At 40.6% G+C, this 261,101-nt stretch overlaps 7 protein-coding genes across 10 annotated transcripts; 4 read left to right on the plus strand and 3 right to left on the minus strand.

Moving 5' to 3' along the window:
- Nucleotides 1-2,206: 2,206 nt before the first annotated feature.
- LOC125327958 (protein only RNase P catalytic subunit) lies at nucleotides 2,207-43,629 on the minus strand. 3 transcript variants are annotated; one of them, XM_048308063.1, is made up of 8 exons: nucleotides 43,547-43,629; nucleotides 41,647-43,047; nucleotides 40,498-40,545; nucleotides 37,016-37,148; nucleotides 25,902-26,009; nucleotides 5,110-5,258; nucleotides 4,300-4,495; nucleotides 2,207-2,601 (listed from the first exon to the last, which is right to left on the minus strand). In XM_048308063.1, exons 2-8 carry the CDS (start codon nucleotides 42,645-42,647, stop codon nucleotides 2,473-2,475), a joined length of 1,764 nt encoding a protein of 587 aa, XP_048164020.1. In that variant the 5' UTR covers nucleotides 42,648-43,047; nucleotides 43,547-43,629; the 3' UTR covers nucleotides 2,207-2,472. The 3 variants fall into 3 exon arrangements, with proteins under 3 accessions (XP_048164020.1, XP_048164022.1, XP_048164021.1); XM_048308065.1 differs by lacking the exon at nucleotides 43,547-43,629 and adding an exon at nucleotides 43,427-43,481; XM_048308064.1 differs by lacking the exon at nucleotides 43,547-43,629 and adding an exon at nucleotides 43,366-43,456.
- A 48-nt stretch (nucleotides 43,630-43,677) lies between these two features.
- PPP2R3C (protein phosphatase 2 regulatory subunit B''gamma) lies at nucleotides 43,678-57,383 on the plus strand. 2 transcript variants are annotated; one of them, XM_048308067.1, is made up of 13 exons: nucleotides 43,678-43,788; nucleotides 44,491-44,618; nucleotides 45,739-45,843; nucleotides 46,446-46,558; nucleotides 47,362-47,459; nucleotides 49,846-49,916; nucleotides 50,654-50,786; nucleotides 51,887-51,942; nucleotides 52,015-52,090; nucleotides 52,687-52,823; nucleotides 54,399-54,536; nucleotides 56,171-56,230; nucleotides 56,944-57,383. In XM_048308067.1, the coding sequence occupies exons 1-13, from the start codon at nucleotides 43,740-43,742 to the stop codon at nucleotides 57,130-57,132; spliced, it is 1,353 nt and encodes a 450-aa protein (XP_048164024.1). In that variant the 5' UTR covers nucleotides 43,678-43,739; the 3' UTR covers nucleotides 57,133-57,383. The 2 variants fall into 2 exon arrangements, with proteins under 2 accessions (XP_048164024.1, XP_048164025.1); XM_048308068.1 differs by having other exon boundaries at nucleotides 43,696-43,784.
- A 547-nt stretch (nucleotides 57,384-57,930) lies between these two features.
- Nucleotides 57,931-74,456, minus strand: FAM177A1 (family with sequence similarity 177 member A1). The gene is made up of 5 exons (XM_048308069.1): nucleotides 74,324-74,456; nucleotides 70,159-70,335; nucleotides 63,138-63,204; nucleotides 61,351-61,448; nucleotides 57,931-60,534 (listed from the first exon to the last, which is right to left on the minus strand). Exons 1-5 carry the CDS (start codon nucleotides 74,390-74,392, stop codon nucleotides 60,322-60,324), a joined length of 624 nt encoding a protein of 207 aa, XP_048164026.1. The 5' UTR covers nucleotides 74,393-74,456; the 3' UTR covers nucleotides 57,931-60,321.
- Nucleotides 74,457-77,974: 3,518 nt separating this feature from the next.
- Nucleotides 77,975-93,471, minus strand: SRP54 (signal recognition particle 54). Its single transcript, XM_048308066.1, has 16 exons — nucleotides 93,340-93,471; nucleotides 89,713-89,821; nucleotides 88,180-88,271; nucleotides 87,527-87,611; nucleotides 86,497-86,601; nucleotides 84,790-84,856; nucleotides 84,646-84,703; nucleotides 84,165-84,315; nucleotides 83,130-83,278; nucleotides 81,652-81,752; nucleotides 81,456-81,542; nucleotides 80,972-81,045; nucleotides 80,611-80,719; nucleotides 79,672-79,842; nucleotides 79,079-79,174; nucleotides 77,975-78,438 (listed from the first exon to the last, which is right to left on the minus strand). The coding sequence occupies exons 2-16, from the start codon at nucleotides 89,788-89,790 to the stop codon at nucleotides 78,347-78,349; spliced, it is 1,515 nt and encodes a 504-aa protein (XP_048164023.1). The 5' UTR covers nucleotides 89,791-89,821; nucleotides 93,340-93,471; the 3' UTR covers nucleotides 77,975-78,346.
- A 307-nt stretch (nucleotides 93,472-93,778) lies between these two features.
- On the plus strand, nucleotides 93,779-115,028 carry LOC125327133. Its single transcript, XM_048306225.1, has 8 exons — nucleotides 93,779-94,025; nucleotides 104,707-104,828; nucleotides 105,911-106,049; nucleotides 106,894-107,015; nucleotides 108,715-108,825; nucleotides 112,174-112,280; nucleotides 113,672-113,762; nucleotides 114,810-115,028. Exons 1-8 carry the CDS (start codon nucleotides 93,779-93,781, stop codon nucleotides 114,924-114,926), a joined length of 1,056 nt encoding a protein of 351 aa, XP_048162182.1. The 3' UTR covers nucleotides 114,927-115,028.
- Nucleotides 115,029-147,079: 32,051 nt separating this feature from the next.
- Nucleotides 147,080-210,536, plus strand: BAZ1A (bromodomain adjacent to zinc finger domain 1A). Its single transcript, XM_048307065.1, has 27 exons — nucleotides 147,080-147,230; nucleotides 147,918-148,067; nucleotides 154,981-155,259; nucleotides 165,502-165,645; nucleotides 172,110-172,211; nucleotides 174,236-174,323; nucleotides 176,065-176,199; nucleotides 176,737-176,836; nucleotides 178,834-179,000; nucleotides 179,788-179,883; nucleotides 182,211-182,349; nucleotides 182,780-182,926; nucleotides 185,198-185,293; nucleotides 185,421-185,645; nucleotides 186,309-186,474; nucleotides 186,743-186,856; nucleotides 187,998-188,122; nucleotides 189,722-190,330; nucleotides 192,899-193,062; nucleotides 193,245-193,399; nucleotides 195,900-196,048; nucleotides 203,298-203,545; nucleotides 203,657-203,880; nucleotides 205,167-205,636; nucleotides 206,695-206,834; nucleotides 208,906-208,993; nucleotides 209,529-210,536. Exons 2-27 carry the CDS (start codon nucleotides 147,955-147,957, stop codon nucleotides 209,717-209,719), a joined length of 4,674 nt encoding a protein of 1,557 aa, XP_048163022.1. The 5' UTR covers nucleotides 147,080-147,230; nucleotides 147,918-147,954; the 3' UTR covers nucleotides 209,720-210,536.
- Nucleotides 210,537-227,569: 17,033 nt separating this feature from the next.
- CFL2 (cofilin 2) lies at nucleotides 227,570-233,268 on the plus strand. Its single transcript, XM_048307668.1, has 4 exons — nucleotides 227,570-227,674; nucleotides 229,113-229,420; nucleotides 229,519-229,595; nucleotides 229,684-233,268. The coding sequence occupies exons 1-4, from the start codon at nucleotides 227,672-227,674 to the stop codon at nucleotides 229,794-229,796; spliced, it is 501 nt and encodes a 166-aa protein (XP_048163625.1). The 5' UTR covers nucleotides 227,570-227,671; the 3' UTR covers nucleotides 229,797-233,268.
- Nucleotides 233,269-261,101: the final 27,833 nt, after the last annotated feature.

Here is a 261,101-nt window from a genome sequence, read left to right on the forward strand (position 1 = left end):
ATCTGCTATTAGCTATTGGCTTTGGTTTGGCTCTCACATTAATTTTTATTGCCAGTGAAACCCTCAGAATTCCTTTTAGATACTTAGAAGCAAATCCTCATATTCATTGTTATCTTGAAATGCCATATTTCAGTGATCTGAAATTTGAAGACTTAGAGCAACACAAAAATGTTATTTCACAGAGTCTTAAATAAAATTAAAACAATTAACCTCAGTCAGAACTGAGCCTCTGGATACCATGTGCATGTATGTAACAGGTATACAGCTGATAAAGTCTGTATGTTCATCACTAATATTTCCCCTCTGGTTCCAGAGAAGCCATTAATTCCCTGCAAGGATCTATAGAGAAGTGTATTATCAGCAAACATAGAAAAAAGAAGTCACAAATCTGACACCAATGTTGTAACACCTTCCAACTGTAAATTCCCTATTCCGTTCCATCATTCCCTAAATATACTAGTAATGTGTATTTAGGAAGTGTTGTTATTATTTAGGAGGCATTACGGTATCTTTGTACGAACAGTTTTTGAGGTGAAACCCATGTGATTGATTAGGGACATGTCTTCAGTAAAAAGGAAGTAGAGGATGCATTTATTACAGTTATATATGGATATTATGCATGTCTGTTAATGACCAGGGTGAGGTAAAATACAAACTTTAACAGATGAACATGTCTGGCAATGAAATGGATATCCTGAAGGTGAAGTTTCTGCTCAGCTAGGGCTGACCTAAGGCAGAGCTGCTGCAGGGACCCAGCTTCTGCAGCCTGACATCTGAACCCCACTCCCACACAGGTTCCAGTACTTGTGCAATGGTGCTAGTTGAGTGTAACAATGCCAATTCTGACCTAGCCAAAAGAAATTTTTAAGACCCAGCTCTGCATTGCTTTGGGCTGCATGACCATCAGAGCTAGTACCAAACAAGGACTGTAACAGCGCTGATTCACAGCAGCTCATGCCATGCAGAACTTCATACAGAGGGTGAGGCAGCCTCGTACAGAGCAGTAGCTACTAACTAAGCAGTCCTGTACAGGAGCAGACACCTAATTTGAAAGGAGTATTTCCACTTTAAAGGAGATGTGGCAGTTCTCTGACTTAAAGAATTGTAAAAGCAATCTTCTGACAAATTAAAAGTATTGAGGATTGAGAGAAGTAGATCCAATCTCTCTGCCTTCCCTAGTGGACTCATAGGAGCTGTTATGTTCCGTCAGGAAAGGGTCTGTGATGAACACTACCAACAATATGATGAATTTAAAGCCAAGGTTTTATGTTACCTTAAGAGGCACCCAGCTCCTCTACACTTTCTGTACCTGAAGGACATGACTCTATGCAAATCACACCTGCTGGTTTACAAACTGATAGCAGAAGTAGAACATGTGCCAGGATTGTCCTGGAAAAAAAATAGCAAGGAACATGCTTGAATGCTGAGTCCTGAGGGAGCTTGTCATGGGGTCCTGCAAGAGCTCAGAACTGGAAGTTCTATACAAAAAGATCTTCATGGTTCATCTCAGTTTCAAACAGACGATTTTTGTACAAGACAGATGTGACAAACCCAGGATATTTCATCTGAGATTTATGTGGCATTTCTGTTTTTGGGGAAGAAAGGTTTGCATTAAAGCTGTAGGTGCAATAAACATACACATTTACCACACATATGCTTACAAATAACTTAGAACACTTTTCCTGTAATTTATACTATTTTTTTGCTTTATAACTTGGGACAGATTTTATAGAAATGTACAAGAATCAGTTTCATCCTATTATTGCCTTTAAGAATTTCTAGCTATCAATTTTAATTTTAAAAAATCCATGCATTTCCATAAGCAAATTATTGCAGTGATTCCAAATCCTGTCAGAAATGGAAAACTTAGGAGTGTCAAAGAGCCACAGACCATTCCACAGGTTGTTTTCTTATTCTTTCAAACAAATGATTGCTATCTATTGCTATAACCAACCTCTTGCATTCTATGTGATCAAGAGGAAGTATTGGGTCTGTGTGTGTCTGGCGAATGATAAATGCACCATCTGTCCCCCTTAGCTTCACTGACCAGAGGTAGACATTGTGCAACTCTGTTGCAAGGCCAGCCCCACAAACTTTGAAGGTACTTTGCAAGTCCTGCTTAATTTCTTCAACATACAGAGTTTATGCATTTCAGTGTAGATGAAAAGCTTGAGAAAAATAAAAGATAAAAATGTCCAAGCTGTAATTCCAACAGGAAAAATCAAGTTTTAATTCAAATCACAAAAATTGCCTGTAAAAATGGAAATAATGGACCTAATTCATCCCCCCTGGGCCCCACTGATGTTAACAGTTGTATGCAGGAATGATTTCGTCAAAATGCAGTCACTGAATTTTCTTTAGTTACACACCTCACACATTAATCCCATAATTGTCCTGCTGAGTTCTCCTAGCCAGCAACAGAAATTACGAAAAAAAAAAAGGCAGCTTCAGCTTGTCCAATTCCATTTTTCATCATTTCTGTTGAATGCAGAGCCATTTTCTTGGTACTTGATATGAGTATTTTTCCTCAAAAACATCTTTATAGGGAATATGCCATGTATCACCTGTAGTCTGCACCACACAGTCATAATGGAAAGCAGGCTGTTGGGAAAAAACAGAGGAAAAACGGGTTTTTTTTAGACTTTATACAACATATTACTAAAATATCAATTACAGGTAGTTATGACTTCCAATGCTTACCTTAAAAGTCTCCATAGTTTTATCTCTTAACAACTCTCATTTTATTTTCTTACACAAAACAAATTCTACATTTTAGTACTGGAGAAAAAACTAAACTATCTTTCAGTATTTTGTGGTTTAGGAGTCATTATAAATTCTATCTTCCATCAGCACCAGATACTAATGATTTCAGCATAATGCACTCAAGTTCTAGAAATAGCAAAATGATTGTTGTTCTATTCAGTTAAATGAAATCATATGGGAATTACTCAGGATGTGGAGTTTATAGGCTTGAACATAGGATTTAATGACATTAATGACATCTTGTATTTGTTCTCCCAGTCTCTCTCTTTACAGAGCTGACTTGCTCTGTCCCAAGGAGATGTAAGAAAAGGAGATGTAAGAAGAGGGTTTATCACTAACACTTTCAGAAGCATCTGGTTGAACAAATAGAATAAACAATTTTTCTGTTCTATTATGTTACAGGTATACTAATTCAACATATATAAGACAAATGCAAAAGAAACATTACTGGTTGGTAATTATGGTTGTCAGGACATACTATCACTCCATATGTATAATCTTGGAAATCTACTTTCCTGTGGTAGCTTCCAGAATAACTTAGAAAACAGCTATGACTGGGAATATCAATCATCCAAATCACTTCTATGGGAATTCAGATGTGAAAATTAGTAGTCCCTTTGTACAAAAGAAAGAAACAAGGTGTACCTCAGGTAACCCAACATTCATTATGGCTCCATAAGAAGAAATGTATATATGGCAACACTGAATGAAAGGCTGTGTAATTCTTACAGACTGCTATCTCTGTTTGTAATTATCAATGTTATTTTACAATTTTAACCAGAGAAGGAAGAAAATTAATCTGCATAGGTGCAGTTTTCCTTTAAGCCAGGAATAACCAGACAGACCAGATAACAAAAAACTGCATGTAGAATGTCACGATGAATTTTTCCCTAGAAAAATCTTAAAAGAGCTGCAATCCTGTTAATGTGTTGTTCACAAGGATACATGTCTCCTAGACAATAACAGTAGTATTCTGCCATAACATGACATTACTGCATTTTCTGCAGCTGAATATTAACTATAAACCTGACTGTTCTGGGCTTTCCCTCATGAAACTATACCTATGCTAGATTACTATTACAGTAAATACTGAAATACCTGTATTTTTCTGCTTCTTTAAAATAAAGATGAAATAATTTCTATTGTAAAATTAGAAGCATGATATTTTATAATAGTGCTGCAGAGGAGAATAAGGGATTTCAAAGTTTAAATAAATTAAAACATTGACACTCAGGTTTTAATGAGGCCAGGAATGGTTACAGAGTTTCCAGCACTGGAAAGATTTGTATACACAAACTTTTATTTATATTTACACTGTAAGCATTTAGGTAGCATTTCTTGGCTTTCTGACAATTTTCTTGTTTGTGGCATGCTCTGTGGATCCAGTGAATTTTCAGTTAACATGGGAGTTTTGAGCACATTGCAACAAATCTATTTCTTAAACTTAACCATGATATTCTGGCATCCAGAGTTTGAAATAATGTATCTTCAGTGAATATGCTCTGTGTGTTTTCTGACTGCAGCAGGAAAACTTACCAAAAACTTCATACTCCTTCCTTCTGCAGAAGGGAAGAACACTATCTGGTGTCCACGCTGCCACTTACGGAACAGATGACGTGTCAGACTGTCGGGAAGACAAGCCTTGTGATCCCGGAGGAAGTCTCTAGTAACAAACTTGCAATGCTTGCCTGATCGGAGAGTGGCATATAACAAGAAGGCATCATCTTCAGAGCTTCACAAAACAAATGGAAAAGACAGTCATCATTCACACGGCAGTAAGTGGTTGCAGGAAGTGATTCAAATGCTGATCAAGATTTATTCATCAGCAACACTGAAAATTCCCACCACTACTCTAGTTCCCTGGTAAAATAAAAAATTACTTACCACAGGGCGCCAAAAACTGGAGCGCAATAAAAATTAATTGCATGCTACATATAGCACATTTTTCTCTTATCACAATCTGATAATAGGACAATAAAATCTCCTGCCACAAAGTTTAAGAGTACCATGCAATGTGGAACAGAACTGCTAAAACTCAACAGTGTACCCCCACACAGCAGCAGACCACAACCACACACTGATGCTACCAGAAATTCTGTAAGTTCAAGGCACTGTGCTCTTGGCAGTGGTTTTATCAGCCATAAATCCTAATAAACCACACAGCTGTCAATACGATTCTAAGTGATGAAAGTCACCTTTTATGTATTTTTGAAGCAAGTATAGCGAGGGATATGTTTCTTTCACACACAGAGATAGAGATACTAGTAATGGTACTAAAAACTAGAGCAAAATGCACATAAATCAGGTGTTGGTCTCTATTATATTGAGCCATTTTCTTCAACTTACATATTTTCAGCAAAGAAGAAGTCTGCCTTATTCTGCATCTCCTTCATAATCTCTCTTTTCCAATTTGAAGAGTTGATCAGCATATGTTTGCGGCCCAGCACAAGCAACCGGGCATTCTCTTTTGCCAGGCAGTTGACAGCATCAAACAGCTGCAGAAAACAAAGCAAACACAAATTTTTTTAGCTGTAAAAACAGAGTGACAGGGAACATTTTCATGTGTGTCTCAACTAGAGGGACTTCTAGACTACTCTCGTTTCACAGAGTTCTTAACTGCAATATGAATTAGGCAGTTAACCGATTTAATTCCCTAATCACAAAGAAAAAAAAGAAATGACAAACCAATTCATTGAAGGAAGCTGCTCTCAACCAGACAGAAAATACAGTGCTTGTATACGCCAGCTCTTGCAGTTTAAATGACATGAATGACCTCGGACAGAGTTGTATGGAGATGTCAGGAAGTTCCAAGACAGCTGCGGGAAGTGAATCACGCTGGGATTTAAGTAATGCCCGTTTCTCATCACGGAGCACCGGGAGCCCTGAGCACACCGCCTCTCCAGCTCCACCTGCTGGCGGAGTTGGAGAACTACACGGCCCGAGCTGCCCTGTGGGGAAGCAGCGAGCGGCAGGAGATGGAAATCCCTGACCGCGGGATTAAGGCTTTATGAAAACCACATCCAGACTGGCCGGCCACTTGTGAGCCAACACACTGAGGTGCGTTCACAGGGCCTTTCAGCAGCCTTTCAGCAGCCTCTTAGGGCTGTGCCTGTTCGGCAGCAAGTACTTCTCAGGACAGACACTTGTGCCCGGGACTTTCCCTCCCTGCTTCACCCAGACTGAGTTCAGGGAGGACAAAGGTTCTGGCCTTCAGCATCCAGGTTATTACTGTGGAATGCTCACAAACAATGGCATTTCAGTTCGACCCAGAAAGACAGAAGAATTCTTTCTTGAGATTCATATATCTCTCATATTTGAAAGACACGGACAGTATGCACAACCACCAGGGAAAGGTATTTCCTAATTTTTACCTGCATTTGCTGCCACTATTTGTCAACATACAATCTCCTGATTATTCTTTAATCCTTCTTCCTGCTTTTCTAGCTACTTCTCTCTTCCTTGTTACTTTTTCTCTCTGTAATACCTTCAATTGCCCTTCTCCTCTTGCTCTTTTCCCTCCTTTTCTTCTATTTGTGATCCTTATTGTTTTTTGGTATCACTCGCTTTTGGTTCAGGGAAAGAATTGTTCATGTAACTGTTGTGTGCCATTTCACAATGCATTTTGTTTCATCTACCTTCAAGTACCAAGAGAAAGGAGTGGCCCCACTCAGTCTTCTCTCAACACTCAGTCTTCTCTCAAGATGCACATTCTCACTACTTCTGTTGTGTCAGATCTATGTCACAACTACCCACAAGCTCACTAATCCAACAAAAGACTTTTTTTTTGTAGAGTTGAGCTTGCAGCAACCCAACAGACAGACTTGAGTCAAAGGTTCAATGACTGATGGGAACACATTGCTGGAGGTGGTGAGGACAGGAAGTGTGGGACTGCCCTTCACCGGAAAGGACCTGCAGATGGCTCAAATTTATGCCATGAATCTGGATCTGAGATCGGGGAGAGAAGGCCAGAAGATTTTCTACATTAATTCAAACTGTTGAGCTATAAGCTGCTGTTGCCAGTATTGATTCTGAGGGACTAAAGGCTCTGTTTTCGTACAGATATAGGGGCTTGGTGCTAATGAAAAGCACAAACACCTAACAGTACCTATTGGAACTGGCTTCCTGCTTCCAGGAGATCACACTGGCTATTGGCTATACATGCATACAATCTACTTTTCCCTAGTTAAAACAAACAAAACATAACATGAGCAGGAAAAGGTCAAATTCAGTAACTTCTCATGCACTGAACCAGGCCTGCAAATAGCTGGATACAAATACCAAAGGAGAATTAAGTTGGTTAATCTGAGTTCATTACAGCTAATGAAACTTAGGAATGTAGCTACTGCATCCACAGACATTTTCATGTACAGAAGTCAACAGTGAAGAAATAATAACCATGAGTAACTTTAGCAAACCCTTACAAATTCCAACTGAAAATACTTTTTCTTTTTGCCTAATGCTTCGCTACATTAAGGGAAGGTTAGCAAAAAATAATGTGAAAAACGAAGTTAAAAAACTGTTCCAGATACAGATTGGTCAATAGTGGCTGTTCCCAAGTTTATGAAAGACTTAAAGTGTCTTGGATCCAGCTCCTGTAAGTCTTTCTTTCTGGAGGTTATAACTAGTGGCACTTTGTACCTGTTAGTCATGTGGACTTCCTTGTCCTACATATTATTAATATATGAGGTTTTCTAGTGTGAAGTGCTTCTGGAAAAAAATTGAGAGGCTGGTATACATTAGCTACAGCAATGGAAAAACTTGAACCAGGCTTAAAATGTAGGAATATTAAAGAGTCAACATTTTAACATTTTGAAACTCCTGCTTACATAACAACCTACTGTCCCTCCTCTACTTAACACAGATATTAATCTTACACAACTAAAATACAGAAGATAGAAATTATTTCTGTTTTCCTAAGATAAAAATAATTTTGTACTGCACACCCCCCCAATCTGACACAACTTTAGCAAAAAGCATTTTATCTCACTTTAGGCTTGGGCACTTAATGGGGGTGGTCTGAAAGGAGTCAGAGAACTTACATGGGGGGTTTCCTAAGTGTGTCTACTCCCATGCCTGGCTGCTTCTCAAGAAAGGAAGATGTGAGACACTCAGTAACACTTTTTTCAGTCACAGAGGAAACTAACTGAACATAATGGTGTTAATACAAAAACAGCAGTAGTGATCTCTCATTTTAAAAGTCAGGGGTATTTTATTAATCTAGTATTTCCCAAAGTTACATGAGTGTATAATGGAACACAAGGAAGATAGATTAATTACTCTAACTCATACAAGGAACTATCTACAGAGCAGGATACGGATTTCCTAAGACTTCACTGCCAGTCCCTTTCTGATCACTAGGTCACACTGTGCCATGTGTCCCCAGTTTCAAAGGTCACCTGGAGGTAGGACAGCTTTTCTCCTTAGGTACTACTGGTAGATTCCCACTTGTGAAATGGGAAATCCCTACACACTGCTGCTGGGAGGCACACCACTCAGTGATTCAGCAAAAAGTGACTCACCTGTATACACCTATAGCATGAAGAAGTAACCACCAAAAAATATTTAAATCACATTTTTTATTAATAAATCATGCTCGACATTGCTTAAACATTTGGTTTCACTAACTGCCATTTAAAAGCAAAACTCACCTACAGGTTATCTGCTAGTAAGAGCAACAAACTGCTCTATTTATACCTGTTGTTAGTGCTGCCTCCCACCCAACTGTAGCTGTGAAACTGCAAAAGAAACTCCAACACAGACCACAGGTTCAGAGCTGCCATTACTGCACTCTGTCAGGCAGGGCTAAGCATAAGCATTGTCTCCAAAGTTTAGCAAGAAATTGGAGTCAGTCAAAAGAGGTGACTGTCCCACTTCACTAGTGCGGCCTCACCTCGAGTCCTGGGTGTAGTTTTGGGTGCCACAATATAAAACAGACATTAAGCTGTTTGACAGCATCCAAAGGAGAGCAATGAAGATGGTGAAGGGCCTGGAGGGGAAGCCGTACGAGCAGCACAGAGGTCATGTTCAGTCTGTTCAGTGTGGACAAGAGGAGACTGAGGGGAGACCTCACTGCAGTTACAGCTTCCTCTTGAGGGGAAGAGGAGGGGCAGGCACTGATCTCTTTGGTGACCAGTGACAGAACCCATGTCCTGGGAATGGCCTGAAGCTGGGTAAGGGGAGTTTTAGATTGGATATTGGGAAAAGGTTCTTCACCTAGAGGGTGTTTGGGAACTGGAACAGGTTTCCCAGGGAAGTGGTCATAGCACCAAGCCTGACAGAGTTCAAGAAGTGCTTGGGCAACACTGTCAGGGACATGGTGCAATTCTTGGGGTGTCCTGCACAGGGCCAAGAGTTGGGACTTTGATGATCCTTGTAGGTCCCTTCCAAATCAGACATTCTATGATTCTATGAATGAATTCCTTTCACCACCACATTTATTTAAGAGTTTCACCATTTTTGGTTCCCCTTTTCCATACTGTAGACCAAGAAAATAACCTCAAGAAAAACCTGTTTACTTTAGTCCACACACAGGAGAGAGACACGATGAGAAGCCAGAGATTCTTCCCACAGGACAGCCAGTTATTCAGGGAAGGCATGTGTGCTGCTTGCAAGAAAGGCTGGACTTTCTCACTGAGCCTGGTAATTTCACCAAACCACATTCAATACCATTACCACAGCACCAAATACAAATGCTGCTTATATTCTCCACATTATTATTGATGACACAGTATAAATTAGTCTCAAGTCCTCTTAACTCAAATACAAGGGCAGTATACACATTTCTTGATTTCCCTAGAGATTACCTGTCCCTGACTAGCAAGGGAGTAGCTACTTTGAAGGGAAAGCAGTGATGGATGAGTAAGTAACAGTCACAGATTAATCAGCCTGGTTTACTTTCTGCTCTTCAGACAGCCAACAGCTAACCCTTGGAATTATCCCTTACAACACCAGGGATCTCTGCAATACTGCAGAAACAATTTTGTTGGGAATATTTGTATCCTGTGTTACAGTAAAACTATTTAGATTGATGTAACACATCATGATGCAAAACTCTACCAGTGACAGCACTTCACACATCAATGATGGCAATCACACAATGTTTAACATGTTTTAACCTGTCTGCATTGACTCTGCACCTAGAATTGACTTATCCTCTCTTGACACATTCACTAGAGATATGCCTTAACTCCCTATCACAATTCATTAAAATTTGCAGTTCATTTTTAGATGTTAGCTTTCACTCTTAACAGTCAACACTATTAATCAAAGGCAGATTATTGATTGAGCAGGAAAACTAAACCACAGAAGCAGATTCCCAAGTTGATTTAATATAGACTGAGGATGGTACAGTAGCCTCAGTTTGCTCAGATGAGGTGATGCCTAAATATAGCTCTGCTACTTGCAGAGTAAGTTTGTGTTCAGAGGCCAAAGATGCTTTTGCAGTCAGGTCCAAACTAACTGGTATCAAGTGTGTACCAAGACACCTGGTGCTCCTGCACAGTCCAGTGTTCCCACTGCCTGGAGGACTTGGCTCAGTTGCAACACTGGGTGAATGTAAATGCATTCCTTTCAGGTCAAAATTAACTACAACAATACCCCATGGACTGTGTGACCAAGCTAATGAACCATCTTGTATCCTGAGTAGTGGGGAGAATGAAGCAGAGTAGCTGTAAATATATTCAGGTCAGATACAGAAGCAACAGCACAATTTGTATTTTTCTGTATTCATGGTATCCTGGCTGTTATACCAGTAATGGGGATATCTTTAATTACAACTCCATTTGATTTCAACTGAAGATGCAATCTGCTCAAGATAATCCCTGAAACAATTCTGAATGTAGAAGGAATATGTTTGTAAATAATCTCTGAGACTACATTTTGCTGTATTATAAACTGTAGGTAAAGTTTCCAATTTCAAACAGAGCCACCCCTGTCTTTTATTCTACTGATGAGCTCAGAGAACAGCACAATATAAACCAAAACTGTGTAAATCAACTTCAGATTTGGTAAGACTATTATGAATTTCTCCTGTGCAGATAGGGAGGGATAGGTGCCTATCCTTCCAGCAGAGAACCATATAAGAAAAAAATGTTTTGAAATAGGTATTTTCTATCTAATTACAGTCATATTCTGCTCTGTCTTATTCTCAAAAGACACAAGGAGTAATCTGACCAGCAGTGAAGCAGTATTTCCTAGGAGAATTAACAGAATCACAGTGGGATGCATGCAGAGAGCGAAGAAATACATAGACAACTTAAACACAGAATTGAAGTGTGTGTATGACATGAAGAATGGGGAGGTAGGTGGGGGATCATCAGGGGGAGGAGCCACTAGCTTTTTGGAATCTGGTTTTTTTGAATGGACTGTCATCTTTGAAAGATCTCAGCCACTTTGTCAAACCTTACACCTGAGAAACCTTTTAGTGTGAACATTCTTGCTCACGCTTTTTGAATGTCTCTGCTTTTGAATGGCAATATTTTCATCACCATGATCTTTAGATGAATGAAGTTCAACCACAAATAGAAGGAAGAAAAACGGGTAGTGACAATAGTTAACATAGCATGCTATTAAATGAACAATGCCAAGAACTCTAGAAATGATGACTAAAGAAGATATGGACAGCTGGGGAATTGCTGAATTTTATAGTACAAGTTGCAAAAGAGAAAAACAGACAAATTTTTCTGACTCTTACAATTCAAGAAATACACAGACAAACAAATATTCTTCAGCTGTCTAACTGCATTTTTGGAAGTTGAATACTGTAAATTACTTCAGTGCCAGTCAAGTTTCTAAATCCAAAAATTTTGTTAATCAGCTACAATACTATTTTCTTTCCCAAGCACTTACTAAAAAATGTAATATTGATTTAAATGTACAAGCAGACCCTTTGATGTTGTGTCAGCAATTATGAAGTAGGAATAAAGATGTAAGAGAAAGGGTGAATCTGAAATCCAAAGCAGCATTCTGCTAGGATAGCAAGTGGGAAATGTCCAATTCACCATTAACTATAGCCCAGTCCTAACAACTTACTTTCTCTCTTTTAATTAAAACTTAGAGTTTTCTATTTTAGTTGTGGACTGGTACCAAACCATTTTTGTTCATGAACTTAAATTTTCTGAATGTCTTCCTTTCTAGAGTCATGTAAAAGGATAAAGGTATTTGTTCTTTTCTGATCTTCTTTGAGGTATTTTTTCTCCATAGCTCATACTGTTGTATACTTTTATCTCTCCTTTTACTCATCTTCTTTCTTGTAAAAAAGAATAAATACCAAGATCTTGACAATATATAAGGGGCAGCTTACGTGGATTCGATTTTAACCAGACATCTCCTGAGAACCTACTATTTTGTACCAAAACCTGGAGATTTACAAAAGATTAGAAAGTATCAACCCGCCACACCAAGGAGAGGAGTTAGGTGGTAACAGTCTCTGTGATTATACCAAAGTAGGAAAAGAAATGTGTAAAACCTGCAAGTGTTCCCTTTGCATTTCCACATATCAATACTATCCTTTGTTCTCATCCTTTAATTCTTTCTGCCTGTACTGCTGTTTCTTCAACAGTATTTTCTTACTGATCACTACACATTGCTTCTTGCACCAATATTACACATACATCATCTTTATACTCTTAAGGAAGAAAGTTACATAAAAATGAACAGGTAGGAGGTTTTACTCTTATTCTTGCATAAGCTTCAGATGTGAAACTTTACCTGTCAGAGCCACTGACTGTAAATGGAATAACTGTCCTGCTGAAGTCACAGCTTCAGGGGTCTGCCTTCTTTCACTGGAAAGCTAGTCTTTGCAATTACATTGGTAGTCTTGCTTTTCTACTATTATCAGAGCACTGTATACAAAGAAGTAAGGACATAAGGCAGTTTCTCTTACCATTTTTCATTTTAGAAACAATGTAAAAATCTAGCTATTGGAAATGAACTAGAAACCATGTAGCTGTTAAAAAGGAACATTTGTGAACCCAATGGAGCTGTGCCAGTCTTAAGATTTTCATAGAGTGGATCAGAAGTTATATTTAAGTGCTGAAAATCCAGAATGTGAGCAGAATCTCCAGGTGGTGGTGGCGGCGGCAGTGGTAATGGGATGTTATGAAAATGAAAGCACAAGCTTGACTGATCCTTTCCACAGATAGGAAATAACTCGGTGCAGGACTAAAATCAGCTTTTAAGACTGAAACTGACAGTTGAAAAGGTACAAACACCTCAGCTCTCACCACTGTCCTATGCAGATGTCTGTACAGCGTGACTGACCTAGTGTGTTGTTAAGTGTTTTCCCTGTGTCCTATTTGTGGTTCAAAAAGTCCCAGACAGTACTTTTTTTCTTTGAGAAAAGGTCCTGCAGCAGCTGGGGACATCACTGTAACAGCAGGCACAGGCATGATGCTGTTATGGTATATTAAACATATGCTTCTACAGAGACATCCCAGATTTTAATAAACTTGAGAGTTCCACAAATACTTTAACATAAGGACTCTTTCTATGTTCACAGGATAACAGACATCCAGGTAGAATGACATGATAACCAAGGAAACATCAGTAAATTGACAACTTGCAGTTGAAAAAAAGCATCAGAGTACAACATGCTGCAAATATTTATAACACAATTTTCACACTGCCTTTCTGCTGTTTCTCATTAGTACTATTTTCCAGTTGCCTGCTACAGATTTTTATACAGAGGTTACCTTCAAAACTTTTATACACCTTCTAAAACAATTGTTTCAGTAAGAACCTTTGCAGCTCTTAACACATATAAATACATTAACAAACACTACTGAAATGAGTGGTGATTTCTCTATGAAGGTCAGGAACAGAAAAATTTTGTTTAATATGAAAGAGAACATATAAAATATTCTTCTTCAACAGTATAAAAATCAGCAGAAGCAAACTAAAGCACAAAGGTCTGAGAGGGAGGAGCAGCTGTGTGGTCAGAGTCCGACCTATCAGTCCTGGGCCAACCATGAAACCAAAGCTTTCAGCAAGGACGAACCTAGGAGGGAATCTGTTTAATATTGATAAGAGCATAACTATATTTACCAGATTGGAGAAAACCCAGGGCACTTTCATATACATGAGTACACCTTGCACTGCCAGTACCATGAGACAGAGGTTCAACTGTCTCAGCTGGATCAAGGCTTACCCTGGCAAGAAACCCACTGTTCCTACAAAACCAACAAAAATGTGATGCAGTGTAATGCAGCTGATGTAAAATGTGGGTCAGCATTATTTATCTTGACAGCCATTACGTTTGATTGTGAATCTTTGAAGACAGGTCATTTTACTACTAGTAACACTGCCAGCAGTGTCCATGCCTGGACATCCTAGGCAGTGAAAGTCTCAAAGCCCACCATGATAGCTAAAATCCACAAGATCGAATCTTTTTACTTTGATGCTTTTAATGCAAGTATATTGGTAGCAGTCTGCAATACTCAATACCTGGACCCTGGGCAGGCCACTGTATTATCTGAAGTATTTTTCTTTAACTCAGAAGATACAGAAATTTGACAAACAGATAATATTGTCAGCTCACACAAATGAATTACAGATAATATTTGCCATTTGTCTAAAGGCTCAACCCCTTGGGAACAACTGGTTATATGAAAAACTTTGTCTACTTAGCCGTTTTTTTCCCCTTGTCAAGAGAAACAAGCTTGAGAATATGAAAATATGACCACCAGAAAGGCTTGGACAACAGAAGCCAAATAAGAACAACTCCCAAGCCCCACCCCTATTTCATAAAAGGATCTATTTTTTTAAAGCAACTTGTGGCTTGGGGACTCAGAGTTATGCTTTCCAGGTATCTATATGACTATACCAGCCAGCAGTTTTGAGGAATTACGTTGCATCTTTCCCTCTTTTGTCCATTTCCATGGAAAAGATGCAGATACCCAGCTAACAACTCTGGAGCATCCAGGACTGAACAGCAGTGCTCAAGTGCAAGACAGAACTGTAATATCAGAAGTGTTTTGTTTACCAAATTTATCAGATAGCAAATGGTTAAAACTGTTTTACTACTGGTTATGTTAACTAGGCTGGTGGGCTAAATGGGCTTGTGGAAACGAGAGTGGGTGGGATGACAAAAAAGAAGTCCCTAACCTATAGCATTTCAGATTTCTGAAAGCCCATTTGGGAATGCCCATTCAATGGAAAGTTAAGAAATTTCACTCTTTAAGGCATGATATGCAGATACATATCAATGAGAAGTGAAAATGTCAAAACCCTCCAATTCTTTAAGACACTTCCTCTCACTATTGAGTCTTATGGCCATTCCACATAAATGGATTTAAAGAGCACATTGCAATGTTTTACAGTGATACCATGTACATGACTTCTGACGATGAAAGAAGCATAGTGACACTAACATTAGAAGAGCCCAGGGTAACTACTCCTAATAAGGTCCTAATAAGGAGCAGGATAAATCAACATCATTAAGACTGACTGGTTCTGCTCTATGACTACTTGTTTGCAGCCCTCTTACTACTACTTAATTTTATTTATTCACATGTGCGGCAACTTAGGGCTGTGGTGGAAGCTAATTCCTATCAACCAATCAATCAGATATAGGTAGCATTCAAGAAATAGGTATTCCACTGTACTTTTCTTAAGCTTGCACTGAGTATAGAAGCTCAAACTCCAGTGAACCACAGCTCTAACAAACACCTGCATCATACTTCTACTTTTTTTTTTTCCAGTGTATAGTGTAAGTGCTACCTAGCTTACCAAAGTATCACACAATTAGGAAATAAACAAGGAGAGAAGGCAGCAGCAAGGTTGATCTTCCCACACTGGTATACCACGTAAGTCAGGAACAACTTCTGAACAGTAACAGCTTCAGAACCTTTGGAACTGAACTGGCTTTTAGCTGCTGTTAGAGAGCTTATGGCAAACTGTCCTGGGTTGCAGTGTATTCTATTACCATCCTCATGAGCTGTTGAAACCAGGAGGGGCAGTGTTTCCTTGCCTCCTCCCCCCAGACTATCTTTCTGTTAATGGCCCATCAATGCCATGCCTCACGACTCAGAGGTAACTCCCTCTGGACCATCTTCTGTTAATGAGCCTAATCAACACTTGGCCTCATGACTCATTACCCCATTGTGAGATGCTCCACCCAGAGGGAGGAACCAAGCATTCCATCCTGGATATAATCTGAGATTCTGAACACCAGAGACAACCTTTCCACTGGATTTCTAGAAGACAGGAGCTACATAGTCACCACTGGACATTCTGAGGAAGAGCAGACCCTTTTCCATAGGATCACCGCTTCAGGACAGCAGCCACCATTCCACTGGACTGCTACCACCACCCTGACTAACAGGGTGTCAGGTTGTATCTTGACTATCTTGACTCTGTCAGTTTGAACCAGTGTGGGGTTTTTTTTTTTGTTTTTTTTTTCTTTAATTTCCCCATCAAATTGTTATTCTGACTTGGTGCCTCTCACTGGTTTGTTTTCAAACTAGTACACACACACTGTACACAGCTTGTTCAGCCATGTCAACGTGACTCCTTAAAAACTCAAGACTCAAAAATTCAAAACATTAGAGGCAGAAGAAATATTACTGCCAATTCACTGCTTCCTTTTTGTTGAGCAGAGAAGCAAGCAGGTAAATGGATAAAAGCTGGACAATGATAAGGACAGACATAAGCATCACTAATACTTTCTGATTTATCTAAGAGGTAAATTGGTATCAATGATATGACAGAAGTACAGGTCCAGTTTTAACAGTCACTACAGGAAGCATTGTGCAAGGATAGGACAATGCAGCAGCTACCTGAATGAGATCTCCTCTTTATATGAACACAAGTAAACATATTAGTTTAATCTGATTTGATCTAATTTAGATTAACACCCCAGATAAAAGCATAAATCTGAATTAGCATAGGGACTATTTTATTTTGACTCTTAGTTTTTTTGCCTTGCCTCCTTTCTCCTCGGTTATTTGGAAGAACTACATAAATGTACCCTTACAAAATAAGTAAAAAGTAGAATAGGGATAGCCTCTTCCCTTTCATGTCTGTATCTGATGTACAAAATCAATACTGGCAAAAGGTGAGGTTTGCATTAAGAAGTGTTTGATACAGAATGTCACCTCTAATAGGCAACAGTATTTTGGGTAAGAGTTCTTACCATTTTATGGAAGTTCAGTTTGAAACAGGAATTCTTGTGAATTGGTTTTAAGCAAGAATACTGCCAGCATGATTGTCATTCCCAGAATAGAATTTTAATTCTGGTGACATCAGTCTCCTAGATTCAAATAGGAGTTCCTATTTCCATGTTCCAGACAACACAAAATAATCAGTTTATGAAGGGATTTAGATTAAAAGCTGTGGACAATTGTACTTGATTTTCTATGAGTCTAGATTAAAATTACTTTAACTTCAGTGTTAAACTTCATTGCAGGTTATAATAATTTAATAATCTCAATTTAAATATATTTACTTATAAATAAATGTCTCTTCCAATCCTGCAACTAGAGAAAAAACAAAAAATGCAGCTTAATGGATTGCTGGATCATTAAACATCATGTCAATATGCAGAAATCCCTAGGAATAACATACTGTTCAAAAAAATTAGGATTTCATGGCTTTATAAACAAATCCAAATGGACTTTAGGCTTTTTTTATGTTGTACCTTTTCTCCTTCAGATAACACAACTTTCAAATATGTTTTCTTTCCTACTTTTACTAGAAATAGCATATTAAATGTAAAAGCCAAGCATGAACCCAAAACTGGTTGCTTTTCAAATATATAAATAAATCCAGATGTACATGAATGAACACAATCACTGTCCTGAGGATTACCTATGCTGCCTTTAAGATGACAGTAAACCAGCACTTCTCACATTCAAATAAAATCTTTATTCTTACAGAGAACTGGCCTATAGTAACCCAACCTTCACATTTTCTGGCATGCTTCTCATAGCCTTGCACTACTATGCAGACTTTTCATATGAGAATCACTTCTAAAGAAGCAGTTCAGTTCCCTAAAGACCAGGTTTCCAATTTGGAGGCCCAACACCTCGTACTGCGGCACTGATAACAATTCCATGATTATGTGAATCAGTTGAGCTACGCACAAAAAACCCCATCTTGTGGTTTCTAAGGGAGAAATGAAAACAGCAAGATAGAAGCTCATCCAGGTCAGAAGACATGTTTATTTGACTTCATCACCTAGATTTTAGCAGGATTTCTCTACAGCAGGTAACAACCAACCTATTTGCTACAGTTACCAAGTTCACTGGAACATGAGGCATCAAGGCAGGTTCACTCTGGTCTGCTGACTTTCAAGCTTATATTCCTAGTGATTAGAAGAATCTTGTTATGAAACATATGTGGTGCAAATTCACTTGCAAAGAAAAAAGGTGTGCTTGGGTGCTCCTGTACTTACATTAACTGTTGATTTTCTATTATCACCAAATACAAAGGTAAAAATCACAAACACCAAATGGAAACCAATAGAGATCATTAATTTAACCACATGGGCTTCATTGATTTATAGCCAGATACAAAGGTTACAAATAGTAATGGGAGGCAGCACCAGGAAGAAGCTGACTGAGAGAAAGTAACAGGGAGAAGTTGTCAAAATGCCTGATAGTCAGATTTCTTTAACTTGATCAATTTCTGCTGCTCTATTCTCACCAGGAAGTGCAAAACCAGAGCAGAAACCTCTGAAAGGAAAAGTAATTGCTTACAGTCGACTGATGAGGCATTTACTCAGGGAATCCTGTCAGCTTCCCTTCCCCCATTTCACAATGTTGGGAATTTTAAAGTTTTAAGAAAGTTTCCACTGTATTCACAAGTAGCCAGTCTGACTTTGTGCTTCCCTTCTTAAGATGTCCCATCTACCTCCTACTCTCCTGTCCCAGTGTTGCAGAAGCAGTGAAGGACATTGGAGCATACCCTTATGGAAAGAGCCAGACTTGGTGGCTTAAGGTGTGTAGTCAACACGGGCATTTCCTTGGTGGAAGCACCCGTGCCAACCAGTTGTAGGAGTACTTCTAAAACCTCTGACACACTGATGTCCAATCCATCTTCACTTACCATGTATAGGTATACAAAGTTGAACGTAATAAATGCCCTTTTACTTCTCTGTTAGCCACAATCAGGAACTGCTGGGCTTCAGAAGAGCTGCAGGGAGAGCAGAACTTGCAGGCCAGGCCTTCCCTCTAGATTTCACTGGCAACTGAGTCTATCTCCTTCAGCTCTCTTGAGAAACTTAACAGCTTTGTTCTTCTGCAATCTGGTGACAAAAATTCTTGAGCTTGAGCTATGCTATATTAGGATAGCCCCAATACAGAAGAGGGGGAAGATTTCAGCAGATTGGTATCAATCTCTGAGATGTGTCATTAGAGAAGAACTGAGTTCTTCTGCTGGGATATCCAAGGAACCCCCAGAAACTAACTGATGAGATATGGATGCAATGCTGAATATTTCAGTCATGAATCTCTAACACTAAAAATACGCGAAGTTTCAAGAGTACCCCTTACTGCTTGAGCATCTTTCTTTTCTAAGATCAGGTTACAGATGCTGAAGGTGATTTTCAATGAAAACACCAAAAATCTTCATCTTTGTGCTTTGTGCAATACTTACAGGAAATGAAAGTACAGGTCTAAAAAATGAAACACATGTTGCAAAGATAAAAATCTCTCCAATCTTGAGCAATAGGCCAAATGTTTTGTTATCATGGAAATGCAAACTTGAACTACCATTAGAAGACAGAAAAAAAAAAAAAAAGAGATGGAAAAGGCTGAGAGCAAATGAACAAACATATCTGACTGCTTTGTTAAGTGGTAAGACAAGAGTTGGTGGGAGGAAGAATTGATGAACTGTCACAGTATGACAAGTAAGACCTCTGTTGGATGTATTGATTCTGAACAGAGAATGACTCATGGATCTACTTCATTCTTGCTTCATTTACAGACAGTAAAGTACTTGAACAAATCACAGATGCTGCCAAAGGAGTCAGAGAAGAAAAAAATTCTTTTCCATGCATGAGATTTTGGGGTCGAAATTATTAATAACTGCTTGTTTTGTAGGACAGCTCATACAGTAGAGCTAATGTTTTGTACAAAGTATCACTGTCTCAATAACTGAACAGATGATCTTTTAGGCACATTGCACAGTTAAGACAGACTTGAAGACTCGTAAAGATTACCACATGAAAACCTGAGCATACTAGTATGTGTATTTGTCAACTATGTATGCATAGGAACTTTCTTGTGTGTTTCACGGCTTCAAAAACTGTTTAGTAACTGGAGCTCAGGAGAGAAAGTTTCATTCACTGTTTTTCTCAAACACTACAAGCTCCAATACATTTTTTGCTCTCCTTGTTTCATCATAGAGGACTTATAGGCATTAGGCAGAGATTTCAAAGAAGCAAAATTATGTTTCAAAATTTATTTGGGTTATTAAGCCAAGAGAATCGTGGGTCACAGATGTTCTGTTTTCCTTCTTTTTTTTAATTTTGCCTTCATTTGATGAGCTGATGGGGTTTTTTTTGTCTTGATAATTGTCTTTTATATTTGGAAAATAAGCCTTGCAAATGTGAATAAAGTACATACCAAAGCAATGGCTCTGAGCTGAATTCACAAAGTATAATTCATCAAGGTTCTTTAATTCTGCGGCCAAAGTTGGTTTTTTTTCAAAAATTTAACAGGACCATTCACCATTTTCCTGTAGACTACTATGCTATGTCCTATTTTTCTCCCTTATCTTGATGAAACTTCTTTTTCACTACCAGCTTTCCTTTCAAAACTGCAACTTCTCTCTACCCACTCTTTTCCCTACTGCTAATGCAGCCAGGAGTCCAGGAATAACTATTACAGAACCACTAGAATAACTAAAATGATAATATTAGTTTTAAACCTTGAATCCTCTTGTTAAATGTAATTTTAAATCTTTAACATACAGAAAAACAAAATGCAGTAATATGTTTACACACAACTATTAGTACCACAAAATTCACTTAGTCCCTTCCCCAATTCAGAGAGCAATCTCCACTCAACAAGCCTGCTGCTCTTTCCCTGGAAGAGACAAGAAATAGATGCAAAACATGAGGTGTCCCCTGCACCTGTCACAGAGCAATCCGAATTACAGCAGTCACAGCCTGGCTTTTTGTGACAGCCTGTGAGAGGTGCAGGAGGGCAGGTGTGGTGGCTTTCCTGGCAGGAGCTGACTGCTGCTTCAGGCCAGAGATGTGGTATGCTGGCTGCTGACACCAGAGCGGGATGGGAAGGGAGTGGAGCAGCAAGAATCTGGCTTCCTCAGTTATTGTACAGGCCTACTGCAATTTACATGGGAATTACACAAACTCATGTAGTCCATTTCTAGAAGTGCTGATTAAGTTTAGGAGGAACTACTTTGAATTATCTGCCAAGAGCAAAAACTATTCCTTTGTGCATTGTCAGCCTCGAGTAACTCAATCTGGAACTATTTTACCAATCTTTTAGATGTCTGAGTTTAATACAGACATTAGAGAGGGTAAAGTTAGGGCAGAGCTGATCCCAGCTGCCAAACTGCTTGAAGAAGGGAATTGCGAGTTAGCTTTGATCCAACACACGTTTGAAATGTATGTTCAGTTACTTCTAACACCAGATGGGTACAGCGAAAAAAAAGGACCTGGCTGCATACTTAATTTACAGTATACCAAACTCACTGTAAACTAAAATTACCAAAATACTCTTCAAATTGTTCTTGCAGATCATGCTCTCTCACCCCTCTCTCACCTCCCACCCTGGTCCTCCACAGTTTAGGGGTAACTGAAGCAGAGCAAAATGCCTTCACTCCTCTTTCGCAACCAAAGAGAGGTCTCTAGAGCCTAGATATCCTGCTTGCACTGGGATTCCCTCTCACTTCCAAGGAATACTTCTGAAGAAAATTGTGATAAACAGGAAAACATCCATTTAAGAACTATGTAACAGCTTGTTTAGTAGGAGAAATGGACCATTAGTGTGTGGAAATTCCCTCTCTTGACCTTTACAAGATGAAAGGTGAGAGCACTACAGAGAGTTACAGCAGCAGAGGACAGAGAGTACCAAAATATGATTGTGTTGGGCAAGGATTTATGTAATTAGATACATCTGGAGGAAAGGATTAACTACATGTCACGATACAGCCTGAATCAACTTTGCTTAGTTAAACTGCAAGGGTATCTCCATTTACAAACCACACGTTTGCAGCACAGTGACTGACTCAAGTCAGGCAAATACGCATCAGGTACAGTCTTAAACAGCAGCAGAAGACTAGGCTGAGTGATTTTAGACTTTAGGGAGGTTCGGGGGTTTTTTTCTACTGTCTGAATTATATAGCAAAAATAATTTCCATTCTATAATATCTTTTACTAAGGAGTCAACTTTAATGTCTAATTTACAATGCTACAGTAAGGAAGCAAAGGGTTGAAAGGAGGTGCTGTCCAGTGTTGCAGTTTTACAGTTTAGAGTCACTGTGTGTGCAATGCCTTCAAGTCAAATGGTCTCACCATTTCCTAGCCCTCAAAAAATCTTTGTTACCATCCTCATGCTGCCTCCTTTTTTTTTTTTTTTTTTCAGTAACTGATGCAGCCACATGGTGATTTCTACCACAAAACAGACCTAGCATAAGACCCACCTAGAAAAAAGGGGGATTGGGGATTATAATGACAAAGCAAGAGTGTCATAAACCTGAGAAACTGCCACAGGATGTTCCAGTAAATCTGCCAAGTCAGTAATATTCATGATGATTTGCTAAGTGCTGGCTATGAGGACTGAAGTTGCCTGGGTAGTCACATATCTAGTTTTCTAGAATGTCAGAACACTTTGGGAATTAAATGAGTAAAACTTACTCCTTCAACTTCTGCTTTTTTTCTGTCTCCTCTCATCCCTCAAGGTACCTGTGCCTTGCCACACAACCCAGCCCCTCTCCAAGATGTCTAAGGGATGCCTAAACGGAATTACTAATGTTAGGCTGTTTGAAACAGAGAGGAATATTTCATCAATATTTTTTTATTTTAATCATATGAATAAGAGTTACTTAAGAGTCTTGGTCTTCATCAGAACAGCTGCAGTTCTGGAAAGACTTCTAAATTATGAAGTTAAACAGTACTTTTTGTTAAATTTAAATTAAGACCAGAATGCATTTAAATTACCATGTTTTTGTCACATAAATCTTAAGCCTTCTCCTGTGTTTAACAACACCCTTTATTTTGCTATTCTCTAAATCACATAAGGGACGTGCTCCAAAGAAACTAATAATTTGCAAATAGTAACACTTAAGAGTGTGTTAGAGCAACAATCTCATTTTCTCTTTCAACCATGCTGCATACTAACTACACACTCTAACAAAATAAATTTTATAAAACAATATCCTGACTGGGTCTAACAGCTGTAGTAATGAACCCCTGAAAAGAACACAGACTCACCCATACCTGGAGACTCAAAATAATTTCACTTCTTGACAAGTAAAATAATTTACCTTTTGACAGGCTGGACAGCTTTAATACAGGTCCTCAGAAACACTGCTCATTTACTACCTCTCTAGTCAAGCAGAAGTAGTCACAGCATACCTCTCTTCTCCAAAATGCGACTGTCATGCTACCCTAGTCAGACAGCTTGACCTCAGTAGCTTTCACTCTTGGCTTTTTCCATCCTTTGTGCTCTGCCTGTCACTTCTCTCACATTATTTCTCCTCTCCATCTTCTCAGTTCGGCACTGTGTTTCCCTACATAAACTGAAGAACTTAATAAGGCAGGCTGTAAATGCCCCATATGTGCCACTCCACATTTTCCATTTGGCTGTCAAAGGCATGAGGATAGGAGCCTCCAGAAGAGGATGTTTTGTAGCAGAGTCAGCCCTCAAAGACAAGACTACAGCATTCAGGGAGGGAGGTCAGCATTCACAGATGGGGGACTACTTGGCAGCAACACCCGTAACCAGAAAAGCAACACGTGACCAGATTACTGTGGCCTTCCCTTCCCTCCTCTGAAAGAAGTTTGGAGACAGAAGAAATGATTGCTCTGCTTTGTGGGTTTCTTTCTGTTTTTAGCAGTCTTGAAAAAACATTCAGAAAACAAGAATACATGCTTCTTGTCAGAAGTATCCAAAATAGGAACAAAGACATAGTCCTTTTTTGACACGTTACAACACAGAAGTTCAGAGTCATGAAGAAATTAAACAGGATCCACTAGCATCCAGCATGATCTCGCATTTAAACAATGTTTCCACTTGGAAAAATCTATAAACTCAATGGTTATTACTGTAATTGTGTACAAAGACATCTAGCATTAATTGAGAGGAACAATGCAGAAAAAAGTCTTTAGTAGTCCATGTGTCTAGAAGATTATTTCTTTTGGGAAATGAAGGAGCTATTTTGTTGCTTAGAGTGCAAATATACACTTCCCATGCCAACACAGGTACTATTCAGCCAGTGAGTATCTACAGGTCTACGGCAGAAATACCAGGCATCTCCAGTCTCTCATATAATGACTCCATACTCCCAAAAATAGGATCCAGAAAACAGGAGCAGCAAAAGACTGGCTGGTAGAAGACCCAGTGATTAACATTTTTTGTGCATTACAAAATGTAATAATAATAAACAGCAACATAGCTCATAGGACAAGTAAATTTTAGCTAAGAGAACCTTCTGGAGATAAGCTGGGGTGAGCCCAAGTTACTGTTCTGTTGTGTAGGAAGGAAAGGCAGGTCTTCCCAAAAATCCCCTAATCAGTAAACAGCTGGGATTCAAAAGAACTTTGACATGTACCTGAATGGAACAACCTAAGTGAAAGTTCATGCCTCCACAGAGTCCTTCTGGAGCTCTTTGGCACCAGGGATCCCAATGTCCTTCCATTACAGCATAAGCTAAGGAGAAACTCAAAGGCAATTTATGCTGCTCAGCATGCTAATACCACCTAGTAACATTTCTGATCAGAAATCAGGAGTAATGATCTGTCAAAACCAGGCTGGCTCTTAGCTCCATCACCTCCAGTTTCTACAAACCACACAGAACTCTGTTTAGAGTTCCCCCAGAGGGACAGGCATACAGCTGTCCTGAGGAAGGACATTCCTTTCTCTTCCTCATCTTTGGCAGCACAGATCTGTCTTTCTAGATCCTAAAACAATGTGATTCTACGTTCTGCCTGAAATCCTTCTCAGATCATCAAAACCTCTTCCCTGATCCTACCCAAATAACTCGTGAACATTTTTTTCTATTTTTGTACTAAGTAAAGTAGCCTCTTTGTGACACAGTATCTCACTGCCACTCAGAAACATCTTTTAGGGAGGTTTATCTAACCTCCCTAGCTCACTTTTATCTACATATATGAGAGTATACACTACTTCCTAACAATAGCTTTTAGGTAATTCTTAGAACAAAAATGCATTTCTTGTAATTACTACAAGTGAATTTCTTCTTTTATTATCAAGCTCATTTATAAATTCAATTTAATTTCAAGAGTGTGAAAATTTAAATTCTGGCATTGGAATACATGTGAGCAGCTCTTTTGCTACTCCTAATTCAAAGTAAATATTTGATTGACAAAAAACTCCAAATAACCTTAAGCCAATTCTTAGTGAAATGCTACATGTGAGTATCAAGAATTCTCAAACATAGGTATTGACAAAGAGCAGGATTTTTCTCCTACAGATCATCAAACAGAAAGAATTGAAGCCAGTTTGAGCTGCCCTTGTCAAACAGGACTCAAGTCTCAAGGCAATAGGAAGTGAAATAATGTTTAAATGTATACAGGTTTGAACTAAGTAAGGGTTTATCTTAATGACAGCTTTTATCAGCATAACTATATTAGACTAAATTTTCTACACAGATATACCCTGTTCCCCCAAATCCCTATTACTATGAAAACTTACACAATCACACAGTGTTTGTGTAATAATGTTATTATTGAGACCTTAGCTGTTACTATAAACATTGAATACATGATGAAATGTATGACATTTTACAGCTAATACAGGCAAATATATAAGAAGAAGCATCTCCCCACTAATAATTTTTAATTTGTGAAACTTAGGTAACTCTTTGAACTTCACTGTGACATGCTACAAAGTATTTGCTCATTTTCTCTAGAGGATAACTAATAATGAGGCACTCACTGTTTTACAATCAGTATACACAAACCACTTAATGAATATTTAACCAGCACTTACATTTTCACACTGCATCTTTCTGGATTTTATGTGGGAAACATTGAGTCCATCAATAACAATATCAAACGGAAGTCGATTTTCCACAAATGTTTGAAAGGCCTCAAATTCCTGAAATAAATAAATAAATAAACACAGGGGAGTAATACATCGAGTTTAACAGAAAGAAATTCCATTCTGTTTTTATTAAAAAAGGAAACAAAGCCCAAATGTCTCACTTTTCCTTTGCTGGCTACACTTCACATCATTACTTGCTTATTTCCTAAAACAACCACACCAAAAAAAACCACCCCATCTTTTAAACCGTAAGTCCTACATTGGATACATTCGATAAAATCATTACAACCAAAAATTACATTACAACTGAAAACCAAAACTTTACAGACATCCAGATTTTCAGAATTACAATCTGAACTGTACACTTTATATAAAGATACATGCTATAGTCATTGTCACACAGCAGCTGCTAAACAAAGCAACTTTACAGACCAGTAGACACTTTCACTACTACTAGCTCTTAACTTATCCAAATGTAAAATAGTCATCATACTTAGGTTCTATGGAAGAATTATGAAATCTCTGAATGTCATTCAGTATTTAAATAAACATTCATTTAGAAAGACAGTATTCCATTTGTGAGAAACACGTGGTTTTAAGGCTAAAACAATGAACTTTCTTACTAGGTCAGAAATGTAATGCACTGATTGAGCAGAACAGCAGCATCCGTCCAGTTTTTCCATCAGAAGGAAACCACAACTGCTTTAGGTTTGAGAGTCCATAAGAGGAGAACAGACTACAAAGCTATAATAAAATCTTCAGGAATTTCTCCCTTGATTTTTGAGGAAAGATTTAGTAGTTTTTTTGCAGACACTTGCATAAGATTTCTACTTTTTGCTTCTGACTGTTCTTAAGAAGCACAAGAACTCTGCACTATCTGGATGGGCAATGACCTAGTTGCATAAATTACCTTTCTAGTAACAAATAAGATTTATTTATCACTGACAGAGCTTTCAAAGTCCAGGCTATAAATTAACTTTCACAGGAACTCAAAACAATTAATATTTCATGCCTTCTGCAAAGGATTCAAGAAGTACTCTTCTAATCTTGCCTTCTTCCACGCAGCAATATGGCAACATATGTCTACATAAAAAACACTGCCTCAGCACCCAAAAACACATACAGCATATACAATTCTTCCTTGGAGAAAAAAGGAAAGAAAGAATTCATTTTTCCAGAAACTACAATGCTGTCAGGCAGTAACAAACGATCACCAACTTCAAATTTAGTTGGAATGCTTATGACAAATTATACTAGGAAAAGGGTTACTTGTATTAAGAGTAAAAACCAAGCAAGATAAGATGCCTCACTCAGCTGTTAAAATTTCAGGAATAATTTCCAGGTGAACAGAGGTGTACCAGTCAAAGCACAGTGATAAGAATACAGACAACACAGGGCTCAGCCTAGCACCTAGGAATCAATCACCTTTTATGTGATCTTTCATTTCTCCATTGCTTAAATAAATGTTACTATTGATATAAAAAGCTGGCCAAGGAAATTGTCACCTAAAACAAAAATGAATTGTTGGTACTTGTGAAGTATTTTCCCCAGCCCCATGCCCTAATCTCAACATATTTTCTACAGATGAATAAAAATTCTCATTGCCATCTGACAGGGACACCAAGACACAAAAGGAAGTCACTAGGAAAGGCAGTGGCAGGGATGGCAGGTAGAAACAAGTGCAAAGCCAAACAACATGGATTCCTGACTTCTGGGCGTACGCCATCCATGGACCTCCGCATGGTTCCAAATCTGGCGAGTCATCACTGCAATACTGGATGGCTGTCTGAAATGTGGGAGAGGCGAAAAGAAGCAAAATACACACAGCCCAAGTGAAGGTAAGATAAAGATGAGTGAAAATAGAGAAGACAAAACAAGTGGAAGCAGGTGAAACATGTGGTAAATACTCCAAGAGAGCATTATTTTCTCAATGCCAACAAATGGAAATATTATTTGAAGTAACATAGTTATAGTCAAGCAAACATTTTTTAGAAGCAAGCTGTACAAGTAACTTTGTCTTTACAGGCTCAGTTCAATACAAAACAAGCACTTTGCAGAGAATTTTTCAAGCTTTATTTTATTTCAAGGAACAATAGTTACAGAGCAGTTCCTGAAAAGGTGGTTTTCCCTGATGGGCAGAGTAGACTGTTTTGTTCAGGGAATACTACAGCATGAGTTGGGGAAGCAGCAGAGGGGTTCAGTGGGTCTGCACTCTGCCCACTCTTTGCTTGGATCCCTCTCCTCTCCCAGAAGGGCAGATGGTGCAAGGCTGTCAGAAGGGTCCTGCTGAGAGGCACCAAGATAGGCTCAGCGCTCCTCAGAAAGCCATCTCCTGGCTCTCTGGGATTTTCTTCTGGAGCTGGGGAGATGCTGGAGCTTTTTCAGTGTCATTCCTTTGGCCACTCCACCTTTCCCCACCATTTCCTCCTGCCCGTATCTCCTAACATTCTCAACAGATGCCTGACAGACAGTATGCCCTGCCAGCCTCCCAGATCAGCTTAATCGTTGTGCATCTTTATGAGTAAACTGTGCAAAACAGGGAGAGAAGGTTTGCTGGTGGCAAAGAGACTTATCCATGCAGGGAGATGAGGAGTTAATAGCAAAGTGCAGAAGACAAATGGCCAACTTTAATTCATGTCACCAAACACAGAAGACTCCAATAAAAAGCCTCAGACAGACTAAAAAATCCCAAGGGACAGTTCATTTTCTCCTCACCACCCATATTTCCCCAGCAACACACGAGAGTGTGTTCTCTCCTTTTCCAGAAAAAAAATACATTAAGAATGACAGAGGTCTCCTCCCATGAGAGACAGTTTTTGAGCTGCCATATTTCTCATCCTGTCTGGACACAGGAAAGAAAAAAGGGCAAACCCTGGAAATAAGCAGCAGGCTACCTCATCCAGAAATAATACAAACACCCAAAGACTTACACTGTAGGAGTGTACTGGGTCTGGCTGAGCTGGAGTTAATGTTCCCCATAGCAGCCCTCACGGTGCTGTGTGATGCACTGGTAGCTAGAAAGGTGTTGCTAACACACCAGTGTTTTGGCTACTGCTGAGCAGTGCTCCTACATTAAGGCTGTGTCTCCAACATTCCCCCTCACCAGTAGGCTGGTGGTGGACAAAATCTTGGGAGGGGACATAACCAAGACAGCTGACTCAACCTGACCAAAGGGATGTCCCATCCATATGACACCTCCTCAGAACAACATCTAAGAGAAAGAAGGGGGCAAGGGGAGGGCATTTGTTATTATGACCTTTTTTTTCTGGAGCAACTGCTATGCATAGTGATGCTCTACTTCCCAGGGAGTGGCTGGACATCACCTGCCAATGGGAAGTAGAGAATAAATATTTTATTTTTCTTTGCTTCTGCATGCAGCCTTTGCTTTTCCTTTAATAAACCGTCTCTATCCTGATTCACAAGGGTTTTTCCATCTCATTTTCTCCCCCTACTGGCCTTGTCCTGTTGAGAGGAGTGACAGAGCAGCTTGGTGGTCAGCTGGTGTCCAACCAAGACCAACCCACCACAAAGAGAGAAAGGAGACAATTCAAAGGATGTTGATCTTTTAAAGACTGGGATTTGTCTGGATTTTATGTAGATCTTATTTCAGCCACAGTGGTAAACAGATGATTCATCCACAGTTCCCTAAAGATATCTCCCCCATTAGCTAACTGTTAGAAGAAATTAAAGGCTTTCTTTCTAAGCAGTAAATGAAGTAGAGCACAGCTGCAGTTAGGGTACAACTAATCAAGAGAATCCAAACATGATGGCCATCAATGCAGTACAAGGATGACGTGAAGGTTACAGAATCACAGAATATGCTGAGCTGAAAGGGACCCACAAGGATCATTGAGTCCAACTCTTGGCCCTGCACAGGACCATCCCCAAGAGCCAGGTTGGTTTAGGCAAAAAAAAAGCAAGCTATTCACAAAGGCTTACCCTTCCAAGTGGAGACTGCAACATGATCTACACGTACCCCTGCGTATGCCACAGGAGCATTTACATGGAAACATCCTGCTCAACAAGACAAAGGGCACTTCTGATTAACTCCTTCAATAAGCCAACAAGTAGCAAATCACACCTCTCTCTTTCTCCCTGCCCCCCCCCCCCTATCCTCCAGGTAAGAGCACCAAAACAAACACAGCAAATCTTACACTAATTTCTAACTTGTTCTGACTGGGTTCATCTCACAAAGTTTTTAAGGAAAAATCCATTTTCCCAGCCTCAAAAACATGACTCAAACTGAAGGAACTAAACTAAAACCACATTTTGTATTGCTTATTGACGTGACCCTCTTAAGGCTCCGGTCACGCAGAGAAGTACTGCAATACAGCAGGGCTGTTACCTCACTGCAGGACTTCCCCCCACACACACGCACAGGACAGCACAGCACAGTGCTCACAGTGGCTCCAGTGATATCCTGTTTCACACCACGAACAAAAGAAAAGGGAATTTTAAAAAACCCACCTGATTTCATTCATTGCCTTACTGGGAAAACGGAGGAAGGCCAACTACGCAACCTTTAAAAATGATTCACTGCACCTTCTATTAAAAAAATCTTGTCTTCACAAACGGATACACACTGACTAAATCAATTTGAGAGAAAAAGCCAGCTATAACCAAACCCATGATGGAATTTACATTGATGTAAAGAATTTAAGAGTTTTAAAATAATTAATTGTTTAATCATTAGGGTGTGGGTGGCTCAAGTCCATTCATATCTTGGCAAAAGCACAAAGAGTTGCATTTTTTTTGTATTTCACACCAGCTGGATGGCTCATGCACTATTTCACCATCATTTTATACTGGTATGTACTGGTGCTGCCCCAGAAAAGGGTGTTTCTACCTTCTCCCTTTCCTCAGCCATTCATTCCTGGCTTTGTTCCCTCACCTACCTATGCACACATGTTAGCACATGGAGAAAGACTCAAGTGGATGAACTGAGCCCATACAACAGTTTTAGTCTGCACCAGTCCCCCTGTTGAGGTTACAACACAGAGGATTGTCCTGGCATGAAAATGCAGCCAGAATATGGAATGAGATTGGTAACAGCTGAGACTACTGGGATCACCTTTTCCCATAGGTAGCCCTGACTATGCTGACTAAGTTATGAAACTACAACATTCTATGAAATGTTACTCCCAGCGTGGAATACTACAGAAAAGCAAGAGAGGTTGGTTTTATAAAAAGAAGTATAGGAATTATTGTTTGAAAAAGCAAGCAAGAATAAAAAGACTAGTTTTGCTACCTTAAATAATTCATTTAAAGGGTGTTTTCTTAAGTAAGTGTACCCTCAGACTTCAAAAGTCTAGTTTGCACAGTGAAAAGTATTTGAAATAGCAGTAGTAATAAATATGAAAATAGTAATTTTTGGTAAGACAATACTATTTCTGTAAATACATCTATAGCTTTATAGAACAGAAATATATGTTTTTCTTCCCATACTAGTGCACATACAGATTACAAGCTTCAAAACCACAACAAAAATGAGGGAAGGAATTCATTACTAGCATTTACAGACACTATGTTAAACATGATAACATAAATAAATATTTCAAAACAAAGAAAATATAGCTAAACAAGCATGTCCCTTGGCAAGTGCAATGAGAGTAATCCACATTAGTATTTTGAAATAATTTTAATGTCTGTAACAGTTCTAAGTGTTAAGAATAAAAAAAACTACACTAAAACCTATTCAAATCACTGCAGAAAAGGCTGTTTGTCACTTCCTCTAAACAATAAAGTTTTTACTCACTTCAGGAATGGTGGAGAGATACTAGTTGAATTAAAAAATGCAAAACTACAATATTCAACGTGTGTTTTTTCAAGAAGAAGTCACAATAGTTTAAGCTTTGTACAACAGAAGCAGTGCTTCTCCTCTTGTTAAATGACAATATCCTCAAGTGCAAGGAAAGAGCAAATTCTAATTAACCAAATATTATACTGCACTTAATTATAATTTAACTATCCCTATTATCAAACAGGGTGTATTCCAGTATCACAAGAGCAGCTTTCAGAGAAGTGAAAACATTCAATTTTTAACAGTTTCATAAAATACAATGTTATGGGGGTTGCTTTGTTTTCAGCAATGTTTCCTGATATCAGAAGAAAAACACAGGAATGAATACTAAGCGTGAGAAATAAAATTCAGCTGTCAAACTGAAATCCAGCCAGTTCTTTTTTTTAAGGTGCCTTGGTGGAACACTCTTAAATCTAGCTGCTATGCCTGAAGGGTTTGAATACTTCCCCTACAGTTTCAAAGCTTGGAAATCCCCTCCAAACCCTTCTAAACAGGAAGGCTTTTCTCGGTATTATGTATGGTATCCCTAGGTAGCCTAGATTGCACACGATTTGTTTGGCCTGTTACATGCGTCTCTGAGTTTACAAATAATCCCAGAGTCAGGAACTCCTGTGGCTGTAGCCTTCAGAGGCATGGTCATGAACAGGAAGGTGCTTGCAGGCACCCTGGCTGCGATGTGTGCCGTGCTGCCCGTGCACAGCCTCTGTCCGCAGCGGGCACGGCTGGCACAGGACTCAGCTAACCCACATGAGAATACTGCAGAGGAGGTAAATGGCACACGTATCCTGGGCTGTGGCACATACTGTGCACACAGTATCAGCTGTTTGCTTGGAAGTGCTTTTCTCCTCATAGCCCCTGATCTTCCAAGGAGACACAGCAGCCTAAGTGAATTAACTAGCCTTCCTGAGCTCAAGCAAAGAAGCCATGACATCCAAGATGGACAGCCATAATCACCCAGGCATCTCAGGGCAAGTAAGAGTAGCTCACCTTGCAAACAGCTAAAGTGCAGGCAATTTAGCTGACTTTGACCACAAGCTGAGAGTCAACGAAGCAGGTAGAAAAATGAGAAGATCACAGTGGAAGTTGAGAGTGAAGGCACCACCAGGTGGGGTTAGAGCAGAATGTGTCAGACAGAGGCTTCTTAAACATTAGTACATAGAGGCTTTGGAAGTAATTAATTACTCCATTCAGAACAGGACTGACATGTACCCAAAGCCCCCTTTGGGTCACTTAGCCTTTGGAGCAAATCATGGAGTTGGAAGGAGAACCAAAGCTTTACAGAAAAAAAAAGTATCAATCTAAAAGGTAAGAGTTAGAACTTTATCTTCAAGGTTCCTTGGAAAAAATACCGCCTCATTCAGCTGCAAAAAGAACACTGAGATGAATGGGCTACTTCCCCTTTGTCCTCCCCTTATGTTCTAGAAGAATATGTAAAATCCCTGCTTAGTCCAGATCTAGTGTGGAAACTCATATCCCATCCACGAGCCCATCTCTTCCTGCCTTCTTGACAGCACATAAACATCTCCAATGAGCTTCCTTCCCACTGCACAACAGTCCTTTCAGGCTTATCAGAGGTATGTAGGAGCCACAAAGGGAATGAAATTACAGCATTTGCGTAAACACCCAGGAGCAGCTGCGACATGAAAAGTCATCACAGCTAAAGTTGATTCTGCGTCTCAGCACACCAATTATAGCCTCCCTGGCTCAATGGCATAGCTCCCAATTAAATGCAGCCAGAGTAAACAAGCATCTGACTGAAAATATCACACAGAAATTTGGTATGAAGGTGACAGTCTTATTGTAACTGTTTTCTTTCTATGGCAGCCTGCAAGGTTACAGCTCACTGTATGAGATCATCATATGACAGCCTAACAGACCTTACAGAAGCTATGCATAAGGATCTGAATTGCTGCCTACTTTTAATGTGTAACATTTCCTTATCACAGATAATCATAGTTCATGCAAGCCATCTTTTTAACATATTTGTAAACAGTGTTCACTACCATTCTGATGTACAAACCCATGTTGTTTGATTTTCTTTCCTAAAACTAATTACAAAAAAGGTTTCTTTTTTTTAATCACAGCACAACAAACCACTTTTGGGGGATCCTCAACAAAACAAGTCTTTGTTCCTAATTTTCTACTCTGATCACATTTATTCTTAAGTGACAGAAATAAAATAAAGCAATGATGCTGTTGCAAAAGTAAGACAAAAGACTGTTCCTCAGTGAAGAAAAAAAGACCAAATGCATTACACATTCAATTTGAAACACTGTTGGAAAAAAAATACTGAGCTCAAAACAAACTGTTTCCCTGATTAATCATTTCATTGCAAGAAATACAGATGCACTAAAGAAAACTAGTTAGGAGAGAAGAAGGAATACAAAGCTAAAGTTTCCTACTTGAATTATGGCTACTACAAAAAAAGTGACTGACTGGAAAATGAATCCCCCCACTGCCTTCTCAGATATATTTGCTTACATCCTTATTTCAGCCTCATCACCTAGTTCCCCTCTGGAAGCCCCTGGCTGCAGAAGAAGTCACACAGTCTGACATACCTAAAATGGGCAGTGTATTTTCATCACCACATGTCTGCTTTCACAGCACAAGGGCAATTAAAAAGTCCCAAATTTATTTCTGGAAACATCTGATACATCATGACACTGTTTTGCCACTACCCCCACATACATGCTCAAAATTCACTGAAGAAGCAGGCTTTAAGCTGTACAAACAACAGTAAACTCACCAAGTTCATCTCCATTCAGGGACTGCCTGCTGATATAGAACTGGAACAAGATGAGTTTGAAACTAGTAAGTAGGTGGCCCCAGAGTGATAACTGATGGAATTTCAGCTATCACACAAACTAACAGAATCTACTGACATCAAAATTTAATATAGTATATTGAGTCTTTGTTTCATTAGATTGTATTCATTTAATCAATCAGGTTCTCACACAGGGGGAACATAATTTCTACTACTGTTCAGATTGTGTGTGAAGGTCCTGTTACCCAGAACTCCCTTCCTAAATCTCCCCACCTTCAACTGGTACTGCCAATCTAGCCCTGCCTACTTGACACATTTGAAATTTTCAAGCCATACAGCATTCGATAAAACACAGCCTTTTGTTTACTTTATGGTATTATAGAACACCAGTACCTATTAAATACTTAAAATTACTGCTACATTTTAAAGGATAATTTTTTTCTCCTGTACAATTCACAGCTAGATCAGATCAAAAGTCCTGAACCAAAAATATAATCTGTGTGGAAATTAGATGTTTGCACAATAGGCTGCACATATTACAAACACCCCAAGATTAATTATTTAAAGTTTCTGTAACTGATAAGCATGTTTAATGTCTGTGCCTGCAGAAAGCCTGAAGAATTAAACCTGGTTTCCTCTTCTATATTTTCAAAGCTGGTGAAGAACTGAGGTGCCAGCTGCAACAAATCCCAAATCAGTACTCAAAGATAAAGCAAACCTGCCCTGAGATGTGGTGTGGGCTCCATCTAGTGGGGCTCAGCTTTGTTCCATATCACTACCACCAAATCTGTTATCTCCACACAAAATGTGTCAGAAATAGAATCATTAAGGTTGGAAAAAACCTCCAAAATCATCGAATCCAACTGATCACCTCCTTGTAAACTAGGCCATAGCACTCAGTGCACCATCCAGTCATTTCTTGAACACCTCCAGGGACGGTGACTCTACCACCTCCCTAGGCAACCCATTACATGTTTTACCACCCTTTCAGTCAAGAAATTCTTCCTAACATCCAACTTCAACCTCCCCCAGCACAGCTTGATGTTATGTCCTCTTACCCTGTTGCCAGTTGCCTGGGAGAAGAGACTGTCCTCCCCTTGGCTGCAGCCTCCTTTCAGGTACTTGTAGAGACCAGTAAGGTCTCCCCTGAGTCTCCTTTTCTCCAGGCTGAACAACCCCAGCTCCCTCAGCCACTCCTCATATGACATACTCTCCAGACCCTTCACCAGCTCTGCTGTCCTTCTCTGGACACGCTCCAGCATCTCAATGTCCTCCTTACAGCAAGGGACACAGAACTGGATGCAGGATTAGCGATATGGCCTCACCAGTGCTGAGCACAGGGGAACAATCACTGCCCTGGTCCTGCTGGCCCCACTATTTCTGATACAGGCCAGGATGCCACTGGCCTTCTTGGCCACCTGGGCACACCCTGGATTATGTCCAGCTGCTGTGAAGCAGCACCCCCACGTCCTTTTCTTCCAGGCAGCTTTCCAGCCACTCTGTCCCCAGCCTGTAGCACTGTCTGGGGTTGTTGTGACAAAAGTCCAGGATCTGACATTTTGCCTCATTGAACCTCATAGAGTTGGCCTCGACCTACTGATCCAGTCTATCCAGATCCATCTGCAGAGCCTTCCTACCTTCCAGCTCATAAACACTCCCAACCCAGCTTGGTGTTGTCTGTGAACTTGTTGAGGGCGCACTTGATCCCCTTCATCCAGATCATCGACAAAGGTATTAAACAGAACTGGCCCCAACACTGAGCCCTGGGGAACCCCCCTGGTCACCAGCTGCCAACTGGATGTAGCTCCTTTCACCACTGCTGTCTGGACCCGGCCATCCAGCCAGGTTTTCACCTGGTGGAGAGCATATCTGTCCAAGCCATGGGCTACCAGCTTCCCCAGGAGAATGCTGTGAGGCAAAGTCAAAAGCTTTACTGAAGTCACAGAACTGCAATATACTACAGTGTCTAGAAATTGTGCCCTCTCATAAGTTTACCACAACCTTTGAAAAGCTAATGTATACTGTAATTATAAATATGAAAGTGTCTCTTTAAAACTGAGGAGTACTTGATTGGTTGGTGGGCTGTGAAAGGTGACAGAACAAAACTACAACTGGTTCTTTTACTTTTTTGCAAGCTCAAAATACTAGACGTCTTATTTTGTTCTATTTACTGGGTTTTATTCCATATTTTACATTTAGCTTTTGGAGGATTAAAATATTTTAATTTTTTAACATTAAAACCCCCACACTTTAATTATTTCAGCATTCATTAATACCTGGCTGAAGATACAAGAACAAATAAAATATGAAAGATGCTGAGATTTAGACCTGAATTATAAACACAACTGAAAAAGACACATAGGATACTTCATGGCGTATCTAATGGCCCATCAATGTTTAAAACAAAGAAAAAAATTTGTAGTGTTTTTGAAGTGTCTGAACATTACTTGTGTATTACCTTTCTAGCCAATGAACCTGGCAGTGTGCAAGACCTACCTGTGGACTTGTCTTTCTAAAAGTGTCAGTTCCATGTATCACATCCCTTACTATTCTCTCGCTGAGATTACTGTACTCCTCTTCGGTGAGGTTACTATCCTCCAGCTGATGGTTGCAAACTGGGCATTGTCCACTGCAATAATAGCGAAACAAGAAAATAAAAGGAAAAAGGCTTTTAAATAAGAAACTCCTTAAATATTACTAACTTATCAACGAGCACAATTCTTTACAAGAACCCCAACAGAGTACAATCATCAGAAAATCAGCTGTACTCTTTCTGTGATGCATCCAAACCCTACTAAAGTCACTAGAATTATTTTTATGTGATTTAGTGGGATCAGCACCAAAAATTTAATTCTAGTGACATCTGAAGACTTAGCAGTAAAACTCTGCAGGAAAGCAAGGGGGAAAACAGAATATTTAATTCCTCAGCATTTATTTATACCTTGAGAGATAGGAGTTCTATCCTAAGCATTACCACAAATTCCCACATCTCAAACATTCAAAAGTTTCCCTACTAGACAGGAAAGTCATTACGGACACACAGAGCCCTGATGTCAATGTGGGAAGGTGAGCCTGTTGCACTGGCCTGAACAGAATATATGAAACAGCTGTAGACATGTTAGTTGAAGCTAGCAGGCACATCGCAGAGCCTTGATCTAGCTATAAATCCATTCCGAAGTCTTACAACAAGAAAATGCACCAGTGAAATGCTCCACTGTTGTGCCAACGACTGCTCCTAACAAAAAAACCTAAGCTATATGTGCCTGGTTTATCAAGGTTTAGAATAACCAAACCTGCCACAGGTATAGGAATAACCCTGCCCAAAAGAATAAGGAAAAATAAAAAAAAAAAACCAAGGAAAGCAAGAAAAGGTAACATAAATCTGTTGTACAGTTGGAAAAGCAAATAGTGAGCAATACTGACTTATTTGTGCCACTTGTCTTTCACTACCAGACTTCCCCTTAATTCTAGGCTGTTTGCTCAGATCTCTCCAAGGTGGTCAGAGAGAACAGACTGAGAGCAGAATGGGACTAAGACAGAAATACTCTTTTCTCAGAAAGCTCTCAGGAATATTAAGTCACACTGGCATACCTGTACGATGCCCCATAACACCAAGGACTTTCTAATATCTGGCTGACTGCACCCAAACAGAAAGCAGCTTTACATTGCTGTCTCCTGACAACTAATCACTACTTGTTTATTGCTAAAATACTTCCATTCCTGCTCTGCAGCACAGGCTGAGTCTCACACGGATCTAGAAATGCAGACTGCTGCAGAAGAAAAAGCTCTGCAGGTACAGTCAACCAATGCCACCAACTGGCATTCATTTCCCAGAGCCACAAACACTTCCATGAGGCACAGCTGTGTCAGGGACTGTGTGACTGCAAGCACTGGCACAGTTTCCTTATCACTTACATCATCCACTTCTCAGTATTCTTTTTTCCCTGTTGCACGACCAGCAGCTATGGTAGCAACTGCAGTCTGCAAATCCTAAATCATATATTTTTTTGTCTCTGACACATGCAAGAACTCTCCACTGATTAGTCCATGCATGTTTTTTAAGACTAGAATATCAAAGAGATTGAGAATCCACCATAAAAGAAAAGATCACAGTATAGAACAATAGGGGATGTGAAGAAACAGCCCTCAAACTCTTTAGTTTCCTTAAGAAGAGTGCTGGCATGTCGCAAGAGATCCTGAACAATTTTCCAGAACAGCATGAGCGAGGTTACACTACAGAGAACACTCAGATCCATGCCTGCCAAGAGGCACAACCATGTATCTCACCAACCGAGTGCTGCAAAACCTTACCAGCACTGGGAAAAGGCCACAGATGAAAAGTCTTGCAACTCTCAAAAGAAAAAATGGTCAAATTTCAAGGTTTATTTGTAGGGGGTTCAAGTTTCTGGCTATCACTGTTTAAAGAAACTAGGAACTCAGTGCTAGAGGAAGAAGAAAATATCCTGCATATGAGCATCTTAGATATAACTGCCAGTATTTATACAAAATCAGAATAACCTATGAATAAGCCTATTAACTTGCCAAAGTCAGTTTAGGAAAAAACAGTTTTTAAACATGGATTTTTTAACTCAAGACTCATGTTTTAAGACATCAGTTATGCTGACTGCAGAGAAGAGTCTAGTAACAATCACTGCATGAGTTTCAGAGATACATTAAGGGCTTTGTCCCTTATGATTAGGGCCAAAAAGAAAAACCAAGCCCACATAAAAACACCAACAAAACCAATGAACTCTTTTTTGGTTTATCTGTCAGCATCCATTTTATTTAAACAAAACAAAGCTCTTTTATTATTTTTATTTTCTTGAAACCATTTTAATTTTATTCAAATACTTATCCAAGTAGGCTACCTCAAACTTGTTTAGTTCAAAATAAAGTGTTCTTACAGTTCTAACAGCATAACTACTACGTAACTACTTGTCATCACTTTGTTCACAGATTCTTAATCCATGGTAAAAGGTGAGGTGATCTAAGTCAGTTTTAGCTCTCAAAGTCTTTAACTGTTTACAGACAGTAAGATAGAAAACAGACTCAGCTCTTAGTCAAGACAAATGACTTTAGAATTTTGAAGCTCTTAAAGGCTGGAAAAGGTTGTCTAAAATATTATTTATTATTATAACAGAGTACAGTACCACACACATTCATACACAATAATAATTTATTGTATAGAAAACAATTCTTAGAAGAGTGAGTTGTGCTGCTGTTTCAAGGGCTTCAAAAGCTGCAGGCTCTATACGAGCTTTTACTTCAGAGTATGCAACATAAAGTATTTTTATAAACCACCTAAAAAACCCATAATCCATTGGAAACATGCTCCTAATTAATACATTTATAGCTGCCAAATTGCTACAAAAGCATAGAACAAGGTTTCAAATAGAATAACATTTAAAATAGCAGTTTACAGACATTAAGAAAACTGCACTGTAATAGAAACACACATCCAAGCTATGCCTGTGAAAACCTAAGAACCATTTTGTCTTCACTGATAATCAGATAGGAAGGGAGAAACCTTCCATCTGTACAAATTAACTGCAGTGTGCAAACAGTATCAGTTTTCAAGAAGATAACACTTTACACACCAAAGCTTCTCCGCTATATATCATGTTAAACAACAGTATTATAAAGCCAACAAAAAATAAAGTCTTTAAATCCTAAACAGTAGACAAATAAGCCACACAGTAAAACTTTTTTACTTAAAAACTCTTATATTTTGCTGTGTTTTTCCATCCTGGCTCTGCTTAGCATAACTCTTTTCCAAATGTGCATGTTGGGTCTTGTTTAATGTACAAGAAAGAGCTGGAAACTGAAGTTTGTGAAATCGTATGTCACAACAAAGGCTCATACCCTCAAGGATTAAAATATTGTCGTATATAAGGAAAACTATTTTTGTTTTTGAAAGAAGATTTCAAGATAGAATAATCAAGACAACACCTCACTTATAAATAAAATGTTGCATTTACCTGTCTTTAATGTTGGTCAGGCGTCCTCTCCAGTTCCCTCCTGGTATACTAATATGTACAGAGGGAAAGATAAATAAAAACATTAGATTCTTATTTAATGATATCTGAATTACCTGTCAGAATAATTACATTTTGGTCAACATTTAGAAATAAAAAACCAAACAATCATCTACCCTGCATAGGAATTACACAAAGATCCATATTAATTTAGCAACACCTGGAAATACTATATAAAGAACCAGCATTTAACAGCATGCAAAGAACTAACACCATCAACCTCCATAGTTTATGTTGTCCCCAAATTTTAAGAACCATACAAACAATCAGGGTGCACTGACAACTTTTAAGTTACTGCCCTACACATTCATAAACCATTCCAAAAATGGTAGTGCATTCCCACTGCCACATTTTCCATCCAGGAAGAGTAACCTGTAAAATGGCTCTGTAGCCCACATAAATCAAAGCCAACAGTTTAAAAAAAAAAAAAAAAAAAAAAATCACAGATGGGCTCACATACGACCTCATGACAAAATGGAATGGGCTCAGGTGAACCCCATTGTGCATGCACAGTGTAACAAGCTGTAATTTGCAGAGTCTGACAAACACTTCTCATGACAACAAACCGTGTGACCTGCTAAATACTGTGCTGAAACAAAGAGCCTCCTATAAAGATTGTATAGAATGCTAGGAGGTGAACAAAGTCAATACATTTAATCTTCACTTTACCTAGTGGAATTTGCTGCCTCTTTCATTTAAAAAAAGAAACTATCTAACTTTCAACTAGCTTACTACTTCTACACTTCAATAAATTACAGGCAAAGCCCTCGTACACCTGTCAATATTCCTCATGTACCACCCCAGAAAGACAAGAAGTCAGCTATTTTGAATTGCCATGACCCACCATGATTTCCTAATTTTTGTACCAAGGAGTAATATTTAACAGGTAAAAGAAAAGATGAAATCAGTACAAATTTTAAACTTTCACAATAATTTGGGAGCAAAAATAAAATGCAATTTTTCATGACAACAAGTCTCTTGTGGAGAAACAAAAATCAAAATGAGACCTTGAGGGGTCTCAGAGTTGATCTGTGGGAAAATCTGAATCCCTCCTCCTCATGAACTGCACCTTGCTATTGAAACATTATTTACCTTTCAAACCATAGCTTTATACTCCGCATAAATGTTTTGTGAGGATATATCTGGTTCTCTCTCAAATATAAGAGGATACCAAAGAGCCCTTTTTGTAACTCAGCATCTTTCATACCCCTGCTGTAGTCAAAAAATGATTGCAGGACATCCAAGGTTGGGATCACATCTTTAGCCAACATTTCATCATACAGTTCAAAGGCGAGTTTCATTTCTTGGTGACGGCTGGCTGCTTTGATACAAGATTCATAGCATGTCCGTGAGGGACTCATAATCTTTTTTACTTCTTCCAAAAGAGTCAAGGCCATTCTCCATTGATCTGAGTTGCTCAGCCCCCTGATTAGAAGGTTGTAAGCACCACTTTCTAAAATCTTAAATCTGACTTTCATTATATCATACACATCACGGATTTCTGAAACCTGTCCCTGCTGGACACACAGTGTCAGGTATTTGACCAACACATTATATGCAATGTCACCATTACGCTTTGCCAGGTGGGTCAGCAAGGACTTGGCCACATCAATGGGGCTGTTGCACCTGATCATACTGTTCAGCATCACCTCTTCAAATATTTCAGGTGATTGGAAATCTTCCCTTAGTTTGTTCCATTCCTCAGCCTGCAAAGGTTTTTCTGGAGGTTGTACATTGCTAAACTTATGCCTTGACTGAACATGACTCATTGACCACTTCTTTGCAGCTCCAAGAGAGGAAGAAAAGCGGAATTTCCCTTCAGGTATTTCTTTAGTCTCCTCATCCCATCCTTTTCCTTCTTTGCAATCAATTTCAGATCTTTTCTTGGTAGGTAAGACGTCAGTTTCTTTGGGGTCCACTGGTAATGCAGTGCTGGAAGATGTCATAAAACTGAGATAGTTAATTTTTTCCCTATTGGAGACGCTGAAAGAGGCAGCAAACAGTTGTCGGCATCTTGAAACAGGCCAGAACATGTGACATTTCCATAGCAAAGCCTGAAAACCCTGCTGACTAGTTTGAGAAAAGAGTGCCATCACAAGACGAAATTATCTATTAGCTCACTGTATCTGATGAAGTTATAAAATGAAAAATACAGTTTGCATGGGCATGTTTATTAATAAAAGCCCAAGGGCTGTCAAGCTGTATAAGGTTCTGTTTCAAAATGCTTGTTCTTTGAGTCCTTTCTGTCTCTTATGGACACAAAAAACAGTAAAATCTTTTTTCACAACAGTTAATCTCTTAGACTGTAAGGACAATCATCCAAAATGAGGGTATCTTTCTTTCTAGAAAAGATCTTTTGCATATTATGATTCCTGTTTATTGGTTACAGCAATGATGAGTACTGTCTGTGTTGTACGCAGAAAGGCAACGCTGATACAGCTATGCAAAAGCACCGGGTTTTTCTTCCTGCCTTTGTCCAAGTCGGGAGATTTCCTAAAAATCAAAACAACACGACGACATCATGACCTGCTCCGTGGTTTCCTGTGATATTTACATCTGCATGCTAGCAAACACGAAATTCAAGGTTACTCGACGATTTCAGGTGAGGAATCCCAATCCTGATCCTTCAGGCAGTCCCAGGACGGGGTTCCTACACTGCTTCCCTCACATTTTTCACCTGGTGACAAACTTCTCTATGACTTGTTTCCCCAATCCCAAATCCTAGGTAACGCCGCTGCAGAGGCGGAGCAACACTGCGGGCGGTAATTATACCGAAATCCCAGGTACAAGTTAGGTTATCCAGGTAAATACCGGGAGATCCGCAGGCGGGTCCGCCTCACGGGGTGACCCCGCATGGCCCCACATTCCTCACCCGGTACCGCGCGGGCCCGGTCCAGCCGTGCCGCAGAACTCCCAGCCTTTGGGAAAGTCGCTCCCGCTGCCCCCGCTCTCCCTCATCCCCCCCCCCCTCACGCCTCCGCAAGAAGCCCACCTGACGCCGCGCGCGGCACCCACGCGCAGCAGGCGCGCGCCCACAGCAGGGCGGGCCAGCTTCCCATTGGCCCGGAAGCGCGTGGAGCCAATCGCGCCTCACCGGGCGGGGCGGCGTCCGCCATGTTGGGTGCGGGCAGGAAGCGCCGGAGGACGGAGGCGCCTCGCGTAGGGCAGCGCGCGTGCGCGGGGAGATGGACTGGGAGCGGAGGCTGCGGGCCCGCCTGGCCGCGCGCCGCGTGCGTGAGTGCCCCGGGATCGGGAGCGGGCGAGGGAAGCGCCCCGGGGTGCCCGCAGCCACCGGCGGGGCGGAGGCAGGGCCGGCGGGGCGAGCGTCGGCCTCTCCGGTGCTGCCGTAGTTCGCCGTGTCCAGGCTGCCGCAGGGGCCGGGCGGGTTCCGCAGTCGCCCTCCTCAGAAACAAACTGCCATCTCTCAGGGGTCAGTGAGAGGCAGCGGTGAGGAGCTGTGAGGGCTGCGCTGCCCAGCGCCTGCCCCTGCGGCGGCCTTGGCTGGGAGCGGTGTGTTCGCGGTGAGCGCACCCAGAGCTGGCGCAGGTGCGCAGCGGCGTCCCCGGCCCGGCACGGGGAGGCGGTCTGAAGCTGCGGCTCGCCCCTCGCAGCGTCTCAAACAGGGCTGCCACTGAAGCAGGAGCGCTGCTGCTCTGTCAGGCATCCCCATGTAGCTGCTACCGCTGCGTACCTTGCAGTGAATCGGGTGTGAACAGTCATTCAGTGAAAGAGGTGCTGTGTATATACTCAAAATACTTATGTTATGTATTCTTACGTAATTTATATGATTGGTCTGTGCTCCACTCATTTCTACCTAATATTTGTGTTACTAAACCGCACAACCGGATAAGCCTCAGTATTAACTGTATTTTTCAAGCCTCTCGTTATGTTAGAACTCTGAAGTACAACGTGAACATTCTTTTCTGTGTCAATCAGCCAAAAAGAGTGAACAAGAGCTGAAGGATGAAGAAATGGAATTGTTCACAAAATATTACATGGAATGGAAAGGAGGGAAAAAAAGTGACAGTATATCATATGCAAACATACCACGATTTTACTACAGGGTAAGTGAAGTATCCAGATAAACTTTTAATAAGAGGCTATTCTGTGTTGTAAAGAAAGTTGTTGTCACTCACAAGGACCCTGCACCTTCAGAAGCTAAAGTAGATTGAAATCTGACTGACGTGGATTGATTAGTCTAATTTGTTGTTTTGTTCAGTTGTGAATTTCATTAGTTTTAAATAATTACTGAGAATCTTACCAAAGGCAGTGAAATGGGTTGCTAATCAGCCTGATTGGTAAAGATAGGAAGTTCTCTTTCAGAGGCACTTCATGTTCTAACTAAATTTTGATGTCCTGATGTTACACATATCTATCTTCAGGTTCCTATTTAGACATGATGGGATGCTGCCTAATGAAAATGGTGGGTCTTTGGTTTTGCAGACTAAAGATAAATCTGTTGCTTGCATCATCCAGCAGAAATGCTTGGTCTAGCAACCTAATTGTGAGATGAATCAGATTGGGATGGGAGCACATGTTGACATCTTGATATTGCTGGCACTCATCAACTTGACCACTCAGCTTTTGTCAAACCTCTCATGGTCATGTATTCCTTAGGATCTCATGTTTCTGCCAATTAAGTTCTGGAGTACCTATGTTTCAGTTGATTGATATATGTGCAACTCTCCAAATTCTGGTGGTGCTGTACAGTTTGGCACATAAATATTGGCGGAATTTTTACACTAGGTGTTCTTTCATCTTATTTGTTGGCCAAAACACGTCTAGTAGACATTCACACTTTTGAGAATCAGGCCTACCACAAAATACAATGTGCTGCTCTCTCCCAAGTAGAACACAGCAGTAAATGTGTTTTATGTGTGAGCCCTCATATCTAGCATGGGAAAGTGCTTACTGGATGGGTACCTCAGGTATGAGCTACTTAGAGTGTCTTTCATGTTAACGATGTCCTGCTTTAATTAAATACTTCATTATTGAAATGGTTTGAGACAGTATGCAAGTGATATCCCTTGTAGCAGAAGCAAGTCTGGTAGACTGGCTGTCTTCTGTCACGTAAACAACTTCAATCAGAGCCTATGACTCAAGACTACCTAAGACTACTTGCTGTATGTGTAGTTTTTGAATGCTACCACTGTGCAGAAAATTAAAATGCCACAATGTTTCCAGCTGCCAGCTGAAGATGAAGTCTTGCTTCAGAAATTAAGAGAAGAATCTAGAGCTGTCTTTCTGCAAAGAAAAAGTAGAGAACTGTTGGATAATGAAGAGCTGCAGGTAGAAAATTATTTTCTGTATATCTTGTAATGGCTTCTGAATGGATTTAGATTATCTCCTGTCAGAGTTTGATTATCTCCTGTGCGCCCACAGAATCTTGTGGTAAGATGCTTTGTATTTGGGCACACAGTACTAGGTAAAGCTGAAGTCCTGCATAGCCTTGGGCTGGTAATGCCAGCATGAAGCTTCCTCGTTATGATGTATGTGAGGACTAAATTGATGGCTTCTGGTTTTCCAGCATGTTGCAGTGATTCCCCTGGTGGGCCCAGATGATGAAATAGGTTCTGTTTATGTATCACTGAGAGACACTCCGAAGATGGTTGATTTTATTGCACTGCAAAGACAGAAGTGACCCTAGACTTTTTAGTGTGACCCTAGAAATCCTAGTGAGGGAGAGAGAGTGTGCATGTGTTTAACAGCATGTAAGGCGGTGGAAGTAGTGCATACTCACTTTTCTGGCTGAACTGACTGTGTGTACTGATTAACTGGGAGAGCCTTGCATCAAGCCCACATTTTTGCTGAGTTTCTTAAAACACTGTATCTTAAGTACATTGACATCTCTTTAGAGATACCTTCTTAACCAAATATAAATAACTTTTAAGAATCTATGGTTTCTACTGGACAAACATCAGACATCACCAATGATTGGGGAAGAAGCAATGATCAATTATGAGAACTTCTTGAAAGTTGGTGAAAAAGCTGGACCAAAATGCAAGTAAGGCGTTCTTCTGTTGTATGTGCTCATTTTGACTAAACCTAAGTGCTGCTGTAACTTTCAGTTGCTAAAATAGATGGGAACAGTTTAATGGTGAGAAGAAATCATATCCATGTAGTTACTGATGAACTGGTTGCTTGACATCCTTGCAAAGGTGTACTCTGCATCTCTTGAGGTGACTTTTAACAGAGGTGCATGAAAGAATGGTAGTGCATCCTTTTGACGGAGAACTTTTTATCAGCATTAGCATTTTTATGATGTTAGTGGTCAGCAAATAGCACATTATGTATTTGAACTGGAAGTCATGTCTCTAGTGATATTGCCCAACCTTCCCTAATACCTTCTGATGCAGAATTTTCTACCAGATGTTCCGTGCACAGCATGCAATGAATGGTCTTCTTTGTGCTCCTGTTGGAGATGGCTGTTGTGCACATGGCTTTGTGATTGAGTTTTGGGCAGAAGCAGATTATTTGTCAGTACTGGCAGTTTCTTTTATGAGCATATTGTTGTTGAAGATTGGAAGCTACCAAACATATTGTACTAAAGAGAAATTAAATTGAATAAAAGCTCTCAAAAGTTCTACATCAATGAAGAGTCTCGTGAGCAGAAAAGGTAGCTGCTTTTTATTGAGTTTACTGTTGTTACTTGGTAGGATCCCACTTGATGAGTGTAATGTAGCATATTAACATATTCTGTGTTAAAACATTATTTTACAGGATCTGTAAATTTCAGATACTGTAACTGGATTTGTCAGTGCAGTGTAATCGGATGCACAGAAGTAGCTTTGTGTTTATGTTTTACAGACAATTCTTTACAGCGAAGATCTTTGCTAAATTACTCCATAATGATCCTTATGGGAGAATATCTATCATGCAGTTTTTCAATTATGTCATGCGAAAAGGTTAGTGGATGCTTCTTCTGCTTAGAGAGAAGTTGTTTCATTTTAAGGCTATTTTCAGCCTTATTAGTTACTTGATGTTCCCTTCAGCAGCAGTGAGATCTGCGCTTAACTGCAAATGCTGTTTTTCTTGAGGCTTGGGATTTTTTTCTGGTTACTAAAAGGTGGGAGTCCACCATACCTCTAAAATCCACCTCTCCCTGGCCACAGTTATCCTTGATCTGTTTGTTATGTATATTGTCATTCTGATTTCCTTTATTCAGGCAATGTTGTGAAGTGCAAAACAATAAAGTTCCATGGCAGGTGTGATCTTAACCACTATGATCAGGCAGATAGCTTTGTTTGCTGTTTGTCCTTTTACAGAGTGGTGTTGTCTATGTTTTCTAACTGATTGTCAAATATCTATGTTTCTGTGCTTGTCACTGTAGCCTTACCATATTTTCAGCTATTTTTTATTATAAATAGCCATTTGGGCTGAAAAATGCCTTTTTAATTTTTTTTTTTTTTTAAATCTGTATTACACGTTGTTTAAAACACTAGGCTGGCTAGCAGAAAGGAAGATTGTGTTATTATCTTTTGCCCCGGCTACTGTGTTCTTAGATCTGCTAGAGCCTTCAAGAGAGGAGAACGGCACCTTTCTCTGAGCAGCTCAGACTGCTTAACTTAAAATCTTGTGGTGCAAGGGATGAGAAATGTGTTAAGAAGGAAATGTGATGTGCAGGCGTGTACAATACGCAAGAAATTAGTCACAGACCCATTTCCAACAACGAGCCCAAAAGCTGCAGGACAGGAGACTTGTGGCAAAGTCTGTTAAAATTGTATGCGTTTCAAAAAGGCCCAACCAGATGGACACAGAGGTTTTTTCAGAGCTTTGTTTCACCCAGAAGTTTTAAGTCTTGTGTATTTAGGATGATGCCGTTTTTCTAAGCAAACAAATATAATAATAATAATAATAGCTGCCACCACCAAATCATTTCATGTGTGATGCATTTACCTTTAAACTTAAGCCAACAAAGAAACAGCCTCACTGTAAAACCTCTGCCATCTGAATGACGCTTAGCCCACCATGAGAAACACTTACCTTGAAGAGTGAATGTTTTGAAGGACAGCTCATATTGCATAAGAGGAACTTTTGAACTGTTTCTTCATAAAATGGGAGTTAAATTTAATGTTGAGTTTGTGAATAATAGTTCTTATGCCTAATCTATTCTCCATCACTGTTCCAGTGCTTTAATAATGGCCTCAAGCACATTGTCCTGTAGATTGTCCAATTAATGTGCTTTCTCATTACAAAATAGACGTTTGTGCAATTCTAATTCTCGTAGCTCAGAAGTGAGGGCAGGATCTTCGGCTGTAGCTGCAGTGTCTGGTGCTGTACAAAGGTGTTGTAGCAATCTATATGTATATGACATTGTACAGCTGTTTAATGCAGTGAAAGTGCACTGCTACGCATTTCTAAGTCAGTGAGAGAGAACAAATCCATATGATTCTGGATAGCCAACTGTGTGTGCTTGCAGCCTGGAAAGCCTGGGCTGCATCAAAAGAAGCATGGACAGCAGGTCAAGGGAGATGATTCTTGCCCTCTGCTCTGAGACTTGTGAGACCCCACCGGGAGTCAGCACAGGAAAGATGAGAGCCTCTCCTATGACCACAGGCTGAGAGAGCTGGGGTTGTCCAGCCTGGAGAAGAGAAGGCTGTGGGGGAGCCCTCACTGTGCACTTTCAGTACTTAAAGGGAGCGTATAAATGGAGGGAGAGCAACTTTTACACAGGCATATAGTGATAGAACAAGGGGAAACAGTTTTATATTAAAGAGGAAACATTTTAGAGGAGATGCTAGCAAGAAATACTTTATTCAGAGGGTGGTGAGGCCCTGGAACAGGTTGCCCAGAGAGGTTGTGGATGCACCATCCCTGGAAGTGTTCCAAGGCCAGGTTGGACGGGGCTTTGAGCACTCTGATCTAGTGGGTAGGTAGCACCCCTGCCTATGGTGAGGGAAGGTTGGAACTAGGTGATCTTTAAGGTTGCTTCTAATCCTAGCCATTCTATGATTCTGTGATACACCAAATAAAATGTGGTGTCTGCTCAGCCATTTTTCACATCTAGTTATTATAAGGCAATCTTGGCAACGGTGCATATTTATATTACAAATAGTATATATTTATAAAGTGTATATTTATAGTATATTGCCAATGACTTTTACAAATTTAGAGACTGAAACAGTGTTTCTAAGCAGTACATGACATGGCTTTGCTTAAATCTCAGAAAAATGGGAAGAGGCACTTAAAATCTAGCTGTGCCTTGCGGCCTCTAGAATAACTTCAAATTTTGGCAAGAACTCAAAAGCCCCATAGGTTTCTTGCATTGTAATTCTGTTTTCTGTTTCACAGTATGGCTTCATCAGACAAGAATAGGTCTCAGTTTATATGATGTAGCAGGACAAGGGTACCTCAGAGAATCAGTAAGTAAATTCTTGATTAACTTAATGTCTCTCTTTAATCAAATGACAGAGCATCAGAAAAATTCCAGGTTTTTTCTAGTCTTGTCTTGTAAAAGCTTGTATCATAACATAGATTTGGAGTGGGCACGTTTGTTGGGATAAATTGCAATTCATGTGTTCAGGAGATTTGGTGGTGAGAGTGGTGCTAGCCTTTCAAATATATGGGTAATTTTCTGAAAAGGGGATTGTATCTACAAAGATTTCATGTCATTAGCACTTAACTAGATTTATTAGGATATGGTAAAAATAACAAATTATTCTTCAGTGAATTATTCTCCTGCTCTAACGGGAGGTAATATTATAAAATAAATATAAATGTCCTAGTTACTGCTCAACTTAAAGAAAAAAGTTTTATTAAAGAGTATTCAGCAGTGGGATAATCCAGTCAGGAGTTATGCATTGATATTTGAAAAAGGTACAGTTGACTGCATTTATATTTACATATAAATATCATGTACTTTGTTAAATTCTGCTTTATTATAGATTGTTTCAGCCCTAGAATTGCAGGTGCATGTATATGATCTGGGATTTCTTGCACAGAGACAGAAGCTTTTTTACCTGCTTTCTTGCTCTTTTCTGCATTGTTTCAGGACTGTTTATTTTTAATAAAATACACTTGAAAGCCAGGGAGGAATATAGCAAAGATGCAACAATAGTGGTGTTTAATGCTTGTTTTCTTTTCTTTCTTAATTCTGCAGGATTTAGAAAACTATATTTTGGAACTCATCCCTACTTTGCCACAACTGGATGGCTTAGAAAAATCTTTTTACTCCTTTTATGTCTGCACAGCAGTTAGAAAGTTCTTCTTCTTTCTGGATCCTCTCAGAACAGGTAAGTCTCTTGAAATGTTTCCACTGAAGCTACTTGTGTTTTCAAAGTAATATGTAGTTGTCTTTGTAGGCTTTTGTTCATCATTGGAGATTCATTTCCACTGAAGACCACAATTCTTTATTGTGGATCTAATAATCTACTTTTGCAGCTAATGAATTTCTGTGAGATATCCATCAGTTGAGGTACTATAGATTTATCTCATAGAAACTGAGAAACAAGATACTGTTTCATCATAATGAGCCATTAGCAGTAGCTAATTTTATAAGTGTTCAGGGTGAATAGAAAACATTGCAACCAACAACACAACTGCTTGTCAGGACCTCCGCAGAGCTGGAGATGGTCAGGAATGGTTGCAGTGATGTGCTTTTCCTGTGATTAAATCTGTGTGCACTGTGTAGACCCACTAGAAAAGGTCTGCAGTTAGGTATGATAATCCTTGTTACAGGTGCAGCTCCCTTGTATGCCCTCGATTTAAATCGCAAACTGCATGTGTTTTCAAGGTCCAGCTGTGCCCCTTGTAAAGGTCAGAATTGTGTGGGCAGCAGCCTCTGACAGAGGTAATTACAAACGTGTGGAGAGGGTGTGTGGAAGTTACAACGCCATTATTTTGCACAGCGGTGAGCACAGTGTCTGTGCACCAGTCAGAGCTGCACCAGCAGAAGTGCATTCTGCTACCTTAGCTTTGTGTCACATCTGTAGTTTCGAAGATGTAAGAATATCATGTCACTTAGGAGACTGTTATTTCATCAAATGTTTTAAGCATGCTTTCTTTGCGTTTTTTATTTTACATTTTGAGTTGATGTTGAACACTCACATTTATTTTAATCGAGTTTTCTGGCTTTTAAGGCTTCAGGATAACTCCTGCCTATACCAGGCTAGTTTTGTCCAGTCATTTTAAAAGGTATTTTATTTTATCTTTGAAATTAGAGTCTTATCCTTGATGTTAGATGTGGGTTTTGTTTAGCTTTGGTTTTTTAAAAAGGCTTTTTTTTTCTGCTCCAAATACTTTCTTAAGTAGAACCACTTAAATGAGAATAGTCAAATGGAATAGTCAAATGGCTGAACAACTGTTAAAATGTATTTTCCTTTTCTTGCTACAGGGAAGATAAAGATACAGGATATTTTAGCTTGCAGCTTCCTGGATGATTTACTGGAGGTAAAGGTCTCTAACATATACTGTTGTATTTTAATTTACTCTTTCTGAATTCTAACTTTATGTTTCACTTAGTTAAGGGATGAAGAACTTTCTAAAGAAAGTCAGGAAACAAATTGGTTTTCTGCTCCTTCTGCATTAAGAGTTTATGGTAGGTCCTTTCTATGTCAACACTTCTTTCTTGTATGACTTAGTCACATTATTACTGTATTTTTCCTCTGCTTTTGTCATGTTAAACCCTCCTGCTAACTCGTCTTTTCAAATCCTGTATCCACCCTTGCAGTATATCTTCCTGACTTTCTTCATAGTTTTGGTTCTCTGCTGTTGCTCTTTATCATGGTTTTATAGTCAGTCACCTTATTGCACAAGGTACAAGATTCCTGTGTAACCTTCTCTTCTGGCTCTGTTCATGCCTTTGAATTGTCTTTAGCTCTTTTTTCATGCTTACAGCATATTTGTATAAAATAATATGCTCTCAGCCTTCTGCTCCTCTCTCTGTATCCACAGCTATTAACTTAAGAGCAGAACTACTAACACCTCATTATGGGAATCCCACTTCCTCTCCCTCCATGTTCTGCACTTATTTCTAATGCTTTATAAATATTATTGTGGATCTAGCATATTCTCACTTAGCTGCATTAATTTTATTATGGATTTGACAAAATTTCAGTGTTTATTTTTCTCGGTTGAAACAGTTCTTTTCTGATAGAGGTATATTATGGCTGGATTTTTTCATCTACTCCCTAGGTCAGTACTTAAACCTTGATAAAGATCACAATGGCATGCTCAGCAAAGAAGAACTGTCCCGATACGGAACAGGGACTCTGACCAACATATTTTTGGATCGTGTCTTTCAAGAGTGCTTAACTTATGATGGTGAAATGGTAATCACATATTTTCACTTTGTCCACAGCATAAAAGCTTCGGCTTACTGAGTTGAGAAATGTCTAATAATCAGTATTTTTAAAAGAAAGAGTAGCTTGAGGTAACTTTTGTTTATCATTATGCACACAAATGACCATGCACCATACTAGAAAGTTAATTTTCTTAAGAGCAAGGTGATTGCTTAAAAATAAATTGCTTGTTTGAAAAAGCAGAGGTGATACAGAATCCAGACAGGCTAGGATAAGGCCACTTGTAGATCCAATTACAAAAGTGCATGTTGAAAAAATGTGTAGATGCAGCAGTACTTTTTAGTTAAATGTAATGCTTTAAAGAGAGCCAAAGACAAGTGGCACACTTGAGATCAGTGCAAGTTAGCTAAGCTGTCTACTTCTTCATGAAGACAGTTGTGTTTTTCATTGGAAGCTTTCCATAGCTGTGAAAAATGAGAAGTCTACCTAATTTAAAAGGAGTTAAAGTAACACCTTATATCTATATTTTTTGAAGGTTTACTTAATGTTTAGCCACTATTCTTGTCTGCATTCAGATGACTGGAGTGTACAGTGACAAGTTACAAATTCACTATACAGCCCTTTTGCCACTGAGGTCATGAGGGATCCTCTTAGTTGTCCTTTCCTGGACTTGCAGCAGTAGGTTCATCTCTCTTGTGTGGGGGAGACCAGAGCAGGACCCAGTGCCTGGATGTAGTGTAAGCTGTGCTGACTAGAGAAGGATCACTCACCTTCCTCAACTTGCCAGCAAAGCGTTTCCTAATGCAGCTGAGGGTGCTTTCAGCAGCCTTTGCTGCAAGGGCCTGTTTGTTGCAAAGCTGCTTTCTTACTGGTCAGCCCCCAACTCTACAGGTACATGGGGTTATTCCTCCCCAGATACAGGGTTTTGCATTCCCTCTGTTCAGCTTGATGAGGCTCCTGTTAGCCCATTTTTCCAGGCTGTCAAGCTCCCTCTGAATGACAGCACAACTCTGAGATGTTGCAGGTAAACAGGGTTATTAAACACACAGGGCTGTAGGATTTCTGCCCTTGTCACAACTGTATCTTGATTGGGAAACCAAGAATCAGTACTAATGAAAAAGAAAAGTGTGATACTTATTTGTAATCATGACCAATGTTTCTAGCACATGATTTGCCAAACCACTGACTCTGGTCTAAGGATTATATACTTAATTAGCTATTTGGTAACAGCAGGCTCGCTGCTGCTAGACATTTAATTTGTGGTAATGAAAACATTTAATGTTTTTTCTTCACTAGTTGGGTATGTTCAGCAGTTTAAAGATATATTAAACATTGTTTAAAAGCATATATATGGCATGTTTAATTTGGATTTATGCTTGGAATGCTATTTTGCCTCTAAAATGGCAGGAGTTCCCATTATCAGCAGTCATTAAAAAGTAACTTTCCTGTGCACATTAGTTGTAGCAGCCATTTTCTATTTCATGTTGTCTTTTTCAGAAAATAGACTGATCCCCTACAATGAAATAGCTGCCAGTTAGAGAGTTCCTGCTTGCAAAATCAATTTAGAAAGAAGACTGTAATAAACATGATTGTATCTACTTCTAGGACTATAAAACCTACCTGGACTTTGTGCTTGCATTAGAAAACAGAAAGGAGCCTGCAGCTCTGCAATATATTTTCAAACTGCTTGATATAGAGAACAAAGGACACCTGAACGTCTTTTCCCTTAATTATTTCTTTAGGGTAAGTCTCTTTATACAAGTAGGCCATTTTCTGTGTTTCTAGTGTTATAGCCTATGTGCTTCTGCATGCAGACCTGCAGGAAATCACTTTAAATTACCAATAGCCACAGGCAGGCTAGTAATGACTTCTAAGAAGATTTAAAATATTTTTTTTAAAAAGACAAAAATTGGAAAGATTTCAAAAGGTATTTTCAGTAGTTTATCTGCAGTTGAAGTTAACTGTTTTGATTTTGGTTAGGAAAAATATTTTCTATTGATTTGGGGGTTTTTTAAATGTGAATTGTCCTAAAATTGCGTGATGATTACCTATTAAGATTTTTTATGATGGTTCTAACTGATTATTGCCCATGGTTTTAATTTCAACTGTAATCCTAAAATTCAGTAAAAGAAAAAAAAATTAAATTTATTGATAGGCCTGTACAGCTGTGGGATTTTTCATTCAGTGCTTTGCTTGCAAAAAGCTTCTTGCATTTTTCATAGTCTGCATTTTTACCTGTTGCTTCCAAAATAGATTTAAACTAAGCTTAATTTTTTTTAGTTGCTGTTAAAATTAACTTAAGATTGTAAAATCTTCCTCCAAACTGTGGTTTGTGTGTGATGGGGTTTTTGTTGTTTTGGGTTTTTTTCCTTCTGATTAGTGGTGATTTTGGTTTGGAGAGGGGGCAGGTATTTTGTTGTTTTGTCCTGTTTTTCTAAAAGATACCTGAGATATCTTGGGAAGGGAAGTGCTATGCAGTAAAATCGTATTTTTTGCTGTGGGTGGTTTCAGCTGAGTTGTGAGCTTGATGCTTTATTCATGTACAGGATCCCCTCAGTGATATCTATTCAGACATGGGCAAGCACTCCAAATTTCTTTATGTGGATCTTTGTATTATAACTGTAAAAATAGGTAATGTCATTGTACTTAGCTGTATGCTTAAAGGATGAAGAACAATGTACGTAGTTCATTAGTCATTAAAGCATTCAGACCTGCTCAAGGCATAATCTTATATCCACCTTATTTCTATATTGTAACAAGTCTCCTTTTGGACAGGGAATGTTCTAAGTTTTCCTTGAAATCAGAACAGTTCCTCTTGACTCTGAATGATTGCTTTTCTGCTAGCATTAAGTGTCAGTAGGTCTGCACTTCCAGAGGTTGTGCTGGCAGAACTGTGCTGACAAGGCTGTGCAGCTTACGCTAGTGAAAGAGTTTTGTTCACAGTTACTTGCAGATGCAGGTTTGGTGATGCAGGTGTTTAAAAGAATTAATCTGTCTTTCTGCTGATTGGTCATTTTCCTTCTCTCTTTCCCTAGCCTGTATTTCATACTGTGTCAGAAAATGTAACCTTATAGTTCGAGTGTATGAGTATCTTAAGTTTTGAGTGCTGAAGGATAATATGCAAATTTCTCAAACACTGGTCATAATGAAAGTGAGATTCATGTCATACTAATTAAGAACTGTGAACCTAGAGATGTATATCATTGATAATGCCGTAGCTCACCCCTGCCTCACCTGTAGAAGAAAAGCAATTGCAAGCTGTACCATGAATGCTTTGTTAGAGGGCAATGCAGCTTAAGATGCAGAAGCATTAAAAAACTTCCATACAGCGCCAGTATAATACTGCACTAGCCGTTGCTAACTTCTCTTTTTTTCAGGCTATTCAGGAACAAATGAAAATTCATGGACAAGAACCAGTTTCTTTTCAGGATGTCAAGGTTAGCTTTACCAAATGGAGTACTATGTATAATCGTTGAATAAGCATTTCATGATTTAATTATGTTATGTCATCATTTGTAGGTTGCTGTATACTTACCTGCAGAGTAGTAGAAATAAGCAGACTTGTCCTACTCATAGGTTTGAAAATTCCTTTCTGGTCAGCAGTTGCTCTCCAAAATAACGGATATGTTCTAGTAGTTTCCTTAATAATAGACAAATTACCTGTTAAATACATGTTGCTGTTTCTTACACTTGAAGGTACTTGCTAAGTCCATTTCACAGTTCTGAGGATCATTCCTTGGGGGACAGGGGACCGACTAGTGAATTAAAAAAAACAGCCTATAAAACTAAATACTGCCTACTTTATATTTAGCAGTTTTAGTACTTAAAAAAAAAAAAGTACAGGAGTTTCTGCAAAACTTAGCTCATACAAGTGAACTGAGTTTCATTTTACCACTTTGAGGCTGAAGCCTCCCCACAAAATCAAATTCTTAGTTGAGATGTGGGAGCTGAGGACACTGCTCCGAACTGTAGCAAATCAGTCAGTGTGCTTTGTATTTTCAATGCTTTGGGACTTAACAGCTGCTTTTTGTAAATTGGTGTGGGTGGCACTAGTTAGCCAAAGATCATTCTGTATATGGTATGAAATAGCCATTATTCTGCTCATTAATGTGTGGGGGTTTTTCTCCCAATTTTGACTTGTCTTTCATAGGATGAAATCTTTGATATGGTGAAGCCTAAGGACCCTTACAAAATCTCCCTTCAAGACTTGATCAATAGCAGTCAAGGAGACACTGTTACCAGCATTCTAATTGATCTGAATGGGTTCTGGACATACGAGAACAGAGAGGTCCTTGTGGCAAGCGATAATGACAACACTGCTGATGTTGATGATACATGACTTCGAATGGGAGCAGACTGTACCCATAGAGAGATCTCAATCTGATGGGCCAACTGTTGGAAGCTGGAAGCATTCATTATCTGAATCAATTCCTCCTCCATTTTACTTCTCCCCCTTCCTCCTTTGCCCCCCGTAAGATACAAAATGTGGTACATACATGAATCACAGAACTAATTTCTGAAACCAAGAAAGCAAGTGTTGTTTAAGAGGCAAAAATCACCTGTTTTTTAAATAAATATTTTTGGACTTTTTTCATGTGTACCAAGCCCTATTCTTATTTAAATACCTTATTCTAAGTGTGAATTTCCCTGAAAGTAAGAATGTGGTTCTTGGTATCTTCAGCACTGGCCTATATCCACTCAGCCATCCCAAGCCTCCCTAGTATGGCTTCCTCTAGTGACAGCACCATTGAACATTCTGTTGTGAAAGCAGTAGTTTTCAGTAAGAAGTAAAGAATTTAGGACTTTTTCTTCTATGCATGACCAGCTTTAAGTGTGTAACAGGAACGATAAGTAAATTAAAAATTAAAATAACTGGACACCTAACTTTTAAGAGGTTCATTAACAGAAATAAAACTGCACTAGCTTTAGATCTAGTTAAAAGTAATCCAAACAATCCAAACACCTGTACAGAGGCTTTCAACAAGTTAACCTCCTGTGCAAGTATTTTATGTAATCTATCTTAATTGTACAACTGAGCTACAGCAGTAGTTAGAGCTGCGAAAGTCCCTTAATCCTTAAGAAAGCCATAGAAATGTTTCAACTTTCAGACAGAATTACAATAGCTCCAGGCCAGAAATGTTTGCAATTCTGCATGGTTTATTAGTTTGAGGTAGTGCTGAACACAGAGTACTACACAAGAGTCTAAGGAAGGGGTGGGGGTAAAATGATATTTTGAATTCTGGTGCCTGAATATTCAACCAGGATGTGTGACTTAGTAAAGATGACAACACTAAACAGCCACGCACACCTGTGTACAGGCATAAAGTTTCAAAGACCACACAGTTTTAAAGGAAAATCCATAGCCAACTTCCAGTTCAAAAATTATATTAAATATAAAATAACCAATTAATGCATTTACAGAAAAACCAATACGAAAGTAACCACTTTCATACAGTTTGCAAAAAAGGAAGGATTAAGTTAAGGCACAGTGAGTAATACAGTATTTTATACAAAGAAGGCAGTGAGAGCATTTGTTACACAAGAAATAGTAGGGAAAGGAGATAAAAAAACCAACTGACATTAATTTCTTGGAAGAAAAGCAAAGTATTCTCCAGCTGGCAAGGTATTACTCAAGCTATGTGAGGTTTTCTTTCTTTGACGCTCTAAGAACTCTTAAGAGAATTAACTCCACAAGAGAACAAGCTTGTTTTCTGTGTATTCCCCAGGTGTTGAACCAAGCTGTCTCTTGCAGATGTTCAGGGCTAAGGAGGGATTTTACACAGTGGTCAGCACCCTCGGTCTTACAATTCAGAAAAGGCAAAGAATGGAGTATCTAAATAGATGGCCTAGAGCTGAAGACTGAATCCTCCTCCTTAGCTTTTCTGTGGTGCTGGAGTGCCACAGACAGATGAGAGGAAGAGTTTGTGCTGTACAGGACACTGGTTCAGGCACAGGGTCATCTGAAATACGTAACCATTCCAGAAACTAAGAGCCAAGTTACCTGGCCTGTGGTGTTACATCAGGCTCCTCAGTTGGCAGTGGGAGCAAGGCCAGGGACACGTCATGATACCCAACAACCCAGTTTTGCTGAAGACTGTTTTTAAATTTTTTTTTAGAAATCTCAAGGACAGAAGTACTGTTTTACATGCTAACTAGTGCAGGTTCTCTGCTCCTTTGCCTGCAACAGTTGTCCACAGAAAATGACTGGGGCAATGACATCTGATTGTTGCGAAGTAAACCATTCACCTTTTACAAGCTACAGGTGCAACAGTCATTGCACTAAAAGAGCCTTAATTGCTATTTGCTCTGGAGCTACCTGCACTTCATTTAGAGAAAAATTTCTGTTGTTCCAAGTGCAGTATCACAACACATTATTTAAGAGAAGGAAAGAGTGGTAAGTTTGGTTTTGTTGTTTCTAGTTATTTATGTATTCTGTGCTTACAGGGTGAAAACCACCTGCAGTGGTACATCCCTTCCTGGTAATTTAATATTAGACACAGAGTTTGTTTAGGTTACTGAAGTACAGTAACCTAATGTTTGTGAGTGAAATAGGACTACAGAAAACCATTCAGGAAAGATGGTGATAATTTTTATAATAAAACTGTTTTTAAGAATTTTCTTCTAGATCCTAATCATACGTAAACCTCTCTTTATTTCCTAAATTGGGTAATCGATGTCCAGAAGAGTTCATAGTTCTAGACTGGTACTACATAGAGTGTCCAGTGCACTTAACATAATTTAGCAAGACTTTAGTTTCTTTCCAGGACTATTAAGAGTATGCATTTAAGCACACGGGTCTCTTAATTCTTGGGTTAGGAGTGAGAACATCCTACACTGATGTTAGTTCTGAACTTTGCTACAGCACTGCATGGAGCAGCTGAGCACTATTAGCCTCCAAGAGTGGTGGTACTTGTCCTAAGTTCTTAAGGGTGCTTATAGCCTCCTGGAAAGCTGGAATTTCTTTACTTTAAAAAAAAAAAGTCAGTGGACCCTTGATTCTAATTAACATTAAATCTAACATTTTTCTCTTGTGTTAACAACAGAAAAAAATACATGCATACAACAGTGACAATAAATAGGGGAAATAAGACTCTATTATAATTACTTTTGAGTTACAGGATATTAATTCCTATTAATCTATTCATAGAGAGCCGAGTTGCAAACAATGTGCAAATCAGGTTTTTAGAAGTAGGAAACAGCACTGCCTCTGCAATCCACAAGTGTTGAGAGACACAGCAATTCAAAGAAAAGACATTTCTACTTGCTTTACACAGAACTTAGCTCACACATTCAATTTCAGACCAAATGTTTGTAGTGCAATTTTCATTTTAACTGAAGTGCCAATTTGGCAGAATGCCTCAGCCTTATTAGGCAGACAGACTGAACAGACATCACCTAGCTCTCTCCTGATCAATAAGAATGGTAGGAGTTGTATTTCACTGAACAAGTATAATCCTATTTTTCCTGTTTATAGGCAGATTGTGACACCTGACAGTTCTTATTTCCTACATTATACAGAGCTTTACACTTAAGGAGGGACAGGAACTACATCTTCTTTATTTTCTGCAATGGGCGGGCAATCTCCCTCACTTTCAAAGTTTACATTCACGAATGAAGAGCATGCTGTTGCTCCAGGCTGGTCTGTCTGGACAGGAGCTTCAGCTTGTGGCTTGTTCTGCTGTTCCTGATGCTGTCTTTCTGCTTCTTCTGACATTTTGTTTTCCTGTTCCTCCTCTTCCTCCTGAAGAGAGATAACCAGATTCATATGCTACTATTTACTATTTACCACTTACTTAGATTAACTTGAAGCCTTTCCATAAAAGCATACCAGTTGCTATTACAAGGCAAGGACATTTGTTCCACTAGAAAACAGTCACAGTTGATCGTAAGATGAGGTACATTCTAGAAATCCCATTATGGAAAAAAAAAAATCACCAAAAGTGAAGGATTAAACCTTGTTAAACACAGAAAAAAGACACATACCTAGATAAGCAGTTTTAGTTAATAGCAATAGTGATTGGTCTGCCTCCTCTAAAGCTTTTTCAGCTCTCAATAAAAAAAATAACTAATAAAGCTTTAAATATGTTTTTCATCTCTTCTAAATGAAGATTTTTAAGGGTTTTTTTTGCCGAAAGCACTGGCTACCTATCAGTGTTGTCCAGTTATGCTTTAGAACAAATGGTAACCTTGTGTTCAATTTACCCATGACACTGTGTTGAACAAGTTTTACAGCTGGAAAGTGTATTGCTAGCAGCCACCTCTACAGTGTTCAGCCCCTGTCCATCCAACTTTGTCACAGTGTTGACTTGAAAATGCATTGTACAAGAGAAACAGAGCAGAGGTCAGGACCCACCCATTTCTAAGACTGATGAGCTGGAGAGAAAAGGCTGATGGATAAAAAATTGTTAATCATGCATCCAATGAAAACTGGAGACAAGCTGAAATTGAGGATCTAAAGCTTCATTTTAATGCTAGAATAAAAATTTTATTTTTTAGAATACCAGGAAAGAAAAGTTGGGAGAAAAGGGAGTGCAAGAACCCTATCTCTCACACATACCTCTCTCTTCATTCTGTAATACTCATCAATGGCATATTGATATTTTGGTGTGCTTATCCCCAGAACAGATGCAATCTTTTCTCCCAGGAAATCACACACTGAAAAATAAAGAGAGGTTTACATATGATTAGGATCTAGAAGAAAATTCTTAAAAACAGTTTTATTATAAAAATTATCACCATCTTTCCTGAATGGTTTTCTGTAGTCCTACTTCACTCACAAAATAAAACAAAAATCTGTGAGGTTAATCTCCTTATAGGTAATTATTAGCTGAATATACTAATAATTGTTCTTTAGGATAAAGAATGAACAAAAGGAGAAGGATATGAAATTCAATGAAAATATATATGGTGGTAGTGTTTGAATTCTGCTCGTTTCAGCTTTGGATCTAAGTTTGTTTTGCTAGGAATCAGTTAAAGGGTAAGCGTTGAGCTGAACTTCAACTGAAAATTAAGGTTAGACAAAAGTACATGGGTACCAGCTGTACTGGCAGTTCAGTCTAGTGGTACTAGCAAACTAGACAGTATTTATTGATACAAGCATACTTCAAGTCACTTTTAACAATGTTCTGTGTTGCGTACTAATGGATTAATAAAATATTTATGTTTCAGCTGTCTCAATTTTCAAGCTGTAGGCTACATTCAGTGCTACTTTGCTAAAACAGGTAGGGCACAGTCAAAAGTATGGAACAGGGGGAAGTTTGTGTCATTCAGTTTCTTTACCGTGGTGATGGCTACAGCACTGGTTGAGTAAAGGCAATCAAGAAGTCAAATATACTGCACTTCAAATTGTAAATCTGCCCCAAGGAAGCAAATGAGTTAGTCATCTTCAGGGAAAAAAAGTTAATAGTTAGCAACTGACTACTTCAATGAACATTCACAATAACTAATTTTACAGATATCCCGGCATCCCAAGCATTGGGCAAAAGACCAGTTCAAATTACAAATGTAAGAGCCAAAAATGAAGGGCGAAGAAGAAAGCACTGACCTTCAAATTCATAAAGCACTTCTGAAAAAAGGACAGCACTACCTACCCTTGCGTATGAAGAACAGATGAGTCAAGGAATTTAATTAAACTGCACATTAGAGAAAAAGTGTTTCTAAAAATAAAGATAGGTTAACTAATACAACAGACTGCCAGAAAATTTTAAAATATTCAAAACTCCGTAATATTTGCGGAAAAAAAGCCAATAAAGATACTTTACACCTTGGAAAGAACACAGACTATGACAAGCATTTTTAAAACTTGGCAAAATTCTAAGAGGTCCATGAGTCATACAAATTTCTGTGCAGTGAGTTTAAGACCCTTGACAATAGTCCTGCTTATTTTGTAACCCCAGAAGTTCATCGTACGCCACACAACTGGATGTGTCCTTGGGATAATTTCTAGTTGTCTTCAGAAAAACTGTCAGTTTAGTCACACCAGCCAGCATTCTTTTCAGGTAACATCACACAGAATGGTTCCATACAAAACCTAACAGAAAGCTGATACATTCCCTTGCCAACACCAACCTATCTCCATATGAAGAAAAAGGGGGAGAAGTGCTCATCAAAAGGGTATTTTCCAGTCATTCTTCCATGCAAGAGTTGTTGATGGAAAGTAAAAAAAAAATTTTAAAAGTGCCTAAGGCAAGAGAGTACATCTCCACAGATTAAGTACATTTTGATTCATACTTCTGAAAAAACAGCAAGTAGAAGAACCCAAAGATGATTTACAGTCTGTCAACATCACTTTGTGACTTTCAGTATTCCCTTTCTGGTTTACCCAAGAATTAAATAATGCAGTACCTGATAAGGTTGATGTGGCAACTCGCAGCATGTGAAACCACAAGTAGGGTCCCCACGTGAGTGTTGTCTGCAGGAACAAGAGTAGTATGAATACGTACAGCTGTATGTTCATGGCACAAAGTAACACATGCAAAACCTCAAACAGCTTGAGAAGAAAGACCTGCAATGTCTTCTGTTTTCCAGCTACTACAATATTTTTGCTTTAAAATAAGTGTAGACCAGACAAATGAAGAAAAGTATCACCACAAGATATAAATATAGCCATGGTTTACCTCTGGGAAAATTTCTTTCACTGCTTTTTGTTTCCTGCTCCCAGACTTGGGAAATGACAAGCAGCCAACTCAATCCCTGACTAGAAAAAGCTCTCCACAACATTCTGAATTCCATTAGGCCAAGAGGAGAAGTGAGGTAACAAAGTAGTCTCTCATTACAATAATGATTGAACTGCAAATGACTGTTTAAAATCAAACCAAACCTTCAAACCTCTGAGGAAGAGGCTGCTTTCAAACATTTACAACCAGATAGGAATTATCCCTTGAAACTGCACCTGAAAAACAAAACCAGGAGAACCGAGGGAGGAGGAGAGTTACCACAGCTCTGAGGGAGCAGTGGAGATGCTGCCAAGCAAAGCGCCGGGGGTGATGTGAACCACGAGGAACACAAGATGAATAAAACAGGGCTCAAGTGGAGTCACCTCAAGCATTTGCATGTGAGTGAGGAAGTGTCTCCAAAGAGCCTCCACACCAGGGCACACAACATAAACATGAGGAATTGGAGATCTGTGTGCAGCTCCAGGGGTAGGATCTCGTCATGATCCCAGGGATGGGGTGAATGGACTGAGTGCTGCTGTGGAGGGGTACAGACTCTTGAGGAAGGGCTGGCCAGGAAGACAAAGAAGGGGAATTGCTCTTTGCACAACTGTGGTGTATTCACAGATACAGGAAAAATACTGCAGCCTCCAGACAAACTGATACATATATATATATATATATATATATATATACACACACACACATTGTAAATTAAAGATTTAGAATTAAATTAATTATAAAATAATGGGCATGCACAGGCTATGCTTTTCATCAAGGGAAGAAACTGTATCGGTTAAAAAAATCCCCAAACAAAACCATGTAATAAAAAAGAAAAGGGGAAAAGCAGATTCCAAGGTAAAGAGGAAAAAAATTGTAGGCTTTCATTTTTGTGAAAAGGCAAATTCAACTTTCATAGTGAACCAAAACATGTTTATAGTTAACAGGCTGCTGTATTCAAGCAAGCTCTTTGTTACGTATTTCCCCCCAGAAAAGATCTCTGTAGAAGTACTTTCTTCTGGAACATAGCAATTAAAAGTGTCAGCTTTCATTACGTGAAACACATTAGCTCTACTCACATACGTAAGTATTTATAACTTCTATAAGAACTGTTTGGTAGTAACCTTTTTCTATTTTCTTATTTAATAGATATCTGTACAGGAACAACCAATATTATTGTAAATAATACAGCTACAGAAACTAGCTGGTATGGCCTCAGTATGCATGTACACAAGCTACCAGACTTTGGTGCTTTCCAAGCATAGTCTCTACAAATCACTGCAGCAAGAAATTGTCTGTCAAGCCAGAAACTCAAGTTGGGCAGGCTGACAAAAAGCCAGATGTTATATATTTTTGGCAGTGGATATGGAAAATGTCCTGCCAAGGTAAAAGTGTAAGCAAAATCAGCTGCTATCCTGCTCACACAAAAGCACCTCCTGCTCATTGATTATGTGCTCAGTTGGCAGACAGGCTAATGAGGAGTTTGTTCAGTTGAAGAAGTCAAAAAAAGTGCTGGAAAAGCTTGTTGCCACAGGTGCAAATAATGGCACTGACAGGGCTCTGTACAATCCTTCATGATGAGGTGACAGGGTTAAAAAGCATTCACGCAGGGCACAGGACAAACAAGGGCCTGCTGTGTGCTGTAAGAAAGAAGCTACAAGAACCCCCATAACATTTCAGAGTGGAAAGACAAAGCTGAACTTCAACGTGACAGAAGAAACTCAGACCCAGAACATTCTAACAAGTTTGTGGTAACACAAACATGGGTAACAGCTGAGGCTCGGCAGACACAGAGGTTCTATTTCTACTCTTCCCCCAGCACAGTTAAAAATCAGTTTGGTACATTAGAAGCACTTCTAAGTTCAGCTTCATGGGAACCTCTACTTTCTGACAAAGCCCAACCAGACACTTCCTCATCCCTGACAAGCAAGGCTTTGCCAGACCCTCAATTTAAAAGGTAACTTTCTTTCCAGTGTCTCAAAAGGCAATATAAAATCATGGGAGAGGCTACTCCACAGAAATTCAACAGGAGAAAGGAGATAGCATGGAGAGCAAACCACCAGGAACAACCAGGAACAAAGGAACGCATCCAAGGAGTCACCTTCTTTTTCTACACATTCCCCCCTTTACCTCCTCAGGGTAAATTTGGGTGCCTTCCCAGAACACCTCAGAGATGGAAGCAGAAATGGCAGATATGAGGCAAGAACTGGTACTGGGGAAACTGGAACTGTTCAAGTGACATGAACAGGGCTGTTAAGTAATGGCTCAGTACAAATTAATCAAATTAATCCTTGCCTGTGAAGTAGCTTTAATGCACTGAGCTGGAAACTGGAAAACCATACCCAAGTCAGGTCCTACAGACCTACACAACCACATACCCAGATACTGTATTTCAGCCTCCTTTGGCCAGCCAGAGAAGCCTTAATGTTCAGTCTTTAATCAACTCAAGGACACAGCAGTACTGTATTTCTTGACTGGGAACAAGGGACAGTATGAAACACAGTACACTGGTTTACTGTATTTCTCCTGCAATCCATCTCTTTAGTATACGTTTCTACGATGTTTAATTATATTATTCAGCTACCCTGACTTTATTTTGTTGTTAAAATGGAAAACACAATGGTTTTGACAACTGATTTTTAAATTACAAAAAATCTTAATGTACAATTTTAATTTAAATAGGAATGAACATAATGGATTCAATCACTGATAAAACCAAGAGGCCTCTGGTTCAATAACAGAACAGGCTTTTGTGTCCTACTGTGGGGCTGCCAAAGGGAGCACACATGTTCCCTTGAATTTCTGAGTGCACCATGTTCCTAAACAATCCATATATATATTTATTTTTGGCAGATTTCAGCCCTAATAACACTTAAATTTTCCAAGGTATGTAGGGTTTCTTTTTGTCAGAGAAAATGGAAAAATGAGAAAAATAATAATTTCCTTGATTTCAGAAAAACAAAATCCTGTATTCAGTAGTTAATATACACCACCAAATAGATACTTTTTCATTGATTACCACGCCAAGATACATTTTTAATTAGTTTAATCCTTGCCTGTTCATTGCTATAATAGGTTCTTTAGCGTATGCACCACGTAAAACTGTGACATCTAAGACAAGCCAGTGAAAACAAGATCAGGAACACGCATACCATCCTCCATCAAGAGCTTCTACCATATTATGAGTAGTTATTACTTGGTCAGTGACTATTTTTCTCCTTCATCCCCAAATTGTTAGAGAAAATCAGAGTTGGATGGTCCTCAAGAGAAGACTTTTTTCTATTTGAAGTTAAAGCCCTTGTGACTACAGGATATCAAGATAACCTTCCTGCAAGGTTGTGTTTCAATCTTTCTGAGCATTGAAGGTTAATAAAGGTAAATCTCTCCTGGAGTTTTGTTGCAGATGTCTTCTCGGGATGAATTCTAAGGTTATCACACCAACAGTCATGTTGCTTACAGCTCCTCTGTGAAGACTTACACTCCACCTTCTGCCTATTCATCTAATAGGTGAATGCAGCAAAGTGCTGCACCACCAGGTGTCCCTCCAAGGATAAACAGAAGGATTATCTTCTTAATTAATACAAAATAAAGTTTTGGTGGACAAAAGCAAATTTACATATAGAGTGCAAATATCTACATTTTAGGACAAAAGAATCAAAAATACATTTATGCTATTAAAGCATTTGAATTTCAATGTGAGAACACTCAGATAATACTGAATGCTACTATCTAAAAAATAATGTGTTCTGGATTAAAAAATATAAAACATAATAGAATGGACACCCCAGTCCAACAGTGTTAATGAACTGAGTGCTGACCTACAGAAGCACCAGAAGTTGTTTCAAAGAAAATTTAAAACCCAGTTCTTTTTGAGAATTTGTTTTGTTATGAATAATAGGAATCCACCCCACCAAGTGCTCTGGCTATGGTATTACCAGGATATATACATACTACTTTGCTTAGTAAGAAACACATTGTCACTGCCTGCTTAGCTCTAAAAGACAATTAAACCAAGGTACTTAAGACATTTCTTTACAACACAGCAAAATATTTGTTTCCCTTAAACTCATTCAAAAGCTGCCAGGATGCTAATAACAGCACAGCTTTGAAATTTCTTGAAAGTTCTATTCAAAATACTAAATGTGCTTTTTCTAAAAATAAACTGGTCCAGAAACAGCTATTACTTGCAACATACTTTTTTGTATCCCAACTGAGATAACAAGTTTTAGACATGCTGCTCTCAGCAAACAGACTATTTAATTGCTTTTATAGAAATCCTACAATAAAAACATTTTAAAAGCAGCTGTTGGCTAAAAACATCAAAGCTCAGCTTGGACTAACATTTCTTCAATTGTCTGGCTCAGCTGGGATACATGAAGCATGCAGGAGATAAAGTAAACCTCACTTAATGGCAACCCCTGCTCTAATCAAGTTCATTCTGTCCGAGGTAAAAAGCAATACATAATAAGGTAGAGTGTGCTCCACAATAAACTACTCCTGGTAGTTTCGGGGGTCCTTTTATTAAAAAGTGTATTCAAAATTAAGGATTTAATAAACTATGAAAGGAGAATAACACAATCTTAACTCCACCATACAATATACTTTTTGGTATTCAGAAAAGAAATCGGTATTAGGAAAGGAGGGGAACAATCATGCAGCATTTCTGGCTGTTGTGCATACTTGAGGGCTCTTTAGATAAGTGTCCATTTGCACAGCAGCGAGCACGTCTCTGCCCTCACAACACCTACACCAAGGCTCGTGAGCCTTCCATCACTGCACCACCACAGAACTCTTCCACTGTCAGAAAATGGCACAAAAAATTATACACAACTTGTTCCCTGCTCATTATAATTGGCAAAAAAAATATCTCAGACATTCACAGGTATCTGACATGACTGCCTAGTGGGGAACAGACCTCACTCTGAAGATACCTGAACATTACCATAATAGTCAGTAAGTTTCACACTTCTTGCATTTCTTTGAGAAGATCCTTAAGGAGGAAAAAAACACCCTAGTACCCAGCAAGGCAGCTTAACACTTTACTCATTGTTTGTGACTACAATACATTTCTTTTCCAACTATAAACTTCATGTGTATTTTATACTGATAATATCCTACCTGCTATCAGGCTAATGTCATTTTTTGTTGTATACAAGAACTGCCTGCCAAGAAAGAGAGCACTGCCATCAATCCATGCAAAACGCAATGCAACAGCTTAACCTGTGAGTCATTAGGAACCCTAATCCCAGCTAAATTCCCATAGTCTCACTGGAACTTAGTCCTCAATCCACCTTTTTTCTTCTTCAAAATAAATGCATTTTACAGAGGGGAAGAGAGGTATTGCTTGACAGTCAAAGCAAACCTCTTATGGTTCACCACTTCTTCAGAAGAGCATAACCAGAAAGTCAAACCCTTCAGTCCCTTCAAGAAAGCCAAGCTCTCCCAAGATGGATACACATATTAATAAATACAGGGCCTACTACTGGAGAGTAAATAGAAAGCTTTGACCACAACATTTCTTAATTATGGATTCCCAAACAATGGTGCAGGAGTCTCTTCAACAGCAATGTCAAGTAGAAAGCAGGGTGCTGTTTCCTGTACATGCAGGGACTCTGAAGTATGGGAAGAAGCAGCTCTACACCAGTGTCTGCCTTCAGTATGCAACCAGGCAGGATTAGCTGCTGCATGAAGCCCTGGCTCCTGGCTGCCTGACCACACTCCAGCGTATCAGGGAGGATCCAGCCGGTTTGGGAGTCTCCACCTCAGTGGCACCCAAGCACAGAGAGGGCCAAGAAGAGAGCTCCACCAGCAGGCAGGACATAGGACTGCAGACTCAACTTACTGGGGCCAGGATTGTTGTACAAGGGTAAGAGAAGAGGTGGTTGGGACGCCAGTTTCTGGGGTTGTCATAAAAGAAACATGAGACTGGGCATGTGGAGAGATGAAGAGCAGGATGTGGATCTTCTCTGGGACTGACTGCCAGAGGGTGGGGAGCTGCTGCCGCTGGTGTTGGCACATGCAGCTGTAAGCTTTGCAATCACACTATCACTACAAAATAGTTCATCAGGCAGGCCAACAGAATAAAACATATTAGATATTTCATTTTACCTCTAAGTATAGATCCAGAATCATTTACAAAAAGGAAAATGCATTTTAGCAGCTACAATGCACACAACCAGCTTTAATTGTTGAGACTTCACTGGAATCTGGACCAATAAAAGGAAACTCCATTCACAGGCTGCGCAACATCTCAATAGCTTACAAGACAGATGAACATTACCTACAGGGACTAGGCAGGTCCTTTAAAATCTGGATTGTTGGCATGGTAACCCTAAACTACAGGTTTAACTCTCCACTGTCAACAAACATAAGGAAAAAAAAGTCTCCCCTGCAACATTTTTTTTTAAAACAACAGTACAAATGAAGGAGATACCAGGCAAATATTATTAGAAAGGGACGTGCTGGAGAAGACAAACTAGAACTGTGAAGAAATTAAACCCATTTCTAATTAGTAAGGCTACTTTAGTGGAGGAGAACTCCAGGACAAAACTTCCCAAGAATACTTTCCAAAGATTTCTGAGTCCCTTAAGCCAAGCAAATGATTAGAATTTATAATAGTAAAGACTGTATCAGATTTATGACACAAAAAATTAAGTATAAAATGTTGTTACCCAGTAAACCAGAAGTAGCAATTTATCAAGTAAAATACCTACAGGATCTACAGGTGGCAACAGGTCTTTTTTCTCTTGTTCATCTTCCTCTTCATCTGTGCTGTATTCTTCCATTGTTTCTCCACTTGCAAAATGAATAACCCTCCTTGGAATTTTCTTTTTCTTTCCTATGACACCCAGCTCCACATTCTCAAAGCCACTATCTCCCTTTGAAAGTTGCTATAAAGGAAAAAAAAAAAATCATTATCTCAAGTACACGCTTCTGGAACTGGAAAGTTCCCCCTTAACAAACTTCATGAGATTTTAAAAGCATTTTAGATTGGTTATCATATCCAGTGGACATTTAGAAGACATTTGCCTGTAGGTAAAAGACTGAAACATTCTTGTTTGCAGATATGTAAAAACTGATCCCTTCTCTAAAAGTAACAAAAAGGTTTCTTGTTGGGGCATGTTTCATTAACTAATTTGGTAAGCCCATAAATTTTAATATTTAAAAGTATTGTTGGGTTTGGAATTAATATCTAATGAAATTAATCAAGAAGCTCATAGGCTGTAGCCACCTCTTTGCAAGTTCAGACAGACACCTCTAGCACAAAAGAGAACTGAATAACTAAGCAGCCAGGCTCAAGCTTTAAAAAGATGCACCAAGGAATCTGCCCCTGGGGGCTTTCATCAGTAACCATGACTAGTACAAGGGACCATGGTAAAAGGACAACACTTAGTTTTGTGGCTAAGAACATACAAAGTGAGAAGTACAATGTCTGGCTGTGTTCTTCCAGCTGCTGAATGCTACAATGCAGTCTTTGGGTCACAAGCATTATGAATATATACTTCTAATTCAAAGGCCAGTCAATAAATCTTTAGGCTAGTCACTCCTGCCCACAGAGAACTTTAGTAAGATTTTGTATCGCAGCTATCAAAACAGAGCCTTCATCTTGGTAGAGCTTTAAGAGGCTACTGCAATAAATGCACAAAACTGCTGGAAACACTTCTATCATGTTAGAGAAGGCCACAGAGGTTAGGAAATGTCAACCACATGTTTTTAATGTACCATGAAGGTTTTTAAAAATGCACGAGCTCATGTAATTTGAAACTGTATAAGGAATGACATGCATAGTGTGTGCAGAATCCAGGTTGCATAAAATGGGCACATTCCAATTTCCAACTTCTTCCCTATACAAACCTAATGATCTCCACAGAGCACAATTCAAAATTATAAATAAAAATACATGCTTTATCACACAGTTGTAAGACATCCCTTAATCACTGCAAGTGCAGCATCACCATCCCCATCTCTCACACTAGATTATACAACACAGATTTGCAAGGCAAGCAGGCTTGGTTAGCTGGGAAAGACTGTGGGCATAGGAGAGAGGGGCAGCAGGGGATCACGGGGAGCAGAACAGCTTCCTTCATTCCAGCCACAGATTCTTCTCATGCCCAGAGAGAAGAGGGAGGGAAGGTAAAGATCACGTGCTGAGCTCTAGTGTGGAGAGGGAGCGCACTCATTCATCATCTCTCCGAGCCCTGTACCACCGCTTCTCAAAACTGCAAGTCATCTCAGCTTCCCCCAGCATTTCTCAAGCCATGGTGGCACATTTCAGGCTTTTTCCTGGAGGAGCAGAGCAGAATCCAGCAGCAAGTTTTCAATGGGGTAATTCAGCTGAAACAGGATTGTATTTTCACGCAGAATCACATTTTCATGTAGAAAGACAAAACTGACTGTCTGGGGCCCAGTGCAATCTCTCTGCTATCAGTCTTGGGAACAGAGCAAGACACGAAACACAAATGCTGAAAACAGTGAAGCAACCTGAGCACAGGGAGCACTCCTTGCTGGCATTATAAAAGCAGGTGCCACTTCCCGTGATGGGGTTCTGTATCTTTTTGTGCAAAAAGCACCACGGAATCAGCTTTTTATGAACATTCCACACTCCTTTATTGGCATCGTACAATGACTGTTTTTATATTTAGTCACAGTACTGAAGAGCACTGTTTCTTGCAAACACTACATCATAAATATCACTGTGATTAATAACAGCAAGCAATGTGAGCCCCTCCTCAGAGTTCCTTTAAAAGCACAGTCTCTTTACCTGATTTAGGCTCATTTAGTGCAAATGCTTAAAATATTTTAGCTTTTTAAAAATGTTGTTTAATATTTCAAGTTTAAAAAGCAGGCTTTAGTTCCCTGCACACCCATCCCACATTCACACAACCTACAGTAAGCAGCTTCACAGCTGGTACTGCTACAACATTTCAGACAAATGCAGTACTTCAAGACAGTAAGGATTCACCAAGGAACAGTGAATCTGGTTCCCTTAGTCTTACATTAACAAATAAAATAAAGTATCAGCTGTTGTTTTGGTTATTACCTAGTCAACAAACCTGAGTGTGGGTTTTAGTCAACACTGGCCTTTTAAGTTTTACCTGCTCAGCACCAATAAAAGCCAGCTCTCCCAGGTACGACCAGGAAGTTCAGCACCAATAAATTTTATCTGTCCAAAACTGTGGTAATGGAGATCTATTCTAGAGCTATCAGCTAGATTCACTTTATAGCTCAAATGTTACAGTATTTCTTGTTTGAAAATTTATACTTTTGATCTTCCTTAACAAATTTGATCTTCTTTTCCAATTTAGGAAGTTTTTTTAAAAAGATCTTTCTTCTAGTGTATGGCTTTAGTCAGGTTTCTGACCTCATTTTTTTTCCACAGGCTCCTCCTTCTCTAGCATATTATATGGTCTTGAAAAACTCAGCATTTGTCCCCACGTCACAGAGTATTTACTTTGGCTTCTATTCTGGCAACTATTAGACACCAAGGCCAGTCACTCTTGTGCTTCTGGCACACCAGCTAACACTCTTAAGGCACTCGGTAAACACTGTAAAGCGACTTCCTGTTTCTTTTAAATGCCCTCTTGGGATTTTTCTTGGCTTTATGGCACACATACAAACCTTGTCTGTCAGACAGTCAGGATCTGAAACTCATGTTCATGTTTACCCTCTTTATACTCACTCTATCTCACCCTTTGTCCAGAAACAAAGAGAGAGCAGGGCATCTTTTGACAGTGTTGATACAATACCCAGCACAATAGAATTTTAATTCACATATAAAATGCCCAAATAAATAAACTACAATTAAGGATAAGGTGTGCCTGGACACCTGCAGGGAGAGCTGACACAAGCAATATTAGGTGATGCAACAACATAAAGTTTCATGCAGGAAGACAAAGAAGAAAAGCAAAAAGTAATAGGGATATCAGGCTATTCACTTTGGCATCCTTTAACCTTGTGAGAGCTTATGACCCAAAGCTATAAAGTGTGTGAAGTCCACTCTCCCTGAGGAAGATGAGTAATTCAATATGCACAGGTCTACTGACGTGGTACTGCTAGTCACTAGAATGCTGGTAATAGCTATTGAAAAATATTTCTACCCTGCTATCTTGACTGTTTTACTGGTTTTTTTGATAATTTTTTTTGGCTAGGGTTGGTGGGCGGGGGGTTGTTTAGGCTTGGGTGGTTCGGGTTTTTTCGTATTGCTTGTTTGACTTTCCACCCTTCTGTTTCAACTGAAATTAAACAGCATTGAGTCTTTCTGAAACAAAAGACAACGAGATGACAGACCCGGAGGACGACTATTAGAAAAGACACTCTCCCAACAAGCCTCGGAAAGGCACCATAACCGGTGAAGGGGCAGCGGCAGCGCCTGCAACACCCAGGGCGAAGCCGAGGCCGGTGCGAGGAGCGGCCGCGGCAGTGACAGGCGAGCTGCCCGGGCTGCAGTGTAATGAAGAGCTGCTGTCCCTGAACACCTCCCACGCCTTCGCCAACTTGACAGCGCGGAGGGAAGTGGAAACCTGTCTCACTTTAATATTCATCAGGCTCGTTTGTCTGAGGCATTGTCCGCCGACGAGCAGGAGACACCGGAGACACGCGTGCCCGCCGCGCTGACTGTAATTACAGCGCGCTGGATGGAAGGGCAGACTGGCTGACAGACAGACCTCGTCTCCCGCGGCCGGGCCACTGCACCCCACCGCCACAGCGGGGAACCGGGGGCTCCCACCACCCCCGCACACCCCCGGGAGGTCAGGCCGCGGCCACCACCCACCCCTCGGCCGGACCCGCCGCGGCCTCGCCCCCCTCCGGAAGCGGCTGCGCCCGGGCCCCAGCGCCCGCCCGGAGCGACCGGGAGTGCCGCCCGCCGGCCCCGCTCACCTGCTCGGGCTCCATGGCGCCGGCGGCGGGCGCGCAGTAGAGGGTGATGGCGGACAGCCCCTGTTCCATCCTCCCGCCCGCCGCGGCGCCGGGGGAGGGCGGCAGCGGGCCCGCCGCGGCCCGGGGAGGCGAGAGCGGCCGGGCGGCACCGTCCCTCGCACCGCCCGCCGGGGCGGTGCTTGCGGCCCGCCGGGGCTGGCCGCGCACAGGAGCCGGAACGCGCCCGGCGGAGACTGGGGTACTCGGCACACTGACCTCGGTCATTTCGCTTCTCCCCGCAGCTCTGCATTAACCGGAGCCGGGAGGGAGGCAGGGGAGAGGCCAGAAGCAGCCGGGCTGCCAGGGACAGCCGCACGCACCTCCACAGAGGCTGAAGCATACCCCCGCGGCACGGAGGGAAAAGTACAAGTTCTGGGGCAACACATCATCTTCCCAAAACAGTGTGAAACCTTGCAAAAGAACAATATTTTAAGAAGTAGATGGAGTTCCTTGACAGTGGTTAGGGGTCTTGCTCGTCCAGGACCATCCTTGCTCAGCTTTCCAGGATTGGGTGTTGGCTCAAGCAACTCAGCCCTTTGTAAGTAACGAACCCTTGAACAATAAAGAAATGCACACCAAGGGTGCCCTGGCCCCTGGGCTGCGGCTGGGCGAGAAAATAACATGCATGCCCAGGAGGGTAGGAGAAGTGTTTGCCAGGTGAGAGGTTTGCTCCGCTGCTCATGGGAAGAGCCCTTCGGTCTCCAGTATGTGCTGAGGCCTCCGTGCTGTAGGGAATGGCCCGGCCTGAACAGAGGAGGAGGGCTAACCCCGGCAAAATGTGCATTAGTAAATGCCAACTGCCGGTGAAAACAGCTGGAGGGGGAAGTATTGGAAACCTTCTTTTTATGGGACTGAGAAGGGAGTCGTTTTAATTTTTGGGGGATCTAACCAATGGCTGTAACATGCACTCGCATGACAGCAAGAGCCATCTTTCAATCCTACATCATTAAGAATAGTTTCCAACACATTACACTCTATTGCACATATGGGCTCTTAGACACTTTCTTAGTCATATTACCAAAGCATTATCCAGAGCACAAGACAAAAGCCCAGGGAAAGTACAGACACATCAGACTTAAAATTATACTAGCATAAGGCAGAAAATGCTCCCTTGTGAAAAGGGCTGACATACAATGTATAATTACAGAAACATGGGAAGGAAAGGTTAGAGTATTATTTTAGACAGTACTGGGCTGAATACCTGCTTAAGGGATTGCAACAAACATACATCACTTAAAGTTGCAAAGAAACAAACTAATGTTAGGGTACATAAATATTTTTTACCCCCAGATATTTTTTACCCCCAAGTCCCAATACTTGGGACATTCTGTTTAGTAAAGGACTGGTTGGAATAGAGTAACAGCTCCTCAAGAGCATTAAACCATCAACTAACCAACTTGCTTTCCTTTGCCTCTACTGTGATTTTAGCAGCTGTATAGTCATATTAAACCTAATCTTTCACCTCCCAGAAAAATTAGCATTTGCAACTTAGGTTTAATACATTTAGCACATTAATATTGAAAGGCCTGTGGAAAGGTAGAGAGTTAACAAATAAAGCCGTAACTATTTGTGTGTGCTAAGAGTTAATTGTCCAGCTTCTATCACACAGCTATCTGTTGACCATTATAACCATTGCCTCTCAGTAGGCTGCTCAGCAGCAGACTGAGCTCAAACAGCTCAGACAAAAGCTTGTCTGACAGCAGCAACAGCTTTCAGCAAGATATACACAGGAAGACAGACCTCAGTCTTCTAAGCATTTCCAGTGAATTTGGCTTGACTCTAGCTCTTCAAGGTTCTTGTATGCCAGAGAAAACTTTTCTGCAGACTTTTCTGAGATCCTGTAGAGGATGAGTACAAAAACCCCTAATGCAAGAAAATGGTGCTGGGAGTTATCGTTACACACTTGCCAGGAGAGTTGTATTTGCATCAAGCTGTGAGAGGCCATGTAAGTCACCAATCCATTTAGAAGTACTCCTATACAGCTGAACTCTTGTTCTTAGTGTCTCCATCATGGATGTGGGTTTTTTTTCCAGACTTGGGATCATCAGGCAATTTTTCTAAGCAGGCTCCTAAGTATTTTCTGCCTGGCTTGCTAAGGTGAGAGCAATATACATGTTATTCATTCCAGCATCTAGCTTAGAAGTAATAATTGACACATCTTATACTTTAAAGAAAATGCATTCTCTACTTGCCCTTGTCTCTGCCAACACTCAGCCAGTGACAGCTCTTCCTATCTGGTTGCAGTTTTAGTACTTGGGAAATGGTGAACTAAAAGTTAAAACTAAATGTAGGCCACAAGCTGAACATAAGAGTTAATTGTTGGTAACTTGACAGTCTGACTGAGCCTGTCCTGGAGCACAGTGCTTCACTCTTCATCCTCAATATCCCTATTCATGTTTGATTTCCATCAAAAACATTAACCATCCACTCTCCCCTAAGGACTGCATTTCAAACCAAGATTTCATACTACATGGTTCTGCATATTGCATTGTTTTATACTGCTCAAGAACTAAAAATACTATAAAAAAGAAAAATCAAGTTTTAGTAAGCATACCACTTCAGTAGCTGAGGACAGCTTCCCTACAAACTGGTGATATGCAAAGACTCATTCTTTTGTCATACTTAAAATACAAAGATTCAACTTAATTGATCAGTTTACAGATTAATGCTATGCATAAAATGCAGTGCATTTAGGGAGATGGCATACTTGAAGATTTTTCAGCACCTTCCATATACTGAACACATACCACTAATCAAGCAGGAGACAGTTTCACATTACAGCATACCTTACATTTTATTAGTGCAAGAGTATAATTTCCTATGTAAGATATTCCCTGTTAGCTGCCACTATCTCAGAGAACTGGCTGACAGAGGGACCCACTTGTTTTAATTACTGCACTCAACTTTTATCTAGACAGCAGCAAGAGGTGTCCATTTACAAACCAAGCACTCTGCAGTATATTAAAATTTATAATACACCCTCTTACCCTAAGATAAGGGTAAAAGATCTTACCATATTTGCCAAGATCTATGTTGGATTTCAAGGTTCATCTTGGTCTACACCTAGTTCTGAAGCCAGCCTGTAGATTCTACCCTTTTGAGACCAACCGAGTAAACTGAAATACTAAACAAATGCTATAGGAAATGAAGATCAGACTGTAACTGAGTTGGGGCAGTATGTTCTGTTAGATACAGCTGTTTTAAAGTTCAGTACCAGCAAAAAATTTCACCGAATATGCATTACAAATTATCTCCAGAACAAAAGAACTGCTTAATTGGCAGCCTGGTATGAAGATTATCTTCAGCGTATGAGACAGTTTGATATCTGCATACCTGTATTTTTTCAGTCACTTGATTCTTTGTGTATAGGGGAAGAATGATAAAATTCTTTACAACAAAGTCTTGTACAAACCTGAGCACAACACATCTACTTTCTAAAAATGCTCCACAGCTGAGCACCAACAGCACATTTTCAGGTACTGACACAGTCTTACAGTATCTATGCCAAACGTAAGTTACAACAGTCTTTAGAAACAAATCAAACTAAGGAAATAATCTCATTACATACTGATAAAAGACAGTTAAAAGGAACTGAAGAAACAGGCCATTCCCTTGTTTATAACCACTTAAATTTTATTTTACAGTATATTTGTGACATTTTATGTTACTATAACCAAAGATCAGGGTTGTTTACAAATATAATGGCTGCCATTTGATGTAAACGATTAAAAAGTGTCTCTAAATATTAAAATTTTACATCATGATTTTGTTTTATTAAACTGAATTACTCTTTGTGCCATCAGTTATTAGTGGAGAGGAACTAATTTAAGCAAAAATAGTTTTCAGAAATTAGATGTAGAAACTGAGAAGCCTGGATAAGATTTCAAAAGACCACTCTCTCATCACTGTAAAAAGGAAGAAAGCAAATTCATTTACTCAGGTTGCAATGAAGAGTCAACCAAGTCCATTTGTGTTAAGGCTTCTTTACATATTATTGAATCCCATCATGCCTTTCATATTCCCAGCAGCACCTTGTTGAAATTGTCTCATCATTGACTGCAAACCAGCCATGCCACCTGGAGAAAATAAGTGAGAACGTGAATGTGTTAATTAACTCTGAAGCACAGCTCTCTTGCTTGAGGCACCATTACTGTACACACACTATTCCAGTAATTTACAAAGGCAGAAGCCCAAGACTGAAACTAGGTTTAAACAGCTATTGAAAATAAAGAACTGAGTGACTAATTACAGAAAGGTCTGCAAAACACCAGGCTTTAAGATGACTTGTGTATTAAGAACTAGACAAAAGAAAAAACCTTGATGGAATGACTATTATCAATTAGTAAGGTTCAGGTATGGGGGGGTCTTTATTTAAAGCTGCTCTTGTCAAATTTAATTACTTGAGGCAATCTTAGAAGAGAAGGGAAGTCTAGGAAGATTTGTTTTACCACAGACATCCTTCAAGTCATCACTATTCCCAGACACCATTCCAATTGCTCATTTTGAGAGCTGAATCCAAATGAAAAGACTAGATTAAGCACTGCTAAGTGCAAAGCATTTGGACTAAATTTTCTGATTCTTGTTAGAAAACCCTAGAAATACTTAATACTGATATATAATGCATATAGTCTCCCATCCCCCTCCTCACTTCTATATTTCAAATGCTCCACCATAATTAGCAGTCTTCTCTTCAAGCTATAAAAATTCAGTACATACCCATATGATGAAGAACTCTTGGATCCATCATCTTTGCCATCTGCTGGTTCAGTTTGGCCAGCTGAGATGGGTTTACATTCTTGGACATATCACCACCTAAATAAAAAGAAAAGAGCAATCATAAGAAAACGGATTAACATGCGGGGCTAGAAATAAAATAAATCCAAATGTTACCTCCTAATTCTAGACTCAAATCAATGAGTCCATTATTAGAAGTTACTACATCAGCCACTTAAAAGTCCATTTAGGATCAGCAGTCCCTGCACTCCACGTAACAGAATGGAGTGTTAGTACTGTAGCAGTAATCAAGTCTGCATTGATAGAAATACAGTAGCTTTCCTTGCTAAGTTACACATCGGTGGCATGAAGAACAGTGCACCTCTTACCAGTCACATGAAAGAACTTTCAAACATCATGAGAATGAGTGAGCTACAACTCACTTTCTCTTCTCCCTCATCAGCATGCTCTCACGTCCTCTGTGTTCACACATCAAGTGACCTCCCCAATGAGTTAATAAATTTTAGGGTGGGGTGTTTGGTTTGCAGTCTTTACAGATTCTTGATAGCTGTTTCAGTTTGTCTGAGGATTTTTACCTTTGAAAAGCCCTTTGATGCCTCCCATCTTTTTCACCATCTGTGCAAACTTAGTGTATTGGGTCAAAAGCTCCTGAACATCTCTGGTAGAAACACCTGATCCTCTTGCTACTCTTTGGATTCTTCCTGGCTGCTTACTGAAAACTTTGGCACCATCTGTACTGTCAAGTTCTGCAATTACAGGGGGGAAAAGAAAAATCCGTTGAGTTACTGACATTAAAAACTGTTACAATTGGAAGTAAACCTGTTCTCATTGTTGAGAATCTAATTTTGAGCCAGAGAATAAAAACTTAGTTTTAGAAGTGACAATGTAAAATTTTACATAAATCACTGAGACATAATATTCTAGGAAGTAATACTAAAAAGCTCTTATAGTCATATGTTAATCACCATGATAGAAGAAAAGCTGTGTGAATAAATTATGCTCTTGGCATACTTGGTCTTAAGCCATATTAATGGGTTTAGCACAAGGGTCAGAGCATACTACTGCAGGAGTTATGGGTGGATTAGAAACAACACTTTGAATTCCAGAGATCAGGCTATGTCACCAAGTAAATTTGAGCACGGGTAGGAAAAAAGACAGCAATGCCAGATTAAAGATTAACATAGTTTTTTAATTTGCAAGTATAGCATTAATAATTTATGAACAGTTACAATACAAAAAATAAAAATCTATTAATTTCCAATAGAATGGAAATTATTCAAAATTCTACCTACTCTACACAAGACAGAGCAGCAACAGGCAAAGTATCTCTAAATATTTAGATTTATTAAGAAATCTGGAGACACAAGTACTCCTTGCTATTTCCAAGAATGTTAAATGCTTGTCATTTTCTGTGGTTGTACATGCTACAGTATGTCTTTTTGTTTCCAGGAAGATCTCTCTAAATAAGCTTGTTCAACAATTAATTAAAAAGTAGTCAGTGAAATTTGTTTTACCTTGATCATTCATACTGTCCATTATAGTCATGAGTTTCTTTAGCCTTGCCATTGATTCCTGTTCATTGCCTTTACTCATGAAGTCAGTTCCAAAACCAGGGATCATGCCCTTGTTTTAAGAATGGAAAACAAAAAGCTGTGTCAGAATAGGCAAAGCTATAACTTTAATTAAGCAGAAAGATATATAGACAGCAACTGTTAGTTCAGTAGTTAGATACTGCAGTAGGCAAATCATTTCACCTTTTTGAAAAACATAGAGCACAGATTATAACAAATTTCAATTAAGAGTTTTAAGTTTATAGAAATTTGTCAAATATCAATGAAAATCTGATAAAATAAAATTATTTTGGGGATAACTAACCAAGATCTGACTGAATGGTCCCATTTTCATGATGTTTTGGAATTGTTCATACATATCTCTTAATGTAAACTGACCTGAAGCACAACAACAAAAGAAAAGTTAGCAGAAGTCACACATTAACATTTTGGTCTTACTCTCCTTTTTCAATTATTCTTCATGTTTATAAGGTAAATACTATACTACATAGATAAGTGGATAAATAAACCTCTAATATGGCCAAACAGTTTCAGATAGCACATGCTGAACCATTAAGCTAGTTACTCTGCAGTTATAGTCTGACAGACTTATCATTTGAAAAACACAACTCAATTTACTTGGCCGCCACATTTACTGGAGAAAGAATAACCATTCTTCACTGTGCACATGAACAAGTTGTTTCTGTCTACACACAGCACAAATTAATTCAGTGGTCTCCGTCGCAGAGAACCTGCCACAGTCAGGTCACTGTAAGGCATCTGCTATTCAGGCCTTGGGAGTAACTTACCATGTTTTAGCTTTTCTATGAGTGCTTCGTTATCATCCAACTTTAACTCATTTACTTTATCTATCAATCCTTCAATATCACCCATACCTGGAAAAAGAAAACAGCTCTGAAATTAGCATTAAGATTAAGATTACACTTTGACTTTCCATTATCCAATTAAAAGTGTCTTGTAAGTACAGTTGTACATAAGACATACCAAGCAGCTTGCTGATGAAAGGCTGTGTTTTAAAGGGTTCAAAGTCATCTATGTGCTCGCCAGTTCCAATAAAAATAATAGGACTCTTTGTGGCAGCAACTCTGCAATAAAATATATTTTATGAAATGGCCTTTCAAATACCATCTATCTTTTGTACCACCTATTAACATAATCAGCTAGGCAGCATCAACACTATGCATTCTGTCTGAAGTATCTGCCTTACTCCTCAAACTACTAATGAAAAAACATCCAGCACTGGGATGTTTAGCTCAGAGTAGTTAAAAAGATTTTTCTCTAATTAGTACTTTATGAAATACAAACTCTGTTTGGAAAAAAAATCATCAACAAAAATATAAGTTGCTTATTTTCATTGCTGAGTTTAAGAAACTTGAGTGGAAAGAAAGAAAACTAAATCATCTCCAAATTATCCTTATACTGGGATATTACTGATCCATACTGATACTAATGATAATACTGTCAGATGACAGGTATTGATTACAATTTCTTCAAGGTACCTCATACAAAAGACAATCTCATTTCCAACACAGGAAAAAGCTCAAGCGTAAGAAAACTCAGAACCTTTCCACCACATTTGTACTAGCTTTTATCTAAAACTCAGCTTTCAGTCCACAGACAGTACAGAGCAAACACAGCAGACTTAAGGCACACAAGCACATGACAACTAGAGCATGAGCAAAATGAAAATATGGAAAGCTTTAGTCTTCCAACATTATGCTATTAAAAAAGCAAAATACATATGGCAGTTTAGGAACTCTTAACACTTCAGATCAAAGACAGGCAGTGATTTAGTAAGTCAGTGTCAGCTAATTTTGACTGTTTTGACAAATCATCTCAGCTCCATACAAACTATATCATTGAAAGGCAGCTGGAACAATCATAAAAGGCTGAAGATAAAATGTAACATTTTCTAGTCCACACTCTGCCAAGATACAGCACATGGGAAGTCCAACAAGAATGGAATCACCTAAGTATGACCACAGTCAACTTTTCACCAAGTTTCTGGACGCTGCCAATCCAGAAGTTTAATTTGCATCACAGTTTTAAGGTCACTAGATATGACAAGGTACACTTTTTCCCCTTTTGGAAAAAACTCTCGGGGTGCAAAACTTTTCATGTCAGTCATATCTATTGAGCCCAGATTTATTTTTTTGGAAAAATGCCTGATACACAATATGCAATGAATATTGCTTGATGCTGATTTCAGAAGATAAAAGTCTGACCTGTGACAATACATACTACTGCACTGAAAATACATCATATCATCTGATTCTGACATTAAATATCAACAGGTGATCCTACCCACCAGAAGAAGGGTAAGAATCTAAGTGTGACTGACTTAGATTCTGTGCAGTGTGACAGTGACACTTCCACAGAACAGGTTTCTGCGAGACACAAACGCATTTCATGGCTGACTGTGCATGGCCAGACGCTGGACACTATTATACCACAGTACTTACGCACTAAGAGCTCCACCTCCTTTGGCATGTCCATCAAGCTTAGTAACAATAACAGAAGCTACATCTACTTTGTCTTTGAAAGCTTTAGCTTGAGCTTCACAAGCTTGGCCAATGGAAGCATCCATCACATAAACAATGTTATCTGGTTGCTAGGAGAAATGAGATTCACAAAATAATCAATTCCTGCTTTACAAAACAATGTTCATGCATTATTATTATGTATGTTCAGTAGCAGAACTTACTGCAATAACAGTATACAAGAGCTGTATGCTAGAGTTTAAAACAGGATCACTGTTTTATGAACAATATTATCTAAGGACCGTTTAAAAAATTCTGATGCTGTATGACTACATGATTTATCTATAACATGAAACATTACAATTTAATAGGTTCGTGCTTATTAGTTATGTTTCAAGTGATTTTAGCCAGTATCTTGAGCCACTAAGCTAATTAGTATCTACAAGCAATTAATAGCTAACATCTTCCATTTGGTTTTACATTCAGATATTTAAGACATCCATTCCTCTAAAAATAAATCAGCCATTAGCAGGAATTGTGTGGGAAGTGTCATATTGTCATGCAAGACCACAGAATCAAACAAATAGCCAGACTTCTTAAAGCCATAGAAACACCAGCTTCATTTACATATCAAAACTGTTGAAAGTTATCCAATCATCTTCTCTGTTTCACTGCAATTATTTGTGACAATCACAGAAAGTTTAGTATTCATAGTTCAAGGAAACCAGATCAGACTAGTTCTTTTATCTAGTTTTTCAATGCAAAGATCCGGAAAAGTTAAAGCAGGAATGGCAGTCCGGTTATATGCAAGCACCCTTGAACAGAAGAACAGAAGAATTAAAACTGACACAAAACTAACAAGCGCTGCTCATTCAGCCCTTGCTTATTCATACCTGTTTGTAATTTCTAATATAGTCTAGGAGTTAAAGCAAAATGCACACAGAACATTAGAATAAAGATCAATCAATTGTCATCAAATGACTATGCCAAGTTACTGTATTTCTCAAAACTACTTACTATGGCATTAGCAACTTGTAACATCTCTTCAAACAAAGAGTCTTCTTGTTTGTGACGTCCACTTGTATCAACAATGATTATTTCAAAGTTTTCATTCTTAAATTTCTCAACACCTTCTGAGGCAATTATTACAGGATCCATTTCTGTATAACTGGTCAAAAAGAGAAAGAGACTCAGAATTTTGTCACTTGACTATAAACTTGTTAACTATAAATCTATCTAGATTTCAAGAGGGAATTCCTCTTATGCCAAGAGAAAATTGGTTAAAAATACGCTTTCCTAAGCCATTTACCCTTACTGTTCAGTGAACCAAAGCACAAAGACTGAAGTCTGTCTCACCTGCTGGAAGTTGCAATAAGTTCTATTACACCTTCCCTCAAATTAGGTGATGCTAGATGGGGTTTAGTGCAAAATGTTCAATAAGGAACAATACATAATTGGAGTTGAATTGTTCTCCAAAGTGATTCTGAAAGATGCTTACCTCCCATAAAAGGGAATTCTTGCTTTTGTGGCATTCTGCTTTAACTGGTCAAAAGCACCTGTAAGACAGGTATAGTCAAGGGACTACTTAAGAAAATCTGCAAATATTATAGATAGAGAACTACATCATTAAAGTCTGTGTTACCTGCTCTGTATGTGTCTGCACATATTAAACAAGTCTTCCAGCCTTTCCTCTGATAGAAGTATGCTAACTGTGAAATAAAATCCAAAACAAGTAGTTACACCAAAGTCCCACTGACATGACACTTCCAACATCTTGTAAGTCTCACACAGAGGACACAAAGTCAAGCCAGCCTTTCTATAACTGAGGCCACAGAGTAAGACTGTTCACTGTTAGCATGGCCATTATTTAGAAAAGCACGTTATAAATAATTATTAATGGCAAGATGAAAACACCTGCTTGACTCTGTTTCTGATTTCAATTTCTTGAAATGACAATTTCTAGGAATGACTACAAATAACTTAAGTTCCCATTTTACTAACTCCTGAATTCTTCTTACTGCAGATAAATTAATCCTGCAGATTGGACTAGGATGTAGAAACCACCCAAAGCAATACTTCAATATCAAGTACCATAATGGCTACAACTTGTACAGCTCTATGTTTCTGTACTTCCACAGGAACAAAGATATTTCCCTTTAAAGGACATGTTTAAAAGCAGTGGATAGAATCCTTAACCTTCTTACAACACTCAGCTTCACTGGTGCTATGTACGTTCACAAAACACTTGACTGACCAAAGACAAATGTTCAAAATAAAGTTCACCTACAGAAGCATTAAAGTCTTCTGAAATCAGAGCAGGCTATACTGAGTTTATCACTATATGTAAATCTCAAAAGGAGATGACAAAAAATAACAAAGATGCATCTTTTTCCACAGGATAATTTCTCCTCACAACTTGGAATATATCCAGCTCTGTCTCGGGGTGAATGATGAGCGAGTCAAGAGCTTATGGTTTAAGAGAAAAGGGCAGATTAGTGAGGGTGATGTAGTGGGTGTTTGTTACAGGCCACCTGATGAGAAGGAGCAAGTGGATGAGGCCTTCTACAGGCAGCTTGAAGCAGCCTCAAAGTCACAGGCCCTGGTTCTTGTGAGGGACTTCAAGCACCCTGACATCTGCTGGAGAAGCAATGCAGTGAAGCACAAACCATCCAGGAGGTTCCTGGAAAGCACAGATGACAACTTTCTGTCACAGGTAGCAGATGATCCCACAAGGAATGGTGTGCTGTTTGACCTTACACTAACAAACGGGGAAGGCCTTGTTGGAGAGGTGAAGATACGTTGATTCAGAGCATTTCTTTTTTAGCCTTAAAAAAATACAAATGCAAATTTTCTCAATGAATCAGGGGCTGGAAGAGGTTTCATATCACCCATTTATACTTAACTGAGGTATCTAATACAAAGGCCAAATTCCTCTCGTTTTCCTAAATAAGTAATAGAATAAGCATCCAGTCTTAGTACTAGTCTTAATCCTAGAAAGTGAATTACAATGTTGTGGTTTAACTCCACTAAGTACAAGGACAAATAGAAAGACTCTTATCCATATAGGGTATTGTTTCATCAAGAGTTTCGTTTAAAAAGTTTTGAAGGGAGTCCTACAAGCCATAAATTGCCCCAAAAGAATATTACTTTGAACATTCATCTCATCTCAGAAACCCCTCTGCAAATGTATCTCTACGTGGTAGTGAGTTACAGCTTTCCTACTAACAAAACCAGCACAGATCACAAGCCAATCCTACCTAAGGAGTCCAGTGACCACCAGCTTCCCCAAGGCAAAAAAAACCCCAACAAACAAACCAAAAACGATGCAGAGAGATTCACTGTATGTTACCTTTGAACAAGTTGTTGTTTTACCACTTCCTTGCAAACCAACAAACATTATAATATTCTGTTTTCCTTTGGTAGGTGTCCATGCCTTGACTCCAGGATCTACAAGCTAAAGAACGAAGAGTAATATAGGTAACAAATTTCCAAAGCACAGAACAGCTGGTGTCACAGTCATGCTAGGTGCCTGGTTTCATATTCAAAGGAGCAAATCGATTTTTGCACATTGTCATCTTAATCTGGCTTAGGTTCTTGTTGATTTACAGTGAACAGCAACAGCCCGTGCAAGATATCTATACTACATAATGTTCTGCATGATAATTCTGCAACAATAACAGCATTAATTTCTTTCTAACACCAAGCAGAGTCAGGGTGGCCTGTGTATATGGCAAAAGGATAACAACCAACACAGAAAGGTGACCTCTGGCCCTCTGTCACTGCTCAGGATGGGCTTCTTCTAGTAAGAATCCTACAGCACAGAAGGCTTTTTAGGGTTGCTGCCTCACTTGTGAAATGAGTAGAAGGTACATACATTCCTGAGAGCCACCATATGTCTGGGCACAGACTACAGAAGAACAAATGACTACACTGTTAACTGGACAGAGGTCAGAATATGGATACCCAAGTCCTGATTTGACCAAGAAGGCAGATTTATGAGAAATGTTGCTTTGAGCTGTTGGGTTATTACTTAACACGTTCCCAAAGACTTATAAGTAGTCTGAATATTAGGGTAGCAAAGGTGTGTTCTGGGACAACCAAAGACAGTCTAGAAGCTAGCAGTACTTTACTCTTGTCTTTACCTTCCAGTTGAAGAATAAGAACAATTGAACTTAAAGCTTAAACTGAAGTTAGTTTGAGAAATGCCCAGGATGTAGTTTCAATTAGAATACTACTGTTTGCAATAGTAAGAAGCCTCACATCAGAAAGCATAACTGCAGGTACCACATAACCACTCAAAATCTTGGCTTGCTACTGCACTACTTCCAAGCCCAGACTGTACAAGGAAAGTGATGCAATGCAGAATTTTTAAGTCCTACCTTAACAAGCTCTTTAAAGACTGCATGCTGGATCATTTTTCTTTTGTTAAGGCCAGATGCCATTTCTTCAAGATCAATTGCAGACCTGAGTTTAAGAAAACCATGAAACAACTAGCATAACTGAACGCATCACTTGAACCTAGTAATAAACGAAGTTTTTGCAACTGCAACAGCACCCTGATTTGTTCTGAGTTTTCAGATAGGATGTACTTAAGAAGTGACATGCATGGGAGACATTCTTATGTGGAGGACAAAAACAGGTTTCTAAAATGCATCTTTCAGACTTGCATTTACTTAGATTACACATCTGAAAATAGGCAACGTAACAGTACTAGTCACATACACGTATCTATTTATAGCCAGCACAGAACATGTGAAGATGATGTGTCTAGGAAGTAATGAAGAACTTGTTTATCAGACAACTCAACTGATGACAGCAATAGATATTTGAAACAAGCCTGTAACAGCAATAAATGACTAAATTTGACTGAAGATTCTTTTGATGGAACTGGCTAAACATTTAGTTCAAAGTAAACTCGGTGTGTCTAAAAAAACCCCAACATATAAAGTTACAAATTAGTTGTTCTTTGTAAACTCAAATTACAGCTTTTACAAATATCAAAAGTTAAATGCATTTTCACTATTTCACTTACTTGACATTTTCTCTGAGTTGCTTCACAAGTTTGATATTAACATCAGCTTCCAGTAATGCTGTACATACTTCTTTTAACATAGCATTTAAAACCTTCGGAGTATAAAAGAAAAATTAGAGAAATTGTTTTACAATACACAGACATTAACTAGGCCACTATTAGGTCAAAATAAGAATGTTAAAGTCTATTTATGATACAACCATGGCTTTCACAAATTAAATGCATGTAGTCCTACCATTAAATCAACTGTCACAAAAAAAACCTGTGCATTTGTTCCTATGTAAATACAATTTAAATCTGAAAGGGTAATACTGAAAGAGAAGGGTTCTCAATTTTAACAATTGCACACTGTATAACACTAACATAAAACACTTCCTATTGCATTATGGCCAGCAGCTCATATGGCAGCAAGACTTCCTAAACTTCCCTCTGGGTACTCCTTAGAGAGTACATCAAAAAAAAAAATCTCAGATCACAACCCCATTTCTGTAAATAACAATATTCCTTAGCTGTAAGATGGACACCCTGCTAGCTGCATTTTCAGAAACTGGACTGCTGCTCTGATTGTATGCCTTTTAGGTAAGCAGGTGCCTCAGCCAGAAACCCTGTTTATTCTGAGTTTTCAAAGTCTTGAACAGAAAGATTTTTCTGAAAGTAACACCTGCATAAATGATCTCATTTTCACATCTTGAGCTCTTGCAGGATAAAAGCTTCCATAGCTAAAAAAATTTAATTGGGCTGTATTTGCTTCAGTTAAGGATTTTTTGTCTCCCAGAAGAACATATATTAGAAGTTTTTCTCTATGCATAAGTTCTAACCCTACAGCTCTCAATGAGCCTACTTTTTAGTTACTTTAAGCCACCCATCTTTCCACCTGAAAAGCGTTTCTAGCAATCTATGTACTCAGAGACACTTTGAAACCATCACATTAGTTAGTTTTCCATCTTGTATTGCACTCCTATGACAGAACACACCTAGTTATAATTTCAAACTCTTAATTAGAAAAAATACAGACCATACCAAGCCAAACAAACTTCCTGAACCATACACTGGCTTGAATATAAAGGCAGCAAATGCAAAACATCCCTCACATTTCAGACAGCAAAGCTTACATTGAAACATATTTGTTCTTCCACATTTCAGTTTCTAGCAGCCTAGTACACATCTCCATAGTCTGCCTGTGCACACACATAAATCAGAGCAGGCACCTACCTTTCATCCAAACTTAGGTACACATTGCCTCCCTCCAGCATTACCTCCACAGAACACTAATCTCCCTAAGTACAGCCACCAGGCTCAAGGACCCTTTCACCACGGGACCCACTATGTCTGAGGTGATGACCCAGGTATAAATCTAGTTTTACGTTCAGGCAGTACTCTTAGGGGCTTAAAACCTCTAGTAGAAATTTTACGTGAAGGAAAAAAAAAAGTCTAGGGAGAACATCAGCCTACTTCAAGCTTCTCATCAGCCTTTGAGAGCTTTTTCTCAGAACTTTTCAAGTGTTAGTGCCACCACATTTGTACACTACATACCTCTTCATTGATAATTGTAGCATTGCTCAGTGAGCGCAATGCTGAAGTTATTTTTCTTCCAAGATCTGCCAGAACCATTTTGGCGGGTTCAAGTACAACTCAGAAGGATCTGGAAAAAAATTTAAAAATCAAATTTTAAACTATTTGAAGCTATGTCATCACAAATTAATTATTCAAGTAACTTTTGGGTAAGAATCCTGCTTTGCATTCTAGAAAGTGCACAAGTTTTACTTTTTAAAGTTATTTTTAGGAAATATTGGCCTGAAGTTAATTTTAGGCAATTCTGATGGCCTACTTAAAAAGAGAGATACCACACTTTAATTAGGAAGGATTTCATTGTGTAGAAGAAATGTGCATTGAATTCACCATGAAAAAAAACCAGTCCAGATAGACTTCCAGAAAGAATGCTAAATGCTTTTTATCCTCTTATCAGCAATATACTACATGACAGAATAAAATCAAGCAGAATAGCCTAGAAACTCTGCATCCTGCAAAAACAGTATGACCAGAAGCAAAATATTTTGCTAGCAAAATTCAACATTATTTATCAGTTGCATTTTATCCAGCTTCCACTAAATCAAACTGAATTTCCCATTTCAGTAACCCTACAAACATACTTGCATTTTGATAAGCAAAATTAATATAGTAGTTTTTAACAGCTGTATTGGAAAAACAGACTATTTTTGTTCCCTAGAAACACCAATCTCATATATAAGCCTAAAGCATACCATAACTTACAGTTAGGAAACCATAAAAAGTTAATTTCTGAAAGGTACACATTCTAGTTAACATGCTAAACCACTCCACCCCCTATATAAGGTGGCAAGATATTCAGGAGAACGCATGGTAGAATCAGCAATCTAAAATTCTGAATAAGGGCAAACCAAAACTTGTCTGAAGAGCAAAAATTTGCAACACCACAGCTACTGCTGGAATGAAGCACTTCAAATACTTCTTATCTTCCACTTACAGTGTTGCTTTCTTGTACTCAACTGAAACTACTCCCTTGCTGACAGCCAAAATCAGAATCTCACATTTGAACTCCTCCTTTCAGAACTGAAAGCCAAGTTCCCAATAATGGGAGCCTCTGTAATCAAAACAGATGAGAGTTTCAAAGATTTTTGGGACTTCCCCCTGCCTCAAATGAAAAGAAAACAGAGAAGAAAGGCCAGTCCATTTATTGAAATTCAGAATGCACCATTAGCTATATTCTGATTTTATTTAAAAGAGAGGGCTCCAACACGGCTAAGAAAGCAGCTCACTGTATACACACATCAAGATTTACCAGCTGCACAGACCCCAAAAAGCATTTTAAATGTGTTTATAAATAATAAAAGATAGATTCCATAAGAGCTGAAACAATGCACCCATGTAAGACAACCTCCAGATTGCTTTGTCTAATTGAGAGTTATTATTGTCACCAACTTGGCAGGTTAAACCAACAACAAAGCCCCCAAAACAACTGCCAGTCTAACCCACCTTCCCCTGATACTGAGGCCACAACGTAGAACAAAATCTCCAGGAGCTTCAGAAGACATAGGATAAATAAACCCAGTGTAAGTGCAGGCGTTGGGTAAGGCAAATGACACAGATAAATATATTCACACATTTTAAATTTAATGTACATTGAATGTACAAGCAATGATATCCCTTACCATCTCAATATTAATTAAAAGATTAGTCTATGCTTCCTAAGGAACTGTGCCAGTAGAGTATTTGCAAACCAGTACACTAACAGAAATGGATGTCCATCTTCTTACATTGCTGGAAGGGGATTTCTACGTGATATCTGAAGTGGTAAAACTCCAAGGTTTCCTTACAAGGCATACAAGTCACATTATTGCAGGATAATTCTAAAAAAGCATTATTATCAATAGGCTCTACCAAAGGGTCTCAGCAAAACAGATGTTCAAAACGTTTTCCAGGTCATTTTGGATAATCACAATGTGTAAGAAAAAACAACCCCCCAAACCTTTAAAAACAGCTTTGCAACTCAGTAAGCTTGAGCTGCTAAAATGGCAACCAATGACAAACTTAACTATAATGCTTGGATATATCAGCTAAGAAATTTGATAGGATGACCAACATACAGAAGTCACGTGAATACTCAATATTTAAAATTAGTTTCCAGAGTTCTACAGATTTCCAAATACAGAAGGTTAATTATTTCCTAATAAATGAATGTTTCCTTTGCAGAATTCCAAAAGCTTCTTCTGACAGCCCTAAAATAATAATAATTCAAATCCTTTGCTTAAGGAGATGAGTTTAAGCATTTTCATATAAACTGCTCTCAGTAGCACATTATGAAATCGTAAGCCATCAGAATTTCTAAGGGCTGCCAAATACAGAAATTAATAGAACTTGTGACACAGTCCATCCAAGTCGAGAGCCACACTCCAGACAAAAACACACGTAAGATGTTTTAGCAGGTAGGCAGCTTGGGCTGGCAGATAGCCAGAAGAGCATTAGCGGTAACTGCACTGCAGAACGTGTATGTACTGAGCAGCCCTAGTTCTGGAGACTTTAGCTTGAATGCAGCACCTCACAAACACACTGAGCAGGGCTAAACCCGGCAGGGCCCCCCAGGACACAGCCAGGCTGCCTGGAGCAGGCCTCGTGCTGAGCAAGGCCACGAGCTCTGTGCTGTCCGAGTCCCCTCTATGAGCAGCAGCCTGGGCACCTCCACACTGAGCTCCCAGGTCTTCGTGCTGCTGCAGTCCCAAGACCTCTGTGCTTCAGCCGTAAATGGGCATTTCAGGAATAAAGGGGCAGCAGAAATAGCGGGTGTCTTTCTATGCCATAGCAAACCAGCAATGAAGCAACTCTGAAGATACAGACCACCCATCCCTGCCCACCCATCCAGCATAAACCTCCAACCAAATCTGTCTAGTTAAACTAGCAATACTCCAATGTACAAGATTTTGAAAAAAATATAGGTCTAACAGGTAAAAGCAGTTTAAACAGCTGCTTTAAAACATAACAGCTCTTTTAAAAGAAAACAAGCAAAATAAACACTTAAAAACTGTACAATAAAGTTATACTACATGTACACATACATGGATTAAGACCAACTGCAAGTCCAACACTGTAACAGAGAAGAGGCTGTTTCACAGGTGGGAATGCCTTAAGCTACTGCAGCTATGCTCAACCTCAACTTACGAGCTTCCACCTCCTAAAATTCCCCAGCTGACGATGGGAAGCGCCCCCAAGGCAGCAGCAGGGAGAATGGCTGTCTCGCTTATGGCCCAACGCCCTCATTTTCACGGGAAAAGAGATGAAGACAAAAGATGGGATACATGGCCGGTCGCTGCCTTTCCACCAGGCACCCAGGGCTGGCCACAGACAGCGGCCGGACACCGGCTGGGCCAGTCCCGTCCCGGTGCTGTGGACAGCGGGGGCTGGGTCCGGGAGGCCCAGAACTGCTCCCGCGGAGCTCTGCCGGACTGAGGACCCTGCCCGGCCCGGGCTGCCGCAGGACAGACCGCCGCCCAACCCCGGGGTCGGCAAGCCGCGGTGCTTCCTGCTTCCCCGCCGGGACTGGGCCGGGGGCCCCTCCGCGTCACGAGAAACTGCCGCGGATCGCGGTGCCGCTTACGGAGCGGCTGCGGCGGCAGTACCAGCACTCACCGAGACAGCGGCGGGGGGCCCGCGGGCGGAGCCGTGCCCAGCCCAGCCCAGCCCGCCGGGGCGAGGCCGCCCAGCGAGACGCCGCTGGAAGCGCGAGGAGTCGCGGCCGCCGCCGACCAGGGAAACGTCAGCACTGGCCGTCGCCCCACCGGCCCCCGTTGGCTTCCGCTTCCGGGACGCGCGCGGGCCCGCTGCGCCGTTAAGGTGGCTCGTGAGAACGTCCCACCCTCACCCGGCGCGGCACACGCGGGAATAGGGCCTCGCCGCCTTAAGGCCGGGCGAGAGGCGCGGCCGCGGGCGGGGTCAGAGAGGGCGGAGCTCCGCCCCCGTGGCACGCCGTCACGGTGGGGCGGGGCGGGGCCGGGGGCGGGGCCGGGCGCGGCGCCGAGCGGCAGCGCGAGCACGCGCCGAGGGAGGGCGCCTAAGGGCGGGGCCGAGCATGCGAGAAGGGCCCCTTCCGGTCGGCGTCGCCCTCCCGCCTGCGCACGCGCGGGAAGCGGCTGGGTGGGGGCGCAGGGGGCGGGGCTTCTCCCGGGGCGCCCATGTGCGGGAGGCGGTGCGCGTGGCGCCCCCCCGCGGCGGCGGCGCGATGGAGCTGGAGGCGGCGCGGCGCGCGGTGCTGGCGGCCGTGCGGGGCACGCGCGCCGCCGACCTGCCGCGCCTGCTGCACTGGATGCGCAACACCCGTAAGCGCCGGCGGGGCCGCGCCCGCACCGCGCCCGCGTCCCCGGCTGGGCCCACACCCCGCTCGGCCCTGCCGGCGGGTCGGGCTGTGGGGCGCGGTGCGGCAGCCAGGGCGGGGAGGGGGGGGGGGGGGAGCGGACCCTGGGCGAGGGGCACCGTGCCCGGGCCGGGGCGCCGCCCCCTTCCGGCCCTGCCGGGTGCACGCGGCTCGCAGGGTACCGGCGGGTGCCGGCCGGGCGGCTCAGCCGGGCTGCGGCGCTCGGGGAGGCTGGAGCAGAGCGCGGCCGGTGGCGCCCGCCCTGCCCGGCTCCGATCGGGGGTGGCCGTGCCGCAGCTGCCCGGGTCCGGGCCGCGCTCGCCCCCTCCGCCGCGGCCTGGGGTGCCGGTGCCGTGTCCGGGGCCGGCGGTGTCGCGGCACGGGCGCGCCCGGCAGCGGAGCAGGACGGGCTGCGGGGTAACCCGCAAGCCCCGCGGCGGCGCAGGTCGTGCGGAGCCACCCTGCTCCTGCGGCACCGAGAGGTCTTTGGGTATTAGGCTTGTCTTGTTTAACTTCACACGTGTTCACAGCAGACTTTCACAAGTTTGGAGATAGCGGTTTGAGCTAGTTTACAAACGCTACTTTCACCACTTGATGTCACCTTAAGTTAACATAGTTTTTTGTTTACTCCCTTGTTTATGCCTGGATATAATTTCATCAGTGTGCTGCAATCAAGCATTTTGTGGCAGATGAAGAAGGGAAATACGGGTCAGTGCAGAAGCTGTTAATTTGCAACTGAACGCAAAGAATGACACGGAAAACCTCAATATAGGCAGTGTATTAAAGCTGTACGCACACAGTGCCATGCTGAATAAAGTCTAAACGCTGCTTAGTCTCAGGATATATGTGCAGTTTGCCATTGCAAATAGGAATCTGGAAGACCCCTTCAGTCTTGTGATCCAGTCCCAAGCATCCAGTATGTGTGTGTCCTGTTTATTAATGATTGTCTCCTGGGATGATAAATCTACCCTGATGATCACGTGTTAGGAGAAATTCATCATATGATAACAATACTTCTCCAAGTCATGCCCTGCTGTGCTCGGGTTATGCTTCCTGTTTGGGTCTTTGTTCCAGCACTTCCACTTCAAGGTGAAAACTTCATAAGCCAACACACAGGCACCGTGGCACAAAGGTACATCTGACACCAAGAAGTTGTCCAGCTGTCCAGGTACTTGGAACTGCAAACTCATCGTTCCCCTGTGGTTTGCGGCTCCCATAGTCACTCGGAGAGGCAGGGCAGATCCTTCTCAGGTGGAGCAGGCCCTCTGCTGGATTTATGGGACGGGAGCTAGCTAGGAACAGCATTTACTGTCCAGTGACAGGCATGCAGCCCTCCCACCCAAACGGGTACTTTCTTAGAAGAGACATTGCCAAATGTTGCAGAGCGTCTGGGCGTCAGCTGCCGTGACTAGAGCAGAGATGGGCCTCCCTAGAACTTGAAGGCTGAATTTTGATGGAAGTAGTTAGTGTTAATTGTGGTTAAACATTCTAATTTTCTCTGTGTGTGTATGTACATATACATATCTGTGTGTATATATATATCTACACATGCATACGTCTGCATGTGTGTATAGACATAATGCTGGAGCAATTGCCTGTAAGCACTTCATCCTTCCATTTTTGAGGTCTTGTCTGGACACAGTAGCATGCTCTGCTTGCTAAACAGGGCTTGGGTTACTGTAAATAATCTTGTTAGAGATGGTTTTCTTCTATCCAGTATGCTCTAATATAAAAATCTCATTGAATTTCATATGCAATCATTCATATTGCTTATTCACTTAACAGAAATCATCACAGCTCCTATACACTATGTTAGTTCGTGTGGTGTGCATATATGGCTTTCTCAGCTTCCTGACTCCTTTACAAATACAGTAAAGCACATGGAAACTTACTAGTGAAACTTGAAAATGCTGAACTGTTTCAGTTAGGAAACTAATACTTACTGTTTTCTCTGTTTTGATTCTATGATCGTGTTTTACTTCTGCCATAGGAATTTTTAGCCAATGGCGTAGTTTATGTAGACTCCAAAATCCTTTGTCAATGAATACGTTTTAATATTTTTTTTATGTTGCAGCTTCCAAAACTTACCACAGATGGTTTCTGTGAAAGATAATATGCTACGGTTCCTAGTGTTTGTTAGATTATGATCTCTCAAATATTTTTCCTGAATTTTAATGATGCAGCTCTTTGCCTAGTCCTTTCAGTGAAAGGACACATATATTCTTGCCTCATATTTGCTCTTCATAATTAAGATACAAGCCAAAGTGTAAATTAGGTTCCAAATTTTGATCTACTTTGTGTGTGGTACATCTGAGCAATCTGTGTCCTTCTATTTTTATACTGTTCACATCAGTAGTGATTGCTGCTGCTTCACTGTGTGCATCATCTTTAAACATAATTAGCTTTACAGTTGCCATTCAATGGCTTTTCAGCTCTTATGCTGCAGATCAGAGAACAGAGTGGACAGGGCAATCAGGATCAAGCAGCTGAAGTAATTAATATAATTTCATCTCTTTAGTCTCCTTGTCAGGCCATCTTCAGAATCTTTTTCGGTTTAGAATTCTTTCTTTACAGGCTTGTGCTCTGGTAATATTTTATGCTAATTTTCTCTTTTAAAAAATGCTCATTGTTAATATCCTGGCTGGATGCTATTAATTAATATTCTGAGAAATCAAGTTGCACTTTAGGCATCTGCATCTTCGGCATTTGCTTACACTTTGTGTCAAGTGCTGATGCAGTATAGAATTATAGGCAACCATATTTGTTCCCAGGTGTGTCATTTAGAATGCGTGACTTAGTTAAATCATATTTCCCTGATTGCCACATTTGTGGAGGAATGTAGAGCCTATAGGATTTGGTCTCATGCTAATGCTTGTAGAAGTTACCAGTTTCTGAATCTGTTGCTTATGGTGTTTTAAGGAAAAGTATTAATGTTTGTCCAATTCTTGTACTCTCTCGGTGCTGCAGTCTCCCTCTCTAACATACGTTTATGTTTACATAGTAAAAGAGTGGGAATTAGAAAGCTTTTTGGCTATGTGTAAAAACTTTTCATTGTTAAACAATCAAGATATGTTTCATTGCCTCTTTGGGTCATTAACCTGTTCCTGTTTTTCTAATCTCCTTTGTCTGAATGGCTGTGTCCTGCTTTATCTCTAGCTTTCACCCTGATGAGTACAGGACTGGAGTACAAGATCAGTATCTCCCTTACTGGTTTTATTTTCTTGCAGCGTTGAACAGTAAGGGAGGAGAGGCATTTGTCCTGCAGGTCACATTCCTTTAGCCTTTGTGCAGTTTCCTCAGAGATGCAAATATTTTTTGTGATGTCCCCAGCACAGCACTCTTGATGATACTTCTCTTCGATTGTTTCTCTGAGCTACTTCTGTGGCTGCATACTGGCAGTAACTTTTACTGTGGCTTTTTTTCCCCCTCAGAATTGTTGCATTTGAGTAATTATACTGCCCATTTTAATACCTAGATAGTCCTGTGATAATTAATACTAGTTGGACTGAGGATAGTGAGGAGCTGGTAGAGGTTTCTGCTGCTGTACCCTGAATACAGCTAGGGAATATGGTGTTCTCTCTGTGCAGAGAAAAGACTGTTTTATGGAAGATGTAAAATTACCAAATCTCTTTGCCACATGGAAATAAAAGCCTAGTCTTTGGTGATATAGACATAGGAAAGAAACAAGCCTCTGATGAACAAAAGAAAAAAAAAGTGGTAGGGATGGAGAGATAATATTCTGAATGAAAACTAGGATAGGATAAATGGAAACAAAAATGGTATCCCCACAGACAAACTGTTTTTCTGTGGTGTATCAGTTCCCCACCTCGTCCTCCTGAATCCCATTCCTGTTTCTGTCAAGATGTTGAGCTTACAGTTTTACCTCCAGCTGAGGAGAACTGGGCATGATTCCAGTGTTAGCTGTAGTCAGGCTTTTTTCCTTCATCACGCCGCTCTCTGAATTAAAGTGTACATGCATCCTTAAAGTCCTGCATAAAGTGGTTGACCTTTAGGATTAGTGTTGTTGCAAAGACAGCCTTATTTATTGGTTAGTTGGTGTTTTCTGACTCGCACACTGAATGCATGAAACGTTATTGAGAAACTTCCGTAGAAGAGACAAATTTATTTATAGTAAAGCCGGTTATCTTACCTGAAGTAAAGCCTTACATATTTTGAACTGAGAGAACACTGAACGTGTTCTCACTGCGATGATTTCTGACTAACCTTCCTTAGTAATTATGGGAATGTAAGTGAATGCAAGATTCTATTCGTTTTTTCTTTGTATGAATGTGGGGATTTTTTGTGTTGAGAATTTTAGACATTCCGAATCTTTATGTGTGATGGAAGAAGACATTACTGTTTTAAAACAGCTGCTTAGCAACACTGCTTGGCTGTTTCACAATCAGCTAGCTCTTCCCACACACTGCAGTGAAATGTACGTCATTTCACGGTGACTTGCATTCCAGCTTTTCTTTTGAGTTAGTCTTAGATCTTAAAGAAAATAAAATAGTAAGAGTTGGAAAAAAGAACAGGAACCTTTGGTGTCTTAACTTTTTTATCATAGGATGATTAATGCTTTAATATCCTTTTGCAATAACCATGTTCCAGAAGTTCCGGCTAAGAAAACCTGGGTGAAGCCCAAGAGCTAATTCAAACCACTTGGGGAAACCCCCCTTATGATTCCCCTCAGTTGGGTCCAGCATTTGTTGTATGTCAAGTTCCCACTTGAACCTCCACTGCTGAGATTCTAAAATTTTCAGTAGCAGAAAAGGTTGCATTTGGTAAGAATGAGTGCTGGAGGAGATAACCAGTGAAAGAATTGACCAAGCTATGTGTTTACATGAACAGGAAGACAGGAATCAGGGGAGGTAAATACAGGAATCTGAATCTTGAGTTTGAGATTGAAGTCACCAAACCACTCTACGTACTGGCAACTACTGAACACTTCGGCTGTACTTAGCACTTAAATGTAGATTACAAAGCCTGCCTCTTAGTTAATGTCAGTGAAGCACAGATACGGTGATAAGACCCTTTATGCTTCTTGTGTTCTGTTCATGGAGTCTAAGATTGAAATATTTTTCCATCAGGGCTAAAACTTACTGTTTTGATACTAACTTAAAAGTTTTTTTTAGCTCATGTAACAGTGTAATAAAACACTGTTACAAACCTCTTCTAATCTATGCATTGCCTTAGAAACTTTTAAATCTGAAGCTAAGATTTCGAAGTGATATACTGGTCTGAATTGCTGATTGTTCCTACAGTATTCAAAATATCCAATATCAAGAGAATTGCTCAAAATAATAATTGAATAATAATCCTTGCAAATCTCATTACAAATCTTATAATTTAAGGATAAGAAACATATAATTAAGTTCAAATTAATTTTTTTCTTGTGGTTTCACTTGTACTGGGAGCAACCAGCTGTTTAAGAGGTTGGAGCACAATTTAGTCTTGTGACTTGAAAGTTGAGGGCAGTCAGTGCTGTAAATTCAGGCTTTTAACAGGCAGTGAGGGAGGAGTATCTTATAAAATTAACCTAACTGATTATGGAGGATGTGCTGCTTTAGGACAGTGTTCTGCATATGGAGAAGAGACTTCTCATCAGACTCTTGGGAGCAGACCAAGTGTGTCCAGAATTTTCTATCATGTACTTTATTATCTAGGCATTAGCATGTTCTCAGACCTGCTAGGTAAAGTTACCAGATGATAATTTTCACAAGACAAGAAGAGGAAACTGGATAAGAAAAGGCTTGATTCTTTTAATGGAATGGAACTAAAGTGGAATGAGTAGCTTTAAAAAGGATGAAAATCTGGGCTTCTGCAATTGGGCAAGTATAGTATGTGCTTTTGTGCATGTGCATGTGAAAAAGCAATTTAGTACAAGGCTTCATATCCAAATTTGTAGAAGTGATTTATTCAAGTAAAATACCCTTTCAGAAGAGATAAAAATAACACTGCATTTCCACATTAACTGGAATGGATTTATTTGTTAAAATTATACCATACCAATTCTTTTCCACTATTCTGTTTGGTAAACTAAAATGGGTTGTTGCGTATAATGTCATGAATCATCAACTTTGGGAATTATCATTAATTTCCTTTGTTGTGACAAGTGATAGTGGTGCGAGAGAGGTCTCCAGAGTACCAAGTACTTCTAAGTTGTTAGTCACTGAAATTTAATAGTGGTGGGGAAAACTAGTGATTGTTAAACAGGCATGTGACTTACCTTGTTTAAAATTTAACTTTAAAGCTTCTTTCAATTAATCAATGTAAAAGACTTAAACTAACAAAATAAGCTCTCGTTATATTTCTGTTGGGAAAAGCCAGTTACTTTCTACTAGTGGCTATGTGTGCTTTGGGATAGAAATAATATTTAGAGTTCCTGAGGTACTTGATATACTGAGGTCACATATTGCTTCTCAAATGGTTTAGCCAAAAAGGGCGATACTAAAGTTTTAGGGATGTGGTGCTTCCTCCTTGACTGGGTTGTCCAGTATTATGAAAACATGCTGAATTACTAAATTAACCTTGTATTAAGTAACATGGCTGTTAATATTTGCTTTTCTGTGAGTCGGAGAATATATCTAGAAGACCGTAAGGTGCTTGCTGTTATGGTTGCCTTTGCTAAATCCTCTTCTTTCTGTAATCTTCTGTTGTCATTTGGAAATCACACATTGCTTGTCTTCAATCCTGTATTTTGCAGTGCCTGGGTGTTCAGATGTTGGTATAGTGGTGCTCTCTGTCTGGTGTGAAGCTTTGTGATGTTTTCTTAGCTTGTGTAGAAAGGCTGACTAGCACCAGGGTGATAATGAGGCTTTTTGCAATGTGTTAATTAAATTTTATAAATGCATGTTGAGTAAATCCAGTGGAACCGGTTTTTGAAGTAAAATACAAACACTACGCACTCAGACTTCCTCCATAAACAAATGATTGTGATTCATCTTGCAGTGTTTCATGAACTGTACATTGTTTCCTGGTTAGTTGTCTGTTCAATGAACACAGGTTGGCTTGCACACTCTCCATTTCATGTTATATATATTTTATGTATATAACAAGTGCAAAAATGATGTATAAAATAGTTTTCTATTTTTGTTTCCTCTTGAAGATCCCTTGTAAGGTGATACTGAGATTCTCAAGAGTGAACAATTTGTTAAACGCAAGGGTGGAGTTGATAAAACTATACCAGCAGAGATGCATATTTTCATATTTGGCACTGGTCTTTCCTACTTGATGGCAATCTACAAATATTTACATACTGCAAAAGTAAATGAGTTATTATGGTAGCTGTTGCTGTTTCTTGCTTTGACAGGAATGAGTCGACTCTCCATGTCAGAGTTCAGTCACAGACTATACACACAGGTGTGGAGTGTTGCGCACACAACTTCTGCTGCAGCTGCCATTTTGTTGTCTCAGATGGAGTCTGTTCAGATGTCCTTCTCCTTTTTGTTTTAGAGCATTAACTGATAGTCAGAAGGGAGCATTTCCATTCATCATTTATTTTTCAGTGTCAGTGTTTCAACAGTTTTTTCATTGGGCTGCATGTGTGTTGTCCTTAGGACCTGTTTTGTACAGAGCATACAAGAACCTGTGTGTGTCCTACTTTGTTTTGCAAGAAGAGATCAGAGGGCCCCATGCAAGATGGTCAGTGTTGTGACAGGTAGCATACAGCTAGAACTCAAGGCAGGGAAGGGATATTCTGGATTAGAGGAAGACGGATGTGCTGCCTGTCTCCCACTGAAGGTGTGTGTTTCTCTACTATGGAGCTGGAACACTGAATAGTCTGGAGAGCTGTCAGTCACTAATGTTGGCCAGGAAAGGTCACCCAGGCCATGAGGAAGCAGATCCTATTGATGCACTAGATCTGTGAGGAAGAGAGCTGAAGTTCTGTATTTGCAGTGTGATGTGGCTGGCCTGGTGGTCTAGGAACACTTCCTGCATTTCATTAAATGCTGTATATGAATTTGATACTCTTAACAGGCACTATAACAGCTGGATGAGCTCTCTTGCATAGTAATAGTATTGTTTTAAAGCAAATGCCAGATGTAGAGGCTTATTGCCCACAGGCACTGATCTGTTCAGCTGCTAATATCAGCTTTCTAGTCTCTTGTTCTGTCTCTAGCATGATTTTTCCCCTTGCTTCCTCAGATGTTATCCACCTCAGCAAATTGGCACCTTGGCACTCTTGAGGGCATGTCGTGGTGCTGATAGTCCCAGTTAAGCTACTTAGATTTGCCCACCTTCTTTTCCCATAATATCTGGGTTTATTCTGTGCTGTATCACATCCCTAGAAATCTTCCCTGAGCTGATCGGAAAAATCACTCACTGCTGCTGGGATGTTCACAACAAATCTACAAATTGTTGGATGGACTGTGAGTTTAACAGGATGGGTGCTCATTAGAGGTTTCAAATTAAAATGCTGACAAGCTGGAGCTGCTACATTGCACCTGTTGTGTTGGTGTTGCTGCTGTTGCAGCTGCTGCCTCTATCCCTCCTGTGTTCCTCACTGCAAAGTCTGCATCTCTTTAGGAGCTGAGGTTCTGGAGAACGCAACTGTGAGCACTTTGGAGCAGTGAATTGTCTTCCTGAAGTATAACAACTACCAATGGCAATGGCCCATCAGGGCCTTGGAGCATTACTGCTATGCATTTAATAAATTATAAACCAAATACATCTTAAGGGAATACGGATAATTTAAAGTTTCTGCTGCTTACTACACAGCAGTAGTAAGGGGGATTCAGGATTATCTGTTCAAGTCCATTTTGGGATGGGTTGAAAGAACCATTTACATTTGCACTGTTAAGAGGAGAGCATTTTGCACCAATAAATGATGGTTTCTTTAATCATACTGTTCTCACTACAGTGCTTAAGCAAAAAGCATTTCAGAAGCATTTAAAAGGTTAGCAGGTTTCTGTTTTCTATACTAGCCTTAAAATTTCTCACTCTTTCTAGCATTTCCCATGATCCACAGGAAAGATTAAATATATTAGCATGGAGAAACTTGTAGTGTATGCTGTAGATTTATTTTGAGCCTGTTTGCCATCAAGCTTTTCTGTACTAATGTTGCCACCTGGAACAGCAATGCTAGCAAACACTGCTTTTTTTAAAAACACTTGTAAAAGCTGTCAGATTTTCTTTTTGTGAGTGATGCATGTACATGAAAAAGCCCAGTTGCTGCCCAACATGATGGCAGTCTAAATAAAACAAGAAACAAAACAGAAGGGGTGGGGAAGAGAGGACATACATGTCTGTTTTTAGATGTGACTTAATAGATGGGTTTGGTGTATTTTTTCAGGATTAGATTAGTGATTGCTTTTTGGTGGTAGCGGTTGTTGTCTTTTACAGGTATGTAGCTTTGATCTGAGATGAGCCTTTGTTTAGATCCAGTTCAACATCCTCAAAGCAGTGGGATGTCCAGACAAAAAGGAATTTCATCTAGTCCTTTTGAGGAAACCATAGCAGGAAAAGCTGCTGAATGCCAGTTAGGAACATCATACTCTCAAGGTGAAACTGGGGGGGTGTAAGCAGGATATTGGCTGCAAGATGTGAAGTCTGGTAAGTGCAAGTAAACCTTTGGCTGGTGTGTCTGGCACTCAATACTGCAGGCCATAAAGGATGAGAGAGTCCAGAAGATCCAAAGGGAGGTGTTGAGAATGATCATACTCTAGGAGAAAAAAAATCAGGAAGGGTCTGGATAGGCAAATCTCGTTTTTTCTTGGAAAGAAGACTGATGTGATGCACGATAAGTCTTCAGGGAAGTAAATAGTTACTATATGATGGAAAGGAATAAGTAGTGGCAGAGGAAGTCTAAATCAGTAATTACGAAGAGTATTCCTTTCTAATATTAAGGGTAGTCAAACACTGAAATAGATGGCTAAGGGTGGTTATAGAGTCTCCAGGATTAACAATCATTTTTAAAAGAACAGTTTGGAGAAGTAATGACAGTATTGATTGAGCCTTGGAAGAAGAAAGGATTAGTGACTTGACATGGTTTCCTTCTCAATCTTTTTTCTAGATGTCTTTTAAAAAAATGTGCTAGAGTAATGCAGGAATATCCTGGAAAAATAGCAAAAATTTACAGTTTGGCTTTGCAAAAATGTATTGGTTTACATCCATTCCTATTTTCCTTCCCACTTGAAATATTTTGATAGGTTAGGTAATGTAAAATATATTGTGAGTTGAACTGTTGAACTGTGCATTAGCCCCGATTTTTTTGTAAATTTATTAGAAAGATCATATGTATAAAAAGAAACTTGTATTAAAAAAAAAAGAGCCTGCATTCGGGCAACTATCGAGTTTTGTCATTTCTCCAGTAGTTCAAAAACATCTTTGATGTTTTTTATATCTTAAGCTGAAACAGTATCACTTTGGTGGCAGCCCAGACCATCATATGTGAGTTATAAATTTATAAATATGAAAATAATTTGAGATTTCAGAAAAGCAGTGCATTTATTTTACATGGCAAAGTTATTACAATCCTAAACTGTCATTGGCTGGAAAAGCTAACAAAGGCTGAAAAATGCATTCAAATAAAAAACTTTATCCATCTGGTGTTGTTTATGTCTTGCAACTGTATTGTACTGGTCATCACTTAGTCCACATGATCTGCATGTGATTGTTCAGGGTTTTTTTTTTGTCTTGATTTATAGATGACTTTGATGAGTTTGTGGTGAGTAACAGCGATGTTGTGCTCAGAAATATCGCTGAAGATTTGCGGAATCGTTTACCCGTTGAGGCAATGTTCACTTCGGAACATCAAGCTGTTCAGAAAGTAAGCTAACTGTTACGGTCTGCTTTTGCTGAACCACATCATTTATTCTGATTTCATTTTTAGCAGTAGTTCATAATAGAGAATGAGTGTGGATTGAAGTGTAGGAAATCTCAGTTTTGTTCTCAGGTCTGTTGCTCTGTGTTTGCATGACTCCAGGGAAGTTTCTTCATAGTTCTTAATACTTTGATCATGAGTTATTTGGCATAGCTTTAATTCTGTGTGGTATGGCACCTGTCACAGTGATTCTTTAATGCTAGCTCCATAATAGGCTCTAACAGCCCCCTTAAAGGCAACAGGAACCCAGGGCCAGTGTTTTGCTGTTGCCATAATGTGGGCAGCCCAGAGATGATAATCCAGCTCTTTTCAGATTCTGATGTCTCAGAAAGAAGTGGGCTGTGAGTCCTGTGGGAGGGGAGTGCACCTTTTCTACTTGAGCTGTCAGTATACAAGGAAAGTTAATGCATTCCCCAGAAAAGTGGTGTATGGCTCTTCAATGGGAAAAGTGGATTGGCCACATGCAGCAAGCCTGGAAAAGGGAGGAAAGATGAGTAGGAGGATGAAGATCATATCCCTTGAAATGATGAGAAGGCAAGCATCCCACCTGGTGTACTTTTGATTGAAAGTGACACTCATGTTAATCAGGGGTGCTTCTAGGTAGAGGCATAAGGCATGATGTTAAAAATAGTCAGTTGAGGCTGAGAAGCAAATTGACCTTTCTCCTAAATTTAAGTTACATTCTCCTCATTAAAAGAAGAGGAAAAAGCTTCCTTTACCGTGTGTCTTCTCTATAGCCAAGCAAGCACTAAGGAGACAAAACTCACATCGGGCCCCTGCTCAGGTATCAAAACTAGCTTGCTTTCATTTGTCGACTGTCACGTACTGGTTATTTCAGTGGAATTTGATGACCCAGTTTACATGTAGGATTTCTGTTGTTTAATTTTTTTTTGTAATTGTTGCATAGGGAAAAACATGGATCTCTGAGATTTAGGAAAGGTAGGATGGTGGGACAGTTAACATGTGACAGTGTAAATGAAATTAAGAGACTTGGTTATGCCTTTCTAAGGTTTTATTCCTCTTCTCAGATACACCAGCATCCACTGCCCATGATTCATGTTGATGCATTCCTTTATGATGATGATGTTGTTGATTCATTGTGTGAGGAGGGGAAAATGAGTAGGAGCTACTGCACAGAGTGTGGCTCATACAAAACTGCATCTTTAGGTAAGTGTTCTTTTGGGAACAAGAGAAACAAATTGAGTTTAATTAAACTGGTTTGTGCAGTGACTCAGCTGGACAAGACAACATCCAGCTGATGGAGGACTCTGTCCAGACTGGTGCAATACACAGGCCAGAATTATTTCCCATAACCAGTGGAAGGAGCCTCCTACACATGTGAGTTGAATTAATTTGCAGTGTATGAGTGACGGTTGTTGCCCACAAAAACTGGGCAGGTAAGAGGCAGGCTATGTACCCCTGGAGAGGAAGACAGCACTGTAGGAGTCCACGCAGTAGCCTCAGTCTCCTCTCACATGCTGAAAAACAGTAGAAAACACCATCTGTCTTAAAGCTTTTGTGTGGTGTGGTACAGATCAGTGCTGTTGCCAGTATAGCACAGCCACTGAAGGAATGGTTTATATGGAGAACATTTCATTCATTAAAACCTTAGAGCTGAAATTAAAGCTATTAAGGTGTCTGCCCATAAAACGTTATGCACAAATTGTATTGAGCCTTGGATACCACATTTCCTTTTTCAGTTGAACAGTTCCCAGTTACTTTGTTTTGTATTCTTTAACATATGTTACTGTGCAGAAAAAGGTAATTCAGTTTCATGAAGGATTTCAAAATTCTCCATGTAAGGCAAAGAATCCCCAGACTTGGGACAGATTGCTTGGCAGATTACCTCTGATCTGCAAACCCTGGTGTTCCAGGGTGCCCAGCGCTAGTGCAGGCAGGAAACCATACAAGTTTTCAGTGAAGATAATTCTTCGGGTTACTATTTCAATAGTTAATTACACTGTAGTTAGTACTGCCCACCCAACACCTTTGTTCTGTTCTTATTTCCCAGAGTTTATTTCGCATTCCTTTTCCCTCATGGAACTGAAGTTTCTTTATCAACATGTACTGCCTGACCTGACAGGAAAGGTAGTGGTTGACGTTGGCTCCAGGCTTGGTGCAGTGCTATTTGCGGTAACTTCCAGCACAGGAATTCATATTTTATTACTGTGACAAACATTTTCCCTCTTTTCTGACTGCCTACTCTCATTACTCAATCTTGGATGGGTCATTCTGAGAGGCATCTCTGATCTGACTCTCTGAATAGTGTAAGGTGCTGTTTACTAGCGATTTCAGTTCTTCCGCTGTTCCTCACAAGAGGGAACACAAATGATCTTGCTTATGGAGAGGAAAACTGTGTTGTCCAACAGAGTAGCATATTGCTGTCACACATGCTGCTCTTTTACTCGTTCCTGCTGTCTCTTTCATAAGTAAGTTTGTCCTCTTATGTCTTGACCATGCCTATATATAGATTAGTTATGTTAAATTCCTTTATGAAGCTGACAAACTGTTAAATTACACAAAGGAAGACTTTGATATGAATTTGTCTCCAAAAACATATTGTCCTGCTCTGTGTTTTAAAATGCACATAAAATACTTCATCGAGAAACTTGAGTGCAATTTTGATTGCTTTTGGCATGGCTGGTGCAACATATGGCCAACAGCAATGCAAAACACACATTACTATTTTCTTTAAAAAGTCAATGGCTGTTTAGGGCTCAATCTTGGAAACACTTGAGCATGTGATTTTACTCATTTGAATAGTCTAATTTTGGGATTACTCAAATGAGGAAAGTTACTCCCATTTGTAAATATTTGCAGCATTGGGTCCTTAAATGGTAACACTTTTGCTAGGCTGAATTTGTTTTGAAGTATTTAAATGCTTGTATTATTACAGTAGAAGGTACTCTCAAAGCACTCTTTCAAAAAAGGGTTCTGCTTTGTAACATGTCCTTGCCTTGGAGGAGGGGTGACTTCACCTTCACAGGTTGCTTTTCTACTCTCTGAGTTGAATGGTTTCAGAAAACTTAATAATGAAGCTGTAATACATGTGTATCTCAGATATTCTGTATCTTCAGCAGTTTGCCTTTGCCATTGTTGGCAAGGTGTAACTGTGCTCAGTGGAGACAGTGGTACTTAAAGCAGTATCTTTGCTCGGGCCCTGTATGCTCAAGTATTTGTACTTTTTCTTCTCTGACATTTCGAACAACTTCTCAAAATCTTAGTCCAAACTGAACTGGTTTTTGGGCTTAAGATTAAGGCATAGTTTAGCTTTTTTTTGCTCATGTACCTGTATGAAGCATCTGAAAATGTCAGTAATACAGTAACTTAGAGGTGCTGATATAGACTTGGTATCAAAATATCCCACTATATTATTGCTACATTGTCCTCCATTTTCACTCACTTTGACTATGTTATGTCTCCTGGTTTTGTTCTTTTCTCTTGATACTTTCTTCAATTCTCCCAAGAAACAAAAATTACATTTAGTCTTTTCCCTTCACACTATTTTCATAACTTGTTTGGTACACCTTTTTTTTTTCCTAGACTATTTTCCATATGTTTTGCAACTGAAGTGAACTTGGAGCTTTCCTTCTTGTCTTTTTGACATGTCATTTCGGATCTCTTACTAAAATTCATGCGACATAAGTGGGAATTGCCAGATCAGGGGCTTAGCTCTGAAAAATATGTCACATCCACTGAAAGGCATTTCTCAACTCGCTATTTTAAAATTTTTTTAAATCTTAACTTGTGTTTTATTCTCTTCTTTTTAAATTAAAAATTTGAACTTGTTTAAAAGGCATCACAGTTACTAAATTTCCTTTTCCTAATGTAGGGTTATCTTTATAGCTCAGCTTCCCAGCTGCACGGAGTAGAAATGAATGCAGACTTTTGCCAGTTGCAAGAAATGATGATTACAAAGTACGAGTTCATTGACAGAATAAAGGTAACTAAATATATGTTTTAGTTTATGTATTTTTAACCACTGTGTACAAGGTATCTGGCTTAAGTGAGTGGCTGGTAAATCAGCATTCTGAGAAGTTTCTGCCTTTGCTTGTTTTGATCCTATACAAAGGCTTTGCATTAGGAAAAAAGAAATCTTATAGCAGAGAGGAAGAGGGAAATTATCAAAATATGAATCCCTTAGCCTTTTTCCTGACTGGACTTTCCCATTGGCTCACACAAAACAGATATATCTTAGCTGATTCTCCCAGTAAAATCAATGATATCATTGCCACTCACTTCTGTGAAACTGAGCGTATAAAGAATTTCTGTCATGAATACAAAAGTATATGTCTGTGATTCACTTTTGTTAGCAGAAAGATGTTTGTAGGATTCGCAAATTTGCATCTAAGGACTCGTAAAGGACTTAGAATTACCAGTATTTCCTTCCATAGAATGTCTGTGTATATGTACCTTCCACAAACAAAATGGGTTTCAAACAAAGTGCTATCATTATGGGAACCATTTCCCTAGTTTCATTATGGGAATAGCTACTAATATTTTAAAGAGGAAAAAAAAAATTCCTTTCTGGACAATACCCATTATTTTGTTACCAGCAAAAATTGGTAAATAGAATATGCTGGGTAAAATACTGGCTTTAATTCTGTGTTGTATGCATGTGCTCTTGAATGAAGTCACACAAACTGCTGAGTATAGTAATTTCTTTGGAATTAAGGTAACCCAATTTTAAACTAGAAAGAAATAATAAACATAAAATATTTAACACAGGGTAAGCAGTATCACTGGGTTGCTCAATTCAGTCGCAGTTGCTGACAGTTTATCCATAACCTTTGGGTTTTGCATATGTTTTGTGTTCATAACACTTTATTGTGATGAAACTGAAAGTACAGTTAGGAACTCTGTCATGTTAATTCAGTGGAGCTGGAGATCTGTAAGCATGCTTTTCAGCCTTGTGTATTTTTTTATTATAAACTTTTATGGTTTTTCTTCACACCTTGTAATTCTGCTGAAGTATTAATTTTGGAGCATAAAGATAAGATAATAGGTTTTCAAAGCAGTGCCTGAGGACTTAGCTATTTGAGTCTCATTAAATGCTAATTTAGTCATGTGACTCCTGTTATCACACTGCTTTGAACATTTAAATCTTAGATTTTTATTTCACCCCCAAGTGAATCCTCTCTAGAGGTACATATCAGCTTGAAAAATTGTGAGAATCCATTTGCTGGTCATAATTCATGACACAAGTTTGAAAAACTTTTAAGAGACTCTTCTTAAATAGAGATTGTTTTTCTCAAGATACTCTGAATTTTTATTAGAATACGTTCCTAAAGGATAGCAAAGTGAAATGATATTTTTAGTGGCTCTGAGTGATCCTTGTGTTTCTTTGATCAACACTTGGTTTGTTAAAGTACATAGAAGGTTGCTCAGCATCTTTTGCCATTTGAGGAAACAAATACTGGGAGGAAAGTAAACAGTTCAACAGATCTTACGAAACTTGTGACCTCAATTCAGAAATTGCCTGTGATCATGAAAGGCTTGGTGTGTATTCCATTGGACAACAGGGCAGTTTTAAAATCAGTTGCTGCTTCTTCTGTTGTGCCAGCACACAGCCAAGCAGATCAGAGAACTGGTTGAGCTGAAACTGGACCCAGCAATATTGGAGTTTTGACTAGAGCAGTACCTGGGTCTGGCTCACTGTGCAACCATACATGCTTATGTGGTCCCTAATTCCCTAACAGGAATGAGGATGTATTTGGGGAGAATGAGGTGCTTAGGTCACTTTGGTCAGTATGCTCACCCACTCTGTAAATGCAGAGTAATTTTAGGTCAAGTCTTAAGTATCATTCAAGTCAAGGAAACATCAACTTACGGTCAAAGTTTGCCTATAGTTCAAGCATCTCTCTGAACTGTGGCCTAAAATATTAGGACTGCCATTAGTATCCTATCCTGTGCATGGTGTTATTCCTCCCCCAGTGCAGGACCCTGCACTTGCCTTTGCTGAATTTCAGAAGGTTCCTCTCTGCCCATCCCTCCAGCCTGTCAAGGCCCTTCTGAAGGGCTGCACAGTTCTCTGGGGTATTGGCCACACCTCCCAGCTTCCTGTCCTCAGTGAACTTGCTGAGGAGGCATCTCCCCTTCATCCAAGTCATTCATGGATAAGTTAAACAATACTGGACCCAGTATTGAGCCTCAGGGGACACCAGTAGTGACAGGCCTCCAACTAGACCCTGTGCCACTGGTTATGACCCTCTGGGATCTGCTGTTCAGCCAGTTCTCAATCCACCTCACTGTGCACTCATCCAGTCCTCACACCCTGAGTTTGCCTGTGAGGATGTTGTGAGAAACAGTGTCAGAGGCCTTGCTGAAATCAAAGTAGACAAAAATCCACTGATCTGCCCTCATCCATCCAGGCAGTTGGTTCATCACAGAAGTCAGCCAGGTTGGTCAAACATGATTTACCTTTAGTGAATTCATGCTGACTAGCACTTACCCCTTCAAAAGATATTCCAATTTACATTTCTCATCAGATTTGGGATGCAGAATAATAGAATATCCTGAGTTGAAAAAGACCCATATAGATCATCAAGTCAGACTGATAGATTTTTCTGTCTTTAAGAGGAAATCAAACACATCAGAGTGTTAATGAGCATCCATATTCTCCCATCTCACTTGTTTTGAAAAATGACATGATGTGCTAATATCCTTTTTGGTAGGTGAAGTTAGATGAAATCAAAACAGCTCCTCCTGTGCTGACTGGAGAGGAAGTTGTTTAGTAAGATCCTCCAGTGCTGCTGAGCATCCTGCCTTTCCAGCATTCCCAGTCCCAATATGCATTGTGAGAATTCGGCTGTCAAATCTGGGTCCTTTATGTCTTTTCTAGCTATAATCCTTCAGTAACCCACTGACCCTGTGAGATACCTTTTAATATCCTCAAAATAGCTTCAACTAGCTTAACATCTTTCCTGAAATCACTGGACATTTGTTATAAAATATAGGTAAGTGGAATATAACAGCCATCACATACATCATCTCCTCTTTTATGGCACACAGTTCTAAACCAAAATTAAGATGTACTTTATTTTACTTAACATAATGGATTGAGTATTTTATTTAGAAGAGTTAAATCTGATTTTGGGGGTTTTTTTGTTTTTGAAAGGTTATTATGGTTTTGTATGTCAGTTTTATCTCCTGGGGAGCCAGTGAAATACCTGGTTTTGTGGCTGGTTCAAAAGGGTGGTAGCAGGTGCTGTATTAGGCTGACAGGCTTCATGACTACTTGAAGGCTGTATTTGTCTCTTAACTTATGCCTTGGGAAATTTTTCTCCTTCAGGTGGTTCATGCAGACATCTGTACTCAGCCCTCACTTCTGCAGAAGGCTGATGTTGTTGTAATGAATAATGTCTTTGAATATTTTCTTGACAGACAGGAACAGGCCAGGTAAGCTCTGTGTCCAAACAAGTTACCTATTTCTTTGGGAGTGTGTGTGTAACCTTGTGAATTATGGAAAACCTTAAGGTTGTGCTTTTTGAAGGCACATACATAATTTATATAAGGAAATTGTTTCAGACTGCCTACTTTTAATTGTTATACTTAACTGCTAAGGTGTTCTGGAAGTTGTTTATTGTTAAACCCACTAAACCCTGCTGCTTTGTTTACCCAAACCTTGGCTTGAATCCTTGCACTGATATGTTAAAATAGTATCTTGCTGCTAAAGAATCTGAAATTTTTTTTTGTATCAGCATAAAGCTCAATCTTCAGAAGTAAGATGGGTCACTGACTTGCAGATGTCAGAGCTGTAATATATGCAGACTACAAAGCATGGTTATTAATTATATTTCTAATAGATACTCATAAGGATGTGGTAGCAAACAAACATGTGGCTAAGGTTCTCTTTCAGGTACAAGACACTCACAGATGAGCTTTTGCTAATCCAGCAGCATCCATTTAAAATGTAAATAACTTGATCATCTGAAGTTTAGAATGGGCAGTCAAAAAGAAGGAGTACCTGTGTCTCCACTTGGTCTCAGCCAAGTCTGACATTTTGTACCAATTTCAGCTAAGGCTTGCCCTGCTGCCCTGGATACCAGATGGTAATGCCAACCAGAGAGGCAAAGAGTGGATGGGTGAAGGATAGTGGGTGTTTCAAAATGCCAAGAGATATGTTTCCAGGCACATGACTAAGAATTCATTTGATTCTGTCTTAACTTGGGGATAGTGGTTTAGTGTTGCATTAGTAGCATGAAGACAAATGACATTTGAAGAATGCTGGAAATTAAATTCTTTTTAGTCTGAATTACCATAGTGTGAGAAATTATCTTACTTGCAAAATCAAAAAAAAAGGAGTGCTGGGGGCTATATTTAAATACTCTGATTACTAATGTCTTAAGAGAAGTACTTTGTCACGACTGTACACGAGGTATGTATGTAAAGAGCAGCTTGTTGTGAAGCTTAATAAAAGACTGCACTTCAGGACTGGTTTTTCTTCAAACCCAAAGATTTAAAGGGACTAAATGTCAGTGTTTAACCCTTGTTCAAAGTGAAAGTCTCCACAATACCAAATGATATGCATGTATGTATGAGAAATAAAAAGTTACAAAATCTAACATTTTAAGACCTTATATTCCCTGTGTTTTTAATACAAAGCTTGGTTTTATTCCTGCAAATACATTTGCTTAGATATTAATAATGACTGATAAGCATGTATTGCAAATCTTTAAGCTTACTCTACCTCTGGCCAAAAAACTAAATAAAGTGTTAGATTCATTGTATATCAGATATGGGTGGTTTTTCCCCAAAAAACTGGTCATCTACCTTTAAATATGTTTCAGAGCTTGGGAATTTATTGCCTGTAATGTAAGGAAAAGAGGGTCCCTGTTAGTGACAGTTCCAAGTCTTGAAGAATCACTTTCAAAGCTCCAGGTAAGTTCCCTCAGCCAGTTTTAGCTGACACACTTCGTTATTTTCTATCAAAGTGGCATCTCTGTAGCTGAAGTAAGCTGCTTGCCAGTATTGCTGTAAGGAAGGATATACAATTTTGTGCAGAGATTAAAAGGTGTAAGACTCTGGACTCTGTTTTGACCACCAACACATCTTCCTGTGCTTCGATTGTCCTCATGTGAAAATGAAAATCCCAGCCTGTATCAGTAGTCTGCATGAATCATTGTATTATCATGTGTATTAATATGCCAGTAGGAGCTTTTGGAAGTACAGATTAGTGAGAGATGTGGTCTCCCAGCTAGCCATGTGACTACCATCAGGCATCCTGAATCGGTTACATAGCTTTAAATGGCAGTTGGAAGCAACAACAGTGCCGTCTTTCATTGGTAGATCATGTATGTGATACCTAGTCAAATTATGTGGTCTAGCTTTAGTTAAGAAACAAAACACTGATCAGATGTGACAAGGTTGTGTATAAAGTGACTTGCTCACCACAGTAGTTAGTTAGTTTTAGAGAAATTGAATTACTTGTTGCCTGTATGCTGATGGGTGAAGTAGATCCTCAGACCCAAGAGCAGCAATGGTGTCATTTGAACTTTTCTTGGAGCAGGCTGTAGTCACACAGCAGCTGACAAGCCCTTTGTAGCCTTAATACAATACTCCCTGGGTGTAAAACAAGAAAATACCTGCAATTCTTCCATGGTACTGTTAGCTGCTCCCTCAGCACATCTGTCAGAGTGTTGCTCTCTGATCAGGATGCTTGAGGCTTACACAAATGCATACAGAAAGGCAGTTGGAATATGCTAACAAAATATCTAGACTATTGACTGAGATAATTTTTAAAGTTATCTTTGTTATCTCCTATTTGAATTAAAATGGCTTTTCCAGAAATTAATTTATCATTGCCATATAATTTGGAATGACTAATCTCTCATATTATGTCTTGCCTTCTTAATGTTGTATTGACCTTGAAACTCCTGCTGTTTTTAAACATGGTGTTGATTTAAGGCTCTGCTTTCATTGTTTCAGACAGATGTACAGCTCAGTCAATGGGTCGAAGAGGTGCAGCTGAACTATGATGTGTATATGGAAAAGGATGTTGACAGAGAAGCACTTGAACAGATACATTTATACAAGATTCTCTAGTACCTGGAAAAATTTACTAGTATCCTTATCATATGTATTTTGGGCCTAAAATGAATTTGGATTGATTTGTATGAATAAATCAGGTCAAAATTCATATTGTGATTAATTTGACTCGTGTAGTTTTTAATTAAAAGGAGTCTTTTGAATCAGGTTTTCTTACAGAGGCATTTTGTCTCAACAGGGTATTTTGACTTTTAACTAGGAGATATCCTCATGGTTTATTTTTTTCAGAAATGTTAAAATGAATGTCTACATAGTAATGCTAAAAGAATTTTCGGTCAGTAGCATTGTGTACTGCCAATGTTTGCTAAATATATCAAACCTAAGAATAGTGAATCCTTATTAATGTGAATGATAAGAATGCATTTAGCATAATGTTAAAAGATTAGTGCTGTTCCATTTTGCTCTAAACCATTTATTATTATCAGTAATAACATTTATTATTAACAGTATTATCTTTGGTGTTCCTCCTATGGAATTTGTAGGTTTTTTTCCCAGGGTCTGCTTGATAACCAGATTATCTACTGGCATATGTTATGAGAGAGGCAAGTTCATCCATTTAGTTAGTTGTCCTTAAAGTGGGTATTAATATAAAATACTGGAGGACACCAAGGAGCCATTGAGAATTAATACAGCAAGTCCGGGATGATGGAACTCTTTTCCACCTTCTGCTGCAGATGGTAGGAAGTGTAATAAGGGGTTAAGAAGCTGAAAATTCTGAACAGGTGTCACGGCTTAGCAGAGGCTTGGTGGTGGCGTAAAACATTGGAAATTTGTAACAGAGCCTCCTCAGAGAGAAAATATCCACATACGCCCACCACATTTATATTTAGATTTTACGTTCTAAGGATGTAAAGCTTTTAGTCAGCTGAAGTATGTTTCGGGTTTTAGCAAACATTAACAATCCCAAGTGCAAAAATATTAACTTCAGGAGTTTTGGACTAAGTGTGTTGTGAATTTAGAAGCGTTGTTAAAAAGTTTGCTGCACAATTTATGTCTAGTGTAAATGGGAAGTCATTAAATTGGATTTCAGTCTTCAAATGATGTACAGGTCAGTGACTTTGATAATACATGCTGTAAGCAAAAAGGATCAGTGACCTTTAGGCACTCACCGACACAGTAAATAATTGGGACTGTAGAAAGGATAGTGAGTTTTAAGAAGTCTTACTTTCATGGCCTGTTCAGAGTGGAAAAGGATGTTTTAACTTGAGTGATACTGAACCGCTGTTCAAATACTGTGTCGAATCTAATCTTCATGCATTTAAAAATGAACAAAGATAGAAAGCTTTTCTTAAAACATTTATTTTATTAAAGTACAATAACTGAACTGTTGGTTACTTTGTTGTCAGAGAAACAAGTGCCCCTAGAAAGGAACCCTGGGAGAGGCTAAGCAACAGGGTGGAGGGGTAATGCAAGGCCAATAGATCTAATAAGGAGAGAATAAAAATTGAGAAAAGAAATGCATGCGCAGTTCAGAATGAGGAAATGAGCACTGTAGTAATCAGTACAGTGGAAGCTGTGACTGAAGTGGAGTGTATAAATAGGCTGCTATAAAAGGAAGACTGAATGGGTCATAAAAAGTTACTTCATAACCCTACTACCATGTGAGAAGAAAACACCATGTTGGAATGTTTTTTACTTTTTCCAGAGGTCCTGCAAGATCTCCAGAATCAATTGTCAGGACTTAGGGCTCATGATACTGGGTATGATCTGTGCCCTGCACCTTGTTTTGGTAATATGGGAATTACAACTTTCATTGCAGTTGTTTCCCCTCTTCATGCTGAGTCTTCAAATACTTTTTTGGGTGTTGATCTCAGATAAAAAAAAAATTCAGTAGACTGGAGCAGATCACCAGCATATTTAATGACATCTGTATCCTCTGACTCTGAAAATAGCATGCACGCATCTGGAGCTCATATGCAACAGAGAGTGCAAAAGGGAAGGTCCCCCTGTCTTCTTAGACATCAGGAGAAACTCAAGAGGTAAGTTTGAGCTGCTGAAATGTGTGTTTTCCTCTCTCGCCCTTAATGGGTCCTTGGTTAAAACCCTCACATTGACACGTTCACCGAGAAGAGGAGGTGGTAATTCAGTTTGGTTTGATTAAACCGATACTAAGAAATACAACCCCTCTGTCCTTTTAGAAGCCTCTTCCTAACTTGACTTCATAGGGCCAGAGATTATAGGGCCATTCTTAAGGATGTTATGACCTGCTGGACTCACCTACTGAAGAGGTAGAAACAACAAATGTATGAATGAAGGTAGTAATTGTCTCTGGCCCCTTTTAGTCCTGTTATACATTCCCACACACAGGAGTAGCAAAGGTAAAGTATGAAGCAGAACCTCGTGTAAAAGGGGGCAAATCAGTCCTCCCTGTGCATGCTCGGAAGGCGTCGGACATCAGCTGAAATCTCCTGAGAGTGTGTGTACTGCCTCAAGTCAGGTTTTGCTTGTTCAGCTTGAGGAAGCTGCCAGAGTATACTCACCATGTTGAGTCCTTGTTCTTGGTTCTGCTACTGCTGAATTGCATGGTATTTGGCCAGTGATTGAACTTTTCCGTGGTGTCTACCAAGTGAAAATGAGAACAACAAAATCAGAGCAAGGTTGTGAATTAATTGAATATCAATTGCTTTGAGATTGTCATATAAAAAACATTAAACAGCGAAACTCTTCTTTGTAAAGTGACCTAATTTAAAAGACCTGAAAGGCAAAAAAAATACTAGTACCTCTCTGAGACACTTTTCTGGCTCTTTCCTACACCTGACAGCATTGAAAAGGAAGCACAGATTAACCATAGTACAGTGCTGAAAATGCATAAATAATTATTTCCTAGTGCTCTCAGTTTTTACATTTCCCTTGCTGTTAGATGGCCACTGGTGTTGGGAGGAAGGGAGAGGGGAGAAACAAACTCCCACTGGCACCCAGATTTTCAGGTCTGCATGCAGGGCAGCCCTGTGACAGCTGCTGCAGATGTCACGGTGGCTGCCAGAAGCTGCCAGCCCTCGCTGCTCGCTGCCCCGCACAGCTCTGGGGCTGCACGGCTGGTGTGTGCTGCGAGTGCCTGTGAAACACAGCTCCGTATGGCCTGACAGAGGTCCCAACCCCAGCTACAACAGCAGTACACTGTGGTCATGAACAACTCATAAATCACAACATTTCACTATTGTATGCCTGAATTAGAAAAAATTAATGAGGGAGGTGCACATCTGCAGTGCTTGTAATCACCAGGAGTTCCTGTCACACATGGAAAGCAGCTCTGCTATTCCACAGTAAGTAGCATAACTTCCCATGCAGTACCCTGGTTTCTGCAGGAAGAGCTATCTGAAATTTAAACCCATCAAGAACTACTTTTGTAGTAGTAAAAGAAGAAGAAGAAAAAAAAGACTTTCTGGATCTTCTGTAATAGCACAAAACTGTTAAGCTGTAAGAATGATAGATTCACTTTGCAGACAGGAAACATTGCAAATACTTTTGAGAATTCGTTTTCAAAAAGTTGCCAAATGCCTAATAAGGGCAGCCGGGCCCTCAAAGGTGTGTCATTTTCCCTGTGTCTTTTTTCACAGCAAGCAATACCGGAAGGGGCTAATGACCCATGCTTGGGAAAACCCAAATCCAGCTCCTTCATTCCTCAGCATCTGTATCCTACTCTTTTCCTAGGCTGCTTCTGTCTCTTGTCTCTTACCAGCTGTATTTTCTCTCCCTGCTGCCAGTGCCAGGACCAGCCTGTGGTGCAGCAGGAGCTGTGCTTGAGTGTGGCAGCAGCCTGCACGTTCCCTCTGTTACTGGAAGACAATAATAGAAAATGTGACCGGTAACTTCAGCTGAGCAACTTCTAGGGTTCGCTGCAGGCAGAAACATTTTTAAGGGGCTGCTTTGTGCTCTCCAGGAATTCCTGGTGGGGACTCCAGTGAAAAGCTGCTCCATCTCATCTCTGAGGCCTCACAACAGACTCAGGCTCTGGCTGCCCGCTGCCCACCCTCGGTAAAGCAGGAGTTGACATGCACAATGCCAGTACTCTTTGCCAGCATTTTAACAAATGGCCTCTCATATGCCCTTGGGCTGTCACAAGCCCTCTGCAGTAGAGGGGGTTGTATTTGTAGAAATAAGTGGGAGAAGAAGGCAGTGCTGCTTATTTTCCAACAAATGCATGTTAAATGCTCCTTCTGGAAATGTCTATACTTTCACTCATTCATTATTTGAGACCAGATTAATATGGCACAGTGTTTTGGGGAAGGAAGAGGGATGGAACATCGTGCTTAAGTACAAACGTTTTTTAAATTCCTGAAACTCAGTGCAGCTTGTATCTCTTAAAAAACTGCCATGTTTGTGTCGCCCTAGTGGTGAGTCTTTTCCAACAAGAGCAAGGTAGCAGTATGCTTGAAGGCTTAGAACAGATCACCTCCAGAGTCCCTTGTTGCTTGTAACATAGGAGTTCTCTGCGTGAGCACATGGTGAAGTCACTCCCCATCCAATGAAGAGATCTTAAAACCCCAAGCCCAGAAATTCACTATTCCTTGTAAGTCTTTTGTACTAAGCATTTGCTTCCCCCCTTTTTTTCTGCTGCATGACTCGTGTGATGTCCCAGCTCCTCCTGCAGTTGTGATACTACTTTACCTGGACACCCTGTCTTGGGGATTTTTGCATTCATGCTTCTCTGGAGACTCCTTCCACTTGGTGGGACAGAAAGAGAGGGAAACAGTTTTTATTCTTCATCACAGGGTGCATCAGAGTCCCAGGTTCTTCCTGATCTGCCCCTTTCTCTGTGAAAATGAGTCTGAGGGCTTACTTTCCATCACCTGGCTCAAGCCCCACCAAACATGTATGGGGCAGGTTCTGTGTCTTTGCTCTGCTGTGCTTCCCCAGGTTTGCCCAAGCAGGGAAGGCAGCCAGCCAAAACTGTCAGCCTGAGCTGGAAATAGCAAGGATGGGGAAAGCTGGCAAGCGATTTCATGCCAAAATTTGAAGCCCAATAATTTACCAGAGTTGGTAGTAGCCCAAACAGAGATCAGGCCCCGATTGTCTGCAGTATTGTGTGAGCGTATGTATTGTGTATGTGTGTGTATATATATCCACCCACAAAATGAGACTGGTTATCCTCGAGAGTTGGTTATGTACATGAATAAAGGTAGAAGAAAGGAAATAATATTTCCTATCTACCAGATGGGGCATTGAATTTTGTGTGGTTATTGTGATTGTGTAAATGAAGTAATTGCATGCACTGAGTGTATTTTTTGTGGTCAGTATTTTTAGGGACTTAAAATTGGGAGCATGAAAATACATAGCTGTTAAAATAAATAATCTCTATTTTAAAAATGGCATTAAAAAGATAAATAGTACACAATTTACTGGGGGAAGTAAAGGAGGGAGACAGAACATTACTGACGGCTTCCTGGCAAAACAATTTAAGACACTAGAATACAAGCACCAAGCTGACACACAGATAAACATTGTAAGGGCACTGGTGTAATGAAGAATTTGGGTGGAGCTGCCTGCTTCCAACTGCTTGAACAAAGAAACTAACAAAGGAAAAATTACTAATTTTAAAAGTAAGCTAAAGAGAAAGCTAACAAAACATTGGACTTAGCATTTTAAAAAGAGACTAAGCATGATGTTGCAGAAGCACTTTCCAACTAACTAGGGTTGGATGCTGAGGAACAGTATTCTCTACTAGAGATCACAGATGCCTACATGTTTTCTTTCAGTCCTGTGTAAGGTGTCCATGCTGAGGATGTAAGTAAACACGCACATTTGCTTTGTAATTTTGAAAGCATTTTGAATAGTAAGTACATTTCAGTTAGGAGCTGTGGCAATTGGGGAAAACAATTATTTGAGCTCGTGAGCTCAAGTAATCTTGAACTACTGTGCTACATATTTTGCACTAGGGGTGTCACTCTCAGGAAGTCTACACAGGAACATCTCAGGCATTCCCACTGATCCTTTCCCACTTGTGTATATTAGAAAGACTGGACCAGTGACTGGTAGGTCATTGTCAGCACTCCATTCCTGCCAGGGCAATAACCCAAAAGGTCATCAGCAAAAAAATCCAAGCCAGAGCCAGGCACTGAGGGGGTCACCAAGCATTCAAGGATTTTATAGTCAAAACTACCACATGTGTGAGTACAACAAGTGGTGTTGCAAAACTGTGAGCCTGTGTTTCTAATGCACTTATTGGAATTAGTAAGGACCACCGCTGTTTAGTCAAAATCTCTGTGTCATAGACTGACTCTACTTCAGTGTCATCAAGGTGTCAGCCAAAAATTCTGAAGTGGCAGTAAGATTTGCTATGGAAGAATCCAAAATGTGTACAGATTTTGGCCCCCTTTCGGGAAGGGGCTAATTGTGGAGTACAGTACATGTTGTTGGCCTTTTTTTATTTTTAATGACTCATATTTTGGACCTTATTCCTGTTTGTCTTTCAATGCCAAACAGAAACTACTATTTAGGTCAAACTGCTGTTGTGGTACTAATAGAAGCAGACATCAGTTTTGTCGATGGATTTCACAGCTATGCATTTTCCAGAGTGAAATTCCCTCTCTAGGCTACTTCTGACATTTAGCTGTGATGGTGTTAATACCAATTTCTAGTGCTGCCTCTGCCATTTTACTTGCACACGCTCAGCTGGGGAATAAAGCTGGGGAGCTACCTTTCAGCTTTTTTTTTTTCATGGAGGCTCTGAGTACAGCATCTTCTCCCAGATCCAGCTTTCGGGCGACTTCATGCTGCTGCTGCATGGTCCCAGCTCTTTTCAGCTCTTCCTATCCACTGGTGTGATCCTGCCTCTTGGCATGTTCCTGGCTGCTGCCAGCTTTGCTATGTTCTGCTTCTCTACAGGGCTTTTTTCTAACTCTGACTCCCCAGGCTCTTGCCTACTGCTTGCTGATGAGTGACAGCTTTGGAGAGGAGCCTCAGCTCATGCCCAGAGGTTTTTAGCCTGTGTTCTGGTCCATGCCTCGACTAAGATGCCTCTGCAATGAGGCTTGCTGCACTGCTGCCCTGGAACCAGTGCCTCAGGCATGCGTGGGAAAGGGAGACTTGCCAGCTTACGTACCAAAAGGCTGGCACCAGCAAATGAGGTTGCTGCAGGCCTCTCATCCCTTCCCATCAGGTAACAGAGTGAATTGAAGTGTTTCTGCAGTACAAAATTGACACAATTTAAGCATCTTCCCTTTACAAGAGCCACCAGGACCCATTAGATGGTCCTGAGCATTGGAACTGTTAGATAAAATTAAAGGGATATGGAGCTGGTTTGGTTGCTTGCTGGTGTAACTCCATGTGTGCAAGACTTCACTGAATTTCCTCCAGTTCTCATCATCTGAGTATTTGGCTCTCCACCTTCAACTCTGAGCACTGAGACTTCTGAAGATGGATCTTTAAGCCTGTTTATGCACAGATGGTCAGATCCTGAGCTACAGCCAAAGATATGGGCTGAGAGAGTACAAAAATGGATTTAGGTACCTTTGAATTTCTGCCTTATCTGTATTATTTTGCTTGCTCTGATTAAAATAAATAATACTTTAACTTGCAGAATAGCCAAACATGAGCTGGTTAGCAATCCCAGGGTCTCTACTACCAGCTAATGTCTGGAAGGCTGAAAGTACGTCTTAAGGCTGCTATTTTCTTCCTTTCCATCCTCAGATTTTTCTCCAGGTAAGAGGAACCCTAAAATTACTTGGTTTTTGTTCACTTTCTGAGAGGGCTTTGCTAACAGGAACAGCATGACTGAGCAAGCCTGACAATTAGGTTTGGTTTTACTTGCATAGATAACAAGATGGTTTCTGTGAAATTTCCCGATCTCTTTCAAACTGATCCTCTTTTACAGTACATGTATGATATAAAATCCACCACTGCATTAATTTTTTCTGCTCTTCTTGGTTTTGTCTCTTGTTTTTGTGTTTGGTTTTGTTCAGTGGGATTTTCTTTCCTGGTCAACTGTTCCACCCAAACTTTCCACGCAGAACAGGTGATGCCGCCCTGAAACTCTCATAACAGAAGGATGTTCTTACCACTTATTGCTTTGAGTTGCTTGTCATGCTCTGAATTAACAGAAGTTAGTTGCAGCACCCACATTTAATCGTAACTGTGCATATGGTTTAGCTCTCACAGATAATAGGGATGAGTATTTAGTAGCTAGAAAGAGCTATTTCACTGAGACTTTGAAGCAGACCGTTCAACCCAGAGCTAATGGCCTTTCAGTAATAAGGATTTACTTTATTTTACTGCCTTGTAGCTACAGTGTTATGGTACCCAGACTTGGGATTATTCCGTCGTCCTTTCTGCAAGTGGCTGCAAAGGGCATGGAGGGAGTGGAGAAGGCACAGCTGGTCAGCAACTAATTCTGTCCCCTCCCCATGCAGGCCTTAATAGTAATGAAGGACCTTGGCAGAGAGGAGAGCAGACAAACATCCAGTACGTGTGCATGGCGTCCCTGCTCACAGCCTAAATTAACTGACAGATATCTAGGCTCCAAAACAAGTATTTCCAGCGCATGGGAATGGGCTAACCTTACCTCTGGGATCACAGCACAGGAGAAACAGGGTGCAAACTTCTCAGCATCACCAGAGCAGCCTGGTGGCTGTCTGGTGGGAAAAGCAGTCATACACTGCTCGGTGCCCCAGAGAGGAGGTAAAGCCTGCAGACTCAATGATGACCTGAGCCTAGTGATAAGCCCTGTTCAGCACTGTGCCACAGCTGAGCCCTTTCCATCACTCACAGCCCTGAGCAGCCATCTGTCTGTTGCTGCAGCCACTGGGTTTGCTAAGTCAGTCAGGACTTCTCCCCATAGATTCCCGCTTTGCTTCTAGAATGACTGTTTTCTCTGCCCTGCCTTGCAGAACCATCCCAACTCCCCCCATCATGTTCCCTCCTTTACTCTTCCTACAATGTTTTTAGAAATTTACATGAGCTATCCAATTGCCTCACCCCTCGGTGAGGGAAGTTGGACTACAGAAGTCAATAGACTGGGATCTGTTTCTGCCCAAACTGGTTCACCTGGATGCTGGTTCCCAACCAGACTTCCTGTGAGGTGGGAAAGGGGCAAGGCAAGAAGGAAAAGTAGGAGAAATCAGGAGCAGCAAGGCTTGTTCTGAAAGAATTAGGGGAAAATTGCTCCAGGCAGGGAGTCTGTGTATCTATCCCTGGGAGCTGGGGTGATGTACAGCTGATGGACAGCCTTCCCTTTCTCCTCTGTGTGCTCCCCATTCCCAGGACAGTTTTAGGGCACTGGACATCCAGTGAAGAGGAAGAGGTGGATTAGGGGGAAGAGGGAGCAAGAAGCCAGCAGAGGACTGGCAGCACCTGATGAGTCTGCAGCATGGGATAGCAGTTACTTCTCCTCCTTATTCGGGGAACAGCCCTCTGTCAAGTTCTGGTCTTCCCCTGCTATGCTCGTTGGCCACAGAAGATCCTGAGCTGGAAGAGACCCGTAAGAACCATTGAGTGCACCTGTTACCTGTGTTTGCCACAGAAAGGTTTTCCAGTCTGGCTATCAAGAAGGCTCTTTCCATCTCCACTGCACTCAGACCCTGGTCTTTGAGGGAGCTCTCCCTGCGAAGCCTAGGCTCAGCCTAACACTTTTAACCACCCCTACCAGTGTTTTTTTCAGAAGCCATATTTATGACAATATATACATTAGATACAGATTGCTTAATTTGCATAGGTGCCAGACACAGAGATGCACAAAATTTGGCAGGTAAGCCCAGACACAAGGGGTGTGAGTGTTGCAAAAGGGAGGAGACAGGGCCCTTGTTTGTGTACTTGTGGGGATTGCTGCTGGCAGGGCCAAATGGGTTTAACTGGAACCCAAAAAGTTTCAGATCAAAGCTGTGAAAGGGCTTTAAAACACATTCTGCTCTCCTCCTGCACTGCACCAGCACTCTCTTATGCTTTGCTTTAAGCAAAACCTTTGACTGTGGTCAAATAATTATGCATGTGAAGAAGGTGCCACATGAGGCAGCTGCAGCAGGTTTTGGCAAATCAGCCAAGTGTGAGACATCCTGGTGGAACCCTGTCAGGTTTAACAGTGATGGTTACACACTGTCTACCTCCCATCTTCCCCACCTCACTGCCGGGGTCCTTGCACTAGCAGTGGCCAAAGCAGGGGCTTGCTGCCTCAGCCCGCACAGTCCACCAGCCAGACTTGGAGAAATTGCCCTTTTCAGCATCTGCTTTTTTTTCCCCTGCTGCTGGGACTGCTGCTGGGACAGACGGCACTGGGAGAGGGCACAGCAGACATGGGGGAGGTAAAGCGTTACAGATTGTTGCTGTTCAGTTCATCAGAGCCTATCTGTCAGGGCCTTTAAAATGCATTCAGTCTCAGTACAAAACAAGAGGCTTTAGTTTGATGCTATTTAGTAGGATCTGCTAATAATGAACCAAAAACTTGGACAGGCACGTCTGCCAAATCTAGCTAAGCAGTTCAATGCATTAGCATAACCAACTTGCTACTCCTCCCTGCAGAGTCGAACAAGATGGGTAACACATCTCATCCCTTCCCATTCACAGCCCAGGGTTTTGTCTCAAGCCATTAAAAATGGTGGCCTCGTGCAAAAACACCAAGCTGTAAATGAGGATATCCCTCACAAATGTTCAAATCCTGCTCTGCTACCTGGCAAAAGAGACTAACATTTTGTGACTATGATACCGCAAGAAAGGGAGATCCATTAGAGTTTTGCAGACCCTTTCCTCTTGAATGAGAGGATCTATGTAGAGTTTAAGATGTCTTAAATTGTACACATTTTAGCTGATTTGTCTTGAGTTTTCTAAGTGGAGACATGGCAGAAATTTGCTGAAAAGCTAATTGAAATTTTGCCTGTTGGCAAAAGGCCAACTATGAATAATTATAGCAAAGGCAACTGTTGACAAGTGAGGTTACTTAAACCCTCTTTGATTTCATCACTTGTTTTTGGTAAGCAGGAGGCACATCATCGGAAATTCTGCTGTCTGAGGATGACAGCAGATTGGGGATGTGGTTATCTGCCTTCACTTACTACATTCTGAACTCTCCCTCTCAGAGGCTGAGTGGGATGGCCAGAAAATAGGGAGGATGTGGTTTCTGAATTCTGAATCATGACAGTTTTCCCCCAATACTCTTACCTGTAGTAATTAAAAAATTCCAGTCTGGTAATTAGACTGTAGTTGGTCTCGGGCTCTATGGGCCTTGACACTAGCTTCTTAAATTTCAGGACTAACCAGACTAATGAAATTGAATTTTTTAATTAAAAGTTCTCCTAAACTGATACTCAATTGGAGGCCAAGCTGAGCAACTGCATTTTAGAAGTCATTCTGTTACTTCCACTTCTGTTTGCATTTCTTCCCAAGGAACTCTTAAGTCCCACACTAATCCTTTTTGTAAAACCTTGCAGTAGAGTCAGATCCAGGCTACACACTAGAAATAGGTAATATGAATGAAAATATTCCAGCAATTTTATGTTTGCTATTTCAACCTGTGTTTGAATAGATGACCTTCAGAGACCCCATCCAGCCCTGTTTGTTCCACTCTTCATAATATCCATGGGAAAATGATGACTGAAAAGTGGTGGGTGCCTCTTGCTTCCAAAGATTTATTCCTAGCTGGTAAACAAGTTAACTACATGTGTAGGGAAAAAAAAATCAACCAACCCCAACCAAATAACCAAAAAATAACCCCAAAAAAAGCTTAGGAGGCCTCCAGAACCTTAAATATGTACCTCAGAATTGCTGAACACTATTTCTCTATTTTAGACAGTAAAGATATGATTACTGTTTCTTCTCAGATCAGGCTAAAGCACTTGGAAGGGAAATCTGGTACTTTTGTCGGTTTTTACCCTAGTCCTGCCTGTCTAGGGAGTTGAGCTGGTACTTGGGTCACTTCTCTCCTGCATCTGGGTAACAGCAAGTGAACAAAGCCTCAAGTGATGAGCAGTGGTTCCTGCAGGACCCCAAGAGGTGGCTTTCAGAGATCTCTCAGCAGATGACAGATCCTGGTGACAGGATTATTTTGGTCCCTGATTAGGACAAAACAAGCATGCAGTGCATCCCACAAATATTCCCCATGAGAACTTGTGCTTACAGCCTGAAGTTCTGCTGCACTAAGCACCAACTCCAGTAGTATGCACAGCACTAGATACTGGTGTAGTACCTGATCCTCTGTGTAGTTTAACACCAAACTCAAATTCATTCATACCTTCAAGCTTCACTTGATTTAATGATGACCTCTTCTAGTGTTTTCTCAAGTTAGCGATTAGCTGACACATATAAATCTAATATTAACTGTGATATTAACCTTTTTCCTGGCTACTGTTCAGCTTATCTCTGAAATTCATTTTCAGGCTTTGGACCACTCTTACCCTGAAAGCTGAGCAACACTAAAATGCAGCAATCTTACCGTCACAGTACATCTTAAACTGCCTATACCTCATGGAAAAATCTGACAGATGCCTTCCTTAGAAATGCTTTGGTTTAGGTATGTCATTCTATTTTGTTTCTTTAATACGTTTCCATGAAAACAGGGTCATGGTTTAGAATTTAGTCTTCTATGTATTCCTGACTTCAGTCATAACCTCTGTCCACATCAACATTAGCTAGGACATCATCTTTGCAGCATACACCAGATTTGAAAGAGATATTTTAATTTTTTTTTTCTGTAAAGATCTGAAACCTAAGCAGAAAAATAATCAAAGTTTTCTCATCCTTTTAAATTATTCTTAGTGTGAATTGATTTTGTGGTATTGATTCTAGGAATACTGTCTGTAAGCAGTTATATTTTGTGCAGTATATTACATAGTAAAAACAATTCAGTGCATGTATTTATAAAAAATAGAATAATTCTTTTATACATATAACACATGCCCCTACATACACACACATAATCATAGAAATTCAGTCAATCAATGTAGCTCCTGGTTACATTAATGCATTTCTTTTTCTATTCTGTGTTGTCACTAGAAAAGATGATAATGGCCTTGCAGTTGTCTTTTTCAGTGTAGAACAGCGTATACATTTGAAACTCATTGGGAAAAAACACCTCATGAATTTCCATGCATAGCTGAAAAGCTGAGTAAGAAAACGGGCGAAAGATGCATTGTAGCAACCAACACACAGAATAAACCAGGCAGCACTTTATACATAAAGTTACATATTCACTACAGGAAGGTGGATTTAATTCAATGTCAGAATGCCATCACCTGCCCTAGCTGAAACGACACCTTATTTTGGTTTTAAGGCGGTTGCATTCGAGCTCTTGAAAAAAAGAATCCCAAAATAAGTAAACCTACTTTCCCTGGAAATTTGCTGATTCTTCCTTGCCTCAGAAGGATCCAGGAAATGGTAGACATATACATACTCCAAATTTAAGTCCAGAGCTTGATTAATAGGCTACCTGACCTTTCCCAGGGAGACACAGCAGCGAGGGCTGGAGAGGGCCAGTGCAGGGAAGAGGGGCTGCACAGCTCCTCGGGGCTCTCCCTAGCTGGGACAAGAACTGCATTCATGCATCATAATTTCTGAACTGCATATTTTCCAGTCTTTTATGAGTTGTCTGCTACTGCTTAAAAGTTCACCTACATGCTGGTTTTGGGATTCATTTACCTGTAGATCAGTTCAGAAAGAGGTGGTTATATGGGTATAAGCTATAGTGCTAAAAGAATCGTTAGCCTAGTATAACTGTGTTCACCCCAGCAGGGTAGGAAGTAATTTTAATTATATTCTTAAGTTAAAACATTACAAAAATGTGTATAAATCATTCCTGGGAGCAAAGATAACAGATGAATGAGCTATATTGCAAAAGCTGGTTGAAATACTTTAGTGTTTATAGTGCTAATGTTGGTACTTTAGAATAATCTGCATTGTAACTTAAAAATAAATTCATTAATCTTTCAATTTATTTTAGTTGTGATTATTTTGTCCTCAGCTCCCTTGTCAATATGTGGCTGCTTAACACTAATTAAACTGCATCTTATGAAATGCATTTATGCAAGATGGTTTCTTCCCATGAAGAAGACAGCTTCCCATGGATTGCTTTAGTCCACTTGGAATTGCAGGTTGGGACTTATCTGCCTCACCAGGATAAGGAGAAAAATTTAAGTAATTTCACTTGAGGTCTTGGTTAGTATTTTTTACCACCATGAAACAATCTAAGAATTAAAGGATGACAGAAAACCCCCTCAAATCACATTTTCAAAAGCATTTTCCAAAAGTGACTATGTTAGTAGATTTTATTGTCACCAGAAAGCCTCTGGTAATCTTACAAAGCATCTGCAATGAATAATCTTCCCCTCCCCCATCTTCATTTGTTGCCAGAAACAGCTTATAAATGCTCAGTTGAAGACTGTGCCAAATTTTGCTTTTAGGCACACTTGTAAATAGAAAATATTTCCACTGATTTTGGTAGAATTATTCCAGATTTACGCAGATGCAAGTGAAAGCCAAATTTTGCCTGGGCCTTTCCTCATGGGTGCCACTTGGTGCCCTGATCAGCTCCAGAACTGCTGCCTCTGGTGTCAGTGGAAGGCAAGTGCTTGAGCTGAGTCTGCCCATAATTTGACAAATTATTATAAACAGATTTGAACAAATATTTCTTTACAAAACAAACTGGTCAGCAGGCTCCAGGCTTTTTTCTCCTGATGCATTTTACAGGAAATAATATTAAGTTAGCTATTATGAAACTACCCCCTCCTCACACACACATAATTGCTTCCAGCTTGCTGATTATTACCCTTTCCTTAACTGATAGAGTGAGAAGAGAAATAAAAATATCTCCATACAGTAGGCCAAATCCTCATCTGGTATAAATCGACATAGCTCCATCAAAGTCAATAAAATCATCTTGATTTACACCAGTCAAGGAGCTGATGCACTATGATTTTTTTACTTGCTTTTAAAAATAAAACCTTATGTGATTGTGTAACCAACATTGCAACAGAAACCGGCATTTTCTTTTGTGAAGTCAAACATGCCCTCCCTTTGACTTTCAAACATTTTCACTTAGATAGTCCTTCTATAGCTTTTTTTCCCTTCTGTCAGAATGCTCCTACCACCCTGGTGTCATGAGTGAGGTACAAACTGGACTGAAAGATGATCAAGCACAAAATAATAATTTCCTGGAGTAATGAGGACAAAGAATGAAATGCTACCACTACTCTTTCACCCAAAAGAGGAAAGAGGGCTAAGCAAAGTGCAAGATTAAAAAAAATTGTTTCTGACATTCTCTCTGATCACCATTCTCCAATTAGCAAACATATATCAAGAGCTCCAAGAAATTAGTGATTCCTACTCAGGAATGACAGTACTGTAAAGTACTATTGTAGATTAATTTTTTAAAATAATCTTTAAAATATTACAACAAGACTTGTTACAAGGTTTACCAGAGATGATGGAAACTATGTGCTCTCCCTGGACAAACAGATTTCTGAAGTCTTTTTTCAGTGTTCTCTGGGGGCTGTGAAACACATGGTGATTTTTTTGGGAATACTCTTTGTCTCTTGTACTTCTCAAAAGCACAGCGAGCTGTTCACAGCAAATCTTTTACATCCATTTCAGGGACTTCTAGGCATTTCAGTGTGGTACATTGTCAAATAAAGATCTGGTCTTTCCCAAAACCTTAATTTTTTTCACTGGTTGTTTTGATTGATGTGTATATTCAGAAATTAATGATAATTTCAATAGCATCTTGAAAAATTGGAATGATTTCATTGTTAATGCTGACATAGTTTTGTACTGGTTCAGCAAAGACTTTTAAGAAAATGTACATTTATTAATTCTTGGTGTTTAGCAGCCCCTCCTAACAGCATGCTGGTAGTTTTATTAAAGTTAATGGTGATATTTGCAGGATTGTAGCCTTTAATTTCCAATTGCTTTCTTGAATACTGTAAAAGATTGAAGTGTAATAAAAAATTGCATTAGCATGAATTTCCAAATGTTTTCATTCAAAATTCAGTCAAGATTAAGCTTGCTTTAAGATACATATTCCATTGCTTTGAATAACATCTTGAAAAACATTCTATGATGTCTGGAATTCAGTTGCAAAGACTGAATTGGAATTCAGTCACACATTCTAGTCTCTGTTTTAATACATATTTTTTGATTCATAGGGCAGTCTGAAACACATTCAGAATTGACTGGAAAAGTTTTTATAGTAAGACTTGAAAATTTGAGTATCATATTTGGTCGTTATCACTACACTACTTATTTTGATTTGGAAAAGATTGCTTACCTCTATTATTACACTGTGAGCCCTTTGGCTTTGGGATGCTGCTTTCTCTGAAACCATCATTTTAGACTGCAGACTTTATTTTGTGATACAGCTTTTCCACCTGGTCAAATGAATGAATGACTGAGATGTTGACGCAGAAAAATTAAATTCAGGTCCTTTATTACCCCTCTGTTTCCATGGCAGGATATGACTTGAAAACATGATCCCTGGAGAAAACAGTGGTTTCCCAAGTACCCTATAAGCAAGTATTTATAGGCAGGCACTCTCCAGATCTGTGCAGAGGAAACTAAAATAAAACAGAAATTGACAAACACTTTCCATTCAGTTGGCACTGAAAGAGTGGCCCTGTCTCAGAAAGGCCCTTTCTCAAGAAAGGTGGTGGTAGATCTTGCCAGACAATTCTCAATTGTCACATGTAGGGTAGGCCAGGCTTGCATAACATGGGCAAGGAGTGTCAAGTCCTGCTGGGGACAAACAAAAGTTTTTCAAGAAGTCAGGTCCTGTCCTCTGGTACTGATGGGGACAAACAAATTGCTACCAAATGAAGACAATGAATCAAAAAGATTTTACTTAGCTAGAAAGTGCAGTCCTTCACAGGGCCACAGTTCAGGCTTGCAAACTCTCAGGATGTTTCTCGGGCTGCAGGAGGTTGGCTTTCAAGCTGCCAGTTCAATAACCCAGAGCAGTCGAGAGGCTGCTCTCTACAAAGCTGGTCCTGTTTCCTTCATAGCAGTGGAGCAACAGTGTCATGCCAACATGGACACTTGCAAGACTTGTGCTTTTCCTGGAAAAATCACAATGGTTCTTTGAGGAAGTTGTGTCAGCTGGTATTGAGATGGATGATCTGGATGCTCTACGCACAGACCATTTGCCAACAGGTTGGACACCAGAGATCTGGGCAGTGTACTGCCCCATTTTGGGGAGATTGGCTTCAGCTCTGATTGCTGAAGTTTTGTCAAAGCAGGGTGCTTCCAATGACATGCTTCAAGCTCAGAACTTGTTTCAGTAGAAAACACAAATGTAACCAGTTCCAACTCAAGGTTCTTTCCTCTAAGCATAAATCACATATGGAATAAGTGTAAAAGAATTTAGGTAGCATCTTAGACTGCTTTTATTTTTACCTACAGCAAAACTTTTATTTTATTCCAAAGTATAGCAACAAAGGTCGAAAGAACACGGCACTGTCTTGCCTGAAGCATTCTGAAGCTTTGTGGCATCTTTAGACTGGATTCTTGGCTTTGGAGACTAGAGAAACCTGAAAGTGTACTGGAAGCGAAGTCAAAACAGCTTGTTACCCAACTTGCTTTTTCTACAAAGTATTGAAATATTAAGAACACAGGCAAATAATGCTTGGATTCAACTCTCTTTGTTTGTGTTGAGTTCCATTTGTTTGTCTGAAGCCAAACTAGGTGAATAATTTTGCATTCTTTATCTTAGCAGTGAATTGTGTGGTACTGAAATTTGAGTAAGATAAGATCACAAACAAGTGAAAGCATGTGTAGGCTGAAAAATCAATATGTTTCAAAGTAACAGCTGAGAAACAAATGATTCCTGTACTAATAGGCTGAAAACTAGGTTTAGAGATTCTGCTAGGGCTGATAGTATTACTTACAGTAAAGCAGTATTAAAAGTAATTTGAGCTGCCTTCATAGTCAGATGTTAATCATGCCATCACCTAGAAATAAGGTGGTCAAAAGACTGAAAATGTAACTGTAACATTAAGGATTTTTAAGCTTCTCAGGTTTTGCATAATAATTAGATCTTAACAACTGTAGTTCTTTTTAATTACTCATGCTGAGGTCTGCTCTTTCCATTTATCCTGAAATTTTCTAAGATTTTACTTCAATTATTCAGAATAGCTACTCTTTTGCTAAGATGTTCTTATTTTTCAGTTCAGGACTCAACATCATTGTCACCAAAGAGCAGCAGAATTCCTACTAACTTAATCACATTCAGACCTTTACCATGCCTAACATCAGAAAGCCATTAATAACTAGCTTATACTAACCCAAGTCTGTTCTCTCAGTGATGACACATCTTAAAAATAGTTTCCTGTAAATGGAATCTACATTTCTGTACTTAATTGTAACTTTCTAGGAGTCACTCTTCTGGTAACCTTTACACTTTGCTGAAACAAAACACTCATTGCCCTTGAGAAACACCTGAATAAGCCATACCTAATATACAATTCAAGAATAATTAAAGGCAATAAGTGAAAACTGTAGGCTAGCAGCAATATAATATAAAAGTTCCCCTTTGCCACCAGAATCTGCCTTTTCCAGCCCCTGCTTCGCCTTGAGCATTTAAAATGGTGTAGAACTCAAACACCTGACTGTTCAAAAGTAATCCTCAGAACCTCCAGTCTCTGTGTCTGGTACATAATTCACTAGGACAGAACTAAACATCACCTGTTTATAGCTCTATCTAGATGCTGAAGTCTCACAAGCAAGCCATACATGTACTATAAACATCAGTGTATTTATAACACAGAATTCCCCAAATTCTCATCACCTCAGCAGATGATTGATTTTTTTAAAAAGCTACACATGCAATAGCAGTCTCATCCTCTTTGAAGGTATTTGTTTGGTCAACAGCATTCTTTAGAGAAAAGCTGTGTTGACAGGAAAAAGGACAGGTTGTTGAGTTATGAGGCTGTGGAATAATTGCGGTAAGGAGGACTCAGCAGTGACAAGAAGAACTGTAAACCAAGATGGGTGTCAATTCAGTGCTTTGATGAAGCCAGAGTGACTCAAGTGGCATGTCGAGGCATACCACACAGAGCCTTATCTGCTTAGTTCTACATAAATGTATTAAAATGGAAAAAAAAAACCAAGGGAAAAAACCACTCAGAAATCAGCAGAGCTACATCTTCCCAGTGTGGATCTTACTAACAGTGCTTAAGATGGAGTTTGGACTAAAGGCCTTAACATGTGAGAAGCTCCCAGTCCAGACTCTTTGATTTTTATGAGATGGAGAGAAGTGCTGATTAAGGGAGCTGTGTAACTTAAAAAATTAAAATCCTCACACATGATGTTAAATGGCTGAGGAAAGAGTAGAAATGAAAGAAGACTGACCTATTTTTTAACCTATTTAACAATGACTGTAAATAGTTCTACCTACATGCCCCTGAAGTTCCAAATTTATTTTCTTGGGAGTTTTTCAACAGCTGTGAAATCACTAATCTGGAGAAGCCTGAATGAAATGTAAAATCTTATCAAATTTGGCAATTTCCGTTAGAACGTGGCCTGCTCCTGTTCTAAGATTTGTGGTGTTGTGAATTGATCCTATCACTTACAGGTTAATCATTTCTAACTCTGATTTTCCAGCACATTGACAACTGTTAGCTCCATGTCTGGGATCCTTCTGGACCAGTGACTGGAACTTGTTTAGACTCCAGATCTGGTATCCCAGTCCCTCTGAGTTCCCAGTGGTCCTCCAAGTCCCTCTTGCTCTTCTAATCCAAGCCAGGATGCACTGTAGCCCTCTCAATGTTTCCAGCAGCAGAAATCCACAGCTACATACCCTGGGGGAAGAGAATGCACTCCTGTGTAGTAGAGGTAGGAGGAGGTGGCCTGTGGAAGGGAAAAGGGAGCCAGCACTTGCAAGAGCAGGACTCTTAGTATGCAGGCCTCTTGCCCAAGCCATTCAAGGTTAGTTCTGTTGTAACAAGCCCATTACCTGTCCAATGGTAACACCATTTAGCCTGTGACATTGGTACCTGTGTTGGAGCTTTAAATGTAACCCAGTGAAATCCATCATGAAGTCTATCTAATCAAATTGATGGCTAAAAACCCCACTTAAAGCTGTATTCAAAACAAAAATCAAAACACAACATGGCATTAACAAGATCCAAATGGAATTCATACAGTAATTCAGACACGGTCTTTTATTTTTTCTATGAAGTTTAATGTGGGCCTGGTTTGAAATGTACTACAATATGCATTACTTGTTATGAATAAGAAAACCACTTATGACAGAGTACCCAATGACATCTGCCATTACAAGTGACTTAAAAGCATTCTTAAATACTATAAATATCCCAAGGAATTGTGACTCTTTCTCCCACAAAAACTTTTTATAACATCAGTGCAAGCTAACTTTTGACTTACCCTACTGCTGTAAAGCTGGATATAACAGTTCGATGCTGAGCTGTGTTTTTGATTGATAAGGATGCACTTAAACTAACACTAACAATTGATTTTGCCTAATGATCTAAACTATTCCAGAACTGTAAGTTCTAGGAAACTGTAACAAGTTCAGAGATAAAATGAAAAACAAATAAGAACCAAGCTGAAAAGGGTGACATTAACAGAAATGTTATAAATCTAATATTTTTGAAATCGGGCGGTGAAGGGCAAGGTGAAATTCACCTTGTACAGATAACATCTATATACCACTTTCTTTGCAAAGTGTCATAATAGGGAGCCATCTGAATCATCCGATGCATAATATTTTTCTTATCTTTTTGTGAGACAAAGTTCACATAAAGTGATAAGGAGATGGAGCAAATTACAACTATGAAAAGAGTACTTTCAAACAGGTGTCTGTGTTGCCTTTAATTTTTTGGTTGTCACGTGTTCATCCCTGTTGCTACCTAACCTTCCAAAATAGGATATGGATGAAAATCTTTCTTTGAACCAGGATTTCATGCATCTGCAGAAAAAGAGGACAGAAAGTGATCATTTACACCAGAGAAGCAGGTTTAAACAGGCTGAAATCAGCATCTTTCTCCAGAGTCCTTGTTCTGTTCCCTTCTCAGTCAAACCTAGAAAGAGACAAGCCTGAGTCTGGAGAACATTAGCCATCATTTCATTTTGCTAAGTGAGCCATACAAATTTATGGTGTCTCTAGATAAGGGGTTTTATGTGTTACCTACTACACTTTAAATTACTGTAATTCTATCCCTGCACTGTTCAGGCTGCTTACTGTACTGGCAACCAAACAGGTTTAGTTTGAGGGTGTGAAGTCCTCTTTTTCTCATAACTGGCATCACCTATCTCTTAGATGCACATTGGGCGTTCCTCCCACTATACATCTGATTGTCATAAAAGGAAAAATAACATTTTCTTCCTGGCATGAGAAGTTATTATTGGAATGTTTGAATTAGTATGTCTTTCAGGAGGATAATAGGGCAGTATCAACTCTATCCCTTCAAGTCTTCCTAAATAAACAGACAGTAAGAAATTTCTTCTTCTCAAACACTGTGCTTGGCCCTCAGATCCACTCAGTGCCCCAAATGACTCTCTCTTTTCTTTCTTCTTCCTTCTCACACAGTGTAGTACCCAGTCAGCCCCAGGATTTGTAGCTAGTTATAACAGGGCAAAGGTTTTACATCACTCTAGGCAACAAGAACACAAAACCAAAATTTCCATCCCCTTGCTCTAGGCAACTGCTAGAAAGAGGGTTGGGGTTTTTGTTCTGTTTTGTTTTGGGGCTGGTGGGATTTTTGTTCCTAGAGGCAGTGTCTTTGCTCTTAATTAATTCACATCAACCTGGGAAAATCACATGTACTGCCTGGACTACTTCTTGCTCAGGCCTTCAGCAATGGTTCAGCCCCTTGCTTAGGAGAGCTGCTACCTCCATGTTTCCAGAGTTACCACTGTACTAGAGGAGCAGCCTCCAGTTAGCCTGAAAGAGGAGACAGTAGGGCAGCCAGATGTATAAATCAAGTGGACAACTGTCAACAGATTGAAACCTTTTGATGTTGATTATTAACAGTTTTCAACATTGTAAAATATTGACTCCTTTTTATTACTCCACAAATTGTCATTACTTCCTCATCAGACAGAAGCTTTGAGAGCATGTTTGTTTAAAACAAGCAACAGGAATTCTAAAATGATACCTTGGATGATTCACTAAAGACCAAGGAAAAGAAAACATGCCCAAACCCTATCAGTTGACATTAAATAGTTTCTCAAGACTTATTCTATCCAATCTCCAAAGATGAAGAATTAAAAAAAAAAAACCCATGAAGGATAGGGGAAGAAAGACATGACGAACATTTTGTTTAATTATCTTGGAGTTCATTTTGCTGTTTAAAGAATTAATCAGCTATTCCTAGCCCAGGGGGAGTATTCTGGAGGCAGAGACACACTGCAGAGCAGGTCCATGCTTCCCATGCCTTTTGTTTCTTTGTCTGTGTTCTGGGAGTCAGAGTTCAGAAGTAGGGAAGTGTACACTGTCTCGGCAGGTCTATGCCTGGCAGAGCTGTTTCTGGAGATGTGAAAATACTTATGGCTGGGGCAGTTAAGCTGGCTCTAGACCTGTTTTGAGCTATTGGAGTACAGCCAAGGACCTGGCTCAACTGATAGATTTTGTTTTCAAGTTGCATAAGCACAAGTAACCTGCAAGAGTTTATTATTTTTCTATGTACAAGTTAAGTTCAGATAGGTTTATTAAACAGCAACTAGAATGGAACCCATATAAGCGCCTTTCATTTTACCTTAATCACCTTCCTGGATGCTGCATGCTTGCTTGTTGGCCTTTGGGTTCTGATCTTATAGCTGCTCCAGTGTTTTGACATACTGAGCACCACCGAATATTTAAAGAATCTATCTACACATATTCCTTCAGAAAAATTGCAGATCTTACTCATCCACATTATTTTTATTAGGAAAAAATAATCGTGTTTCATAATGAACAAAAGAATAATTTTAGTATGATTGAACTTACGTTCACTTACGTAACACGCCATCCTTCTGAATACTTTTTCATCTTACTGTGGACTCTTCATTTAATTTCATTAGAAGTTCAAACACACTAATAAGCTTTTCCCCTTGCAGACCTTTTGCAAAGGCTTTAGAACATATTCATCTAGGGGAAAATAATTATCTCTTGAAATACATGGTTATTGATTGTCAAAGGAATTAATATAATATGCTTAAGTGTAAAGGAAACAGTGTGTAAGTCAGCTGACAGAGATGGATTTTTATCTTTACTACTACTGTAGGAGGGAAACATACTAGGAGACATATTTCAGATACTTCAAGGCAAGTCTCCCTTTGGTGGGACAAGCATATACTTACACCAGTCATCTGATACAGAATTAAGCAGAGTTCCTACACAAGCAAAATCCGGACAAAAGGAAAAACTAGTCTATGCACAAAGCTTTTGCTGGCTCATCTAGACCCCTTTTTACTCCTACTTAACTAAATACCTTTAAACCTCTGTGTTAATGTGCTAATGTGGTGTTTCCACCTTGTTTCTCAATGTGTTCACCTGACAGTTCACAGCACAGCTACTAAACTGATGCCAAAATAACTCTAGTTAAACTAGTTCATGGTCTGGTCTGCATGCAAAGCTTACGGTACATCTAAGAGTAGGATTTAGGAGTAGAATGTGTTAAAAAAAATCAGGAAAGTTCTGTCCTGCATTCCCTAACACTGTGAAACCATAACTATTTACAGGAGCTTTTATCTTTCCCTAAATCCTTATGAACTGATAGTTTACAAAATAAAGGGAGAGAGGGGACAGACTTAATTTTAGAACAAAGGATGGTCACATGCACAAGGTTATACACCACTGAAATATGAATCACTAGTAGATTCATTCTGGCTTAACTGAAGAAACAAAGTCCAAATTATTCCCAGGAGCATTTTGTTGTTTGACCCCCACTGGAACTGATTACATTTTATGACTCTCAGCAGAAGGACCTCTTAATTTCCGTGAGGTTTTATATATACCACGCACCGATGCTAGCACTGGACGTGATCCGGCTGGTGTAGGAGGAATAGCCCAGCTTACAGTGCTGAACTCAGTGCTGTTTCTTACCCTGTCGGCTAAACGGGTGGCCAAACCCAGTGCCCATAACCCACAGGCTTCAAAGCTTTTACCTGGCTTGGAGCCAAGAGACACCTCCTACCCAGTTTTGGCAAAGGCTTAAAAGGTGGGTATGGCCATGGGCCTCCTTGGAGCAGGTGGTGACCTGCTCCATGGTGTGCTGGTGGCGCACGACTGCTGTGCAGGGGCCAGCAGCAGCCCCAGCGTTGCCCAGGCTCCTGATGAGCTGTTTGGAGATGTGCTGGACAGACATGAGGAGGAGGCCATGGTGATGGACTTGCCATGGCAGCCACAGCACCGAGCCTGCCTCCTCAGGCTGCAGGCCTGGGCAGTGGCTGCTTCCAGCCCCTGCACACCCCTGCAAGATGGTCAGGTCAGCTGTGAGGGCTGTCCCTACATCACCTCCTCCGCCCGCTCAGGTTAAGCTTTAACCATCTGCCTTATCCAGAGGTGAGCAGGCGGACACTCCACCTGCAACAAGGCCAACCATAATGGGCAGCTGTGAGGGTCTTCTCCCGTATGACTGCCATGTCCCACTACCAGCCCCTCCATATGGATGTCTAGAGACCCCCACCCCCAACTGCTCATGGTTTAGGCACAAAATGTGTAGTTCCCAAAAGTGTTTTCTTCCAGATCCCACTGTTAGTGCCAAAATCCATCCAAATCCCACAGACAGGCCAGCCTGCGAAGTGGTGCCCACCAGGGTGGCAATGTCAGCCTAACAGATACAAATTGATGGCAGTGAATAAAACTCCTCTGGCAGCATTTCCCCATTCACACAGTCAGACTGAGCTTCACCAGGCGAAGAGCAGTTCTGTTTGGTTCTGCAAAGCTGTTTGGAAAGTCACCACTTTTTGTAACCAGGTTTTACATGAATGTTAAGAAGAATCAATATGTATTGGACTCAGAGATGGGCTGTACTCACAGGCTGTTGTTGAACTCATTGAGAATCCCACCATCGTCACAGACATGAGCTGTGTTTCTTGGCATACCTTTCCCTTTCCTCCTCCTGATTTTTTGACAAACTGTCCTCCTGCCAAGGAGATTCCTTTAGATGGTGTGAAAGAAGTATTATTGGAGGCAGGAGGGAGGAAGTATTTTATTTCAACTTGTGTCAGCTGCTAAACATTTTTATCCAAGCATGTGCGCATGCAATATGCACAAGTATTAGATAATGCTGAGATTGTAACTCTTTTGCTGCTAAACTCTCAGTTGCACAACAGGCAAGAAATGGAGAATTGAGGTCATGCATATGCCTTGCATGCTTAAAAATCTATCTGTGAAGCAGGAAATTCTCTCACTGAACTCCAGTTTTGTCACAGAGGCACAACACACCCACTCACAAACATTAGAAAATAAAAATCAAGGCAGTTCAGGGCAGTAATGGGAAGGTATGGCCATTTTTAAACTTCATCTGATCTTTTAAACCTTTCTTCTTGGTACTGACTTTAGTGGGGATACCAACCGAGATAAGGTGTAAAAGAAATATTTTGCACATTTTCTCCTTTTTCTCATTATCAGCTGCATTTATTTCACTGTACCTCAGATGAGTCAGCGGTACGGAGTGTAACTGAAAGCTATTTTTAAAGGAGGGGTCTTATCCATTGCATCCAATAAGGACTAGGCAGAGCTGTAGATGACTTTTTTTTGCACTAAAGGAAGCTTGCAGTTAAGATTTCTGGGGGCAACACAGTGGTTGGTATGCTGGTTTAAGTGCTCCTGTCTCTGTAAATCTGGGTTTACATGCAATGTTTTACAACATTCTGTAATTATAACAAGGATGCAAACTTTCCAAATATATTTTAGGCTGAGATATTTATGCCAATTCAACCTTAAACATGGGTACATTTAGAGATGTATAATGATACATTGAATCACTAGAAAGTGTTCCTATAGAACAATGAACTATGTGGATATAAGCATTTTTGCAACTTTATATCTGTGTCCACACTGCAGTCCATAAGTTCCATGTGTGAAGGTAGTCTTAGGATTGCCTTTGCCTTTGTTTTTTGTCTAAGAACTTCTTGGATGACTGGAAATTACAACTGAAATAATTGTTGGTTCTTAATTCATAAGTTACTGAAACTAGCAATTTCATTCTATCAACTGTGCACTAAATTGGTACTGGTAACAAAAAGGTTTACATTGTCTTCCTTGCCATGAATGCTTAGCAACTCTATGGTAACAATCCGAATAACTTTCCAGCTGTCCTAAGTCTTCCAAAGACAGCAAGACTAAAGTATGCACTGGATTTACCACCTTTAAAGTTTGTTTCCTTTAGTTCTGCTCTACATGCGTGCTTTATATAAACCAGACATATCTATGAGTGCCTGACTTTTAAGAAATGTAGAAATTCTGTCAGTATATCACTTTCTCTTGGGTGTGAGGCCCCAGTGTGGGTATTGTGGACAGTGGTGTCCACCTAAAACATGTCTGTCCCTGGATCTGTGGGAGAAGGGAGAATGATCATTTGGACTTGTGCCTGAGAAGCTTTCCTTACAGAGGATTTCCCCAGAGTATAGCATTCCCTAAGGACTATATTCTGTGGCTGTGATGTAGTATGGTTGGCTCCCCTCCAGCTGTAGGACTCAGCAGACTAGGCTTGGAACATCCTGTAAAAGCATGAAATCAAAACTGAAGCTCACTTTGTACCCAGAGCAAGCCACCAGTTTACTCCAGCCCTCGTCTACCTTGGCTGAAGTGGTCTAAGCATGCGCAGAAGCATCATGGTGGGGCTGTTCCACCTGTACGCACCGTGACTCACCCATGCGTTGTCAAGTGGGGAGACATCCAGAGTCTTTGTTAGCCAGCTACTCTCTCCTTCCAGTTCTGTGCTTATCTGGGATCTACCAGCAGCAGAGTGCCTAGATAGTTAAACTCTTTGCCTTAGCTCTTAGGGTCTTCTGTGAGAGATCAGTAGCAGGACAGAAGAAAATAAGGTGGAGGCCAAAGCAGTTTCATATTAAAGGCATAAGTAAGTCAGAATACTGGTCACAGTTGTGAGTCATTTGTCGAATGAATGACTCAAAGAAAATCCAGCACGGTCTGTATTTGATTGAGCAGATGTATATGCTTCAGATTGACTCATCACTTTAAACTTTGACTAAATAACTCAGATCAACTACTGGGCCAACTTCTCTTCATGTGCTCCTCAACAGGAATTGCACAGCATGGGATCATTTCAGTGTGCAAGCAGGTTTGTCTAATCTCAATATTAGTGACAAAAAACCCCACAAAATCCAAAAACAAACAAAAAAACCCCAAAAAACAAGTTGGGACTGTATAGTCATATAACAAAAATCATAAAGCAACATCCTTGAAATTATTTGTTCTACTCATCGACCTGACAGAGAGGGGTTCAATGTAAGCAATTCAAATAAGATGAATGCAAACTTACTATATGGTAGGTTAGTATTATGCAGCTTGAGAGTTTCCAATCTTAAATTTGACTGCATAAATAATCTCTTAATGATACAGACCCAGGTTTCAAGCAGGCTGATGCAGGATATTCAAGTCTATTGTAAAATGCCATACATTGCTCCAGTAGTGACAATGTGCATATGTAGCAAAAATTAGCAAATCTGCCCATCATTCATTCATTTATTCAAAATCCTTAATCAGTCATCATTCATTCTAAATATTAGTTAGCAATAGAAATTCAGCATATTTTAGTGTTAGAAAATTACAGTAGTGCCAATACTCTGTATCATGTGCACTATAACTGTAAGAGAGAAAATGCAGTAGCAATTCTCTCAGAGTTTAAGCTGGTTTTAGAGACACTATTAGGAAATGAATAGTGGTTTCACAACATGATTTTATCATTTTGTAACCAGGTTAGAGGCCAGTCATACATGGTCATTGCTGTAAAGTAGATAAGGTCAGAGTTCCTCCCCCCTAGTATAAAGTTATCAGCTTAAATACCTTTAATAGTATTTTCTGAGAGAGAAAAAACAGGATATGATTAAAGTAAACTTTAAAGGAACATATCTCTTAATTTCTGGAGTTGCATAGAAATTAAACATGCAATATCCATTAAAAGCAGTGAGAACCATATGTCTAAATCCTATTAAACTGTGAAAAAAATATTAAGAACGTGAATGCCTTTCCACAGAATAAATCTGATGATATAAGAAACATCCCAGTGCTCCCCAAGGGCTTTGTTGAGGGATGGGTTCTGCTGTACTGCGTGTTCTTTAACCTCAACAAGAGCCAAAGCAGACTCTGGCCATGACTTACTGCCCTCTATGATAGCAACAGACCCAACAATTATGCCCTGCATTTGCAACTGTGGAATGCCTGTTTTAAGATTATTAAGTAACTACCAAAAATTGTGACCACACCAAAAATTCACTGTCAACAGGGATTGATTCTTTACCTTTATTTGTGACTCATGAAAGCAACAAAGAGATGAACATATCAAGCAGCTGCAGAATAAGGAACCTCCTGTCCTTGTTATTACAGAACTACTTGAAAAGAATGTTGAAATATAACTGCACTAGAACGAAAGATTAAATGCGTTGTGAAAAATCATCTGTGTACTTCTTCTATGGTTTCTTTTTTTGACTGAAGTATGTTATTTATAAGTGAGTATGTTATTAAACACTGAACATAGTGCTTTACAGCCAGTAAAAGACAATAGACCAAATGTTACTGTTACCCACAGCTGGAGTGGATTGATAAAACTAGCACATTGTCTTTGCTCACATCGTTTAAAGTCTAAATAAAGATATGTGATCAAAAGAGTGAATTGACTTAGCTAGGTGACAGAGAAAGGGCAAAAGGTGAAAAAAAGCTCTATCAGTAAGTTATAAAATGCTTAACTGGATAAATATTTTGCTGTGTGCCCTAAGCTTTAAAAAAAAGTGATCTATGTTTCATGTTTACATTACAGAAATGAAGGATTTTCAAAATAGCATTTGGAATGAAAAAGGATGACACTATTCCCCCAAAATCTACTCAGTGCATTAGAATGAGTCAATGCTTACATATATGTTATACTTCCCCCTTTATGTATGATCCAGTAAACTGGGAAAAAGGTAGACAATATTGGTATCATGTCATTTGACAGAACAACTCACTAGCAATCTATCATTTACACATTTTCACATTTATCTTTTCAACCATATGTTTTTTACAAAAACTATAGTTGAGAACCTAGCATGCCATTCACGGTCCAAGGATGTTCTTGATGAAGAAATCCAATTACTTTTTTTCTCTAACTTCAGCCAAACCTTGAGAGAACAAAGTGGCAACTTTGGGGAAAAAATAAAAAGAACAAAAAAAGCAGGAGAAGAAGTGGCTAAACACATTCTACAGAAAATACTCTCCCGGTTGCATGATAATATAGGTAAAACTGAGTAAAATTTCTGCTTTTGCACTGTTCCAAATATATGATTTGGACAAATACTAGTTATTCCAACATAAATTTAAGTGTGATTTTAAAGTGACAATCCTTTAGTAAAATATTGCATGTGCTCTACTTGTTCCAGAATAGCAACAGTCATATATGGGATTATTTTGTAATGAAAATAGCTGAATAGATATTTTGGAGCGTCTTTGTGTAACGCAGTTCTTGGTAGTTTAAAGAGGGGAAGAAATAGGATAGGGGAGTGAATCTGTAATACTGGAGGGATCCAGTGAAAAGAAATATAAAATTTTCAAACTGTGGGGAGCTTTGAAGGAGCAGCTGGGCAGGAGTGGGGGAGGCTGCCCCAAGCCTGGGTTGACTCTGTCCCTAGGAAATTGTTCTACCCTTGTACAGCATCGAGTACAGTATAGTGTTTTATAAGATTTTATGTTTCAAATACAGCTATTTTTAAAGTTCTGTGAATGAGAACTGCAATCTCCCCGGCTAGGGAACTAAGTTTAATATATCTGTTAGTGTCTAAGTCATCTTTTAAAAGAAAGCAGCTTCATTTTTGCTGCTTTGTGGTAAAATCCACATCAACAGCACCACTGAATGTCATCAATCAATCATCCCATTTCCGCATCTTAAATTAAAACTCCTTTGAGTAATTTGTAAAAAAGTCCCAAATTATTGTAAAGATTAAACATAGTGTTACAATAAAATAAATATTCCCATGGGAGGAAAGTAAACTTTTTCTGATGTTTCAGAATTATTTAACACTGATTTCTCAATGCCCACTCAGTAGACATTTAGCTGGCTTCATAAAAACTTGTTCTAGGTCCTGTTGACCTTATTGCAAGAAGAACCAGAGCCTGGATTTGTAGATTTTAAAGAACAAAGGTGAAAACTAAATGAACTGCTCCTCTCTGTCCTAAGAACATGAAAACACAGTGCAACCCTATTATTCAGTGAGGATCTGTTCACTGGAAAATCACCGAGGGAATAATGAGGGGGGAAGAACAAGAGGAGGAGGAAAAGGTGAGAAGAAAAGAGAAAGAGGGCAAGAGAGAGCAAAGAGGAAAAGGGAATTTGCTTTTGATGTCACAGTTCTATCAGCTCATGCATTTTTCATGGATACCAACTAGTGCTAAAATAATGCTGTGCTGACAATACAAGCATGAAAAAAAGTAGCCAGGTTCTCAAACAAAATGATACTGGCTTAAAAATAATAAGATTTAAAAGAATTCGAAACTCAGAGCTTTTCTTTCCCTTCTAATTAGTAAGCCTTTTGGGGCTGACATATTCCAGCATTTCTCTCAAACTTGAGATTTAGGAATGTAATTATTTTTAAGGTGACCTGAGGTTCCAATTTAATTGCATCTGCTGAAGAGCTTAAAACAAAGTGTTGCAAAACTTCACTGTAACCCTAAGAGTTGGCAACACTAAATGTCATAAGCATGGCATACTATACAGTTTTGAAGCAAAGCAGACTAAAAATTATCAGATGTTAGATACAAGTGCATTAATTCAGGTAGCATTTGTGCCCTTTGCTAGAAGGAAATTAAAAACTGAAAGGGAAGCCAGCTGGTAAATGAAAATAAACTGGTAGGACTCAGGAGTTAACCTGGTGTCAGTTCAGGCTTTGTAAACTTAACTTGAGGAAGTGAACATTAACATTTCTCAGTGCTTTTGATTAAAACCTGATCATTTTAAAATAAAGTCATTAATGGATTGTATGTACACATTCTTTTAGGCTTTAGTCACACGTGCTACAGCAATGCCGATTACTTGCAAAAGAAAGCAACTCATGCACAGGTGCAGGAAACAGCATGGGACCTTTATTTGCAAAAACGGCATTTTCAGTTGTTGAATTATTTAGGTATCAGCCTTCAGATATTAACCATCTCAATAGTTCTGAGGACTTTCTACAATTATTCTGTAGATTTTTAATATAAACACTGTACTTAGTTGTGATGAATTATAATGGATGTGGACTTTCTGTGGTTTTTGTCTTCCAACATGGCTAGCACTCTTAGGAACACAATTAATTTAATACTCCAGTTTTAATTACCTATGGCACTGTAAATGCATTAGTGCTAAAAAAAAAAAAAAGGCGGTGAAAAATGAATACACTAATGAAACCATTTAATGGCATTTTCGGTGAACTGGAAGGAAAAGCAATGTTATGGGGCCCACGTATAACCCTCCTTGGTCATCTTAATTATATACAATCGCACTTTCTGCAAAATACACCCGTACGCCCCCGCACGCGCCAACAGCACTATGGCTCGGGGGCTGTAACTGAGAGAGCAACGTCCCCGGCACCGCACTGTCAAACGCCGAAATCCGCTGGGGATCAGCCCCGCGCGAGACGCGCCGGGGCCCCTGCTCGCAGGGCAGGTACGAAGGGCAGACAGGGGTGGCTCCGGGGCCGAGCGCTGGGTCTCGCCGCGGCCGGCGGTCTCACAGCTGCTCGGTGACCCCTCGGCACCGGCTGCTAACGCCGCTGGCGGAGGCGCGGGTGGGCAGCACCGCACGCCGCAGGCTCGGCCACCCCGCCGAGCCGTGACCGCCGTGCCGGGGTCGCCGTGCTTGTGCCGCCCGCAGCCCGGCCCGGCCCGGCCCGGTCGCACGGCCGCGCGGAGAGAGCCGCCTTCCCCCACCGGGCAGCCGGGCTGTGCCCACCCCCCGCACAGGAGGTCTCCGGCTGATAATTCAAAAATGGAGGATGCGCCCTCTCAGCCATTAATTAATAATGTAGCTCGCTGTCTTCCTGTGTGACACACGCTGGAAGGCACCGAGCGGCCAATAAAGATGTAGGGGAGAGCAGGGGAAGGCTCCTCCCCGCAGCTCTTCCTGATTGAGGGCTTGAAGAAGTAGATCAAAAACTTCCCAGGAGCCGGCGGGGGGGGGGCTGAGGAAAGGAAAGAAACGCGGCGAGGGGGACCGCGCTCCGTACCGACCGAGCAGCGAGCGCAGCCTGCGGCCGCACCAGGTGGGCAGGAAGGGAGGGAGCCCCGCAGCCCCCGCTGGACAGGCCGGAGGCCGGGCTGTCCCCCGCGCCGCGGCCGCGCTGTCCCGCGTCGGCGGAGCCCGGCAGCCGCTGGGCCGGGGCGAGGCGCGGGGCGGGAAGGGCGAGGACCCCAGTTAGGCAGCGACCCGGCAGGAAGGGAAGGAGGGAGATAAGTGGTCGGCGCTGCCCCTCCTGGGTGTTTGCTTTGCGGAGAGGAGGAGGAGGAGGAGACGGAGGCGGAGTGGAAGTTGGTGTCCGGCCCGGCGTGTGTGGGTCAGAGGCGGGGGAAAGGGGGTGACCCAGAGGCAGGGGCGCCGCAGGAGACAAAGCGCGGCCGGGGTATCCCCGAGCCGAGCACGTTGCGCGGCTGGCGCGGGGGTTGCCGCCTCCGCCCGCCGCTCGGCGTCATGGCCCCATTGTGAGGCGGGCGGAGGCGGAGGAAGGTGCCGCCGTTGGTCCGCGCGCAGTCCCAGGCAGGCAACGGCGTGTCGGGCACACAAAAGGCTCCGCCGAGCCGCCGCTCCCGCTCGCTCCTACCCCGGCTACCCCGGGAGGAGGGACACGCCGGGCCCGCTCCCTCCTCCCCGGGCTGGTGGGCGCCGCTGCCTCGCTTAATCCCTCCGTGTTTTGTTTTTTTCTTTCCTTTATTTTTCCTCCTACCCCGTGAAGCCGATCCTGGGGCAGGAAGAGAGCTGGGAGCGGGGCGATGCCGCTGCTGCACCGAAAGCCCTTCGTGAGGGTGAAGCCCCCCGCCGACCTCCGACCGGACGAGCGTGTTTTCTACTGCAGGGTCACTAACGAGATTTTCAGGAACTACGAGTAAGAAACAGCCCCGTGTCGGTGTCCGCGTCCGTATGTCCGTCCTGCACTCCCCCGCTAACCCCCCCGCGCTCCGGCGGCGGCGGCGGGCAGGGAGCGGCTGCAGCCCCCAACGACTCTGACACCTGGGCGGGCAGGGAGGGAGGGAGGGAAGGGGATTCCCCAGAACGCTGCGGGGAGCCTTGCCGGGCGGTGTGAGGGGGGACCGCGGCTGGCGCCGAGCCTGTGCCCTCGCGAGGGGGGTGGGGGAAGAGAGGGCGGATCTCTCGCCTGGGGCAGGGGGAATCCCTGCCCCTCCTTGGCGTGGGTACCCCGCAGCCCCCTTCACTCGCGGGGAAGAAAGACAGCCGGCTCCTTCCCCCCCACTCCTGTCGCTCCTTCCGCGGTGTCGCCCCTGCCCCCGCCGGGGAAGTGAAAGTTGCGCGTGTGGGAGGCGGCGGGCGGCAACGAGCGTCTGCCGGGCTCGGGCTCTCCCTCCCGTCCGCCCCCGCCGGCAGCCGCGTGTCGGCGGCGCACGGCGCTAGGCCGCCCCGCGGAAGGAGCCGCGCCGGGCCCGCGTTCAGGCGGCGCAGCGGGGCCGCCCGGCATGTGCCGGTCGCCCTATTGTTGTGGTGACGGCCGGGCGGGGGGCACCGGCCGCCGGGCCCGCTGGACTCCCCGGCCGGCTCCCGCCGCGGTTAACCCCTTGCTGCCGGCCCTCGCCGCGCCGCCCAGGGCCGCGCTCGCCCCGCCTCCGCGGGGAGCCGCCGGCTGACGCGGTTGGAAATGGCCGGCGGGGGAGCGCGGGCGCGGGGTCGCTGCACCTGTCCGGCGGGGTAGAGGTCCCGCCGCCGGAGCTCTCCCCTGCCGGCCAGGCGGGTGGCACCGCCGGGGGTTAAACCCGGCCTGAAAGCCAGCGAGCACACCTGTCCCCTTAGGAGATTTCTTTCTAGTGAGGCTTTTATCGCTCTTCCTATTCTCCTTTTTCTTTTTTTCCCCTTACTCTTTCCCACCTCCCCCCCCTTTTTTTCCCTTCTTCCTCTTTTCCGCGTGTGAAAAGCTGAATAGGAATGGTGGAATTCCCGTTAACGGTAGAAGGCGGATGGCACGGGTAGTCCCGAACTTAGAGCCACTCACTTCAGCGCTTGTAAGAACAATGGACAGAAAGTATTTAGCGAGACGTTTATCAAAGGCCGATTAATTACGTGTTTTCACCACCGGTCTGATCCAGCACCATCCCTACCTACAAAAGGCCCCCACATCCAAACTATAATTTTTTTAAAGCTGTGCAGACTAACGAGGTTAAATCCAAAATGCTTTTCATTTGCAACATACAAAATAAAAGCACACCTAAATCTTTTTCATGCTTAGACTTGTTTTTCTTACTTAAATACACTTCACTTAATAAAATTTTTAAGAAGCTAGATTAGGTAACTTCGAAGGGTAATGCCTTACTGTTCCCTGAACTATATACTCTAGGGGTGTTGAATATGTTGTTGGGAGTTCTAGAAGGAATATTTTCCTTATAGGATGTATAAGAACCTAACACGTGAGAGCTGGCAGCCTCCTGTTTCTGTAGGAATTAAGTCCCCCTCCCCCAGCTTCCGATATTTTGAAGCTGCTTTTCTGGTTAGAATTATTATCACATCGTTAGATGATTCTCATGTATTTGTATAAGTTTCAGGTACAGGTAGTTTTACTGAAATTTCAGTATGAAAAGTATCCTTTTAAAATGTCTGTCCTCAAAATGTTTGGTGACTATTTCAAGTATTCTGACAGGCTTACTTATACGGTAAAGGTGTTGTCATTAAGAAGTATGAAAGACCAAATTCCTTACTTAACCAAAGTTCATGAATTAAGGGGTAAATTTAGATGTGTTCACACACGCAATCCTTAGAAATGTCAGTAGGGGGGTTAGCTGAGAGGTCAGGTCTTAGAATGTGGTATTTGGGAAGACTGCAGAAAACTCTGCTATGCTTGTTTTTTTTGTGTGTGTGTTTCAGTAGTGTGTTTGTTTTTGTTGGTTTTGTTTTCTGGATTTTTTTGTTAGGTTGGGTAAAATTGGTGTGTTGGATTGAAAAATGTGGTACTTTTTACTTAGCAAAGTGTTCCTGGCACAGATGGGTGGGTAAGTTTAGGTTAATGTTGGTTGTGTCATAGTCTGCTGGAGAACATAGGGTTGGTCATCTTTGAGACAGTTTTAAAGATGCTGATCCTTGTCTCTGCTGGTTGCTGATGGATAATGTCTTCTGAAAACAACATTTCCTATTTCTTTGTCCAAGCAAGGGCAATTAGATTAACAGGGATAGGGAAGGCCCATTTCTTAAAAATTGTATTAGCTGTTTCATGAAAGAAAGCCATTGTCTAAATCGGGCTTCTCTGTATCTGCTTTTAAGGGGAGAATTTCAAAATTACAGAGTCCGACTCGATCAAGAGGGCTGTATAGATATATATGATAATCCGAATTCACCCGCTTCATCAACTGTATTAGTGCTTTTAACTAGTACAAACAGTTAAGACTTAAGTTGGTTTTGTGTTTGTTTTTTGTTGGGCTGTTTGGTGGGTTTTTTGGCAGAGCACAGACTTAGTGTTGAAAAGCTGCTTTCATGCCTGTGTCAGCTTTAGTAGAGTTGAACACAAATCATACATTAGTATTCATCTTTTTTCTATATAAGAAATGCTTATACTAATATGAGAAGAATTTGGCAAGACTAGTATTTTGTAAAGTGACTTTCCTGTTAAGAATGTATTTCCTCTTTAATCTGAAATACAATCACATAATTTTGTAACCCTTTCAAAAGGGGGGGGCCATGTCCAGTTGTATTTATCCTTAGTAAGAGAAAGTGGGAGAGCTGATGTTCTTCATGCTTGGTTGTATTCCTGGTTAGAGGGACAGACCAGCAAGGAGAGTCTGTGAGGCCATAGTAGGAAAATCAAGTACGGATGTGCACGAGATATATGGGATGCATGAAAAACATATTGAACCAGTGGGATGTTACCACCAGTCTTTGACGCCTTGTCTGTGAAAGTTAATAGCTGATATAGATGTGCAGAGAAAACTACTTCTAAAGTGTGGGAAGTCCTGCATGTGAAGACAGTTTGAAAAAGAAAATTAGTAGTATAGATATAGTGGTAGGAATGTTTCTCATTCTAGAACGTGAGAGGGGGAGGAAGAGCTGTTTCTCTTCATCTTCAAAACTTAGTGAAACTTCTTTGCAGGTTGGCCTGTGGAGTTCTTGGTTACAGTCAAATAGAGATCTTTCAAAAGGCTTTTTAAGTGTCCTTAGTTAAATTAGGTGAATTTTCCTGTTTCCTCGGAGAGAAACTCATCACTTTAAATGTATTCCTTAATGCATAATTAACCTGTAAATATTAAGGAATAAATGTATCATGGTTTTTTTGCTTGTTTGTTTTGCGCATTATTTGTAATACATATTCTTGACTACATCTGGAGATGAAGAGTATAAGAAAACTCAGATCCAGGATGGCAGAGTTGGTCTTCTCTTATTACCCTCGTGTGGTACGCTAAATGACTTGTTTTTAACATATGCTAAGAAAATGTATGGAAGTAAATGCTTTGCAACAAATGCTTTTGAAGCACACTAAAAATATAATAGATCTTAAACTCAAGGGGAGTATTTGGTTAGTTCAAGCAAAAGATAGCCATAATTTCTGGGCTGATTTTTATACCCATTGCAAATGCAGTAAGTACAGAGATTGCAAGTAATTTATTTCTAGCTTCTGTTAATGAACTGCCTCCTATCAAATACCTACTGAGTAGCAGCATTAAACTGCTACTCAGTGATTTTGCTGGTAATTTTACAGTTAGTCTTACCTTGCATAGAAAACTTAACTAATTAAATGAAAAGAGACATCCAGCTGAGAAGTTGGTGTTAATTACAACTACAAAGACAACTTAGTTTTAGTCCATGCTCCTTGAGTAGTTGGGCTGATGTGGACATCCCCAGGGTGCTGCAGTCACATTTGACTTCTCGAATGCAGATGCGACCATGGAAGTGAACTTTGTGGGTGTGTTTTGTACGAACTTCTTCCTCCATGTTGTCAGGAGTCACAGAGATCTTAAACCAGCAAGGAAGCCCCAGAAACCATAATACCCTAGATAAAGATGTAAAAGTAAGGCTTTAGATGTGATGTAGCAGCAGATGCTTTGCTCTTGTGAAGTTAAGTTGTATGTAGAATGTGATCAAGGGCATTATTACCCTTCAAATAAAGGGAAAGCGTATTGCTGCTGCTGCCATTCCCTTGGTTTGGTAGCTGTTGTGTCTGGTCTTTGTCAATAATTTTGTGATAACTGATGTGCATTGGAGAGAGGGGCAGAAAGAGTATATTTAGTGCTATACTGTGGGATTTTGTTTGCTCTCAAACCAAGTTAAAGTGACATCCTTAAAACATTGCAATGAAACTCTGTTAATAGACTAAGGCACAGATGATTTTGATGTACTATAGGTAATGATAGCTAAAGACAAATACTGCTTTCAAAATTGAATGTAGGTTTTTTTACACTGTTTTTTTTTCTTCCCTGTGAATTCACAGGGGAAAAATCCACACAAAACAAAAGAGGAAATGAGGGAGAATGAAACTAGATACACAAAACATGCTCGTATGCAAATGGAACATGCTTTCTTCAAACATGTTTCAGTTAAAGTAATCTTAGCATTTTGTACTTGTAATAATCATAGATTAGGAATTTTTAGAGAAAGGTTTGTTGTTTGGGATTTTAAAATTTTTTTTGGTTGGTTTTTTTAAAATTTTTTTTCCTCCTCTAAGTTCAATGCTGCTGCTTTAAATAGCATGACTGCCCAGCGTCCCCTCACAAAGAATAACAGCAGCTCTTAAAGAGACACTGTCATTGTGAACCTCTGTCTCTCCCTTGCTCTTTGACACCACCTTGACTTTTTTTTTTTAACTTTTACTTTCATAGTTTTTTAAAAATTATATTCTGGTACATTTTTAGTAACTCTTTAGAGTGTTTTTCTGTTTCCTGGCTAAAGATAATTATCAAGAGCCTCTTTGGTGAGACAGAAAAATATATGTAGAAACACAGCTGAATGAAGATTTAAGTAAGTGTTACGTTATTCATTGAATATCCATCCGTAAAAATCAGTGTCAGTCTAATACAGAAATACTGAAATGTAGGGCAGGACAAGACCTGAAGGGATCACATTTTATCTATTCTACCACCTCACAAAAAGCCCCAAACCAAACTCGTGAAACAGATTTTTGTCTAACCTGTTCTTTAATATGTTTAAGTAAGTATAATACACAATAAAGATGCACAAAGAATGACTGACAGCCATCTGTTCTTCATATATTGAAGAATAATTTATCTAATTCTCACTCCTTTGTTCTTCTGCTTTTCATGTTTAGAGTAAGCAGGCCCACATTATCCATGTACTGTCAAATATATTACATAGATAGAAGGATAGCAGGTGATATAAAATCTGAAAGTTTGTAGCTATTAAATATTATTCAGATAATTTATCTCTTCTGTCCTTTTCCCCTTCTCACAGCTGATGTTCTTCCTAAAGCATATCTCACTCAGAGGAATCCTGTGCTCATACAGAAAGGATTATCTGAGCCAAGGCTCTTCATTGTCCTCAATCTGGAATTTCCATTTTCATTTACAAAATGTTATGGTTCATCTGTCCATCTGCAGTGAACACTCATCTGCATCAGTGTCACCAATGAACGTTTGCCAGCTTGGGTTTGCAGGGAGACTGCAAGAAAAAACTCGGTGTGAACTGTCCAGTTCTCTTAACCTCATTACTAGAAATTATTTGAACAGGTCTATCCTTTTAAAAATGGGAACACTCTGGTTTAGTTTTGGAATTTTTTTTAAAAGGAATTAAATGAAACTTCAGTGCAGGTATCTCATGTGGCATGCAGTTGTCTGAAAGTTCTGTGTGCTTTGAAATAGCTATGTTGGACTGATACAAGACAGAACAAACCTTAGTTTGTCATGTATGTTCAGTAGTTATCAATACTAATCCATTAATATTTCTAAAGGCAAATAAAAGCATTGTCTGAACTGGGGCATATTGAAAGATTGCTTTGCTGTCTGATCACTGATCCATAGTATATGATATGTTTAAACATGGCTTTGTGAATAGCTACATCATCTACTTCATCTAGAAAATGTTTTAATAAACTGCTGTTCTTCTCATACCTGTCATAAATGGACAGATTTTGACTAATGAAAGCTCTTCATTCTTGATTCCAGTATATAGCTAGTAAGCAAGCAGTGACAATGCAATTTTAGCCTTAATAGGAAATGTGTGGAAGGAGGAGAATCAATATTTACTAATGGAACAAGGGAGGAAAAGAATCTGTAGGAAAAAATGTTTCAGTGCTTTCTTGTAAGAGGTATGCAAACAGTGAAGGAATAAAAACTATTTAGAGAACTACTTGACATTGATTTTTTACCTCTCTCATCTTTTCATTTGTGAGTTAAGGCACTCAAAATCTGGAACTTACTCAAGTTGCAACATGTTTCTGTGATCTTAAGTTATTTCGTGTTTGTACAGTTTTAGGTGCTCGGCTTGCAAATATTTGTGGAAATGGGGAAGATGTGAGTGTGATATGACACCTATTAAACTCAGTATGATTATTATTATGCAAAAGGCTTCTTATATATGAATATTTGTTTGAAGCATTTCTAGGTCTTGATTCTCTTACTGTAGTCTGTAACGAGAGGAGACTTGGTTGTACGATAGCAATTTCCCATGCCATGGCTGAAAAATGGCAAATAACCCTTGGTTATCTACAAACTGTAGAGGAGTAGAGCTGCTTTTGCATTTCAGGCTTGTAAAAGATATTTGCAATTTCCTGCTATATTAACTGTGAGCAAGTTGAAAATGTTAGTCAGAACTCAACTGTTTTCTTTCTTTCTTCTCCTTCTGGTCTTTCTTTTCAGTGATTTTTTTGAACGCACCATTCTGTGCAACAGTCTTGTGTGGAGCTGTGCTGTCACAGGTAAACCAGGACTCACGTATCAGGAAGCACTGGAATCAGAGAAGAAAGCCAGACATAATCTTCAGAGTTTTCCAGAGGCACTCATCATTCCAGTTCTCTACCTGGCCACCCTTACCCATCGCACCCGACTTCATGAGATCTGTGATGAAATCTTTGCTTATGTCAAGGATCGCTATTTTGTTGATGAAACAGTGGAAGTACTTAGAAATAATGGTGCAAGGTAAGTATGTATAAAAATAAATACTTCTTTTTGTTTGATGTTGGTTGGGTTTGTGTGTGCATTTTTGAACCCAAAACCCAGGGTAATAAATTCCATCAAACAATTACATCCAGGTGAGGTGTGATGTTAAGCTGGTGATACTATTGCTGCACTTCCCTACGTTAATTAAGAGCAGGATTGTGTGGCTGTGCTTGATACCATTCCTTAGCTTTGACGCAGCTGTGGAGATACGGCAGTGCTCTCAGGTCTTGACACTGCATGTTTTTGGGTTATGTGGTGGATTTGCAAAGGAATGTCGGTTTTTTGATGTGAGAAAGGTGGGTTGTTCTGTAGAACGAGATTTAATGAGAAGTTAGGGGAAGCTATGTCAAAAAAACATACAAAAGTTTTGATGAATCATTCAGAATAAATGGCCAAACTACTGAAAGCTTAAAATAATGGGTAAATGTTGGATTTTTACTTTTTAGGTAGTGCAAAAATTGTGATTGCATTATCAGCAAAGTTGGGAATTTATTGTAAGATGTTTATAAATAGTTGATTATCTGGAATTTTGGTTGATAGGGGTTTCTTCCCACTCAGAGCTAGTGTTATGCTTGCTGTTATACTGGTGTATTTATTGCAAAGTTCTTTATTGTTATCTTAGACTGTTTAAAACCTAGGAAGAATTTTGAGCTTCAGATGCTTTCTTTCTCATATCTTTGGTACATAATGCTCTATAGTATAAATAAGCTTGAGTCTTTCTTTAAAACAGCTTCTGGGAGAGGTCTAGAAAAGGTCCATGTTTTGTCTAAATGAGTTTACAGTTTCACTTAATTGAAGTTTAAGATGTGAAAAAACATGCTCAGTTTGGAAATACCTCCAGAATGGGTGCTAAAGCCTTTGTGGGCTCAGCTGCTGCTGCTGTGGTTTTTGTTGTTTGTAGGGTCATTTTATTTTGCTTTTTTTCAGGAAGAAGGTGACAGCTTACACTTCAGAGTAGAAGGGACTCCTGTGGGTAGCCTGATACACAGTGCACAGTCTGGTGTTTGTTGGGTGATAGGAATGGGCTGGTTCAAAATGGTCATTGGAGAACAGTTGTTCTGTGTGAATTTTTGTAGTGGCTGATCCAGGTATTATTTATGGCAAATTTTGTACTACACCAGGAAGAAAAATCTTGATGCACTGCAGGAGATAAGTTGTAAGGAGATTGGTATGTGTATGTACATAAGGTCAGTGCTTAATAGAAAAGCTTTCCATCTCTTCACTGCTCTGTTCTTTTCAGCCAGTAAAGTCCCAGTCTGTAAAGCCAGGACAAGAGCAACTTCAGTAGAGTTACTGCCTTCTGTGTGGAAAACCTATATCCAAAGTGTCTTTCTCTCTTTCTCATCTTTATACTTGTCAGATGACTAGACTGAGGTTACCACTGGTATTACAGTCATTTTGCTTAGAGAATAAGGTGTTTGTTTCATTTGTTCGTTTTATTTAGAAACGAGTATTACGAACTGTCAGTATAGTTCAGGTGTTCTTTTTCATTTGCTCAATGAAATGCCTTAGTATCTTCAGAGGTAGAAAACAGTTAGTTTCCAAAATAATAGCAAAAAAAAAAAAAGATTGTACTTCTAAAAGTTTTTTCCCTCAAGAATGACTCTTTCTATTACTTTTCTAAAATATTTGTGTGTGTGCATTGTAGCTTTCCAAAGATGTTTCCAAAGGTAAAGTTGTGATATCTCTTTAAGAGAGTGCTGCAGCTTTTTTAACGTCTTTAATTCAACCTTCTTGGTTACTCAAAGCTGTGTAGAGATAAACACAAAATTGTTAGATATGTATATTCTACTTTGATCAGTATATGAATAGGATATAAGCTAAATTTATTAAGCCTCTGAGATGGGCTGGATACCATTCAAAAGATGAAAGTTTCAAATAAAATTTATTTCCATCAAAAATTAGCCTGCTAGAGATTGTATGTTTTAAACTACATAACTATAAATTGGTGTAAAATCAAGAATAAAAAACTTGCCTCAGCTGATTATATGCCATTGATATTCTAGACAAAGGTATAGCAGGGAGCTAGTTCAGACCTTTAATGCTAAATCCAGGAAACACTGCAAATAGCGTGGTAATGCGGAGGGACTTTTATGCCTATAGGTACATAACTAAAGAATACAAAGTGGGAGGAGGTGAGGCATTGTTATTTGTCTGCCAATTAACAGTTGACTTTGACCTGTATCTTGAAGTACTACACTGGGGATTAAGTGTACCAACTCATGTTACTTGTGCATAATATGGCTTTTCACCGGAGCTCTTTGTGCGCATTTGTCATGTACAGCTACGTTTTTGTGATATTTTCTAGCAAAAACTATCACAGTCCATCTATGTTCTAATAGCGTCCTATGAGGCTAGTAGAATTTGGAAGATCATGAAAACCCAGTTGTTTTGTGGTGGTGTAAATTCTTCCCCTGCTTTTATGTATGTTTTTTGCATGTGTAATGTCAGCAGGATCATTTGGTTTTCTGAGCTCTGTACATCATTTAATGCCAAGCCTACTGTATAATGCATGTGTAACCAAGGGTTGCTCAAACAATTAAAATATTGATATTTTATAACTCCTAACTTTGCATGTGTAATATGCTTGTAAGATAGATTGCAGCTTTCTAGATCTTGAACAAAGTAAGCAGTAGGGAGCCCAAACACTAGAATAGGATTAGCATTTTGGCTTTATGCAAATGTGTTTATCTTGAGCATATGAAGTTGTTTATGATACTGCAAGGAATGACAGGTGATCTGCAAAGAGAGGACAAGTGCTTCGTTCAGACGTTTAGAGTCTAGGTAGATACTGGGTTTTTTGGTTGTATGAAACCTGTGTGTTCTGGTTGTTGCAGTGTCTAATGTCCCGTTGCTTTTTCTGGTGTTATGTCTCTTCTGGTTTCTAGCCTTTTGCTGTGCTGCTCAGTTTTGAATTTGGCCACTTCTGCCTTGTTACTGAGGTCTGGCAGGAGGAACTCAGGAGAGTTTGGGATACACTGTCCTCTTAGTTTGGTATGTCTGGTGTCTCCAACAGCCCTTGTCAACCAGAAACAAAGTGTAGAGAAAGGACTGGGGGGGGGGGGGGGGGCTATCACGTGGCTTGTTCAAGTGGTCTCTAAAAATTATGGGTGCATTTTGGTAATCTGTTAGAAGCAACGAGATAATTCTGCTTGCTTTTTAATCCTTTCAAGTGATGTTTTGATTGAAAACGGCCATCTTTCTTGGTTTGTATGTGTCCTGACTTTTCTGGCCAAACTGGGGCTGACTTTTCTCCAAAGTGGAAGCTGTGCTATGCTTTAAAACACACGGTGCTCAGATTTCCAGTTAAAGAAACATAGGAATTGTGTAACAACATTTTCCTAGTACTGCCTTCACAAAAGACAAAATTATTATTTGAAACATTGGTCAGAAACATTAAATAATACAAAGAGAAAGCTTAATCTAAAATTAAGTTTGAGTTGCTAAAGAATTGCAACCAGTTGACACTGTAAATATTATCATTCAGAATGTCAAATTGCAGTTTATAGAAAGTAGTTTATTGAAAAAGGCATGGAAGTTATTTGAGATTTTGTTGGGCGGGGATTAGAGCAATATTTCATGTTAGCCATGGTCAATTAAGATGTAAAATAAGCAGCTAATGTTTTAGCTCACACTTTATTGAAGGAGAGGAAAAATGTTGATCACATTACTGGAATTGCTTCCTGTATTTGACGTTCAGAACTAGAAGTTCAAGACCCATTACATACTTGCTGGTATTTTGATTTTCCACAAGGAATGGCATCTCTTGCAGTAACCTGTCCATTTGTTGAAGTCTTAGTACTGTGTTTTATTACTGGTACTTGAAACTTGAGAAATTGACTTTCATCATCTTGATGTCTGAAGGCAGTTACCTGAAAGCTGGAACTATGTGGTATGGAAGGCCTAGCTGAAATAATAATCTCAGCTAATGCCTCAGACACACACAAAAAAAGCCCCCCTTCAACAGCCTAACTTGCTCAGCAGTAGGACCTGTTCTTTTCTGCCTGAAGACAGCAGCATGCTTTTTGGGTTTTAAAGCTATTTTAATTTGTTGGAGGAAAAACTACATTTAAAGCATGTGTAAGCAACCAGTTGTGATTTATTGTCAGTGTTCTGAGTCTGGGTGCTATCACAAAAAAATATTTGTCTTTATTAGGATATACAAGTGAGCCGTTTGATAATTAGTTAATTAAATGACAAGCTTTTTGTCTGACTTGAGCAGGGAGGAGATTTGAGGCTTTAGGTTGGACAACTCTACCTCCACTCTTAAAAATAGCTTATGTGGTGATATCTTCCTCATGTAGAGGTTGGGGCACTACCAATTCTTGTCCATCAGTTAGTATGGCACTTAATTAAAAGGTCAACCACTTACAGACTAAAATAGGGTCCTTAAAGGTCAGTGTATAAGAAGGAAGAAAATCATACAGAATGTGGCAGATATAAAAAAGGAATATCTTTTTTTCATTGAATTTGACCACTAGATGACACCACTGCAAAAGAATACTTGCCTAATGTCTGTGAGCAAGCAACACCAGAATGCTTTTAAAAATGAATCTACTTGCAGAAGTAGTAGATGATGTTCTGTTAGGAAGATTGCTGGATCTGATCATATGTTTGATACAGGTTAATATCCTTTCTCTGCTTTGAGTGATCTGATGTTGACAATTGTAAGGCTTCAGGAAACAGGTAATCACAGATGGAACTTTTTTTAACTCATCAGTTGTTTGACTGGTGTCCCAGTGCTTTAGGAGTGCTCATAGTGGATTAACCACTGCATTAGGCCAATTAAAAGATTTGCATACTGTTTTCATCTCTGTAAGTCTTAACTGGGGCACAGGAAGCATGTTGCTGGTCATGACTATAGCTGATAAGGAGTTAGGATGGTAAAAGATAGTCCTTGTAAGAGATAAAGTTATAGCTAATTTTCCAACTTTTTTTTATTCAAACTGGCAACTTGCTTATATCCATATCTATATCTCTGTAGTTGTCTTCTGAGTACTAGGATGAGTTGTTATAAGACCACTAGGTAGTAAGTGACAAAGTGTTTTCCATGTTTAGACTCTAATAAGTTATGGAGAATTTAAATTATAATTACTAATTGTATTGTGCTTTTTAGTGGTAAGGCTTAAATGTAAGTTCCTGTGTACAAAGGAAGTTTGCTACTTTATTTTGAAAGGTGAATTTGGAATTCCAGAAAGTATCAAAACTAGTGTAGTGTCTGAAACAGCATCTCTCATAGTACTGGAGAGCAGCTTACTGATTCATAGAGCAAATACAGTATGTGTTTTCTCAGCATAGCTGTTTAAGGATCAGTCAGCTTCTGGCTTGGAAAAATCATGTTTAAGGCATTCACTTTCCAGTGCCCTTAAATCCTTTGGGATATAAATGTAAGTGTAAATTTGTTGACTAATAAATATATTTGTATTTGACTAGTGGAAGCTATGAGATGATGATACATGGGAGAGAACCTGCAAGTCCTTTCTTAAAGGTTGTTGAACAGCTGTTAGAACAATTGGCACTGCCAGTCTGTTAGATCTCATTCTCACACTCTCTACTTTTATAACTATAAATTCAAAGGTAAAGGTTTGGGTTTGTTTTTAATCAGTACAATGTTATGAACCCAAGGCTGGGCTGTCAAAATAATGCATGTACCAGTGTACTACTGCCCTAATTCCGCTGAATTAGGAGATAGCTGATGCAGCTATTCTCTATGTACTCTTGTCCTAAGCAAAACCATATTTCTTACTAGTTTCTTTGAAACATACAATCTTAACTATAACTTGACAGACAAATGAAGATGCTAAAACTCAAAAGCAGCAGCTCATTCCGTACTTTAGGAAGCCATTATGTGCATAAAACCTGTCTCCTTGTTGCGTGCTTTTGTTTTGCGTGTGCATTAAACAGTACCAGTTCGCTTAGGAAAAGATGTCGCTTACTCCTTCAGATCTTGTGTCTCTTTTATCTCTTTAATTACTTTCAAGCGTATGAGAACTGTTAGGATGAGGATATTAATTACTGCACTTACTTGACATTTACTTCTTAAAAACTTACTAAAAGCGGAAAAACAGAACGATGCTGTAGCTTTTTGGTACTTTTTGGCAGTTGCTACTGCAGCTTCTTGTATTACTCTTCTGGGGGTTCCTGTATTCAACTAACTTTACATACTGTTAGAAAAGGTATGTCAAAATGTTAACTTTGACATTTGAAAAACTTTGCTTTCATTTGTGTGTCTTAAAAAGTGAATTTGCCTCTAACTCACTGATCATTGTGGGTTTATTTTAAAAGTTGGCCTCAAAGTGTTGCAATGTTACCCCAGTGTCCCATTTCAAACAGCCATGTGCCATCCAAGGGATGGTTTTGTCTGCTTATTGCAAAGCATACAGAGACACATTTATAACTCATCTGAGCCTTCAGGGTATCTTGGTTTTTTGACTTGAAATGGGGACATAGCAGAGTGCTAGACTGTTATTTCTGTAAGAGTGATTAATGCCAGCCAGATCAAAAGCTGCTGTGTGGAATGCTCAATTGAGGAGCTGTGAGAAGTGGTCTCTCCTCTCAGAGCCTCTAACACCAGCCTTGGCTGGATGTGAAGGCCTACTTGGCGTTTGGGAAGAACTTCTCTGGGAAACGAAAGTGCCAGTAATTGCAGGGTCGAGGTTTTTCAGTTGATATCCTGTAATGGTTTTGGCCTGTTACATAGTGGAGTGCAGAGACTGATGGAGTTGGGTTTCCTGAGAAACTGTCCTGTGCCACAGTCTGTAGTCTCTAGACCTTAGATGGCTGCTGGAGTCAGTTCTGTTCTTTTGCTTGTTCAGCTGACCAGCCCTGCTCGACATTCATGGATATCAGTGGGACTTCTCAGACTTTTTCATTTGAGAGAGAAGATATATTCAAAAAAATAATTATGTTGGTCATACCACCACTGGCTTTGTGTTGAAAACTTTTGGGCTCCTGTGTTGTTCTTTGTTGTTTTGGTTTTTTTTAAGAAAGCAAAGATAAAACCATAAGGCCAAGCATTTATTGGAGCCCTTCCCATAACATAGGAGACCTTAAAGAACTTAAGTTTCTGAGCCTAACAAAAAATAGATCTGTAAGCATGAGGCCATTCTTTCAAGAAGCTGGAGGACCCCATTGTTGAAAACAGCCTGTAGTGCAGAAATAGGTAAGCAAAACTGTTTTAAGTACAGTGTTGTCTGAGGTAGAGTTGCTGGGACTGTTGAGTGAAAGTTTCTGATGGTTCTATTCTCAATTTATTTTGAAAGCCTTTGGGATTCACTCAATGTGACTGTAATCTTTATTGTAATTTGAAGAAAATGCTTCCTGACTGATGGGGATATTTAGGGTACATATTGACATACTTCGATGCTGTCTTTTTAGATTGCGTTATCCCCAAATGTTGTTTTATGGGAAATAGTGAGTATGGTTTGACTTAAGCTGTGTAAATATCTTGGAGTATCTTTTTTTGGAAGTAGTTCAAGTAGTATGCTTCATTTAAATGTCTTGATTCAGCTTTCAGCTGTGCTGTTTTATGTGCCTTGTAAGAGTTGTAATGAGTGAACTCAGGGAATGCTGAAGATAGTTGAGAAGAGCAAACTACTTGCACTAGAAACAGTGTGTCTTTGCTGCTTAGTCTAGGGAATTGGTGCTATTAGCCATGGTTTGACTACAGGCTAAAAAAAGGCTAAAAAAATCATTAATAGATTAGTTCTTTAGTGCCAGAAGGAACGGTTGCATCACTCTCTTTAATCTCCCGTTTATCAGTAAGCACTGAATTGCATGGGATTGTGCTTTTATTGAACCAGGTAATGTGTGTTTCACTTGATTCCTTCCCCAAAGGTTTCTGGTAATGATTTGAATAGCATAGAAGATGGAGTATCACTTCCTTTCTGGGATAGCTTAATCTGTTAGTCATTCTTCCTGCTGAAAAAGAAAGGGGAAGGGGGGGGTGTGGTGTGTGGAATGCAACTGTATTGGGGATTTTGCTGCTTACTGAATCAAGCGTGTAGAATGTATAATTTCCATTCTTAGATAAGGAGATGTGATGCCCTGTAAATTACAGGGATGCTCGATGGATGAACAGGTAAAATCAATGTTGGAAAGCTCCTCGGTGGCTCGAATATTGAAGTGTTTTTGTGCAGGACGGCCCGGGGGTGTGTGCGCGGAAGCCTCTTTGTCCGTGGGCGCCCCGGGTAGCTCGGGGCGCGGTGCGGCGGTTGCGCGGTGGCTGCTGCGTGGGCCGCCCCCTCTAGTGGTGAGCGGGGTAAGAGTAGGAGCGTGTCGGGAGCTTTCGCTGCATTTCCACTAGAAATTAAAAGCGTGGTTTAATTTGAATTGGACTCACTAGGAAATATATTTTATAATCTGAAACAAAGTAGTTCTACTAAGAAGTCTTTTTTCAGCAGGTGATCTTCGTTGGATTTAAAAAAACCCAGCCTAATAATATACATTCTGCCATGCAGTCAGCTCCATATTATTTACTATGAAGGGGTGACTGTGATGTTCCAAATATTTGAAAACCAAGTTACTAATAATAGACTTTTCTTAGAGGACTCAGAGTCTGGTGCTGGGCCAGACCTTAATAAGCCTTGTGGGACTTGGATTTACTTAGGGAACAGTCACCAGGTTCTACCTCCACTGTACTTGGGTGCTCTTGGTTCATTATACAGAGTCTATATAATTTTTTACAGTTAATTAGCTTGGTCTCCACTGGCTGGGAAGACGTGTGTTCCAGCCCCAGACCAGCTTTGGAAACGAGATAGGCTGCATTGGAATGGCGGTGTGCCTGTGGCCAGCAAGTCCAAGCGGGTTCAGGCTGCCTCTGTGTGCAGGCAGCTCTGGTGTCCCCATGGATACTGTAAGCACTGGTCATATTGTTGTCTTTAGGAGTATATAAGGATGTTAACAGTTATGTTGGTTGGTTGGTTTTTTTTAAATTAAATTATTTTCATATTTTTTTAATATTTTAACAGTTCTCTTCCTGTTGGAGAGAGCAACTACAGGGTCTAACTGCATTGCTGATCGTTGATAATGCCACAAGAATACTACCTAGAGTATTTTAATGTTACCATGTTACTTTAATTCTTCGGGTTTTTCTCCCGCTACCACCGTCTTTTCTTTCCCCTTCCCCTCTTTTCCTCCCCTCTTCCCCCCCCCCTTCCCAGTGTGTACAAGTTTTGGATAGTACTGCCTGCTTGCAGAAAGACATGTTCAAGAAATATTTTGATATTCCTTCCTTTTTGCCACTGTTCAGTTCAGATAGAAGAACATTTAAAATTTGTCATGGATGTTGTGAAGTTTGTTTGTTTTTAACTTAAGTGTGACACCACACTAATTCAAGCCCAGGACTTCATGTGTTCTTCATCTTACGTATTTCAAGTGGGAGTTTTTGGTGCTCAGAGAAGAGAATTATTAGATGTTCTTTTTCCCCCTGCTTTGAGCTTTTAGTGGTAGAATGTGACAATGTCCATTGACTACAGCAGTTAATTTTCATGAATCAGACAAGGCTTTTGGATGTTAAGCTGAAGAATAGGAACCATGGCATTCTAGAAAGGGGTGAAAGTTAGTGGTTAAGAACCAGCTATAGTACAGTTACCCAGCATGAAGTGTTGATTAATTATACTTTTTGATATGTAGTTAATTCTCCCTTTTATAACTAGCATTCAGGATGGCAAAGGAATAGGCTTGTTTTGTCAATTGTGTGTATGCCAGATGGAGCCTTAATATGTGTCAGCAGATGAATGGGCCATTATTAAGATTAGATGCATAATGATCATTTCAGCCTTGTTTATTTAGGTCATCGACAGTAGTAGAAGATGATCTCGTACAAGTAAAAATACTTTGGGATCTGACAATCTTTTGCTTTTCTTAGACTGCTATGAAAATAACATAGAAGCTTTGTTGTGTAGTTTTAAAGCAACACACTAAGTTAACTTTTTAGTTTACTTAAATGAGAACTGAAAAAAAACCTCACAACCACAAGTAACTTGATTTGTTTTCTTGAGAAGTGAAGCTGATAGCTGTATAAGCAGATTAATTTCTCCATGGTACTTATGAAATTAATATTTTACCAAGTGTTGAGTGCAAGGCTCTTAGTTACTTATTTACTAGACAGTAAAGTGTTCAGTTATATATGTATTCTTAAAATAATATCTGCTACAATTTTAGACTCCTTGTACTAGTGAAAGACTTTTGATGTTAATAAATGTCTGTGTTTTATTTCAGGTTGCAGTGTAAGGTTTTGGAAGTCATAGCTCCAACCCATCACAATGGAATGGCGAATGGCCACACCGGCAGTGCTGATGGGGACACAATTGTCATCAGCGACAGTGACGACTCAGAAACGCACAATAGCTCTGCACAAAATGGGTACATGATGCTTTTACTGTATGTCATGCAGACATAGTAGAGAGAAATGAGACTAAAGCAGATGTGTCAGAGTCTGACCAAAACAAATTACTTGATCTGTATGGATTGGGAGTGTTCAGAGAGCTGAAGGTTGACAAGCTGAACATTCAGAGGTGCCAGTTATGCTAATGAACTAGAAAACTCTGCATTATGAGAAGTGGAATACCTACCAAATAATCATTGTTAATCTCTTTGCAATGACAGTGTTTTTGTTGCGAGATAGTGGAAGAGCTGTGTTTATCTCTTGGTAGTTTTCTGTGCTGCAAAACCTGTGCTGCTGTAGCAGAAAGTGCAGCCATGTTCTGCATTTCTGGAGTCTGGTGTCACTTCACTTCCATCATGGGGCTAAGAGTTGAGATTGCTTTATGACAGGAGGACACACTTTTACTGGAACTCTCTGAAAACCTTCCCAGAGACTTCATGTATTTGTCCAAAAAACCAAATACATACAAAGCTTTCTTCATTGTGCATGTGTCCATATAAATATGTCGTTGTATTTAATGAATTTGATTATGAGTTTAGGTGCAGTTGAAACTGTGTGTGTCCTGTCTTGAGGAACTTTCTATAGGCTGGAGTAGCTTAATAACATTGAATAGGAGAGCCTGTTGGCTGTAACCGTGGTATTTATTTTGGACTATCCCTTTACTGACCAGTAATTGAGCCTATCCTAGCAGTATAATGGGATGAAAGACTTCTATGCTTCATAGGCATGATGATGAAAGAGGAAGGTTTGAAGTGGGCCCTAATCTAGAATCTAGCAATGTACAGGCTTTGCATGAACTTTTACTGATTTCAAGATGTCACAGGGATGCAGAAGTTAATCTTGTTGATTGCTTCATGAGGAAGTCATGTCCTGACATGCCTAGAATAACTAGGGTGGAGCTCCTCACTCACTTCATTAAGAAAATAACATGGGATAAATAATTTTAAAATTTCTTTGCTGTCTCTTGAAGGCAGTGTCTAAGTTGTCCATGAAGATGTCCTATGTATTTGAAAAAATAAATGCATTTTCAGTATTCCAGAAAGCATGTGGCTTTTGAAAGGAGGTTATTCTTGGAATTAGGCAAGCATGCACAGAGCTGACTGTAGGATTGGTCCTGTTACAGTGCTGTCACTTCCATGCATGCAGAGCTGGTGGTAAGGCTTAAGTCTTGCACTCCCAGTCAGTCTGTCGTTCTCCCCAGCTGATGAGTTACTTGGACAGTACAGAGAAGGGAGGGAAAATATTTTCTTTCTGTTAGAAAGGGAATTCTTGTGAGAATATACAGACTTTGAAGCAGTGTTCTGTGACATATCTAACTAACATTTATGCTACAAGTTAAATTGCAAACCTCTTGTGGCTTTAAAGTGCTTACTGGAAGTTTTAAGTGAGTCTGTTTATAACAAATGTGAGGGTGTAATAACAGTTATTTTCTAGATATATTCTGGGTATATGCAGACTTGAAAAGTATTATTTGCTATGTGTAAAACCTATCTGAAAGTAAAGCATTGCTGTGAATTTTTGTATGCTGGCAGATAAGATTCTTTACACCATTGCTCATAACAGTAAGAAATCCCACTGAACTGAATGACATTGTTTTGCAGCCCTAATCTTTCAGAGACTATTATTTTGCTGTTTATGGAGAGACTTGCATGTGAAAAGTATGGATGTTAGTCACCTTGGGACCAATGTCAAGTTGATATGTGCAGGACAGTTCTGCCTCAGCCTGCACACAAATCTCCAGATTTTGAGACCCAGCCTTTGTGCAAACCTGCAGTGCTGTTAAACAATGGTACAGCAGATGCTCAGGGTGTTTGTGAGGGAGGGGGAGGGGAGCCCAGCACAGATTGATAGGCCATCTGCAAATATTTTTCCTAAAGAATCTGTAAGGCTAGAGAATCTTAACTGAAAATAGATGTCATTAGAGAGATCCCAGCCCTTCTGTGACCCTACTCCTGTCTGTATGGAGCAGAAATAGCCATGTAGTCTGTACAAGTGTTCCCGCTGACCATTTCTGTTGTGTTCTGCAGTAAAAGTTGGGATGGTACAGGGAGAAAGAGTCTGTAATGCTCTTTACTTTCCCTCCAAAAAACAGGCTGCTTTTTAAGGCCTGGGTTACAAAGCAGGAGGTAGCAATCTTGTGATTTCTTAAAACATTTATACTGTGCCCTGGGAGCCTCTGGTACCATAGGTTAGTGGTCACATAGAATAGCAGTATTCCCACCTTAAACTGCTAGACTTTTAAAGGTGAGGTTGAACTCTTGTGTTGGCTTTAGCACTCGGCAGCAGCCTGGAGGTGAGGGGCTTTTGCTGCCAAATGCATACAATTCAGCTGCAACTTAATTATTCATGTCATTCCTTTTGCCAGGGCAGTGAGTAGTGTGAATCATCAAGCATCATCAGAAATACTAGAAAAAAATATTTTTGGTTTATGAGCTGGTTTGTGGCAGTAAATTTGGATGTTCAATTTGAATTAAAGTTTAATTTTGGGAAAGTGCTAATTGTTTCTGCAAATTTTGGGTTATAAGAGAGAACAGTTTTTGGAAATAATGTCAGTGGAACCTTATCATCCAGGCCTTTTACCATCTTCAAATGAGTTTTTTAACTTTATGTGGAGAAAAAATTATGAACTGGATATGTCAAAATGTGGGCATAATTTGTCATTAAAGCTATACAAATATCTTCAGTACAGTAAAATCTTTCTTCATCTTTAATTCTTACCTTTCCTTTCTTCTCTCATTCCTCCATCACTTGAATCCAAGAATAATAATGATGGGTATTAGTCCTCTTTATATTATAAGGAAAGACAAAGTACTTGGATCAAAGACACCTTAAAATCTTCACCAAAAAGTTAAAAGTCAGGATTTTGTTACAAAATGGTGTTGTCTTGTCCCTAGAGTGTTGTTTTTAACAGTCTTCAGGTTGCTCTGTTTTGTTGCTGAAATTTTATTTAAGTTACAGGAAATATTTGAAATTCCAAATGGGCAGTTGTTATTACTGCGCAGGACAGTTTCTTGTCAGTGGCAACCTTCAAAGATGTGCAGAGGCAGCTTTGCTGGGGGGATCAGTTTACTGCCCGGTTACCTCTGTGTAAGGCAGGAGGAGACCATAAATGATTGTGTTATTTAGCTAGCATTCTTCAGGGGAGTTTTTTCCATTCCCAAATTTAGTCAAAGAGAAGAAGAAAAGCTACTGCCTCTTTCTGAAAAAGTGGGACAGCAGTCATTTTAGCACTTCAGGACAGCGCTCCGGATCCTCTCTCAGTATTTTTCTGTGCAATTTTTCTACTTCTGTTAATACAGTAAGATAGAGGTAGCTGTGGCAAGACTCAGACCAGATGGTGTAGATAGGTGTCCTGGACAATTGAGAAGGACAAGATTGAGGGAGCAGGGTTTGCTTAGCCTAGAGGAAAGGATGCTTGGGGGAGACCTTACCATTTTCTACAACCACCTGATTACGAGGGTGTGGTGAGGTGGAGGTTGGTCTCTTCTCCCAGGTAACAAGTGACAGGATGAGAGGAAATGGCCTCAAATTGTGCCAGGGGAGGTTTATATTGGATATTAGAAAAAATTTCTCCACTTAAAAATCAGACATTGGAATAGGCTGCCCAGGGAAGTCATGAAATCGCTGTCCCTGGAAGTGTTCAGAAGGTCATGTGGATGTGGCACTTGAAAATGTGGTTTAGTGATGAACAGGGTTGGTAGTTGGACTCGATCCTAGAGGCCTTTTCCAATCTTAATGATTTTATGGTTCTAAGGTCTCAGAAGTTACGGTACTGCTCCCTTAGTACCGTGCTGTCAGGATGTAGGATAGCAGTACTGTAGGAAGAAATTTATGTTCAGGTCATGTGGTCAGCATGCCAAAGTAATCGAAGGCTTGATGAGATGATTACCTGTCAGTGGTTCAGTATAACCTTATTAAAAATGCAGGATTTTGATGCAAGTACTAGCCACATTCACTTGAGTGTGGTAGAAAGTAGTGTCATATGGGTGAGTCAGTTGCAGTTTTTACCTACTAAATTACAAAATACTATGTATTTGGTTGTGTGTCAGAGCTATGCTGTGAAGATTTTTTGTAAGGGATCTCTGCTATGAAATGGGTCTAACCCTTTCTAACTCCAATGTGTTTTATATAATGCTTTACAAAATGAAATATAACCAGAACTAAGAATATTTTTATGCCAAAGCAGCTAGATAATCTATATAATTTTTAAAGCTTCTATGTGAATTGAATGACCTTTTTCTTCCTCTTCTGCAGTAAGCAAAATTTTTACTACAAATTTGGAAGAAGATACCAGGAATATATTTACTTGGGATATAACTGGAAATTGAGAAACTAAGCAGAAAAAATGTAGTGTGTTTTGAAATTATGTTTGGGCTATTATATATGATCCACTGAAGTTGAGAAAGATTTACTCAAACTAAGAAGTAAAGATTAACAATAGAGTTGAAAATTTGATTATTCTTTGGGCTCTGAATTTGACTGCAGACAGTATTGAAGCTTAGAATCTGTTCAAAATGTATAAACAAACTGATATACTTTTGGTTTAATATTGGTACTCTGATGCCTTTTATTTTGTATCTGAGCATCATCTGTTTGGGTCATTCTTCAGCTTATTAGACTAAAGGACTGGAAATGCAATGGTGTGTGAGGTGCAAGTTTGTCTTCCATAGTATCCAGAAATTCCTAGGGACAGCCTTCATTACTTTAGCTTTCCTGTCTTGAGGCTGAAGATGGTCTTGGAAGACCAAGCCACGGTATGACCAGAATATGAAGGCTCTTTTAGCAAACTTACGTAGAGATGTTAAAATCTTGCCAGTGGATATACTGGATTACAGTTGATCTGTGTTTTGCTGGGTGGACTTTTTTCTGTTATATTTCTTAAATTCGATTTGGTCCGACTGACTCAACTTGAGACTTCAGCAACTTGAGACTATCGTGCAAGACAGTGCATGCATATCACAGCACTTCCCTGTAGGTCTAGTAGATGTGTTGCTGTTTCCAAGTCTGTCTTGTTTTTTTTGTCAGTCCATTTATTATTAACTATGCTGCTAATTTAATCATTATAAACTATTTTCCTTGAGAAATTTGCAAATTCTTCTCATCTGAAATGACACTAATGGTGAATATTGTTTTCATTTTGTTTGTATGAATTAATGTGTTTATTAGACGTTGGAATGTTAACATTTCTTGTATTTTATCTTTCACAGAGTTAGTGGGGGAAAAACAAGAATTGTAGCAAATTTCATTTTCAGCAGCCTTGCAAAGTACAGTTCTCAATATCTTGTGCATGTTTTTCACAAGGCTAAAGAACAGCAAGTGATGTTCTGGTTTATTTTGTCACAAACTCCACCTGAAAGCATTTTGTAAATGCTGGAAGGGCTGACAATGATGAAATGCATAGTTTTAAATCTCCTAGTTCGTCTACTTAGGTACTTTACTTACTGATGAAATAAGATGATGACTGAATTCTTCCTGATAAAGCAGTACAACTCATGATTACAAACTGTCACCTCAGGTGAAGTTAGTTCTGTTGTTTAATAGCAAAATGCAACATTATTTAAGTAAAGCCTTATTAGTTTAGCTCTGTTCATGAAGTCTGTCCATAAATACACTACTCCTTTGAAAGTATGTTGTCTGTGGCAAAACCCCTCTCATGTAAAGGAGTGATTATTTTGGTAGCACACCAGACCTGGGTGTTATTCACCTAGGAGGAGGTGTAACAAAACAGTTAATGCTCGGTTAAAACTGAAGAAATATTTCCCATGAGGAGCGGAAAAAATTTAGTTCTCTGTAGCAATACCTGTAAAAGGGAAGTGCACTTTGGCTAATAAAGCATGTAACCTTGTAAGCATTTATTTTGAAGTGTAGATATGTTGCCTTATGATTTCTGTTACTTTCTGTTATGTTGTTGGTAAAGTGTTTGGTTTGGGTTTTTTTTCTAGTGTTATTTTGGAAAAATATTTTAGGTGTTTTTTATTTGTTTTGCAACGCAATTGGTAGATCAAGAGCTACTATTTTTATTCATTTGATTTATTTGTGTCATTTGGACTCCTTCCTCATCATCTTTTTCTCCTTTTTCTTGTCTTCCTGTTGCCATCATGAGTTCTGAGAGTACAAAGGAGACAATTTTTTGAAGGATAGGAATGTTACTTGTCTCTCTCTCTTCATCCTTCCTTCCCTTCTTATCTCCCATTTCCTTGCTAAGAAAACATCCCTCATTGTTCTTCCTGTTCCTTGCAGGAACTGGTTTTGATGCAGATTTAAATATAGTAGCAGAAAAGTTGGCACAAGTTAATAGGCCAGCTTTGGTCTTTGGTACTGGTGGAAGTTACAAGCTGGGTATTTTCAAGAGGTCCATTGTGTAGGCATATAAATGTATTAAATGTGTACAATATGAAGCTGATGAAGTGTGAATGTAAACTTTAAAATTTTTTTTTCCTAGGGAGAAGAAAGCCATAATTGATCCTTCTTTGTTCAAATACAAAGTCCAACCTATTAAAAAACACCTATATGAACCTGTTGTTGTTAAAGCATCTCAACTAAGGTAAAAATTAGTATGTGGAAGTTAAAGTTGTACTTTATAACTGTGAGTTGTGTGAGATGTTTTTGATATAAAATGGCATTTTAAAACAATGTTAGAGCTGTTAATTAAAAGCAGTGGAACAAAATACTGTACTACAGGCCTTCTGTATCAAGGAATCCAAGCTTTGCTAGCATTAACACAGGTTCCAGCTCCTTGCAAGTCTCTGCTTTCGTTGGTGCACAGATGATACCTGCTGTTGTTGTCTGCAAAAATTGGATCAGTTACCCAGTGTGCAACAAGCCAATAATTACACACTCAAGAGAGATGCTCGTTATTTATTTCAGAGGTGCACAAGCCTAGGTGATCAGTGGTATTCCATAAATCACGCACATTTCAGCAAGCAAAAGAATCAGTGTTCATTGGCTACAAGTTACATAGTTCTCTTACTAATTAGTATTCTATTTTCTATTGGTTAATGATTCCAATTAATTGATTAATTATTGCATCTTATGGTACTTAGTCCGCATGCTCAGTCTTTCTCTTTTGAGTCAGTGGGTTTCTTGGGTCGGTGGTGCTGCGTCCGTGGCCGCAGATCTCCCTCTGCAGAATTAGCTTTTACCCAGTTGGAGTTGATTCAGCACAATTGCTCAGTTGTATTATACTATATTATATTTCCTTGTCTTGGGAGTTCTGCTAGATGTCTTTGTGACCCCTAAATTCTGCATTCTTTGTGCCCACTGTCAGTGGGCTTTCTTCTTCCCAGGCTTTGTTAACCTCCCCCCAGGTCTGAGACCACTGAAGCATGTCCAGCCCTAAACCTTAACAAAGCAATTCTACTGTTGTTGCGGTGACCCAGCCAACGCTGCATTTCCTTCTGACTGAGGACACTTCAGAGCTTGTGGAAACGAGCCAGGGACAGCATTATACCAACAAATAATTTATTTTTCTAACACCTGGACATCACTTATAGTAGCTAACAACCAAGCTCTCTCTTTCATGTCTTAAATTTCCCTTCTTGTTGATTAGGCTTGAAGGTATACAAAGATCAAACATCAAAGAACGTTCTTTCTTAAGAAAATTTTTATGTATTCCACATTTTGCACTCTGACTTCTGGTAGCTTGGCTACTGTTGTGATTGATGGAATAGGGGGAAAAAAGTTTAAAAACTGTAATAATAATGAACTATTTGCATTGTGGGCACTCTGACAGCATTGCTGGTTTGAAATGTTGGAGCAGACATTGGCTATCAGATTGATTTTAAAATAGGCCTAGAGGTTTTGCTTCTTAAGTAACAAATTTGTCTCAAATTTAGCTAAAATATATGTTTAGAGTAGATTGTGCATCAAAACTTTATATTAACTGGATGCTGTAAACAAACTCCAGTTGGTGTGATTACAAGTCATTTAGTTCCATCACTAATCTGGATTTGTTTTTTCATTAACTACTCCTGTGTGGTGAAGTTTTTTTCCGTCCGACGAAGTAATGCAGCTTCCCTGGAATGCCAGGAGCCAGTAGAATTCACACTCTCCTGTAGAAAGGAGTGGCATAGCTTGACTGAGAAGTGTGTGGATTCACCTTGTCACTTCTTGGCTTGCCTCCCCACTTGAGAGATGTGAATGTTGCTTTCCTGCTGTCCCTGTTTGCTTGTTTGTCCTCCCTCTGTTCTGAAACAGTCAGACTTGAGTTTTATTTAGGAATTTTAAGAAGTATTTGGAGGATCTACCATGGATGAAAAAGCTATGGAGTTTGTACATGTTTATGAAAGAGGACATAACAGAATCTTCAAAATAAAAATTGCAGATGCATAAACCAACTGTTTATGTACTACTTGAGTTCTGTTTTATTCATAAAGAAAATTTTAATTCAGTTGGGATATCAAAGAATGTTTATTAATTACAATAGTAAGGATGTTACTTATAATTAAGAAAATAAGAAAAAGATCAATCATATGGCTTATCACATGTGTTCTTGCACATATTTTTGGCTGTGATTAAACACTAATTAAAGATGTTAGTTGATAATACTACCTTTCTTTCCTAATACAGCCGAAGGAAACATCTCTTTTCTCGTGATAGACTTAAACTTTTTCTGAAACAACACTGTGAACCACATGATGGAGTAATTAAAGCTAAGGTAAGCAAGAAGAAATAATTTATAGGATAGAATATTGACGCTATTTAGTATCTTTCCTGTACAGCTGCTCAGAGTTCCTTTTTAAAACTGCATCGAATTTAGCTTTTTGTAAGTATAATACAGTTTTCCAAAACAAAAGGTGAATACTTCAACTTTTTGTTCAAAAGCAGTTTCTTAACTTCTGTTTGTAAACAAGATAGTAATTTTTCTGTACGTGAAGCATAATTCTTAATTCCTTCTTTAGCTACTAGTTTAAAAAAGTCCCCAAAATAAAAAAGAGCAGTTATCTAGAAAAATTGTATTTGTTAAAGCATAATATACTTTTGCTTAGTCTAGCACATTAATTGTTTTCATTCTTCAAAGTATGCAGCTGGTATTTCTAAATCAAATGAAAACGAACTGTTTCTGTTTTGGTACAGTAAGCCAATATTATTCTGTTCTAATGCTTTTAGCTGGAAAATGCTTTAAGATAGATTGAATTCAGTCTCCAGATCTTCAGTGAGACAAGTACCAGAGTTTAGGTGGCTGGAATGGGTTTTTGATAAGGCCTAGGATGTTGAGTATGTATGTTTTTGTAATCTTGGATATGTGGTGATACTTAGTGCAACTCAGACTAAAGTTCACATCTTAGTGGGCACCAGATAACTGAGAATTTGAGCAGCTTTTCCCACAAGGCAGCAATTTCCTTTGCCTTGCTTGCTGTGCCACAAGAGACCGTGGACTCTTTCACTGTGTGGTGCAGCCTTGACCCCAAAATCTTTGCTATCTTCTTGTTTTTAGAAGGTAGTAGGGTTATTTATTATGTCTGGTATTTTCTTATACAGCCATGTAAATGATCATTCTGCACAGGAAGGCTCAGTGAGATGAGAGTCAGTGAGAGTCTTGCCTCTGCAAGTTGTGGAAAATAACAAAGGCAATTAATTTCTAAATAAGTTTGTAACTCCTAGAGTCTGTCTCTTCTAAAGAAATTGAAATAGAAGAAAATAGAGCTGAAAGGGATAAGCCACCCCATTCCTTGGACTTGTTAGTGATCATGTTGACCCAGCTCACTGTACTACATTAAGAACCTAGTGATCTATTAGTGATGCTTTCTGGAGCCCCAGGAAAATTGTTATTTTCTGTATATGTGTATTTGTCATCTTGTCTTTATTTGGGCTTTCTGTGGAGCGTTGTCCTTGTGCTGATTGCCTTGCCTTTCAGTTACGTGAACATGTCCTATTTGGAATGTCTCCTTTGTATCCTCGTCTGTATTGTCCAATAAGGGCAGATTTCCTGAAGTCATCAGGTTGAGAAAGTAGACTTGAAAAGAAACTTTGACAATTTGGAACAATCTTCCTCCAGAAATAAGTACTGTGTAATAGAGAATTATGTAATTCTTCAGTAAGTTAAGTTTCTGCTTTTATCTGTCAGAATGTATTCTTGACACACTTCAGTAACTCGCTAGGAAGACATTGTCCAGCTGTGTTTGCTAAAAGGCATGTAAAGAAATAACATCTTACCAAATGAAGCCAAATTCTAGTTGCAAATGTGTGCTGCATACATTATTATTATTATCCACTGGGTAGATTAACTCTTCATTTAACACTATTTCAGAGCTTTATTTCTTATCCTCAGTTAACCAGTTATGGATATGGTTACTTTTATTGTCTTCTTTTGTGAATTAATGATTGATTAATTAGCTTATATTTATAGAGAGGTAAGAATTTCACAATTAATATCTATTTTCATTTTTTTTACTAAGGCAACATCAATTGAAAAATATAATCTAGCAGAACAAAACTTCTCCTATTTCTTTCCTGATGAACCACCCACATTTGTCTTCAGTCCTGCAAGCAGACGGCGAGGGCGACCTCCAAAGAGGGCATCTGCAAGTCTTGTGAGTAATAACATCTCTAATCCCAGATGAAGACACATCAGTGTAGTCTGTTAAGTCTTCTATTTGTCTGAATTTTCAGATCATTTGAAATGCAAGGTTGACATTGTGCTTTTTTTATTTTGAGGGCAATTGGGATACATTCCACAATTGCTCTTAAAGTAATTGCTTTATAGTTAAGCTGGTAAAAGGGATCATACTTGATATGTTATCTTCTTATTTTTATCATTATTTCTGGGATCCCATCAAGAAACTAGTTTTTCAGTGTGTTGTGATGACACACAGGGTACTTGTCCATTCTGGGATGAATAAATAATTTGCTAAAAAGCTTTAATTTGAACTCTTGGATACAATTATGTCACTTGCCCTCGGATTCAGGTATGTCACTTGCCTGTATTTAAACACTGAGAATCTTAGGTACTGTACAACTTCATTGTGTTCTAGAGAACAGTTGAAAAATTTGGAATATCTTTTGCTGGTCATTTCTCTTTAGTTATTATGTTCTTTTTTTTCCCTTTCTACCTCCAAATTCTCTATCAGGAGGACAACATTACAGCTAAAAACACCCCAGGAAACAAAAGTAAAGTATCAAGGGAAAGGGCAAGGTTCCAGAAGCAAAAGGATGATGTGCAGGCCATAGGTAAGTTGAAGTTTAGTCATATGACCAGTAGAACCAGTTTTTGCAGGTTTGAGAGCAGGCCATAATTATAGTATTTTTGGTGTTGCGCCTTTCAAAGGGAAAATGTAATAGGAGTGTACTGCCACACCACTATGGCCAAGTGCTCCTTTCAGTGGTTAGGATGGTTGTCTCCTGATTTTTTGACATAGCTGGGGAAATGGTAGGAAGCTTGTGTTCCAACTGTGTTGATTTCTCTCTCAGATAAATGAAGAGCTGAATAATTTTTTGTAGAAGCTTGGATGGTGAAGTCATGTGTAAATTTTGCAAGCTGAAAGTATATCAATGCTTGACTGTGTAACACAAATCAGTTAGTTTTCCCATTTATGCATTTTCCTCATTCAACAATCTCAAAATTTAAAAGAACTGAAATGGATTCTGAATTTTTCTGATGTAAAAGAGCACAAATTACTTCAGAGATTTTTAGTTTGGACTGATTGAATTATTTTGGCTTAGTTTTGGCCTGTTTCTGATCAATTTAAATTTGATTTCAAATGAAGGAAGGGGACCCATATGCCTTTTGTTTAACTAGATAAACTGGTATGCCTTCTTGAGGAGACAAAGCTCAGACAAGGAGATATTCTTCTGGATTGTAAGCACTCATGTCCTTCCTAAGGAAAGGCTTTCATCTATGGAAATATTTTAGTGAACTTCTGGTTCCAACCTCTCATTTATTTGAACATAGAATTTTTTAAGATGGCAAGGACATTTAGAAATTACCTAGTCCAACATCTGCTTAAATAACTGCAAAGTTTTCTGATGCTGCTTTAGGTCTTTCCTTTATAGGAGACGGGGACATGAGAATTTCATGTTTTCCATTAAATTAGAGTTGTTCACATTTTTGCACAACAAGTATTGTTCATGTGCTAGGAATGACAGCATAGAATGAGATGACAGCTGAGCAGCATCAAAGCTGCTTCCTCTCTTGTGTGGACAGAAACTATAGCTTCTAGAAGTCTAGTTAAGATGCATTTTCACAATGTGAAAAGGTAGCAAAATACCAAGTACCGTGAAAAATGAACCTTCTCAGTATGTTGAAGACCCTGGGGATCAGCTTCACTGCATTTGTTTGCTGGGTAGAGACATTGCTGGTATGTGCAGTAGCTCTCTGTAGAAGGAACCTAGCCCATTTTCTGAATATTATAGGAAAATACAATAAAAATCTTTCTTTTTACTACTATCCACTTGGTAAGAGCGAGGAACATTTTTCATTTCATTCACTTACAATTCTAGCTTTCCTGTTTATTCAATTAAAACAGTAAGACCCCCTTTTATTTGTTAGCCTGTGTGTGGGCTGACAGGCATTGTCTGTCCACAGAAAGTGGAAATTTGTATCCTGTTGTTATTCTACAGATGACTACGAAGAGATCTGCATCTCTTCAGGCAGCAGCATTTATAATCATTTAAAGTTCAGCTTAAACTGTGTAACTGAAGTAAAATCTGAACAAAACACGGAAATACTATATAGGTTTCAAATGTATTGACTGCAGTAATTCAGTAATAACTAAATACTTAAAGATCACTTATTTAAAGGTTTTTACTATCACAGATACTTCACGGTTATGTGCCACACCTGGTTGTGACATGCTTTTATTAACCAGTCATTACTAAATATGTTGCTGTAATTGTATGTTGGAATGAGTTCTCATCTTTATATGTCAATTGATAGAAACCAGTAAACAAGTAATAACCTTCTTTAGACTCATAAAAGCAGATATATTTAACTTTATTACCATGTTGACAACCTTGTAAAACATGTCTAATTCTTAGGCTTGAAACTGTAAAGAACTTTCTGTAAAGAACTTTCAAGTGTTTGAATATCTGGTTGGTGTGGAAATAATTCAGTCTTCATAACAATATCTTTTTCATATGGTAATTATAAAAAGATCAGTCTGTTTATCAGTTAAAACTAATATTTTACAAAAGAAAAAATAACTTAGGTTTGTTTTTTTCCTTTATAGCTTTTGAAAAAGCTAAACTAAAACAAGAGAAGGCAAATGCTATAGAAGCTAGGAAAAAGGAGAAAGAAGATAAGGAAAAGAAGAGAGAAGAATTAAAGAAAATTGTGGAAGAAGAAAGGATGAAAAAGAAAGAAGAGAAAGAGAGACTCAAAATAGAAAAGGAAAAAGTAATGCATTTGAAGTATATGTGTTTCATATAGGAGCAATATAATGGTTTTCTAATTTCCTTGTTTCTTAGTCGCTGTTTCGAGTTATTTTCCATTAATCATTTTCAATTCCTAGAAGTGCACTTCAAAAGAATAGGCAATTACAAGATTTGATTATGGGTTTGTATTTCTGGATAACATTCTCTATAATTTTAGTTTACCAAAAGTTCATTTTGAATTTGAACTTATTTCTGAAGTAATATGGTGGGTTTGGGGTTTTTTTGCTAATAATGCATAAAACTATTTGATTTGATGGTTGTCTTCTTTTTGAAGAATCTCTACTGCATCAGACTGACAGCATATCTGATGCTTGGGGGTTTCTGTGTGCATTCTCTTTGGATGTAAATGGCTAAATAACTTTTTGTCAATTGAATATGAAGAAATTACATATTCTACTATATTTTACCACAGCCACATTCACTATCTTATTTTGATGGTCCTTCTGAGGCAACTTTCATAAATGCCATCTAATTTTTGATATTTTTTCTTCAGCCACTTCCATTAAAAAGAAAACAAAACCCAAAACACCCCCCCGAACAAAAGCAACAACTAGTCCAACAAAGTATCACCACATTTAAATATTTTTGCCAGTATCATTTTATACAAAATAAAAATTAATACATCACTCCATTCTAATGAAATGTAATGTTTTACTTTTCAGTGTGATTGAATAGTAAGTGGTGCAGTTTTAGAAATTGCAATGGGGCTATGTAACGATATTTTATACACAATTGTGACTTTTTTTCAGGAAAGAGAGAAGCTGCGTGAGGAAAAAAGAAAATATGTGGAATACCTGAAACAGTGGAGTAAGCCTAGAGAAGATATGGAGTGTGATGACCTTAAGGTATGATTGAATTTGGAATAGCTGAAGGTTGTAGTTTGCAGGGTCTCCAGATTGATTAGATTCCCTAATGCAGAGGCAAACCTAGATCTGATTGGAATGCTTCAGGCTGTGAGTCATCTGCAGTGTGTAATACTTATTTCCCAGTGGCAATGTTAATAGGATCATCTGCATCTGCATTTTCAACCTCCAGAAAAGCTTTGCAGGCTGTGCTCAGTCTACAATGGAGTATTTCAAAGTGCTGGCATTACTGTGTGGTGGGTATTGAGTATACCTGATTCTTCTGTTAAATATACAAGATGAGCTCACTTAGAACAAACGTGAGTTGCTTAAAAGATTTGAGTAATGAAAAAACTAAATTTTTGGCTGCAAAAGGTGGAAAAGACATTGGCTTGTTACTTCCTGTGGCATTCTTTCGATTTAAACTATAGCAGTATACTATGTATACTATAATATGCTATATATATCATGTTTAATGAGCATCTTTCATGATGGTACTGGAAACCTGTAGAAAGTAACAAGAATTTGCTACTCAAGTAACTTAGGTTTCACACAAGAATATAGTGTGGCTGTACATAACAGAAGATCTTCCAGTGTTACACATTTATGTACACTTTATTTGGATTAATTTTGGCAGGAGATAGTGAAAGGAGGCAAATTGTCAGAAACACAAGGATGAGAGTTTGCGATACACAAGGAGATGTAACAGAAGTGCATGGAGGGCAAGTGGAAATAAAGGAGAGTGTTACATGAATTCAAGTGAAAACACTGATTGGGAGGAATATGAGAGCTGTATGTATTTGCAAGGAGAGCTGTATGGCCATTGAAGATGGGAGTGAAAACTCTTAGCTGTGTAGAAAGGGAAAAAGACCATTGCTGAAAGGGGAGAGCAAGCTGTGAAAACAGTGCTGCTGTGTTTCTACTGGAAAGAAAAAAGGAGAGGTGGAAAAGCAGTGTCATCATTACAGTGAGACACTGCTGCTCTACTCTGCCCACTCTACTCTGCCAGTGCAGCCTCACCTTGAGTGCTGTGTGAGTTTTTGGGCACTGCAATATAAGAAAGACATGAAGCTATTAGAGAGTGCCCAACGGAGGGAAAAAAGGATGGTGAAGGGCCTGGAGGAGAAGCCATATAAGGAGTGGCTGAGGTCACTTGGTCTGTTCAGCCTGGAGGAGACTGAGGGGACACCTCATCACAGTCAAGTTTCCTCGTGAGGGGAAAGGGAGGGGCGGACACTGATCTTTTTCTCTGTGGTGACCAATGACAGGACCCAAGGGAATGGCCTGAAGCTGTGTCATGGGAGGTTTAGGTTGGATATTAGAAAAAGGTTCTTCACCCAGAGGGTGTTTAAGCACTGGAACAGGCTCCCGAGGGCAGTGGTCACAGCACCAAGCCTGACAGAGTTCAAGAAGCATTTGGACAATGCTCTCAGGCACATGGTGTGATTCTTTCTTTACGTGGATGGTTTTGAAGAGATTGCCTTCTCTGGAAATTTATGAAATACCTTACTGTGTTCTTCTGAAGCATAGTATTCAGCTTTCTTCTTTTTAATATTTGTGAGCTACCACAGTTGTGGAAAGGAGACATCATTCTGAAAATTGTTCAACTATGTCTGCTAAGAAACAGTAAATGAAGACAAATCTTAGAGTTACATGAATATACAGTAATTTCAAAATCAAACTTGATGTTAGGCACTGTCATCTGTGATTTGGAGGTGGTGTCTCTGTTAAGTGGTCTTGTGTATATATGGTTACATCAGCTCTCTTTAACATGTCTTCAGCTACCGTAAGTGCCTTACAAATGTAATAAACCCAGTACCAGAACACGCAGTTGTTAGACATGATCTTGCATATCCTAGTATTAGAAGGGCATGTTTTATGTGAACGTGTTGGGTTTTTGTTTGCTTGTCTTTGCGAGCAATCATAAGTAACTTTTAAGAGTATGTTTATTTTTGCTTGTCTGGACAGTTCAGGAAGCTGAAATTCAAAACTCTTGTGAAATAATACAGGTATAAAGCAAAAATCTTGACAGCCCATGTTATTAAGTTGTGGCAGGATTAACTTCATTTAATAAAGACACAAACTTCATGGACGTGAATAAACTTCTTTTTGAAAATTTTACATTCAAGTTGCATGCTCGTTGGTTTCCAAAGTTAGTGCTATCACCACTGTTACCATGATAAATGATTATGTCCTGTGGGACTCTCTTTAGTAAAATGTAAAGAAACTCAACAAATACATTCCTTAGAATAATACACTCTTTGGTTTTAATCACTTGTGTACTCTGCAGAAACCAAGTACTATATTAAGTGGTCCCATTTGGTTTGCAGGAACTTCCCATTCCAATGCCAGTGAAGACGAGACTTCCTCCTGAGATCTTCGGTGATGCTCTGATGGTTTTGGAGTTTTTACATGCTTTTGGGGAACTTTTTGATCTTCAAGATGAATTTCCTGAAGGAGTGACTTTAGGCAAGTTGTCATTTATGTGGCAAGATGCCCCATTTTGATGGTTTCCCTTCTACCAACCAACCAAACATCTTAAGTACACACAAGTACCACTGCTAGAGAATTTTCTGTGTGGCTTTAATCTGTCAGTGCTAACACATGCACATCAATCCAGTTTTCAGTTCACGGTCAACTCCATGGCGTTTGTAAAATGAAAATTAATTTTGGTGTACAAGTTGTTATTCTACTTGTACTTTTTTTCTTGCAATTGTATATTAAGAAAACGTTTCGTCAGCACACTTCCTGACACCATCATTTTAGGAGTATATGCAGTAAATTATGGAAAAGTAACTTAATTATCATACTTGAAGGAAAAAAATGTTTTTATTTTTCAGTACATAATTTTTTTTCCAACTTTGCGGCAAAAGTGACGCTTCTTAAACTTTATTCACAGAGGTTTTAGAGGAAGCTCTTGTAGGAAATGACACTGAAGGCCCACTATGTGAATTGCTGTTTTTCTTCCTGACTGCCATCTTTCAGGCAATGGCCGAAGAGGAAGAGGAAGTGGCCAAAGAGCAAATAGCTGATGCTGAGACCAAAGGTCAGATCCTTAATTTTACTGCTGAAAAGCTGAAATTGCACTGGAATTAACTTTAAGCTGCATGATTTATGGCATTCCTTTGTTAACCTTGCCTTATTATGCATGGATATTATATGTAAATGGGCTTGTTTTTGCTCTTTTATCTGAAATTAAAGCCTTAAACTGGGCATGGACCACAGGGTCTGCGGGGAGTAGAGAAAAAGGAAGCTCATTGTTACTAGGATTGTATCCAGCAAAGCATAATAAGCTTTTAACAGCATTGCTTGTGTTTCGGAGGTGCAGGAAGCATCTTTACCCTCCTCCTCTTCCTCCAGCACTGTTACGTGTTTCTCCTTAGGGTCAGGAAACAACTAATTTTCCTAAGTCTTCTCAAAGGTATCTGTATCTATAAAAAAATCTGTACCCAATTAGATTAAAAACTAAAACTCCCCAGCACAACTATAATGGAGAATTGAATATTCATTGTTCTTCAAGACTTGAAGGTATGCATCCACAGCTCCTGGATACTACCATGTGTGTTCTTTCAGTGAAGAGTCTCACAGTCACTCTGACTTTGGTCTTCGCTCTCAGGCTGATGATACACCCATTTTCAGAGGCATTCAGTGTGCACTAACCACTGATCAGAAGGAAGCGCAGGCTTTGTTCAAATTTGTGGTTTTGTGTTTTTGGGTTGCCAGATTGCTGACTAAAGGAGAAGCTTTGACCCATCCTCCTAGCCTTTATTTCATTAGGGGTAGATAAATACATAAGAGCACTCCGTGTTTGAGGTTGAGTGAATTCCATGGTGCCCCTACAAGCCAGCTGTGGGCGCTATCTTCAGTAACAGAGGCTGCTCTTGGTAGTTGAATAAAGTTACAGATTTGATACAGTGTTAATAAATTTAGACTGTATTTTAATTACTGTTGAATTTAGTAATTAAGCTATATTTGTTAACTGCTGAGCGTATTGCCTTGGCAGTACAAGCAAGGATTCCATTATCGGGTAATCATAGAATAGTTGATTAGATTCTATATTATTCATATGGCTGATCAGAAAAAACATAATGTAATTCTCTTATTTTAATTTGACTTCATGGGACTGCCATGTGCAAAAGTCTGCCATTTTCTTTGTCATTTAGCCGAGTTGTGGGTAAGGCGCTTCATTTCTTATGTTTTACTTACCTCAGAACTTTCATTTCTTGTCACTCTTGTTTAGACATCTTCTTTCCCATAAAAGAATTACACAGTCTTGGCTTTGTAATTCTGGCTAACCAAACTAGCAGTAGTCAGCATGTTTGCTCAGTTAAATTCTGTACAGGCAGCATTTCTGCAACGGAGAACACCATGGATGTGTGGTTTTGGGGTGTACAGTACTTTCTCAAACTGTATTACATAGTTAGAGTGAGAGGGGAGGTGCAGAGATTAATTTTGCAGTGTCTGGGTGACAGTTTTCAAGCAACATTCATCATCATACGGGACTGTTGTGGATTTGCATTTTATGCAGTCTTTGTGGTTTGACTTGGTGACTTTAACTGCTTAATAATTCGGATTTAAATAAAGTGAAATTGTTGAAACAGCATACAGTGCTAAAAATACTCTGTCAACCCTCTGGAGAAATACCTGTAAGTGCTGAGGAAACCTTTGTTTAAGAAACAGGAATTTGCTGTTTCTCCCTTTCACTTCCCTGCTTTCCTGGTCAGTTTGCTTATGTATGGTGATCATTAAGTGCAGGTGCTTGGTTTGGTGAAATACGATTTATTTGTAATGTCTTAGTAATTGTGTTTGTGCAGAACAGGCTGTATCGAAGTTACAGATAGAAAGTATAAAGTGAATGGTGATAGCCAGTATCAAAATATGTGATTGGTTTGAGTTAAGCTTCCTAAAAACAAAATTATGGTAAGAAAAACAGCTCATTTGAGGAAAGGAAATACAGGTACTCTTGCATTGCTACTTGTCTGCGCTTTCGAGCGTGTTCCTGGATTTGCTTTTGCTGCCTTTTATGTTGCCGTTGTGCATGTTTTGTGTGTTGCGGCTGCTTTAACAGCTTATATGGTTCTTGCTATATATAGCATGCGATGCATGTCCTTAGCTTTTAGCTGGATTTTTTTAGTCGCATTTAAAGATCTGTAAATTTTCATTTGGATGTTGAATTGAGTTTTGAATACATTGATGCATCTGTAAATATCATCCCTCTTTTTGCTTTGTCTGCAACTCTTAAAACACAGCTTCCTTTCCTCCCCTCCACAGTACAAGTTTTAATTTGCACTAGAATAAAGTGTTTATTTCCTTAAAGATTTAACAGAGGCTTTGGATGAAGATGCAGACCCCACAAAATCTGCACTGTCTGCAGTTGCAACTTTGGCAGCTGCATGGCCCCAGTTACATCAGGGTATGTGTGGGTTTCACTTCTTGTTTTGTTACTTTTATTATTTTCCTCTGTATTTAAAGCACTGTTTTTATATTTATGTACATTTAAATGTCTATATAAAATGACTGTTCATTCTTCTCAACTGTAGGCTGCAATTTGAAAAACTTGGATCTCGATAGCTGCACTCTTTCTGAGATTCTCAGACTTCACATTCTAGCGTCAGGTGCTGATATAACATCAGCCAATGCAAAATACCGTTACCAGAAACGAGGAGGGTTTGATACTACTGATGATGCTTGCATGGAGCTGAGATTAAGTAATCCTGGTCTCTTGAAGAAACTTTCAAGTACCTCAGTATATGATTTGTTGCCAGGTAATAAAAGACAATACATGTTAGAGATTATTAGATTGCTCATTAAGTGATCAAGTTTGCAACTGCTTCAGACCAATAATGGTCAAAATTTACTGTATCATAGAATAATTGAGTTTGGAACGGATCTCTGGGGATCATATGTAGACCAGCAGTCATCCGCTATGCTTCTGTCCCCACAAGTGCATCCCACCCCATCAGAGACTGCAGAGCTAGGCAGTCTCATTACTTCTGAGTAGCTTTTTTTTCATCCCATTTCAAAAGTGTTGGTGTTACTTGCAGAAGGGGATCTCCCTGGAGGAAGAACTGAAGTGTTTGATTCAGCCCCTGGTTTTTTTTCCCCGTTCTCATTTGAGTCTTTTGTTCACTATTTGGAAATGGGGAAAAATTTCTGTCTACTGTTCCTTTATCTCTATTTTGAAGATAATACTGCATTTTACTACTTCTTTTGGTGGCAAAAGTTAATAAATTAAAAATAAAGGCTTGTGTGTCTGAGCAAAGCAGATACGCTTTCAGGAAATGTCTCTGCAAGTGCAGCTGGTGCACTACTAATGTTTGTTCACTTGTTCTTGAGTGAGAACAAATCCAGTCTGGAGTCTGTAGGAGTTAGGCTTATTATCAATTGTATCAATAGTGAAATATAAACATTGGTCTAAATTTTATTAGGAGAAAAGATGAAGATCCTTCATGCTCTCTGTGGGAAACTTCTGACTCTTGTCTCCACTCGAGATTTCATTGAGGACTCTGTTGACGTGCTACGACAAGCAAAACAGGAGTTCCGGGAATTAAAGGCAGAACAGCATCGCAAAGAACGAGAGGCAGCAGCAGCAAGGTAGAACTAGGATATGGAAAACTAAATTTTGGTGCTGCAAGTGAGATTAACTTTTCAGTTGCAGAAGGCGTATGAGAAACAATAGTAATCTTTCTGTTCTGTGCTGGTTTCCTGGGACTGTAGACAGGAGTGAAACAGTTATGCTAAATGTTGTTTTCCCATGTTGCTGCTAGTTTTGGATGATGTTTTAATATAAAAGAAAAAAGATGTGGATAGATCAGATAGCAGATTAATTGCAACTGGTTTTCTTTGTCTTTCTTACTATTAGGATACGTAAGAAAAGAGAAGAAAGGTTAAAAGAACAAGAGTTAAAAATGAAAGAGAAACAAGAAAAGCTGAAGGAAGAGGAGCAAAGAACTCCTGCTGTAGAAATATCTGTTGGGTATGATACATAGTATTACTGTTTCGTAGATCATATAGCACTTTTACAGCTTCGTGGCCAGACCCCACATGTGTAGTTTCATTGACTTGATCATATACAGAGGTATGTTTTAAGTACATAGTCCTTAATGTTGATTTTATTTTTCTTTATAGTGCTGTAGAATTGCTTTATGAAAGTGATTTATTTTTAAAATCAACTTGTGTTATACTCGGAATTCTGTTGAAAGCTTGACAAGAGAAAATTGCAATATCTAGGTTTTTTTGCATTGATTTGTCTTGCGTTGATTTCACTTCTCTAAATATCTTCATACAGACCATTATAGTTCATTTTTGAGTTGAGGAATTGATCTGATCTGAGCTAGATAGTACTAACCTCATGTAAAAATTTATTAATCAAATTTAATAGCATTTTTTAAAAAAATGCTGTGTTATGCCAGGTGATCTCCATACAACCAGAGGGTTTTTGTTATGTTAATAAAACTGTATGGGTTCAAGTCATAAGATTCAGGCATATGCAGCTGTATATGATTCCAGAAAGAAAATCAAACAACACTAAATCTTTGCCTGCATGACGAAGATAGTTAGGTAAATAAATCTGCTTGTAAAGGGTGAGCATGGGCCAAAGATGGATTTGTGCTATGCTTTGGAAATTATAATAAAGAAAAAAAAATAAATGTTGCCCTGTAAAAACTGCCTGTGTTTTCTGAATGTTTTTAATTATATTTGCTAGATGAGGCAAAAATGCGTTATCAAGCATTTTACAGAATGGTATACATTTTGGGGAGGAAACTTTGCTTAGACATGAAAAAAATTTATATCAATAGAACTACACTAAGATGTCTCCAAAAATGACCTGATTATAATAATACTCTTCAAATGAAAGGGTACCAAAGAGCAGGTTTTAGTCTTTAATACAGAACTTCACATTTACAGTTCAGTGGATTTCTTTTGGGCTTTAATATAGCCTGTGACTTACAGTTTATTTTTTAAAAGCAGTATAGGTATTTTACTAGCTTAAGTACTTGGGAGAGAAAAGTACTCTTTGTGTCAAAGATGCCATATTTTACTGTGTATTTTTCATCATTTAGCTTATATTGCGCAGTTGGTTAGTTAGTCAGCTTTTGTTTATTTTGTTGTGTCAGGGAGGAGGAACGGGAAGACCTCGATACTAGTACAGAGAGCAAAGAGATGGAACGTAAAGAGCAAGACATGGACACAGTCACAGAGGATGAAGAAGAGCTGGGACCAAACAAAAGGCGACGAAGAGGTAATGCTATAATGAATTTGTTTGCATACCTGTATTACCTGCATGCATGCAGCTGGCAAGCTCTTGTGTTTTATAGTAAAAGTATCAATCTTTGCTGTAATTATTTTTTAAGGAAAAAAACCCACACTCGAACATGAGCATAATGGGCTATTAAGTACATTGAGCCAGCCTGGTGTAGTTCTTACGGTCAACTCTATGTTCTTCCACACTGCTGTTTTTTCTTGTCTTCCATACTTGCTGTGTGGATTCCTCTTTTGTCTAAAAAATGTTAGGATGTTGCCTAACAAACCATTATAGGTACTTGCCCTCATAGGAGCTGTTGTAGGAGTTTGGTCTAATAGGAGATGGTGTAGGTTTGATACATCGTTTTAATTTTTTTTTTTTTTTTTAGTAAACTGCAAAACCAACTGGTATTTCAAAAGAAAATGTTAGATCAGGCATTTGGGTGTAGTTTGCCTTTGCTAATGAAGCAGCATGCCTCCTATACAAGAATAAAATCAGACTTACGTCTAGATTTAATTTCCTCAGCAGCGTGCTAGTAGGAGCTGCAGTGCAGTAAATGGTGCAGCCTGCTGTTCCTAACAAAACATAGATGTCACCACAGGAGGATGAATTGTTGATGGCTTTGGGCTGCTAGCTCATCTGTCTTTCTGCTGGGAAGGCTTTGTGCTGGTGTCTTTGCCAGTGAAAGTCCTGGATGATTGTGGACTGAAGTTGAGAACTTGTGCAGTTCCTAACAGTACCTGGGATGGAAATTCTGAGTCATCCAGTAATACAGATTTACATGTTTACTACAGTTTTGTCATGAGATCCTAAACAGAATTTCAGGTTTCTCAAATGCCCATGTTTGAGCCATTGTGACTGGATGACAAAGAAGTGTTTTTATTTCATTCCTACAACTAGGGAATTGAAGGTAACACAGGGAACACATAGAGCTTGAGTGTTCACAGCACGTTTCAGGTTGCGTGTATCAATTATGAGACGTACTATGGTAGATGACTACCAGGACTTAATACTTTGTTAAACTAAAGATGGGAGCTTGTACAAATTGAGGGGGGAAAAAAATAGTTAATACACTTAAAAATTTAAGTGATCAAGTAAGATACCAGAGTTTGCCATAAAAGCTGTTATGTAGAGATTCTGGTCTTTCTGAGACTTTTGGAGTTTTAAGATCTCATCATTTTGAGTATGATAAATTAAGTCTAACTCATAGCTTGTATTCAATAGTGAAATTGCTAGAATTTTGCTTTATCATCATAAGATGTTTCTATAATATATTTTTGAGTTCTTAAAATTTTGGTTCTTTTTGTATGATATTGAAGATGACAGTGTCAGTAAATGAGACTTAGTCTAGTTTCTGCAAAATAAAGGTGTATTTAAAGTGGCTGCCTATTCAGTCAAGGGAATGGGGGTTAATCACTTGAGTTTTTCTTTAATAAAACCAGTATTGTCTCTTGACTGAGCTGATGGTCTTTGACAGTGTAAATCTAGATAACCAGAAAGGACCCGAACTAAAACTTGCTCTTTACTTGAGTTTTCGCTTTAAAAAAAAAAAAAAAAGTTGTAAATGAATTGCTATCATACTTCTTTTAACTTTAGGAAGGAGAGGGCAAAATGGATATAAAGAATTTACAAGACAAGAAGAGACCACTTGTGAAAAGAGTGAACCCCTTACTGCTGAAGATGAAGAAGCTTTAAAACAGGAACAGCAAAAGAAAGAGAAGGAACTGTTAGAAAAGATTCAGAATGCAACAGCCTGCACAAATATCACCCCGTTAGGTCGAGACCGTCTGTACCGACGCTACTGGATTTTCCCTTCTGTTCCTGGATTGTTCGTAGAGGAGGACTATTCTGGTCTCACAGAAGACATGTTGTTGCCTCGAACCTCTTCCTTTCAGAATAGTGGACAGTCTTGCACAAATGAACCTCAGGTATTCAGTAAAACTGGAGAGTCTTTGAAATCCTCTGAATCTACCTCCAATATTGACCAAGATTCACACACCAGTGTTGTCGTAGAGGTGCCAAGGCCAGTATACAAACCAAACCGTTGGTGCTTTTACAGTTCTCGGGAACAACTGGACCAACTCCTAGAGGCTCTCAATTCCCGAGGACATAGGGAGAGTGCCTTAAAAGAAACTCTTTTACAAGAGAAAAGTAGAATATATGAACAACTAAGCAGTTTTCCTGTGGAGAAATTCCATATTCCAGGTACATGAAAGGGTCTTAATTTGCTTCTACAGATATAACTTCTATATAATAGTATAGAAACCTCTAATTCTAATTTAATTGTAATTTATAACATCTAAGAATTATTCTTCAGCTTTCTTTCACTCGATAGAAAACATGTTTGGTTTTTTTCCTTCTTTCCTTTTTTTTTTTTTTCCCCCCCACCACTTGACAGACCTTTGTGGTATTTTCTGGTTTCTCATGCTAAAAAAAAAAGGCAGTGATTTGTCTGTTATCTTACTGCTTAGTAAACCAGGAGTGGCTTTTAAACAAACAACTTTAGGAAGTAATTTTAGCTTTGGAAAAAGATTAACTGGGGAATAAAATTTAATATGAGCTAAAAAGTAGCGTAGCTGCGTTGGTTGTTACATGGATTAACTTCAGTGCAGTGGCTTTTTGTGATGTTACTCTTTTCTGGGTTTTTTTTCCCTTTTCTTGCTTTGGCAGACACTCAGTACAGAAGGAAACAGCAGGATAGCAGATGTTTTTATGGGTTTTTAAACATAGGAGTGTACTGAAAACCATCCTAGACCTAGGATTTAGGGGTTTTTTTCCATTTTCTCCTAGCCAAATATTTTGCAATTTATTGGCAAGGCATTGGTTCCCATCACTGATACAATTTTACACATGCAAGCTTAAAGCTGGCGTATTTATGGCGTGTTGGTGGGTAGAGAATGTTACCAAGGTGAGGCTCCCTTGGGTAATGTTTAAGAAATTACATTTTGTTTTTAATTATGACAAATTACCATGAGGATTTTGGGTTATCTGTATTCGGGCAAAGGAAAATTATTCAGAGCAGACGCAAATTCTGTTTTCCTGAAGTGTGTATGCTAGGACATGCTGTGGGCACATCAGATACTGCTAAATTTATAACTGACCTACCATTTCTTTTGGTGGAAACTAGCAGAGGACAGAGGTTTTGTGTAGTAATTAAGCTATATTTTGAGGCCTTTCTTCTATATTTGGGGTTTTTTTTGTGAGAAAATCTCCATCATCTTCTGATACATTTGAGTTTGTATGTATGGTTCCTTATTTTCTTAATTGCTGCACCTTTATCTGTATTTTGTGTGTTGCTTCGCGTGAAGCAACTTGATTTCCACATAGATTTTTCTTCAGTTTCAATGTTAGAATTGTAGAATAACATCGGGAAAAAAATTAAGGCAGCTTTGAGCTTCACTTTAATAGAGATCATGGAAATTCAGATGCAGTGGTCCAGTACCAATGGTGCCACCACTGTGATAAGCAGGAATAATAGCCACATGTAGATGTGCTTGGTTGGGAGTTTTTTTGCTGTGGACTCCAGATGTTGCCCTGTTATCTTCACTCAAATGACTTGCAGGACAAGAGGGATTCTCCTGCACTGCAGGCTGTGCTTCTGCCTTTTCCAGTTCCCGCTCAAAAGAGCATGGAAATAAAATTGATATGTGCTGTTAACTTGATTTTATTCCAGTATCCACTAACTTTTCCTTGTCAGTTGTTTGAAAAGCAGTTGCTGCTTTTCTGATTCCGCTCAAGAAAGAATACTGCATTTTTTCTTTGCTTTTAAACTAGAAAGGACATTTCCCACATCCAGGCGTTAGAGTCTATATTTTGAGAGTATTTGCATTATTACTTTCAGTTACAGGGAGTTGTTTCAGCAATTGAGAGCACCTTAGGAATTCATTCTGTGCTTTCTTAACAACAGCTTTATGGTATGGTATTTATTAAATACCTCTTAAATTCTTGCATGTACCTTCTCATCACTGCACTCAAAAAGTTTTAAGGTAAATCCTGTGAATAAAAATGTTCACCACCTATGCAGACTTGCAAGCACTAATTTAGAATTTGGGCAAACTTTCAGCTCTTTACTGTGGCTTTTAAGTTTTTGCATGAACTTTGAGTTCTCTTAGGAAGAGGTTTTTACTTGACAGCCTATCATCATCAGCTCTCACCTTGTTTTCATAAATTATCATGTTATCTTGCTCGTTTTCCCCCTGCGTTTAATTAGAGGGCACAGTCAGTCTCATCTGTTCCTGTATCGTCATTTCTTTTTGTTTTAAGGTTAGGTTTTTAAATGAGATTTTATCTTGTCTCATTCTGTTAGGTTTTATGATTTTCAGTTGCACATGCTTACTTTAAGTGTTTCTATGATAAAGATACATGCAGGAAAGACAGCTGAAGAGTTCTCTTGTAAAGTAAGAGCTATCAAGTAATAGAAATATGACTATTTTCCTTTTTTTTCTCCTTGCACTTAGAGCAGGGTTGGTGTTACTTACCTACTACTTTCAAAAGAATTTTAAGACAAAAGAACTACTTCTAAATTAGTGAGGATTTCTCTCATGTGTTGTTACAAGTGGATGCCAATCTGTTGGTCATCTCTTGAAAGAATACCCTGCTTGGTTGAATCGGATGGGTTAGTTGGTACAGATATTGGTGTTGGCAGGTTGCTACAGGAAGGGAATTTTGAACCCATGAATGCAGCTTGCTCTGGCTTCTACTGTTGTTTCTCTGCCAACAGCTGCTTTAAAAGAACAAGATCTACTGACGCCAAATTACTTGCTGTTCTTGCAGAAAAACCTCAGAGTGACATCAGACCTCCTATAGGACGGGGAAGGATGCAGAATATCCATGATGGATCTCACCTACCTGCAGAGAAGCAGCTTGAACTGAGACTTAGAGACTTCCTTTTGGACATTGAAGACAGGATCTACCAAGGAACATTGGGGGCTATTAAGGTATTTGTAAATGGTAGCATGTAGGAACACAATGGTGCCGTCAAGTCTGTAACTTAAATGAGAACTCTTGAATGCTGTGGTTTTACTAAAAGCATAATTAAATTAAATGTAGACAGTAATGGGTACTAAAAGTTTGTGTCCTTTGATTCTTTAGAAACCTCAAATTTGTATGTTTCCTTCAGGTTACAGACAGACAGGCTTGGAGAGCAGCCTTAGAGCATGGACGATATGAGTTTCTGAATGATGAAAACAAAGAAAATGGTATTATTAAAACTGTGAATGAAGAACCTGAAGAAATGGAAACTGATGATCAAGATAAGTTCATTGTGAAAGACAGGTAAGAGCTATAGCTTAAATAATGGTTCTTCTCTTTGAGTTTTGTAGCAGTGCTCTGGTTTTGTTTGGTTGGGGGTTTTTTGACCTTCAAATTATTATTACCCTCAAATTCTTCCACATGGTGATTTTTTAAGATTGTGAATCTTAAAATGTGAGATTTTGCATTGGTTTATAAGTCTCTAAATGATGCTGTTCTATTACCGTAAGACTAAGGCACCAATTTTTACAACTTTCAGTAGTCAGATATTACACTGTTCAAAGTGAACATTAATTATCAAAGAAGGAACATGTGGATTCATTTAAAAATAATTTTAAGTGCAGGGAAAAATTAAACTGGCAATTGATGTTTTGTTTTCCAGAAGAACCCCCCTCCAAAAACCCCCCAAACTGAAAAAACCTCACACAAACAAACAAAAAAACCTCCAACAAGACACAAAACCAAAACCCACCAAACAAAACAACAAAACAAAAACTCCAATTTCTGAAATGGAGTGTTGAAAAGGAAAAATGGTAATAGCACCATATTGCTGGTTGAACTGGCCAGTGTACCTCATGAGTCACAGTAAGAACCACCAGGGTAACAGGCCATGGTCTGGATTAACTTTAAGCATGGCAGCGAAATGGAGATGTGATCTTACAAGTTTAGGAATGATAATACTTCTGTAGAGCAAGCTGCAACATAGTAAAAAAAAGGAAACCTCAAATCCTACAGTGTTGTAGCTGTTCTGTGGTGTTCTGTTTGGTTTTTAAACAAAGACTTGAGACAGATGTGGGTCTCTGATACCAGTTCTTGTTGTAAATCGAACTTCAGAAATCACAGAAATGGTGAAGATTTCCAAATTCTTAATTCTCAGAAGTTATATACTTCTCAGAAATAAAGGTCCACCTTAATATAGTTAATACATACAAAATTTTATGTCTTGATAGGGTGTGAATCTTGAAATACTTCACGAAAAAAGATTCATTCAAGACAATCATTGTACTAACGTACTGTTTGCCTTATGTATTTTGTGAGGCTTTCTGCTGTTAGACTTTTATAAAAGCTGTATTTCTGAGTGGACTAATGAGTGCTGTGTTGGATGTTGGGAATTTAAAGTTCTTCAAGTTGTTCTCCCATTTTATTTCAGTTCTTGTTCATCACTCTGAATTAGAGTTTTCCTTTAAGACTGTCCTTTGAATCAGAGTTCTCTAGTTGCATGCAAAATGGATGGGGTCATCCTTTATATTAATCACACAATTTATAGACGTTTGGTTCCTGAAAACCACAATAGAGAAATAATCCCCTGTTTTAACTGAGAAGCTGAAATTTATGTTTCCACTTATGCTGGGTACTTGTTCAGTGCCACCTCTCAGCTCAACTGCAGAAGTTTGTAGCTTAATTTTTTTCCATTCGATACTGACTCCATCAGAGTTTCTGAGTAAAGTCTACTCTAATAAAGTCTTGCATATTAAATCAGACTATGGAATTCTGAAATCATGTGACAGATTGCTTTTGATGCAGGGCTTTTTATCCATTTCAGAGCAAGTGACATCTCATTAAGACCTTGGAGTTTGACTAGTGAAATGTAAATAACTATGCAGCTTTCTTTCTGTTTGCTTTCAGGCTCTCAAAATGTGTGTGACTGCAAAATACAATGAACAGCTTTTAAGTGTGAAAAAAGAACAGGGACAACCAAAAGCATTGCTTATTCACGAGAATAAAGCAGAATCCAGACAGTCTTAATTAGTTGGTTTTTTATAAACCCCAAGTAGAAATTGAATTTTATTTTCAGTGGTGTGAGTTGCTCTCATACATGTTGCTTAATGCTTGTGGTTCAGAATGATTAACTACACTTTGAAATGATTACTTAGTCTTTTGGTCCTGTTTTATTGGAAAACTACCTCTTTGGTGTTTTGTTTGATTGGTTTCAGGGGGTTTTTAGGTTTGTTTTTTTTATTGTTTGGGAGGTTTTTTTAGCACCCTTACATAAGAAGTTAGTATTTTAGGGAGATCCTCCAAGGATGAGAACATACACGTTAACAATTCTTGATTTACATTTTTAAATTACTTTGTTTTTATTTTGTTTATTTCCTTTTCAAAAATCTTTTGAATTGTAGGGGTCTGTGTACTTCTGCAAATGGATGTGTTCTAAAAGGCTACACTTCACCACTGAAAGTGTTTTCACCGATGAATGATTGGGACTATATTCTTCACTGAAATCTGTCATAATCTAGCTGATGGAGGTTGTGTCAGATTTTCTGGAAACATTAATAATTGTTTTGAAATTTGTCATCCACATTTCTTGCAATTTGGATAACTGTTACCTAAAGATGATTTATCTAGATGAACTAGGCTAACTGAGAAAACATAGGAACTGGGATAACTAATGTGTCATACCGGTTCACGTCCGTAATCCATGTACATGAAGTTAAAATAAGAAGCTGCTGTGGATACATACATGTGCAAATGTCCCTGGTGTTAAATTCAGAGCCAAAGATAATTTAATACCTTTCTCTTTTAGACTTGTTGGGTTAAAAACCGAAGCTCCAAGTGCTGCATCAACAAGTACAAGTACTCCTCAGCCAGTCAGTAACGTGGTCCACTACTTGGCATCTGCACTGCTTCAGATAGAACAAGGAATTGAGCGCAGGTTTCTCAAGGCACCTCTTGGTAAGTCTCAGAATTGAAACTATGTCTCTAATCTTGTGTAAGATTTTGTAACTAACAAACCAGCCAAGCACATCCACCCCAATACTGCAGTAAAACCCCTACCGTGAACCCACTTGGTTTTTTTGTAAGATACTGGGTGCTTTAGAAGGACATCTTGGGGAAAAGAAAAAAGTTAACACACCCACATATATATATATGTATATATTAAAAAAAAAAAATATATATATAAAATGTATTAATTAACAGCAAATTTTACTCTTAAGTACATGCTTATTTAACATAGATTGTTTCAGTGAGTTTATGTGGCCGTACAGTTTTACTGATGCATTGGGAGATAAATTATGCCCTTAGGCAGAAATGATCAAGCTTTGTGGGGGAATACTATAATTCAGAATTACTGTTGAGGCCAGTTCTAGGTTGTAAAAATGTGTGCTGCTTTTTATACCGTTTCAGTGAAAGCAATATAGGCCTGGTGTATCTGGATCACCTTGTTCAGCAATAACAGAATACTTATAGTAAGTGTAGGAAAGATTTACATTGCAAACTTTTAAGATTCTTAGGTTTTGCATTTATACTGTAAAACTTGGAAATAAAAGGTTGCAAGAAACATTTAAACCAAAGCAGGATTATAGCTTGACTTTGACACGTATTCCTTACTTGGCTTCCTCTGATGGGGCTCCAGATGTGAGAGAGAGGGTCCAAAGTGCATAAAGTGACTTTGTTTTCCCGTGATCCCTCAGGTCTGGATTCCTTAGAATCCTTTTACAGCTCAGAAGTGGAGTTATATCTTAGAGAAATGTGTAAAGGTGGTTCCTACTTCCCAAGGTGGCTGTCTTAGTCAGATTTCCTGTCTGGATGGCACACTGGGGATGAGCTGTGCTCTGTGCTTGCCGGGCTGCTTTACCTCTCAGCTCTGGTTTGTCAGCGCAGCGCACTCCAGGATCCTCCAGAGCACCAACTGCTACACACCCTGGTAGACTGATACTCTCCTCTCATAATCTCTGTATATAAAATCCTTATGCTCTGGCAGACTCTGCCGTAGTAGTTGAAGACGAAGATGCAGGTTTTGGTGCGTTAACACAAGATATTAGTGCCCTGTGGTGCAGTTGACCTGAAGTTGTTTCTGCATTTTGGCAGCTCCTGCATGGAGCCTGCTGTCTGGGTATCAGTTGCCACTGAAGATGGGTTTGTGCTAGATCTGTGCCAGAGACTGACACGTGGGCACGGGTTCCCTTCCACAAGCTTTTGATATCGGTGTGATGACCTCTAGAAGAGGGAAGTGCAGCAAATGGTTGAGATGAAAGGGGAGAGCACAGGAATAGTTTAAACCACAGCTGTTTAAAAGCTTTACTTGGCTTAGTGTTCGGTCAACTCAGATATGTGTGCACTTTCTAAGCCAGGCATGATACAGCTTATTTCCTGCTATATGACTAGATTTGCAACCTGTGCAACAGTTAACTGACAGTACCGCTAGCATTTGTCCTACTTTTCATATACAAGTTGTAAATACATTGTTCATTATATGCTTCCATTTCTACCCGGGGTGTGAGAGTGTTTTGCCAACGGTCCCCTTCTGACAGTTGTAAGTTTACTATTTCCCTAAGGGGAAAAACATGGTTATTAGAGGTTACGGCCATTGGTCATGGATCCTGAGTTAGAGGAAGAAGACTAAAAGAAGAAAAATGTCCTAGAAGAATTGGAGAGAAAGTTTCTGTGTCTTTTTTTTTGGTAGTTTCAACTCTACCATAACCTTACATTGGTTCATGTTTTTGCCTTACCTTTGGAATGATGGTGTTTTGGTTTTTTTTAACTTGGAAATTCTATTCTCTCTTAGGTGTTTTATACTGAGTGACAGAGGGAGTATATAAGGAAAGCAAATGTACATGTTTTGCATGTCTTAAATCTCTGATGTTTGTTCACTGTAGCGTGCCTGTGCATCTCTTCTGCTGTGAAAAAATGCTACTGCTCTAAGATTACAGTAATGTATAGAATAACCTACATTGCTGAGGAGCAGGAAGGATCCCAGGTGTCCTCTGCTCTGGCTTACTGCCCTAACCATTAAGCGACGGTGTTGGGTTCCCTCTTCCTTTTTGGTGCCAAATATCTCATGTTTTCGGTTTCGTAATGGGCTGCTTTTAGCAGGAGGTGAATCTGAATGAAGGCAAGATTGCGTATGTGTAACAGACAAAGAAAAGTTCTCTACTGAGCTTGGCAAGGAGGTGTTTATAGTGCTACTAAACCATTTAATGAAAAGTGGATGCTTCGTTTTCAGGACTGTCATGTGCTCAGAGCTGTGATGCATCTTTTTCCTGACCCCTGTAGAGTGTGGCCATCATTATTCTTATGATAGAAATTAGCTATAAGTTTGTAACCACTGGGTTTTAGTTTGAGGAGTTACTGGCTTTGACTGTTCCTATACAGATTACTGTGTCTCTGCAGCATTTTCTTTTTTTTTCTAACAGGAGGGGTGTTTTTTTAATAGTTGTTCCAGTTATGTAAGGGAACCAGCTCCTAGACAAAGTGCCTTGCATATCTGTTTCTAATGTTAAATCTGATAATCCCAACTTTTTGGCTGATAGACTTACCGTTGAAGCAAAAATATTGGAAGTCAAGGAAGTGCTAGGAGTTCTGTTTTGGTAGCAGTACAAGGGAACACTTGCATTAAAAAGAGTGCCCCCGCATTTCTGCTTTAAACCCCACTGAAAATGCTCTGTCTTTGTCATTGTCTCAGTTCTTGTTTTCACTGCAAAGTTTCTTTGCCCTCTCCATCCCCCCCTTTACTCTACTCTGTTCCTGTTAGAGAATGGAGCCATACTTAACAATTTTTAGTTTTCATTTATGGCTGCTAGTCCTAAAGCCAGCACACTGAAATTCCCTGCAGTCACTGGCAGGTTTATGCCGGTGGCCTCCAGGGTGCAGAGCAGACAAAGGGACCCGGCACAGCAATAAAAGGACCAGCTGCTCCTCCCAGCTCCGTTTTTGTCTGAGGCTCTATCAGGCTGCCAAGAGCCTTGCTGGTGATTCTGATAGGTTTAGAGTTGAGGTGCATACCAAATGTTCAAGTGGAAGAGCAAGAAAAGACTGACAGAGAAGATAGTGATGTGAAAGGAGATCTGGAAACCCCAGAAATGGCCCCCTCAGCCTCTCAGAGCTGCTAGATGCCCACTAATCTTCTATTGTCTGGTGATTAAATGTAACATGATTTGAATTGTATGCATTTCTTAATTTTGAACTGTCTTTTAGAAATCCTTTCATTAAATATTTAATATTATTATGAAAATTTGGTTTTTCTTCCTTCAGTGCAGCCCAAGGTAATGTTTGGGAAGAGTCATGGAAAGGAGGGGGTGCAGTTGCAGTACGTTGTTTTCCTGCAAAACTTTTGGAGTTAAGATGTAAAAAAGCCTTTTTCTTTTTTAAATAGTTGTTTGAAGGAAACTCTGAAGTGCTGCTTCTAAGAAAAAAATGGTTTGGGAAAGAAGTACAAGCAATTTTTGTTACGAATTTTGTTTCTTTCGTGATATAAATTTACTTTTCCTTACATTTCAAAATACTTTGTAATGCAGTAATAGGTCTCATCATTCCTTTTACAGAGATGTGAAAGTTGAGATATAAAATGATGAAGTGATTTGGTTGCCCTGGAGTTCAGTGAGGCATCCATAAAAAAAGTCTGCCTTCTGTACTAGTTCAGGACTTCAGTCATTTAAGCATCCTTCAGATTTCCATGCAAAAGGTTGGATTCTAATTCATGGGAGCACCTTTGAGACTGATGGAGGGAACCATTTGCCTACTTTGTAACTTGTGCCACGCACTTCTTGCGAGACAAAAAACCCCAAACTAACTTTTTTTGCTCATTTTTGCTTGTCTTTATTCCATTCCTTTCTTTTTAGATTTTGATTATCTTTGTTTCCTCTACTCCCAAAGTTGTTTCCTTTCATATTTATAATTGCCCTCATAATAGCATCAGACATCTCCCAGCAGTATCCTGGGATGTGATTAGTGTATGCACATACTTTGTTCTCATGCTTTCATTACTTCCCTGCAGAGTTTTATGAGCAGAGGCAGCAAAGGTGGAAATGGGCTTCTTTATGATGAAGAATTTTTGTTTACTCTTCAGAGAAGACAGTCAAGGAAGGTGCCTTGTAGTTGGAGCAGATGAGGTTAACTATGGCTCTTCCTTCCTGGGAGGTTATTTCATCATTTTAATGCTCGAGATCACTCCTGCACAAAAATACCCAAAGTGTGTTGTTTCAGGTGGACAGATGAACTAATTCTCTTGGTCCTTGAGAACTGTGCCCATAACCTGGCTACATTTTTTGAGATGTGAGGAGGTTTGTGGTAGCACAGACCAGACAAACTGTTTGCTGAGAGAGAAACCTGTGGTTAGTGTCTGCTCCTGTGGCCATTTTACCAGAGATGGACAGAAAGGTAAGGCAGGGTAGGCTTCAGAGCTTTCAGTTCAAGCCTTCTGTTTGTAGTGGGAGTCAAAGTAGACACTGGGATGTGCAATTCCTCCATGCACAGTACTGTCTTACCCTTCACTGTGTGCACATATTAGAATCACTGTTCAAGTCACATTTTTAGACTACACAAGTGTAGAATATAAAAATTAATTAAAAATAATCTGCCATGCTTCAAAAAGGTATTTGAAATAACTCTATGAATTTAATGTTAGGTAATGCAGAAGATGATGAAAGGCACCACTGGGGGTATAAAAGGAGGAAGAGAGTGAAAGACAAGACTAGTCAGAGAGATGGTAAATTTTAAATGTTATTTGTATTGCTAAGAATTAGAAAGCATTGAATATTTTATCAGGTTTTCTTTTTTTATTGTTTTTTATTTAATTAATTTTGTAGCCAGTTCCTTAGAGTGAAGGAATTGTGGTATTGAAGACAAAGGTTTAAACATGGGTACTGAAACAATACAGCTCTAATATTTAAGAAAAAGGTTTCTGCAACCAGAAATAAAGAACTGTATTTTCTTTTTACCACTTGGGGACCAAAATCTGCATGTTCACGTAATCCTGGGGTTTTTTTCCCCCTTCCTTTTAATGTCCCCATTTTTTCTGAAACTTACAGCATTGTGCAACTGCATATCCTTTCTAGAAACACTAGAATGGAAAACCCTTCCCTGAACTCAATTAGCTATTGATAGATGAGTGCATAGATCTGTCAAATGACTTCATTTGCATTGTAGCAAGGCTTGGAGGACTTAGCTGACAGAAGGGTATCCCACTGTGCAGTGTAGAGCTGCTCAGACACAAAGGAAGAGGCCATTTCTCCCTCCAAGTTAACAATGTAAATGAGAAAGATGATGGATGGAAGAAAGCAGTGTTATTCTTATTTTACAAATTGGGATCTGAAACAGTGAGTGTTGTTTGGCTTGTTTGTTTCAGCAGCAGGACATGCTGAAGCAGGTTGTGGCCAGTGATTTTCATCTCTACTTGCTCTGCAAATTTGCAGTTGCAGTGTATTTGTTGTGTTGCGTGACGAACTATATTGGTGAACCAATCCAGGCTGAAAATAACCTCCAAATAAAAGTAATAATGCTCAAGCTGCCATTGTTAGCAAAAGAAATGCTTGCCGAACTATGTATGTGCTTAAGATAAAGTTCTTTGTAAGAGTTACAGTACAAACCTGATTTAAGTGGTTTTAATTTTCTTACTGAATTTTTTAAAAATCCATGGAGGTATACTGCAGTGCTGTGAAAAGGACCTTGTCCACTGTCTTCAGAAGACTGAACTTAACACAGGAAGCCTAAGGACTAAGGAATAGGAAATGTTAGGAAATACAGGTTTGCAGTTCAGGAGTGGCTGTATTTTATTGATGAAGCTGTGTTGCCTGTTTATCCTCTGCCTTCTCCCATCACTTCTCTTGTGCTGCTTGCTGCTAATGCAAATGTATGCAAGATTAGACAAATCCTGGCAGCCCGTTGATGAGAAGGCAGAAGGACCTTGCCAGGAGAGCAATTAGTCTCATTTTTGTTCTTTTTTTGTTTGTTATTAGATATTTTCTCTTCCTATTCCTGAGAATAAATCATTTGGCAGACCAGGTGCATCACAGGCCATTCGTGTGCCCACTGTCAGTAGTGCAGCAGGCAGAGTGGCATTTTATATTAGAGTGCATTAGTCAGCTGAGATCACGCAGCAGTAGCTGGACTGTCACTTTTAGAAGGGAGGTCTGCGGACGTTTCCATAATCAAAAGCACTGTTGTATTGTCTCTTCCTGTCCTCAAACCTTCTTACTTTAAAATGCAAGAAATAACTTTCAGCTTCAATAAAGAAATTAGCTTTCTGCTCAGCAGCAGCAATGCAGGGTGTCATTTATACCTTCTTTTTTCTCTTGGGTCCTCAAACAGCCTCTTTGCTTCTCTAGTTCCCAGCTGCCCATTCCCATTCAGTACTGTCCCCCTCGCTATTCAGTCTGTGTGTTTGTTTGTGTGGCCACTTCCATGGCCTGGATTGCAAACCAAAACTATTTGAAAATACCATCTAATTTGCAACTATTCCCCCCCACCATTTATTTCTAACATCATTAGGAACCCAGGTGTTACTTGGCTTCACACTTGGGTACCACAGATTCCTGTGTGCTACATTGCTTAAAAGGTATTAAGGAAACAGTTATATTTCATCCAGGTCCGTCACCCAACCTGGTCAGCCACACAGAGATGCAGGTGCTTGTGAAGGCAGAGTGCAGGGCAGGAATGAAGGCACTGAGGCATGGGCAGAGGGCTGAAAGGCTCTCTGGTAGACTGTACTGGAGCGAGTGTGGGTGAAAAGTGCCCTTCAAGCTGTTTCTTGCCAGTGAAGTTTCAGGTACTTTTCTTTAAACACTTGGGGATTTCCAAATGTAAATACAAAGGCAGGTAAATTGTACATGTGATCATTTTTTCATAATCTTAAGTAATCTTTTATATTTTATAAATTAAATCAAATTGTTAGGTTTCCAGGTTGATATCAGAGTTTACTGTTTAATTCATGACCTATGTATGTACAAGTTCTAAGTTGAATAGGTATTGAAGAGTAAAATCTTAAAGCTTTAGCCTCTTGGAAACTATGGAGAAAAAATACTCCAGTATTGAAGAGGTAAGACAAAGGTTGAGATATTATCCCAGTTTGCTACTGCTGTCTGCTTGATAGTCACAGTATTAACTCATTTTCTAGAATAACCTGGATCTTTGAAAAAGAAGTTTGATAATTCTGTGGGGGTTTGTCATTTTTCTTATTTTTTTAAATCCCCTTCTTCAATGGAAGATGCCAGTGATGGTGGACGGTCCTATAAAACAGTTCTGGATCGCTGGAGGGAGTCACTTCTTTCTTCTACCAGCTTGTCCCAAGTCTTCCTTCATCTGTCTACATTGGATCGAAGTGTCATCTGGTCCAAGTCCATCCTCAATGCTCGCTGCAAAGTGTGTCGGAAGAAAGGCGATGCAGAAAGCATGGTGCTGTGTGATGGCTGTGATCGAGGATATCATACCTACTGCATCAGGCCCAAGCTGAAGGTATCTCAGGAAAAAGAAGTGCTTCCTTTTTACACAGAACTTGAATAGTTCTTATAACTTAATTGTATATTGCTAATGCTTTTTCCTCTCCTTTTCCCCTTCTGTTTCTAGGTCATTCCTGAAGGAGATTGGTTTTGCCCGGAGTGCCGACCAAAACAGCGCTCTAGACGCCTCTCCTCCAGACAGAGACCTTCTGTGGAAAGTGATGAAGAGACTGCTGAACAACTAGAAGGGGAAGAAGAAGCAGACTACGATGAGATGGGACAAAGTGAGGAGGAGCATTATGAAGAAGAGCAAGATGAGGAGGATGAATCTCAAGAGGAGGAAGAGATAAGGTAAATAGACTTTAAAATACCACCTTGATCATTATGTGGAGTAATTTTTCACATAGGCATGTCTCTTGAAGGTCTAGTTTGAAAAAGATGTTTATTTTTAGACAGACGGCAGCTCTTACGAATTTGGCTCTTACCAAAGATTTAATTCTGACAAAAGCTTGAGTTCCTGGACTTAGGCCCACTTTTCAGGATAAAAATTCCAACTTTGGATGTATGGGTGAGAGAAGGCCATCAGAGCTGCAGTTCTGTACAGCTACTGTTTGAATGTAAAGTGGAGAGGGTTTCAAACAGTGAAGGTTTTCTGGAGAAACCCTGGAGTTAGTTTTGTCCAGTTTTGAATTTTGGAGGACTAGATGCATACTGTATTAGAACATTAGAGAAAGCAATCCATCGGAGGCCATGTGGCATTGGGAAGGCTTGTGAGGACTAATGCAGTAGCTGTTTAAAAAAGGCCAACAAACAAACCACACCACCCTTACCCCCTGAAAAAGCCCCCTAAAGCCATAACAACACCAAAACTAACAAAACCCGAACAAACAACCCAAGAAAACATCCTTGAAAAACAACCAACCAAGAAACCCTACACAATCAACTAAATAATACAAAGTGATCATTTCAGTAAAAATTTTATTTGATACACATGCCAGCAACATAAAAATTGAAGGAAACTTTTCTGATCTCAGTATTTTTCTTCTTTTTGGTACAGTCTTTTGAACTGACTGAAGCAAGTTATTTACAGCTCTGACAGTTGAAATGCAGTAGTTGGAGAGAATGTGCATATCCTTGAGAAATAAATTTATCTTTGGGATCTTCTCTCTCCCCTGTAAAGGAAGGGGAGTCTTGAGTATTAGTTATAAACCCTGACCAGAGCATAACTCTTATATGTATCATTTTACAACTGCAGTTTATTTATGCGGCTGATAATAATGTTCAGAAATCCTAGTAGTTAACACTTGCTGTGAGAAAGAACTGATTTAAAGAAATTGATAGCTGGTGCTCCAGTTAATGTATTCCTGTTGCATAAGCTGCAAAGGTGATCAGAATTCTGAGCATTTCTTTAAGGTATGTACACCACATAATATTTCATTAAGAGACCCCAGAGCAGTATTTAAGGTAATGGTAATTATGGGTGATGGGTAATAATGGGTGACTGCATCAGGTTACAAGCCAGCTGCTTACCAGTTCAACCTTGAATGGCTGGGTTTCTTAAATGCTGAATTAGAAAACCGAGGGAAAAGAGACGAATGGAATTTTGGAATAAATAAACGTAACTGTTCACTTTGCAGCCCATCAAAGCAAGGAAGATCCCAGGTCAAGTTTCCATTAAAAATGAGAGCAGCCAAACTCAACAATCCGTTCTCAAGTCAGAACAGCCAGCGTCAGGCAAGATACGCTTCTCGGAGCCAGCAAATTGAATCTTCATCAAAAATTACCAGAAGGGGTTTGAGAAACATAAAATCAGCCTCTTCAGCAGTGACAAAGCCTACTTTAAAGCTTAATAGCCGGACCACTCGTCAGAGCCAAAGTTCATTACAAGCAGATGTTTTCGTGGAATTACTCGGTCCTCGAAGAAGACGAAGAGGAAGAAAGAGTGCTGATAACACACTGGAAAACAGCCCTTCCAACTCCCTTGGATTTAGAATTGTTGATACAGCAGACTCTAGTGAACGGCTTAGGAAATTTCCAGTTTCTGCTTCAAAGCTTTCTCTTCCTGTTGCTGAGCCCAAGAGAAGAGGCAGAAAACGACAATCCACAGGTTAGAGAAACGCGTTTATCACAGCAAAATCCATGTTCTGTTCCTTGCTAAAATATTTGTGTGGTAGAGCAAGGAGACTAGAAGTGGTGGTTGAAGGCAGTTTTGCCACTTCCAATGAGAGTTTTTCTTCTGCAGTGACAGAAGTGAAAAAATTTTTTTTGAAATTAAAAATAATTTCAGCCATCTGAGATTTATCATATCCATATTTGAAATTTCATATTTGCACACAATATGCTCTATAATAAGTGGATAGAAAATTTGAAAATGCTTTAACCCACACAAATGCAAATATTTACTCATAGCTTTTTGGTTTTGTTTTATTAAAGAATTAAACAGTGAAGAACACAGATAAAGGCAAGTTAGTGAAATTGGGAATATATACATGCAATGAGAAACTGCTGCCAGTAGAAAAATGTTGTCTGTCTGGTACAGGGCCAACAGTGTCCTTGCTTGTTAAGGCAATAGTTTGATGGTAAGGAAGTACTTGGAAAGATACAATAACCTTTTAAAAACAAAAAAGACCCAGTGCAAGACTGAAGAGTGTAAAAGAGCTTGCCACTCCAGTGTGGCAGCCTTGTATTCTGCACCATTTCTGTCCGTCACCATTCAGAATTTCTGAGCTTTTCCTTTAACCACCCTGCTGACTACTCTTGAAAGCAGATAAAACCACTCTGAATAGAGGTTTTGTGAAAGTAAAAGTTATGAGCAGGCAGCTTATTCTGGTTTTTCTCTAATAGGGCTTTTCTTCAAGTGTTTAACAGATTGTTTTAAGATTGAATTCAGTGGAAAAAAATCATTTCCAAAATTAATGCAATGGAGGAGGCACCCAGCTAAGTCCTGATACTTAGCATTTTGTATGACGAGAGAGACATTTTAGTAGTAAGACACAAGACTGGAGTATAGCTAATACTTTAGGCCAAACTACATGCCTTGTGCTTTTAAACTATAGTTTTAGTACCCCAAAATAATGGTGTTTCACTTTCTAAAAATTTTTTTAAGATTTTACTTGTCAGGCTTTAATTTTTATCTGGTGGAGTGTTTGGTTGGTTTTTTTCCAGAATCTCCTCCGATACTGAACAGGAGAAGTTCAGGACGTCAGGGGGGAGTCCACGAACTCTCAGCTTTTGAGCAACTCATAGTGGAACTGGTACGACATGATGACAGCTGGCCTTTCATGAAACTGGTTTCCAAAATCCAGGTAATTGACAGAACTGTAGAGGGAATAGTAATGGCTGAGAGTCCTGCCTGCTGCCAGTAAACCTTGGGAATTTATAGCATGGTCCCAACAGGGGGATAGAGCTAAGCAGTGGGATGCAGGAGAACTCGTGCATTTCAGCTCAGGTATTTGGTGCCAGCAATAACTTCTACAATTGATAACAGTGTCGGGAAAATTTTAAATATGCTTTTCATTGGGCATTTAAAAATGTGAAATGCTTTGGTTTGAAAAAAAACCTAACCAACAAGTACAGCACAGGACTGCTAAAGGTAAGCTTGTGGTTATTAATTAATTAGTTGAATTAATCTTTAATTTATGCAAAGACATTCTGAGAACAGACCTGCAATAAATAATAAGATAGAAACAACTTCATGCTGATGTTAACTATAATGCAGTAAAAAGATGATCTTGTAGCTTCATTCTGAATTTCCCTCTTGTTTAAATTTCAAAATATTGCATGATAAAGTGGGTACCCCAAAGTAAGTGCTGCTCCAGAGGTTCTAACTACAATAAAAGTTCCCAAAGCTGCTTTTTGCAGGCTCCACTGGCTTGTCAGTTGTAAGGCACTGCTGGAACTATCCAACCCTGTCAAAGTGCCTGTCTTTTCCAAGCCCTCTGGGGCAACTCTGCACAGACGTTCTTGGTGATGTAGAGTTTGGTGTTTAAGTGCTCTGTTAAAATGATCAGTGATAACTGTTTAATGAAGATCTGAAACTCTGAATTCAGAGTCATAAATAGTTGGAAGGATTAATCTGTCTGGACAAAGAGAATGATGTGCAAATGTGAATGAAAGAAGTAGGCATAGAGGAGGAGGACAGGAATTTTGAATGAAGTGGGAGATTAGTGATTGCCTACTAGAGTATTGGAATTATGTTGGGAAAGGCAAGAATCATCTGGTGAATGCAAGGAAAGATGGAGAATTCAACTTAATTTTGATCCTGAAACTAAACTGCTAGAATTCAGTGCATTCTGGTTTGCCTGAATCAATCACTAAGAGATAATCTCTGTATAGTTGGAAGGAATAACCCATACCTGACCCAAACTTTCTTCATCATGATAGAAATTTTGGTTTAAACTTTCAGCTGCCTTTAAGACAATGTAAAGAATACATCTAATGGTCAGTGCACAGCAAGCCAGAAAGAATGACTTTTCTTTTTAGTAATTACATAAACAGCACTTCTAAAGGGAAAGGAATGAAAAAAGTCAATTTCATTCTGTTTCTCTACTCATTCTTCCTTTAGGTTTATTTGCAGGTTGCACTTGATCTATAGTAAAATTACAGGCCATAACCAAAACCTTGGTTTTAAAACATACATGATGGTGCATGTGGGTATCACATTTGGATCAGATAACCTTTTTCTTTTGCTTCTCCCACCTCACTTTGTGAGACAGTCACCCTAGACTTGGTGCTGACTGGAATTCAAAATTGGAGCCAAGTGATCAGTACACTTAAAGGTTAGGCAGTCCTTTTCTCCCCTCACTCTTGATCACATAGATGTTGTTCTGGAGTGGCAATTTATCTCTGGTCCTTGCGTACAATCTCCTGCTTGCTGCAGAAAGGTTCACTACCTTCTCTTCAACGCGAGTAGATGGAATCTCAGAATTCTGAATGAATAGTGGTGGAGTCAAAATGGTCATTACTCAGGATTAAAGAGCTTTTAACATTGTAATATATTACAGGAAAAATAAATTTTAAATATTGGAAATAATTTTTGTACTTGACAGGTGGGAATGGATGGAACAGCATAGTGCTTATCTGTTCAAGCAATTTTCTTACAGTTGTTCACAGGGCATTTAGGAGTAGATTTATTCATTTAATTTCTGGCTAATGTTTGTTGTAGTCTGCTATTTGAATGATACAAAAAAAGGAAAAAGCAGTGCCTGAAAACTAGTATTCAATTCAGGAAATGAAGGTAGTTGTGTAGGACTCCTCTGTTTATTTAAAAATATAAATGCTTTTTGCTGATACATGATTTCCTTAATGTTTTGCATAGGCAGAATTTAAGCTTCCATTTGTTTGTCCATGAATCTTTTTGTTTGGATTTTTTTTTAGGTACCAGACTACTATGATATCATCAAAAAACCTATTGCCTTAAATATAATCCGTGAAAAAGTGAATAAATGTGAATATAAGTTAGCATGTAAGTATTATTTATTGAAGGGGGTATATTGTACCATGTTTTCTCACTTTAAATTCTTGTCCTAAAATAGAACTGCATCAGATGATTAGAAAGCTGAAATTGTGTTTGGTTTGGGGTTTTGTGGTGTGTTTTGGTTTTTTTAAAAGAGCAGTTACTAATTTTTTTTAAATAAGATCTGTTGAACATAGATCCTTCACTACTAACATACATGATGGGTAGATAAAAAATGGGCAGCTATGAAACTTCTAGTAATTTCTCAAGCCCTTGATGTCAATGAGTGACACTGATGAAATAATTAGAAAAGGTACTGGTGTTCCTGTCTGATTTGTGTTTCCTGTACCGATAATGAGAGAAATTTAAGAATGTTTACATGGCACAGCACCGATACAATGATACAAACTCGATACACGTGAAGACATTTTTGTGTTGCAGCTCTGTGTAGGATCGCTGTATTAATTTACTGATGTCATACTGCTTTATCACACTGCTGTCTGATGACTTGAGACATGCTAAATTAATTTATTTTATTCACTAGCTGAATTCATTGAAGATATTGAGCTGATGTTTTCAAACTGCTTTGAATACAACCCTCGTAACACAAGTGAAGCAAAAGCTGGAACTAGACTTCAAGCTTTCTTCCACATTCAGGCTCAAAAGCTTGGACTTCCAATCACATCTGGTAATGTGGACCACACCGCTCCCGTGGCAAAGAAGTCACGAATCTAACCTCTGCCTTCCAAAGGATTTTTTGAGGGAATTTATTACATTCATTAAAATGGGTTGTTAAATTGCGCAGTCGTCATGTCTATTTAAAGCAATAACAACTGTTTAACCACCTTGAAGTGTGGCCTGCACTATACTCTCAATATAATATTAAGCACTCAGGAGAATGTAGGAAAGATTACCTTTGCTACAGTTTTATTCAGTGTCTAATAATTTTGATAGATGTACTGGATACAGTACTGGTTTACAGAGGTTTTGTACGTTTTTAATACGTTCATGTGTCCAGATATCTTCCAGAAGTACTTTGTTTTTTCCTGCACAAAATAACCTTGTTTCATCCTCTAGATTCCTGTGGGAGCTGTGGTATTGAGGGCTTTATCAACTCAGAGAAAATCTTCTGCTGTAGCACAGTTGAAGAAACTGTGTGTTTTTAAAACTTGTTTGAGCATATCTTCTCAACACTAATGAGTACAACTGCATATCTTTTCAAGTACTGTACCAGTGCTGGCTGGAGGTATTCGGTCTGAGTTTATTAAGTAGATATTTATTTAGCATCAAAGTAATTTGTGAATTTGTTTTGTATTTATAAAATTTGTACTTGGGGCAAAAAAAAAAAGCCCCATAACTTTTTTAATTTTGGGGGGTGGGGTTTTGTTTGTTTGTTTGTTTATTCCCCTCTGACTTGATGATCAATCAATAAATACTTTCTTGTGTCCCTGGCAGTTCTTCTAGCAATGAGTAAATTTGCAGGACTGTACTCGTAAATTTCTACATACAACTTTGGAAGTGTACAAATAAAATGACACATTTTTTCAAAGTATGTTGAGCTTGGACTTCCTCTTGAGTTGTACTGCTACACCACCTTCCCATTAACTTATGAGGACAGTCTGCTGGGGGCAACACAGCAGAATCTGGTTCCAATATGAGTACCCCAACCAGCACTTTGGGCAGCTGTAACCACTGTGATACCTGGCCTCTAGGGATGCAAGTGTCCATCAGTATGTACAGAGTAACTTAAGTAGTGTAAGTTATGTGGACCTTTAATTTGGATCTCTTACAGTGTAAAACCTCACAGATTTGTTCAGTTGACCAGCAGTTTCTTTAAGCTATCCTTACTATCCTTGAGAGTTTTACTTTCAGTATTTATTAATTTAAGTTTATTAGGCTCAGTTTGAGTGAATATCTTTAAATCAGTCCTGCCCTCTTGGAGATATGCCACACTCTGCGCAAAAAGTGTGGAACGAAGTTTGGGGGATAGGAGAGAGAGGTAGGAAAAACTGAAACATGAGGCTTGCTGCTGCAGCATCTTTTCCCCCTGTGTTTATGCAGCTTGTGTTAAAGGGTTAAAACCTGAATATGCTCCTAACAATTGCTTGCTATGTAGTTGTGGGCTTTCTTTGGCTGCTGTAGTGCTTACCTTGCCTTAGAGGTGGGTAAGAATGGGCATTCCCTTGAGCCTAGGGAATGGGTGGCAGTGGATAGGAGACTGATCAGTTTGAAGCGTTGCAGTTGTGGGTTGGGGATTTTTAAAATAATTAAAATCTAAGAATAAGAATGGGGAGGGATGTTGGTCAGAAATGTCTGCTAATACTTCAGAGTTTCTGTGGAAGCTTTCCTGTTAAGAGCTGACCTCTCTGTCCAGATTAGAGACATTTTTTGTTCCCACAAAAGAAATGCTCCCGGTAAAGAATGCTAAATTCTGCAAGGAATATGAGCAGCAGCAGACTTTTTTGCAGGGTATATGTACTTGATACCCCTGCATCTGTCCAGTCCCGAGAGGCTTTGAAAGTCCTGCCTAGCAGGTTGCGCGAACAGTTGTGCTCGTTCTTGTTCACATGAATAATCCCCATTGACTTGAATGTGAATACATTTTGAGGAGGGGCATGGTGAGCTGAATAAGTCTATCTGTGGCAGATGCAATTTAAATCATTTCTATCCCAAACCTACTCCCAGCTGTTCATTCCTATCACTCTTTCCAAGGTTATTTCCTTCAATAGCATCCCCTCAACAATGCAACTGTAATTTTGAGTTTGGATAGAGCAAGTGGGAATAGTCCAACCCCTATCTGTGCTTATGACAATAGTGTTTGTGTGCTTGTGTGGAGCAAAGTTAGAAATTTCCCATTAAGTTTGAAAGCCTAAGGCCTCACTTATGTAGACTGAAGGTGAAATACAGGAGGTAGTATTCTGTTTTGAACAGCTGTGCTTAAAATACTCCCGTTTCCCATATGTGCAGTTCAGATCTGACTCTCCTTTGCTTTAGTGGTGCTTGCAGGGCATGAACCAAGTTCCTCAAAGCAGACTGCCTGAGCTGGTACTTTCTTTGAAGCTTTTTCAAACTTCAGTGATGCTTTTTCTGAGCTATGTCAGGATGTCTTTTTTATGGCCCTTGGAAAGAGGGCAGTTACTTCTATCTCCCTCCTTGTCTTAGGGGCTGAAATATTCATGCTCCTCATCCATCTTTCCCCCCTAACAAATGCGTGTGTTACCATGATCAGCCATCCCACCTGATCTTACCACCAGGGTAAGGCCTATACAGTATCTGTCAGGGGCTCCAAGCAGAAGCTTTTCACAAAGGTGTCAAAATGAATAGGGCAAACAGGTTCGTCTTGGATTCAAACTAGTGAGGCCCTACCAGGCTTTTAAAAAAAACAGGCAGTAGGCTTCCTTGAGCTTCAAGTGCAGCACCTGTTCTCTAAGCATTTTAACAAGCTGCAACAGTGAAAGTCTTGCCCTTCTTGGTAGCTCCAATAGATCTTAGCCCTGGCATGTATCCAGATACTGCTGTACCAACTGGTATAGCAGTATCTGTGCAAATTCTGCCCCTTTCATTCATGTCAGAGCTGAGTAGCTGCCCTAGGCAATTTCTTCTGATGTTTTTTGTACATAACTCTTTAATAGCCATGGAATCAGTCCCTTTGGGCTCCCAACCCAAAGGATTCTCTTGTCCAGGAAACACTAGCATTTCCTCAAAGACAGCTTGCTCACCTCCTGGCCACCACAGGCTCCCAAAGATTTAGAAGACCAATCCTTACAGTAACTGCAGGTATTAGAAGCAGCCCTTCCTACCCAAGCAGGATGAGGTCACAGGAGAAGGCCTCTTCAAATGCTGGCTGTAGCCTTCTGTGGTGGCTGCAGTCAAGCTGGTACTGGCTGTTCATGTTTAGGTGTCAACACCAGTGTAGCTAGGACTTGTTGTATCAAGTCTTTTCACCTGTATTAGGAGGCAGGTGATCACCTTAACTGGCATATCCAGTGTCAGATTCACCTGCTGGAAGTCTAATTTCTGGAAGCCTGTAAAAATGCTGGAAAGCTTGTGTTTGCTTTGGTCTGGCAGCTCACGTGATAGATGTGAGCTAGCACTCTTCTTTGTAAGGGGTTTGAGCTGGGGCCAGTTCCCCAGTACCCACTGCTGGATGCCTCTTTTGTGGAGGGGTGAGGTTTTAAGTACTTGGGAGAGAGCACTTAAATGTTAGTATTAATAATAAAGAAATACGATCTTAGCAAATGTGGGCATTAGAAACCAGTAAGTAGCAGCTGGAAACCTATATAGTTATAGGGGGGCAGACCCTGAACAGCCCCACTCCACTTGCTGCAGTCACCAGCTGCCCCACACCCAGCCATCCCTGCATCTGTCACAGTCCAGAAGTGAAGAGTCTTCATGGACACATGCAGGGAGCAGGTCTCTGGGGACGCCAGACTGCACCGGAGTCCTGCCCAACACCGTGTTCCTGCTGCACTGGTAATCTAGTGCTTTAGGATTTAGGAGATTACACTTGTGGTTTATGAATCGTTGATGTAACCACTGAATTAACCCTTACCCTGCAGCGATCTTGTCTCTTCCAAGTTTTATCTGTTTGTATTCAATAAATAATATCTAGCACTGGCCATGTTACCTATTGTTCATCACTGTGATAACTGATCACAGCAATTGTAGATAATGCTTCTTGAGGTTACCAAGGACTATTTCTACCCTGCAAGAGCCTTCTCACTCTAAAGAAATTGCCGGTGTCCAGATTGTTTTGTACAGCAAAGTTTTTTGTACAGCATTTAGCTGTAAATCCAAGAGATCTTCCCCTTGCATTGCTAAACTGCCTTGATCTTCACAACAGCAACACAGTCTAGTTCTGCAGAGGTGCTCCTGGTGCTTTATGCGGCTTGCTGCAAGGGGATATTCTGAGATTTCTCAGCCTGCTACCAAGTGATGTATTCTTCCTCCTCCCCTTCATCAGCTACCTACTCCCCTTAATTTGGTGCTTCCTTAGACAGTGCTCTGCTAAAACCTTGCCTTTGAAGTGCTCGACTGTGTATGTGTCCAGTATCAGGCCTGTGTAAAAACCCTCAGAGAATCTCCAGTTACCACCAATAAGAAAGCTTCCCATTTTGGGGCACTTGGGTTTGAAGATGATGTCTGGATTAAGACTGATGCAAAAGGTAAAATAACTTGTGCTGCAAATCAGAAGAATTATAAAGACAGGTAAGTAAACTGATTACCTTGTTTCCCAGTAGGGATGCTGATGTAGCACTATCCCTAAAATATGTTTGTGTATTTGGGGATATGTGTGTATGTACTTGGGCAAAGTTTGGGATTTTTAACTGCTCTGAGTCACTGACTGTTAAAACAATGGTTATCGTTCATGAATCATTCATTTATAGAACTCAGAGAATGGCTTGGTGTTGGGGTTTTAGTTTAGTCTTAGTTTTTTTCCTGTTAAAGGAATTTTCTCCCATATGCATGTTGCTAGGGGACAAATAGCTGTACTTAAGAAAGACAAAAAGGGGAGTGGGGCGGGCCTGGCTACTCCTTTTTCTACACCTGGGTGTGGGGTCAGTTCGCTCTGAGCGTCCGGAGAGAGAAGCTGCAGAGAAAGGAGCCGCTGCTTCTTTCTTTTTGGCCGTTCTTTCTTCCTGCTGGAAGCAACGCCGGGACCCCAAAAGCCGCTTTCCCTGCCCTGCTGGAGACCGGGCTGTGGCTGCCCTGCTCCGCTGCTGCTTCGAGCTTTCGCTACGCTGTAGCCCTGCTCGCCCTGCCTGCCTGGGCCTCCGTGGGGTTCTCCCATCTGGATACATCTCGCCTGCCACCCGGGATTTGCATCCGTCCCTGCCGTTCCAGCCTGCCGTTCCAGCCTGCTGTTCCTGAGAGTCCGGGATCGGCTGCCCAGCGGTTTGTGAAGCCTTTGTTCCATCCTTCCCGGGATCCCAGGGCACCAGAGCCGCGGGTTTCCCGAGCTCGCCCCGGAGCGCCCCCTGCAGCCGCGGGGGAACCATCGCACCTGCCCTGCTCACCGGGAGCCGCCAGCGCCCCTGCCGGCTGCGAGCGGAACTGCACCCGAGGGGAAAGGGCCTGGCAGCCGAGAAGGCTGGCACTGGGTTTGTGATTGCTGTTACTGCCATAGTTGTTGTTGTTTTGTTTGACTGGTTATATACATATATATATAGAGTAAAGAACTGTTATTCCTATTTCCCACATCTTCGCCTAAAGGCTCTTGATTTCAAAATATAATAACTTGGAGGAAAAAGGGGTTATATCTGCCACTTCAAGGGGGGCCTCTGCCTTCCTTAGCAGACACCTGTCTTTCAAAACCGAGACAGATCTTGGCGCCCAACGTGGGGCCTGAGGGCATTAAGAGATAGAGGTGAAAAAAGAATAACAGTTCCTCGATAACTTTATTTTGTGTGCTGGATATTGGAACCTTGTTAGGCAGCACTATGTGGTCTAGTTTACCCTGGTTTGGGTGGCATGTAGCCGTGGCTATATTCTTCCCCTTTGCAGCTCCTTACTTGAATATGGGTCCTCTGACTAAGGCTACCATTGCTGTTATCCAGCTTGCGTTATGGGTCGAGAAGGTGAGGAATTCATGGGTTTTTAACTTCCTCCGGAATGTGGGCACATGGATAAACAGCTATCACACACTGAGCACATGTTTTTGGGGTTATGTTAACAATGGTACCTTCTGTGAGGAAATGACACCAGGGGAAGTTTTCTCCCAACCCCTCAACCAGTTCTTTGGGCCCACCCCATCAATTTTCGAAGGGTTTAAATTCCCTCTGAATACTAACCATCTGCTGCTGATAGGCCTACTCTATTTAGCATTCAAGGATAAGTTGAGATTGGCTTGGATATCTACCCGGACACCAGCCCCAGAGACTAGAGATCCTGCCCCAGAACCTGACATGGCCCCAGAGAGTAGAGTTCCTACCCCAGAGCCTGATCCTGCCCCAGAGCCTGACACGGCCCCAGACACTAGAGATCCTACCCCAGAGCCAGGTACTTTAATGCCATCGAGACATGTGGGGGCAGAACCTGTATCCATCGCTGGGGTGACCGGGGGATCACAGCAGTTGACCCTTTTGGAAGCTGAGGTGAGCCTGACTGGGAAGGAGTGGCAAAAGCATCCAATTGTGACCGGCCCAGAGGCCCCGTGTATTCTGGGCATAGACTTCCTCCGGAATGGCTACTACAAAGACCCAAAAGGACTCAGGTGGGCATTTGGGATTGCTGCTGTGGAGGCAGAGGGCATTAGGCAATTGAACACCCTGCCTGGACTATCTGAGAATCCTTCTGCAGTTGGGCTCCTGAAAGTGGAAGAGCAACGAGTGCCAATTGCCACCTCGACAGTGCACCGCCGGCAGTATCGGACAAATCGAGATGCTGTGATCCCCATCCACAAGATGATCCGCGAGCTGGAGAGTCAAGGGGTGGTCAGCAAGACCCACTCACCCTTCAACAGCCCCATCTGGCCTGTGCGCAAGTCTGACGGGGAATGGAGATTGACTGTGGACTATCGTGCCCTGAATGAAGTGACTCCACCGCTGAGCGCTGCTGTGCCAGACATGTTGGAGCTCCAGTACGAGCTGGAGTCCAAAGCAGCAAAGTGGTACGCCACTATTGACATTGCCAATGCATTCTTCTCCATTCCTCTGGCAGCAGAGTGCAGGCCTCAGTTTGCCTTCACCTGGAGGGGCGTGCAGTACACCTGGAGCCGAAGCTACAGAGGGTCTGAAGCCAACTACACTCCCACAGAGAAGGAAATCCTGGCAGCTTATGAAGGAGTCCAGGCTGCCTCAGAAGTAATCGGCACAGAGGCACAACTCCTCCTGGCACCCCGACTACCGGTGCTGGGGTGGATGTTCAGAGGAAAGGTTCCCTCCACGCATCACGCCACCGACGCTACTTGGAGCAAATGGATTGCCCTCATCACGCAGCGCGCCCGAATTGGAAACCCAAGTCGCCCTGGGATCTTGGAAATAATTACAAACTGGCCAGAAGGTGAGACTTTTGGGTTATCTTCTGAAGAAGAAGAGGAGCAGGTGACACGTGCCGAAGAAGCCCCACCATATAACGAGCTACCAGAGAGTGAAAGACAATACACCCTCTTCACTGATGGTTCCTGCCGAATTGTAGGCGCTAACCGGAAATGGAAAGCCGCTGTATGGAGCCCCACACGACAAGTTGCACAGGCTACTGAAGGAGAAGGTGGATCGAGCCAATTTGCTGAGCTCAAAGCTGTCCAATTAGCTCTGGACATAGCTGAAAGAGAGAAGTGGCCAAAGCTCTACCTCTACACTGATTCATGGATGGTAGCCAATGCTCTGTGGGGTTGGCTGGAAAGGTGGAATAAGGCAAACTGGCAGCGCAGAGGAAAACCAATCTGGGCTGCTGAAGAGTGGAAAGACATTGCCACTCGGGTAGAGAAGCTATCCGTGAAGGTCCGTCATGTAGATGCTCACATCCCCAAGAGCCGGGCTAATGAAGAACATCGTAACAACAAACAGGTAGATCAGGCTGCGAAAATAGAGGTGTCCCAGATAGACTTGGATTGGCAACATAAAGGAGAACTGTTCCTAGCTCGATGGGCCCATGATGCCTCAGGTCATCAGGGCAGAGATGCCACCTATAAGTGGGCACGAGACCGAGGGGTGGATCTAACCATGGACAGTATCTCCCAGGTTATCCATGACTGTGAGACATGCGCTGCGATCAAGCAGGCCAAGCGGGTGAAGCCTCTGTGGTATGGTGGGCGATGGTCCAAATACAAGTATGGGGAGGCCTGGCAGATTGATTACATCACACTGCCTCAAACCCGCCAAGGCAAGCGCTATGTGCTCACAATGGTAGAAGCCACCACTGGATGGCTGGAGACCTACCCTGTGCCTCACGCTACTGCCCGGAACACCATCCTGGGCCTGGAAAAGCAAGTCCTTTGGAGGCATGGCACCCCTGAGAGAATCGAGTCTGACAATGGGACTCATTTCAAGAACAGCCTTATAAACACCTGGGCTAGAGAACATGGCATAGAGTGGGTGTACCACATCCCTTACCATGCACCAGCAGCTGGGAAGGTTGAGCGGTGTAATGGACTGCTTAAAACCACCTTGAAGGCACTGGGTGGGGGGACTTTCAAAACTGGGAGATGCATTTAGCAAGAGCCACCTGGTTAGTTAACACTCGAGGCTCCACCAGCCGAGCAGGCCCTGCCCAATCCGAACCCCTACAAACAACAGATGGAGATAAGGTTCCAGTGGTGCACATGAGAGGTATGCTTGGAAAAACTGTTTGGGTAAAGTCTGCCTTGAGCAAAGACAAACCCATCCGTGGGGTTGTTTTTGCTCAGGGACCAGGTTGCACCTGGTGGGTGATTCAAAAGGATGGAGAGACCTGATGCTTACCTCAAGAGGACCTTGTTTTAGGGTGAACTACCCATGGCTCTGTACTTGTATCAGTATCAGCATGTATATTTGTATATAATTTGGGTAATGCATAGATTTATATGGTTAAAAAAGTTAAGTTTCATGTAACATGTTAGTATGGGAAAAAATTCGGGGTGGATAATGTTGGGGTTTTAGTTTAGTCTTAGTTTTTTTCCTGTTAAAGGAATTTTCTCCCATATGCATGTTGCTAGGGGACAAATAGCTGTACTTAAGAAAGACAAAAAGGGGAGTGGGGCGGGCCTGGCTACTCCTTTGTCTACACCTGGGTGTGGGGTCAGTTCGCTCTGAGCGTCCGGAGAGAGAAGCTGCAGAGAAAGGAGCCGCTGCTGCTTTCTTTTTGGCCGTTCTTTCTTCCTGCTGGAAACAACGCCGGGACCCCAAAAGCCGCTTTCCCTGCCCTGCTGGAGACCGGGCTGTGGCTGCCCTGCCCCGCTGCTGCTTCGAGCTTTCGCTACGCTGTAGCCCTGCTCGCCCTGCCTGCCTGGGCCTCCGTGGTTTTTCCCATCTGGATACATCTCGCCTGCCACCCGGGATTTGCGTCCGTCCCTGCCGTTCCAGCCTGCCGTTCCAGCCTGCTGTTCCTGAGAGTCCGGGATCAGCTGCCCAGCGGTTTGTGAAGCCTTTGTTCCATCCTTCCCGGGATCCCAGGGCACCAGAGCCGCGGGTTTCCCAAGCTCGCTCCGGAGCGCCCCCTGCAGCCGCGGGGGAACCATCGCACCTGCCCTGCTCACCGGGAGCCGCCAGCGCCCCTGCCGGCTGCGAGCGGAACTGCACCCGAGGGGAAAGGGCCTGACAGCCGAGAAGGCTGGCACTGGGTTTGTGATTGCTGTTACTGCCAGAGTTGTTGTTGTTTTGTTTGACTGGTTATATACATATAGATATAGAGTAAAGAACTGTTATTCCTATTTCCCACATCTTCGCCTAAAGGCTCTTGATTTCAAAATATAATAACTTGGAGGGAAAAGGGGTTATATCTGCCACTTCAAGGGGGGCCTCTGCCTTCCTTAGCAGACACCTGTCTTTCAAAACCGAGACACTTGGGTTAGAAGGGACCTCAAAAAATCATCTTGTTCCAACCTAGCTGCCATGGGCAGTGACACCTTTCACTAGACCAGGATGCTCAGAGCCCCATCCAACCTGGCCTTGAACATTCCAGGGAACACTGCCACAACTTTTCTGGACAACATGTTCCAGTGCCTCACCAACCTCACAGTGAAGAATTGCTTCCTCTTACATAATCTAAACCTGCCCTCTGGCAGTGGGAAGCCATTCCCCCTTGTCCTGTCAGTCCATGCCTTTCTAAAAAGGCTCTCTCCAGCTTTCTTGTAGGCTCCCTTCAGGTAATGGAAGGCATTTTGGAGTGCATTAAAATGCACATCAGTACAAGCTACACGTGAAATGTTGTCAGGGCAGAAAGCCACGGACTGCATGTGTTTTCCAAAAAGTGCACTGAGGCCAACTTTAGGTTTGTTTCTTTACCGTAATGTATCAGTTTCCTGGGTTTGCAGTGCTTCTTTCCTGGAAAATTGCTGAAATTATTTTAAATATTTTTTTTTAGGTGCAACTCAATCCTTATAATTTTTTAGGTATGAAAGAAGGAAAAAAAGTGTTTCCTGTGTTTCCAAAGACAGGGCTGTATCAGCCACTGCCCTGCGAGAGGCTCTGGGTATGGCCAGCAGCCGGCCAGGCTGGAGGTGCTCAGCCCACGCGACGTCCCACAGCCTTTGCCAGAGGGGGGGAGAAGGCAGCAAGCTCCAGCATTCCGCCTGTGCCTCCCTGCTTGCTCACAGCGTTTATCCAGCTGTTCAGGTCACTCGCTTTTGATGAGAGAAATGTTTGATTGGGCCAAGTTTCCTACAAGGATGTTACATGACAGCATACTCTCCAAAATGCTGGCCAACGGCCATGGAAGATCAGCTTTCACTTCTTTCTTCTCTGCTGTTGTTCGTCTTTTTCCTTAGATTGATTTCAAAGAAAGGGTCTTTATTTGACTAACAGAGTGCTGCTGCACCAACATCGTGTCACAGCATCGTGGTCTAGAGTTATTCTGGTGCTTGTGCTACCTGCTTTAACCAAGCCATGTGGAGGGACTGAAAATGGCATGCTTGTCCCATAATTTCCCTGTAACAAAGTTAGAAGGAATCCTCAATAGGATAACACACAGTCCAACTTCAGCTTTGTCAATTTGCTAGTCTTATCTTACCAATTTATTTAGGATTTATATTGATAGTTCCTAGGTTAACAGTCCTATAAGAATGTATGTTATAATCTATGTACTTTCCAATTTTTCTCCATCGAGTGCCCTACAGATGAAATTAGCTTGGAGAGGAAAGGATTGAAGAGACAGGCAGTGCTGTGGCTCAGCTGCTGTGAATCCTGTGTTCAAAACGGCAGAAATGGAAGCCAGGATGCTAAAATGTTTGGGGTTTGGGTGGCAGTTCTGCATTTGACTCTGGGCAGTGTGGGGCTTCATAGTTGCCTTTCGTGAGCATTCCTGTGCAGATCCCACCATCAGTCACATGCTGGGCTCTGCAGTCCTGGCACAGCTTGTGAGCGCTGCTGTCACCAGAGGACACTTCTGCACTGACCGACAGGTCCCACAATCCAGCAATGGTTATAAATATTCCTGTGCCTCAATCATCCTAAAGCCCATCCTCAACCACCAGAAAGTGATCTCAACTCATGTATTTAGCATGTTAGGCTTAGCTAATGTTTTATTTTTAGATTGTCTGAAAAAAGAAAAACTTAGGGGTTTTAAAAGGGACTATCAACTTCGTAAGCACCATGTCTTCTGAGGGAGCTTTGACATGCTTGAATGGATTTAGACTGTGCATCTTTTGTTTTCACAGTTGTTGCTTTTAAGAGGTTTCTTAGAACCAATCCTTGGGTTCAACCTTCATCAAACAGAATTTCCTTTCATTCAGATGCAATGCTGCAAACTGAGTCCGAGATCTGTCTGGAGCAATTTTAAGAGTATTAAAACTCCAGAACCAAAAGTGTCTGTCCTCTTTTTTTGTCTGACCTTTACAACTTCCAATCTAAACAGGCCATATGAATTAATCTCCAACATTTAAACACTTTTGTCATGGCTTCCTCTATCTCCTGGAGAGTATTTGATTCTTTGCTGGTGATTCTTTCTTGTATTTAAAAGATGTCTCCTTAAATCAGACCTGCAATGTCATAGAAGTGCTGATCATGATTAGAAACAGTCCATTTTCCAAGGACCTTATTCCAACATGATGACATAACCCCAGCAGGAAAAAAAGCCCAGAGCAATGAAGGTTAGTAGCAGAATCAGGCCAAGCCTGGAAGACTTGGGATTAATGCCTGAAATCTGTGTACAATCTGTGTATAGTGCTGCTTTGCACTTGTCCAGGCACAGAAAAACAAGGATTCCTTGTCCTACCAGGAACCCTGGCTGTCTCAGGGAGCCCATCTTTTGGGGGGCTTTTCTGTAAAAAAGAACAAAGTTGAATCATTATACACCTTATGTGTCAGCCAGCCCCAGCAACTTGAAGGTCTGCATGCACCTATCCTAAAGGGAAAGAGCTTTTGGAAACCATCGCCACCTTTTCCTGGAGGTGCACCAGTTAAATTGTGCCGTCTGCTGAGATGGCTGACTGTGTCCTAACTTCTGGCACTTGTCCTGCAAAACAGGCTGAAGCTGTTCAAGAAATGACTTTTTCCAGCTGTCATGCTCGTCTGCTGAGAGGAGTTGCTGCTCTGTGGCTCAACAAGTTTTCAGAAACCTAAACAAGATTAACTCAGTGTTAGGAGAGTTGTAGATATGCACTTTGGTAACATTACTGTTGTCCTTACTCCTTCTTTGTGTAAGATCTATTATATTTAGATATTAAATATAATATGTAATGTAATATAATATAATTAATGTAATATTGTGAGCAAAGAACCAACTGTTGAGCCACAACACAGGGTAAGTAAAGAAACCTCACTTTTATCTCTGTTCTGATTTTTAAAAGAAACAAAAATTTCTGCTTCTGTGCTGTGGTAACTCTACTGAAATCCTAGCACAAAAGGCAGCAGAATTTGACTTTCTAAGCTTGGGGAGAGAAACTTGGAGACTCCCAGCATACGGACTATCACTCAAGTTGTAAGACATGGGGAAAGTGTAAAAATTGCTGAGTGCTGTCGATGCATGTGCATAGCAAAAGGACACTGCAGCAGTTAGGCACATTGTACAGGGCATACAGGAATTACAAAGGCTGGCAGGATAAACAGCAGTTATTTCTTCTAGTGCTACAAATGTACAAACCTTTGTGAAAGTCGAATATGTGCTAAGTATGTAAAGAGCGAAGTTTCCCTGTATTTTAGACTTTAGGGGATTTTTTCGTTCTGTTCCGCCATTATTTTCTATGTTTCTCTCACAGGAGGAATTTTTATTTCCTTTTTTTTTTTTCTGTGTTTAAATGCCATCCGTAACATGATGTCATTACAAGACATAACATTTTAATTAAATCTCTCTTTCGCTGTCCATTGGCAGGCCCGTGGCTGCCCGGTGTTGTGATTCAGTGGCACGTGTGAGTTACCAGCACGGCGGGAGAGGGGGAATTCCTCCCTGCCCCGAAAAACATGTGGCTGCTGCTCCTCGAGCATCCCTGCTGGACTTACGCTGCTGCCGCTTCCAGCTGCCTCCTTCTGCCTGCTCTTCTGGCATACGGCCATCAGGTCAACTCGTCCAGGGAACGCGGATGGTTGACGAGCTTTGCGGGGGGGGAGGGGGGGGGGGTGGGGAGAGAAAAGGAGCTTTTCCTCAGCCGCATCCCTGCACGGGCTAAAAAGAGCCTTCCCCGCTTGGCAGAGGAAGAGGCTGCTTTACCCAAGTGAAGCATGACAGCCCTCAGGCCGGCATCGCCGCCCGGGGACCGCGCACCCCGCCTCTCGCAGCGCATCCCCGCGCTGCGGCCGGAGGGGCGGAGCGGGAGGCTCCCGGAGCCCCGGGTGGTGGCTGGGGAGGGCGGCGGGAAGGCAGGCAGCGCTCCCACGCCGGGGGCAGCAGCTGGCGGGCCGGGGCTGTGAGGTGGCGGCAGCGGGAGCAGCCGGGCCGTGACTCACCCGAGGAATGTCCTGGCACGGGCGGCCGCGGCTCCCGGTGAAGGTGACGCAACGCGCTCGGCTCGCCCCGTCCCCGCCGCGGGCAGAGCCCACCAGGCGTGACCGACTCCTCGGGAGCCCGCAGCCCTGCCCAAGCCACTGCCAAGTGGAACGATAGCTCGGAGCCCCAGAGGGATTTTGGGACAGTACCGGTGGACGAGGCTGCTTAAACCAGCAGAAGTGATCAGTGGAAAAGGGGTAGTGGAGTCTGGAGCTTCCCTCATGGGGCTTGCTGGGGATCCGTGCCTCACACTAGCGCAGGCATCCTGCTCCTCGCTTCAGGCTCCTGGAATCAGCTCACAGGGAGGCACTGCAAATCTTGCTAACTTGCAGCAAAATCGTGCCAGGATCCACAACTTAAGAGTCAAATATATTTACTGTAATTTTTTGTAAAGGAATGTATCTGCAGTGTAAGGAGAGAGAAAAACTCAGAATTAGCATTTCACGGGTTTTCTCCAATACTCTCTTACATTACCAAAAGTTAGACTTTGTCTGGCATTCTTTGCGCTCCCACTGAAAATACAGAACTGTTAGAGGGAAACTTGGTATTTTGCAGGGGTAAACAGGACATCAAAGGGGAAAAAGAAGTGCCCTGAGCAACAGATCTCATCAAATGCAGTTTCCTATGGATTTCTCTCCCTTGACAGGTTGATTTTTTGAACTAAATGGTATTAAGACTCTGTTATTTCAGTGTGCATCTATGCAAGTTTCTCTGCTTTACCCTTCTCTCTGCTTAGTCCTCTTCTTGAAGGTAATCTGGCTACATCATAAGAGCTCTGATGTCTCCTAGCAGAAACAAACAGGTTCCTGAATTGAACTGGTAGACATATAGCCCCACTTTCTTCTATCTCAAATGAAATATTTTATAAAATTTAATTACTTAATTAAGGATCTTAATTACTTTTGTGACCTCTATTCTTCTGTCAGATTTAACTCAAATAAGCTAACAAGTTAAAAAGTCACTGAGACAAGGACTAGCACGAGTGAGAGAGGGAATGCCTGAGGAGGCCAAGCAGAGGCCCTGCTTCCGTGGGAAATGAAGCTGGAATGGTAACACTGAGTTCAGCGAGGACGACAGAGAAGCAAATAGGATGCACAGCATACTAAAGGAAAGGACTGCGATACCAAAGAGCTTCAATGCATAAGGCAGCTTAGTCCATTATAATAATTTCTCACTAATGAGCATCCAGGAGTTGAATCCAAACAAACAGTGCCTCCTGCTTCACGGTGAGTCATTGCTTCCATCCACAGAGGGTGAGGGGAGGCTTGGAGGGCTTCCTCAGAGGCATGCACTCCACAGAGGGTATCATTCACAAAGCTTTTAGTGCTGCTGCTGCTGGGCTCTCTGAATCATTGGGCTATTTCGGTGTTGCCTGGTGGGATGCAGGTCTTGTGGCATAGGGGTAGTGAAACTCGATGCTTCCTGAGTGCAGTGAGATGCCGAAGTAGGAAGCAGCTTTGTCTGAGTGTGCTCCAGCAATAAGATTTGCTTGGTCATTATTGCTTTTGGCTGGATACTGGCCATTTCTGTGGCCTCTAAAGTTCACCACTGGGCTCTATCACAAGTTCTTCCTCTGATCACTGCAGTCACCAGGAGTTCAAAATTAATTTCCTTGAAAATAAGAAGCTCCTTTCTGTTTACCTGTGACCTGTTTTTCATCTCTAAGAAATGCTCTCAAATTCTGGTAAACTCATTTCTGTCTCAGAGATTTCTGTAGTCAGAAAATACTCCTTCAGCTGTGCTGCTTCTGTACTCTGATGGCTGCCAAGTACCAATCAGTGATGTGCAGCAGCAGCAGCTCTTAGTGCCTGGGTACCTCAAGTATGCACCTTGTGAGGTGAAGAGAGTAGCAAGCACTTCTGATTCATTATTCAGTTTCCATGGTGTTAAAAACAGAGGGTGAGTCATGCACAGTTTTGGAGTTGTCATTCCTGGAGTACACAACTCTGGAGCTGGTAACTCCCCACCTTTCATTTTAGGAGCTTGGGATATGCAGTGCAGAGGCCCCATGTGGGTGGCTGAGGATGCTCTGCAAGGGCACGAGATTAGGGCACTCGCACACAGCAGACTCATGGTCTTGTGCACATGTTAGAAGAAGTTTGCTGAGCCCACGGCAGTGACTGTGGTCAGCAGCTCTGGAGGATGTACTGTGCACGGGCACAGCTACACCTGCTTGCCGAGGTGAAGGAACTCCAAGCTGCCATTTGCCTCCTGACATTGTGTACGGCTGCAAGGACCTCTGTCTGGGACACTGAGCAGAACATGACACACAGCAGGCCATGACACAGCATGCCAGTCTGGGACACTCAGCATGCCATGACAGCATGGCTGCAGTGCCATGAAGGCTGTTTTGGCATACATTAACCTATCTTGACGATGAGGATCTGAGACCACTTAACTCCACCCCAGCCCATGACATTGCCCAAGAGCAGCAGGTGCCCAGGAATGGGGCTGTCAAGACATTCTCATGGACTTACGTTGATTTAAGCCAATCATAAAACTGCGTCTTGACAGTTACCCAGTTTAGGATTTCAGCTATTAATTCCCTTAACGATTTTCACCTCTCCTAACTAGTCACTTGTTTGAAAAAAAGACAGCATTTATTGTATTTGAAAACTGAATTGGATAATGGAGGATTCTTTGAATGCAAATATACAATAAAGGTACTCCTTCCTGAATCCCACAGTGCTGGCACTTGAACAGGCAGTAAGAGTAACCGAGTGGCCAGCATCTGGAAAAAAAAAAGACTTGAGTCTAACAGAGCTCAGTGGCAGCAGGAAATCCTGAATGTGTGGCTGTAAGGAGCTGAGGCGTAAATATAGCTCCAGATTAGTGATTTCAAGGCTGATGGATCCAATTTTGAATATTGATGAATGCAAATCAGTGAATTCTGCAGCCAGAGGGCAGGATGTAACTCAAAAAGGATATTGGAAACATAGTGTCTCATCTAGTCAACATGGTAATGTATAGTAATGGAGAAAAGGCGGGGGGGGGGGGGGGGAACATCAACACACCCCTCACACAATGCAGAATGAGTATGTGTGTGTGTATATATATGTGTATCTAAAACACATAGATGTATCTAATACACATACATGCGTGCTGACAAACACTGGCTAGCCGGCTTCCACCACCATACTAGTAGCAATTCAAATGTTTTGGGGAGAGAGAGCTGGCTGGTCACAACGCACGCTGGAGACTCACAGGTACAGCTGCTTGCAGCCCTGAATGTTTAGGATTTCTTGGTTTTCAAACACACCACTTCAGGGTGCACAGGACTGAGAATCCTCTTGTCCACTTGGATCGGCTAGAGGTAAAATGCTCTGTGTTTGTTATCCTGTGCCTCAAGCTCTGTCCAGCTCAGTATGGAACAGCACAACACTGTCGGGAGAGTTGTCCTTGTTTTCCTGTAAGTCATTTTCCCATCTTTTAATGCTGCATCTTCCGCCCTATGTGCTGTGTCCCGCCTCACTGTCTGAGCAGCTCTTCCAAGACCGCAGAAAGAGCAGTCTTTGTGCCAGGCCCCTTTGTGCCCAGGGCCTTTCCCTACAGAGCCCGGGGCAGCCGCAGCAGCAGCATAGATCCTCTTCGAGCGGGGACAAGGCGGCGTGGCACACGGCAGCGACACAATGCCTGACAGCGCCCGGCCACGAACCGCGAACAGCGGGCAAACCCTTTAGAGAAGGAGAAAGCGCCTCGGCCAGGGAAGCAGCGCCGGGCAGGCGGTGCGGGCCGCCACCGTGCCCCGGCCTGACGCTCGTGCTCCAAGCCCAGCGAGGGGCCGCACTGCCCCCTCAGCAGCCAGCCAGCCACCCCCGGGGCCGGCTGAGGGGCCGCCCAGGGCTCCGGGGCCCAAGCCAGTCCAGCCCCGGGCAGCGCTGACGCCGCCTCTGCCCGGCGGACCACCGAGCCCCGCCGCCTGAGGGTCCTGCCCCGGGGGGCCGGCCCAGCGCGGCCCGGCGGCGGCACGTGGTGGCGGCGCGGCCCATGTGACCGGCCCTCCCCGGCCGCCGCGGCTCATCCCCCGCCCGGCCGAGTCCCCGCCCGCCTCGCCCCCAGCGCAGCGCAGCGCTCTCTGCGTGCAGCAGCCCCGCACCGCAGGCAGCCGCCGCCGCCCCGGGACCCGGCGCCATGGTAAGGGCGGCGCGGCGCCGCCGGCCGGGGAGGGCGGTGCGGGCGGCTTGCGCGGCCCGGCGGAGCCGAGCGAGGCTGAGCAGAGCAGGCCCAGCCCAGCCCGGCCCGGCCCGGCGCGGCCCTGCGGCCTCCGGCGGCCATTTTAGTCTAATTTTAGCCGGGTGCGGGGGGAAGGGGCCGCGGGAGCGGCCGCGGGGCAGCTGCGGGCGGCGGGGCTGGGCCCGGGGCCGGGGCCGGGCGCGGGGCGCAGCGCTCCCTGCGGCACCGCCCGGGCGTGCGAGTGCCCCGCGGTGCGGCGAGGGGCGGCGGGCGCGGGGAGAGAGGTCCCGCGCTCCTCCCGAGGAGCCGCCGCGGCGGCCGCCTGGTGCCCGGGCCCGAGGGGCGGCCGGGAGCGGCCGTGTTGGGAGCGCTGGGGCTGGGGCGGGTGTCGGAGCGCAGGGCCGGAGGGCGCGGGGCGGCGGGATTCCCTCCGTCCCCGCGAACAAAGCGGGAAGAGGGGCCGGCGGCGCCCCGGGGACAAAGCCGGCGGCTCCTTGCGAGCCGCGCACCTGCCTTTCCTCCCCGGGCAGCCTGCGCTGGCAGCGCCCGCCTCGGCAGATATAATTGCTGGACCGAGAGCAAGGGCGCTGCAGATGGGCTGAGCTCGCTTGCTCACTCGCAGTGGGGTTTGCTAAATTATTTTCATTTTGCCTTGAGCTCCCCGGTTGCCCTGCCGGCGTTTTGTTTCCTTGCTGCTTTAGGCTCGTGTTTTGAACGGCTTGCGAGCCTTATGGGCAGCTGTACGGTTGTAATTGATATTTTTATATGAACGAACAGTAGTCAAACAATACTCCCGCAGCAGCATGAAGTAAAATTCGGGAGTTCTTAAGGCGCAGTGTTGAAGCTGACACAATGCAGAAAACATTTTTGCTGCTTGTAGAGCCTTACCTCACCCAACAAAATGAGAGTCATGACAGTGCTGGATATGAGCTGCTGCTGTAGCGTTTGTTCTATGAAAAAAAACCCAAACCAACAAAAAACAACTCACCAAAACCCCACCCTCTCCTATCCCAACCGAAAATTACAAAGTTCTCTCCTATGTTCAGTTTCTACCCCCTCATCACTCCCTCTTCCCCTCCCCCCAAATAAGCCAAATGCATGATAAGGTAAACTGTTCGAGTAGTACAGTTGTGTGACTAGTTGTATGAAACTGCTATTCAGAACTGCAGCAGAAGATGCTGAGATCTACAAGAAGAAACTACTGATTTTACGCCTCCTTTATATCTTCTGCTCCAGTCCCACAAATATTATTAAATTCATAGTGTGATCAGGTTGAGTATAGTATTTTTATTCTTATGGGGGCAGGCAGACTTCTTTATCTAGCACTGTGGGCTATCATCTTTTTCTAGTGAGTGTTAATTTTTGCTGTTCAAATTATTCCTTTGATCTCATTTTACAGGCTTCTGGAGTAACAGTGAATGATGAAGTCATAAAGGTTTTTAATGACATGAAAGTAAGGAAATCTTCAACCCCAGAAGAGATTAAAAAAAGAAAGAAAGCTGTTCTCTTCTGCTTAAGTGATGACAAAAAACAAATAATTGTAGAGGAGTCAAAGCAGATATTGGTTGGTGACATTGGTGATACTGTGGAGGACCCCTATACAGCCTTTGTGAAGTTGCTACCTTTGAATGATTGCCGATACGCTTTGTATGATGCCACATATGAGACAAAGGAATCTAAGAAAGAAGACCTGGTATTTATATTCTGGTGTGTGAAAGCAAAGCTTGCTGTTAAAATTGAATATTCTGGAGCTACCACTGGAAGATTTAATAACTGTTCTGTTGTGGCTTTCTTTTTTCTTAAAGGGCTCCTGAAAGTGCACCTTTAAAAAGCAAGATGATCTACGCAAGCTCTAAAGATGCCATTAAAAAGAAATTTACAGGTATAGACCTGAAAATGTTTTTCTTGTTAATTACAATGCCATTTAGATGTTGAGGTTCTCACAAGCATATTGTCCATCTGTCTTTCAGGTATTAAACATGAGTGGCAAGTAAATGGTTTGGATGATATTAAGGACCGTTCAACACTTGGAGAGAAATTGGGAGGCAACGTGGTAGTTTCACTTGAAGGAAAACCCTTATAAAAAGACAGACAAGTGCCATCTGGATCTAAGGAGCTTCCATTTCTGCAGCTCGTTCAATTGGAATAGTATTAGTCTCCCCATCCCCTCCCCTCCTCAAAAAATAAGACCCTTCCCCACCGCCCTGAAGGAGATGTCATTGTTAAGCAGTCTACCAGTGATTGCCATTAGACTGTTTAATCCTGGTAGTTTTATGTAGGATTCAAGGAATGCTTTCACGTCATACTCTTGGCCAAAACTGGCGTTGCAGGCATTCCTTGCAACATGTACAATGAATGTGATAGTTAATGTAAATAGTCTAGCAGACAGCAAAGGGTAAGCTAATTGAATGCCTTGAAAGTATTGTCCTCTGGTCGGATGGTAGACTCTCTACAGTATTACTTAACAGTTGCACTTGATTGCAGTTCCATGAGGCTCTTGTGCATTCATACACCTCACCTGCCTTGACAAGCCTATTTTTGTGACATGGCAGCACACAACACTATGCATTTAAAGCACTTTTTTGTAATATGTTTGACCCGCCCCCCCCCCAAGGAATGCCAATTAAGTTGCTGTAACTGTGTCATCAAATTATTGTAGTACCTCAGTTTCATTCCTGTTACATGCATATCTTTATTAAATGAAGTAGCTGTTACGATGCCTTTCGTTTTCCATTGAATGTACACTACTGAACAGGAGTAGAAGTTCTCCGTTTACCATGTGAGTCTTGAAACACTAAAGTTTTGTAAAACATCAGTCATAGTGGCAATTTCTGTATTAAAAAGAGCCTTAAATGGAACATTGTTTTTTGAGATCAAAAACTGGCCACGTTGCAATAAAACTTGTGGCTTATTACAGAATGTTGCCTTGTTTTCATTGGAAAATATAGTTTTTAAGTGTTTAAGCATATTTCAAATAACTTCTGTGGAAAGTATTGTAAAGGTAAACAATCATTAATCTCATTTTCAATAATGCAAGTTTTTAATACTGACTTAGGCACTGCTTTACAATACTTTGTGGCTCTGTTCTGGCCATTGAATAAAAGATCTGCTCCTAATTTACCGTAAAGTAAAGAAGCTACCACTACTGGAGACCGTTAGTTCCATGAAACACTTGTGTCAGAAACTTAAAAGTACAAAGTAATTAACCATGCAGTGTGTTTCGTACCTGAATGTTCTTAAAGTTCTACATGCCAGAGTAAAACCTTGCACAAGTTTTTACAGCTCGCGTCTCTCTCAGTAAGATGATGTGTAATGATAGTTACAAGCAGAATATGAAGCTGGGAAATAATTTTTGTTTCTCGAGTGTTGCAGTTAGACCGACTCAGTACAAGAATTAGCCTAAATGAACTGTTCTTCTTGTTAGCTTCTATGTAAATAGAACTGGAAAGTGTTTGCCGCTACTGAGGCTTGCATAGGGGACATGTTTTGGCTGGGAGCCAAATAATGCTCTCCTTATAGAGAATTTGATCTGCTCTGTGTGAGCAATCCTCCGTTAGCCAGAGCTATTTATGGCAAACACATGCTTTTGTATCTTGTCATCGTTATCCAGAAATGGCAAAACTGGACATGATTCTCCTGGTATGCATAAAGGAGCGCTGTTAGGCAGCCACTGGCAGCTGAACTGTACACGCTGCTAGAAGGAATGCTCTTTTATCATTACCTTATTTTAAAAAGTTGGTAGAGTAAAACTGTGGGGCTTTTAAATACGGGCTCTTTATGTTAAGTCCATAGCCCTTTTTCAACAAGGAAGGAGATAATAATCCAAATACTTTCTCTTCTTTTTTTCCCGCAATAGTTTTAAGTAACCTAGTGGTACTGTGTTTAGGCTCTCTTGTCCTGTAGAACTTTAAGACTTTATTTCAGGCTTCTGGCTGTCCCTATGACTTGCACACCTCATTGTGTTAGCTGTTCTATGTAGACTAAACTTTATTAGAATTTAACTAAAAAGGCATGATGACCACTGACTTACTAAGTGTATTAATCAGTCTTGGTTTTGTTCTACAAAACTCTCCTTTCAGGTACCTTTTAAGGTTGCGAAGTAACTGATGGTATGCATGTTGTCTAGATTAAAAAAACCCCACAACTTTTTTTTCCTCAAAATAGTCTATTTCTGATCATTCATGTTGTATGCAAAGCCCAGTTTAATGTAAAGATCTTTGTGCTTTATGTTTGACTTGAGTTCGGTACAGTAAAATGAAATTATCTTTTAACTGATTTTTCACAAGGAATAAATTGTTTCTTTAGAAAAAGCCAAAATGGGAAATGTTAAATTTTAATAAATCATTTGAATTTTCATTTTAGACAGTAAACTTTTTTTAAGGAGTACTGTGTTTAAATTTATTGTTTGTCTCTGCTGCAGTCTAGAAAAATGTCTGTGGCTTCTTAGTTGAATATTATAGGTTCTTTTTTTTTTTTTTTTTTTTTTAACTAGCTTAGGTGTATATTCACTCAGTCCAACTAGCTATGAAATTGAAGCACAAACTGTATTTATGTAAGATTCCTACCAAATTAAAGTTTTGGATCCAAAAGGATCAGCCCGCCTTCAGTTTGTTCTTGAAATGAATGACTGACTGACTGATGTGAGGTCCAATTCAGATGGCTTGCTTTTAAAAAAAAAACAAAAACAAAAAAACAAAAACCAATAAAGTGCTACAGAACTGTTACTGTTTGAATTATAAAACAAATGGGAGACAGCTGGCATCTGTTCCAAAATGGTTTGTCAGCTGTTGTTTTCTGTCATTATGCAAAATGGTGAGGGCCTCATTGTGATCGAGAAGGGGAGGAAAATCCTCTCAAGTTGAATATCTTCTGTGTATCTCCGTGTAGACGTGGCTTTTGGATATCTTGGCTTCAGTTATTTTATTGATAAAGAAATGTTAAATAAATTTTTCATGAGAGTAGCTTGCGCAGAAATGGCATTTTTCTTCTAAAAAAATACTTCAAAGCCAGCAGTTTTGTTTGATTTGGTAAATCCTGGAAGAGGTATAGATAAATGGGTTTGATTTCTCTGAAAAGGGAAATCAATCCAAGACTAGAGTGTGTTAGTGAGGTTTGTATTTTTGGTGTGATATTAGAAGTGCAAAGCTTAAATTTATATGGATTTGAGTGTAAAAATCACTTCTAGTTCAGATCATGAAGTGGAGTTTGAGTATGCTCAGTTAAAACCCAAAGTGTTTCTTTAAGTGGAAGAATTTTCCTGCTCTACCATTCCCTCAGAACGAGTGATGGAATACAGCAATTGCCACAATTTGATAATAAGCTTTACTCTCTTATGCCAATTCCAGTATAAACCAAATTTTCATGTCTGCCTATTTTTTATAAACTTCTGTAAGTCCCCTTTAGTTTGTGGTGGTGAGTTAATGATTGTAGAGTGAAAACACGGCACTAATGGTGGATCAAAGATCATCAATGTAGCACCTGTCTCTGAGTATTGAATTTCTTTGAAATATTTCTGATTTTGAAAACCTGGTATAAATAAAATTAATTTAAATGTCTTCAGTTGTTGAGTTTGTTTGTGTGCTAGACAGCACCTACACTAATCGCTTTGTTGTGGTCTTTGGACTGGGAGCAGCCCAGATACTGTGAAAGGAGTAGTAGTGGAATACCTGGGTTTTTCTAACAGGTTTCATCTGCTACCTCTTCAGTTCAATATCCAACTACAGCAAAAGCCAGCACCAGTTGCTCTGGAGATGCATATAAAGAAATTTTTAGTGGGTTGGTTCTAGATAACCTTTTGCTTTTGTTGGATCCCAGCTGATGTGTTCAGAAAGTTAGATGGATTTTATATAGCATATGTAGCAAAGAAAGTACATTTACACTGCCAAGTCATTTCTAATACAGGAAAGAAAGTGAACGGATGCAGTGTGAAAAAGTTGACTCCATGAAGAAAGATCAAAATATTATCATTTTGGTACCAGTGGCATCTGTCTTGTTAATATAAAATTTCTTGGATCTAGGAATATGTTATCTGGAAGAGTTAATTTTGTAAACAAAGAACTGTCAAGAAACAGCTTCATTGGATTCTCTTCAGAAGGCAGACTTTTACAATGTACATTAAAAAACCCTTTACTGTTTGCCTAACATAAGCCTTCTCTGTGGCTGTGGGGAACGTACATGAGAATGTGCATTTTAAAAAAGAATTAAAGGTCTCATTCTGAAGTTTTCTTAATAAAAACTACTGTTTAGTTAAAATACGTTCTATTCTTACTAAATTCATATCCAGTGCTTGACCCTATTGAATTTGGACATTTCTCTGCCTCACCTCCCATGCTGTTAAATCTACAATAATCTCCATACATCTTACTCTTCCTTGCATTACCTATCGATGCATTGTACTAGTAACATCTGAAAAATAAATACAACAGTAAAAATGAAATCTTTTCATAGGAAGTTCAAACAGGTGACATAATTTATGTTCATTTGATGATTTCGTGGAGTTGTCTTTTTACATTGTAGAGCTTAGAGAAAAAATGTGCTAGTTGGAGGTACTGAAAGTAAGTTTGACATTCCTAAGATTCTGTGATTGTCTTTTTAACTCCTCATTGTAGGTTAATGTTTCTGTTGTCAGCTTTGCTTCATAGTTACTTAGAAAACTAAAGATTGGAAAAGAAACTTGAAGGTGCTGCTAGTTATTTTCAGAAGTTTCTAAATGCCAGTTCAGACTATAATATACAAACTTCAATTTCCCACTGCTAGCCTAATTTTTATTCTCGTATGTGTAGGCTTAGAAATGTATGTGTAACTGTAATCATGCCTCTCGTCTTCCACTTCTTTATTTTTAAAAACAGCTGTGTCACTGCAAATCCCTACCATCTGCCCACCATCTTCTGTAAAGGTTTACAGACAATCTCCACTTGTACCTTTTAGTATCTATTTTTCCCCTCTCGTTTGTGATTGTAGGAGTTTGATTTAGAAAAACTAACCGCTGTAATACTGTGCTCCTCAAAAGCTTTTCTATTATGCAGAAAGTTAAAAGCATCCGTTAAGTCTCTGGTGAGCACAGCTGCAGGGTGTACATTGGCTTGAAAAAAGCGATGTGATTTTGAGAACCAGTTTAGAGAGCCTTATTTGTGTCTGCTTCCTCTTAGTGGCAGCACTGCTTTCATCTGTGACCTTCTATTAAAGCTGATGTGAGAGCTAAGCTTTTCTTCCATTTTGGCTGTTTCAACAGAAAATGGAATGTGCCTGTAGCAAACAAGGTGCAGAGAAGCAGAGAAGGTTTAGAAGCAGCAGTTTTTCATGGAGACCTGTACATCCGGTGGGGGGGAAAGGGTTACAGCAGAGGATTTGTTTCCTTTTAATTTCAGTAGGAGCTTGCAGCTGTAATGACTAGGCTTATGTTATCTTTTGCTCTGCCTGAACATAAGTGATTCCACAGTCTCAACTGTCTCAATGCTTTCATGCAATGAAATGTGAACATGCAGCTCTTTATCAGTGAAATGTGGTTTACTCCTACAGAAGTGAAGCCCTGCTACAACAGTGCTCTTGGTTAGCCATGTCATGTGGAGAGATGCACCTAAGCTGCATTTGAACAGTCCTTAAAAAATGTGTGGGTTTTGATTACACCAAATACAATAATCAAGCTATTACACAGGGACTGAGGATGAGCCGGTGTAGTTCTTAATTGGGTGACTGCAAGTGACAAATATAATTCATGGTCATGTTTTTGAACCTTAGCCCTGTTATTTAAGCGTGATTTAAAGATGAAACACTTCCCAGTCCACAGAATTCATTGCCTGCCTAAATTCTTTTAAGAAGCAGTAGCATAATTTTAGCTCTTCACTGAATATACTGATGCAGAATCTGTCACCTGAGGCTTTTTAGTTGTCTGCTTGACAAATTCCTTTTGTAGTACTGCATTATTTCTCTGCATCCACGCTTCAAAATCAGTTCCCAGAACTCTCCTTCCAAGTAACCAGAATTCCTAAACAATATTTATTCTGTGTGACTAAAGTAGAAAGGCATCTTGTAGAACACCCATAGGAAACAAATGCATGGTATTAGTCTGCGTGGCCACTGAACATGTTTGGCCCTGCGTGCCATCTCTGACTGTGGGGTTATTCTGATGAAAGGTCAGCTCATTCAGGTTTGCGTGGAATAGCCCAACACAGAAATCTGTGGAAACAGGAAAGAATGTTTTAATTTTGCTCAGATAAAGACTTTATGAGCTGGGTGTGATAACCACTTTTTAATTTTTTCTTTTTACCTGTCCTGACAAAAACACCTGGCTTTGATTCTAGCCAGTTTTATCAATTTAGTTCGACAGGTGCAATGGTTGGAAATATCTTCAGGACAAGCTATATTTAGATATATAACCTTTTGATAATTCTGGCAGTTGCTTTGATCTCATTATTTTAATTCAGTCACTTCAACTCCATTACAATTTTAACTGCCTAGAGTTCAGCATTGCCAATGTGATCTCGTAACACAGCTTGAGGAACACTTAAAAGTAGTCATCATCAAAATTATTAATAATATAAATCCATTTTATTTATTTATTTTATTGAGCTAGTCTCAGTTTTGCAATGAGGATGACAACTCTCTTAAAGTTAGGTGGTCTACCAGGGAGTTCCTGGTTGAACACCTGCCATAGATCTTTGTGTAGATTGAAGAAGTGTTGGAGCATTCCTATCGGAGCAGTTTGCTTTGCTTTCTTGCACAGCTGGATGAATTTCCTCTCCTGGAAGATGTTGAGGTCACTGTGGTATCAATGTTTAAAGTATTTCACCTTCTATTTCTGAATGGAATGGACCGATTGCAATTACAGCTTTTTCTTAGGGTAATACAGTCGAGGATCACAGCTATGAGTTTCATTTTTTTCTTGATTACCAGAAGGGAGAAAAGAATGTGTCTCATCCCACTGCGTAGCATAAGGCCAAAATTCAGCACTCAAATTACATGCAGGCCTCATAACTGTTTTCAGCCATTGTACCTGCAGGAACAAAATGTGACCTTGTCAAATGAGTTGTGCATGGTCCTGGAAAACTCCAGAAAAGAGCTAAGGTAAGAGAAAATACAAAGTTGGGATACTTCCAGTAACTGCTTTGTGCACTTCAGATTCAGGAAGCATATGGCCGGCTCTGTGTTTATCTGCAGTTATTTCGTGCACAAATAATGACACATAAATATATATTTAACACTAATGGTAATTCAGAATGTTATGTTAATTTAACAGCTGTTTTCTATGGAAAATAGTGAGATCGTAGCTGGTTTTTTGTTTATTTTTTTTTTAAGCAATGGTGTTACTAACCAGTTTTTCTGCTGAAATAGCAAACTGTGGAAATGTGAGAAGAGTTATTTCTCTTTGCATCAGCATCTTATCTTGTGTGCAAATACAGATCCTCTCAGTTTCTTCTTAAAATAGTGTTTGGACAACATTCTGTGGTTAATGGACAAGAATCTAGGATTTTTGTAAGCCACATTTTATAGCATTAATGTGAACATGCACATGTTTTTTGAGCTATGAGATAAAAACTTTTAATTACAAAAGGGCATCTTTTGTGAGAAAAAATTAGTAACTTTTTAAAGCTTTTATTTTCCTCTGCTATCAGTTTACTTTTTATTCCTTAAGTTACCTTAAGTTATTGGGATCTGGGGTTTTCTTTGGTTAGTTTTTTGATTTTGGTGGTCTCACTTTCCCCACACTGCATCATGTTTCAGCCTAATACAGACTGTATTAAATTGTTCTCAGAGGAAGAAGGTATTATGTATGTAACATACACAGTTTCTGTAGGAAAGAGTAAACTCTTTGCTTGACCCAGTTTTATGGGGCTATTTCTTTCTACAGAGATGGGATCACAGTTAAGGAAGAGGGACAAATGGGTTTGCTGAGAGTATTTAGGAGCACTCAGTGGGAATGAGATTATTATTGTAGTGCTTAATCCTAAAATAATCATATACCATCTCATCAACCTTGCATCAGCATCTGAGAGAGATGAATATTCTAGCTACTTTGTGATATTTGTCTGAGATCATTTTCTATTACTATAAACTTGGAGCTCTCCAGATAAATATAGAATATTTCTACCTGTGATCAATGTTTTGATGTTTTCACAAATATATGTTGTGTCTTTTAAAAGATGATTTCCAACTAGTGGAAATGTATTTCTGAACAAATACATCTTTTATGGATCTGAAAATTAAAATGAAGGTTATAGAAGCAACCACTTCACTTAATCTTTTTGGGGGAATTCCTATAATGTTATCAGGCTTCCTTTTCCATCTGTTGGGCACAGTATGAAAGAATGCACAGAAAGGGGCTGTTATGGTAACATAGTATCTGTCATCAATGACATTAAATTCATTTACTGGTAGTGAAGTTACAAGTCATGCTGAATGTAAAAGGAATAGAAACTATTCTCAGATTAGAATTTGTCATTTTCATAGACAGTAACATTTAGTTCCCTTTGAACAGGTGTAGGTGTCCTGCCGTGTCTGTTTCCTTAAAGATGAAAATGACAAACCCAAGCCTTTCCCCTGCCTTTGATTTGCTCTAAATGTCCCATCTCCTCCAAAGCATTTTCCCTCTTCTGCCCTACATGCAGATATTGCTCACTTGCTGCCTCTAATCCTCTTATTTACCTCAGTTACCTCAGTTTCACTTCCTTTCATCACCTTTTCTCTCCCTGCTAGTTCTGATTTTCCTCTGGTCTTGTTCCTTCATATTAGAAGTCTTTACCATAAACAAAGAGTGCAAACAAGAAAAAAAACCCACACAAGCCCAACCACTTTTGATCCATTTACTGTTTTCTTTTATTAAAAATATGAATCTTTATGAAGAAATTATTCAAAGTGTAAACCTGACTACAGTTTACCAAAGTGTCAAACAGTTTGAAATAATCTCTTGAGATGTTTGAACAGTTCCATTCTGTGCACGGGATTTAACTCAGAAATCCAGACTCCACCACTTAGATGGGAAATTGCCATATTGGGTTATTTTATGCTCTCAGTGCCAGAAGCATTAACTCTCCTCTTTTTTTGCAATCATTAAAGCATCTGATTTCAGCTGTTAATTTCCACGAAAGTGGTTAAGTACTTACAGTGTGAGGAAATGCTACAGATGCATGAATTTATGATATATTGAAAACCGAAGCTGTAGAAATAGTGTGAAATAAACTGTGTATCGAGACAGAAGCTGGAAGTTAATTGCACAGCTCACTGGTTCATTGCCAAATGCACTGGTTCCTAGTAAAATCAAGAAAAACTCAGTATTATAAAACATACAGAAAACTGCTGCAAGAATTAGAGCCCATATTACATCTTAAAAAAGATTCAATAAATTTTGAAGTAACCTTTTGTATAATCAGAAATTATATTAATACAATACCTTCTAAGAGTTTTCATCTGCTTTCTTTTCTGCAACCTTGTATTAGGCTTATTCATCTCCTTGGGCTTTTCTCTGCAGTCAGGAGACTAGAAATTGACAGCATTGCAGTAAGGATTTATTTCCTTTTCCTGATCTTAAAAAGAAAGGAAAAATGTCTGATGAAGACATATGAAGTAGGGCCATCTGAGGGTGCTATTTGACAATATAATGAAGGTACTCCAATGACATGAGTGGGCTAAGAGGGGGATTCCTGCAGATGCTGGGCTGAATGCCGCCTCTCTTTCCTGGTGCTTATATCTGCCTGATCAGGCAGTGAATTTAGGAATCTACACTCCTCACTTACTTTGGAAAAGTTTTTTCTTTTGCTTGTTTAGGGAGGCACAATGCCTGAAATGTTTCAGATGTTTCTGAGAATTGCCTCGGTCAGCAGCTGGTATGCAGGGTGTCCGTGGAGGAGCTGAACTTAGTGTTCATTGAGGTGCTGGAGCATGTCCAGAGAAGGGCAATGGAGCTGGGGAAGGGTCCTGAGCACAAGTCTGATGAGGAGCTGCTGAGGGAGCTGGGGTTGTTCAGCGTGGAGAAAAGGAGGCTCAGGGGAGACCTTATCACTCTCAATAAGTACCTGAAAGGAGGTTGTAGCCAGGTGGGAGTGGGTCTCTTCTCCCAAGTAGCAGGACTAGAGGAAATGACCTCAGGTTGCAGCAGGGGAGGTTTAGATTGGATATTTTGAAAACTTTCTTCACCAAAAGGGTTGGCAAGCACTTGAACACACTGCCCAGGGAAGTGGTGGGGTCACCATCCCTGGAGGTATTTGAAAGATGTGTAGATTTGGTAGTTGGGGATGTGGTTTAATGGTTTAGTGGTGGGCTTGACATTGCTGGGTTAATGGCTGGGATCAATGATTTTAATCCCTTCCAACTCAGCATATTCCATGATTCTAGAAATGATTTTATGATTCATGACAGCCACCATGCTCCTGCATGTTGCTCAGTGTATTTCCAGGTGATACCAGGCTCCTGTGTTACATATATCTTGTACAGTAAGTCCAGTGCTTCCAGGAAGAATTGGACATTCTCTGTCCATGTATCACACAGCTGATGTGTATACTCACAATGTATTTAACAAAGATCAGAAGCACCAGATGTTTGGGTCTCTGGTAGATAATGAATGATTCTGACATCGTCATGTTGTGTCTTTGCGGGCAAACTTAGGGCAAAACTCTGGAAAGTCCAATGATCACTGGCATCTCAGCTTCTTGCTATGCACATACTTTAAACTGTGTATTCTTCAGCACTCTGATTCCTGTAGAGCAGTGGTGAAATCCAGTCCATCAACTCTCAGCTGGTGATCATCCAGCACAAGACATGTAAAGGCATTTCGGTGTTTAATTGAAGGTGAAATTCGGAGTTACACTACATCAGACATGTGCATGCCTGACTCCAGCTCTTGCTTCCTCCCTTTACTCCTTTTAACAGTGTTCCGACCACCCTTCCCCCATGAAGATCCATGATATGAATTAACTGAATTCCTCAGATTCTGAAGTTCTGACTACAAGCTTTCAGAGACTGGGAATCCTGCCATACCATAGTATTCTGAAGGGTGTAGGCAAGCATGCTCCGTGCCCAGCACAGTCACCAAACTTTGAATATCTAAGGGCCAGCACTTCTAGAGAGTTTGGGTTTTGCTTTGTTAATTTAATTAGTGAGAAAAACTTTGTTTTTTCAGCTTCATCTTCCTGTTAGCATTCCAGGTGAATTGAATCTAGTGGTGTTTCAAGTGGAAAAGTAAATTAGGAATTTACTGTAGACTAATTAGAAAACAAAAACAATAGGCAAAATAGCTGACCTGATGTGTATTTGGAATTCAACCAGTGCATGTATATGCTAAATATCTATGAAGTTGGAGGGAGTTTTTGTCAGGATTGGTGTAATCCAGGCATAATTAGGTGTAGCTACATTAAAATCAGCAGAAGTTAGAAATGCATATTATAAGTTCATTACTGTCTGGAATCATTAGAACAGCATGGTGTGATGTTAATGGCAGCAGGGAAATGTGCTGGGTGTACAGTAGATGAAGTCAAACATTTTACCAGCATTATGCATATTTCAGGGCATGCAACACAGATTTGCAGTTTTAGACAACAAAGATGAAGAATCCAGACTGAAAAGTGATGGGTCTCAATATATACAAGAAATGCAGGCATGGTTCTTTTCATCAAAGAGTTATTCTAAATATACATTATTAATTTAACCTAATAGCACTCACTTTTTAAATGTACCAAGTGCAATGATAAATGCTGTTGTTTTGTCATGTGGCCATTTATACTTACCTATTACAGCCTTTTTTGGATCAGCAGCTATGTACTGTCTTTTTATGTTCTTTGTATGTCCACAGAAGAACTCCTCATTTTTGTGAATATAAGTTCAGAAAACAGTATTAACATCCGGGGCCATTCGTAAGGCAGAATCTGGACTCTCCTGTCCCAGTCTCCCCAGCGGCCCAGTGTAGTAAGGGCACTTTAAATGTGACTAGCACAAACTGACAGCACTAGATTCAGCAGAAACAATGCACAGCCCAGTCTTATTGCCATATTAATTAATAAATGGGTGAGTTCCCTCCATTTCTTATACAAAACTGTAAGAAAAAACATTAGAAAATCTGCCCATTATGGAAGAAACCTGAATTCATCTCTCTTGTGACTAGTTATGGTTCTAATTCACATGTTAGTGCCCTAACTAGGTCTGAAGACTCCAGTCTCTGTTTGCACTGCAGGTAAGGGGTTTCACTGGTGTTCCTGTGTGACAGCCTGGTCTGATGGTCAAGACTCACCCTTTGATACTGCCAAGGTACAAATCACTGCTTTAACACACCCTCGCATTGAATGCAGCATAACTTCACATCTTGAAGGACACTGGTTATTGGTATCTTGCTTGCCTAGTTTCTGCCTCCAGAACTGTTCAAATGTTCTGTTTTAGTAAGAGATTAGGGAGCAATCATCTAGAAATCAGACACACTGATGTCTGTATCATCGTGGTGATGATGTGACATCATATCTAGCTCACTTTGCACTTTGTAGATTCAGCTCTTAAGAGATCATAACGTGAGCATCTCCACATCTAACACATGCCTTACTCATGTTATTTGTCTGTTTAGTACTTCTCTTTAATAAGCCAGGTGGGTTTTTTTGAAGAATCAGATTCAGTTGTCAGAACAATTCTTTATTTGTTTTGATGACTTAACATCACTGTGAGTTTAATTTAATTCCTTCAGGAATCATCTCCTGATCACTGTCTTTGATCAGAGGTAAACGTGTTTTTCTCAGCCTAAGCTCCAATGATGAGATGCCAAGAAATATTTCCATGCACTCACAATCTGGGAAGTGAGACAGGCATCCCTGTAAGTTATTTCTATAAAAATCAGTTACTGCTGTAAACACAGTGCTCTCCATGTTGCCAGGGCTTGCAGAATGGACTCACTGAACAGGTCAAAGCTGCTTGGTTCACTTCTTCTCACATGGGAATTGATTGGTCTTGTGCATTGCTGAAGGATAGGGCTGCCACAGCCAAAGGTACACAGGTTCACAAAGGCACCCATATTCCAGCCATATGGTGTTCCACAGCACCCAAAATATCTGCAAGTCTCACCCTAGAGCTCCATAGCTGAAGATGTGGTACAGGTCAGGACTCCATGCAGTGCATGTGAAAGTCTGCACATTGTTTTTCTATGCAAATCTGCCTGACAGAGAATAGAAAATCTGGTCCCATCCAGTGGGGCTTTCATTCCAATCACTGGCTATTGCCTGCAATCAAGCCATATTGCTGCTCTTCTTCTGCCCTCCCTCAAATGTAACAAGTGCAACTTAAATTTTTTTACTTTCTACTGCTACAATGGAGATGATGTTCCAGAATCCTGCTTTGATGCCTTGAGGCCTTATTTTAATACCAGCCTAAATATATTCTTGGGCATTTTGTTTTGCAACTGTATTGTTCTTTATCTACAATACCCTTCCCTTCCCCCCTTTTTTTTTATCCTCTGATGTTATATTCCCTTCTTTTACATGTTCACACCAAGATAGTTCCAGTAAGATAGCCTTCTTCATCCCCTTCATTGTTCTAGCAGCACCTCTTGGTACTTGGTCCAGTCTGAATCTATCTTTTCAGGACACATTTGACCAGGCCTTAACACTACAGGTTATGAAGATATGAATGCATTGCTTTCTCTGCATCACAGGATCTTGTGCCTTTTTCCATAGAAGTCTGATTATATCATGTGACTGGTACATCTAATTATTTTTTCTCCTCTGCTCTTACAGAAATTTTTTTTGGCCCATTAAGACTATCACTTTGAATTATTCACTAAAAATTCCATCCAGTTGCTGTTACTGCTGTCCTTGAGGTCGTGAAGGTCTTCCTGCGTGATACTCCAATCCTCTTCTGTATCAGAGGTACCCTCCAGTTTTTTGTTTTAGCAGATTTCACTTGCTCATTTACCTCCTATTTTTTGTGCCAAGGTCATTAATGAGAAGATTAAATAAGATTGTTCCCAAAGTGAATCTAGGAAACTCCATTAATAATTCCCCTTTCTCCTGACAGAAGGCTCTTCTTTGGTCAGTTTCTTATATACTTTACAGTTCATATGTTAGTCTTGATTTTCATCTTAATTAATATTATACAAAATACCTTCAGGAGTCCAGCAAGATCAAGTCTATAGTCTATCTCTGTAAAGAACACAAAATCATATTATTAAATAAATATATCAGACAAGTCTAGAATAACTTATCTGTGACAAGTGGATACTTTTATCCTACTTCTGATACTTCTTTATCTTTTATTATATTTCCCTTCCAAATGTGTCATAAAATCCTGATCATTATTCAGCTCAGAGATACATGCTTTGGCAGCTGCCTAGTTCATTTATTCTCTTTCTTGGTTAAGTCTAAAAACTAATATTAAGAGATTGATATCTCACTTTTATTGTTAATAAATTAAGCCTCAAATATTTGGTGCTTCATTCAAAATGAAAATGCTAGAATTAGAACATATTAAGTTATTTTCTAATATTTTGTTAATAATTATTAAACAGTGTCTCAGAAATGTACAAAGAAGGGAAATATGAAAACAATGAAACAGCTATAAATGTTATTGTGGATGGCATTCACAAATTCTGTAAACATCATATAGCCAGCTTTCAATTAAGGAACTGTTATCTCACTGTGGAGCCCTACATGACTGCCTTGTCACCCAATATGAATCAATCAGACTCAGCTGTGACATTGCACATCCTTAAAATAAATTTCCGCATTGATGTGTTTTAGATTCAGAATCAGATGTAAACTGCAGGTGACCCAAAGAGGAGGGGGTTAGAAAAATTGGTAGAACGTTAGGATGGGACTTAAGCTGAAAATGTGTAGATTTAACAAAGAGCCTTACTGAACCTGATCGAACCTTACTTGTTCTTGTAATTTGATTTAGTTCATCACAAAGTTTACAAGTCACACACAATCACATCTCAAAAGCAGCCAAAACATTTTATGATTCATGTGAAAATACGAGACCTGTGTAATGTAGGGCATTGGTTCAGAGGCATTGGAGAGGGAAGAGTGTCACCTAATGAATCATCAGTATGGCACATTTTAGTGTTCCTTCCCATAAGCCTGTCCCACAGGTACTGACTTGGTGTAACTCAGTTTTGCTTTGTCTGCAGGATTCAATACAATATTGTACCACTACAGAACACTGGTGTGTTTTATGGATCTGAAATGAATGTGTACACTGAGATAAAGTAGTCATGATTAAGCAAAATTTTTAGCTGTTGGTGGCTCAGAGCTGATTCTCTGACTATATGCCTGGGACACAGGATTACATGAAGTCCAGAGCTAAGAAAAACCAGCCCAGACTGGAGGGGGAATCCATTGTCAGGACATATTACTGTAACTCCTCAGTCTTCAGTGCTACAGCTTGGTGATTATTTGAGATGTAAAAAAAGAAATACAGCAAATAAAATGTTTCTGTGAGAAGTGAAAGGCAAAATTTAACCAAAACTTTTATTTGGTGCATTTGCAAATGAACTTTACACTGGTTTGTAAAGGCCTGCCTTTGTCCTAAGTACTGATTCTCTGGGTGGGGAGAACTCAAAGTTTGAATTCCAAGAATAGCATTGCCTTAAATGCTGGAAAATAAGCTGCATTGCAGGTTTGGTAAATCTGAAGGTTTTGTTCAGCCACTTAGTCATAGCTGCCCCCTCAAGCAAGAGATAAAAAAAGGATATATTTTTGAGAAGGTGGGACTAGGACAAATATAATGACCTGAAACTGCATGGGTCCTTTGTGTTTTATAAAAGAAGCAGACATAAAAGATTTCCTATTGCAGAGTATTATAAAATGACTAGAGCCCATAAACTGTACATAATGATTTTGACTTCATGTAATCAGCAAAGCTCCATTGACTTTAATGGAAAAACATTGATTTGCACTAGCAGAAGAGCTGAGAGGAAAGAGGTCCATTACTGATTGTCTTATTAATGTGGGTAATATTCCTGAAATAATTCTCAAAAATAGAAATAATTAAGAGTTTATGTTTCTCTTGTAGCTCCATTCTGGTCCTTACACTTTCAGTGCCAAAGCTGTAACAGTACTACTGCACAAAGTGCAAGGAACACATTCCAGAGGGGAGTCTGAATTTATCACCTTTTTTTTCCCCTGATCTGTATGAGGATCCCTCACAAGTCCTGAGGCACAGCTCCCCTCTCCAACTGCTGGTATGTACTGCTTTGTGCACTTGTACAGTGTCTACTCTTATCTCAACCCAGTGTTTTTACCTTTTTCTGATTCTCCTCCTGATCCCACTGGGGTGGGGAGGGGGGAGTGAGTGAGCAGAGAGGGGTACCTGAGAATTCAGCAGCAATGAACAGGACACTCAACTCCTTGCCTTTTTCATGGAGTCAAACATTGCCATGATTGAAGATTTTTTTGGAGTCCATGTTATTTCATGCATCACCAGGATTTGGCCCTACATGTCATGGTTACTGTGATAATTGTGGACAGATCTGGATATAGCAGTTAGGATAACACAGCTGATATTCCCAAACCCAAAGTAATGTTCTGGATTTGGTTTTGTAGCTTGGGAAAAAGTGACCTTCATCCCAGTGGGAGGACTGGCAACATTTCCTAGGCTGGTTCAATTTCTGTTTGCAGAGCCACCCATGTGGCTTTGGCCGCATGAAAAATTTTCAGTGAGGCTGGTTCACCATCAAATCCACCCACTCAGATGCAAAAATCTGTAAGTCAAAAGGCATTAACGTGGAAAAAGAACAAAACAAACTCAAAGCACTGGTGCGTTCCTTCCTTCCCTCCAACACACATAATCCAGCTGAGACAAAAAGCATCTGTAACACTGCTCGGCTCTTCTCTGAAGAGCTGATCCTGGAGCTGCTCATTACAAGTATCTCTCTGTCTGACCACATGCAGTACAGGTCAGGGGCTTAAATACCAAACATTTCAGTTCCCCACATTGCAACAGAAGGCTTGTACTCAAATACACAATTACAGTTTTGATTTCTACATACAAATACATAACCTCTCATAGTATTGTATTATTTTTGCCTTGACATCAGGATTATTGCAACTCAATAAAGTGCTAATGGAAACCCTAATGTTATTTCATTAACTTTCATTCCAGATTATAGCCTGTCCTGCACAATATCATAAAGTTGTGCTGGCTAGAGGCTGATGGACAAGTGCTTTTGTTATCGTTAGCCATGCATGCTTTGTGCAGACCTCCCTTGTCATGAAAGCTATCCCAGCTGGATTTGTGCTGAGATGGGCTCTGTGTTTGCCTGATGGCACATCCTGTCCATCAGTGAAAACCACTGCACTACTCTGAAACACCACAGTAGGAGCCGTGCAAATTTTTCCTGGTGTGCTTACTGGATTTTCACAAGTAGGGTACTTTACTGTAACATACCTGAAGTGCAGGTTGAAATACTGTGTTAGCAATGCCACAAGAGGTTTCCTGATTGGTTTGAGCCAACCTAAAACTGCACTGCTGCTAAAAAGCACTGTGCTACCCTTAATACTCTCCTTATGTTCTTATTGTACTGCCTCAAGTGAAGCTGGTCCTGCAAGATAAACAGGTAAATTGGATCAGCTGGAGTTCAGTGATGACAATGAGCTTAATCCCATCTGCACTCTTGCTTGTTTTACAACAGCATCTCCAGATCGAGAGAACTGGCCTGTCTGGAAGCATGGGCTGCAGCTCAAGTGCTGGTGGTCACACTGTGGGAATCAGTTACTCAGTGCAGCTATTATGATCGACCTGCACATCTTGGCTGCTTGCAGTGAGCACCATCAGTCGAGTCAAGCTGTTTTAGGAGATGCTAACTCAAAAGCAGACAGCTGGAAGTAAAACTACAGTGAAGCAAAACAGTGAGTGCTTTCTGTGGCTGCACTTTAACCCATGCCTCTTACTGCAACTGGCTGTCCAACACAGTTTAAAATTAACAAGCATCTGCATCTCCACAGCTGTTAAGACAGAAAAAGAGAACAAAGAAGGTGATTAGTGATTGGGCCAATGTCTACATGGCCCAATTTTTTCTTTTCTGACTATCCCTAATGCCTCTGGCTCTGCAGATACTACATAGAAAGGAGCAATACATAGAATTTGGATGCAGCATAGAATTATTTTTTTTTACTGGACCTCTGAGCAAGCAGGAGTTTGAGACCATAAACGAAACATAGGATGTGTCTTAGGGTGGCTACTCCCATGCAGCTGTGCTGTAATATGAATGTCACAACGCATCTACCTGGAGATGGAAGCAGCTTTGCTTTTGAGTCAGCTATCATCACACTTGAAGAGCTGTTCCTGGCTATTAAATAATGCCTCCGATGATGGTTGGTTTAATGCTGCTTGATGGAATCTATCAAACTAAGCCTTTTCTCTGGTAAACATGTCAGGAGTAATGTGTTCGGGTTTTTTTCTTGATTTATCTTTGATGATTTTGAATGAGACCACTTTGGTCAGAACAGCTTTAGAATGCTGGTCAGGTAAGGCTCACCTGATATGTGCAGAAGACAAAGAACACACAGTTAGTGTTTGGCCAGCTTGTGAATGTTGCCTTAAACAGAACATGTTAGTGGTCATAACATCTTCTCACGCTACAAGTGATGCCCTACTACTACTGGCTTTCAGAGGAACCACTGGGAGACATCCAAGGTTTTCAGAGGAGGACTCAGAAGAGTGTCTCTTTCAAGAGTGCAACAGTGAAAAACAAGTGACCAAGAAGCCAGTGAGGAGCAGAATAGGAAAACAGAAGACTGAATCTAAGACCGAGAGTAAAAATGGAATGAGCTGATTACACAGAGGACCTAAAGGTTTGGGACTGAGGGGAAAGTAGTCATTTTGCAATAAGCTGGAGAGAACAGACAGCTGCCCTCAGGTGAGACCAAAGGAAATTTGGAATGGGGTGGTCCAACAAAGAGAAAGGAAGAGACAGATTGGAAGGAGAATAAGATATTAGGAAGGAAAAATGCTAAATATTAAATAAGAGGTGAAAATAATCAAAAAGAAAAACAAAAAGTATTAGGATAAAAGGAAATAAGATAACAGGGAGCAGAAGACTAATAGTCCCCAACAATTCTGATATATACTGAATTAAGCAGAAAGCATCATTCAGTCTGTTCTGACAAAATAAGCAGCACTGTGCAGTGCTTCCTGATACCCACTATTGTACCAGTGACAAGACATGACAAGAGCTGCTTTGTCTTCCCTGCCTGGTGCTGCCCTGCTGGGGCAGAGCTGGCCTTTGAGGAATGACGTGTATGAGGTCAGTGTTAGCAAATCTGCTTTTTATCCTTCTTGGTCACACTTTCATCAATAAGGCGTTATTTATACTGAGGGGTTTCTTTTTCTATTTTACTATTGCCTAGCTGTGACAAGCAGTACTGTAAATGGTCTTCTGGTATTTTTACCTCAGACTCATCTCAACATCTGACATGAAAAGAATAATAACACTGCTTTGGAGAAGTCTCCCATAGTGCTTTTACCATTGCAGATGATTTACAGAGTTAAGACTACTGTGAGGCTGATATCTCAAAGCATTCTTATTGCCCTCCACAGTGCATGGATTAAACCAGGCAGCTCTAAAATTAAAAACCTGAGAACCAACATGGGAAAAGATTTTCCTTGGTTCCAGCAGTCATGTCACCCAAAAGGTTTTTATTTTTCTGTTATAATAATAAATGTTATTACAATAAAGAATTAAAGAATTTTGTGCTAGTATTTAGTACAAGTAAAACCCTTAGTGTGGAGCAAAGGTGAGGCAGGAGATTCTGGCTTTCTCTTAAAAAAAGAGACGTATTAAGAATGAGGAATTGGGAAGAATGATCAAAAAGGATTCTCTCAGAATATTCTCTGAAGTACTCCACATTTCAACTGGTTTATAAAGAAGGGACTGGAGTTTAGGAAAAGAGATGAGTTCAATTGCTTTAAATCCAGAGTAGGCAGCTGATCAGTCTGTGACTTGTTTATAAACATTTCTATGCATCCCTGTGAACCAGGGAGGAGACAACTTCTTTATAGGCTCTTTCCTAGACAATCCTATAGGAGCTATGGGAGATGCAGTCTCCTTTTGCATCCATTTGTAATGAAGAATTTGTGCAGAGCAGTGATTGCCTACAATCTGTTATAGGAATATGACGATTAATTTAATAACAGTATGCAATCCAAAGAAGAAAAAAAACTGTCAAAAGGTTCAGAGCTCAGAATAAGTGAGTTTTACCTGTGTGTACTGCATAATATATTCTTCCCCTTATAGCTTCTTGGTGGTAGTTCATGGCACTGGTGAAAAATGAAGCTTTAGACAGTTCAACTTTCTTCATCAATGTAGCTGTATATGGACATTAAGTCATTCATGGCAGACAAAGACAGTGTCTATACTGCCATGTAAATGAATTTTAAAAAGAAAGAATTTGATTCTTTCCTGGGGAAGAAGTGTGATGAATTGCATTACAATATATCTGCATACATATAGTCAGCATCTTGCACAAGGAGGCCAGGATTTTTGAAACTGCAGAGCGAGCCTTTTCTGGGTCCCTGCAGTCTGAATAGAAACCCACACATCCTTATTATTTGCATATGTCCCCATTATGCTTTGGAATTCACAGAAGACTATTCCACACTGAGAAACAGATATTTTTTTTTCTTTTCTTATGGAAATTACTGTTCCTCAGAGTGTCTAGAAGTTACTGAGCTGTACTAAGCTATGTTTTTCTTTCTTCTCTATAATGTTATACAATTTTCCCTGTCTGTTCTTTTAATCCTACATATCACATCCACTTTGTGTTTCTAAGGAAATATGATCAGTTTGATAGTCATTTTGTGCTGTGATCTATCTCCATAACAGGTAAGAAGCCTCTATTGCTAACTGAGCTTTTTAGACAGGTTTTATAGTAAGGTTTTGAAGCCTTTTTCTCATTCAGCCTTAACCTTCTGAGAACATTACACTTAAAACCCCGGTTTTCCACAGAATGTAATTATCTGCTCTGTCACAAAAAAGAGAAAAAGCACCACCATAAAGCTTTAATGATATGGTTCCTTAATGCAGTTTCAGTTAGCATCGGTAAAGAAAATCTTAAGTAAATATGTAAGGGAATGAAGTATTTTCATCTCAAAGACAAAACAAAAGGAGGAATCAATCTGTTACTGAGATACAAGAAAGCTGGTCCTTAGGACCACAGTTTGACTGCAAGGTGCCGTATTTGAGCTTCACATGAACAATACTTGAAGTAGTTTGAAGGAAACTTTGAGTAATTAGGTTTAGAGAGGGAAGTCGAGAAACATCTCAAAAAAGAAAAAAGTGCATGAAAAATAGTTCCTCACACTTAAAAAAAAAAAAAATGTTTCAGCTAATGAAATACCAGAACTACAGTTCCTGCCTATATCAAACTCTTGCATCCATTGAATCACTCCATGATGAGTCATCCAGTACCGATAGTACTGTATGACATGATGCCATGGAGTGAGAAGCCTTTAGATCTCCCCAGTGATCCTCTGTCTCGGTTTTGAAAGACAGGTGTCTGCTAAGGAAGGCAGAGGCCCCCCTTGAAGTGGCAGATATAACCCCTTTTCCCTCCAAGTTATTATATTTTGAAATCAAGAGCCTTTAGGCGAAGATGTGGGAAATAGGAATAACAGTTCTTTACTCTATATATATATGTATATAACCAGTCAAACAAAACAACAACAACTCTGGCAGTAACAGCAAACACAAACCCAGTGCCAGCCTTCTCGGCTGTCGGGCCCTTTCCCCTCGGGTGCAGTTCCGCTCGCAGCCGGCAGGGGCGCTGGCGGCTCCCGGTGAGCAGGGCAGGTGCGATGGTTCCCCCGCGGCTGCAGGGGGCGCTCCGGGGCGAGCTCGGGAAACCCGCGGCTCTGGTGCCCTGGGATCCCGGGAAGGATGGAACAAAGGCTTCACAAACCGCTGGGCAGCTGATCCCGGGCTCTCAGGAACAGCAGGCTGAAACGGCAGGCTGGAACGGCAGGGACGGACGCAAATCCCGGGTGGCAGGCGAGATGTATCCAGATGGGAGAACCCCACGGAGGCCCAGGCAGGCAGGGCGAGCAGGGCTACAGCGTAGCGAAAGCTCGAAGCAGCAGCAGGGCAGGGCAGCCACAGCTCGGCCTCCAGCAGGGCAGGGAAAGCGGCTTTTGGGGTCCCGGCGTTGTTTCCAGCAGGAAGAAAGAACGGCCAAAAAGAAAGAAGCAGCAGCTCCTTTCTCTGCAGCTTCTCTCTCCGGACGCTCAGAGCGAACTGACCCCACACCCAGGTGTAGACAAAGGAGTAGCCAGGCCCGCCCCACTCCCCTTTTTGTCTTTCTTAAGTACAGCTATTTGTCCCCTAGCAACATGCATATGGGAGAAAATTCCTTTAACAGGAAAAAAAAAACTAAGACTAAACTAAAACCCCAACATTATCCACCCCGAATTTTTTCCCATACTAACATGTTACATGAAACTTAACTTTTTTAACCATATAAATCTATGCATTACCCAAATTATATACAAATATACATGCTGATACTGATACAAGTACAGAGCCATGGGTAGTTCACCCTAAAACAAGGTCCCCTTGAGGTAAGCATCGGGTCTCTCCATCCTTTTGCATCACCCACCAGGTGCAACCTGGTCCCTGAGCAAAAACAACCCCACGGATGGGTTTGTCTTTGCTCAAGGCAGACTTTACCCAAACAGTTTTTCCAAGCATACCTCTCATGTGCACCACTGGAACCTTATCCCCGTCTGTTGTTTGTAGGGGTTCAGATTGGGCAGGGCCTGCTCGGCTGGTGGAACCTAGAGTGTTAACTAACCAGGTGGCTCTTGCTAAATGCATCTCCCAGTTTTTGAAAGTCCCCCCACCCAGTGCCTTCAAGGTGGTTTTAAGCAGTCCATTACACCGCTCAACCTTCCCAGCTGCTGGTGCATGGTAAGGGATGTGGTACACCCACTCTATGCCATGTTCTCTAGCCCAGGTGTTTATAAGGCTGTTCTTGAAATGAGTCCCATTGTCAGACTCGATTCTCTCAGGGGTGCCATGCCTCCAAAGGACTTGCTTTTCCAGGCCCAGGATGGTGTTCCGGGCAGTAGCGTGAGGCACAGGGTAGGTCTCCAGCCATCCAGTGGTGGCTTCTACCATTGTGAGCACATAGCGCTTGCCTTGGCGGGTTTGAGGCAGTGTGATGTAATCAATCTGCCAGGCCTCCCCATACTTGTATTTGGACCATCGCCCGCCATACCACAGAGGCTTCACCCGCTTGGCCTGCTTGATTGCAGCGCATGTCTCACAATCATGGATAACCTGGGAGATACTGTCCATGGTTAGATCCACCCCTCGGTCTCGTGCCCACTTATAGGTGGCATCTCTGCCCTGATGACCTGAGGCATCATGGGCCCATCGAGCTAGGAACAGTTCTCCTTTATGTTGCCAATCCAAGTCTATCTGGGACACCTCTATTTTCGCAGCCTGATCTACCTGTTTGTTGTTACGATGTTCTTCATTAGCCCGGCTCTTGGGGATGTGAGCATCTACATGACGGACCTTCACGGATAGCTTCTCTACCCGAGTGGCAATGTCTTTCCACTCTTCAGCAGCCCAGATTGGTTTTCCTCTGCGCTGCCAGTTTGCCTTATTCCACCTTTCCAGCCAACCCCACAGAGCATTGGCTACCATCCATGAATCAGTGTAGAGGTAGAGCTTTGGCCACTTCTCTCTTTCAGCTATGTCCAGAGCTAATTGGACAGCTTTGAGCTCAGCAAATTGGCTCGATCCACCTTCTCCTTCAGTAGCTTGTGCAACTTGTCGTGTGGGGCTCCATACAGCGGCTTTCCATTTCCGGTTAGCGCCTACAATTCGGCAGGAACCATCAGTGAAGAGGGCGTATTGTCTTTCACTCTCTGGTAGCTCGTTATATGGTGGGGCTTCTTCGGCACGTGTCACCTGCTCCTCTTCTTCTTCAGAAGATAACCCAAAAGTCTCACCTTCTGGCCAGTTTGTAATTATTTCCAAGATCCCAGGGCGACTTGGGTTTCCAATTCGGGCGCGCTGCGTGATGAGGGCAATCCATTTGCTCCAAGTAGCGTCGGTGGCGTGATGCGTGGAGGGAACCTTTCCTCTGAACATCCACCCCAGCACCGGTAGTCGGGGTGCCAGGAGGAGTTGTGCCTCTGTGCCGATTACTTCTGAGGCAGCCTGGACTCCTTCATAAGCTGCCAGGATTTCCTTCTCTGTGGGAGTGTAGTTGGCTTCAGACCCTCTGTAGCTTCGGCTCCAGAATCCCAGTGGTCGGCCCCGAGTCTCACCAGGCACCTTCTGCCAGAGGCTCCAGGACAGACCATTGTTCCCGGCTGCAGAGTAGAGCATGTTCTTCACCTCTGGTCCTGTCCTGACTGGGCCAAGGGCTACGGCGTGAGCAATTTCCTGTTTGATCTGAGTGAAGGCTTGCTGCTGTTCAGGGCCCCAGTGGAAATCATTCTTCTTGCGGGTAACCAGGTAGAGAGGACTCACGATCTGGCTGTACTCGGGAATGTGCATCCTCCAGAAACCTATAGCGCCTAGGAAAGCTTGTGTTTCCTTCTTGTTGGTCGGTGGAGACATTGCTGTGATCTTATTGATGACCTCAGTGGGAATCTGACGTCGTCCATCTTGCCACTTTACTCCCAGGAACTGGATCTCTCGGGCAGGTCCCTTGACCTTGCTCTTCTTGATGGCAAAACCAGCTTGCAGGAGAATTTGAATTATTTTCTCTCCTTTCTCAAACACTTCTGTTGCGGTGTTCCCCCACACAATGATGTCATCAATGTACTGCAGATGTTCTGGAGCCTCACTCTTTTCTAGTGCAGTCTGGATCAGTCCATGACAGATGGTGGGACTGTGCTTCCACCCCTGGGGCAGTCGGTTCCAGGTGTACTGCACGCCCCTCCAGGTGAAGGCAAACTGAGGCCTGCACTCTGCTGCCAGAGGAATGGAGAAGAATGCATTGGCAATGTCAATAGTGGCGTACCACTTCGCTGCTTTGGACTCCAGCTCGTACTGGAGCTCCAACATGTCTGGCACGGCAGCGCTCAGCGGTGGAGTCACTTCATTCAGGGCACGATAGTCCACAGTCAATCTCCATTCCCCGTCAGACTTGCGCACAGGCCAGATGGGGCTGTTGAAGGGTGAGTGGGTCTTGCTGACCACCCCTTGACTCTCCAGCTCGCGGATCATCTTGTGGATGGGGATCACAGCATCTCGATTTGTCCGATACTGCCGGCGGTGCACTGTCGAGGTGGCAATTGGCACTCGTTGCTCTTCCACTTTCAGGAGCCCAACTGCAGAAGGATTCTCAGATAGTCCAGGCAGGGTGTTCAATTGCCTAATGCCCTCTGCCTCCACAGCAGCAATCCCAAATGCCCACCTGAGTCCTTTTGGGTCTTTGTAGTAGCCATTCCGGAGGAAGTCTATGCCCAGAATACACGGGGCCTCTGGGCCGGTCACAATCGGATGCTTTTGCCACTCCTTCCCAGTCAGGCTCACCTCAGCTTCCAAAAGGGTCAACTGCTGTGATCCCCCGGTCACCCCAGCGATGGATACAGGTTCTGCCCCCACATGTCCCGATGGCATTAAAGTACACTGTGCCCCAGTATCAACCAATGCATCATATTCTTGTGGCTCTGATGTGCCAGGCCATCGGATCCACACCGTCCAGAAAACTCGGTTCTCCCGTGCCTCTTCCTGGCTAGAGGCAGGGCCCCTCTAGCCCTGGTTATCATTCTTTCCCTGGGCGTACATGCTCGAGGTACCTTCAAGGGGATCCGACATATCATCCTCCCTTCTGTAATGCCTGGCAGCTCGGTCACGGGAGGCTGAGGCTACCTTCACCTTAGCGGAACCCCCTCAGTTAGTGCCTCCCTCCTTGAGTTCACGCACCCGCACTGCCAGGGCAGAGGTGGGTTTCCCATCCCACCTTCTCATGTCTTCCCCATGCTCATACAGGAAAAACCACAGCTCAGCTCGTGGGGTGTACCCTCTCTCTCTCGCAGGGGGACGACGGGCTCTGACTTGGGGGCCTGTGACTCGCACTGGTGCCACACTGACCCTCCTCATCTCCTCCCTCATCTCCTTCATCTCCTCTTTGAGGTCCTGGACCACAGCAGAGACATGAGCTTTCAGCGGGCCATTGATCATGCTGTCATAATGCCTGAGCCTGTTGGCAACAGAGCCCACTGTTTCTCGGGTATTGTCAGTATCAATCGTTGCAATGAAGGTGGTGTATTGTGATGGCCCTAGCCTTGCCAGGTTCCACATCATCTGTCCTGTGCACCTGACCTTATCGGGGTCATTATCATGCTGTCCATCCTTCCCAAAGAGTACCTCTAATATTGCCACCTCTCTTAGCTGTTGGATCCCTTGCTCGAGTGTCTTCCACTGCATTCTATGATGATACTCCTGCATTCTTTCTTTGTGAATGAACCTTTCTCTCACACTCATTAAGAGCCGCTCCCAGAGAGAGAGAGGCCCTGGCTCCCTCACAAATATCTGGTCCACACCTGGGTCCTGGGTCAACGATCCCAGATACCTTGCCTCACCACTATCCAGTTGCACACTTGTGCCCATAAGGTCCCAAACCCGAAGCAGCCAGGTGGTATAAGGCTCACGCCCCCTTCGCACAATGTCGTTTCGCATAGCACGGAGACTGTCGTGCGACAGGGACTCAGTGATGACTTCTGGCTCTGGCTCTCCTGCTGGTTGTGAGGGCCCTGGTTGCCCATCATCATTAACTGGTCGTACTGATTTGGTCTTATACTTCCTCCTTTGCACAGGGGCGACTGCTGCTGGCTGTGGTTGTCCTTGTGGTTCAGCTGAAGCCTGGACGGTTGTAACATCCGTGGGTTCCACTGCTGCACCATCGGACTCACCCTCTTTGGGGCAGGGAGAGGGTTTTTCACTAGCTGAGGAGGTGTATTCCCTTAGCAATTGGCATATCTCCTGGCGCACCTGGCCCATCTCCTGGCACATCTCCTTGCGCACCTGGCCCATCTCCTGGCACATCTCCTTGCGCACCTGGCCCATCTCCTGGCATATCCCCTGGCGCACCTGACCCATCTCTTGGCACATCTCCTGCATCCCTTTTGCCAGTACCCCCACCCAGTTTGGGTAGTCCATTTCTGAGGTGGACTGTTGGGCAGTATCAGTCTGTGGGGCGGGATCTCTAGTGTCTGGGGCTGCGGCAGGCTCTGGCTCTGGGGTAGGATCTCTAGTGTCTGGGGCCGTGTCAGGCTCTGGGGCAGGATCAGGCTCTGGGGTAGGAACTCTACTCTCTGGGGCCATGTCAGGTTCTGGGGCAGGATCTCTAGTCTCTGGGGCTGGTGTCCGGGTAGATATCCAAGCCAATCTCAACTTATCCTTGAATGCTAAATAGAGTAGGCCTATCAGCAGCAGATGGTTAGTATTCAGAGGGAATTTAAACCCTTCGAAAATTGATGGGGTGGGCCCAAAGAACTGGTTGAGGGGTTGGGAGAAAACTTCCCCTGGTGTCATTTCCTCACAGAAGGTACCATTGTTAACATAACCCCAAAAACATGTGCTCAGTGTGTGATAGCTGTTTATCCATGTGCCCACATTCCGGAGGAAGTTAAAAACCCATGAATTCCTCACCTTCTCGACCCATAACGCAAGCTGGATAACAGCAATGGTAGCCTTAGTCAGAGGACCCATATTCAAGTAAGGAGCTGCAAAGGGGAAGAATATAGCCACGGCTACATGCCACCCAAACCAGGGTAAACTAGACCACATAGTGCTGCCTAACAAGGTTCCAATATCCAGCACACAAAATAAAGTTATCGAGGAACTGTTATTCCTTTTTCACCTCTATCTCTTAATGCCCTCAGGCCCCACGTTGGGCGCCAAGATCTGTCTCGGTTTTGAAAGACAGGTGTCTGCTAAGGAAGGCAGAGGCCCCCCTTGAAGTGGCAGATATAACCCCTTTTCCCTCCAAGTTATTATATTTTGAAATCAAGAGCCTTTAGGCGAAGATGTGGGAAATAGGAATAACAGTTCTTTACTATATATATATATATGTATATAACCAGTCAAACAAAACAACAACAACTCTGGCAGTAACAGCAAACACAAACCCAGTGCCAGCCTTCTCGGCTGCCAGGCCCTTTCCCCTCGGGTGCAGTTCCGCTCGCAGCCGGCAGGGGCGCTGGCGGCTCCCGGTGAGCAGGGCAGGTGCGATGGTTCCCCCGCAGCTGCAGGGGGCGCTCCGGAGCGAGCTCGGGAAACCCGCGGCTCTGGTGCCCTGGGATCCCGGGAAGGATGGAACAAAGGCTTCACAAACCGCTGGGCAGCTGATCCCGGACTCTCAGGAACAGCAGGCTGAAACGGCAGGCTGGAACGACAGGGACGGACGCAAATCCCGGGTGGCAGGCGAGATGTATCCAGATGGGAGAACCCCACGGAGGCCCAGGCAGGCAGGGCGAGCAGGGCTACAGCGTAGCGAAAGCTCGAAGCAGCAGCGGAGCAGGGCAGCCACAGCTCGGCCTCCAGCAGGGCAGGGAAAGCGGCTTTTGGGGTCCCGGCGTTGTTTCCAGCAGGAAGAAAGAACGGCCAAAAAGAAAGAAGCAGCAGCTCCTTTCTCTGCAGCTTCTCTCTCCGGACGCTCAGAGCGAACTGACCCCACACCCAGGTGTAGACAAAGGAGTAGCCAGGCCCGCCCCACTCCCCTTTTTGTCTTTCTTAAGTACAGCTATTTGTCCCCTAGCAACATGCATATGGGAGAAAATTCCTTTAACAGGAAAAAAAAAACTAAGACTAAACTAAAACCCCAACATCCTCTGATAAAAGCCAAATATTTCTTAAATTCTATGGCTTCTGATTTCCCAGGGGTAACACTCTCAGACACAAAGGAAATGTTATTGGTTGGATAAACCTCGGCCGAAAAGAATTCCGAAAAATATGGATATAGCACCATCTACTGACACTATGGGTCTTTGCCGGTGGATGTTTTTTAAAAATCGTAAGACCTACGGGTTACAATAGCGCAGCAGCGTTCCCCTAACTGACAAGGGATCGGTTCCTCTTTCTATTTACAGCTCTGTAAACTCAAGATAATGCTGATCCTTGCCTCAAGGGTTTAGCAGCTGAAAATGAGACTGAGAAAACATGGTATATGAATAGAAAAAAATGAGGAAAAAAGGGAGGGAAAATGGTACCAAAAATGAGTAGCTATGTGAGTCAAAATGTGTTCTGGAGCAAAAGTAGGATGTTGCTAGCAAAAGGAATAATTTCTCAAGATGTCATTTGAAAGCCCCAAGACTCTCCTTTATTTTGGTTTTGAAGTGCATTCTCCTTTGGGCCATTCATATAGTTTATCAGAGTCAGTGCAACTCACTGTTAAAAGAGTTTCCCCCTCCTTTATCCCATGTAATTTTTCTGCTGGTGAGACAGGCTGACAGGAATAGAGGCCTGCTTGAAGACCAGAGTTGGTGTAGACAACCAGGTGTGTGGAGGAGGGCAGGAATGCGGTCGTACCGAAGCGCTGTCAGATTGCCTCAGTTACAACTTGTAATTTCATTCTTCCTCAGTTATATTTAGTTCATTGACTTGATTTATTATTGCTATGTAGACATAGAAAAGAGTATGCAAACAGCCAAAATGGAAACTCGTTAGGTGGGGTGAGCTCCATTGTCAAAGAAAACCGATCCTGGAGCTGCAGAGCAGGTTTATTGGGTCTTGACAGAAGAGCAGTGAGAAGAAGTTCGTCTCCTGCCAGAATGCTCTTCTCCCACCTCCTAGCCAGAGTGAAACCATGGCATATACGATCTGTCTCAGCTGCTGAAGCAGAAACAGCCACAACATGCATTACTCTGCCAGCGGGGAGGAGCATGGAGAGAAAAGTAGGGCAAGACATGGACCTGGGATAAGTTGATCAGGGCAGGACAAAAGATTAATACTTTTGCTATCAACTTTTGGTATCAACTTTTAGAACCATAGCACTGCTGCTGTTTTGGAATATCATAGAATCACAGAATCACAGAATGGTCTGGGTTGGAAGGGACCTTAAAGATCACCTAGTTTGAAAGCCCCTGCTGTGGACAGGGACACTTTTCACTAGACCAGGTCCTTCATGAGTCTCTGTGCCATCCAAAACATGACCAGACTGCTCCCAGAATCACACTGGAAAGCTATATAACCTTATATTTTTGTAAATGCAACTGAGATGGTTATCCTGCTAGATTGATTCATACCAGTCAGCTGATCTACTTAGCACTCCCCCATAAGAAAAAATCGTGTCATTATTCCTTGTGAAGCACTTCCTCAATTGTTTGACCTGGATTCTTTGGACCTAATAAAATGTATCAGCAGTAAATAATAAATATTAAAAAAGCAAACTCAATCTGTGACCAATGTTTTTTTCCATAAAAACAGATGTTTGCTGAGTGGAATGGTATATGACACTGAACCCAGACTGTGCACAGAACAGGATGCTAATGCAGGTGAACCCCCAAAAATCAGTTTCCTGTGGGACTTTACCCCTTCAGCATGACAAAGTTGGTGTTTAACCAGAGGTCACATACTCTTTGTACCTCATAAAATATTTTTATTTCTCTCGAACTCAGTAGTAAGTCAGTATTTTGGATGATGTTGCACGTGTCTGTATCAAAACAGAAACAGGCTGCATACATGAAAATTGTTTAAAGAACAGCTTTTAAAATTATTTACAAAATGCATACTCAAATACCTTTCTCCATACTAAGAACAATTTCCAAGAAACGATTTCCTTTTCTGAATTCCAAAGCACACCTCTAAACAGTAGAGAGTTCAGAAACCATTATCTTCACTTATCTTGAGGCTACACGAACACCATTTCCCAAGGTGCAGTTTCCTGATGAGCTTAATTCCACCTAAATATTTGGTGCTGCTGTGGCAGGCGGTGTTCCTGTCCCACTAGTGCTCGTGTAACTAACTATGGACTTGGCTAGGGAGCCAGCTGGGATGGAAACTACGAATTTGTTGCACGATTAATTTGCAGGTCGGATGGTGCCCTCCTCCGTGTGAGTGCAGGCCCACGGGAGTGCTGATGTCCACACCTGCCCGCATCCCTCGGCAACACCGAGACCGCAGTATGCTGATCATGAAGCCCCACCCTGAGGCTGTTTCTTGGCCGTTCTAGCTCTGATTCACACAAAATTGCAGTCTCGGGCATGGACTCCCCCCACGCTTACATCCGGTTTAGTGTGCGGATGCTGACCTTCTCCACTATCATTAGACAAATCGGCATTTAAAGGCTCCGTTCCTTACTGTGAAATAGGCAGATGTCAAATCTTAAATCACGTAACTGCCCATAAATCAAAGCCATATTATAAGCCTCTTAATTTCTCGCGCTCTCATTGCACAGTTTCACACTCAGGTTTGCACAAACGTGCGAAGCCCATCTCCCGCACGAACGCCGGGAAGCAGCGCAGGACA

This window comes from Corvus hawaiiensis, chromosome 6 (assembly GCF_020740725.1).
Source record: "Corvus hawaiiensis isolate bCorHaw1 chromosome 6, bCorHaw1.pri.cur, whole genome shotgun sequence".
In the NCBI taxonomy this organism is placed as follows: Eukaryota; Metazoa; Chordata; class Aves; order Passeriformes; family Corvidae; genus Corvus; species Corvus hawaiiensis.

Bases quoted from the DNA above. Each gene is read 5' to 3' on its own strand.
- LOC125327958 (XM_048308063.1), bottom strand. From the start codon at position 42,647: ATGGCACTCTTTTCTCAAACTAGTCAGCAGGGTTTTCAGGCTTTGCTA. The intron at 40,546-41,646 runs GTAAATAATGTT...TGTACATATTAG, and splicing joins ATAAAGCTATGGTTTGAAAG to TATACCAGGAGGGAACTGGA. The intron at 4,496-5,109 runs GTAAGTTGAAGA...TGTTTTGTGAAG, and splicing joins TTCTTCTTTGCTGAAAATAT to CTCTGAAGATGATGCCTTCT.
- PPP2R3C (XM_048308067.1), top strand. From the start codon at position 43,740: ATGGACTGGGAGCGGAGGCTGCGGGCCCGCCTGGCCGCGCGCCGCGTG. The intron at 46,559-47,361 runs GTAAGGCGTTCT...TATGTTTTACAG, and splicing joins AAAGCTGGACCAAAATGCAA to ACAATTCTTTACAGCGAAGA. The intron at 52,091-52,686 runs GTAGGTCCTTTC...TCTACTCCCTAG, and splicing joins TTCTGCATTAAGAGTTTATG to GTCAGTACTTAAACCTTGAT.
- FAM177A1 (XM_048308069.1), bottom strand. From the start codon at position 74,392: ATGGAACAGGGGCTGTCCGCCATCACCCTCTACTGCGCGCCCGCCGCC. The intron at 70,336-74,323 runs GTGAGCGGGGCC...TTTCCTTTATAG, and splicing joins GCGCCATGGAGCCCGAGCAG to CAACTTTCAAAGGGAGATAG. The intron at 61,449-63,137 runs GTACTGCATTAT...TTTATTTTTCAG, and splicing joins TGCCACATCAACCTTATCAG to TGTGTGATTTCCTGGGAGAA.
- SRP54 (XM_048308066.1), bottom strand. From the start codon at position 89,790: ATGGTTCTGGCAGATCTTGGAAGAAAAATAACTTCAGCATTGCGCTCA. The intron at 88,272-89,712 runs GTATGTAGTGTA...TATACTCCGAAG, and splicing joins CTACAATTATCAATGAAGAG to GTTTTAAATGCTATGTTAAA. The intron at 79,175-79,671 runs GTAAAAATCCTC...CTTTTTATTTAG, and splicing joins CATCAAAGGGCTTTTCAAAG to GTGGTGATATGTCCAAGAAT.
- LOC125327133 (XM_048306225.1), top strand. From the start codon at position 93,779: ATGCGAGAAGGGCCCCTTCCGGTCGGCGTCGCCCTCCCGCCTGCGCAC. The intron at 106,050-106,893 runs GTAAGTGTTCTT...CTTATTTCCCAG, and splicing joins ATACAAAACTGCATCTTTAG to AGTTTATTTCGCATTCCTTT. The intron at 113,763-114,809 runs GTAAGTTCCCTC...TCATTGTTTCAG, and splicing joins AATCACTTTCAAAGCTCCAG to ACAGATGTACAGCTCAGTCA.
- BAZ1A (XM_048307065.1), top strand. From the start codon at position 147,955: ATGCCGCTGCTGCACCGAAAGCCCTTCGTGAGGGTGAAGCCCCCCGCC. The intron at 165,646-172,109 runs GTACATGATGCT...TTTTTTTCCTAG, and splicing joins AATAGCTCTGCACAAAATGG to GGAGAAGAAAGCCATAATTG. The intron at 182,927-185,197 runs GTCAGATCCTTA...ATTTCCTTAAAG, and splicing joins AGCTGATGCTGAGACCAAAG to ATTTAACAGAGGCTTTGGAT.
- CFL2 (XM_048307668.1), top strand. The intron at 229,421-229,518 runs GTGTGTGAAAGC...TTTTTCTTAAAG, and splicing joins GACCTGGTATTTATATTCTG to GGCTCCTGAAAGTGCACCTT. The intron at 229,596-229,683 runs GTATAGACCTGA...TCTGTCTTTCAG, and splicing joins CATTAAAAAGAAATTTACAG to GTATTAAACATGAGTGGCAA.